This window comes from Somniosus microcephalus, chromosome 26 (genome assembly GCF_052327205.1).
Source record: "Somniosus microcephalus isolate GS21.2 chromosome 26, FLI_Smic_1.0, whole genome shotgun sequence".
Lineage (NCBI taxonomy): Eukaryota > Metazoa > Chordata > Chondrichthyes > Squaliformes > Somniosidae > Somniosus > Somniosus microcephalus.
The window spans coordinates 41,615,350-41,903,707 of NC_141012.1; the positions used below are offsets into that span (position 1 = coordinate 41,615,350).

General features: G+C 48.5%; 2 protein-coding genes across 3 annotated transcripts; one reads left to right on the top strand and one right to left on the bottom strand.

Annotated features, from left to right (window-relative positions):
- Positions 1–1,503: 1,503 nt before the first annotated feature.
- On the top strand, positions 1,504–87,147 carry LOC147100411 (hepatic and glial cell adhesion molecule-like). 2 transcript variants are annotated; one of them, XM_085968096.1, is made up of 7 exons: positions 1,504–1,625; positions 64,082–64,423; positions 66,071–66,352; positions 68,297–68,390; positions 77,410–77,483; positions 80,427–80,503; positions 86,774–87,147. In XM_085968096.1, the coding sequence occupies exons 1-7, from the start codon at positions 1,541–1,543 to the stop codon at positions 87,062–87,064; spliced, it is 1,245 nt and encodes a 414-aa protein (XP_085824222.1). In that variant the 5' UTR covers positions 1,504–1,540; the 3' UTR covers positions 87,065–87,147. The 2 variants fall into 2 exon arrangements, with proteins under 2 accessions (XP_085824222.1, XP_085824223.1); XM_085968097.1 differs by having other exon boundaries at positions 80,430–80,503.
- A 23,396-nt stretch (positions 87,148–110,543) lies between these two features.
- LOC147100412 (arginyl-tRNA--protein transferase 1-like) lies at positions 110,544–216,528 on the bottom strand. Its single transcript, XM_085968098.1, has 12 exons — positions 216,216–216,528; positions 168,594–168,657; positions 155,965–156,027; positions 145,670–145,773; positions 141,422–141,601; positions 135,105–135,418; positions 129,627–129,755; positions 127,169–127,201; positions 124,722–124,903; positions 120,958–121,057; positions 115,532–115,652; positions 110,544–112,221 (listed from the first exon to the last, which is right to left on the bottom strand). The coding sequence occupies exons 1-12, from the start codon at positions 216,328–216,330 to the stop codon at positions 111,971–111,973; spliced, it is 1,656 nt and encodes a 551-aa protein (XP_085824224.1). The 5' UTR covers positions 216,331–216,528; the 3' UTR covers positions 110,544–111,970.
- Positions 216,529–288,358: the final 71,830 nt, after the last annotated feature.

Below are 288,358 nucleotides of genomic sequence, written 5' to 3' on the forward strand. Positions count from 1 at the left end.
CTCGCGGAGAAACGGTGGTCCGAAAGTCGGACGGGGTGGGGAATCAGGCGGCGGGGGGGGGGGGGGGTCGTGACCCCCTATTTCGCCGATTTTTCAGCCCCTGCCCGCCCGAAAAGCCGCCCGACGGCTGGCAGAAAATCGGGGCCATTGTCTTTATGTAGAGGCTGAGGTGGCCTAGGACATTCCCAGACTGTCCAATATCCAAACTCGGGGGCCCACCCCACCTCCCCTGTGTCACAGCCTTTTTGCAAGTCTGAACATGCCTTTTAGACCAGCCAAATCTTCCTGGGATTTTTATTTTTAAATCCCTTTGGCCCAATAATTCCTTAAAAACAGTCCAAAATCTCTTCCTTCCTTACACTTAGGAAAAATGTGTAATTTAACTCTTTGAATTCTTCCATTAGGCCCAACCATACATTTTTATCCTTTTGACAGATTTCTTCTGTGATGAAACAAAATCGTTTTAAATAAGGTTATTCTTCTGTTTTGAGGTTCTGCAGAATTTTGCGAACCTTACACCCTTAAGGTCATCGATATGAGGGGCGGGGGCCGAGGGTGGAAAATAGGGAGACCTGGAGGTCCGTAGGGATATGTAAGAGAGAAAGCATGTGCTGGTTCCATGTAAGTAGTACATTAATAGGTTGTAATGATTTTCAAACTTGGCACGTTACAGCATGTGTGAAATGAAACAGACAGGACATGTGCCATCTACATGGGGTTGTAAACTATCAATCAAACTGTCAGAAGACTGTCATTTTTCAATGCATTGCTAAAGTGGCACTCACGGTTTAATAGGCAATGTCAGTCTCAAGCTGGTGGAATTATTGTAAAAAATTTTTTTACAATATGCCAGCACAGTTTCACAATTTCTATACTCTTCCTGAAGTGTGCTTGCTTTTTTTTGGCAGACAAGGAAGCCGGGCAAAAAAAAAAAATCAAAGGAAATTCAGGGGGGAAGAAAGCACGGCCTGCAGGAAAGCAAATCATCTGATTCTGATCCGGGAATGCTGCAGACATGATGGCTGTGGTCACCGAGCGGTCAGTGGGAGGGACGGGCTTACCCCTCCAGTGCGGAGGCAAGTTGCAGCGGGCAGCATGAAAGTTGCAAGGGGGGAAAACCTAAGGGTAAGTGTGGCATTTAGTTTTAAGAAGGAAGCTCAAGCTGGCAGATTGGAGAACTGGGGAGTGTGAAGAGTTAATGTCCATGCCAGAACATTCATAGACAACTGACACCAGCAGTGCCCAGAGAAGGCTTTGAGTTCAAATATCAGTTCCCATGTTTTCTCAAGAGGTTTCTCTTTTTTTTTTGTGAAGGATAAGGACAAGATCTCCATCTTTATGTTTCTCCATCCATTCTTTCTGAAGTTGGCATAGATCCTCAGTGCTGATGGCTTGGTAATAAATTAGAGAACACTGCTCTTCTATTCATGGGCTTGGCAGAGCTGAGGTCTGTCGAAAACTCCTAGTGGTACTGAGGACGTGCCCTGATTATACAAATCATGCAAATCATCATCAGCCAGGGGCCAGTGTTAGTCCCAAAATGAAGGCAGAAAGGGAAGTGTTCTCAAGAGGTTTCAGCACTCTGCACTTTTTCAACTTTTTCTGTTTTCTCCTAGCACTGTCAGGTAGGACATCAATTTTATTCTATCTTTTATAAAAATATATCAACTTAATCTGCTCCTGAGCTTTGGTCCGACCCTGCTCCTGCTGCGGACTTTACTCAGCGTGCTTGCTGATCTCTCGTTAAAGTCGTTGAAACCAGTGTCACTACATCGGAGCAGACACTGCCTCAGAAAACTTTTCTAAACAGTTTTTTAAAAGCCATGAGATTTTGAAAAAAAACGCCGATTCAAGTTTCTGTTTGTTAAACACAGTAGTCTCTAAGGCATCCCGTGAAATAACATGCATTGTTTTTTGCCTCTCTCTCTAAGACGGAAACCATGTGAATCGCCCACTCTATAGCATGCCTCTCTCCATGACATGCTTTTTGTATGGTTTCCAGAGGGAGATTTATAGAAAGTCTGTATTGTACATTGATGGTGTAAACTCTTGCGCTTGACCGCAGTTCATGTTGATGCAGGCTGTCATATTCGGATGGCATAATCAGTTTGCAGCGGCAGGGGTCATGCCGCTCTGTGTGGGCATTTACTGTGCACTTGTTTGGTCTTTAACTCTTTCAACATTGACGTCCACTAAGGATAATATTTATATTTAGGAAACACTATTTTATCACACCTTTTCTATGCACCTTGTGATTTTGGACCATATTTATAGCCTATGGTTATACTGTGTTAGGGGCGGGGGGAGCTTTAGGACAACCTTAAATGGAACTTCTGCTGATTTTTCTCTCCCACAAGTTGGCCAGGCATCATGTGATGCTGCGCCTCATGACTCGGCAGAGATCAGCGACTCAACTTCTGGGCGGAGGCCAATTGGAATAACATTTTTCTTATCGGACTTACTGTGTACCTTTTACTTTATTTGCTATCTTCTCCTCCCTTGTTCTGGTGAAGTTGCTGACACATGCAACATGGGCACCAGCTATCCTTTGGTTCCCAGATAAAGTGACCATTGTTCGTGTATGAGCCCAGATAGTGAGACCTTATTCGACTGTTTGATCATGGGGTGATGACAACCAAGGCCAAACCCATTCTCATCTAACAACCCTGCACACACTTAGGGACACTTTCTAATAGGGATAAGTGAATAGAGATTAGGAGCGGAAACTCTCATTGATTTTCCCCTCCCTTACCCAGGGGTGCTGAGGCCAATTGTAGCAACCCAACAGCTGTGATCAGCTAATTGAGCATTGATTGGGTATCGAACCTGGGATCCTCTTGTTCTGTATGGCTCAGTGCCATACTGGGTTAAAATTATTCTCACAGTCCCCATGAGTAACGGTTCACCTCAGTGAAAGTAACCTGCAACAACAGGCATCTTACAGCAGAGATTCAACCGAATATCTGCAACTAAGTCATACCCTTTCGAATGGTTTATGAATGCCAACACTCAAGACTGAATTACTCCCATAAACTCACCGATGTCACTTGTAGAGTACGGCTTCGAAAAAAAGCACTAATTTTGAACTACTTTCCTGGTATATGGCAGGGATGGTGGGTGTGGTAGAGATGGCATTATGAAGTTGAAATATGGTAGTGGAATGGGAAGGACGGTGATGCTACAAGTGTGTTTTTTGGGGGGGCAGTAGAGTACCAGGAAATAAACTATTTGCCATTACAACAACAGCAACAACTTGGACTTTTATAACACCTTCAGCTGTCATTGTGGTACTGACTCAGTGCCACTGTATACAGCTGGTGGTCAGGCTGGATTATTTAATATTGTTTGGTTCAAAGTTCAGCTTCAACTTCAAGAGAACCCCATAACATTTTAATGCACATAATTAGATTCACTGTTTGGACTTTTATACCAAGAAGTATCAGTTAAATTTTTTATATTTGGTTTTGCACAAGTAAGTTTCAAGGAGTTACAATAGCAGAGCAGTTGCAGCACGTGTTCTGAAAATCTTGCTGGATGTGGGAGTCCTTCCCGGGCAAGCACACTTGCAGGAAGTGTCACTGAGTGCATTCACTTAATCTCAAAGTACCTGGGCTTGAGGAAAGCAGTAGACAGTTAGTAATATTCGGGAGGTGGAGGGATTTCTGGCATACACATTCCAAAAGGCAGCCACCCCATAATTAGACAGAGCGGGAGAAGAAAAAGATCATTTATTGGATTAGAAAGAGGAGTAAGAAGAAAGCGCGAGGGACCCCTGAGGGCATTACATTGCCGAATACGTTTTCAATACTGAGTATTAGTTCCAAGATCAATAACTATGGGGAGGGTAGCCACGTGCAAGGACATAGTACCATGTAGAAAATGATTGTACAAAGGAGAGAGAGAGAGTGAAGTGTTGGAATACAGTGATAGTGCGGAATTTGATCATCAGGTGAGTAGGCAGTTGCTTATTTAATGGGAAGCAAGAGTCCCAAAGGTGTGTTGCCTCCCAAGTGCTAGTGTAGGTGACACAGAGCAGTGCAGAAGCACTTGGATGGGGAGGGGAATCAACCATAAATTAGGGGTTCATGTCAGAACCAATGACATAGCAAAGAACATGTTTCATGTCTTGCAAAAAGAGTTCTAGGAGTTAGAGTAAGAAACAGATCTTCTAAGGTAGTAATTGCAGGACTATTACACCCTAACCAGCACAGGAAAAAGCAGATCAGGGAGGTAAATGTAGGACAGAGATGTTCTGTGGGACGGAAGGGTTTAGATTTTGGGGTATTGGGACCAGTTCTGGGGTAGGAGTGAGCTGTAGTGATTCCCTACACCTGAACCGAGCTGGAGTCAATTTCTTTGAAGGGAGGTTAACCAGGGGAATATATAAATTTGGCAGCTTGGAAGGGAAAGTAACCTTTAGGAGTTTTGTGAATAAGGAGGTAGGATGGTTGAAAGAGGTTCATTGGGACAAGATAGTTAAAAGGAAAAAATCAGGTTGGAAAAAAGAAAAGGAGAAATTGCCAAAGCAAGGGAATCCAAACTAAAATATATACGTATTGGTGCACAGAGTATAAGAAACAAAATCGGGGAATTGGAGGCGTTGATTAAAATAGAAAAATGTGACATAATAATAGTAACTGAAATGTGGTTAAACTGGGCCAGGATTGGCAATTAAATATACCTGGATATCAAGTATTCCAGAGCGATATGAGTTTTAATTAGAAATACTATTACAGCACTGGAGCATAAACATTTAAATAAATAGTCCAAATAGATTGCTTTTGATTGAGCTCGGGAATAGCAAGCTATCAGTCATAATATTGGGAGTATATTATAGACTGATAATGAAAAGGAGACCGAGGATGAATTTTGTTGACAAATTAGAGAGACATGTATTAACAATAGAGAGAATTGAATTATTCAAAAATATACTAGAATAAGGGGAAATATTTCTGGTGAGAAAGGGGAGTGTTTTTGCAGTATATTCAGAATTGTTTTCTCAGCCAATATATTGCATCTCAATAAGGAAGGAGGCATTACTCAACCTTGTTCTGAGTAATGAAACAGAGCAAGCGGGTGACCTAAATGTTGGAGAACGTCTGGGAAACAGTGGCCACAATATAATTAGGATCTGCAAGAATAGAAAGGGTTACAGAAAACTCAATGTCAAGAGAATTTGACTGGAAAAACACAAATTATAGTGAGATTAAAAAGGGACGTTGCCCAGATTAAATAAAAGAAAATAATTGACAAATTATATTAGCAATGAGAAAAGTAGGAAAGTAAAGAGGCAGGAGGGGAGAAAATTACCAAAAGGCAATAAAAAGGCTTTCTATCGGCACATTAGTAGCACGTGAATAGTCAAGGCAATAGGTAGGGCCACTTAGAACTTAAAGAGGCAAGTTTGTAGTGGAATGTGAGGGAATGCCAGAGATATTAACAGAGTGCCTCAGTTTTCACAGAGGTGGATATTGGGATTGTAGAACCACCAAAGGTGAATGTGGTGGAGATTATTATTCAAACAGAAAAGGTTGCTAAATCAGAGAGGCCCGATAGTTTATTTTCAAAATCCCTGAGAAAAGCTAGGGAGGAAATAGCGGAGACTTTGACTATATATTTTCACAGTGCTGTGGAAAGGAAGGTTGTGCCAGTAGACTAGATATAGTCTCTCTAATCACCCATAACCCCAGCTTCAATACATCCTCCTGTTTTCTTTACTGGAATGTATTTAATTTGCAACCTTTCCATCTCCTGTTTAAGCATTTCCTCTTGTTGATCTGCAACATCATTTCCCAGAGTTTTTTTAAAATTTCATTTAATTCAAGCGAGGTCCCCTTTATCTCATTGTACTTCGTGTTCTTCTGTTCAAGTACTCTTGCTCTTGACTTTTCTTTTCCGCTCTCTTCTTTCTTTCTTTTTCCCTTTCTATTCTTGCTGATCCCAATTATATTGTGGTCACTGTTTCCCAAATGTTCTCCTACATTTAGGTCACCTGCTTGCTCAGTTTCAACACTCGGATAAAGGTCAAGCAGTACTTTTCTTGATGAGCAATTGACGGAGAAAAAATTCCTGAACACAGTCCAAAAATAATTTCTCACCACAGACATTTTCCCTATCGCCTCTTTAAATGTGACACCCCGCTTCAAAAAAGGCACAAAAAATTAATAAGCCAATTAGTCTTATTTTAGTTGTTGATAAATTACTAAAATCTATGATATTTACTGAAATTACTAAGTAAATGAAGAAACATGAATTAAACAGGGCCAGTTGTCATGGATTTCTAAAAAGAAGGTTCTGCTTGACCAACCTTATTGAATTCTTGGAATAAATAACAGAGATGACAGATAAAGGCGACACAGTGGATGTGCTTTATATGGATTTCTTTAAAAAAAAGCATTTGACAAGGTACCACAGAATGACACATAGAATTAAGGGAATGTGACCACATGGATAGAGAGATGGGTGGTGGGGCAGAAAGCAAAGTCTAACAGTAAAAGAAGTTTCTTGGATTGGAAAGATGTGGTGAGTGGTGTTCCATATGGGTCTTCATTGTGGCTGGACTTAGGAATTGAGGGAACAGTCTCAAAATTTGCTTATGACAACAAATTGGGAGGGTGTGACAAATTGTGGCAGGGACGTGTGAGAGACTGCAAGAGGACATAGATGGGTTAGCAAAATAGCAGATGGTGTTCAATGTAGAAAAATGCAAAGAAATACATTTGGTCTAAGAATAGGGGAAGGAAATACATCTTAAATGGTAAGATTTTAAATGGAGTAGAGGTTATTAAAGGTAACAGCAAGAGTAGATAAGATCATAAAAAAGGCAAGTGAAATCCTTGTTTTTGTGTCGAGAGGCATAAAATACTAAAAGCATGGAGGTAATGTTGAACTTTTCCAAGATTTTAATTAGTCTGCAGTTGGAGTATTATGTACAGTTTTGGGCACCCCTTTCTATAAAAAAAACAATGGGAAAGGTGCAATGTAGATTCACTGGGGGGTATTTTGGCCAAAGGGTGAAGCAGGCACTAAATGGGTGCAGTGCTAATAAGACACGCCTGTTTGAAAGTCCGGATTTATCACACAATTTTAGTCCTAATTGCTGATTACATGTACCATAATTTGAACTTGCCTGGAGGTTTAGAATCAAGTGCTGATTAGGTGTAGTTTTCATGGAGCAGTATCTATGGGTTCCTCGCATCCACTTCCACTGAAGCTGTGGAGTGCTCTGGCTGGCACACAGCGGCACGTTGCAGGATGGCTCAGGGACCAAGGGTGAGGGCACACAGGCTCTAGGACGCGGCACTGGAGGTCCTGGGGGAGCAGGTCCAGAGGAGGAGTGATGTCCTGCACCCGCAGGGAGGGAAGGACGCCACCTTGCTCTCGTCGTCCTCCTGTCTCTCTCTCCTGCAGCAGCTGGTGCTGCTCTGCCTGGCCTCATGTCCTCCTCCCATTCCTCGTCCAGACCAAGGGCGACCCCTAGCAATGTGCTCATGACCATGCACTCTCTTTCTCCTGGTGACTCCTACAAGGTGAAATAGCACGGCACATTTTTTTAGGCGAAGTTCTCAGAGAATTTGTGGAATAAATGTTGCTCGAGTATTGGTGAAGTCTTGACAAAGTGTCCCAGAAAGTCTCGAAATGGGAAGTATTTCATTTTCCTTAGCTAACATTTCGAACGTCAATCAGCAGTGAATGTCTCCAAAAATATGAGAACTGCAGGCTTGATGGACCAGATGATCCTTTCCTGCCTGCCATTTTTATATGTTCATATGCAACGATGAACTTCAGATACTTCTGTTACATACATAGAACTTACAGCATAGACACAGGCCATTTGGCCCAACTGGTCTATGCCGGTGTTTATGTTCCACATGAGGCTCCTCCCACCCTACTTCATCTAACTGTATGTCAGCTGTGGCTCAGTGGGTAGCACTCTCACCTCTGAATCAGAAGGTTGTGGGTTCAAGTCCCACTCCAGAGACTTGAGCAAAAAATCTAGGTTGACACTCCAGTGCAATACTGAGGGCATGCAGCATTATCTTTCAGATGAAATGTTAAACCGAGGCCCCATCTGCTCTCTTAGGTTGGACGTAAAAGATCCCATGGTGCTATTTCGAAGAAGAGCAGGGGAGTTATCCTTGGTGCCTGGCCAATATTTATCCCTCAATCAGCATCACTGAAAAAAACCCGATTTTCTGGTCATTATCCCATGCTGTGTGCAAATTGGCTGCTGCGTTTCCTACATTACAACAGTGACTACACTTCATTGGCTGTAAAGCACTTTGGGACATCTTGAAGTCGTGAAAGGCGCTGTATAAATGCAAGTCTTTCTTTTATCTCACTGGAAGCTGTGTTCAAATGTAATCCTGAAAGATGGTGAATATCTTGGCTCTTTTTCAGCACATAGGCAGTATCTGAGAATAAAGAATCTGAGTTATTTTAATTCAGTTCTCACAGTACCAAATTACCTTGACAATTCTCACTGGGCATAAAATTCTTACGATTACTCAAGCAGGTAGCAGGACCTTCATGTAGAATTCAAAAACTGCCCGGTATCCGTGAAGGTACTACTATGTTTATAATTTTTGTACTTTGTATCTCTCCATTACACCAGTGTTGCCGACCAGGGCTGTTCAATCTTTTTGTCTTTGTCTGCAGCTTAGCAGCATAACATGGAGCCCACGAGCAACTTGTAAAGATTATGTCAACCTTCTCATTAATTTGTATATACCTTAATTTGCAGACACCAGCAGATCCTCATGCTCTGATTTAGGACTTGGGTAACATTGAGGCAACAAGCTCTAGGAACAGCTCTTTCCCACAAAATTTAAACAGGACAAACCAACTCATAGGAAATATAAGCGCAAATAGAACTGAGTTAACTGAGTTTCATGGCCTGCTTTGCCAGGGCTCACGAGCCACATATAGCCCATGGGCAATAGTTTGGACACTCCCATCATGGGTAGAAATAGGTACACACGACAGTTCAGCCCCCTCCATTTCCCCCATGAACACAATTGTTTGGGATTTTAGATGTCCTGTTCTCACACTAAAAAACACCACTCAAATCCAGAGAGGGAGCATAGAACTGTATTTTGATTTGTGCTGCTGGTTTCATTTTATGTGCAATAACTTGTCTAAGATGTGACAATTTGTGATTTACATATATCAATGCAATTCATTGACTTCAATAAAATCATTTTTAAATATCTCACCAATTATGGAAAATATTTACAGTAATATCTACGCTAATTGAAAATAAGCTTCTGTATTGTCAGAAGATTGCTGCTTCGATCTTGTATTTACATTTCCTGTGTTAAAGTCTTCCTGCTTAAATGGAGGCATTTGTAATTTTAAAAAAATGCAGGAATGGAGTCCGCTACAATTCAAACACTGACTTTGTCCCCAGCCCCCTCTCCCAAACAATGAGATCATAATCAAACTGCCAAGGAAAGTGTGAAATGTAAGTATGTAGTGCTAGAGGCAAAGGTGCATGTCATCCATATTAGAATCATAGGATCATAGAATGGTTACAGCACAGAAGGAGGCCATTCGGCCCGTCGAGCCCGTGCCGGCTCTCTGCAAGAGCACTTCAGCTAGTCCTACTCCCCCGCCCTTTTCCCGTAGCCCTGCAAATATTTTTCCTTCAGGTACTTATCCAATTCCCTTTTGAAAGCCACGATTGAGTCTGCCTCCATCATCCTTTCAGGCAGTGCATTCCAGATCCAAACCACTCGCTGAGTAAAATAGTTTCTCCTCATGTCGCCTTTGGTTCTTTTGCCAATCACCTTGAATCTGTGTCCTCTGGTTCTCGACCCTTCCGCCAATGGGAACAGTTTCTATTTATCTACTCTGTTTAGGCCCCTCATGATTATGAATACCTCTATCAAATCTCCTCTCAAGCTTCTCTGCTCTAAGGAGAACAACCCCAGCTTCGCTAGTCTATCCACGTAACTGAAGTCCCTTATTCCTGGAATCATTCTCGTAAATCTTTTCTACACCCTCTCTAAGGCCTTCACATCCTTCCGAAAGTGCGGTGCCCAGAATTGGACACAATACTCCAGCTGATGCCGAACCAGTGGTTTATAAAGGTTCATCATAGCTTCCTGGCCTTTGTACCCTGTGCCTCTATTTATGAAGCCCGGTATCCAGTATGCTTTTTTAACCGCTTTCTCAACCTGCCCTGCCACCTTTAACGATTTGTGCAAATATACCCCCAGGTCTCTCTGTTCATGCATCCCCTTTAGGATTGTACCCTTTAGCTTATATTGCCTCTCCTCGGTCTTCCTACCAAAATGTATCACTTCGCACTTTTCTGCGTTAAATTTCATCTACCACGTGTCCGCCCATTTCACCAGCCTGTTTATGTCTTCTTGTACCCTGTCCAAGTCATGAATATATATATTAAGAAAAGCAGTGGTCCTAGTACTGACCCCTGTGGAACACCACCTTCCTTCAGTCTGAAAAACAACCATTCACCACTACTCTCTGTTTCTTGTCACTTAGCCAATTTTGTATCCATGCTGCCACTGTCCCTTTTGTTCCATGGGCTTCAACTTTGCAGGCAAGCCTATTATGTGGTACTATATCAAACGCCTTTTTAAAATCCATATATACGTCAACCACATTGCCCTCATCAACCCTCTCTTTTACCTCATCAAAAAACTCAAAAAAGTTAGTTAAACACGATTTGCCTTTAACAAATCCATACTGGCTTTCCTTAATTAATCCACACTTGTCCAAGTGACTGTTAACTTTGTCCCTGATTATCGTTTCTAAAAGCTTCCCCACTACCGAGGTTAAACTGACTGGCCTGTAGTTGCTGGGTTTATCCTTACACCCTCTTTTGAACAAAGGTGTAAGATTTGCAATTCTCCAATCCTCTAGCACCACCCCCGTATCTAAGGAAGATTGGATAATTATGGCCAGTACCTCCGCGATTTCCTCCTTAACCTCCCTCAGCATCCTAGGATGCATCCCATCCGGCCCTGGTGACTTATCAACTTTAAGTTCAGACAGCCTTCCTAGTACCTCCTCTTTATCAATATGACTTTGGCAGCATCTTCTTGCTTGGTGAAGACAGATGCAAAGTATTAATTTAGTACCTCCGCCATGCCCTCTGCCTCCATGCGTAGGTCTCCTTTTTGGTCCCTAATCGGCCCCGCCCCTCCTCTTACTACCCGCTTAATGTCCCAGTGATTGTATAGAGGTCTTTAAAACAACGATTCCAGCCACCCCACCTGCTCCCCCCGCCACACACTCTGTGGGCTGGATTTTGTCAATGGGAAGCTTTTGGAGGCAGGGTTCCCACTTGTTGGGTTTTAGTCCCGCCTCCATCGACTTGTGGCCAATCCACACTATTTTCACTTGATTGACCTTGTTAAGCCCGCCCAGCGGGCTTAGCAGGCCAATTAAGAGAAAGCCAGTTACAGGTGACATCAGCGAGTGCCGTTTCATCTGTCAAAAGCTTTTGACAGATGAAATGTCATCGTTTGACAGCTCTGTGAAGCTGTCAATCACTGACAATCTGTCTTCTAAGTTGTGTCTTTACTCAAAACTCAATTAGAAAGCCTTCCAGACCAAAAAGCAGAAAGCTGCAGCTTTTGACAGTTCAGCGACCATTCTGCTTTCTGTGCCGGTGAGCTGAGGGACTCCCGAGACCTGAAGGGAGGAAGCCTGCAGGAAGAAGTAAAGCTAAGTAAAACTTATTAAAACACTTTACACACACCTCACACACTTACATCTGCACACATGCATCCATTACTCACCTGCACACCGGACATCTCGGCCCCTCCGACCCCCGCAGACCGACGGCCCGCCTTGCTGACCCTGGTTCGGAGCCGTCGGGAAGCCCACACTTCAGGGCTCAAAATGGGGATTAGCCAAAAAACTGCCTGTTAACTACCTGTTAATTGGCATTAATCCCCTTCCCGCCTCGAGGAGGCGGGACCCGGCGCGGGTTGGCTACCCGCCTCCTGACAGGATGGCATGGAGGCAGGTTGCGGGTGGGTTGGGCACCCACCCCCAAATTCTGCCATTTTCCCAGCAGAGTCGTCTCCAAACCCACCTCCCCAGGCCTGGCAAAATCCAGCCCTGCATCTCTAAATGAAAAAAAACCTGTGGTTTCTAGTGAGATAGCCCTCAAAAACAATACAGCTCTTCATTTTTAACAACTACATCTAATAGGTCAGTTAGAAATATCAAGGAACAGGTACCAACTATGGGTTTGAATCGTTGATGGGGGAAAATTAAAAAAAATGTTTATGTATATTTACCAGATTAAAAAAAGTCAATTTCTTCTGCCTATGTTCTGTATGGGCTAAGCAGGGCAGGCTGAGCTGGTATGATGTACAAGATATCACAACTTCTCTTATTATTTGACCTTCAGGGTTGCAGCGGGCTTGAGCTAAGGCTTGTTCTTACAGCAGTTTGTGATCTGGGTTTAGATGCAGCCCATACTAATGGTGAAGCCTCCACTATCCGCTGGCTATATTGTCCCGAGTAAAGAACGTTTGGGACAGCCTGAACCCAGTTTCTATTGTGCAGAAGTTTGTAATGTAAAACATCGGCCAATTAAGCATAGATTGGCAGTAAATTGCCATCTCATTCAGCGAGGGCACAAAGATGGTGACACGTGCAATAGTTTTTTGTGGGGCGGGTCGCTGCTGTTGAATTTTCGATGTGGTTTCTTCTGACAAGAATGAAAGTAAGAGGAAAATTGTTGCACAGGAGAACAGGAGATGTAAACGAAAGACGGGCTGGAGTAGTGGGCCATTTTTAAGCATGTGGGATTTGGGTGTGGAGTCCACGCTTTTTAACTGGCTGCGTCGGGGCGGGGGCAGAATCACAGAACCTGTGTTGAGGTAAGCTAAAGTCAGGTCACAGCTGTCAGCTCTGTCCATTTTGTTTACAGAACAGGTGATGGAGTTTTCTAAATTCCAAATTAACCATGACTTTGTATTGAGCAAGGCATTAAATGGAAACTCTCCATCTAGGTAAGAAATTCCAGTGGATGGAACTACTTCCCATTCATAGAATTTATGATCCAAATGTAACACTTAAACCCAAAGAAGCAGAGCGTGAATATGTGAGTCAACAGAGCCTTTCTTGAGGTCATCCAAAACTCGGCTGCCCGTGTCCTAACTCGCACCAAGTCCCGTTCACCCATCACCCCTGTGCTTGCTGACTTACATTGGCTCCTGGTTAAGCAACACCTTGATTTTTAAAACTCTCATCCTTGTTTTCAAATCCCTTCATGGCTTCGCCCCTCCCTATCGCTGTGATCTCCTCCAGCCCTACAACCGCCCCTCCCCCCCCCACCCCGAGATCTCTGCACTCCTCCAATTCTGGCCTCTTGAGCATCCACCATTGGTGGCCGTGCCTTCAGCAGCCAAGGCTATGAGCTCTGGAATTTCCTTTCTAAACCTCTTTGCCTCTCTATCTCTACCTCTCTTTCCTCCTTTAAGACGCTTCTTAAAACTTACGTCTTTGACCAAGCTTTTGGTCATCTGCCCTAACATCTCCTTATATAGCTCGGTGTCAAATTTTGTTTGATAACCTTCCTGTGAAGCACCTTGGGACGTTTTACTATGTTAAAGGCGCTATATAAATGCAAGTTGTTGCTGTTATTGTTGTTCCCGACTGTGCTGAGCTCTGGAATCTCTGGATCCTTTGAGCCAAAATTCCAGGTGAACCAAGCACGGAGCAAACTAACACACACAGGGCTATAGGAAATCTATCTGGTGAGTATCCTGGATATCTGAGGCCCTGGGACTGTTTATGGAAAATCATGGCTCAGGTCTGGTGGTTTATAGGTTTATTTTTACAAAATTTAAGTCAAATTAGTCAAGTTGGTCAATGAAATTGATCAGAGGGTAGCTAAAGTAAAGCAATTGCAAGAATAAAACTTGCCATTATACAGTGCCTTATTACATCAAAATATTTTAAAGATTTTCATACACAATTTATTACTTTTGATGTGCAATGCCTGTTGATATATAGACAAATGTGGCAGCCATTTTGCCTACAGCAACATCGCATAAAGAGCCATGAGAATAATGACCGGTTGATCTGTTTTCTTGGTGGTGTTAATGTACAAAGGTACTGCCTAGATATGAATAGATCACTCCACTGCATCCAACCATATGCCCCGTGACTGCAAACCCAACCATTATATACTCTTGAACAGCTGGTTAGTAGCAGCTTGAGAGTAGACATTGTGAATTTCTCCTCCTACAGCATCAGAACATTCTCCATTCATGATGTCACTGCAGCTGAAGTTTATCACATTGTAAAAGAATGCAGCACAAAATGTCAGTTCCAGACTCTACTAGCAAGTAGATATCATAAGAACATAAGGAGCAGGAGTTGGTCATTTGGCCTCTCGAGCCTGCTCCGCCATTCAATAAGATCATGGCTGATCTGGTCTTGGCCATTTTTCTGCCTGTTCCCCATAACCCTTGACTCCCCTGTAGCTCAAAAATCTGTCTATCCCCGCCTTGAATAGATTCAATGACTCCGCCTCCACAGCTCTCTGGGCTAGAAAATTGCAAAGATTCCTCCTCATCTCCGTCTTAAATGGGCGACCCCTTATTCATGGGGCATATGGTTGATGCACAGAACTGCTCTGCTTGTATCTAAGGCCCAGACTCTACAACCACATGTAAAGTTTCCCAATTAACCATTGCCAAGTTTCACCTCGCGACAGGCGCATGTTTACAAATTTGAATCACTTTTATTTATCTGGAGTTTATAAACTAGTCCAGGTCCAGGTTTAATCCTTATCCAAGGATGCGATTTCTTGCCAAACTGCTTTTACACATTTTAGATTTACAATGGGACGGATTTTGTGGTCAGCGGCGAACAAACGGCGCCAGCTGTTCATTACACTTACACTTGCCAACAGACTTTCTATGGGTATTTGCATCAGAGTGAGTATTTGCAATGCAATTTTGACTCTGCACTTGCACGCCCATTTGGTACCGCGCGTGTGCGCTCAATCCGGTTAAGCATGCACAGTACCCAACAGTGCGGCGGTGGCCTGCACTACCATGCTTCACTCGACTCAGCTCCGTGCGGAGAAGGTCAGGGGATCGGGTTGGTGGCGGAGGGTGGAAGCAGAGGGGATCAGAGGCTGGAGGGAGAGAGGGGATCGAAGGGGGGAGAGAGAGGAGATCGGGGGTAGAGAGAGAAGGGATCGGTAGGAGGGAGCGAGAGGAGATTGGAGGGGGGAGAGAGAGGAGATCGAAGGAGAGAGAGAGAAGAGATCGGAAGGAGGGTGAGAGAGGAGATTGGAGTGGGAGAGAGAGAGGGGATCGGAAGGAGAGAGAGAGAGGAGATTGGAGGGGAGAGAAAGAGAGGAGATTGGAGGGGAGAAAGAGAGAGGAGATCGGAAGGAGGGAAAGAGAGGCGATTGGAGGAGGGAGAGAGAGAGAGGAGATCGGAGGGGAGAGAGAGAGAGGAGTGATGTGCCATCAATAACTCAAAGACAAGGAGTTTAAAGGATTCAACTGAAGGCTTTTAATCACTAAGAACATTGCAGGTCTTTCCACATCGGGTTCGTCTGATAGAATGACTCATACAGCTCTTGTGACCTTTATATGACAAAAGACAGGGGCGTAGCCAATACACACAATAGGAAAAAGGGGGCGGTACACACAATACAAAGCAGGTAAAACACAGGGGCTGATGAAGGCATATATTTCATCACATTCACCCCTTCTACAGATTTAGTCTGTCTGGGGGTGTGATAGTCCTTCCTGAACGTCGCAACAGTACCTCGGGTTCCGACCGGGAGTCCGTGGTGCCCTCCTGGGCATACCCATGTGTTGGGGGTGTTGCAGGTACTTCTGGGGGTGGTGAGCCTGGGGATGGTGGAGGTTCTTCTAGGGGTGGTGGTGATGGGTCGTCGTCGCTTCCTGCCGAGGCGAGGTCCTTTATGGACACGGTGTCCTCATGCCCATCGGCGTGCTTGACGTACGCGTACTGTGGGTTTGCGTGGAGTAGGTGTACTGCCTCCACGAGGGGATCCGTTTTGTGGCCCCTCACATGCTTCCGTAATAGGACTGTCCCTGGGGTGGAGTGCCACGAGGGTAGGGACACTCCTGAGGTTGATTTGCGGGGAAAAACAAACATCTTCTCGTGAGGAGTGGCGTTAGTAGCAGTACACAGTAGCGACCTTATCGAGTGGAGTACGTCTGGGAGGACCTCTTGCCAGCGGGAGGTGGGGAGGCCTTTAGACCTTAGTGCTAAGGTGACCGCCTTCCACACTGTCGCGTTCTCCCTCTCCACTTGCCCGTTACCGCGGGGGTTATAACTAGTGGTCCGACTCGTGGCTATCCCCTTCGACAGCAGGTATTGGCGCAGTTCGTCGCTCATGAACGACGCCCCCCTGTCAGTGTGGATGTAGTTAGGCATGCCGAACGTGCAAAACAGGTTGCCAAGGCACTTGATGACCGTGGCACTGGCCATGTCTTGGCAGGGGTAGGCGAATGGGAAGCGGGAGTACTCGTCCACAATGTTGAGAAAGTACACATTGCGGTCGGTGGAGGGGAGTGGTCCCTTGAACTCTAAGCTCAGGCGCTCGAATGGCCGTGTAGCTTTGATCAGGTGGGCTCGGTCGGGCCTGAAAAAACGGGGCTTGCATTCCGCACAGGTGCGGCAGTCCCTGGTCATCGACCGGACCTCCTCGATGGAATAGGGGAGGTTACGGGATTTTATAAAGTGAAATAGCCGGGTGACCCCCGGGTGGCAGAGGCCATTGTGGAGGCCCTGTAGCCTGTCCCCCTGGATGCTGGCACACATCCCTCGTGATAGGGCGTCGGGGGATTCGTTGAGGGCCCCGGCCTATATATTATGTCGTACTCAAACGTGGAGAGTTCGATCCGCCACCTGAGAATTTTGTCGTTCTTGATCTTCCCCCTCTGTTTGTTGTTAAACATGAAGGCTACCGACCGCTGGTCGGTAAGCAAGGTGAAGCGTTTGCCGGCTAGGTAGTGCCTCCAGTGCCGCACTGCCTCCACTATGGCCTGGGTCTCCTTCTCTACCGAGGAGTGCCTGATCTCGGGCCCTTGGAGGGTTCTTGAGAAAAAGGCTACGGGCCGCCCATCCTGGTTGAGGGTGGCTGCTAAAGCGAAGTCGGACGCATCGATTTCGACCTGGAAAGGGAAGTTTTCGTCCACTGCCTGCAGCGCGGCCTTCTCAATGTCGTGTTTAATGCTGTTGAAGGCGGCGTGGGCCTCGGCCGTGAGCGGGAAGGACGTTGATTTCAGGAGGGGACGGGCCTTGTCGGAATAATTGGGGACCCATTGGGCGTAATAGGAGAAGAACCCCAGGCACCTTTTCAGGGCCTTGGGAGTGTTTGGTAGGGGTAGCTCCCGTAGGGGGCGCAATCGGTCGGGGTCCGGACCGATTTCCCCGTTTTCCACCACGCAGCCCAGGATACAGAGGTGCGTGGTGCTAAAGACACACTTATCCTCGTTGTAGGTGAGATTGAGTCTGAGGGCAGTTTTCAGAACTCTCACGAGGTTCGAGTCGTGGTCTTGCTGGTCGTGGCCGCAGATGGTGACGTTGTCTAGGTATGGGTAGGTGGCTGTTAACTGGTTCTCATCGACCATGCGGTCCATCTCCCGCTGGAAGACCGAGACCCCATTCGTTACCCCAAAGGGGACTTTGAGGAAGTGGTAGAGGCGTCTGTTCGTCTCGAAGGCGGTGTATGGACGGTCATCCGGCCTAATGGGGAGCTGGTGGTATGCCGATTTTAGGTCGATGGTGGAAAACACCCGGTATTGCGCAATTTGGTTAACCATATCCGCTATGCGGGGCAGAGGGTAGGCGTCTAGCTGGGTGTATAGATTAACCGTCTGGCTATAATCTATCACCATCCGCTTCTTTTCGCTACCCTTAACTACTACTACCTGGGCGCGCCACGGGCTGGTACTGCATTCGATGATACCCTCCCGCTTGAGTCTTTCTACTTCCGACGCAATGAACCGTCTGTCCTCCCAGCTGTACCGCCTACCCTTGGTTGCTATGGGTCAACAGTTGGGTGCGAGGTTGGCGAACAGAGAGGGCGGCTTGACCTTCAGGGTAGCCAGACCGCACACTGTGAGGGGCGGCTGGGACCCACCGTAGGTAAGCGTGATACTTTGGTGGTGGCACTGGAAGTCCAGACCCAAGATCATGCTCACACAGAGATCTGGCATTATCAATAGTTTAAAATCTCTGTAATCAGTGCCTTTTACCGACAACATAACCGCGCAGAAACCTGTAATTTTTGAGGTATGAGTCTTATCAGCCATGGCGATTTTGCCCTGTGTGGGGACTATCGTTAGTGAAAGTCGTTTTACCAGGCTAGGATGAATAAAGCTTTCGGTGCTCCTGCAGTCAATCAAGCATTTAACCTTGTTCCCGTTTACCTCTATGTCCATCATCGATCTAGACAACGGATGCGGCCTGGATTGATCCACTGTGATCGAGGCCACCAGTGGGTCCTGGAGGTCCGTGTAGTCGGGGCAAGATGGTGGACTCCATGAGGGTGGACAAGATGGCGTCCAAGATGGCCGCCCCCACGGCGCGCACGCGGCGGTGGCGGAGTTGGAGGCGGGGTTCCCTCTGCAGACTTTGCTGAAATGTCCTTTCTTCCCGCATTTAAAACAGGTGGTGCCCTTCGCTGGGCACAGATGCCTGGAGTGTTTGTCCTGGCCGCAGAAGTAGCATTTCGGGCCCCGATGCATTGCGGCAGTAGTGGGGCTCCTGGGTGGGGGCTGGGGCTCCAATGGTGCTGGGCTGGCCTGAGACCTGGGAGGTGAAGATGGCTTCCAAGATGGCGGCCCCCACGGCGCGCACGAGGCGGAGTGGGCCGCGTGGCCTGAGGAACAGGATTCAGAGTTCCTCTGGGCCATATCCAGCGATCGCGCTATGCCCATAGCCTGTTTTAAGTCCAGTCCCTCCTTTTCAAACAGTTTCTGCCGAATGTAATTTGATCTGAGGCCCGCAATAAAGGAGTCTCGGATCAGCTCCTCCGTGTACACGATGGCAGACACGGCCTTACAGTTACAGTCTCTGCCCAGTACTTTTACGCTTAGCATGAAGTCCTCTAGTGACTCACCATGCCGCTGTGTGTGAGTAGTCAGAAGATGCCTGGCGTACACCTCGTTTATTGGCCGCATGTAGTGGGCCTTCAGAATGGTGCAGGCATCCCCGTAGCTGGTGGCATCTTGGATGAGAGGGGAGACCCGATGGCTCACCCAGTTTCGCAGGATTCCCAGTTTCAAGTCTCTGGTGGCGGTTGCGGCTGCTATGGCGGTGGATGAGTTTGCGATGAAAAATTCGAAGCATTGGAACCAGTGTCCGAACTGTGTGGCTGCTTCTGAGGCATGGGGGTCCAGATCCAAGCGCTCTGGTTTCAGGAGTCGATCCATCTTGGTGTTTTAGTGATTAAAATTGATGTGCCATCAATAACTCAAAGACAAGGAGTTTAAAGGATTCAACTGAAGGCTTTTAATCACTAAGAACATTGCAGGTCTTTTCACATCGGGTTCGTCTGATAGAATGACTCATACAGCTCTTGAGACCTTTATATGACAAAAGACAGGGGCGTAGCCAATACACACAATAGGAAAAAGGGGGCGGTACACACAATACAAAGCAGGTAAAACACAGGGGCTGATGAAGGCATATATTTCATCACAAGGAGATCGGAGGGGAGAGAGAGAGAGGAGATTGGAGGGGAGAGAGAGGAGATTGGAGGGGAGAGAGAGAGGAGATTGGAGGGGGAGAGAGAGAGAAGATTGGAGGGGGGAGAGAGATGAGATTGCAGGAGAGAGAGTGGAGATTGGAGGGGAGAGAGAGAGAGGAGATCGGAAGGAGGGTGAGAGAGGAGATCGGGGGAGAGAGAGAAGAGATCGGAAGGAGGGTGAGAGAGGAGATTGGAGAGGGAGAGAAAGAGAGGAGATTGGAGGGGAGAAAGAGAGAGAGGAGATTGGAAGGAGGGAGAGAGAGGATATTGGAGGGGGAGAGAGAGGAGATTGGAGGGGAGAGAGAGAGAGAGAGGAGATCAGAGGGGAGAGAGAGAAGAGATTGGAGGGGGAGAGAGAGAGGAGATTGGAGGGGGAGAGAGAGAGGAGATTGGAGGGGGAGAGAAAGAGAGGAGATTGGGGGAGAGAGAGGAGATTGGGGGAGAGAGAGAAGAGATCGGAAGGAGGAGAGAGGGAGATTGGAGGGGGAGAGAGAGAGAGAGGAGATCGGAGGGGAGAGAGAGATCAGAAGGAGGGAGAGGGAGATTGGAGGGGGAGAGAGAGAGAGGAGATCGGAGGGGGAGAGAGAGGAGATTGGGGGAGAGAGAGAAGAGATTGGAAGGAGGGAGAGAGAGGAGATTGGAGGGGGGAGAGAGAGAGGAGATTGGAGGGGGGAGAGAGAGAAAGGAGATCGAAGGGGAGAGAGAGAGGAGATCGGAAGGAGGGAGAGAGGAGATTGGAGGGGGGAGAGAGAGAGAGGAGATTGGAGGGGGAGTGAGAGGAGATTGGAGGGGGAGAGAGAGAGGAGATCGGAGGGGAGAGAGAGAGGAGGTCGGAGGGGGAGAGAGAGAGGAGATGGGGGAGAGGGAGAGGAAATTGGAGGGGGGAGAGAGAGAGGAGATTGGAGCGGGAGAGAGAGAGGAGGTCAGCGGGAGAAAGAGGAGATCAGAAGGGGAGAGAGGTGATTAGGGAAGAGAGGGAAGGAGCTCGGAGGCAGAGAGGAGCGGGTAGAGAGAGGAGATCAGAGGGGGAGGAGAGGGGATCAGGGGAGAGAGAGATTTTTCCTTTGTATCTTAGTTTTCAAACAGAGGAAAGTATCAACTTATGTGACCCTTATCATTAGATATGATGTGGGGAAAAGAAAGAGACAATGAAAGGGTGAATCGTCTTCACATTATTTAAAGAAAATGATGTCAGTCCATTGTTGGAGCTAGTTAAAAGGAGCTGTGCTCTGTCCTTAACCAATACTATACCAGATCCAGGAACACTTGGTGAGATAATATAAAAGGAGCTCAACATTGTACAGTGTTAGCCGTGGCTCTCGCCTCTGAGTCAGAAGGTTCGTGGATTCAAGCCCCACTCCAGAGACTTAAGTACAAAATCTAGGCTGATACTGCAGTGCAGTACTGAGGGAGTGCTGCCCTGTCGGAGATGCTGGGCTGGATTTTGTCAGCCCTGAGGAGGTGGGTATGGAGGTGGGACTGCCGGTAAAGTTGCAGAATGTGGGGCGGCTGGCAAACCCGCCCCCAACCTGCCTCCGTGCCTTTTTGCCAGAAGGCGGGAAGCCGTCCTGCCCCGGGTCCCGTCTCCTCGAGGCAAGAAAGGGATTAAATCCTATTAACTGCCTGTTAACAGGTAGTTAACAGGCAGAAAAAAGGATTGTCCCTATTTTTATCTCTGAAGTGCAGGCTTCCCGACCTCGGAGAACTCCGCCAGGGTGCAGGAGACGAGAAGGAGGTCTGCGGGGGTCAGAGGGGTCTGAAAGTGAGGTGAGTGGTGGGTGCAAGTGTGGAGTGGTAAGTATGTAAGGTGAGTGTTAAGTGTTATAAAATGTTCACTTACCTCTGTTTCTGCCTACAGCCTTCCGTCGCTGTGGAGCCGGAGTCCTGACATCTTCATTGTAAATTTCACAGACTGGCTGTTGGATCCTCCGAACCAACAGCCAGGTGATTTCTGCAAAGTTGAAAGGTTTGATGAGTCCTGAACACAAGGGCTCATCAAACTACACAGAATGTCAGTGTTTGACAGCTTCACAGAGCTGTCAAACGCTGACATTTCTTCTTTCAAGAAGTCTTGACATAACACGTCAGACGTTGACGTGCTCTGTCCGTGTCTTCCCCCTAATTGGCCTGCTGAGCCCGCTGGGCAGGCTTAACAAGGTCAATCAGGGGAAAATCCCGCTGGTTGGCCAGAAGCTGATGGAGGCGGGATTGAAAGCCGGCAAACAGCAGTCCCGCCTCCAAAAGCTTCCTATTGATAAAATCCAGACCTGCTGTCTTTTGGATGAACCGTTAAACCAAGGCCTCTTCTGCCCTCTCGGGTGGACGTTAACGATGCCGCGGCACTATTTTGAAGAAGAGCAGTGAGTTCTGCTGGTTTCCTGGCCAATATTTATCCCTCAACCAACATCACCAAAAAAACAAATTTTCTGGCGATTATCACATTACTGTTTGTGGGAGCTTGCTGTGCACACATTGCATTTCCTACATAACAAGAGTGACTACAATTCAAAAGTGCTGCATTGGTTGTAAAGTGCTTCGGGACATTCTGAGGCCGTGAAAGGTGCAATTTAAATGCAAGTCTTTCTTTCTTTTGTATGTTGTGTGACCCAAGAGTTCTTGATGTGCCAATGTAAGGTTAATTGCATCTAACTACCCTGACCCAGGAGTGCTTGATGGGTATAATGTATCTTACCTGCTCTATGAGTGACCTGAGCTGTTTTTACTGGATTGAACAGGAAAAATATTCTAGGCCTGGATGCCCCTTTGATGCATATAAAGCACGTCAGCTACAGAGGTCAGGTTGGCCTTTAACGCAACAGCCTCACATAGATAGAGAACCCCTCAGGAACTTAGGGGACAGAGGATATAACATACTCTATGAAAATTGGCTTTATCTACCTGAACAGTGTCCTAACAATTGTTACCTTTCAGCTGGGTATGATACAGAGTGTGTAGAAGTCTACAAGAGTGAGGAGGAAGTATTAAAATTAAAAAAAATATAGGAGAGAGGGGAAAGAAAACAAGTCAAATGATATCAGGCTCCCCAGATTTCCAAATCTCTCCAGCTGTCGTTGCATTTTGTCCTGTCCTTCACATTTTGCTGTAAACGTAGCTATAAATCACATTCCTTACCAATGCTGCCTGATTCTGTACAGGACTTCATAGAAAATAGGAGCAGGTGTAGGCCATTCGGCCCCTCGAGCCTGCTCTGCTATTCAATGCGATCATGGCTGATCATCCAAATTCAGTACCCTGTCCCTGCTTTCTCCCCATATCCCTTGATCCCCTTAGCCTTAAGAAATATATCTAACTCCTTCTTGAATATATTTAATGAATGGGCCTCAACTGCCTTCTGTGGTAAAGAATTCCACAGGTTCACCACTCTCTGGGTGAAGAAATTCCTCCTCATCTCAGTCCTAAATGGCTTACCCCTGATCCTTAGACTGTGGCCCCTGGTTCTGGACTCCCCGACCATCGGGAACAGCCTTCCTGCATCTAGTCTGTCTAGTCCTGTTAAGTTTCAATGAATAGGTACAAAGACTTTACATTTGTTAAAAACCTAATTTATTTAATATTCAATAGGCAGGGCTCAAAATTAAATATTTATTTTTCAATGGGAGGCAAAGTCTGGCTACTTCTTAGAACTGTCACCAGCAGGATTTGAACTGTCCCAGCCAAACTAATTAGAATTAAAATGAGACAGATGACCAGAATGAGGAACATAAAGGCAACTCAGTGGACCGCTAACGTATTGGGTTGCGAGCTCTCGCACGGAGTTGTGCTCCTGCCAATAATGTCGCTAAGACAGCCAGGATGCAGGAATTTCAAAATTAAAATATGAAGTCATGGTCTGTGATTTGGACAGGACCTCGCAGATGCCTATTGTGCTGATTTCGAAGAAGAGCAGGGGAGTTCTCCCCGGTGTCCTGGCCAATATTTACCCCTCAATCAACACCACTAAAAACAGATTATTTGGTCATTATCTCATTGCTGTTTGTGGGACCTTGCTGTCTGCAATTTGGCTGCTGCCTTGCCTACATTACAACAACACTTCAAAATTACCTCAACGGCTGTAAAGCGCTTTGGGGCGTCTTGAGGTTGCGACAGGCACTATATAAATGAAAGTCTTTTCTTGCAGACAGTTCCTTCAGTCCGTGAGCACAGAACTAGGGTGTAAAGAGCTAGGGATGGCCTGAGTTACATTTATGTGACAGGTGGGGTGGGCGGATGATGGGCCAGATCCCGGCTCTGTGGGGATTCGGCCTCATTTGGATCAGACCATTAACTTCTGGTTGTCGGGGCCATGGGCATATCATCTGCTTGCAGCCCTACATCAAAATGGCACTCCGGAGGCCAGGTGGGTGGGGGTGGGTTTCCCGGGCTTCCCCAGAATATCCTTCCTTTTATGCTCTTTCAAAGGCCTCAGCAGAACTCACCTCATATCACCTTCTCTAGTTGGAATGCTCCAATGGGAGCCAAAGGCCTAGTAACTTGGTTGCATAGCGCCCGTTGTTTGGGCGCTATGGGTGTTGAATTGGGACCAAAATGGAGTCCGAGCAGCACGTGCACACTTCTGGTGCGGGCCACGCCGGACGCCATCTTGGTGAGGGCGGTAGGGCGGCCATTAGATGCGTGCGCCAGAAGTATGGTAAGTAGGCAGATCGTCGCGTCAATCAGCGCGCAATGCTGATTTGATGCTAGCGCTGCCATTTTCATCATCACTGGAGCTAATGCCCTCTCTTAACCTTGCACAGTTGAACATGCGTTCAGCAGCAGGAAGGACCCCCCACAAGTGCAATTCAAAGGCATCATCAGCAACTTTCAGGTAACTTGCTTTTTTGATTTCTACTGGCTCTGTAAGTTTGTGAAAGTGTTTGGAGCTTTCTAGAGTTGTTTAGAGTTGGTGAGGTGACAGGGAGTGGTGCTGCAAGTGGAGAAAGCCTTGCTTCTGACTTCAAGGGTTCTGGTCAGACTGCTTGCTCCCAGTCATGGGTGCGCTGGTTGTCATCCTCCTTGGCCTGCAGCATGAGCAGAGGCAGTGAAGAAGAGGACAAGCTGCTCGCAGAGGGTGGAGGAGTGGGAGAAGGGCTCTCAGCAGGAGGCCTTACCCACGTAGGATCTCCGAGAGCAATTCTCTTACCTCAGCCTGAGCCAGGAGCAATGTGTGAGGCGTCTGTGCTTTATGAAGGATGTGCTCACAGCACTCCGCCACCTCTTGCAACCAGACCATCAGCCTCACTCCAGGGCAAGGACAGCACTACAAGTGGCTGTGAAGGTGACCGCGGCCCTGAATTTCTTCACGTCGGGATCCTTCCAGGCTGGAGCAGGAGATACCTGTAACATCTCCCAGTTCACCGTCCACTGCTGTATAAGAGAGGTGACAGACGCTCTTTATGCCAGGAGAGGGGACTTCATTGTCTTCTCTCTGACCAGAGAGAAGCAGGTGGAGCGTGCACGTGGCTTTGCCAGGATAACGGCTTTCCCATGGTGCAGGGTGCCAACCACTGCGTGCACGTGGCTTTGCGGGCCCCATATATAAATGCTGAGATGTACCGCAACTGCAAAGGTTACCACTCACTGAATGTACAGTTGGTGTGCGACCATGCTCAGCACATCATGATGGTGATTGCCCGGTATCCTGGCAGCAGACATGATGCTTTTACTCTGCGCCAGTCCGCTGCTCCCTCAGTCTTTGAGCCACCATGACAAACCAAAGGGTGGCTACTGGGTGACCAGGAGGAGCCTTTGACCACTTGGCTCATGATTCTGCTCTGCAATCCAACCACACGTAGGCAGCATGCGTACAATGAGAAAAGAAAGAAAGACTTGCAATTATATAGCGCCTTTCACGACTACAGGACGTCTCAAAGCACTTTTCAGCCAATTAAGTACTATTTGAAGTGGAGTCACTGTTGTAATGTGGGAAACACGTTAGCCAATTTGCGCACAGCAAGGTCCCACAAACAGCAATGTGATAATGACCAAATAATCTGTTTTTGTTATATTGGTTGAGGGATAAATATTGGCCAGGACACCAGGAATAACTTCCCTGCTCTTTTTCGAAATAGTGCCATGAGATCTTTTACGTCCACCTGAGAGAGCAGACAGGGCCTCGGTTTAATGTCTCATCCAAAAGACGACACCTCCGACAATGCAGCACTCCCTCAGTACGGCACTGGAGTGGCAGCCTAGCTTTATGTACTACAAGTCCCTGGAGTGGGACTTGAACCCACAACCTTCTGACCCAGAGGCGAGAGTGCTGCCCACTGAGCCACACGAAACACCATAGAGCAGACCAATAGTGTCCTTAAACAATGCTTCCACTGCCTGGACTGCTCTGGAGGAGCCCTACAGTACACAATGGACCGGGTGTCCCGATTCGCCGTGGTCTGCTGTATCCTCCACAACCTGGCCATCATGAGGGCACAGCCCTTGCTACCAGGGATACGGCCACCAGCTCAGGAGCACGAGGAAGAGGAGGAAATGGAGGAGGAGGAGGAGGAGGAAGATGAGGAGGAGGACGAAGAAAAGGAGTATGCGGAAAAGGAGGAAGCGGAAAGGAAAGGAAGGAGGCAACCCAGACAATCCCTTTCTGGCTGGGATATCCGAGATCGAATCATACGCCTGCGGAACAAGTGAACGCAACCCCAATTCCCCATTCAACATTAGTCCTACAGCTTACCTTCCCTCTGTTACTGAGTATCACAGTGTCATCTTGGCCACAATGCTGAAATAAAAGCCACCACAAAGCAACCATTCTAATAAACTTTATCCATCCATTCAACCAATATTACATCAAAAATTCAACAAATCATCCTTGTGCATACTCTTAGTGACTGTCTTGTGTGTGCCTTTGCCTATCCTAGTGCTACCCCAGTGGCTGCAGCATGGCTGGCGGAAGGCTGCTGACTTTCAATGGGGGAGACTGCAGATGGCCTTGGAGGATGACCTCGAGGAGCTCTGGGCTGAGTAGGCCCGGCTTCGGACTGCATCACATCGGCTTGGGCGGCAACAGTCTGGGCTGGCTGGCAGACAGGCAACATCAAGGGCACTGGCAGAGTGGCAGTGGTGGGAGGACGAATGCTGTCATCCTGAGAGAGGCCAGCAGGATCGGCCTCCGCGGATCCATTGCTACTCCCCAGAGGCAGTGCCTCAGAACTCCTAGTAATCTGCTGGAGTACAGACCGCTGGACTGCTGTGACACCCTGCCAGCAGTTTTCAACACTCAACCATGATGACAGCAGTTTGTTCTTGCATGACTTCAGTCTGAGCTTCCATTGCACCACTCAGACATTGGGTGGCTTCTGCTTATGCTGCAATGGAAGCTGAGACTTCGGTCTTCAGACACAGCATGGCGGTTGGGTCCACACGTCTTTAATGGGTCTGCCCAGCCTTTCCACTGTGGAAATGATGGACTCCAAGCTCTGCCCAAAGCCCTGTACAAGGCTAGAGCTGGACTTCTCCATGCTCCTTGACATTGCATTCAGGCTTTCTGCCTGAATGCACCAAACATTTCCCTATACATACCCATCAGCCTTCTTCTGTAGGCCGCCCCATCGAGGTCTGCATCTGAGTCCTGTGCAGCAGAATTCTGGTATGACCTCGCCCTCCGGGGAGCTGGCACCTGAGCTATCGTTTCCCCCTGCCCTGGTTACAGGCCACTCATGCCCAGTGTTTCTCCACGTACAGACCCTGCATGTAACCGATCCTCTAAAGTACGCAGAGTGCCAGTATCTGAGCTGATGGTTGGGAGTGTGAAATCGAGTGGCAGTGTTCATTCTTCTTCTTCTTCACTCACCTCTCCTTCTCCTTGTTGACCCACTGGCCGAGCAGGTTGGATTTCTTGGGTGTCTGAAATGAGAAAGGCACAAGGGTAGGGTTGTGGTGAGGGGAGGGGGGAAAGCAAGAGGTGCATGCTACACCATGTGCAGATTGTAAATCAGAAGAGATTGTGGGAAGAGGGGGAGGTGGGATGTGAGAAGGAGGATAATGTATGAGGATACCGGCATCTTGTATTCTTTCAGCCCCGCCGCTGGCCACAGGCTCAGCCATGCCCTGGCCAAGAAAGGCCAGTACCATCTCAACCAAGGCGTTGAGGTAACGCAGGCGAGCCTGTCCCCCGCTGGTTAATGTCTGCTGGTGCCAGTTATGCGCCATCTTTTCCTGCCAGAGAAAGTGAGTGTTTCAGTGAGTGTGATGTAATGTGTTTGGGTGATGTGGCTGTCATGATTGAACAGCTGACAGTATGTTCAAGCTGTGAGATGTGGGTGGAGGCTTGCAGCAGTGGTAAGTGTGTGCGGGTGAGGTGAAGCTATGAATGTGAGGTATGAGTGGTGTTTGGTAGAGATTGTTGGTAGGTGAGTGATGGGGGTGTGGTGCATTGAGCAGTGTGTGAGGCTAGTGGTGCAGATGGTGGGATATGACATTTGAAGATAAATTCACTGACCTTAACCACACATGTGAGGTCATTAAGCTTCTTCCTGCCCTGAGTCCAGGTCCTCGGGGCTACACTGCTGGCATTGACCACATTGGCTCTCTGCTCCCACTGCAGTCTGGTCGGTTGCCTGGAGGACCTCCTGGCCCCCTGTGGGAAGAGGACCTCTTTCCTGGATTTGACCTCCAGGACCAACACCGCCAGTGCTGCATCTTGGAGCATTTTCTCTGGCCTTTTGAGCCAATGCTCAGTCTTATGCCACTAGCCTCCACAAGCACTTCCAGCACCTGTTGCAGGCGGAAGGCATCTCCCCTTTAAGAGGTGCAGACTGCCATAAGTAATGAAGGCTAGCTTTAATTGGAGCTAGCTTCGCACAAACTTGGTCTCCCTGCTGAGTGTTCAGCCGTTCAGTGCTCGGCAGAATGCTATAGTCATACAAAGTAGCAGCCAGCATGAATTTTACATGTTACCTGCAATCCTCCGAACAGACGCGGAATTTGGGATGGGCTCTCTGACTTTATGCAAGGGGACATGAGGGTTTTGCTCCAGTGAGAGCCAAATAGTTTAAATAAAACATTTGTCTGAGTTGAGCATTCATACCAGGAGAGTGGGGCGCCAGGAATTTCCAGGCTGAGAACTTTAGGGCGAACAAGTTGTGAGCCCCCATGGTTCAATGAGTAGCAGAGCTAAAAACAGAGAATGCTGGAAACACTCAGCAGGTCATACAGCATCTGTGGAGAGAGAGAAACAGAGTTAATGTTTCAGGTCAATGACCTTTCATTAGATTTCTGTAAGGACTCTATTCCATTCTCCCAGTTTCTCCGTCTCTGTCGCATCTGTACTGATGATGCCAACTTCCACACCAGTTCTTTCGACCTGTCTTTCTTTTTCCTCAACCGAGGATTCCCCTCCACTGTGGTTGACACGGCCCTCGACCGTGTCCATCCCATTTCCCGCCCTTCTGCCCTCACCCTTCCCCTCTCTCCCAGAACCACGATCGGGACTCCCTTGTCCTCACCTTTCACCCCACCAGCCTCCACATTCAACGGATCATCCTCTAACATTTCCGCCACCTCCAGCCTGATCCCACCACCAAACACATCTTCCCCTCACCTTCCCTTTCAGCATTCCGAAGGGACCGCTCCCTCCACAACACCCTGCTCCACTCCTCAATCTCCCCTAACACCTCCTCCCACTCCCACAGCACCTTCCTGTGCAAGCGCAGGAGATGCAACACCTGCCCTTTCACCTGCTCCCTTCCCACCGTCCAGGGCCCCAAACACTCCTTCCATGTGAAACACTGATTTACTTGTACTTCTTTCAATTTAGTATATTGTATTCGCTGCTCATGATGCGGTCTCCTCTACAGATTGGGTGACTGCTTTGCTGAACACCTCCGTTCAGTCCGCCATCATGACCCTCAGCTTCGATCGCTCACCATTTTTATTCTCCATCCCACTCTGACCTCTCTGTCCTCGGCCTCCTACACTGTTCTAATGAAGCTCAACGTAAGCTCGAGGAACAGCATCTCATCTTTCGATTAGGCACTTTACAGCCTTCTGGACTCAACATTGAGTGCAACATTTTCAGGTGTTAACCACTGCTCCCATTTTCTTGGGCAGCAGGTGCCGGTAATGATTCTACTGTTGCCATTTGCACCTCCTCTGGGCTCATTTGTGTTTCTTTACTTGTCCCATTACCACCCAACTTTCACCTTGCACCATCATCCCTTTTGTCATTTATCTCTCCTGCCCTCCACCCTATCACAGACCTTCCCTTTTGTTCTTTCCTCCCCTCCCCACTTTCCCTGCCTCTGCACTTTCTTAAAAACTGTTACATCTCTAACTTTTCCAGTTCTGACAAAAGGTCGTCGACCTGAAACGTTGGGGGAGAAATTCGGTGGGCTGCGGCACCAGTTAGCGCCTAAAGAGGGCACTCAGTGGCTTTAGCGCCACTGGCCACACCTCCCGCGATATTTAGCTGGGGCGCTAATGGCGGCGTTAGCCTGTTGCGCTGCGCCACCACCGATGACGTCATCGGTGTGCGCAGCGCCCCGCTACCGCCCCGATTGCGATATTTGGCAGCGACCGCCTCTGTAGCGCCGCTCGCTAATCGCGCCCGGTTCACGGGGCCTACCTGTGGCGGCAGTGGCGCAAATTAAGGTGGAGGTGCGGGGCGGCCGTTTTTTTCGGTGGCCGCCTGCCAGCACCTCCGTCCCCGGCCTCCTGTTCTCCCCCCGCGGCATTGCCGGCTGCTTTCCGAGAGCCCGGCACTTCTCCTCGGTGCCGGGCTCTTTTGCCGGCACTCGCGATCGCTCATCGCGCTGGTGCAGGCCCCTCCCCCTTAAGAATGGGAGGAAGGCCTGCAGTACCGCAGCGCGCCGTGCTGCAGCGTGTGGCGCTGCGGCACGTTGCGCTGCAATATTCAGTTTCAGTGCCCTAAGAGGGACGTGGAGCGCCTCGAGCCTCGCCCCGTGTCCCTCTTGGGGCGCTCAAGCTGAATTTCCGGCGATCGCTGCTGCTCCGATCGCAGCGCAAAATCTGGCGCCCAGGCGAGCTTGGCGCCCCGTTTGCGGCTCCACCCAATTTCTCCCCCGTTAACTCTTTTTCTCTCTCCACAGTTGCTGCCTGACCTGCTGCGTGTTTCCAGCATTTTCTGTTTTTAGTTCAGACTTCCAGCGTCCGCAGTATTTTGCTTTGGAGTAGCAGAGCTATTCAGGCAAGGACGGTCCAGGGTCAGTCCTCAGTCGGAGCTGAGTTAGCTAATCGTAGCCAGGAGTCACAATAGTAACTCAGTGACCTGGATTACGGAGGGATAGATTGTCCATGTTTCCAGCTGCTAGTTGCTCTCTATCGATGCCAGTTGGACGTGTGTGTGTGTAGACTTCAGGAAACGAAAAGACTGGACTTGGCTATGATTGGGCTTGGCTCTCATGGCATTTGCTGTCAAGGCTGCCACATGGGTAAGGTACTGGAGATTGACCAGTACCCATGGAATCTCACCTGAGGGAGGTTCAGGAGAGGAGGGAAATAGGGGTAAATTGGTGGGGAAAAAAGTGGGATTAAAGGTTAGAAAAAAACTACATTTCATACAGAGTAGTGGATATCTGTAGCAGACTAGCAGAAAAAACAATTGACAATGAGGCAACGCATTCTTAAAGAACTGGATAAATATCTGGGTGCAAGAAGCCCTCTTGCCGCTATGTGTATCGACACCGTAAGTTTATAGCTATAATCTGTATATAACATGATAAAATCTTTACATATGCCTGCACATCCTATCTGTCACACTTCAGAGGTTATTGGGTCTACATTCCTTAGCGCATCAAACCGGATGTTATAACATTCTGCACCGTGGCGGTGACCTTGTTCCCAGACTAGCTGTCTGCTGTGTGTGTGCTAGAAAGGTTGTTTTTGATAATCTTTGATTATCTTTGATAATCTACCCAAGGCCCACCCCTAAAAAGAGAGTAGAAGAGATATCTAAAGAGCTTTTAGCACAGACGGTGAAAGGAAGGGAAGAACTGTTCGTGCACGCCAGCCGTTTGTCCGATCGGGACCGGTACCAGCTGCTTGTCACGGTCGTGTGTCTACTATGTCTATGTTGATTGCGTGTTGTACTTAACTTAAACTGCCGCTCCTTAATAAAGTGCCTTACAACTCCTAAGACCTTTTGGGTAACCTGTGTGTGACCTGTGATCCAAATCTTACAGAGTGCGATTCCGGTGGTGCGCAGCGACAGTACATTTGTCTTTGGACTTCATCAGAATAAATCAGGTGAACTGCGGGTGGCAACCAGGCCCTGTGCAAAAAAGAAAGGGCCAAATATAGGTGATACTCCTTAAAAAATCCACTCCAGAATTCAGGACATCTAGCTCTGCAGAAATGTAAAAGAAAATAGCAAAATCACGGTGAGGGAGGTCAGTGTAAACATAAAGCAAAAAAAAAAATACAGATGCTGGAAAGAGAAAATGTTGGAAACTCTCAGCAGATCAGACAGAATCTGTGGAGAGAACAGAGGAGTTAACATTTACTCCCTGTTCTCTCCACGGGTACTGCCTGGCAGGCTGAGTGTTTCCAGCCTTATTTGGTTTTATTTGTGGTGTGGAGATGCCGGTGTTGGACTGGGGTGGACAAATGTAAGAAGTCACACAACACCAGGTTATAGTCCAACAGTTGAAATCACAAGCTTTCAGAGCGCTGCTCCTTCGTCAGGTGAAGTGGAGAGATGCCTATAGACACAGCTTATATAGTCAGAGAATAATGCCAGATGTTTACAGGTAATCTTTCTAACTGCCATTTATCACACCTCGGCAGAGAGATAATCACAGCAATCAAAGGTGTGAATGGTGTCCAAACAGGTTAGTCAGGAAAACATTACATCAAAGAACAATGAGCTGGGGTCACAAGGGGTCAAATGTTGCAGATGCTGGGGTCTGTATGAAAAACAAAAAACAGACAAAAAAAACTTTTTTGCTGGAAATCACAGCAGGTCCGGAGCATAGGGCTGAGGAACTGAACACTCTTCCAAGCTTGTAACTGAGTGTTTACATTGAGCACTTCCAGGTCAGTTATTGAACAGGTTAGAGAGAGGGTAAAATGCCCCACAGAGCAACAGCATCAGTAGGAGAATGAAAAAGAAGAGGAATAAATAGGAAAAACAGCCTAATATATTGGCGCCAGGCTGGAAACTGTAGTAAACAATGTATTGGGATGGATCAGAGTGGCACAGTTTGGTTGTAAATACGCTACAAAATGTGCTGGGATTGTTTTGGTCCTGGACGAGCCCTAATACTGTAGTGGAGAAATAGATCCAAGGTTGAAGCCAAGCCGGCATCAATGTTTTTATTCTCCAAATAATGTCCTATAGCCACATTGGAGCCGACAGCATTCACTATTCATCTCCAAAGCCTTTCTCTATGGTGATCCGGTGACTTGATGGAGAATTTGATTGATGTCTTGTTGCTAAACACAACTTTGTAGCTGAATCATCAATCATCGTACTTGTCCAACGCACAAGGGGAAAGTGGAGCTGCTGGGAGTGTCAGCACAAGCCTGCTGAGTGGCTTTGACACTGAGGAGCTTGGCTCCAGCTATTGCATTTTATTGGCACGGAATCAATTGAGCAGCCCTCTGGCTCTGAGAAATGGTGAAAATTTCAATTAGCGATAAATGTGAATCCATTGTTTTTGTTTTCCCACCTGAGCAAGATAACTAATAAAGAGCAATGCAAATTGTCGCAGTAAAAGCTGCAGCAGAGAGCCTCCATTTCAGATTCATAGCATCCAATCAGGCCGTCGGATGTTTGATTCTGATTATCAATTCTAGATTTAAACTAACGAATCAGATGATGTCAGCCTTGGCTCAGTTGGTAGCACTTTCACTTCCGAGCCAGAATGTTGTGGCTTCATAGTGCCACGCCAGAGACTTGAGCACAAAATCTAGGCTGACACTCCAGTGCAGCACTGAGGGAGTGCCGCACTGTCGGAGGTGCCGTCTTTCAGATGAGACGTTAAACCGAGGCCCCGTCTGCCCTCTCAGGTGGACGTTAAAGATCCCATGGCACTTTTTGAAGAAGAGCAGGGGAGTTCTGCCTGGTGCCCTGGCCACTATTTATCCCTTAACCAACATCACTAAAAAAAACAGATTATCTGGTCATTATCTCATTGCTGTATGTGGGACCTTACTGTGAACACATTGGCTGATGCGTTTCCTTCATTAACACTTCAAAAGTACTTAATTGACTGTAAAGCGCTATGGGACATCCTGAGGTTGTGAAAGACACTACAGGAAACTTTCGATTTACCGGCACCTAAATAACCGGAAATCTCGGTTAACCGGCAAAATTCAGGAGTAGGTTTTACTTCATATTGTATTTGAATTCTTCCATCTGTGCTGTGCAAGGGTGTGGCTGCAGCTGTTGCTAAGCTACAGAGACGCTTGAAACTTGTGGCCATTGTTCTACAGTAAGCAACAGGGTTTGTTGCTTTATACGGAGCTCTCAGCTCCGTATCTTTTACTATAGCGTTCGGTTATCCAGAATTTTTGATGAACCGGCACCACGTCGGTCCCGTCCGTGCCGGATTTAAAAAAAGTTTCCTGTATATAAATTCAAGTTCTTTCTTTCTTTTCATGATTGGACTTTTGTACACAACTTGCTAAGTTATCTTGTATCTGATAACTCTATAGTGATGAAGTAACCAGTAGAATGTTGTTGTTTTTATTGGGCTAACTGTTATCTTCTTTGGGATGACCAAAGTCCTTCGTGAGGTAACCTTGGCCTTTGTTGGAATAACCATGGTCGTCATTGGGATAACCATTGCAACTTACCATATAAAGCTGACTAAGTTGAGCTTTTTGTGACATGTTGTGAACCCTTTAGGCCTCCAAGGTCCAATGGTTTTAAAAGACACATCTTAAGATCAATTAGAGGTTAAATACTTGCAAAGCTGCTCTGTGGATTGGCAGCTGCTTGTAAATCCCCAAGTTAGAAGAAATCAGCAGAAAATGACTGAGTTTTTTTCTCTCCTTTTTAAAGTGTGATGCAGGAATTTGTTATGTATGACAAAACAGAGTGACTGCTGCCAACGAACTGGAAGCTGCACAGAATCATTCTGCACAAAAATGTTAACTTTCGTAAGCCGATAGAAACATGACATCAACTTTTAATTTTTATTTTCTTCTCCTGACGCAGCTCAGTTCGGCAGCAGCTTTTCCCCGCTCCATCCCCTCCTTTCTCTCTCAGCAATCTGTGGGAGATCCGGCGAGAACAACCACTGCGACTGCGCAGGAGCAAACTGCTTGATTGTGTTGGCGGCAGTGGCGTCCATGACAAAATGTGCTGCCCAAAGTATGGTGGACGTGTCTCAAAACTCTGTACCAAATGATCCTGTTCACAGGAAGCTGGAGGATTTGCTGTTCAATAAGGCCAGGAGAACTATAAGGACATATAAAATAGGAGCAGGAGTCGGCCATTTGGCCCTTCGAGCCTGCTCCGCCATTCAATGAGATCATGGCTGATATTCTGCCTCAACTCCGCTTTCCTGCACTATCCCCATATCCCTTGATTCCCTCAATATTCAAAAATCTATCGCTCTCTGCCTTGACTATACTCAACGCCTGAGCCTTATGTGAGGGGAGGGGGTGATTTTCAAATGCTGGCCTCCAATACCGTGCCTAAAAAACAGGTGGCCAGTAGAAAATCAGCGGTGGGTGGGGGGGGGGGGGGGGCGTTGTTGGGGTGCACCTTGGCTATCCCATTGACCGCCCCCCCCCACCCGAGGCCTGTCTGATGCTATTTTGAGGCAGGCATCTCAGGCCTTTGCCAGGCAGGAGGCTACATGCATATGCAAATTTGGCATCCTACGCCAATTGTCAGGGCTCCGTTTGCAAATTTTAGATACAAATGGATGGAATTTGTGCCACACACACTCCGCCCAGTCATACCAGGCGGCCTAACCAGCAGTGCTTAAAGGGGTCGCTGGTGACTCTCAGGAAACTTTGTTTTTCTTTTATTTTTGTGGGGCCAAGAGAAGCAGGAGCACTCCTCCCGATTGCAGAAAATTATCCTGTGCCCCCGTTGGCCTGTGCTTGGCACCCTCCCCCTCCCCTCCAGGATCGGCTCCCCTCCCCCATCCCCACTGACCCCACCGGATTGGACCTGCTGCCCGGCTCAGCAAGAGAGCTGTCCGAATTCCCGCCCTCCCATGACCGGCAAGCTGCAGCGGGGGTGCCCGTCCAGTGCCCGCAGCTCGCCAATGGCAGTCAGCTGAGGCCCGAACCCGAAAATGGCTTGGGCCTCCCCAACACTGGCTTCTCCGCCAACCTCATTCGGGAGAAGTCCGAGATCCTTCCCATGGTATACATGGAAACTCTATTATTGCGATAGTCTGGAATCAAGGAAATGGAGGTTAAAATAAACAATTAAGTAGGCTAAATGATAGAGAGAAATTATGCAGAAATTCAAATAAAAGTACTTGGAAACAGAGATGAAATTGTATATTGGAAGGATTTTTGTATCATTGCAGAAGGTTAAGAATAAAGAAATTGTGAGTTTTGTGGTATTTGGCATTACTGATGTTCACTGTGGTGAGGTTTCACGATTTGTTCCATTGTCGCAGTTTAATCTGTTCTTGTCATGTGTTGAGGTTATGCCACGGGACAGAGAGGGTGAGATTTGTTTTCACAGGCATATAACGTCGGCCTTGTTTACACTATTACGAGGAGCGATTGTGGCTTTTAGAGGAAGAGCAGTGTAATGAATAGTTAACAGGCGCTAACTGTACAATAGCAGCGTGGAGTGCACCCCCCCTCCCCCCCCCCTGCACTATGTAGCCCTCAGAGAGTTAATGGATTGTAAAAAACCTGCAGTTAGCTTATGGAGCATTCCAACCCCAGGAGTTATTGTCCTGGGCATTATTAGCATGTTCACTGAGCTGCTTCCAGCACTTTCTACAAAAAACATTGTTTTTCACAGAGCTACTGTTTAATCAGAGCCAAGGATAGGAAACGAGCCCAATAAAAGGAACCAAGCTCTTTGTCTGCAATGGCTTGGCAGTCCCTTCAAGTTCACAAGCTGCTGCTTTCACCGGGATGGAACGCACACTTTCTCTTCTTCCCTTTAGCTAATCCTTTTTTTAAATTATTGCCTGCCATCCAGCCAATGGAATCCCCAATATTGGTCTGTCCAATCAGCCCGAGTTTAGTCATAGCAGCCCCCAAAAGTGACCGTGAACTTCCTGTGTAAAATGGATGGAAATATCTGTCCAGTGCCCTGATCAGTGCATTGCTTTCCCACATTGCACTGATCCGACTTCTCCTGACTGCTGACAGACTGAGACCCGACTGAAAAGTGTACATGTGGAGCCTGATATTGTATCGCTTCCTGAATCCCTTCACCCTTCCTCTAATTCTAGGGGGGAGAAATTGGGTGAGTAGCGCCACCTGTTAGCGCCTAAAGAGGCAGTCAGTGGCTGTAGCGCCACTGGCTGCGTCTCCCGTGATATTCAGTAGGGGCGCTAATGGTGGCGTTAGGCATTTGCGCTGCGCCGCCACCGATGACGTCATCGGTGCGCGCAGCGCCCCATTCGTGCCCCGTTCGCGATATTTGGTAGCGAACATCACAGTTGCGCCGTTCGCTACCCGTGCCCGGTTCACGGGGCCTTACTGTGCCGGCAGCGGCGCAAGTTAAGGTGGAGGTGCGGGGCGGCTGCTTTTTCGGCGGCCGCCTGCCAGCACCTCCGTCCCTGGCCTCCTAACCCCCCCCCCCCCGCGGCATTGCCGGCTGTTTCCCGAGAGCCCGGCACTTCTCCTTGGTGCCGGGCTCATTTGCCGGCACTCGCGAGCGGGGATCGCGCTGTTGCAGGCACCTCCCCCTTAACAGTGGGAGGAAGGCCTGCAGTACCGCAGCGTGCCATGCCGCAGCGTGTGGCGCTGCGGCACGTTGCGCTGCGATAATCAGTTTCAGCGCCCTAAGAGGGACGCGGAGCGCCTCGAGCCTCACCCCGTGTCCCTCGAGCGGCACTGAAACTGAATTTCTGGCGATCGGTATTACTCCGATCGCTGCGCTAAATCCTGCGCTCAGGCGACTTTTGCGCCACTTTGGCGCCCCAACCCAATTTCTAGGCCTAGGTCTTCTGTGCACCCCCCCCACCCCCCCCCCCCTTTGCTCCATCACTGGGGGCAGAACCTTCAGCCACTTCGGCCCTCACTCTTTGAAACTCCCCTATTAAACCTCTCCGCCTCTACACCTCTCTTTCCACCTTTAAGACCATATCAAGACCTGTTTCTTTGATCAAGCTTTGAGTCTCCCCTCCCAATCTCTCTCTTCCTGGTTCAGTGTCTTCCTTATCCCGACCTGTGAACCACCTTGGGACGTTTTTTATGTTAAAAGTGCTCTATCAATGTTGTCTTCAAGCAATCGTGCTTGGATGATGTTCCCCTCGGTTAAATACCCTGCTAACACTCACTGCCCAGGTTCGGGCGTGAAGAATGGCCTCTTGGGAACTTACCAGAGAGTTGCGGGTGCCCATGAAACTGCACGGGGGAAAAATTTGGTTGATTAGCGCCTCCCATTAGCGCCTCTGAGGGGCGCTAACGGGGCTCTAGGAACTTAGCGCCCGAGTGTGGCGAGTTTAGCGCTGCTTGCGAAATTGACCAGTCGTTTTGCGGCGGCGCTAAACAATACCGCCACGATCTCCTGCGCCTGCAGACCGTGACGTCAGTCGAGCGTGCAACGCCCCGGTAGCACCCCAGACCAGATATTGAGTCGCGCCCCCTGCCTTAGCACCTGCCGCTAGGAACAACAGGAGGAGATGAATGTTTTCAAGTCGGGAAGGGGCTGGGGGAGCGTTATTTAATGGCGGACGCTTCCTACCTTTTCTTGTCGGCAAAATTTTTGGTACACGCAGGTTGAGAGGGAGTGAGGTGTCTGGAGAGATTTAACGCTGTCCTAAGGAGTTTTGACCCTCAGCACCACTTTTGAGGTTCCTAAACGACAAGCTCTTGCCCTGGGCCAATCCATTAGTGCACCCAATACAATTGCTTTTGGGGTCTCTCCAGGCCGAGATTCAAGGCTGCAATGAGTGGCTGGCCAGCAAGATGGCCCCTCCCCTTTAAGAACTGGAAGGCGCCAGTCTGTCTGGCTTCCATGGTAATGGACATCGCCTGAGCTTCGGTAGCGTTCTGAGGTAGTGCCTTGCTCCCTGACGTTTGCGCCTTAAGAAAGGTGTGTAGCGCCTGATTTAGCGCTCAAATCACCTCCAGGGGTGATAGAGACGAATTTTGCAGTGGGAGGCGATAATTAGCGCCGGCCGCTAAACTTTGCGCCTGGCCAATATTAGCGCCCCAAAATGGGCAATACCCAATTTTTCCCCCAGACTCAGCAACTTTGGAAGAGGTGAGGAGAAAAGGGAGAAACATTGAGGGGAATGGAGGAACATAGGAGTTGTTAGATGAAGAAAGACCAAGGTCTAGTTCGCCTTCTACCAACCTGATAGGTGCATGGTACAACGATAATGGAGTTGTTAACTAATGATAGCCATCAATCCCTATTACTTTCACCACATGGACTGCAGCGGTTCAAGAAGAAGGCCCACCACCATCCTCTCAAGGGCAACTAGGGATGGGCACTAAATGCCACCCTTGCCAGCGACGCCCAATTCCCGAGAATGAATAAAAAGTACACTTCTTGGATTTGGGTTTGAATGCAGGCCAGACTGCTGGGCTGAAGATTTCCCCCTTTAAAGGGCTGTAACAGTCCTAGGTGAAATGGCTTGGCAGCCTCAATCCAAGGCATAGACTCATGCAGAAAACTACCATGAACTGATACTAAAATTAGAAATTTCAAATAGCGTCTTTGGGTAATAATTTTAACCCCCAAAAACGGGTGGGTTGGGGTGAGAGGGAAACATTAAAAAAAATTCAAACCCGCCTCCATCCCATCGGATTTAACAGAGGCGGGACGGGGGATGGGCAGCCAACCTGTTCCCAGGAGGTGGGTTGGCCATTTAAATATTATAATGAGGCTCGGAGTCTCCCACTTAACTTCCCTTATGGGTTTAACCCTGACTGGCCGGGTATCCCAGGCCTCGGGAAACCCGGCAGCTCAAGGGAGATGAGGACAGCTTCGGGGACAAGGTAAGTGTTTACCGCACTGCTGGTGGGCCAGGAGGAGCAGGAGTGGTCCCCTCCGGTCCCCAAGCTTACCTGCTTCCCAGGGATCGGACTCCACCCCCCCCTCCCCTCATCAGAACCACCCCCATATCAGACCCACCCATCCAAAGACCCCTGGATCGGGACCAGGGTCAGGGATTGTAACGCCCCCACGGCCCCACTAGCAGCTTCAGGCTCCTTACCTGTGGCTGCGGCCTGCTCCAGAGTGCTCCCCGCCCGACTGGATGACAAGCCTGTTAATCCGGCAGGGATTCTGTCAAAGAAATACGCACACAGTGGAGTTAAAACTTCACAGAAAGTGGGGAAACACGGACTTCCAGGTTTCCCGACTGAAACTCCATTCCCCGCTCAGAAGACCCGTCCTTGTCAATATCAGGGCTTATAAGTATTGTTTTAAATTCACACTGGTGCAGGAGGGGAGCTCTTATAAGGCTGGGGGCAGACAATAGAGGAGTTGTAATCTGCATCTAAATGTGACTTGAAAGTTGTAGAGCGTACCTACACATATGTTATATCAAAAGAAAGGTTATGATTAGGGGAGTGTCATAGGCGTATTTACTTTTTGGTCAGACAAAAATTGTTCGGACAGTATACAAAAAACGTTCAAAAATCCGCTCATTAGCGGTTGACCAATCCTACCGCTCATTAGCGTTGAGTGACGTGATGGTTGACCAATCGTACAGGGGATAACGTTGACTGACATGATCGTTCACCAATCCTACAGTTCAGTGACCTGATGGTTGACCAATCGGTGCGTCACGGGGGGCGTTTCATTCCATGTGTGGGCCGGCCTAATCCTGCAGCCTCCCGAAACTTCGCCGCCATTTTTTTAATCGCGACAGCGACAGCACCAGCACAACATACCCCCACATTGCAGCTCCGGCACAGTATCCCGCTCCCGGCCCACCGCAGCGGCAGGTGAGTTGGGGTCACTCGGGCCAGGCCTGACAACCGCTCGGCCCGAGACACAGAGCGGACGGGGGAGCGGCAGCGGCCGGCCGTTAACCGCGCAGCCCGTGGCCGGCCGCACCGGGAGCTCAGCTGGGGTCAGTCTCGGCCCGAGAGCCCGGCCGGCCCTGAAGCGCTAGGCCGCGAACGGCCACCGCGGCCGGGCTCCATTTTCAAAGCCCTTCCCTGGGTGCCAAAAGAGGGGGAGGGAGGGAGGGAGGGAGAGGAGAGGGGGAGAGGGAGAGAGAGGGAGGGAGAGAGAGAGGGGACAAACAGGGGCAGGGAGAGAGAGGGGCAGGGAGAGAGAGGGGGAGGGAGAGAGAGAGAGTCAGGGAGGGAAAGAGTGACACAGAGCGGGGGAGCGGCAGCGCCCGGCCGTAAACCGCGCGGCCCAAAAAAGCCCTGACAACGCCGGGCCCCCCCAGCTAGTCCCCTATAAAAACAGAGAACGATGGAAATGCACAAGTCAATCGGCATCAGAAAGAAAAAGTTACCCTTCACCGTTGATTTTTCTTGATATCTCCATCTCACATTGCCAGCACAAAAATTCAAGAAAAATGAATTTTTAAAAAAATCGGTTGCAGTTTCTTGCAGGCTTGACCCACAGCTTGGGTGGGAATTGGGAAGGGAGAAGGAACCAAATAAGACTTCTCATGCCATTAAAAGGGTACTTAGACTGTAATGGACAAGCCATAACTTTTTGTGGCGAGTTCGGTGCGTTTCTACGACATCAGTGCAAGAGCTTCACATCGCTCAATACATGTGAACGGGGAGCCAGGCGACGAGATTTCGTGCAGCTTACCGAGGGGCAGTGCATCTCGGACAGCAGCTTCCGGATTTTCACGTGTGGCTGCACACGTGGGCTTGCTTGAAGTTGCTGTCTAATTTGCGCATAAATAACAGCGAGCGTTGTTAGCCCCACCATTATTTTCACAGCAAGATCCGGCCCAACCAGTCCTCACCATGGCCTCACCCGCCTTGCATTATAGGGGCAGGCAGAGCCTCTCCCCGCACAAGAACATACAGCAAGCATCGGCCCTGGCCAAGATTGCAGGTGGCTCCCCATTCGCACCTATTGAACGGTGTGAGGTTCCTGCACTGACATGGGCTACTGCTGCAGATATGGCTTGTGTCTGCTGGAATGGCTGCGATTTTCCGCAATATGTTTATCCTCACTACCCCCATTACTAGCAGTGCCTGAGTATTATTCATTGCAAATGTTAACAGCTTATATCTTAACTTTTGTCGGTCAGGGAGAAACATAGAAACATAGAAGATAGGAGCAGGAGTAGGCCATTCGGCCCCTCGAGCCTGTTCCGCCATTTAATGAGATCATGGCTGAACATCCAAACTCAGTACCCTGTCCCTGCCTTCTCCCCATATCCCTTGATCCCTTTAGCCTTAAGAAATATATCTAACTCCTTCGTGAATATATTTAATGAATTGGCCTCAACTTCCTTCTGTGGTAGAGAATTCCACAGGTTCACCACTCTCTGGGTGAAGAAATTCCTCCTCATCTCTGTCCTAAATGGCTTACCCCTTATCCTTAGACTGTGACCCTGGGTTCTGGACTCCCCCGCCATTGGGAACATCCTTCCTGCATCTAGTCTGTCTAGTCCTGTTAGAACCCTTTCTATTTGGAGCATTTTTCTTGCTTGATCCTTTTCTTTGCGTCTCATTTACCAATAATGCTCAGAAGTTAGCTGCAGAAGTGTGATAGAAGCCCCAGAGTGACCATAAGATGCCACCTGGCTTGAAGTTCTTTATTATATCGGCATGGTCGGGGACTGTGGCTTGGAGGTCACACACTGTGCCATGGAGTTACCACATTGATCTTTCCTCCTTTAGTGCCTGTAATCAAATCAATCCCAAATATAGGTCTCTGCTCTCTGCCAGCTACGGAGTTCCTACATGAAATGAGTTGGGATCAATTTTAATCCGACTCCTAACTGAAACATTTTGCACAAATTGGCAGCCTCACTCAGAGAGGCATTAGAATGGCTGTTGGGGGAAATGGCCCATCACACTGGGGCAGCTGAGTGTGCTACCTGAAGTTGGGTTTAAGGCACGTTCTTGAGGCAGGATAGACAGAGCTTTACTTTGCATCTAACCCAAGCTGCACTTGACCTGGATGGGCTTGATGGAGTGCAGAAGGCGTTTCACTGCAATGTCGGTGGGATCCTGGGAGCTGGTCAGCCTCACATCTTTAGAGCAACAGATGCCGTATGGGTCGGAGAGGCCATGGAAAGTGAAGGAATAAGTCACAAAGGGAGAAGGACTGAGACCCACAAACAAACAGCTCTTGTCACCATTTTACCATTAGTACAGAAGCATTGTAAATGAAAGCTTTTATTTATTAGTTTTCTGAATAAAGATTACACACATAAAAACACAGTAATACAACACACCATTTATCCAGAGCTTGAGACATCGACAGATAAAAAGAAAGGGACATCAAAGGACGTCAATCAATGGCTATAATTACATTGAATTACATCGAGTCTACAGCACAGAAACAGGCCAATTGGCCCAACTGGTCTGTGTCGGTGTTTATGCTCCACACGAGCCTCCTCCCACCCCTCTTCATCTCACTCTATCAGCATATCCTTCTACTCATTTCTCCCTCATGTGCTTATCTAGCTTCCCCTTAAATATATCTATGCTATTCACCTCAAACACTCCTTGTTCCACATTCTAACCACCCTCTGCGTAATTATGGGAATTATACCTCATGATACAGGTTTCTTTGATGACAGTAAAACATCATCGTACTATTTCTCTCCTGTAAACTTGTAGCTACTAATAGGTGTGAGAAAGTATCCCAAGGATGGCTCTGCCTGTGACTTTTTTCTCCCTCCCATGACCTTTGCTCTGTAACCCCTTGACTGAGTTCACCATAGTCCTTATTAACAAATGCCTCCACAGCCTCGTGCTACCCTACCCTGCAGACACCTCCAGATTCGCATCCCAGCCCATGCCCTGCTGTCCTCTGACTCTGATCCTGAGCATCAGCCCCTCCCTCCATTCCACCACCATTGGCGGAGCCTTCCATCTTGGCCCTGCTTTCTGCAACTCCCTCTCTACCCGTGTCAGCCTTACGACCTCTCTCCCCATCCTTAAAAGCCTCCTATCTATTTAAGGGTTGCTTGCGGTCTTCTCTCGAAACTCTCGGCTTCTCCTTTGTGAAGATTCTTGGGATATTTTCATTCACTCCTGTGAAGAGCCTTGGGCCATTTTCTATATTAATGGACTCTATAATTGCATGTTGTTGCTGGGAACACAGTGGGTTGAAGTTGCACCGAGTGTTATTTTCAGCGCATTGATTAACGAGCTTGTATGAAATTCTTGTGAGCACCACTTTGGGTCAGAACTCTGAAGTCCCACTCCAGAGATTTGAGCACATAATCTAGGCAGACACTCCCGTGTGGTACTAAAGGAGTGCTGCACTGTCGGAGGTGCCAACTTTCAGACGAGACGTTAAACCGAGGCCCCATCTGCCCTCTCAGGCGGACGTGAAAGAACTATTCAAAGAGCAGGGGAGTTCTCCCCAGTGTCCTGGTCAATACTTACCCCTCAATCAACATCACTAAAAAATAAATGATCTTGTTATTGTCACATTACTGTTTGCTGTGCGCAAATTGACTGGCCCATTTCTACACTTCAAAATTACCTCATTGGCTGTAAAGCGCTTTTGGACGTCCTGAGGTCATGAAAGGCGTGATATAAAAGCAAGTTCTTTCTTTCTTACTTTCGCGATCTAAGAAACAGCCACGATCCTTTCACTGTGCGGCATTACATGGTGCCTGCATACTTAAAGGAGAAGAAATGAATGGATGGCTCAGGTGAGCAAGGCCCTCCTCGGCATCGATGACTGCTGATCCCCCCACTCAGAAACCCCCGACACAGCAGAGGAGCCCCCAGTTCCTGGATGCCTCTGCAACTGTTTGCTGTTCCTTCGCTGTCACCTCTACCTTTGGGAAAAATATGCCATGTAGCTTGGACACAATGGCCCAGAAATTCGGGTCGGGGGCTTCCCGCGGGTGCAAGCCCCTGATCTGCACTTAACTTGCGCGCCGGCCGTTGAGCTCTGGGCTCCCGTGGAATTCCGATCCGGGGCCTGGTCCAGCTGCCGGCGTATCCCAGGGGCGCAGTTAGTTCGATGCATCCCCTGGGATCACGTGGGCCATGGGCAGCCAATCGGAGCAGGGAAAAGCCTGACAGGAAGTGCTGTCAAGACTTATAAATACTACGGCCCCAAAATAGCACTAAACATTCAAATACATTTTTTTTAAATCACATTTTTAAAATAAACTATAAATTACATGAAATAACTATTTTAAACAATAATTTAAATTTTTGAAAAAAATAATTTTATATTCTAACGGGGCTAAAACTAAACTTACCTTGCTTTAAAGTATTTAAAAATAATAAACCTGTGGAAAAAATGTTTTAATTTTAATTAATTCACCACTTACCTTGTAAAAAGCAGGCCTTACACCTGCTTTTTACAATTCTAAATCCTGCAGGCTTACGATCCCGGAGAAACCTGTAAAAAAAACGTAAGTTTGATGCGCATGCGCATCCTCCCCCGCGCACGCGTTCGACCTCTGAACCTCTTCGTTCAGAGGAACGGAAGTGCCGGTTTCCCGCGCATGCGCAGTGCATGCAGGAAACTGGCACTTCCATCGGGCCTACGGGTGAGTACCCCGTGCGTACTCACCTGTGGAGACCCGAATTTCTGGGCCAATGAAACAGTGAGTGGAAAGGTTGAGCATGGTGCTTCAAATGGTGTCTCCCAGAGGGTTACTAACTTAGGTTTGTGCCACAGTTGATGGGCTCCAAGAGAAATGTGCACTACGGTGAGGACCACAACATCCCCTTGTGAAATAGAAGTTTGCCTGCGTGATAATGTGACACCTGAAGTGTGACAACGTCTTTCAAAACTGAGGCATCACTCCCAGCCCGTTGATGGATATAAAGTATTATTTTTATATAAAGGTGGTAATGGAATTAGGAGAGGGATTCTAGAGAAAACAAATGTCACTCCGCAGAGCCACTTAGTTGCCAGAGTCTGTAACTACTCTGTGATATTTGAAATAGCAAAATTGAATGGGAAGTATTGACATAAAAATGTGACCAAAAATTGTGACAATAGGAAATTAAGATTTGCAGACATTGCTGTTTGTGGAACCTTGCAAATTGACTGCCACGTTTCCTACATTACAACAGTGGTTACGTTTCAAATGTACTTCATTGGCTGTAAAGCACACGGGGGCATCCTGAGATGGTGACAGGCGCTATATAAATGGAAGCTCTTTCTTTCCTTTTTTTTTGTCTTCACCCTGTTGCCTTCACTCGTGCTAGCTGGAGAATGATTAATAGTGAATACCTGGGAGTGAGTTGCAGGCTGGCACCTAATCCAGAATTTGGAATGGTTTCTTTTTGAATGCATTTACAATTCTGTCAAAAGAGTCGACCAGAGGAAGTCTTCCTGAAGGCAGTTACAATGTTGCTTCACATCATAATCAGGTCAATTCTTCCTCAAGGGTGATGGAGTCTAGTGGAACCATTATAAATCACAAAGCTTTAAATGGCAAACTGAGTGATAAATTGATTGGAGCTAGAGTGCCCGGATTTGCTGAGGACTGTGGTTAGTATGATTTTTGTCTGTAGTTAAGTATAAAATGACCTGCCTCTCTGGTGTGTTTGAATTGCGTGGGTTGAGCTACTTTATTTTTTCACTGACATCTATTAAACCTTCAACAACTGGAGTGTTTGTGAGCTGAATTTTATATGCACATTTTATTTGCCATTGTAGGTAGATTAATATGCATGAATGAGGTCCTTACCCATGGGGATAGAGACAGACTGCAAGCCAGTCGCCCAGGGCTACTCTCACAGCACAGGCAGCATTGTAGAGGCCTTGGATCAAGTCTCTGGTCCATCATTGTGGCCAGGGAATTTTCATGACATGGGAAGAATCTGGAAAAGAAAATGGAAAGTCTCATTACCTGTGGCTCCTTGATGGCTCAGTGACCATAAATACAATATATAGTCTGGTACAGAGGCATATAGACCAAGGATGTCCCTAGTTCAGTCCCTGGGCTAGCTGATCTCAGCTTGCCTTGGTAGTGGAGCGCTACTGACAGTCTCAGTATTGTTGGCTAAGGAGAAGCCAGTGTTCTGTTCCGAATTTCCATTCATCGGCACCTGTTAGAAAGTGCACATGTGTGAATGCCAGCTAGGACAGGGTCAGGCTTGGCTGTGACGCCCCTGCAGGCGAATAGCCTGCCACCACTCACTGTCTCAGCTCTCACTTGCAGAATGGCCACTTGGGTCAGGTACGGGAGGGAAGCCAGTGCACCTGGAGCCTTCTGCACTGTGACTCTGTAGCCAGGATTGCTTTCGCTTGCGCACTCATAACCTGTGACTGTCCTGCCCATCGAAATGAATGGGAGGAAAACCGTGTGCTGTCAAGCACAGAAGTGGACACCCCAGACACTTTCTTTAGAAGAGGAGGGGAGAAATTTACACAATCGAACTACCAAAATGATAAAGGAATTATTCTCTTGCAAACGATAATCACAAAAAGTATATAGAGGCACTGGAGAAGGTGCAAAACAGATTTACAAGATTGATACCAGAACTGAGAGATTATAAATATCAGGAAAGACTGAGCAGGCTGGGGCCCTTTTCTCTAGAAAACAGACTATGGGGTGACCTGATAGAGGTCTGTAAAATTATGAAAGGTTTTGATTGGGTAGGCGTATGTTTCCACTTGTGGGGGAGGCCGGAACTAGGGGCCATGAATATAAAATAACCACTAATAAATCCAATAGAAAATTCAGGAGAAACTTCTTTACCCAGAGAGTGGTTATAATGTGGAACTCGCTACCACAGGGAGTAGTTGAGGTGAGTAGCACAGACGTATTTAAGGGGAAGCTAGATAAACACGTGAGGGAGGAAGGATATGCTGATAGGGTGAGATGAAGTAGGGTGGGAGGAGGCTCGTGTGGAGCATAAACACTGGCACGGACCAGTTGGATCTTTGCTGTAAATTCTATGTAATTTGAATTATAATCATCTCACAGCAGCACCAGTCACCAGCAGCTGGAGTGACAGGACACTATCGTGTTAACACGCCGTGGTATGCAAACACATATTTACACAATGTCACACTTGAGCAGTGAATAAACTAGCCTTCCACACGGGAGGTTTCTCCAAACATACAATCAAATCAAATAAACTGCAAAGAACTGGTTGGCGTCTGTGCTTCTTGGCTTCAGCGGTAGATTGTATCCACGGTAACAGGCAAACTAAGAGCTATAACAGATACTATAACAGTGGGAAAATGTATCAACACGTTCTTATTACTTTTGGGAACTAGATGGAGCTTTATCAGATACTTGGGCAACCTGTCAACAAACAAGTTGCAAGCTGCTCGTGTACACGAGCATAGTAAGGGACAGTTAAGGCAAAGAATCAGAGAATCTTACAGCACTGAAAGAGGCCATTTGGTCCATCGGGGGGATTTTGCCAGCCCTGGGGAGGCGGGTATGGAGACGGGACTGCCGGGAAAATGGCAGAAACTGGGAGCAGGTACCGACCCCGCTCCCAACCCGCCTCCGTGCCATCTTCCTGGGAGGCGGGTCCCCGAGTTGCACAGATAGTTAACAGGCAGTTTTGAGGCTTTTCCCCATTTTACGCCTGCAATTGTGGGCTTCCCGACGGCTGCGAACCTCGCCAGGGTCAGCGAGGCGAGCAGTGGGTCTGCGGGGGTGAGAGGGGTCGAAATGTCAGCTGTAGAGGTGAGTGATGGGTACAAGTGTGGAGAGGTAAGTATGAGAGGTGAGTGTAAAGTGTTGGAAAAAGTTTCCTTACCTTTGCTTCTTTCTGCAGGCTTTGAGGGTCCGGAGGTGCCTCATCTCAATAGCAGAGATGACAGAATGGCTGCTGCATTCTCAGATGCAGCAGCCATCTGCTTTCTGCTGAGGAGAGAGGTCTTGGTGAGCCTGTGTGCAAGGGCTCACCTTAGAACAGAGATTGTCGTTGTTTGACAGCTTCTCAAAGCTGTCAAACGCTGACAATTCATCTGTCAAAAATTTTTTGGCAGATGCAGCGTCGTACACTGATGTCATCTGTCACTGGCTTTCCCTTAATTGGCCGGTAAGCCTGCAGGACGGGCTTAACAAGGCCAATCAAGAGAAAATAGCATGGATTGGTCAGACATCACTGGGGGTGGGACTGAACCCCGGAAACCAGAAGTCCCGCCTCCAGCACGACGCCATTGAGAAAATCCAGCCCGAATCGTGTCTGTGCCGGCTCTTTGAAGAGTTATCCAATTAGTCCCTCTCCCCTGCTCTTTCCCCATGGCTCTGCAAATTTTTCCTTTTCAAGTATATATCCAATTTGCTTTTGAAAGTTACTATATAATCAGCTTCCACCCCCCTTTCAGATAGTGCATTCCACCTCAGTGCTGCATAAAAAAGTTCTCCTCGTCTTCCCTCCCTCTTTTCTGCCAAATATCTTAAATCTGTGTCCTCCTGCCAATGGAACCAGATTCTCCCTGTCTACTCTATGAAAACTGTTCATAATTTTGAACACCTCTATTAAATTTCCTCTTAACCTTCTCTGCTCTAAGGAGAACAATCTCAGCCTCCTCGTTTCTCCATAACTGAAGTCTCTCATCCCTGGTACCATTCTGGTAAATCTGCTCTGCACCCTCTCTCAGGCCTTGACATCCTTCCTAATGTGTGGTGCCCAGAGTTGGACTGACACCTAACCAGTGATATATAAAGGTTTAGCATAACTTCCATCAGTCGATATCATGATAATGTCCTCTTGGTTCCAAGCTTATAACACTCCTGTGAAGCACCTTTGGACAGTTTACTACTTTAAACGCTCTATCAGCTTGAAAAATAACAACAACAACAACGTGTATTTATATAGCGTGTTTAATGTGTAAGATGTCCCAAGGCGCTGCACAGGAGTATTTTAAGACAACAAATTTGACACCGAGCCACATAAGGATAAATTAGGGCAGGTGACCAAAAGCTTGGTCAAAGAGGTAGGTTTTATGGAACGTCTTAAAGGAGGAGAGAGAGGTAGCGAGTAGTGTACTCTTGGATTTATGCAATTAGCTATTTTCTAAACTATGACAACTCCGTTTAAAATGGTGCCTCTGGGGTGTTATTATGAAATTCCCTTTATTTTGCAGTTGAGCTGGTATGTGGAAAACTAGTCCACTGGCTGACTGTAATGTAAACGCTCTTCATCTTTGTCAGGTACAAATGTTTTGATTTAAATATTCATCTAGGACCTCTGACAATTGAATTTGTCGAAGTGTAACCTCATCGCCTTACTCTGCGTGCTTTTCAATTGCTTGTTGGTAATGCTGGTATGAAGGATATTCCATCGTTTAGGAATGAATCACTGAATGAATACGGCTATGTGTTCTCAGACCAGCTGAGCAAGCAAGCTCCATTGTAAATTGTGGTTCAGGACTGACAAATCTGCATGGCAGATCCCATCTTCAAAGGGTAATGTTGCCTTAATAGTGTGTTGTGTTTCCAGCTTATCAGCGACTTTCTCTGTCTGGCCCTGTCGGAAGGAAGTGCCTATAACAAAGTGTATGTTATATACAACAACAACAACAACTTGTATTTATATAGAGCGTTTAAAGTAGTAAACTGTCCAAAGGTGCTTCACAGGAGTGTTATAAGTCAAAACATTTGACACCGAGCCACATCAGGAGAAATTAGGGCAGGTGACCAAACCTTTGGTCAAAGAGGAGCGTTTTAAAGGAGGAAATTGAGGTAGAGAGGAGGAAAGGTTTAGGCAGGGAATTTCAGAGCTTAGGGCCTAGGCTCCAGAAGGCACGGCCACCAAAGGTTGAGCGATTATAATCAGGGATACACAAGAGGACAGAATTAGAGAAGTGCAGATATCTCGGTGGGGGGTTGTGGGGCTGGAGGAGATTACAGAGATAGTGAGGGGTGAGGTCATGGAGGGATTTGAAAACAAGGATGAGAATTTTGAAATCGAGGCGTTGCTTAACTGGGAGTCAATGTAGGTCAGCGAGCACAAGGGGTGATGGGTGAACGGGACTTGGTGCCAGTTAGGACACGGGCAGTCGAGTTTTGGATGACCTCAAGTTTACGTAGGGTAGAATGTAGGAGGCCAGCCAGGAGTGTGTTGGAATAGTCAAGTCTAGAGGTAACAAAGGCATGGATGAGGGTTTCAGCAGCGGATGAGCTGAGGCAAGGGCGGAGACGGGCAATGTTACGGAGGTGGAAGTAGGCGGTCTTAGTTATGTCGTGGATATGTGGTCAGAAGCTCATTTCGGGGTCAAATATGACACCAAGGTTGTGAACAGTGTGGTTCAGCCTCAGACAGATGTTAGAGAAAGGTATGGAGTCAGTAGTGAGGGAACGGAGTTTGTGGCAGGGACTGAAAACAATGGCTTTGGTCTTCCCAATATTTAATTGGAGAAAATTTCAGCTCATCCAGAACTGTATGTCGGACAAGCAGTCTAACAATTTAGAGACTGTGGAGGGGTCGAGAGAAGTGGTGGTGAGGTAGAGCTGGGTGTCGTCAGCGCACATGTGGAAACTGACGCTGTGTTTTCGGATGATGTCGCCAAGGGGCAACCCGTAGATGAGAAATAGGAGGGGGCCAAGGACAGAACCTTGGGGGACACCAGAGGTAACGATGCGGGAGCGGGAAGAGAAGCCATTGCAGGTGATTCTCTGGCTACGATTAGATAGATAAGAATGGAACCAGGTGCATGCAATCCCACTCAGCTGGACAACGGTGGAGAGGCGTTGGAGAAGGATGGAGTGGTCAACCGTGTCAAAGGCTGCAGACAAGTCAAGAAGGACGAGAAGGGATAGTTTACCTTAGTCACAGTCACAAAGGATGTCATTTGTGACTTTGATGAGAGCCATTTTGGTACTGTGGCAAGGGCGGAAACCTGATTGGAGGGATTCAAACATGGAGTTGCGGGAAAGATGGGTACGGATTTGGGAGGCGACAACACGTTCAAGAACTTTGGAGAGGAATGGGTTGTTTTTTTGAGGAGGATGTGCTGACGGCAGATTTGAGGGCGAGGGGAACAGTACCTGAGGAGAGAGAACCATTAACAATGTCAGAAAAGGAAGTTGGGTGGTCAGCAGTTTGGTGGGAATAGGGTCGAGGGAGCAGGAAGTGGGTCTCATGGACAAGATGTGTGGAGAGGTCATGAGGGGAGATCGGAGAGAAACTGGAGAAAGATGTGAGTTTAGGGCTAGGGCAGGGGGGAACCTTCGTGGAAGTTTGGCCCGGTGGGCTAGGGGAAGGAAGGGAAGTGGCAGAGGCAGCTGAATGGATGGTCTCAATCTTAGAGACAAAGAAGTCCATGAGCTCCTCACACTTGTTATCGGAGGTGAGGGTGGAGGAGACAGGGGAGAGGGGATTAAGAAAACAGTTAGCAGTGGAGAATAGAAGCTGGGGTTTATCTTTGCATTTCTGAAGGATTCTGGAATAGTGAGCAATTTGGGCAGACGAGATCAGGGCCCGATAATGCTTTATGTGGTCCAACCATTCTCACAAAGGGAAACACCAAAGACTGCACTGGTGTTGAGTTCATTAGATTGTTTATTTCTAGAAAGTTGGATGTTTGAAAAAGGCCACATTAATCTCTCGTGGACTGTGTCATGAATCTTATCATGACTCATGAAGTAACACTGGGCGGCCAGCTGGTGGCGCCGTCCAAGGAGTATAAATACTCGGGCGTGGGCCCAGCTTGCTCAGGATGTTTCTGTAACCAGGAACTAGTGATGTAACTAGAATCTCATGGTTGTGAAACAGTTGATTAAAGCCTTGTTTTATACTCAAACCAAGTGTTCAGAAGTCTTTTTACATCAATTTAATCAACTGTGTATCGGCTCCACGCTCTGAGTAACGTCAGGAACAGCCAGCTACGACTTTGTAAGTTGCAAGGTTCTCAAAATTCCCGCACTCCCCAAGTTATGGATCAAGTGACCCTGTTTTTGGACAAGTTATTAAAAGCAGGGTACCTAAAATGGCTTCTGTAAACCTCGTGACCAAAACTGACAGGATTTTTAAAGCAAGGCTCTGCAGGCAAGCAAGCCCAGAAACGAAACTTAAAATGCAGGAATCTGTGAGAACAGGACTCTCTGGAGCCAGCCAGACAAAGTAAACACAGAATACGCATTCATTCGACTTGAATCTAATCAAGCTAGAATGGGCCTATAATCGTGGCCATTAGGTTTCTGCATGTTTAATTGGTAACAGCTCACAGTAGCCATCAAGTTAGGATGGGGACAATTAAGCCTTATCCATGACAAACAACCAGGACATCGGGGCCATTAGACCCGGAGACAACCACTCCAAAAGTCGTTAAAATAAATGGTTGTAATCATTTAAAACAAGCCTGCCAAAAGTTAAACAATGGACTGACCTGATTTGGCGCTCAGATAATAGTTGAAGAACGGGTATAATTGTAGGCCCATCAGTGGTAATCGCTCTTAGGTCTGGTAGCTCTTAGCATTCTTGCTGCCGCTCGTGCTCACGCCCTGGCCTCATGGCGGGTTCCCTTCTCACTCCCCGCACCGCTCAACAACCAAGGACGCCCATTACACCGGGGCCAAACGCGGGAGGAGAACGAGACCCGAGTTCAAAAGCCACATGGGACACACAGGCCACAAAAGGGGCAGACGAGACGATGCGAGACGAGACGAGACGAAGAAGAAGGTAAACTGATAAGAGCAGAGAAGGGCAGCGAAAGACGCATTGGTAAAACCCCAAACACCTAGTTATAAGCTGGCGTTTGGTGAAGAAATTAGCAGTGTGTGTATGGACAGTGAGAATAAGTTGGCATTTGAACACTACGAATAAGCAGGCGTTAAACGCGGGTGGCAGCGCCCGTGACGAATATACTGGCTTTCAAAGGATGGGTAGCAAAATCTTCCAAGCGATAAAGACCGCCAACCAACTCTAACCGCGACATTACCGCCGACGACCGCCCGAGGGAGAAGAAGAAGAAAACCCATCGCGACGAGACGATGACGGTAGTTGAGGAAAAAGGAGGGTGCTTCACAGCAACAACTTCAGTGCCGCGCCCTGAGACCACGTGGCGACGGGGTACCCCAAAGGACAGGGAGGACAGACCTCAAAATATCACAACCGTTAAAGCAACAGGTTTTGGACTGGTGAGCATGAATTCCTGGCCCCTCATAGCCTAATCTAGTTAGGTATAGGGGTGGGATTAACGATAAGGGGATTGTTTAATGTAATTGTTTTCCCTCGATGTGCTTTGTGTTCCCCATTTCCCATATAAGTGTAATTGTTTTATACCTGTATTTCATACCAGTAATTCTCATAAGTTTGTGTTTTAATCTGCTTTAATAAAATCTTGGTTTTCTTACACCAAACCACTTGTCTACTCAATTTTCTGTATCGCCGCCTGTACCTAAGTCCGGTGTCTAGACCCCAGGGATGTGGGAGTGATTCGAACTGCTCAAGGGACAGTCAGAGGTGAAGCTGACTGGGCACGGCACACGCCACCCCCTACACTTCAACTGTAGAAGGGAACTCCAATGTAGTAATCAATCCATCATGGACAAACTACTCAGACCCACCCGTCTTGACCTGGACCCGAATTCACCTACAACTGCTAAGGTATGGAAACACTGGTATCGTACCTTCAGCAACTTCCTCAGGGCGTGTGGTGAGAATGTTCCTGATAAATTAGAGATACTTGCCAATTATGTATCTCCTCATGTGTTTGACTATATCGAAGACTGTGTAGACTATGACGCTGCTATCCTAATATTACAGCGACTATATGTTAAGGCCCCAAACGAAATTTTTGCTCAGCATCTACTGGCCACTACTCGACAACAACCCGGGGAATCACTGACGAATTCCTTCAAAAGCTTTGCAGGCTCAGCAAGGATTGTAATCTTAAAGCTGTCACAGCTGAGCAGTACCAGGAGGAGATAATTCGTGATTCTTTTATTAACGGAATTACGTCTCCCTTCTAATGTCTGTTGGAGAATAAAACCCTTGAGTTACAAACTGGCTATGACCAGGCATGTTCCCTGGACTTGGCAAAGAAGAATGCAGATACCTATCTTTTACCACGTGCACGGGCTGCTGGTATCACTTTTAATGACTACTTCGATAGGTCTCGGGCGGAAGCCCTCACTGATGATGACTCTAACCTAGCGGATGACAACCCTACCCTAGAAGCCTTCACTGATGACAACCCTGCCCTAGCGGCATCTTGGCAATCTGGAAGGAAGTGTTTTTTCTGTGGAGGTGCATTCCACTATAGGAAATTTTGTCCTGCTCGTAACGCAACCTGCAATCATTGCAGTAAGAAAGGTCACTTTTCTAAGGTATGCCAGTCAAGAGCCTCTGTTAGTTTTGCAGCTACTATCTATAAAACTGCTCCTCCCCCAAGAGCCACTACTAAGGTTACAGCTGCAATCTATAAAACTGCTCCTCCCCCAAGAACCACTACTAAGGTTACAGCTGCAATCTATAAAACTGCTCCTCCCCCAAGAGCCACTACTAAGGTTACAGCTGCAATCTATAAAACTGCTCCTCCCCCAAGAACCACTACTAAGGTTACAGCTGTCAAGGGTAAAACTGCCCCTCCTCCCATCACAGCTGTTCTTTTTTAATTCATTGATGGGATGTGGGCGTCGCTGGCTAGGCCTGCATTTAGTGCCCATCCCTAATTGCCCTTGAGAAGATGGTGGTGAGCCACCTTCTTGAACCGCTGCAGTCCATATGGTGTAGGTGCACCCAGAATGCTGTTAGGAAGGGAGTTCCAGGATTTTGGCCCAGCGACAGTGAAGGAACGGCGATACAGGTCCAAGTCAGGATGGTGTGTGGCTTGGAGGGGAACTTATAGGTGGTGATGTTCCCATGCATCTGCTGCCCTTGTCCTTCTAAGTGGTGGAGGTCGCAGGTTTGGAAGGTGCTGTTGTAGGAGCTTTGGCGAGTTGCTGCAGTGCATCTTGTAGATGGTACACACTGCAGCCACAGTGCGCCGGTGGTGGAGGGAGTGAATGTTGAAGGTGGATGGAGTGCCAATCAAGTAGGCTGCTTTATCCTGAATGGTGTCGAGCTTCTTGAGTGTTGTTGGAGCTGCACTCATCCAGGCAAGTGGAGAGTATTCCATCACACTCCTGATATGTGCCTTGTAGATGGTGAAAAGGCTTTGGGGAGTCAGGAGGTGAGACACTCGCCGCGGAATTCCCAGCCTCTGGCCTGCTCTTGTAGCCACAGTATTTATATTTCCCCAAAGTCTGTCCCATGCAGCCACGAAGGTTTCGGTAAATGGACACATTTTGCGGGCACTGATCGACTCATGCAGCTCTGACAGCTTCATTAGTGAGAGGGCTGTCAGTAAGTTAAAACTGCGTATTTACCCCTCAGACAGGGAAATTGCAATGGCTCTGACGACACTGACCACCAACTCTTCCGGCTTTTGTCTTGTCAACCTTATTCTCAATGGCCGCACTTATTTATCCACCCGGCTCGGGGTGCTCAAAAACCTATGCAGTGATGTGCTCCTGGGACAGGATTTCCAGAAACAACACAAAAGACTCACTTTCGAGTTTGGAGGGTCAAAGCCGGAGCTTACTATTTCCAAAGTACCGTTTTGTGCGCTTTCAGCGGTTTCGCTCGATGAGCCCTCCTTGTTTGCCAATCTTTCCCCCCGATGTAAGCCCATAGTCACTAAATCACAATGTTTCAGCCAAGATGATCGATCCTTCATCAAGGCAGAAATCTCTCACCTTCTAGCTGACGGTATCATTGAGCCATGTTCATCTCCCTAGCGGGCTCAAGTCGTCGTTGTTAAAAATCCTCTGAAGCAACACAAGAAATGTCTTTGCATCGATTACTCGCAAACTATTAACCAGTATACCGACCTGGATGCCTACCCACTACCACGCATCGATGACATGGTCAATAACCTTGCCAACTACAAGGTATTTTCAACTTTTGATTTAAAGAGCGCATACCATCAAGTACCATTAAAGGACTCTGACAAAAAATATATAGCCTTTGAGGCCAATGGTCGGCTTTATCAGTTTTGTCGCCTTCCATTTGGGGTCACCAATGGGGCGGCCATCTTTCAACGGGCAATGGATAGCCTAGTCAAACAGGAGAACTTAACGGACACTTTTCCATATCTGGATAATGTCACCATTGCTGGTCATGACCAGAAGGAGCATGATGCCAACCTCCAGAAATTTTTTGACATTCTCCGTCGTCGCAACTTAACCTTAAATGAGTCCAAATCTGTGAAATCAGTACCATCAGTCAACATCCTTGGCTATTGGGTGGGCAACGGTGTCATCAAACCGGATCCGGAGCGACTTCGTCCGCTTTAGGAGCTCCCTCCCCCTACGAATCTCGGCTCTCTTCGTCGGGCACTCGGCATGTTCGCCTATTATGCAAAGTGGATACCCCACTTCTCCGACAAGATCCAGGCCCTGCTTCACGTGGTCATTTCCGTTGGAGGCAACGGCTATTTCAGCTTTCAACCTCCTCAAGCGACAACTGGAAAAAGCCATGCTTCGTTCCATTGATGAAAATCTTCCTTTCGTGGTCGAGTGCGATGCATCGGAGGTGGCGATCTCGGCTACCTTGAATCAAGGTGGTCGACCCGTTGCATTTCTGTCCAGAACTTTGCAGGGTAGCGAGCTCCATTATCCTCCTGTCGAGAAGGAGGCTACGGCTATCTTTGAAGCAGTACGTAAATGGAGTCATTTTCTCGCTCGTCGCCATTTCACACTTATAACCGATCAGCGCTCCATGGCCTTTATGCTGGATAACCGGAAACGCACTAAGATCAAGAATAACAAAATACAGCTCTGGAGGATGGAATTGGCCGCCTTTGGCTACACCATACATTATCAACCCGGCAAAGAGAATGTAGTCCCGGATACCCTCACGCGTGCATTCTGCTCTTCTATGTCAACTTCGACTCTTGCGGATCTTCATACTGACTTATGCCATCCTGGCGTTACCCGTATGTTGCACTTTGTGTGATCTAAAAATCTCCCATTTTCTACGGAAGATGTGAAAAGAACTTGCTCCACCTGTAGAATCTGTGCGGAATTAAAACCGCAATTCTTCCGTTCATCGGATGGCTCGCTCATACATGCTATGCTGTCTATGCAGCGACTCAGCATTGACTTTAAAGGGCCATTGCCTTCCTCAATGCGAAACACCTACTTACTTATTATGGTGGACAAATATTCACGCTTTCCCTTTGCTTTCCCCTGTCCCAATATGCTTACTTCCACAGTGATCAAATGCCTCGATCAGGTCTTTTCCCTTTGCTCTGATCGGGGTGCCTCCTTCATGTCAAGCGAACTCAAAAGTTATCTTTCCCAACGGGGAATCGCCACAAGCAAAACGATACTGTATCATCCCATTGGTAACGGACAGGTTGAGAGATACAACGCTATCATTTGGAACACTGTTCGTCTTGCACTGAGGTCACGCAACCTACCAGACCAGCAGTGGGAAACTATGCTCCCTGACGTGTTACATTCCATCAGGTCTCTTCTTTCTATGTCCACCAATGTCACTCCTCACAAGCGATTCTTCAGATTCCAGCGTCGCTCCACTCATGGGACGTCCCCACCATCATGGTTGGCAGCTCCCGGCCCCGTGCTGCTCTGAAGATTCGTCCAAACTTCCAAAAATGATCCCCACGTCGACGAGGTGGAACTAACGGACGTTAATCCCACTTACGCGCACGTGCGGTACCCTGATGGCCAGGAGTCCACCGTTTCACTCCGAGATCTGGCTCCCTGTCCAACCAGTCCCACGGACTCAACTGGTAGAGGAACCCATGGTAATGATACCGACGCTCTGCGCTCCTTTGAGGATGACGCCCTACCTGGGACATCAAGGGATCTGCCGGCTACTCCACCAGATCAACTCAGGGAGCCGAGCGCTTCCCATGGGATGGCCACCCGAAGCCAGGATGCCGGTCAATCCCCGGCTACCAACCAAGATGACGCCAGCTCTGCTCCTGTGGGACCCGCACCCGGAGTCACGATCTCCCCAGTCTTCCACAGGTCGATCAAGGCGACACGGGCCCTGTCGATCTACCAGTATGGACCAAGCGACCCAGGGACCAAGACACGGTCCGAGGAGACGTGCCTTCCAGCCACAAGCGAAGATCTAAAAGACTGCGCCTATTCCTGGTCCGCCTAATCCACTAGAAGGAAGTCGTCGGACTTCCAAAACTTTCAGGCGGGAAGGCATGTCATGAATCTTATCATGACTCATGAAGTAACACTGGGCGGCCAGCTGGTGGCGCCGTCCAAAGAGTATAAATACTCGGGTGTGGGCCCAGCTTGCTCAGGATGTTTCTGTAACCAGGAACTAGTGAAGTAACTAGGAATCTCATGGTTGTGAAACAGTTGATTAAAGCCTTGTTTTATACTCAAACCAAGCTCTCAGTAGTCTTTTTACATCAGACTGATCTCCTGGTATTTTATGCAATGATAGTGCATACACTATTTTGTTCTGTATCTTTAATTCTATGAATCATTTAATTATAAGTAATTATGCTCAGTAGTTTAGCTGGGACAAAGAAAGGTCATGTTACAATATTTTCTACCTTCTGGATTGCTAGAAGATATAGTGGACATCCTACAAGCCCACCTGTGAGCAATTATTTGTTAGATCCAGGCTATAGTAGCTTAGTATGGCAGAGGTAATTAAATGTAGGTTTCAGGTCAGAAGAGAGATGTTTATGGAAATTATCATCAAGCCTTTTGCATCAGAAAAAGTCTGAACTATAGCACTCCCTTCAGTCAAAGGAATAACTAATTTATTTACAAAATTTCAGGGTCGTGTGCCCAGGGATTTGTGCTAAGGCTTCTCTATAAATAATTTGGGCACAGGGACAAGAGAAATCATACTTGTTGATAACAAATTGGACATATTGCAAACTGTGAGGAAGGTCATAGACAGGTTAATGGAGTGGGCAGATAGGTGGCAGATTTTTCTGTTTTTATCTTTATATACCTAGGATGAGAAGAGTGCTCACCCCCATTCATAGGCTGATTGCATCCCTGAGCATCATCGATGCCTGCAAAGGACAAATGGGATTCTGGGTTTTATAGATCGAGGCGTTGAAAATAAAAGCAAGAAAGTGATGTTGAATTTGTACAAGATAGTGGGTAGGCCACAGTTGGAGCCATGGAAAGGGTATAGTGACAATTCACTAGAGTTATACCAGGAATGAACAGTTACATTTATGAGGACAAACATGAAAAATTGGGGCTATTTTCACTGGAGCAGAGAAGCTGAAAGGGAACCTAACAGAGGTTTGCAAAATTCTGAAATGATTTGTGAGAATAATTAAAGCTTGTTTGATTCCACTAGTTGGCAAATCAGTAGCAAGGGGGCATAGACTGGGGATTATCACCATAAGAATGAAGAGGGAAGTTAGAAAAAAAAAATCATATAGACGGTTATTCGAACATGCATTCTTTACCATGAGTGGCTATTGAACAAAGGCTATGGGGTCGATTTTCATTGACCCGTGGAGTCGGGTTTGGAGGCGTGCGGGGGGTTAAAGTCCCGAATTCGGGGGTCCCAACACCATCCCGCCCCCAACCCGCCTCCATGCCAGTTTCAAAGGAGGCGGGTACCCGCCCTGCACTGGGACCCGCCTACCCAAGGCGGGAAGGGATTAGTGCCAATTAACTGCCTGTTTTTAGTCTAATCCCTATTTTTATCCCTGAAGTGTGGGATTCCCGACGGCCCCAAACCACGCCAAGTTAGCGAGGTGGGCCGTCGGGCTGAAGGGCTTGGAGGGGTTGAGATGTCCGGTGTTCAGGTGAGTGATGGGTGCATGAGTGAAGAGGTAAGTGTGTTTGGCGTGTTTAAAGTGTTTAAAGAAGTTTTACTTACCTTTACAGCCTTCCTTCCTTCAGGTCTCCGGAGTCCCTCATCTCACTGGCACAGAAAGCAGAATGGCTGCGATCTGTCAAAAATTGCAGCATTCAGCTTTCTGTTCCGAAGAGATCTCTAAATCATCCTGAGAGGAAGGAATTAACTTGGAGTACAGATTGTCAGTGTTTGACAGCTGGGCGGGCTCAACAAGATCAATCAAGTCAAAATCGCGTGGGTTGGCTACAACTCCATGGAGGCGGGACTACAACCCTGAAAGTTGTAGTCCCGCCTCCTACCCGCCTCCTCAATGAAAATCCAGCCCTATGTGCTCAATATTCCAGGGTCCCTGCTCTGCTACTGGAAGCGCGGTGGAGTGGGACCACTAGCCGACCACTGGCCAGGATGTGGACCCTACTTTAAATCCCGGGGACGGGGTCATTTATATAATTGAGGTGGGCAGCCTGCACTTTACAAGTGCAAGTGAGCTGCCCGTCCCGAGTGACCACCAGAAACCCGGCACCCTGCTGCTTCAATAGGAGGCAACAGTGGCCCTTACCAGGTGAAGAGGACAGGCCAAATGTTTCAACTTTTCCCTGAGGAGAAATGAGAATCTTCATTGGGATCAATTACCTTTGCAGGAAATTTATTTAGGAAGGCTCAGAATGGAAACTGTGCCTGCTCTTGGTAAGCATGGCTTCTACTATGGCTAAAGAGGGTGGAAATTGCAGAATTCCCAAGATGGCCCAGGAACACCCATTCCCTAACATGCCCCCAAAGTCCTGTCTTGGCGTAAAGGGAGTGGCTGGAAGACTTGACTTCCCCTATCAACCCCCAACTCAGATCTGGGTTACTGTGTAAACTCCCCAGCTCTTCTTCGAAATAGTGCCATGGGATCTTTTACGTCCACCTGAGAGAGCAGACGGGGCCTCGGTTTAACGTCTCATCCGAAAGACGGCACCTCCGACAGTGCAGCACTCCCTCAGCACTGCACTGGAGTGTCAGCCTAGATTTTTGTGCTTAGGTCCCTGGAGTGGGACTTGAACCCACAACCCTCTGACTCCGAGGCGAGTGTGCTACCCACTGAGCCACAGCTGACACTAAATAGAAATAGAATATTAAACTTTTTCTCGTGTAATCACCTCTCCTAGCTAGTATACCAGGCTACGTGAGTCTTCTTCTGTCGTATGGTAGTAGCAAAGCAAATCAAATGTCAATATCTAAGTCGGACATCCAGGCCAAAGCTTCCGGTGTAACAGTGTGGATATCGTGAAGGCTGCCTGCGAATTTCCTCTGAGGGCAGTGCTCGATGATGTGCTCCAGGGTCTGATCAGGAGCTCCACAGTCGCATGATGGGGATGCTTTAATCTTCCATCTATGGAGAAGGTGGCAGCATCTACCATGACCGGTTCTGAGGCGGTTGATGGTTGTCCACTGTTTGCGAGGAAGGTTTGATCCTTCAGGCTGTACTGTGGGGTCCTCTCTGAGGAATCCATTCCGTATGTCGCAGTTCTTCCAAGCATTTCTAGGTGAGTGTGTGACACCCTTGGCATTGAAAACTTCATTACATTGTCATCTAAAGCAGGATAATAGATTTTCTCAGAGGGGCCAGGTTACCATGAACTCAATGAAACACAAATTTAATATGTAATAGATTTATAGATATATAAATGTGTGTGTATGTGTACATTTAATTCTGAGTTGAAAGTTAAAGAAAAATTACCAAACTGTTGTTATAAACCTTATCAGCTTAGTATTTTATTAAATTTTACACACAGTAACTGTGATTAACTTTCTGTTGCCAAAAAGCAAGAACAAAATTGAACTTATAAAGTAATGCGATGCATGCTTATCGCAGGTTCACTGCAGCTTAGTGAGGGCAGGGAAAAGCTGCAACAGAGACACCAGGGAACAGGCAGAGGGAGTTCGGTGTTCAATTCTGGGCACCGCACCTCAGGATGAATAGATTGGCCTGGGAGGGGGCGCACATCACAGATTCACCAGAATTACACCAGGATTTAAAGAATTAAATTATGAAGACAGATTGCATCAACTTGGCTTGTATTCCCTTGAGTTTAGCAGATGGAGGGGTCATTTAATTGAGGTGTTTAAAATAGTAAAAAGGATTTGAGTTAAATCATTTCTGCTGGTGGGGGAATCCAAAACAAGGGGGCACAATCTTAACATTAGAGTCAGGCCATTTAGGAGTGAAATCAGGAAGCATTTTTTACACAAAAGGGAGTGGAAAACTGGAATTCTCTGTGGATGCTGGGTCAATTGAAATTTTCAAGATTGAGATCAATAGATTTCTGTTAGGTAATGGTATAAAAGGTTATGGAGAAAAGGCAGGTAAATTGAGTTAAGATACAGATCAGCCATGATCTAATTGAATGGTGGAACAGGCTCGAGGGGCTGAATGGCCCACTCCTTGTTCTTAATGGTGTGATACTTAAACACATGAACCAGGGAGATCCCATATTCAATTCCTGGCCTGTGCTGACCTCAGTCAAGGCTGCAGTAAGGGTGCTTCTGTTGGCATTCATGTCTCTAGACTGTGCAGGAGAAAAATCAGCCCAGAAAGGCTTCACACTCCTGATTTCCAACCTTTGTCTCAGTATGTGTGGTTATTATGTGAGGACAGGATTCATCTTGGCAATAATAGTTCCCTAATGGTGGATAGCTTGCCAACACTTACTGTCAAGGCTCAGACACGAAAACTACCCACTTGGTTGAGGTACCACAGGACTTCCAGTAGCTCATTGTGAATCAGTACCATCAGGAGTGAAAATTAGACAGGAAAACAATTATTTAACTCATAATCTTGACCACAAATTCTAGGCTGACGCTCCCAGTGCAGTACTGAGGGAATGCTGCACTATCGGAGGTGCCGTCTTTCGGATGTGTCATTAAACCGAGGCACCATCTGCTGCCTCATGTGGACGTAAAAGATCCCATGGCACTGTTCGAAGAACAGGTGAGCTCTCCCCAGTGACCTGTCCCAATATTTACCCATCAACCAACATCACTAAGACTGATGATCTGATTATTTATCACATCGCTGTTTGTGGGAGCTTGCTGTGCGCAAATTGGCTGCTGCGATTCCTACATTACAACAATGACTACACTTCAAAAAGTAATTCATTGGCTCTGAAGAGCTTTGGGACATCCCGAGGTTGTAAAAGGCGCTATATAAATGCAAATTCTTCTTTCTCTTTAGCCGGTTAAGTTTGCAGCTGGCTCAAAACCGGAAGGCAACAATTAATGGACAAGCGGAATTATGCAGCCCAGCTTCTGATTTTCTGCTGCTAATGCTAGTTTCTTATGGTTTGTATTTCATTATTGTTTTAGTGCCAGCAGAGGGAGTGAATATAACAGCACTAACCCACACTGCCCACGGCATCGTCGGAGGGTCGGTCTTACTTTCTATACATTACACAGCCAGCAGTTCGGAGACTCCCGTCATTCAGTGGCAGCTGAAGAAGGACAAGCCCATCCCTTTGGTCCAGTCCTTTGGCACACGCATCCTGGGCAAGCTACGGCCGGAGTACAAGGATCGGATTGTGATCTTCCGCAACGGGTCCCTGCTGATCCACAACCTGCAGCCAGCCGACGAGGGAATGTACGAAGTCGAGATCGCGATCACAGACGATGCCTCCACCGCCGTGAAAACACTCAATTTAACTGTCGATGGTAAGTGTTCGGGTTGGCAGGCTTTCTGTGCAACTATATTCTGGTTTGTACTGAATTACTGATCAATTGCATCCCCCACCCCCGCCTCCAATTAGAAAAGTTATTGAGTTTCCCCTCCAGTTTCTCACTCTGCTCTTTCAAAGACACTGACTTGTACTGGCTACAGTTTCATGGACAGCAGCCTCCTCTGCCCAATAGCCGTTCTTGATTACAAGTCCAGGCAGTGGGTTTCAGCTGATTCAGTCCTGACCCAATATTAACAGATACAGCTTCCAGCAGAGGGCACTGGATAGAAAGGAAGAATGAAGAATTGATTTGCATTTACACAGAGGTGAAGATAAGGTCTGATGCTCCCCATCCCTAACCCAGGGACACTGTAACTAATTGTCATGCATCCCAAGATCACCCTGGCTGAGACCTGCTAACGCAGCTCAGACTGGAGGTCAAACTTGCCACTTCCCTGGTCAGCATGGCTCAGTCCAGCACCAGGCAGTGCTGAGTTCCCTAGTCACAATGACTGGGGCGCTCCAGTTGCAATTAGTGTCCCTGGACTCGCGAGGGAAGGAGAATCAGTTCTGGTTCCTGCTCCTGACTGACATGCCATGAACCCTGCTGTAAAATGCAGATATCCTGACACCAGGTGAGAACGGGATTGGGTTTCTGAGTCCTTAGTGTTGGAGTCCAACTGTGCCTGATATGAGAGGCAGCCAGAAAGTATCAGTAATGTATTATGACAGCTAATAGACCAGGCTGTGCCTGGACTTGATATCCACCAGCAGTAGCATTGCAACAAACAAGTAAAATCTGTTCTTGGGTTATTAGGTCTGCCAACCTGACCCATTTTGGACTCCCCTCTTCTACAAGCCCATTTGGTAGCTCCCTATCACTCATGGTTGGGGCAAAAGGAAAACTTGACACCTACTGTGCCCCCAATTTGTACTGCTCTAGTTGAACATAATAAAATCACTAGTAGTGACCCCTCACCAGATTACCTCTGGTAAACTTCAGCCTTGTTTCTGAATGACATGCATTCTTTCGACACTGGTTATTACTTAACCTGGTTGACCTGAGGGGCCTGTTTTCCTGGCTGGCTTCCCATCTTCCACCCTCCATAAACTTCAGCTCATCCAAAGCTCTGTTGCCTGTATCCTAACTCGCACCAAGTCCCCTTCACCCATCACCCCTGTGCTCGCTGACCTACATTGGCTCCCCATCCACCAGCGTCTCAAACTATAACATTCTCATCCTCGTGTTCAAATCTCTCCATAATCATGCCCCCTCCTTATCTCTGTAACCTCCTCCAGCCCTCCTAGAGGTTTGCGTTCATCCCACCATTGGTGGCCGCGCCTTCAGCCGTCCAGGCCCTCTGCTCTGAAATTCTCTCCCTAAACCTCTCCGCCGCTCCACCCCTTTCTCCTCCTTTAAGACATTGCTTAAAACCTACCTCTTTGACTCAGCATTTAGTCACCTGTCCTAATGTCTTCATCTTTGGCTCTGTGTCAATATTCAACTGGTGACGCTCCTGTGAAGCGCCTTGAGATGTTTCACTGCGTTAAAGGCGCTATATAAATGCAAGTTGTTTGTATTGCACACCCTATGTTTTACAGCCTTGTGCCCATTGTCTGTTTCCTGCCTCGTTTTATCCAGTCCCCGTGACAAAGCCCGTGGTGGTGTTATCATCCTCCACAGTACTGGAACTGAGTGAATATGTCACGTTGAACTGTTCACATGAAAATGGAACCAAACCGCTGTATACATGGCTGAAAGGAGGGAAGCCCCTGGAGGACGACGAACGGTTCTCTTTGTCCAGTGATCAGAAAACCCTGACCATCACACGGGTCCACATAACCGACGATGACATTTACAGCTGTACGGTGGAGAATCCAATCAGCAACTCTCGAAGCACGCCGGTCAAACTGACCGTATACAGTAAGTACATGAGCGATATATGGGGGGGGGGCACATAATGTGGGAAAGTGGGATATATACACTAGGGGGGCAATGGGATTTATAGAGGAGACACAATGGGGCGGAGCAGGATATTTATAGAGGTGACAGCGGGGAACAGTGGGATACAGATAACATTATGTGGGAAAGTGAGGTAAATGCACTGGGCGCAATGGGATTTATAGAGGAGACATTGGGGTCAACAAAATGGAAAGTAAAGCAAGGTGTAAAACGGGTGACTGATCCGATAGCGCCGTTTTACACTATCGCCAAAAGTTACAATTACCCCAAAGAGTTTAAGTGCAGGTAAGGTTACTGAAATGTTGTGTGTGGATTATGATAGGTTCCTGGGCTGCTGAATATAAGTATTCTGCAGTCTTGCTTGATTTACCTGTGGGGGACAGGGGAACTTTGCAGAGCCTCTTCTCGGGAGGATGTGGTTTAAAAGGTTCCTGAGGGAGCACCCACCATGCATGCAACTCTGCCACAAACACCACCGGGTTTGTGGGGTGAGGGGTTGGGGCCTCCACGGGTGGGCCTTTGGAGGTTTGGAGCCCCCATTGAAGACCCAGAATGGCAGGTGGTAAATGACTGGCCTGGGGCTGAGAGCTGGAAACTCCCTCCCCATGAAGCAATTTGGGTTCCCCAGAGTCCCCTTACAAAGGGAGATACTTCAATCTCCTTTCCAACAATGTTTTTGATCTCTGATCTTTGTGTTCCAGGCTCTGACTCTGGCCAGATGTGCCCTACTTCCACCTGTGTCGGGTGTTGAGACCAGGCGTGCCTGTGCCAGTCAAGCGTTGAGTCCTGACTGAATGCTTAAGAGCAAAAACTTCTGACTTAGGACCCCTGGCCCTGCTCACTTATGTTGATTGCCTTTTTTGGCCAGGAGCAGCCTCCTCCCTCAAGGCCATCCTGTAAAATTCCACCGGGAGTCTGTCAGAATGGCCACACAATTTTGGTGCCTCAATTATTTGGTAGACCCTTTTTATTAGGGCGGAGAAGATTAAGAGTAGAACTGGTGTTTAAAATTATGAGGGGTTCTGATAAGACAAGTAGAGAACAACTGATTCCATTGACCAATGCATCGATAACTAAAGTGTGTAAATTTAAGCCCTTTAGCAAAAAGGAGAGGTTAGGAGAATTTTATTTTAATGCAGAGGGTTGTTAGGACCTGGACTGCTCTACCAGAAACAGTGTTGGAATCAGAATCTTTAAGGCTTTTCAAAGGGAAATGGATAAATATTTGAAAATGAAAAAATTAAATAGGTATGGGCACCCCATCCACCACCTTAAACATTCACTCCCTCCACCACCGGCGAACTGTGGCTGCAGTGTGTACCATCTACAAGATGCACTGCAGCAACTCGCCAAGGCTTCTTCGGCAGCACCTCCCAAACCCGCGACCTCTACCACCTAGAAGGACAAGGGCAGCAGGCGCATGGGAACACCACCACCTCCAAGTTCCCCTCCAAGTCTCACACCATCCTGACTTGGAAATATATCGCCGATCCTTCATCGTCGCTGGGTCAAAATCCTGGAACTCCCTCCCTAACAACACTGTGGGAGCACCTTCACCACACGGGCTGCAGCGGTTCAAGAAGGCGGCTCACCACCACCTTCTCAAGGGCAATGAGGGATGGGCAATAAGTGCTGGCCTTGCTAGCAACGTCCACATCCCATGAACGAATTAAAAAAAAGTCAGGGTAACGGGATGAAGTAGATAGCACAGGCACAATGGGCCAAATTACCCCCGTCTGTGCTATAAAATCCTATGATTCTCTGACAGAGTGGTGTGTGGAAAGGAGAGGCTTGATGGGCAGAATAGCCTTTGCTTGTTATGTTCTTCTAAATGTAGCTGGAATGGTTTGACTTATAGCTCAGAGGCTGGAAGTTTGGACCGTGACTTTTTATGTTTTTCTATAGGGCGGAGCTCTTTATACATTATCCTGTGCACAGGGGGGATTTTCCTTCTGGTTACCTTGGTAACCGTGTGTGCCTGCTGGAAACCTTCAAAAAAGTAAGATTTGATTGAGGTTCTTGTTTTTATATTTTGCCTGCTTGTTATTGTGCACACGGAACGATTAATTGTAAATGGCTCTTCATAAATGGGCACGGTAGTGCCGTGGTTACGTTACCGGACTCAATCCAGAGAACGTGGGTTGAAATCCCACCATGAGAGTTGGAGAATTTGAATTCAGTTTAAAAATCTGGAAATAAAAAGCTGTTAGGTTGTCGTATAAACCCAGCTGGTTCACTAAATGTCCTTTAGTGGAAGGACACCTGTCGCCCTTACCCGGTCTGGGCCTATATGTGACTCCAGTCTTACACCAATGTGGTTGACTCTTAACTGCCCTCTGAAGTGGTCTAGCGAGCCCCTCAGTTGTATCAAAAGAACAGCGGTTCAAGTAAAAGGCCCACCACCCTCTCAGGGCAACTCGGGGCGAGCAATAAATGCCTGTCTTGCCAGCGACGCCTGCATCCCGAGAATGGATTTTTTTGTTTTTAAAGTCGCATTCAAAAAGTATTACATATGACTGCATGCTGCAAAGTGGATCATCTGAAAGAATGGAAACCTTCCTGTCTCTGTGTAATTTTGACCATTTTGACACGAGCAAGCGCATCAGATGTACAATGTGTGCACTTAGTAATTAGGATAATCTCCTTTTAATTGAGAAACATTGGTGAAAGGGAGAAAACCACCACGATTGAAAAGATGAGAAGTAGTGCTTACGTCAGCTCGAATTGCCTTTTCAATCCCTGCAGTGTAGGAAAAAGAAAGAAGACCTTGCATTTATATAGCACCTTTCACAGCCTCAGGATGTCCCAAAGCTAATGAAGTACCTTTGAAATGTAGTCACTCTTGTAATGTAGGGAAATGCGGCAGCCAATTTGCACACAGCAAGATCCCACAAACAGCAATGAGAGAAATTATCAGATAATTTGTTTTAGTGATGTTGTTTAAGGGATAAATATTGGCCAGGGCACTGAGAAGAACTCCCCAGCTCTTCTTCAAATAGTGCCACGGGATCTTTTATGTCCACCTGAGCAGTCACACTCTGTTTAATGTCTCATCAGAAAGATGGCACCTGCGACAGTGCAGCACTCCCTCGGTACTGCACTGGAGTCCCAGCTCAGATTATATGTTCCTCTGTAGTAGGGTTTGAACCCACAAGTTTTAGACATGGCAGTGAGAGTGCTACCAACTGAGCTAAGCTGACAAGAGAGGAAAACAGCACAGACAGAGGGAGGGAAAGACAGACAGCAGAAAGAAATAGAGAGACAGTAAAACATGAGAGAATCGGCAGACTGTAAGAGAAAAAGAAATAATTGAGAGAAACAACCGAAAGAGAAAGAGAGTGCGAGAGCAGTGCCAGGTATAAACCCCGGAGCTCCCTTCTAAACAATGTATTTATAGACAGTAAACCCAGAGCCAGTTCAGTGGAATGGGATTAATGTGTTTGACCTGCCCACGGTACAATGTGTATTGAAGCCCATGATTCCCCACCAGGTGAAGTGCTGAATCTCAGTTAGGCCGTCTAGTTAAAGCACCACACTGAGTTCAGGTGCAAACCTACAGAGATTTGGACATTAGCAATAGTGGAAGTCCACTATTAACACAACAGGCCCCCATTTCAATTCACAATTCACAATTCAAATCGCTTTATTGGCATGATAAGTTACATCTTATGTTGCCAAAGCATCAAAATACATTTATGGTTTAGCACATAAACGCAGTTCTATTCATACAGTGTATAAACAGGTATATCCCTGAGTGTATAAATATACATTCGCATTGTTTATATATATTCTTTTCTTAGTTTACTGGTTGTCCCTCTGTTCATGGCAAGCTGTAACATAGTGTGCCGCCAGTGTTATACAGCTTCTCTCCTCTCCCAGTAGGAATGGGAGTTTTTGGTTGTCATTCAGATTTCTGAAATCAGGGCATATTTGTGAGAATTTTTGATAGAAATTCTCCCTGATGCCCTGATATTTTCCACAAGCTGTGAGGAAGTGCATCTCTGTCTCCACCACTCCCTGACTGCAGTGAGAGCATATCCTGTCCTCTCTTGGCAGCCTGGTCTGCCTGTGTCTGCCTTTTTCGATCGCTAGGCTATGTTCGCCAAGTCTGTACCTTGTCAAGGTTCTTCTCAGTTTGTTATCCTTTACCATGGTCAGGTAATCAGCTATGTTGTATTGTCTGTTTAGGGCCAAGTAGCAATTGAGTTTGCTTTGGGTTTTTGTTGTTTCTGCCCAATATGTCAGGTATTTTTCCTTTTGCTTAGCGACGATTGTGTTGGGTCGAATTCTTTGTGTTACCCTGTCACTGTCCTGGGGCTGGTTATTGTTAGTATTGTTAGTAGTTACTTCACTGAGTCCCAGGACTAGTTGACTGAGGGTATTCTTCTTTATGGTCAGCTCTTGGCATTTCAGGGCGTCGTAGTGATAGCATTGGGGATTGCTCATTTGTAGGTGATTCCAAAATTTGGTGGCTCTTTTTTGGATAGTGATTATTAATGGATATTGGCCTAGTTCCGCCCTGCATGCATTGTTTACTGTTTTCCTTTGAGTCCGGAGGATACTTTTACAGAATTCTGCATGTAGGATCTCAATTGGGTGTTTGTCCCATTTTGCAAATTCTTGTTGAGTTAGCGGTCCCCATACCTCACTGCCATAGAGTGCAATTGGTTCAATTACTGATTTGAAAATTTTGAGCCAAATGCTAATTGGGATTTCTATTTGGATTGATTTTTTGATGGCATAGAAAGCCCTTCTTGCTTTCTCTTTCAGTTCATTCACAGCCAGTTTGAAGTTTCCCGTAGAACTGATTTTTAAGCCCAAGTATGTGTAGTGAGTGGTTTGTTCAATTTTGGTTGTTCCTACTGTGAAATTTATTTTGGGTCCCTGATGTTTGGATCTTTGCTGGAACACAAGGACTTTGGTTTTTTGGGGATTTATTGTCAGGGCCCAAGTCTGGCAGTACGACTCCAGCAGGTCCAGGTTTTGCTGTAGCCCCTCTTTAGTAGGTGACAGCAGAACCAGGTCGTCTGCATAGAGGAGGAATTTAACCTTGGATTCATATAGGGTGAGGCCGGGTGCTGTAGATTGTTCAAGTAGTTTTGCCAATCCATTATGTAAATATTAAAGAGTGTCGGTGAGATTTCACTAGCCTTGTTAATGCTGGGATAGCATGCATGTCAACCATCAGTACTCCCCAGGTAGTGACCACTTGTCAGCTTATGTTGACCAAAGTCAGCCTGTCTTCCACTGCGGTTTCAGTCTAACTATTTGTTTTCACATGCCTGCTGTACTCAGCTGTTTTTAGATTTCAGCTTTTCTGAAGCTAGTTTTCTAGGTCGGTATGTATGGATTTATACTCCAGTTGACCTATTTCTTCATCCCTTGCTGCGCCATGCAATAAGCCGGGAGCAATTCCTATATCAGACTCTGAGCTCACAGTTTGGCTTGTGCTTGCTGTGTCATTGAGAGAATGTGTTCTTGTTGGAGTAATTTGCCAGTCTTATCGCCAGAGCCACATCAAGTTCAACACAGCAGCAAATGCTGGGTGATTCTTCTGTCTGTGACGCTCTTCACACTGACCACTGGGAAGAGCCAGCCAGAGTACAGCTACTGTCCAGTTCTCTCGCCTTCTCTGTGGATTTGTACCTGAACTCAGCATGGTGCCTTTGACTAGGCGGCCCAGCTGAGATTCAGCATTTCCTCTTGTGAAGAATCATGGCCTAGAAATTTGTGACCGCCACAAAAGCTGCCACTGCGGTCGGGTGTTAAGGGCCACCGAAAATGGTGGCGCTGGTAGGACAGAAAAATGGACGCTGGGGACTGATTAACATTAGCCCAGCGCTTAACTCACCGTGGAACGCCGTCCTGGTGACATTGGCCCCAGCAGGAGGCTCCAATGTAGCGTGGCCGTAACATCACTGCAGCAAGAACAGCCGGCTCTGAAAGCAAGGCTGTCATTTCAGAAAGCATTGTCGATTTCTTAAAGGGGCAATGCTTTCTGAAAAAAATTTAAATGATGTAAAAATATGCAGTTTTTAGCCCTTACAGCTCAACTGCCTTCTGAAAAAAGAAAATGAACAGTTAAAAGAATTCCCAAAATGGAGTCTTCGGCCTAGAAATTCAGTTGCGTTTGCGCCCAATTAGGGGCGAAAGAGTGGGTTGCGCCGGAAGTTGCGTCGCGCCCGAAATTAGGTGGGCCCTAACATCAGCGTTAGCCGGTAGCGCTGCGCCGGCACCGATGACATCATCGGTGTGCGCAGTGCCCCGGTACCGCCCGAAACCACGCCGATCCCCATCTTCAGTAGCGGCCGCCTCTTCCGTGGCGGGCGCTAACAACATCGGGAGACCGGGTCCTTACTGCAGCCTTAGCGGCACAAGTTAAGGTGGGGGTGCGGGGCGGCCGCTTTTTCGGCGGCCGCCTGCCCGCACCTCCTTCCCCGGCCTCCTCCACCGCCCCCCCCCGCGGCATTGCCGGCTGGTTTCCGTGGAGCCCGGCACTTCTCCGTTGTGCCGGGCTCTTTTGCCGGCACTTGCAATCGGGGCTCCGGCCGTTGCAGGCACCTCCCCTTAAGAGAAGGGGGAGGCCTGCAGTACAGCAGCCTGCCGCACCGCATCGGGTGGCGCAGCGGGACCGGGAGCGCTGAAATTCACTTTCAGCGCCCCAAGCGGGGCGGACACACCCTGTACCAGCGCCCGGTTCCGCTTTGGGGCGCTGAAAGTGAATATGGGGCGGGCACAACTGGCTCCGCGGCAGGCGCAAAATTTTCAGCACAAACGTGCTGGCGGGGCTATACCCAATTTCTAGGCCTTCATCTCTTAAAGCTGAATTCCCTTCCGCACCTAAAATAAGTGGGAAAAATGCTTCAGCACTAACACAAACGGCACAACAAGCCAAGGAAGGGGCACCCAGGGTCTCGCACGCAGCACAGGGGGTCAACACTGCAAGAGAGGTCCTCTACCCACAGGGGCCAGGAGGCCCTCCAGAAATAACAATGTGGGACCACATCACCGAGGCCATCACTGCCAGCAGTGTCGCCCCCACCACCTGGCTCCAGTGCCCAAAGAAGTTTCATGATCTCAGACCAGTGGTCAAGGTCAGTGAATGCATCTTCAAAAGCCGTCTCTGTCCAACTGCACCACTAGCCTCACACACTGCTCAATGCAGAACTCCCCCCCCCCCACCCACCCCAATCACTCACCTACCAATAATCTCTACTAAACACGAGGCCCAACTCCCATTCCTAGCTTCACCTTACCCCCTTGGAGGAGACGGTGCAGGACATTCTTGGCAGGAGCATGGCTGAGCCCTTGGCCAGCAGTGGGGCTGAAAGGATACAAGATGCTGGTATCCTCATACCTTATTCTCCTTCTGGCATGCACCTCTTGCTTTTCTGCCCTCTCCTCACCACAACTCCACCCTTGTGCCTTCCTCATTTCACACCCTCAAGAAATGCAGCCTGCCCGTCCAGTGGTTGACCAAGAACAGGGAGAGGAGAGTGAAGAAAAAGAAGAAAGACCATCACTCGATTTTATACTCCCAGCCACCAGCTCCTCAAGGTCGACCTGCAAGGTCATTTGCAGTGTCCCCCACTGAAAGTCAGCAGCCTTCCACCAGCCATGCTGCAGCCACTGGGGTAGCACTGTGTGACATCAGTAGGATAGACAAAGGCACACACAAGACTGACACTAAGGGAATGCATAAGGGTGATGAGTTGATTTTTTGATGTCGTATTGGATGGATAGATGTATAAAGTTGGATTGGAAAGTTTGCTTTGTGGTGGCTTTTATTTCAGCATTGTGGCCAAGAGGACGCTGTGATGGTCAGTAATAGAGGGAAGGTAAGGTGTGGGACAAATGTTGAAATGGGAATTGGGGTTGTGGTCACTGGTACCGCAGGCGGATGATTACATCCCGGATATCCCGGCCAGAAAGGGGCTGTCTGGGTTGCATCCTTCCTTCTGCTTCCTCCTCTTCTGTATCCTTCCTTCTGCGTCTTCCTCTTCCCACTCTGAGTGGATGCTGGAAATCTGAAATAAAAGCAGAAAATGCTGGAAATACTCAGCAGGTCAGAAAGCATCTCGACCTGAGACGTGAACTCTGTTTCTCTCTGCACGACTGCTGCCTGACCTGCTGAGTATTTCCAGCATTTTCTGTCTTCTCAGAGGGCTTCCTTTACCATCCGAGGCCTTGCAAGTGTCCAGCAGCACTCTCTGCACTCCCTGCACTTAAAAATCTTTTAACAGGTATTGCACCAAGTCACTACTTCAATAACATTTTAAAAATCCAGTCCAAAAGCTTAAATGCAAACTTACCTGAAAGATGTGTGTGTCCCTTTAAGAGGTGCTGACAGCACCCCTGTCAGTCTGCTGAATGCTACTGACAGTGAGCGTAGGACCCAGCGCTAAGGTCGAAGTTTGCTGAGGTGACGTTAAGTCGGCGTTGCATGCCGATTGATGTCACCCTCTCTTCATTTACATTTCCAGGGCCAGCGCTGCTATCGGCAGCACTAAGGACCTCACCAAAATGGCGGCCGCTGAGTCCCATGCCAGAGAAGGGCGCTAGAGTGGCGGTCGCCATTTTTTGAACCAGATCACGGCGGTAACTGGCCCAAATTCTATGCCCATGTCTTTACCGTAGACAAAGCAATCACATTAATCCCATTCCACTGAGCTATCTGTGGACTTGCTGTGTGTAAAAACATTGTTCATAAATGAGCCTGGGGTGAGGGGAATGATTCTCTGGTAGCTCACTGGCTGCCTGCCTGGTGTTATAATGAACCACAAAGCCCAGGAAGTTCCCAGGTTTTATTCATGAGTTAGCAGTGGGTTGCTAAAGTTGACTTCAGTGTTACCAGGATAAGGAGGAGAAAAACCAGCCAGGGGTCCCACTCCTGATCACTATCCAGTGACCCACTGTAACTAAACATGTGTAGATCAGCCTCGTTTGTGATACCCTCGCAGTTGGATAGTCTTCTGACAGCATGAAATAAACAGAAAATGTTGGAAATAAAAAGAAGGCCCATCAGCATCTGAAAAGAGAAAAGATAGATTAACATTTTCAGGTCTTTAGCCCAAAGCATTTGTTGGCCTGGGTGCGGGAGACCACCTGGTATCTGAACACGTAATAGGTTTATGTATAATTTATTAAGTTCAAAGTCTACATAGGCTGCAAGAAAGTACTGTAAACAGCTAGATCTTAAATCTTAAATATACTCGTAACAGATCATAAGGACAGAACATACATATTCACAACCCGGGACACCAGAGCTGGCTCTGGTAATCAAGGTGGAACGAGCCATGTTCCAGAGCACAATGGGATTTCTCATATTGATACCAATCAGTAAACAGCTCCTGGCAGAATTCCATTCACACCAGTGAATTATATCACTCTTATCTACCCACAAGGTTGTTACATCCTATTTCTTACACTGTTCCACTGCTCACCTCTTCTTTCTCAGTACTTTTCTATTATCCCTAAACTAGCTTACCTCCTCTTGTTAATTGTGTTATTTCTTAAACTGTTCAACACATTATATTAAACTCAATCTAATCGGTTCTATTCTTCATTCTTGATTAACATTGTGATTAACCATCACTTATCTCAGCTGCACTTCCTCTGCTTTCCGTCGTATCTCACTCTGACTCTCCTCACTCTCTGGAGTTTAGAAGAATGATGATCTCATTGAAACATACAAGATTCTGTGAGGGATTGACAGGGTAGATGCTGAGAGGTTGTTTCCCCTGGCTGGAGTGTCTAGAACTAGGGGGCATAGTCTCAGGATAAGGGGTCGGCCATTTAAGACTGAGATGAGGAGGAATTTCTTCACTCAGAGGGTTGTGAATCTTTGGAATTCTCTGCCCCAGAGGGCTGTGGATGCTGAGTCTTTGAGTATATTCAAAGCGGAGATGGATAGATTTTTGGACTCTAGGGGAATCAAGGGATATGGAGATCGGGTGGGAAAGTGGAGTTGAGGTCGATGATCAGCCATGATCTTATTGAATGGCGGAGCAGGCTCGAGGGGCCATAGGGCTGACTCCTGCTCCTATTTCTTATGTTCTTATGTTTGCCCAAGGATGTATCCTCCTTTTTCAGCAGATGTTCGAGTCTACTGCATGCCTCAATATACACTAACTATCCCATCATCCTTTGTTAGCCACTTAAGTTACCACACGATCTAACCTAATATAAAAGTACAATTTAGCCATTTAGTATAAAATATTATCATGTAAAATATCAAGCACTATTCAACAGCAGTGTAGGTCCAGCATTTCTAGTTCCTGCTGACACTAACTCTGTGCTCACACATGAAAACTGGTCATTGGGTGAGGTGCCAACGAGACCTGGTACTTGTGTGGCTGTATCCAGAACGTGACACTGCCTTCAGGAGTGACTGGAGGAAATTAGAGACCCATAGCGAGCCTGTGTTTGTCAGGCTGAAGTCAAAATGAAATACGATCAAATTTTTCTGGATAACAAATAATAAAGTGGAGGTGAGGACAATATGTAATTATGGGACCTTTTAATAAACAGATCTGAATATGGCAGTGACTGCATCTCTAAAGTACTTCATTGGCTATATTCCAGTGCAGTACTAAGGGAGAGCTGCACTGTAGGAGGTGCTGTCTTTCGGACGAGGCATTAAACCTCTCAGGCGGACATAAAAGATCCCATGACACTATTGAAAGAAGAGCAGGGGAGTTCGCCCCGATGTCCCGGCCAATATTTATCCCTCAACAAACATCAGTGAAACAGATAATCTGGTCATTATCACATCACTGTTTGTGGGAGCTTGCTGTGTGCATATTGGCTGCCGCTTCTTACCTTACAACAGTGACTACACCTCAAAAGTACTTCAGTGGCTGTAAAAATCTTTGGGACGTCCTGAGGCCGTGAAAGGTGCTATATAAATGCAAGTCTTTCTTTCTTTCAAATAAACAGTAACTAGCCCCAAAGTGCCTGAAAATCTATATGAAGGGCAATGCGCTTCAGGCCTCACTGTTGTGTCTTGTTTTTTTCAGAGGTAAAGGAAAAGGAGAGAAAGAGGGGTCCCCAGGTTCTGCGGAGCGGAGAGAGGATCAGGCCAAACATGAAGGTAATGTGTGGTTTGAGTGTGGTGGGATGGTGTGTTGGTTATGGGGGGGGGGAGCGTGGAGCCCACACCTCTGGTTCTCGACATGGCAAGTTCTGATCCAGGTTGGTGGGAAGGGGTGAGGAGGAGGTACCCATGTTCGGCCAGAACACCACTGGCCAAACATTGGGCCGGGATTTTGTCAATGGAGGTGCATTGGGGCGGGACTGGTAGTTGTCGGGTTTCAGTCACGCCCCCAGCGACGTCTGACCAACCCACGCTATTTTCCCTTGATTGGCCTTGTTAAGCCCGCCCTGCAGGCTTAGCCAGCCAATTAAGGGAAAGCCAGTGACAGATGGCGTCAGCGTACGACGCTTCATCTGTCGAAATTTTTTTGACAGATGAATTGTCAGCGTTTGACAGCTTTGAGAAGCACACTGACAATCTCTGTTCTAAGGTGAGCCCTTGCACAGAAGGCTCACCAAGACCTCTCTCCTCAGCAGAAAGCAGATGGCTGCTGCATTTGAGAATGCGGGGTTGGGACCTGCTCCCAATTTTTTCCATTTTGCCACCAGTCCCGCCTCCAAACCTGCCTCCTCAGGGCTGGTAAAATCCAGCCCAAATTGGTCCAGCCTACTGCACAGAGCACCATTGATTGAAAGCTGCTGAGCAGATTGTATCAACTTTTTTCTGGCCAATAAAAGGTGTATGTGTGGGAGATTGGGAGTCTTAAAAAGAGGCAATGAAATAACTGAAGCATGGTGGCCTGGGGATTAGGTGGGTTAGAACATTCCTCCTGATTACAGCACAGTACCTTGACGCAAATTGACAATCTCATTCAGGGGGCTGGATTTTCATTGGGCTGTGGAGTCGGGATTGGAGGCATGTGGGGGTTTAAAATCCCGAAATCGGGGGTCCCGGCCCCATCCCGCCCCCAACCCGCCTCCATGCCAGTTTCAAAGTAGGCGGGTACCCGCCCCGCACTGGGACCCGCCTCCCTGAGGGGGGAAGGGGATTAGTGCCAATTAACTGCCTGTTAACAGGTAGTTAACAGGCAGTTTTTAGCCTAATCCCTATTTTTATTGTTGAAATGTGGGATTCCCGATGGCTCCAAACCACGCCAAGTTAGCGAGGCGGGCCGTCGGGATGAAGGGCTTGGAGGGGTCGAGATGTCCGGTGTTCAGGTGAGTGATGGGTGCATGAGTGCAGAGACAAGTATGTTTGGTCTGTGTAAAGTGTTTAAAGAAGTTCTACTAACCTTTACTTACCTTTACAGCCTTCCTTCCTTCAGGTCTCGGGAGTCCCTCATCTCACCGGCACAGAAAGGAGAATGGCTGCGATCTGTCAAAATCTGCAGCCTCTGCTTTCTGTTCCAGGGAGATCTTTAAATCATCCAGAGAGGAAGGAATTAACCTGGAGTACAGATTGTCAATGTTTGACAGCTTCAAACAGCTGTGAAACGCTGATATTTCATCTGTCAAAAGGTCTTGACAGATGAAATTTCAATCTGTGATGTCACCTGTTGCTGGGTGGCCCTTAATTGGCCTGCTGAGCCCACTGGGCGGGCTCAACAAGATCAATCAAGTCAAAATCGCGTGGGTTGGCTAGAACTCGGTGGAGGCGGGACTACAACCCCGAAAGTAGTAGTCTCGCCTCCTACCCGACTCCTCAATGAAAATCCAGCCCCTGGAATCCACAAGAATGACTATTGTGGGAAATAGAAATCTCGCCTTGGCACAAGGGGGCACTTGCCTCAGGTTACGGTTCAGGCATATTGTCAGGACAGAGCAGAGAGAGCTTTAATCTGCACCTAACCTGCGCAAGGGGTAGATTGAGGCTAACACCTGGTGCAAAAATGGGCAAATTCTGTTCCCAACACCAACAGTCTTCACCATGGTGAGCACCAACTAAAAAGGATCAAAGAATGAAACAGAGCATTTGACATTTGAGAGCTAACATAAGCTTCAGAAACAGAATGACTAATTAGGTTGACAAATTTAAATTTAAAAGGGTATGGGGCAAGGGCTGGGAAGTGGAACTAAATAGATAGCTCTTTCCGAGAGCCAGCGCAGGGGTGATGCACCGAATGGGGAAAGAGCAGGGGAATGGGGCCAAGTGGTAGCTCTTTCAGAGAGCCAGCACAGCCGCGGTGAGTGGAATGGCCTCCTTCTGCGCTGTAAGATTCAATAAGCAGGGGAGTTCCTCTGAGGACAGAGCACAGGCTCAATGTCAGCAGTAGAGGAAAATGTAGAAAGTATTACTTTCGCTGGCACTGTTACCTCTCATCTCCATGATCACAGATTCTGCTTTAAAAAGGATGCTCAGCTGCCATCTACTGGCAGGAACTGAGTACTGCGAGACTATTAAACTGAAATGAGCACACTGACAGTAACTCTATTCCTCTGTGTAAATCTGTGAATGGAAAGGGAAATCGGGCGGGTGGATAACAGGCGGCCGATCCGCTACTGGATTTTTTCCGCCACTTCGGAAAGTTAAAGTCAGCCTTGTATATTTCAGGGTTCTAGTGAGAGTGGATGTGTGCTGGAGGACTGGAGAGTGGCCAATGTAAGACCCACTTTCACAAAAGGAGACCGAGCTAATCTGAGTAACCACAGGCCAGCTAGTTTAATACCTGTGCTATGGACAATTTTGGAATCTTTAATCAACGAAGGGAATACTAAATATCTAGAGGAAGAGAAAATAATCAGGAGCAACCAACATTGATTTCAAAAACGAGGATTGTGCTTGAAAAAACGGATCTTTGAGGAGGTCGCAGATATGGTGGATGGGGGAATTGCAGTGGATGTGGTGTATATGGACTTTCAGAATGCCTTTGATAATGTACCACATAGGAGACTATTGGAGGAGATTAAGGGGTATAGAACTCAGGGAGGGTAAAACATTGGACTAAAGGCTGGTTAACAGCACCTCGTTAATGACTTTATGCCTATTCTATTCCTTTTTCAGTAGAGCTGCTACCAAAAGGAGTGGAGCTTGATCGTGAGCGCAAGAACCCTGCAGGATTGTATGTCATCAGAGAAAAGGTACCAGCATGGCAGTAATAATGGGAGAGGGAACCCTGCCCCTAGTTACCACCAGCCCATCAGCTGCTCAGTGACAGACCAGGGAATAAATAACACGAGAACTACTGCAAAAGAACAGTATAACTTACAAATTTAAAAACACATACATTAACCTTTAACCTGTCAGCTTGGAGAAAAATTAATGACCACATTAAAAAATTAATTGATGGTATTTACAGGGACAGCGTTGGTTTCATCACTGAGACTTGCAATTGAATCCAGCCCAGATTGTTGGAATGAAAGATTCCTCTGTCTGTTCAAAACTTGACATGAAATGAAAGAAAGACTTATGAAATAATACTGAGCAGCCTGCGGGTGGCGCTGTCCAGGAAGAGTATAAATACTCGGGCACGGGCCCAGCTTGCGCAGGACATTCTTAACAGGAACTAGTGAAGGACACAAGGAGACCTCCATGTTGTAAAACAGTTGATTAAAGCTTTGTTTAACACTTAGACCAAGTGCCTAGTAGTTTTCTTACGTCAAAACTCATCCCTAAGTCTGCCGCTGTAGCACTCAGCTGTACGCTGTATTTAGAAATATCAGGCATAGAGCATCACACAGCGGTAGAACATGTGGAAATATTGGGTACAGAGGATAGCATGCCCACTACAGAGTTTGCCTGATTTTAAATCCATTAAAATTGGAAGCTACTTTCCTAGTTAAATGATAAGTAATATTTTGGATCAGTGATGCCCGGCCCATCCCGCCTTCTCTTGAGCTTGTCATCTTTCCTCCTTTAAGACGCTCCTTAACACCTATCTCTTTGACCAATCTGCCCTAATTTCTCCTTCTGTGGCTTGGTGACAAATTTGGTTTTATAACGTCCCTGTGAAGCACCTTGAGACGTTTTACTAAGTTAAAGGCGCTATATAAATACAAGTTGTTGTTGTTGTCAAAGTAGGAGAGAGAGGTAGAGAGGCAGAGAGGTTTCATAGAAACATAGAAGATAGGAGCAGGAGTAGGCCATTCGGCCCTTCGAGCCTGCTCCGCCATTCAACGAGATCATGGCTGATCATCCAAACCCTAGCACCCGGTCCCTACACCGACAGCCATCCCACCCAAGCCCTATCCCCGTAACCCCACGTATTTAATCCCCCCTAACACTAAGGGCCAATTTAAAAAAAAAAAATTTTTTAAATCATGGCCAATCAACCTAACCCGCACATCTTTGGACTGTGGGAGGAAACCGGAGCACCCGGAGAAAACCCACGCAAACACGGGGAGAATGTGCAAACTCCACACAGACAGTCGCCCGAGGCGGATTTGAACCCGGGTCCCTGGCGCTGTGAGACAACAGTGCTAACCACTATGAGGGAATTCCAGAGGTTAGGGCCTAAACGGCTGAAGGCTCGGCCACCAATGGTGGAGCGATTAAAATGAATGATGTACAAGAGACAGAGATTGGAGGAGCGCAGAGATCTCAGAGGGTTGTAGGGCTGGAGGAGGTTACAGACGTAGGGAGGGGCGAGGCCGTGGAGAGATTTGAAAAGAAGAATGAGAATTTTAAAATCGAAGCATTGTCGGGCCACGAACCAATGCAGGTCAGCAGTGATGGGTGAACGGGACTCGGTACGGGGCCAGGAACCAATGCAGGTCAGCAGTGATGGGTGAAAGGGACTTGGGACGAGTTAGAATACAAGCGGCAACATTTTAAATGAGCTGAAGTTTATGGAGGGTGGAAGATGTGAGGCCGGCCCGGAGATCAAGTCTAGAGGTAGTAAAGGCATGGATGAGGGTTTCAGCAGCAGATGAGCTGATGTAGCGGCAGAGACGGACAATGTTACGGAGGTGAAAGTAGGCAGTCTTGGTGATGGAGCAGATGTGGGGTCGGAAGCTCATCTCAGGGTTAAATAGAACGCCAAGGTTGTGAATAGTCTGGTTCAGCTTCAGACAGTGGTCAGGGAGAGGGATGGAGTCAGGGAGAGGGATGGAGTCAGTGAGAGGGATGGAGTCAGGGAGAGGGATGGAATCAGTGAGAGGGAATGGAGTCAGGGAGAGGGATGGAGTCAGTGAGAGGGATGGAGTCAGTGAGAGGGATGGAGTCAGGGAGAGGGATGGAGTCAGTGAGAGGGATGGAGTCAGTGAGAGGGAATGGAGTCAGGGAGAGGGGTGGAGTCAGTGAGAGGGAATGGAGTCAGGGAGAGGGATGGAGTCAGTGAGAGGGATGGAGTCAGTGAGAGGGAATGGAGTCAGGGAGAGGGATGGAGTCAGTGAGGGGGATGGAGTCAGGGAGAGGGATGGAGTCAGGGAGAGGGATGGAGTCAGTGAGAGGGATGGAGTCAGTGAGAGGGAATGGAGTCAGTGAGAGGGAATGGAGTCAGTGAGGGGGATGGAGTCAGTGAGAGGGAATGGAGTCAGTGAGAGGGAATGGAGTCAGGGAGAGGGATGGAGTCAGTGAGAGGGATGGAGTCAGTGGAAGGGATGGAGTCAGTGAGAGGGAATGGAGTCAGTGAGAGGGATGGAGTCAGTGAGAGGGATGGAGTCAGTGAGAGGGATGGAGTCAGTGAGAGGGAATGGAGTCAGTGAGAGGGATGGAGTCAGTGAGAGGGAATGGAGTCAGTGAGAGGGATGGAGTCAAGGAGAGGGATGGAGTCAGTGAGAGGGATGGAGTCAGTGGGAAGGATAGAGTCAGTGAGGGGGATGGAGTCAGTGAGGGGGAAGGAGTCAGTGAGAGGGATGGAGTCAGTGAGAGGGATGGAGTCAGTGAGAGGGATGGAGTCAGTGAGAGGGAATGGAGTCAGTGAGGGGGATGGAGTCAGTGAGAGGGATGGAGTCAGTGAGAGGGATGGAGTCAGTGAGAGGGATGGAGTCAGTGAGAGGGAATGGAGTCAGTGAGGGGGATGGAGTCAGGGAGAGGGATGGAGTCAGTGAGAGGGATGGAGTCAGTGAGGGGGATGGAGTCAGTGAGGGGGATGGAGTCAGTGAGAGGGATGGAGTCAGTGAGAGGGAATGGAGTCAGTGAGAGAGATGGAGTCAGTGGAAGGGATGGAGTCAGTGAGAGGGAATGGAGTCAGTGAGAGGGATGGAGTCAGTGGGAGGGATGGAGTCGGGGAGAGGGAATGGAGTCAGTGAGAGGGATGGAGTCAATGAGAGGGAATGGAGTCAGTGAGGGGGATGGAGTCAGTGAGAGGGATGGAGTCAGTGAGAGGGATGGAGTCAGTGAGAGGGATGGAGTCAGTGAGAGGGATGGAGTCAGGGAGAGGGAATGGAGTCAGTGAGAGTGATGGAGTCAGTGAGGGGGATGGAGTCAGTGAGAGGGATGGAGTCAGTGAGGGGGATGGAGTCAGTGAGAGGGATGGAGTCAGTGGGAGGGATGGAGTCAGTGAGAGGGATGGAGTCAGTGAGAGGGATGGAGTCAGGGAGAGGGAATGGAGTCAGTGAGAGTGATGGAGTCAGTGAGAGGGAATGGAGTCAGTGAGAGGGATGGAGTCAGTGAGAGGGATGGAGTCAGTGAGAGGGATGGAGTCAGTGAGAGGGAATGGAGTCAGTGAGAGGGATGGAGTCAGTGAGGGGGATGGAGTCAGTGAGAGGGATAGAGTCAATGAGGGGGATGGAGTCAGTGAGAGGGATGGAGTCAGTGAGAGGGATGGAGTCAGTGAGAGGGATGGAGTCAGGGAGAGGGAATGGAGTCAGTGAGAGTGATGGAGTCAGTGAGAGGGAATGGAGTCAGTGAGGGGGAATGGAGTCAGTGAGAGGGATGGAGTCAGTGAGAGGGATGGAGTCAGTGAGAGGGATGTAGTCAGTGAGAGGGAATGGAGTCAGTGAGGGGGATGGAGTCAATGAGGGGAATGGAGTCAGTGAGAGGGATGGAGTCAGTGAGAGGGATGGAGTCAGTGAGAGGGAATGGAGTCAGTGAGAGGGATGGAGTCAGTGAGAGGAATGGAGTCAGGAAGAGGGATGGAGTCAGTGAGAGGGATGGAGTCAGTGAGAGGGATGGAGTCAGTGGGAGGGAATGGAGTCAGGGAGAGGGATGGAGTCAGTGAGAGTGATGGAGTCAGGGAGAGGGATGGAGTCAGTGAGAGGGATGGAGTCAGTGAGAGGGAATGGAGTCAGTGAGAGGGATGGAGTCAGTGAGAGGGATGGAGTCAGGGAGGGGGATGGAGTCGGTGAGAGGGAATGGAGTCAGTGAGAGGGATGGAGTCAGTGAGAGGGAATGGAGTCAGTGAGAGGGATGGAGTCAGTGGGAGGGATGGAGTCAGTGAGGGGGATGGAGTCAGTGGGAGGGATGGAGTCAGTGGGAGGGAATGGAGTCAGTGAGAGGGATGGAGTCAGTGAGAGGGATGGAGTCAGTGAGAGGGATGGAGTCAGTGAGAGGGATGGAATCAGTGAGAGGGATGGAGTCAGTGAGAGGGATGGCGTCAGTGAGGGGGATGGAGTTAGTGAGGGGGATGGAGTCAGTGAGGGGGATGGAGTCAGTGAGGGGGATGGAGTCAGTGGGAGGGATGGAGTCAGTGAGGGGGATGGAGTCAGGGAGAGGGAATGGAGTCAGTGGGACGGATGGAGTCAGTGGGAGGGATGGAGTCAGGGAGAGGGAATGGAGTCAGTGAGGGGGATGGAGTCAGTGGGAGGGAATGGAGTCAGTGAGGGGGATGGAGTCAGTGAGAGGGATGGAGTCAGTGAGAGGGATGGAGTCAGTGAGAGGGAATGGAGTCAGTGAGGGGGATGAGTCAGTGAGGGGGATGGAGTCAGGGAGAGGGAATGGAGTCAGTGGGAGGGATGGAGTCAGTGGGAGGGACGGAGTCAGTGAGAGGGATGGAGTCAGTGAGGGGGATGGAGTCAGTGAGAGGGATGGAGTCAGGGAGGGGGATGGAGTCAGTGGGAGGGATGGAGTCAGTGAGAGGGATGGAGTCAGTGAGAGGGATGGAGTCAGTGAGAGGGATGGAGTCAGTGAGAGGGATGGAGTCAGTGGGAGGGATGGAGTCAGTGAGAGGGATGGAGTCAGTGAGGGGGATGGAGTCAGTGGGAGGGATGGAGTCAGTGAGGGGGATGGAGTCAGTGAGAGGGATGGAGTCAGTGAGAGGGAATGGAGTCAGAGGGATGGAGTCAGTGGGAGGGATGGAGTCAGTGAGGGGGATGGAGTCAGTGAGGGGGATGGAGTCATTGAGAGGGATGGAGTCAGTGAGGGGGATGGAGTCAGTGGGAGGGATGGAGTCAGTGAGGGGGATGGAGTCAGTGAGAGGGATGGAGTCAGTGAGAGGGAATGGAGTCAGTGAGAGGGATGGAGTCAGTGGGAGGGATGGAGTCAGTGAGGGGGATGGAGTCAGTGAGAGGGATGGAGTCAGTGGGAGGGATGGAGTCAGTGAGAGGGATGGAGTCAGTGAGAGGGAATGGAGTCAGGGAGAGGGAATGGAGTCAGTCAGAGGGACGGAGTCAGTGAGAGGGAATGGAGTCAGTGAGGGGGATGGAGTCAGTGAGAGGGATGGAGTCAGTGAGAGGGATGGAGTCAGTGAGAGGGAATGGAGTCAGTCAGAGGGACGGAGTCAGTGAGAGGGAATGGAGTCAGGGAAAGGGATGGAGTCAGGGAGAGGGATGGAGTCAGTGAGAGGGATGGAGTCAGTGAGAGGGAATGGAGTCAGTCAGAGGGACGGAGTCAGTGAGAGGGAATGGAGTCAGGGAGAGGGACGGAGTCAGGGAGAGGGACGGAGTCAGTGAGAGGGACGGAGTCAGTGAGAGGGAATGGAGTCAGGGAGAGGGATGGAGTCAGTGAGGGGGATGGAGTCAGTGAGAGGGATGGAGTCAGTGAGAGGGAATGGAGTTTGTGGCGGGAACTGAAAACAATGGCTATGGTCTTCCCGATATATAGTTGGAGGAAATTTCTGCACATCCGAGAGACAACAGCTTCGACAGTGCAGCATTCCCTCAGCGCAGCACTGAAGTGTCAGCCTAGATAATGAGCTGAAGTCCTGGAGTGGGGCTTACATCCACAAACTTCTGATTCAGAGGCGAGAGTGCTACCAGCTGAGCTGAACTGACAAGCGCTTTCTCCTATTTTAACCCATTCTTTCTCAAGACCTCAAAACTTTCCAACTCCCCAACTCTCTCTGTCTTTCCTTGCTCCTATAACCTTTTAAAATCCAAACGCACCCTCCCTTAACCACTACATCTTGACTTAACTTGTCTTCTCCTCTGATCCTTTCAACCTCAAATGGTGCCCTGCACTATGGACTTTGCTCTAAATCATCAAGGCTTGTCAAAAACAAACGTTCTTACCCGACCCTATGTCTTTTCCAGGATTCTCCAGATGCCACGGAAGACTCCCACACTGATTCCAAGAGCGCAGCGGAACAGGCTGGATTCATAGTTTCCTCCGGATCTCCAGCTAGATCCCCGAGACCAGCCGGCCGATCGCCCAGGCGCTACCACCGGTCTCCCATCCGATCCCCTGGCTCCTCCAGAGCGCACAGATCTCCAAATAGATCTCCCAGCTCGCCAGCGCATCAGAGGAGCGCTAACCGCATCATCCGGCCAACGGGGGTCCATATGATCATGGAGCAAGACGAGGCCAGCATGGAAGAAAATTAACGCTTAAAAGATTCTCTATTTTCTTTCACGGACGTAAAACATACTGTAGGTGCAGACGTATCAGTATCAAAGCCTGGAACATATCCAGGGGCCTGGCCTCCATTACTGCTTTTTCTCTGAGTATACATGTAAAACAGAGTACCATAACCCTTTCCCCTCTAACCAGTGTTCAACATGGCAGCCCTAGCTCCTAGAATGTAAACCAAGGTTAGACTGCTAATACCATGTACATAAAATACCCCCCCAACGCCTCCCATTTCAAAGGGCGACTGCTGACGTTTTGGGGAGGGCGGTTTAATCGCTTAGTTTTGGACATCACGTGTAAGTGATGCAAATTAAATTTAATGGCGTGAGCGTGAGCATATAATGTTGCAAGTTTAGAACTTTCCTAGTGAGCTCTCTGATGGCCCGGTGGGTAAATATTTTCAGCAGGTGTGGTCCCGAGTCACACGGACCAGAAAGGTCCCAGGTTAGATGATCCGTGCTGAGTTGGCAGGTCTCAGCTGGGGTGACTTTGAGGGGACGCAGCAATTGGTCTCAGTGTCCTTGGGCTGGATGGGGGGAGGGGGAGAATCAGGTTTCACTCCGAATCACAACCCTGCTGAAAAATGCGTGTGTATGGCCGTGAATTGTGCAGATATTGGGCTCAATGTTGATGCCTCCTGCAGTCAAATAGTCTGACACTCAGCATCGATGCTCATGCATGAATAATGGCCAATTTGGCAAGGTAACGAGAGATCTGGAGGGATACGACCCGTGTCCCGGGAGAGGAAGCAATTGGTAAACAAAGTTACCTGGATAATAATGCCCACTAAAGGACCAGAACCAAGACTTCAGTCAACTGAACCAAGGTCACACTACCTTCTGTTACCTAGAAACTGAGACAGCTCACTCCCCTGGAGCCAGCGTCTGAGATAACCTCTTTGAGGTCAGTCTGGCTCGACTGGGATTGGCCCTACAAGTCAGGACGATCTCAGAGATTCTAAAAAGAGAGATCAACCTAAAGCAAAGGGAAAATCACTACATCATCAGATTCAAAAACAGCCAGGGAATGAAGGTGACTGGCGCACCAGAGAGCAGGTGGTGACTCAGGCAGTCATGTGATGGTTGTGTTTGGTTACTCTAGAATGGAGCGGGTCAACAAGAGCTGGCACAACTTAAGCCAATTACTAACTTAGTCAACTAGAGTCAACCCAACCAACAGAAGGAGAATAGACAGGACACTTTTAGTGTGGAATTTTACACCTCAGGCAGTAACACGATTTGTTATTGGTTATTTTATACGATATAAAAATAAGAAGTGTTGGTTTCTGGTAGCTGGTCACTGCTGATGGTAACACCTGATCATTATCCATGAACTCCCTGATCAAAGAAAGTGCATGCATACAGACATCAAGCGAGCACGGGAATTGGGCTTAGCTGTGACGCTCCCTGTAGTTGAATAGTCTTCTACCACCATCTGGGCTCCTGCATGAAGAATGCCCATTTTGGTGAGGTGCTGGAGAGCTGCCGGTGCATGGCCCCTACCCTAGCACCTCCTTGGAGAGGAAGAGAGACAATCGGGAAATGGAATCCTTTGAAAGCAACTTTACCTGGGTAGTTTTCAGCCCTAATAGTGGCTGGCACCTTAAATTATTCAAGTGACCAGTCAGTGTCGTCCCCAGAAATTCAGATTCTACAGTCAATAGAGAGGACGTGGAGTCTGGCTGAGTGATTACGAACACCGCTCACACCCCGCCACCCCGCCGAATTCTCCACCATGTTCAAATGAAACGTCAGTGGTTCTCCTGCTCTCATTCTGCCTTGTTGACCAGCAGTTATTGCCAACAGGAAGGTTGCTTTTCCTGCTGTTATCAGTTATTAGTGGTTAGAGCTCTCTCCAAAATCAAGTGGTAAACTTAACTTTAACGAGGATCTACACCACTGTGTTTTTCCCTCTGTATTATTTTTTTCATTGGTGTTTCCACAGAACATGACATTCCATCACTGAGAAGATGTCCAGGCAGCCTGCTCCTGTGTTATCTGCCTCTCCCAGTCCTCTGCCACTCCGGAACCTCCACCACTTCAATTCCTCTGCCTCTCCCAACTCCCTGCCTCTCCCAACTCCCTGCCTCTCCCAACTCTCTGCCTCTCCCAACTCTCTGCCTCTCCCAACTCCCTGCCTCTCCCAACTCTCTGCCTCTCCCAACTCCCTGCCTCTCCCAACTCTCTGCCTCTCCCAACTCTCGGCCTCTCCCAACTCTCTGCCTCTCCCAACTCCCTGCCTCTCCCAACTCTCTGCCTCTCCCAACTCTCTGCCTCTCCCAACTCTCTGCCTCTCCCAACTCTCTGCCTCTCCCAACTCCCTGCCTCTCCCAACTCTCTGCCTCTCCCAACTCTCTGCCCCTCCCAACTCTCTGCCTCTCCCAACTCCCTGCCTCTCCCAACTCTCTGCCTCTCCCAACTCTCTGCCTCTCCCAACTCCCTGCCTCTCCCAACTCTCTGCCTCTCCCAACTCTCTGCCTCTCCCAACTCTCTGCCTCTCCCAACTCTCTGCCTCTCCCAACTCTCTGCCTCTCCCAACTCCCTGCCTCTCCCAACTCCCTGCCTCTCCCAACTCTCTGCCTCTCCCAACTCCCTGCCTCTCCCAGCTCTCTGCCTCTCCCAACTCCCTGCCTCTCCCAACTCCCTGCCTCTCCCAACCCTCTGCCTCTCCCAACTCTCTGCCTCTCCCAACTCCCTGCCTCTCCCAACTCTCTGCCTCTCCCAACTCTCTGCCTCTCCCAACTCTCTGCCTCTCCCAACTCTCTGCCTCTCCCAACCCTCTGCCTCTCCCAACCCTCTGCCTCTCCCAACTCTCTGCCTCTCCCAACTCTCTGCCTCTCCCAACTCTCTGCCTCTCCCAACTCTCTGCCTCTCCCAACTCTCTGCCTCTCCCAACTCTCTGCCTCTCCCAACTCTCTGCCTCTCCCAACTCTCTGCCTCTCCCAACTCCCTGCCTCTCCCAACTCTCTGCCTCTCCCAACTCTCTGCCTCTCCCAACTCTCTGCCTCTCCCAACTCTCTGCCTCTCCCAACCCTCTGCCTCTCCCAACCCTCTGCCTCTCCCAACTCTCTGCCTCTCCCAACTCTCTGCCTCTCCCAACTCTCTGCCTCTCCCAACTCTCTGCCTCTCCCAACTCTCTGCCTCTCCCAACTCTCTGCCTCTCCCAACTCTCTGCCTCTCCCAACTCTCTGCCTCTCCCAACTCTCTGCCTCTCCCAACTCTCTGCCTCTCCCAACTCTCTGCCTCTCCCAACTCTCTGCCTCTCCCAACTCCCTGCCTCTCCCAACTCTCTGCCTCTCCCAACTCTCTGCCTCTCCCAACTCTCTGCCTCTCCCAACTCCCTGCCTCTCCCAACTCTCTGCCTCTCCCAACTCCCTGCCTCTCCCAACTCTCTGCCTCTCCCAACTCTCTGCCTCTCCCAACTCTCTGCCTCTCCCAACTCTCTGCCTCTCCCAACTCCCTGCCTCTCCCAACTCTCTGCCTCTCCCAACTCCCTGCCTCTCCCAACTCTCTGCCTCTCCCAACTCCCTGCCTCTCCCAACTCTCTGCCTGTCCCAACTCCCTGCCTCTCCCAACTCCCTGCCTCTCCCAACTCTCTGCCTCTCCCAACTCCCTGCCTCTCCCAACTCTCTGCCTCTCCCAACTCCCTGCCTCTCCCAACTCTCTGCCTGTCCCAACTCCCTGCCTCTCCCAACTCCCTGCCTCTCCCAACTCCCTGCCTCTCCCAACTCTCTGCCTGTCCCAACTCTCTGCCTCTCCCAACTCCCTGCCTCTCCCAACTCTCTGCCTCTCCCAACTCCCTGCCTCTCCCAGCTCTCTGCCTCTCCCAACTCCCTGCCTCTCCCAACTCCCTGCCTCTCCCAACTCTCTGCCTCTCCCAACTCCCTGCCTCTCCCAACTCTCTGCCTCTCCCAACTCCCTGCCTCTCCCAACTCCCTGCCTCTCCCAACTCCCTGCCTCTCCCAACTCTCTGCCTCTCCCAACTCCCTGCCTCTCCCAACTCTCTGCCTCTCCCAACTCTCTGCCTCTCCCAACTCTCTGCCTCTCCCAACTCTCTGCCTCTCCCAACTCTCTGCCTCTCCCAACTCCCTGCCTCTCCCAACTCCCTGCCTCTCCCAACTCTCTGCCTCTCCCAACTCCCTGCCTCTCCCAACTCCCTGCCTCTCCCAACTCTCTGCCTCTCCCAACTCCCTGCCTCTCCCAACTCCCTGCCTCGCCCAACTCTCTGCCTCTCCCAACTCTCTGCCACTCCCAACTCCCTGCCTCTCCCAACTCCCTGCCTCTCCCAACTCTCTGCCTCTCCCAACTCCCTGCCTCTCCCAACTCTCTGCCTCTCCCAACTCCCTGCCTCTCCCAACTCTCTGCCTCTCCCAACTCTCTGCCTCTCCCAACTCTCTGCCTCTCCCAACTCTCTGCCTCTCCCAACTCCCTGCCTCTCCCAACTCTCTGCCTCTCCCAACTCTCTGCCTCTCCCAACTCTCTGCCTCTCCCAACTCTCTGCCTCTCCCAACTCTCTGCCTCTCCCAACTCTCTGCCTCTCCCAACTCCCTGCCTCTCCCAACTCCCTGCCTCTCCCAACTCTCTGCCTCTCCCAACTCCCTGCCTCTCCCAACTCTCTGCCTCTCCCAACTCTCTGCCTCTCCCAACTCTCTGCCACTCCCAACTCCCTGCCTCTCCCAACTCTCTGCCTCTCCCAACTCTCTGCCTCTCCCAACTCCCTGCCTCTCCCAACTCCCTGCCTCTCCCAACTCCCTGCCTCTCCCAACTCTCTGCCTCTCCCAACTCTCTGCCTCTCCCAACTCCCTGCCTCTCCCAACTCTCTGCCTCTCCCAACTCTCTGCCTCTCCCAACCCTCTGCCTCTCCCAGCTCTCTGCCTCTCCCAACTCCCTGCCTCTCCCAACTCTCTGCCTCTCCCAACTCTCTGCCTCTCCCAGCTCTCTGCCTCTCCCAACTCTCTGCCTCTCCCAACTCCCTGCCTCTCCCAACTCCCTGCCACTCTGAACCCTCTGCCTCTCCCAACTCCCTGCCTCTCCCAACTCCCTGCCTCTCCCAACTCTCTGCCACTCTGAACCCTCTGCCTCTTCCAGTCCTCTGGCTCCATTGTCCTTGAGCCAGTCATGACAAGATGCTGAGAACTCAGGATCGCATCCTTCTCTCCTCAAGCCTCCCTGAAATTTCCTTGCAGTGTTCGGTCTGATAGTTCTGGAAACCATAATAATTTTGGAAAATTTCATGACAGGAGATGCAGGCAATTCTTTGAAGCAGGAAAAATCTGCAAGTCCTCAAAAGGGTTAATTCATATTGAAAGAGTGAATGGGTTTTGTTTGCATCTATTTGCGTGTAACCCTGGTACCTGTGTGTTACACTAGGAGCCAAAATCACAGCACTGCCTCCTCCATTTGCAGTTTTATTTTTAACATAAAGCTTTTTAATCAGTCCATGAGTGCATTGTATTTACTTGCACCTTAATGTTGTCTGGGCACTGTGTTGTAAATATGGAGTCCAACTATTTGATTCCTTCAGAACGGTGTCCAAACATCCTGCCTCCCCAAACCACTGGGGCGTTCGGTAGGTGACCGACCCTCCACAGTCAGTGCCTTTTTTGGGGGGAGGGGGGGTAAAGTTCCCTTTTTTTTCTCCTCATGGCTCCACCTTAGGTCTCCCTGCGCCGCGCACCAATCCCTAGCCAAGACGTTGATCAGGTTACTTCCTCCCAGGCCTTCACCCGCCTGGTTTCCGCCCCGCCACCCTGCGGGGAAGCAGCTGGCTCCCGTTCAGTAATTCCACCTTGCGAGTTCGGAGGAAGGGGAGCAGCCAAGGGCCCAACGCCACAGCCCAACATTGTGGCGCCCAATATTGGGACCTCCAGTGCGCCACATCTGGGCGCTGCCAGCACTGAATAACACATCGTTGTCTCAGGTGTGGTTTCACCTTTGGAGAGCAGATCACGAATGTGTGTATGGACCAGGTGAGATGATATTTTACCTGATCTTCCAATACCTTTAACCTTTAAAGGTGAAGCAGCGCCTCGATTTCAAAATTCTCATCCTTGTTTTCAAATCCCTCCATGGCCTCGCCCCTCCCTATCTCTGTAACCTCCTTCAGCCCCACAACCCCCCTGAGATATCTGCGCTCCTCTAATTCTGCCCTCTTGAGCATCCCTGATTATAATCGCTCAACCTTTGGTGGCCATGCCACCTGTTGCCTAGGCCCTAAGCTCTGGAATTCCTTGCCTAAACCTCTCTGCCTCGCTACCTCTCTTTCCTCCTTTAAGATGCTCCTTAAAACCTACCTCTTTGACCAAGCTTTTGGTCACCTGCCCTAATTTCTCCTTATGTGGCTCGGCGTCAAATTTTTTGTCTTAAAATACTCCTGTGCAGCGCCTTGGGACATTTTACTACATTAAAGGCACTAGATAAATGCAAGTTGTTGTTGTTGTTAAAGAATTCTGGGACCCTCTCCCCCAAAAAGCTGTTGAGGCTAGGTCAATAGAAAATTTCAAAACTGAGATCGATAGATTTTTGTTAAATAAGGATATTAAGGGATATGAAACTAAGGCAGGCAAATGGAGTTAAGATAAAGATTAGCCATGATCTCATTGAATGGTGGAACAGGCTCGAGATGCCAAACGGCCTACTCCCGTTCCAATATTCTTTCGTTCCTCTGTCTCAGCCAGTGATAATCTAGCTCATGCTGTTTCAGTAAATGAGTTTTTTCATTTAGTTGAAATCCAGAGTCTTTCATTTACATGCTGACCATGTCACAGAGGTGAGGTGTGACAGGGATTTACATGAATATCATCACACACTGGGCAAATATGTTCCTCCCACCCTCACACAGTCCCATTGCCCGCTGTTAGCCTATGGAAGCACGTGAGTGGATCTGATATAATCCAAGTTTTATGCTTGCTTTAGATAATGAGAAGCCCTGCATTGCTTAGACACCAATAGTATGGACTGACCACTAATCGTACTCAGCCTGTTCTTGCTCTGGTACCTGGATAGAACATATTATTTCAGGTTAATATTTGGACAGCTCAGCCACCATTTTGAGGCATGCAGGTGTGTGTTAGTAATTTAGACACCACAAAACAAAAGAAATGACAAGAAACTGTGACAAAATATCAATAAAGGTTTATTGCAGATTCCTGTACCTCGGTCTCAAATCTAGTTATTTTTAAAATCTTTTTCGGTACATATAAGAGGTATTGCATTCAGACATTATTCCTAAGCACCAGTGTATCTGATGGCGTTTGTCCCAGTAGGATTTTCCCAATATGGTCCATATTGGACTGATAATATTTGACTTTGTTGAGCTTTTGGTAATGGTTAATCATTCTCCATCACTATAATCTCTCGGATACTGAAACTAGGAATCTCTTGAGATGCTTAAATAAAATGGCCAGGAGTTCAGTGTTGAATTCAAGGGGTTAGATCTTGACGTTGTGCGATAGTGTAAAACGGGTGATAGCGAGTCGGCAGACTGTTTTACATCTTTCCCCATATTTATTTCAATCATTGACGTCAATGGAATTAAAAATCAGGAAAGATGTAAGATGGGCTGCCGACTCACTATCACCCATTTTACACTGTCGCACAAAGTCAAGATCTACCACTGGGAGAATTCTCTGCTTTTCTTTGAATAGTGCTATGGCATCTTTAACATCCACCTGAATGACCGGAACAAGCAGACAGGGCTTGGTTTAACGTCTCACCTGAAGGACAGAACCTTTGGGAATGCGCATCTTCCTCAGTACTACGCGGCAGTGTCAGCTTAGATTACGCATTCAAGTCCTGGGGTGAGGTTTGAATCTAGAACCTTATGGCCCATGGGGTAAAGCTCCCTCGACACTTCCCCATTAATGTGCCTTATTCCGACCAGAAGAGTGTGTTCTTCAGTGTGACATTTTCATTTGCCACATTAACCCTCTCGAGTTTCGCTGCTGTATGTAGTTGGGTAATCTTGATGATGACACTGAGTACCAAAAATGGAAAAGTGTTCCATGGCTTGTCAGGTCGGCTCATTTGCTGCTGGGCCATAAGGTTCTAGATTCAAACCTCACCCCAGAACTTGAATGCGTAATCTCAGCTGATACTGTCAGATCGCCAGTGAACCCTACACAATTTCTTGCTCTGAACCCATGCCCACTCCAAATTAGGCTGAGACTGCCTAAACTCTCTCACCGTCTCACCTTGAATATCTCTTAATGTCTCTTCTTTCATCCCCTCCCCCATTTCCCAGCCCCCAAACTGCCTTTTGTTTCATTTCCTGCCTTTTCTCTCAGTCCTGACGAAGGGTTTCGACCCGAAACGTTGACTCTATTTCTCTCTCCTTGGATGTTGCCTGGCCTGCTGAGTTTTTCCAGCATTTTCTGTTGTTATTACTGCCTAAACTCAGTTCAGGTAGAAGCCTTATAGTCAGTGGTCTTATTTCTTCATCTAATGTTTTTCTGAATGTGCTACTACATCCAGCTGAAGACAAGGAACGGCCTACAATGCACATTCACCTCCCATACCCACGACCTCCACCACCTAGAAGGAATACCATCACCTCGATGTCCACCTCCAGTCACACACCATCCCGATTTGGAAATACGTCGCCATTCCATCATCGTCGTTAGGTCAGAATCCTGGAACTCCCTCCCTAACAGCACTGTGGGAGCACCTTCACCACACGGACTGCAGCGGTCCAAGAAGGCGGCTCACCACCACCTTCTCAAGGGCAATGAGGGATGGGCAATAAATGCTGGCCTTGCCAGCGATGATATTCCAAGAATAAATTTAAAAAGCTATAAACCGGCCCCAAAGCCACCACAGTAAAGGTGAAAATGGAGAATGAAACACCTGCTACTGCTACAGACACAAACCTTGGATGCTAATGGCCTCTGCAGCAGAAAAGAAACCAGAAGGCTCCAAGCTGGAGTGGAAGCCCCGCTGGGGTTTATGAGATATAGAACTACTGCCGATAACTGTGTGAGAGAGGGAGGGAGCAGAGAAAGAAGGAAGGAGATTTTAATTTTCAGACAAAAAAAATATTCCTCTGGGAAACTTGGTGAGTTTGAATCCATAAGAGATCAGAAAATACTGCTTCGGAAATCTACATTTTCTATTTTTTTCTGGGGCAGAATTGGTCCATGTCTTCAACACCAAGTTTGGGTGCCCGGTTGGCCAGGGCACCAGCTGCTGTGGAATGATGTCAGCGGTGGCTCAGTGAGTAGCACTCTCGCCTCCTGGGTCATGAAGGTTGTGGGTTCAAATCCCACTCGAGACTTGAGCACAAAAATCTAGGCTAACGCTCCAGTGCAGTGCTGAGGGAGTGCTGCACTGTCAGAGGTGCTCGCTTTCGGCTGAAATATTAAACAGCGGCCCCTCTCAGGTGGACACAAACAGATCCCATGGCACTATTTCAAAGAGCAGGTGAGTTCTCCTTGGTGTCCTGGTCAACATTTATCCCTCAACCATCACTAAAACAAATGATCTGATTATTTATCACACTGCTGTTTGTGGGACCTTGCTGTGTGCAAATTGGTTGCAGCACTTCCTACATTGGCACAGTTTTAAAGAGTGTGCAGGGACAGAGGAACCTGGGAGTTAATGTGCATAGGTCCCTGAAGGTGGCAGGACATATTGAGAGAGTGGTTAACAAAGCATATGGGATCTTGGGCTTCATAAATAGAGGTATTGAGTACAAAAGTAGAGAAGTTATGCTGAACCTTTATAAAGCGCTGGTTAGGCCACAACTGGAGTATTGCATCCAGTTCTGGTCACCACACTTTAGGAAGTGCCTAAAGAATGCCCTCGAGAGAGTGCAGAGGAGATTTACAAGAACGGTTCCGGGGATGGGGGATCTTAGCTACAAGGACAGGTTGGAGAAGCTGGATTTGTTTTCATTAGAGCAAAGGAGGTAGAGGGGTGATTTGATAGAGGTGTACAAGATTATGACGGGTTTGGATAGGCTAGACAGGGAAAGGCTGTTCCCACTAGTTGATGGTACAAGGACTAGGGGACACAGATTTAAGGTTTTGGGCAAGAGATACAGAGGGGATGTGAGGAAAAAGCTTTTTACGCAGCGAGTGGTGAGGACCCGGAACTCGCTGTCGACGGAAGTGGTGGAAGCGGAGACACTCAATGTTTTCAAGGGGAGACTGGATAGGCACTTGAGGGAAATAAACTTGCAGGGCTACGGGGATAGAGCGGGGGAATGGGACTGACTGGATTGCTCTGCAGAGAGCCGGCACGGACTCGATGGGCCGAATGGCCTCCTTCTGTGCCGTTATGACTCTATGGCTATGACTCTATGATTACAACAGTAGCTACACCTCAAAAGTGCTTAATTGGCTGTAAAGCACTTTGGGACATCCGGTGGATGTAAATGCCAGTGTTTCTTCTTTCTTTATGTCATACAATTCACTCTAACTGAATGTGGATCAAAGCTCTTTGATCTATGAGCAGAAAGGATTAAAAAATTCCTATTTTACAGGTCTGGTTGTATCTTTATAATCGGCGCTGGGTGTGGGCAGCCCTGTTGTTAGAATTGGCACAGAGCTGCAGAATGACCTACGTCACGCGGTGTGCCAGGAGTTCAGATACCTTTAGGATAGGTTTATTTTTGTACTTGTCTAGATGGGCATAACAAACAATAGGAATAGCAGAAAAACATTGAATTCATATAAAGATGTGGAAAGATGATAAAAGAAATGTCATTTTACAGTTATTTTCTATTATTGAGAGACTTAGCATGGCCTACATTGTAGGATAGCACCAAGATTGATAAAGAATAAGGCAGAAGACAAGGTAAATTTAGAAATGATTAGGTGATGCCAAGGAGGAACTGAAGTCAAAGGGAGATGAGGAGTTCCATAGCCTTGAGGTTCTGGAAAAGAATGTTTTAGAGTGAGGTAAATTTTTGTCTTGACGGGCAAGGGCGGGGGGGGGTTAATGTTAGAGAACACTCCCCATATCCAATTCATTGACCAGGTGTTGAAGATTACATTTATTTCAGTGTAATGAGTCTTCATTTAAACACATTCAGGATGTGGCAGAAGATAAAGCATGCAGTGCAGTATATTTGTAGCTTAAGAGGAAACTTAAACACTAAATTATGGATATGTAAAGAAAGTTTGAAGTTGTAAAAATGAACATTTTATTTAGTGAAATATTCAGTTATAAGGTTTTGTTAACATTAAAATATGAACATTAACAGCTCCCCAGTACCTTATCAAAGTTGCCATTCCTCATTCATCAACCTAAACAGTGAGTTCTGGTAGGCTATTCAACTATAGAACTCATCACAGTTGAGCCCGATCCTGTCGGCACTCAACATCATAATCCTAAAATTAGAGCCAGACCATTCAAGAGTGAGATGAGGAAGCACTTCTCACACAAAGCTGGTGGCAGCCAGGATGCCGGCCACAGGAGGCCCAGGTAAGTGCTTTTATTTTCAAAGGTACCTTGTGGGGCAGGTGGAGCAGGAGTGCGCCTCCTGGTCGCACAAGAGTGCAATGGGCCTCCCCTGCCCCGGGGTCCACCCCACCCCCCAATCACGGACTTACAGATGCCCCCTCCTCGTTATTTTGCCGGGGACCGTTTTCGTGGGCCCCCAATGGTGGCCTGACTGCCCCCCAGCCCCTCCCCAAATCCACCAAATTTGACTTCCGCCCAGTGCCAGTGATGCCATTCCCACTGGCTTCGGGCCGGAGGCGGTGTCGAAGCCTGTAGATGAAAGTTGGGAGTTAAAATTTCCGGGGCCTCGTGCCTCACCACCTGCTTTGCCCTCCCCGCCCCGATTCCCATCCCGAGTTAAAATCAGGGCTTTTATCTTCTAATTTATATTTGTTTTTACAGTTTATTATATCTACATGTATAGTTTTATTCCCTTCCCTCTTGTTCTTCTATTGAGAAAAAGGTACTTGGCGAGTTGCTGCAGTGCATCCTGTAGATAGTACACACTGCAGCCACGGTTAAAAACTAGATTTTCAACCCACCCAAGCTTTTGTCAATTGGTGCGAGGTCCCCTCTGTTCAGAACCTGCATTACCAACCTGTCACCAATAGTCAAGTTGAAATGGAGGGACTGGAATCATGGGGAACTTACATAGCATTGCATAGAATATACAGCACAGAAACAGGCCATTCGGCCCACCTAGTCTGTGCTGGGGTTTATGCTCCACGCGCGTCTCCTCCCCATTCCATCTACCTCATCTCAGCCTTTCAGCGTATCTTTCTGTTCCCTTCTCTCTCATGTACTCGTCTAGTTTCCTTTTGAAAGCATCTAAGCTATTTGCCTCAACCACCTCCTGTGGTAGCGAGCTCCACATTCTAACCGCTCTCTGAGAAAATAAATTTCTCCTTATTTCCCTATTGGATTTATTAGTGACTATCTTGTATTTATCGCTCCTAGTTTTTGGATTCCCCCAACCAGTGGAAACATTTTCTCCACATCTACCCTGTCCAACCCAATTTAACAGAGTGACTGCTGCTAACAACCGGAAGCTGCACAGAAGAGTTCTGCGCATTCACCTGGAAGCTGATATCGATGATGTTTCTGCTTTTTTCCTACAGTCCCCAAGGCCCGCTCTGTTCCCAGCATTTTCTCAGTGAGGCTTTTCCCCCAGAACCCCTGAGTCCCGAAGGCCCACTCCTGACTTTTTTTCCCCAAAGTCCGTGAGTCCCGAAGCGAACAACCAAAGGAACACCGAGACTGTGCATATGTAACTACTTCAACTTTGTTGGCAGCAGTCGCTGTCTATTTATAAAGACTTCTATCGGGTCTCATTTAAGTCTTTTTTCTAAGGTAAAAAGCCCCAACCTGATCAATCTTTCCCGACAGCTGTAATCTCTCAGTTCTGGCACCAACCTTGTAAATCTTTTTTGCACTTTCTCCAGTACTTCTATGTCCTTTTTATCGTATGGAGGCCAGAACTGTGCACAGTGCCTCTACGTGCAGCCTGAACAAGGTCCTATACAAGTTTAACATAACTTCACTACTTTTTAATTCAATACCCATAGAAATAAATCCCAGTGCTTTGTTAGCTTTTTTAATTGCTTTGCTGACCTACATAGAAACATAGAAGATAGGAGCAGGAGTAGGCCATTCGGCCCCTCGAGCCTGTTCCGCCATTTAATGAGGTCATGGCTGATCATCCAACTTCAGTACCCTGTCCCTGCTTTCTCGCCATATCCCTTGATCCCTTTAGCCTTAAGAAATATATCTAACTCCTTCTTGAATATATTTAATGAATTGGCCTCAACTGCCTTCTGTGGTAGAGAATTCGACAGGTTCACCACTCTCTGGGTGAAGAAATTCCTCCTCATCTCTGTCCTAAATGGCCTACCCCTTATCCTTAGACTGTGACCCCTGGTTCTGGACTCCCCCGCCATCGGGAACATCTTGCTTTTAATGATTTGTTCACCTGTATCCCATGATCCCTTCGCTCTTCGACCCCGTTCAGTTTTTTATTTTCCAGGGTGCGGGTGATGTTTCTGTTTTTCCTACCAAAGTGCATCACCTCACATTTATCGATATTGAAGTTCATTTGCAACTTAACTGCCTAGTCAGCAGGTTTTCTAATGTCTTCTTGTATTATGCTGCATTTTTCCTTTGTATTAGCTATAACCCCCAGTTTGGTATCCTCTGCAAATTTTGATATTGAGTTACTTAGTCCCAAGTCCAAATCATTAATATAAATTATGAATAATAGTGGTCCCAGCACTGATCCTTGTGGAACACCACTTTCTACCGTCCTCCATTCTGAATAACTTTGCTTTACCCCTACTCTCTTTCTATTTTTTAGCCAATTTGCATTTCATTCAGCTATTTGTCCCGACTCCACATCCGCTAACCTTTGTCATGAGCCTACCGTGTGGTGCCATATCGAAGGCCTTTTGAAAATCCAAATATATGACATCTACTACATCACCCTGGTCTACTCTTTCCATTACCTCTTCAAAGAATTATCAGGTCAGTTAAGCATGACTTAGGCCTTTCAGAATCCATGCTGACTACTTTATTATTATACTTTCTGTCTCTAGATGCTCTTCTATCACTTCTTTAGTACATATTCCAGTATCTTTCCCATCACTGACGTTAAGCTGACTGGTCTATAGTTTCCCGGTTTTGTTCTATCTATAGGAACAACATTAGCTGCCCACCTGTCTTCTGGCACTGCCCCCTCTTCTATAGAACTTCCTCGGATGATTTAAATCACTGCCGTAATATACTGTATCAAATAATACCCATATACTTGCATTTTGAACAGCAAGGGATTAATTCCTGCATTTAAGCAGAAATATCGGTCGCAGATTCTTCCAAGTGTCAGTCATGGCTCAGTTGATAGCATTCTCGCCTTTGAGTCAGAAGGTTTTTTAAAAATTCGCTTATGGGATCTGGGTGTCGCTGGCAAGGCCAGCATTTATTGCCCATCCCTAATTGCCCTTGAGAAGGTGGTGGGGAGCCGCCTTCTTGAACCGCTGCAGTCCGTGTGGTGAAGGTGCTCCCACGGTGCTGTTAGGGAGGGAGTTCCAGGATTTTGACCCAGCGACGATGAAGGTTGTGGGTTCAACTCCTACTCCATGAGACTTGAGTATAAAATCCAGACGAACACTCCAGTGCAGTACTGAGGGAGAGCTGCACTGTCAGAGGTGCCGTCTTTTGGATGAGACTTTAAAGCGAGGCCTCCTCTGCTCTCTCAGGTGAACGTAAAAGATCCCATGGCACTATTTCGAAGAAGAGCAGCCAAGTCCTGGCCAATATTTATCCCTCAACCCACATAACAAACAGATTAGCTGGTTATTATCACCTTGTTGTTTGTTGGGTCTGGCTGTGCACAAATTGGTTGCCGTGTTTACTACATCACAACAGTGACTGTACTTCAAAGGTATTTCATTGAGTGTAAAGCCCTTTGGGATGTCTTGAGGACATGACAGGCACTGTATAAATTAAAGTCTTTCTTTTCTTTCTGTGATGCTGGTCCCCACTTACCTCCCCTGAAGGCTGGAATTCCCTTACTTTAATGATGAGATCAATAAACAAAAAAGGACCACTCTCAGCCATTGTAAAATATAAGCATTTTCAATTTTATTCATTTATTTTACACAAGGTTAAAATATTAACATTTAGAAAAGAATGTATTGCGAAAGTCTGAATCATTAGACAGTAAAACATTGCAGAGAGCATCCTAAAGGCACTGTATTCAGGCTACAATGGATCTCAAGCTCCATTTGGAATGAGCAAGTGCATGAGATTTGTGCTTGCCCCTTTAAGGGGTATTTCCTATCAAGTTTAATTTAAAAAAAAATGATTCCCTCCCCCCCCCCCACCCCAAATTCACGTGTGTTCGAACAATGTCCTTGGGACTCCGGAGTGGAGCTGTTCACAACAGATTAGGGTTATTACTTTGTGTCATTTTTCTCACGCGGAAGATGCGCCTCGAAGAAGCTGAGATTTTGGTCAAAACTGTACAAAAGGCAAGTGAAGGTATTCGGGCCCGTGGATTACGGAATCTGAATTGCACAGCTGGGATGTAAATGGACTTCACCGCATTATATGCAGCAGAAGAACTCAATTCCAAAGTTTGGCAGCCTAGAATTACCATTTGTGTTACCAGCGTAAAGAATATGAATGCCTAAACCTCTCCGCACCTCTATTTCTCTCTCCTCCACACCTCTATCTCCTTGGCCAAGCCTTTGCTCACCTGCCCTAATATCTGCTTCTTTGGTTCAGTCTCAATTTTTATCTGAATACGCTCCTGTGACGCGCCTTGGGACATTTACTACATTAAAGGCACTATAGGGGGTACGGCAGCATAGTGGTAATGTCACTGGACTAGTAATCCAGAGGCCTGGACTAATGGTCCGGAGACATGAATTCAAATCCCACCATGGAGTTATACAGCACAGAAAGAGGCCCTTCGGCCCATCGTTGGCAGCCGGGGGATTTAAATTCAGTTAATTAATTCAAAATCTGAAATAAAAAGCTGGCATCAGTAATGGAGACCATGAAACTACCGGATTGTCCTTTAGGGAAGGAAATCTGCCGCCCTTACCCGGTCTGGCCTCTATGTGACTCCAGACCCACAGCAACGTGGTTGACTCTTAACTGCCCTCTGAAATGTGGGTTAACCACCAAGCGTAATTAGGGATGGGCAATAAATGCTGGCCTTGCCAGCGACGCCCACATCCCGTGAACGAATAAAAAAAATAAATGCTTGTCTTCAGTTGACATCCAGTATTTGAAGGAAGTGCTTAACTTATTTAAAATAAGCAGGTGAACTAAAATAACATACAGAGGACTATATCGCGACGTGCTAGGATCCCGATCAGTAATTCTAGGCTGACCATCCTTAACTGGGGCTACTCGTGTACACTTGCTAGCAGAGGCCACTCGATAGCCATCAGGAGCTGGAGCCCTGGGGTGATTTTCCTCCCCCTTTTTCGAATGAGTTGCTGCCTCTGCTCCAGGAGTACAAAGCCAACAGCGGCAATGCCGGGGGACTGAAAGGGTTAAAAGGAGACTCGCAATTCCGCAGTAACTCGACGGAGAAATTTTAAACTCCGGTCTGACCAGGCCCACCCGCAGCCGAAAGGAATTTTAAGGTTTACAGCTTCTTTGTTCCAGTAACCATGGTAACCCACCTTATTATAGAAAGCAATCCTGTTACAAGTCTGACGGGGGAGTTTGGCACTGCATAAGGACAAAGGAGCTTCACGACACCCACCCAGCTGGAGTGAGTGACGATGTTCATTGGTTACATCAATAATAATGGATTACCTTATTGTTGCAATTCTCCATAGAGATTTTTTTGGAAGCCAGCTGGTCAAACGCCAGAAAGAACATAGTCAAGGGCTACAATTGGAGAGTGCACACCCACAGATCAATCGTGGGCCTTGGGGGTTGACAGGAAACATTACCAACAGCTCAGGGACAGCTACAGGAAAATAGCTCATCAGATTCGCAAGCTCTTTGCCCAGTTATTCCGTATTTAAGAGAAAAACTCCCAGAGTCACAGTATCCCCTGTATAACATCAATCTTTCCTCTTGTCCTTTAAGCGTTGGGATTCTTTATCAGCTTCTGAGCATTTCTCTGGTTAGAGCACTCTCTGATCACTTCACTAGGCCACTTGGAATATTTTCTTTTCCTTGCTAAGTTATGCATAAATGGAACACTCTTCCTCCCTGTGTTGAAATCCAGACTCATCACACGGCCTCTAATTCAATCTTTCCCGTCACCTCATGAAACGTGGCGCTCCACACCTCCCCTCGGATCATCCTTTCTCCTGCAATTTACTGGCTTTTAAAACCTATGCTTGGTGTCTCTGAACCACCGCGCTTCGATTTATCTTGTCTTTTCTCCAGCCGTGATGAAAGCCAGCGCCATTCCTCTTCACCCTTTGTCTGGGTTCTTCAACAGAAGTAAAAAAAATTACGCCCCCATGTCATAATTACGCCCAGTTAGGGAAATAAATGCTCTACAGACTGAGTTACCCATAATCCCTACCAAAATAGAAAGCAGACATGGCAACCCAGCAGGGCGCTCAGGGTGCAGACATGGCAACCCAGTGGGGCACTCGGGGCGCAGACATGGCAACCCAGCGGGGCAATCGGGGCGCAGACATGGCAACCCAGCAGGACACTCGGGGCGCAGACATGGCAACCCAGCGGGGCACTCGGGGCGCAGACATGGCAACCCAGCGGGGCACTCGGTGCAGACATGGCAACCCAGCGGGGCACTCGGGGTGCAGACATGGCAACCCAGCGGGGCACTCGGGGCGCAGACATGGCAACCCAGCGGGGCAATTGGGGCGCAGACATGGCAACCCAGCAGGACACTCGGGGCGCAGACATGGCAACCCAGCGGGGCACTCGGGGCGCAGACATGGCAACCCAGCGGGGCACTCAGGGCGCAGACATGGCAACCCAGCGGGGCACTCGGGGCGCAGACATGGCAACCCAGCGGGGCACTCGGGGCGCAGACATGGCAACCCAGTGGGGCACTCGGGGCGCAGACATGGCAACCCAGTGGGGCACTCGGGGCGCAGACATGGCAACCCAGTGGGGCACTCGGGGCGCAGACATGGCAACCCAGCGGGGCACTCGGGGCGCAGACATGGCAACCCAGCGGGGCACTCAGGGTGCAGACATGGCAACCCAGCGGGGCACTCGGGGCGCAGACATGGCAACCCAGCGGGGCACTCGGGGCGCAGACATGGCAACCCAGCGGCGCACTCGGGGCGCAGACATGGCAACCCAGCGGGGCACTCGGGGCGCAGACATGGCAACCCAGCAGGGCACTCGGGGCGCAGACATGGCAACCCAGCGGGGCACTCGGGGCGCAGACATGGCAACCCAGCGGGGCACTCGGGTCGCAGACATGGCAACCCAGCGGGGCACTCGGGGTGCAGACATGGCAACCCAGCAGGGCACTCGGGGCGCAGACATGGCAACCCAGTGGGGCACTCGGGGCGCAGACATGGCAACCCAGTGGGGCACTCGGGGCGCAGACATGGCAACCCAGCAGGGCACTCGGGGTGCAGACATGGCAACCCAGCAGGGCACTCGGGGTGCAGACATGGCAACCCAGCAGGGCACTCGGGGCGCAGACATGGCAACCCAGTGGGGCACTCGGGGCGCCACCTTTGGTTGGACGTATTTCTGGAGGTGTGATCACATGACCGCCTGCCTCCAACTGCCCCGCCCCCTCACTCCCGCCATTGGTCGCCCGACTCGTCTATTCTCGTGGCGCACTGCCTTCCCATGCCAATCTGAAGTGAATAGACTCTTCATTCCTAAATCCTAAAGGGGGGTGCATGAACAGACCTGGGGGGTATATGTGCACAAATCGTTGAAGGTGGCAGGACAGGTTGAGAAAATAGTTAAAAAAGCATACGGGATCCTGGACTTCATAAATAGAGGCACAGAGTACAGAAGAAAGGAAGTTATGATGAACCTTTATAAAACACTGGTTCGGCCTCAACTGTGTCCAATTCTGGGCACCGCACTTTAGGAAGGATGTGAAGGCCTTAGAGAGGGTGCAGAAAAGATTTACGAGAATGGTTCCAGGGATGAGGGACTTTAGTTACGTGGATAGACTGGAGAAGCTGGGGTTGTTCTCCTTGGGGCAGAGAAGGTTGAGAGGAGATTTGATAGAGATGTTTAAAATCATGAGGGGTCTATACAGAGTAGATAGAGAGAAACTGGTCCCATTGGCGGAAGGGTCGAGAACCAGAGGACACCGATTAAGGCGACTGGCAGAAGAACCAAAGGCGACATGAGGAAAAACTTTTTTACGCAGCGAGTGGTTAGGATCTGGAATGCGTTGCTTGAAAGGGTGGGGGAGGCAGACTCAATCGTGGCTTTCAAAAGGGAGTTGGATAAGTACCTGAAGGAAATTTTTTTTTTGCAGTACTACGGAGAAAGGGCGGGGGGAGTGGGACTAGCTGAAGTGCTCTTGCAGAGAGCCGGCACGGGCTCGACGAGCCGAATGGCCTCCTACTGTGCTGTAACCATTCTATGATTGGGTGATTCTCGACTGTCAAACAGCCCTTTTCCCTCATGGCCAATATCTTTATAACTAATAAACAAAAGTGTTCAAAGAAAATTAAAAACATTTTTTTTTATTGTCCCCTATGACTTTTCTCCCGAGTTACTTGCAGCCGCGTGCTGGAGATCAGAATTCCTGGAGACGCCAGGACAATCCTGGAGGGTTGGCCACCCCAGCTGGGCTTTTTTCCAGCTTTTTCCAGTTCTGGTAAAGGGTTCCAGGCCTGAAACGTTAACTCTGTTTCTCTCTCATTGAAACTTATAAAATTCTAACAGGACTAGACAGACTAGAGAGGGCTTTAAACTAATTAGTGGGGGGGAGGTTTTAAGAGAGCGAAAAATAAAAATGACAGCGGAGAAGGCAACAGAGCAAGGTAGCAGTGGGGAAATTAAAAACTAGAGCGTGTCAGGAAGGGACAGAATGTATAATGGTAAAGTAGTAAAGGGGGTAAAAGCAGGAATAAATTGTCAGAAAACATATTTGAAAGTTCTTTATCTGAATGCACGCAGCATTCGTAACAAAATAGACGAGTTGACGGTACAAATAACTACACATGGGTATGATCTGGTGGCCATTACGGAAACATGGCTGCAAGATGATCGTGACTGGGAACTAAACATACATGGGTATTTGACAATTAGGAAGGACAGACAGGAAGGAAAGGGAGGTGGGGTTGCTATGTTAATCAAGGATGGAATCACTGCAATAGTCAGAAATGATATTGGGTCAAAGGATCAGGATAGTGAAACAGTTTGGGTGCAGATAAGGAATAATAAGGGGAAAAAGTCACTAGTGGGCGTAGTCTATAGGCCTCCTAACAATTGCAACTCTGTTGGTCGGTGTATAAATCAGGAAATAGTTGGGGCTTGTAATAAGGGAACAGCTATAATCATGGGGGATTTTAACTTTCATATTGACTGGACTAATCAAATTGGGCATGGCAGCCTTGAGGAAGAGTTCACAGAGTGTATTAGGGATGGGTTCCTTGAGCAGTATGTAACTGAACCTACCAGGGGGCAGGCAATCTTAGATCTGGTCCTGTGTAATGAGACAGGATTAATAAAAAATGTCCTAGTAAAGGATCCCCTTGGAATGAGTGACCAAAATATGGTTGAATTCCAAATTCAGTTTGAGGGTGAGAGAGTTGGATCTCAAACCAGCATACTGAGCTTAAATAAAGGAGACTATGAAGGTATGAGAGTAGAATTGACTAAAGTGGACTGAGAAAACAGATTAAAGTGTAAGACGGCACAAGAGCAATGGTCTACATTCAAGGAGATATTTCACATCTTTCAAGATAAATATATTCCACTGAGGAAAAAGGGGAGTAAAAGAAAAGACAGCCATCTGTGGCTTAGTAAAGTAATAAAGGATAGTATTCGACTGAAAACAAGGGCATATAAAGTAGCCAAATCTAGTGGGAGGATAGAAGATTGGGAAGCATTTAAAAGCCAGCAAACAATAACTAAAAGATTAATTAAGAAAGGGAAGATAGATTATGAAAGTAAACTAGCAAAAAATATAAAAACAGATAGCAAGAGTTTCTACAGCTATATAAAAAGAAAAAGGGTGGCTAAAGTGAACGTTGGTCCCTTAGAGGATGGGACCGGGAAACTAGTGGTGGGGAACATGGAGATGGCAAAGACGCTGAACAAATATTTTGGATCAGTCTTTACAGTAGAGGACACTAAAAATATACCAACACTGGACAAACAGGGGGCAATGGGGGGGAGGAGCTAAACACGATTAAAATCACTAAGGAGATGGTACTCAGTAAAATAATGGGACTTAAGGCGGATAACTCCCCCGGACCTGATGGCCTACATCCTAGGGTCTTGAGAGAAGTGGCGGTAGGGATTGTGGATGCATTGGTGATTATTTTCCAAAACTCCCATGACTCAGGAAAGGTCCCGGCAGATTGGAAAACTGCTAATGTAACACCCTTATTTAAGAAGGGAAGTAGACAAAAAGCCGGAAACTACAGACCAGTTAGCCTAACATCTTTGGTTGGCAAAATGTTGGAGTCCATTATTAAGGAAACAGTAACAGAGCATTTGGATAAACATAATTTAATAGGACAGAGTCAGCATGGTTTCATGAAGGGGAAGTCATGTTTGACAAATTTGCTCGAATTCTTTGAGGACGTAACATACAGGGTGGATAAAGGGGAACCAGTGGATGTAGTGTACTTGGACTTCCAAAAGGCATTTGACAAGGTTCCACACAAAAGATTACTGATCAAGATAAAAAATCACGGGATTGGGGGTAATATACTGGCATGGGTGGAAGATTGGCTATCTAACAGAAAACAAAGAGTTGGGATAAATGGTTCATTCTCGGGTTGGCAATCAGTAACCAGTGGTGTTCCGCAGGGGTCAGTGCTGGGACCCCAACTCTTTACAATCTATATTAACGATTTGGAGGAAGGGACCGAGTGCAACATATCCAAGTTTGCCGACGATACAAAGATGGGAGGGAAAGCAGTGAGTGAGGAGGACATAAAAAACCTGCAAAAGGACATAGACAGGCTAAGTGAGTGGGCAGAGATTTGGCAGATGCAATATAATGTTGGAAAGTGTGAGGTTATGCACTTTGGCAGAAAAAATCAAAGAGCAAGTTATTATCTAAATGGAGAGAAACTGCAAAGTGCTACAGTACAAAGGGATCTGGGGGTCCTGGTGCATGAAACACAAAAAGTTAGTATGCAGGTGCAGCAGGTGATCAGGAAGGCCAATGGAATCTTGGCTTTTATTGCAAGGGGGATGGAGTATAAAAACAGGGAAGTCTTGCTTCAGTTATACAGGGTATTGGTGAGGCCACACCTGGAATACTGCGTGCAGTTTTGGTTTCCATATTTAAGAAAAGATATACTTGCTCTCGAGGCGGTTCAGAGAAGGTTCACTCGGTTGATTCTGGAGATGAGGGGGTTGACGTATGAGGAAAGGTTGAGTAGGTTGGGACTCTACTCATTGGAGTTCAGAAGAATGAGAGGCGATCTTATCGAAACATATAAGATTGTGAGGAGGCTTGATCGGGTGGATGCGGTGAGGATGTTTCCACTGATGGGTGAGACTAGAACTAGGGGGCATAATCTTAGAATAAGGGGCTGCCCTTTCAAAACTGAGATGAGGAGAAACTTCTTCACTCAGAGGGTAGTAAATCTATGGAATTTGCTACCCCAGAGAGCTGTGGAAGCTGCAACATTAAATAAATTTAAAATGGAGATAGACAGTTTCCTAGCAGATAAGGGAATTAGGGGTTACGGGGAGAGGGCAGGGAAGTGGACGCGAGTCTAGATTCGGATCAGCCATGATCCTATTGAATGGCGGAGCAGGCCCGAGGGGCCGTATGGCCTACTCCTGCTCCTACTTCTTATGTTCTTATGTTCTTATGCAGGAAGGATGTTCCCGACGGTCGGGGAGTCCAGAACCAGGGGTCACAGACTAAGGATAGGGGGTAAGCCATTTAGGACAGAGATGAGGAGGGATTTCTTTACCCAGAGAGTGGTGAACCTGTGGAATTCTCTACCACAGAAGGCAGTGGAGGCTAATACATTAAATATATTCAAGAAGGAGTTAGATATATTTCTTAAGGCTAAAGGGATCAAGGGATATGGGGAGAAAGCAGGGACAGGGTACTGAATTTGGATGATCAACCATGATCTCATTGAATGGCGGAGCAGGCTCGAGGGGCCGAATGGCCTACTCCTGCTCCTATGTTTCTCCACGGATGCTGCCTGGCCTGCTGAGTATTTCCAGCATTTTCTGTTGTTATTTTAAATCAATGTCACCGTGTCGTCTGAGCAAATGGATAAGAATGGGCTGAGAAAAGCTCACAGTAAAAGGCAGAGGTGAGAGGAGATGTCTGACAAGTAAGGTTTGATTCTCGGAAACTTCTGGCCAAAACTTTTTTTAAAAAAAAACAAACATTCAGGTGTCATATTGATTTTCTGCCACTAGGTGTAGCTGTGAATAAAGTGTGCAATAGTGACGACGATGTAGTACTGTTTACAAACACATTCACCGTCAGGCTCGTCTTTGCGTTCACAATAGTGCAGGCGAGCACCTGAGTGTATATTTATAGTGACACTTTTCTTAAAAAGCGAAACTGAAATTATAACACAGGCAGTGTGAGCTGCATGAATTACAATCGCCGCCTGCTGTACTTCATTAGTGCCGCAGCTTTTAGATTGCACACATTACTTTATCCAGGGATTCATACCAAGTGATCAATTCAACAATGCCACTGGGATCCAGCCTTGCATCAAGGTCCGAGCACTTAATCCCAATGCACCGCCACTCTACGGAAACCCAAAGCAGAAAACTCCTCCCCATTCACTCTCCTTACATAGAACCCCAAAGAGCCAATCGCTTCCCATTCACTCCCATCAGATGGAATTCCTCAACCCCAATTAGAAATCTGATTACATTTGGGTGGGGATTTTATGGTGCTTTGCACAAAATTCCATTCAGCTGCCGTCACATTCAGTTCGAGGGCAAGAACACTTCCCCAGCCCAAACTCCTTCTGCTGCACGTTACCTGTTGATATTATTTGGCTAGAATTGTCGAATAAATACTTTTCATGAATGTCACAAGAAGGCCTGCAAACTAGGGCTATTGTTACCCGAGTCACCGGAACATTTGGTCACGGAATCACATGTATTATTGGAATGACAGAAGTGTACAAAACTACCGAGCACTTTAAAAAAAAATCAGGACAGTTCTCAGGATAACCTAGAAACACTGGGTGTGAAATTTGACTTTGGCGGTAGCGCAAAATGGGGCGCTGTTGAATTGGCTGCCCGCTTCACACCTCGTCTGATTTTCGTTTCCATTGAGGTGTTTTGCGCTGTCGCTGGACTCCAATTTCACCCCTTTACATTTTTTTTTAGTTTGCTGCAGAAAGAAACTACTGCTGTCCTCAAAGTGTCCATCAGAGAGCCCAGTCAAATCACTGCCCATCATCTGTAAACTCTGGCACAATTATAACTGTGGATTAGAACATTCCTTGTGCTTCAGAGAGACATTACAGCTTTGGACTGAAGGAAGGGACCGTGAAGAGCCAAGTAAACATAGGACTCGTGCAATGTTGTGCTTTGAGGATTTTTTTCCGTGTTCATTGCGGTTTCACGGTAAGTTAAAGTGTCTGTTGGAAGGCTTCCTCCTGCCTTCCCCCGCCCCTTTACTCTCCCCTCTCATTCCCAAACCTGAAATTCCAGCTTCCTGGCTTTCCCTGTCTCTCTCTCTCTCTCCCCCTCTCCACCTTCTAACCCAAGAGCCCTGGATAAAAGGCACCTGATTTCCAAATACGATGGCCACACATTGCAGTCCCTCAGTGCAAGTGGTCAGCTCTCCGCCTCCTTTCCGCAACAGCTGGTACAGCAGCAGCAGCTCAACAAGCGGCCGAGGCAGGGGCAGTGTCGCCACCAGGCAGAGGCGGAGGAGGAGGAGCGGGTCGAGACGAGGTCCTCCTGTGACACCACCAGCACAGCTTCCTCCGTCTGAACTGAGGTGGAGGAAGAGGGGCTCAGAGCCTCCCGGAAGTTCCGCAGAAACCAAAGGCCTTCACTGGACAGGCCCGGATCGGCAGCTGAAACTAAAAAGGAAAATTAATTATTATATTTCTCCGTCAGTTTGATGGACGGTGATGCTGAATAAAAGATTTTTCCCACTTTGTGGCAAACACTTGTGTGTTAAAATTTCCAAAGGAGCTCTCTTGATCTCCCACCGTGACACAGAAACAGGAGGAGGCTATTCAGCCCCTTGAGCCTGTACCACCATTCAATTAGATCATGATTGATCAGTATCTTAACTCCATCTATCCGGTTTGTTTCCGAACACCTTAATACCCTTGCCTATCAAAAATCTCAGTCTCAGTTTTGAACTTTTCAATTGACCCAGCCTCAATAGCTTTTGAGGGAGAGAATTTCAGATTTCCACTACCCTTTGTGTGAGGAAGTGTTTCCTTACATCACACCTGAATGGCCTAGCTCTAATTTTAAAGTTCTGCCTTCCCCATCAGAGGAACCTCGGAAACCCTGGAGTAAGGGCATAAATGGCCGTTAGTGCACTTTCTCTAGGGTTTCCTCCCAAGTTAGGGCAGAAGATCAGAAGAATCCCCAAGGAAATTCAACCCTATCAAGTCAATTCTACGCTATGAAGAGATCTACCAACATCACCTCAACAATGAGCTTCGAGCCATAAAGACTCACCACACCTTCTGTCCATAACTTCCATTTTTGCAATGGCTATAAATTAGCTCATGAATTGAACTGAGGTCCTTTGGCCCCACTAGGTACTAGGGTGAGTGCCTCAAACTCATTTCACTTCGACCTTTGCAGCCAACAGAGAAAAGAAGCTTTCCTCCAATTGCTCTGGGTTTGACTGGAGTCCACATTGAAGGACATCCCAGACCGAAGCCAACTGGCTGGCTCTAGTTTGGTATTAAGAAAAATATTTAAAAAAAATTAATTCTCGGGATGTGGGTGGCACTAGCAAGTCCAGCATGTATCGCCCATCCCTAGTTGTCCTTATTAAGAAGGCGGTGGTGGGCCTTCTTCTTGAACTGCTGCAGTCCGCGTGGTGAAGGTGTTCCCACAGTGCTGTTAGGTAGGGAGTTCCAGGTTTCTGACCCAGCGACAATGAAGGAACAAGGATGCATGTCCAAGTCAGGATGGTGTGTGACTTGGATGGGGACTTAGGTGGGAACTTGGAGGTGATGGTGGTAGAGGTCGTGGGTTTGGGAGATGCTGTCGAAGAAGGCTTGGTGAGTTGCTGCAGTGCATCCTGTAGATAGCGCACACTGTAGCCACGGTGCGCCAGTGGTGGAGGGAGTGAATGTTTAAGGTGGTGGACGGGCTGTCAGTCAAGTGGATTGCTTTGTCCTGGATGGTGTTGAGCTGTTCGAGCGTTGTTGCAGCTGCTTCCACCCAGGCAAGTGGAGAGTATTCCATCACACTCCTGACTTGGGCCTTGTAGGTGGTGGAGAGGCTTTGGGGAGCCAAATGAGCCAAAGTCAAGCCTGAGAGGCTGAAATTGGGCCATTTACTCCTGCCGTAAGATAAGTAGGTCACTAGCATCAGTAATTTATCCAACGGTAAATGGAATTTAAAACCATACAATTACCAACAGTCTGCTTCATTTGAACACCTCCTCACAGCTAAAAAAAACCTAATAGCAGCAACTCAGTGTCACGGGGATTAGATCAATCCCTAGTGCCGTGGGATAGTGCCTGATATTCCAATACGCTTGCCAGGTTTTGGGATTTTTGACCATTTTTCCAATGATTTTGGGAAGGAGTTGTATTTAAATGCTGGGTTCCTCAAAGCAAAGTTTTTTTTAAAAAAAAGCCCCGAGACAAAAGGTGGTTAAAATGCTAACAGGCTCGACATTGAAGTTGTTCTCCCAAAGACTGTAAACAATGACCAGTTTGTTAGTCCGTCTCAGTAATTGATGAACACCTCACACCCACTGGGTTTAGCTGTCACGGGTCCTTCCTTTGGGTTGCGAACCTGGTGGTTGGGTTTTTAAAAAGAAAGCTGTGAGGGCAAGTATTTGCCAGGCTCAGAAAGTTAGAAATAAAAACAGAAAGTGCTGGAAACACTCAGCAGGTCAGGCAGCATCTGTGGAGAGAGAAACAGAGTTCACGTTTCAGGTCGATAACCTTTTGTCAGAACTCTGACGAAAGGTCATCGACCTGAAGCGTTAACTCTCTTTCTTTCTCCACAGAGGCTGCCTGACCTGTTGAATATTTCCAGCATTTTCTGTTTTTATTTCAGATTTCCAGCATTTGCAGTATTTTGCTTCAGAATGTAGGAGGACAAATAAAAGTCACTTTGTTTAAGTCAAGTAAGGTGATTCACTGATGTGGGGAAGCGTAGTATATTCAATATTTTGTATTAATATGGAAATATAAGTTTTACTCTTTGTGACTAAGTGACTCTGTTCGTAACTGTTGCGCTGTATGTTCATGTGCTGTGAAATAAAGCAGTTTACTGATCTGTATATATATTATTTTCTCTCTCTCTCACATGACAGCTGTCGGTCATTCTGCCATCGCCATTTACACTTCATCTAGAGCCATCTTTTGTTTTAACTTGTCCCATTACCATCTCCTTTTGCCTCGCACCATCATCCCTTTTGTCATTTAATCTCTCCTGCCTTCCAGCCTATCACAGACCTTCCCTTTTGTTCTTTCCTCCCCTCCCCCCTTTCCCTGCCCCTACACTTGCTTAAAAATCTGTTCCATCTCCAGCTTTTTCCAGTTCTGACGAAGGGTCATTGACCTGAAACGTTAACTCTGTTTCTCTCTCCACAGGTGCTACCTGACCTGCTGAGTATTTCCAGCATTTTCTGTTTTTATTACTGATCTGTATCTGGCCTCATATTATCATGTTTGCTCATGGCCTGACTTGAGAAAGATTCAAGAGGCATCATGGGGATATGAGCAAAAGACAGAAATATCCAGTTCAGATCACAAATGGGGTACTATTGTTACACTGCTGGGTTATGCAGTCATATAAGTAGATATTGGGCAGTTTGTGTCACATAAGGGGCATGAGATCCACTTACAGAAGTGACTGATGGCACTGCACCATTTTAAACCACTAGTACATTGTCCACGGTTAGTTGATTGAAGGTTCTTTTCATATACAAAATGGCCAGGAGACAGACTTCAGAAACCTGCTCCTTAGCACTACGTAGTGGCCAGAGGCGGCAACTACATTGTGACAGTTGACAGAAAAATTGAATGAGAGATGTTGACATAGCAATTTACGATGATAAATGCGGTCAGAAAAGCATGATGGACTTAAAGTTGGGGCAGCAGGAAGTAATGCTTGTGGACAGGAAGTAAGAGCTTTATTCGAGATTTTAAAATAATATATAGACTAGCAGTTGGCACCAACCTGCTTCTTCGCCATCGTAAAGCCTGGAATATTTGTTTCTCTCTAGCTTGGGTAAGCATTGTTCCACAGATACCCAGTGCCCAGTCATGGGGCACAGCAGCTCTGTTGGCTGGTACAGAAGCTATAGGGATTAAGCGGAAAGGTCAGCTCAACAGATCTGGAACAAAGACTTCAGTAAACTTTATGTGAAGTAAGAACTACCCAAAAGTCCTGTTGAACCAGGTCAGATTTCTGCTCATTCCGTTCACCTCACCCAGGTTTGAAACGTTAGTGTTCAAACCCAGAATAGGAGTGGTGATAAAACACAAATTCAGGGCTAAAGAGGCAATGTTACTTTGGTTCAGCAATGGGAGTGTGCACACAACACCTGTGACACGACGGTGCCACCTGTGACACGACGGTGCCACCTGTGACACGATGACTGCACCTGTGACACGACGGCTGCACCTGTGACACTAGGACCTCAAAGGTAGTAATCTCAGGATTGCTACCAGTGCCACGTGCTAGTCAGAGTAGAAATAGGAGGATATTTCAAATGAATACGTGGCTAGAGGAATGGTGCAAGGAGGAGGGATTCAAATTCCTTGGACATTGGAACCGGTTCTGGGAGAGGTGGGACCAGTACAAACGGGACGGTTTGCACCTGGGCAGGGCCGGGACCGATGTCCTAGGGGAAGTGTTTGCTAGTGCTGTTCGGGGGGGTTTAAACTAAAATGGCAGGGGGTTGGGAACCTGAGCATGGAGACAGAGGAAAGGAAAACAGGGATAAAAGCAAAAGATAGGAAGGAGAAAAACAAAAGTGGCAGTCAGAGAAATCAACGGTTTAAATCAAACGTGGCCACAGTAAATAATAATTCTAATAGGTCTAAGAGCATTAAAAAAACAAGCCTGCAGGCTTTGTGTCTTAATGCGAGGAGCATTTGTAATAAGGTGGATGAATTGGCTGCGCAAATAGAGGTAAACGGATATGATTTGGTTGGGATTACAGAAACGTGGCTCAAGGATGGCCAAGACTGGGAACTCAACATCCAGGGGTATTCGATATTCAGGAAAGATAGGCAAAAAGGAAAGGGAGGTGGGGTAGCATTACTGGTTAAAGAAGGGATTAATACAATTGTAATGAAGGATATTAGCTCTGATGACGTGGAATCTGTATGGGTAGAATTGAGAAATACTAAGGGGAAAAAAACATTAGCGGGAGTGGTATATAGACCTCCAAACAGTAAGGCGGAGGTTGGGGATGGCATTAAAAGGGAAATTAAAGAAGCGTGCAATAAGGGCACAGCAGTCATCATGGGTGACTTTAATCTACATATAGATTGGGCCAACCAAATTAGTAACAATACTGTGGAGGAGGAATTCCTGGAGTGTTTACGGGATGGTTTCCTGGACCAATATGTCGAGGAACCAACCAGAGATCAGGCCATCTTAGACTGGGTATTATGTAACGAGAAAGGATTAATTAGCAATCTTGTTGTACGAGGCCCCTTGGGTCGGAGCGATCATAATATGATCGAATTCTTCATTAAGATGGAGAATGAAGTAGTTGACTCAGAGACAAGGGTCCTCAATTTAAATAAAGGAAACTACGATGGTCTGAGGAGCGAGTTGGGAAGGATTGATTGGGGAATGGCACTCAACGGGTTGACAGTGGATAGGCAATGGCAAACATTCAAAGACCGAATGGATGAGCTACAGAATTTGTTCATCCCAGTTTGGCATAAAAATAAAACCAAAAAAGGTGACTCAACCGTGGCTAACAAGGGAAATTAGGGATAGCATAAGATCCAAGGAGAGGACATATAAATTGGCTAGAAAAAGCAATAATCCTGAGGATTGGGAGCAGTTTAGGAGTCAACAAAGGAGGACAAAGGGATTAATTAAGAAAGGGAAAATAGAATATGAGAGTAAGCTAGCATGGAACATAAAAACTGACTGTAAAAGCTTTTATAGATATGTGAAGAGAAAAAGATTGGTGAAGTCAAGCGTAGGTCCCTTACAGTCAGAATCAGGGGAATTTATAATGGGAAACAAGGAAATAGCAGACCAACTAAATACATACTTTGGTTCTGTCTTCACAAAGGAGGACACAAATAACCTCCCAGAGATGTCGGGGAACATAGAATCTGATGAAAGGGAGGAACTGAAAGAAATCAGTATTTGTAGGGAAATGGTGTTAGGAAAATTGATGGGACTGAAGGCTGATAAATCCCCAGGGCCTGATGGTCTACATCCCAGGGTACTTAAGGAAGTGGCCCTAGAGATAGTAGATGCATTGCTGGTCATCTTCCAGAACTCGATAGACTCTGGAACGGTACCCATGGATTGGAGGGTAGCTAATGTTACCCCACTATTCAAAAAAGGTGGTAGAGAAAAAGCAGGTAAGCCTGACATCGGTAGTGGGGAAAATGCTGGAGTCTATTATAAAAGATGTAATAGCAGAGCACTTGGAAAGCAGTGACAGGATCGGACAAAGTCAACATGGATTTACAAAAGGTAAATCATGCTTGACTAATCTACTGGAATTTTTTGAGGATGTAACTGTTAAAATAGATAAGGGAGAACCAGTGGATGTGGTGTATTTGGACTTTCAGAAGGCTTTCGATAAGGTCCCACGTAAGAGATTAGCGTGCAAAGTTAAGGTACATGGGATTGGGGGCAAGGTATTGACTTGGATAGAGAACTGGTTGGCGGACAGAAAGCAAAGAGTTGGAATAAACAGGTCGTTTTCCGAGTGGCAGGCAGTGACTAGTGGGGTACCGCAAGGATCGGTCCTAGGACCCCAGCTGTTCACAATATATATTAATGATCTGGACGAGGGAATTGGATGTAATATCTCCAAATTTGCAGACGACGCAAAGCTGGGTGGGAGGGTAAGCTGTGAGGAGGATGTCGTGAAACTCCAGTATGATTTGGACAGGTTGGGTGATTGGGCAGAAACATGAGAATGCACTATAATGTGGATAAATGTGAGGTTATCCACTTTGGTGGCAAAAACAGGAAGGCAGATTATTATTTGAATGGCAATAGATTGGGAGAAGGGGAAGTGCAAAGAGACCTGGGTGTTATTGTGCACCAGTCGCTGAAGGTAAGCATGCAGGTGCAGCAGGCGGTTAAGAAGGCTAATGGTATGCTGGCCTTCGTAGCAAGAGGGTTCGAGTACAGGAACAAGGATGTCTTGCTACAGTTGTACAGGGCCTTGGTGAGACCGCACCTTGAGTATTGTGTGCAGTTTTGGTCACCTTACCTGAGGAAGGACGTTCTTGCCATGGAGGGAGTGCAGCGAAGATTCACCAGGCTGATACCTGGGATGGCAGGAATGACGTATGAGGAGAGATTGTGTCGATTGGGCTTATACTCACTGGAGTTTAGAAGATTGAGAGGGGATCTCATCGAAACCTATAAAATTCTGTCAGGTCTGGACAGACTAGATGCAGGAAGGATGTTTCGGATGGCCGGGGAGTCCAGAACCAGGGGTCATAGTCTAAGGATAAGGGGTAAGCCATTTAGGACTGAAATGAGGAGGAACTTCTTCACCCAGAGAGTGGAGAACCTGTGGAATTCTCTGCCACAGAGGGCGGTGGAGGCCAGTTCATTAAATATATTCAAGAAGGAGTTGGATACATTTCTTAAGGCTAAAGGGATCAAGGGATATGGGGAGAAGGCAGGGACAGGGTACTGAATTTGGATGATCAGCCATGATCTCATTGAATGGCGGAGCAGGCTCGAAGGGCCGAATGGCCTACTCCTGCTCCTATCTTCTATGTTTCTATGTTTCTATGACACGACGGCTGCACCCGTGACACGACGGCTGCACCCGTGACACGACGGCTGCACCTGTGACACGAGGACTGCACCTGTGTTGCCAAGCATGCTGCTGGGAAAAAGAAAAAATCAAAAACCCAAAGGCATAAAAGAAACAGCAGAGACCTGCTGTTGTAAGTGCACATTCTTTAAAATCATGTCATTGTACAATGAAGATTCCTTTTAAAAGGAGCTGAGGCCCATTCCAATGACAAATCAGACAGAACATCACAAACAGCCCGTGTCTGAATTTGCAATAAGCACTGCTACCCGCCAAGATCTGATGCCCGAGGGCTAGAGAGGAAAATTCAATGCCCAATTGGTCAGTAAGAACTGTGTGAACTGCAGCGATACTATAGGGAGATGGACTATATTTATAAAAAGCATAGATAATTATAGAATAAAGGTATCTTGTAGCATTATAGCATCCATTGGTGTCAATAAATGGAAACATATTCTACTGAAATGTCAGATAATATTAAATATTCTAAACGGAGGTAAGTATTTAGTAGTCCCCATCCCTCCTAGTTACACTGCTTCAGAACCACTGGCTAAAGACAGCCTTAAAGCAGACAACTGCAGAATGGAATTGTGTGAAATTCCTTGAATCAATATTACAGGTGGTAATCTGAATGACAGACAAAGGGATTTCATTTGAACACCCTAACACGTTCATTGCTAATATAAAGCAACATAAAGCCAACCCAGCCACGTCAAACTTCTCCTCCGACACCGTAAGGCACTCTCCCAGCAACATCAGGAATTGCGTGACTGGCAAGACTGGCATTTATTGCCCATCCCTTGTTGCCCGGAGAAGGAGGTGGTGGTGGTGGTGGTGGGCCGCCTTCTTGATCCGCTGGTAGCAGTTTAGTACAACGGAGTAGTTTGCTAGGCCACTTGAGAGGGCAGTTAAGAATCAGCCACGTTGGTGCGAGACTGGAGCCTTTAGCCAGTGGTTCTATCATCTTATAAACCTCAATGTCCAGTGACATTGTTGACTTGATTTGATGGAATGGAGAGTGAAATAGATTGTGTTCGAGTTGACAGTTCGCGCCAATTAGATAGGTTAGGGAGGACCGGGGGGGGGGGGGTCACAATTTTAACTTGTATAAGGCCAGATCTAGTTTAGATGTCAGGTTCTTCTCCCAGGGAACAGTGGACCCGTGGAGCAGGCTGCCAGCTCGCGCGGTGGACGCCGATTCGCTGAATTCCTTCCAGCGAGAGCGGGACCTGTTTGCGGCTGCGGCGGAGATCACCTCTTTCAAAAAGGTGCATAGAATTATCAAGGCCAGAGTGATCTCCTGCACTAGTTTCGATCGCTTGCGGGGGTCGGAGAGGAATTTCCCAGAATTTTTTCCCCAAGTTGGCCTGGGGTTTTAATCTGGGTTTTTTTTTTTTGCCTCTCCCGGGAGATCACGTGGTTTTTGGGTGGGGTGGAGACCTTTGGGTACGTATTGTGTGGGAGAGGCTGGATGGACCAGAGAGCCTTTTCCTATCTGTCATTGTTCCTGCGTTCACAAGATTGAAGGGGTTTATTCTTAACTTACAATGGACTCCTCACTTGAACCATGAGGTGCCAGGATAAAGCTTACCCAAGGTTTCCAGAAGATGTCCATGCTTACCTTGTATTTTACTTTAATGCAAGAGTGCACGTAAGGGCCCAAGTAATAGTACTTCATTCTCGGAACCTTCTCATTCAGCCTTTGGGTTAGTGCTATTTCCCTAAAAGACAGTAGGAGTGGCGTCACATGCCTGTCATGCTTCAGGACCCCCACCCACCGAGCGAGCAGATAGAGCATCGGTCAAACGCAGAATAACGCTCCCCTTCCTCTGCCTCATCAAACATGCTCTGCTCAGGCACACATGGGTGAGGTGCAGGGCACATCGCTGTTTACTGCTTCCCCCTAATGGGGGAAGATTTCCTCTGTGGGAAATTGTAAACTTTAAAATTTAATTACAAATAACAAGAAGGAAATCTTCCCTCTAGGGTATATATTTTTGTCCAACTGCTAAAAGTAGCAAAAGAATGTTGGTACGAGTGTAAATGGGTTTCCTTGTTTTATATTCGGACCTGTTTTTCCACAGACTTTAACAAGTGGGGGCAATATCCCCATACATTTATTGGGCCACAATGAATTCTCCATTTCCTTCTAGCTTCTTCGGGTGACACGGCCTAGTGCTGAACTTTGAGCTGTTCTACTCTGTGCTGCTGTCCACACTAGAAGTGCAGTTGACACTATCTGAAACTTCTTGTACAGGAAACTTTGCGCTATCCGGCACCAACGGGACCGAGCTGTTGTCGTTCCCTCAAAACTGCCGGACACTCCAGCACTAATGTTGAAACATACGGAGATTTTCATCTCCGTGTGTATCAACAAACCCTGTTGCTTAGCAACAGCTTCTAAACAGTCGGCAAGCGTCTCTGTAGCGTCTCTAGCTGAAGCTGTTGCTTAGCTACAGACCTTGCAGAGCTTGACTGTTGAGAAAAAAGCAACGAAAAGAAAAAAAACGGCTCCTGATTTTTGCCAGTGGCTCGAGCTTGCCGGGCATTTAGCCTCCGGATAACACAAAGTTTCCTGTACTTAGAATCCTGACCGACGGCAGGGACAGTAGCCATGCCCCAGAAGCAGCGAGCTAGTTTTGGCCAACTTGGAGGGGCTCAATCTCAAGATATGCCGAGTTGGCAGGAAGGGGACCAAGCGCGGAACAGCAGGGGACTTAACTGGACCGAAGGCGGACCCGGGAACCCTACAGACTCGCAGACTGAACCTGGAGGCTGAATACGGGTGGTAGGGGATCCTGGGAGCGAAATGGAGGTAGTCCTCCAAATCTGCTTTGGCCAACCTCAAAATGATTCTGCGGAGGGGGAGGGGTGTGGTGGCCTTGATTCCCCCGGACTGAAGTGTACGGCCAACATTATAGCTGGGCTTCCACCTTCTACCCTCTGTAAACTTGAGCTCATCCAAAACTCTGCTGCCCGCATCCTAATACACATCAAGTCCCGTTCTCCCATCACCCCTGTGCTCACTGACCTACATTGGCTCCTGGTGCGGCAATGCCTCGATTTTTTAATTCTTGTCCTTGTTTTCAAATCCCTCCATGGCCTCACCCCCCTCTACTACCACCACCGCCACCCCCGCAATCTCTGTAACCTCCCGCAGCCCTACAACCCTCCGAGATGTCTGTGCTCCTCCAATTCTGACCTCTTGCCCATCCCTGATTTTTACATCGGTCCACCACTGGCGGCCATACCAAGTCACTGTGCTCCATGGACTGTCCTGGGAGGTTTGGTCTGTTCTTGGAACTTTCCCAATCTACAGCAAGCAGACAGTAATACGGACAAGCTACACAAGGCATTGAAAACACAGCCCTAGGTCAGTAGACAACCACACAAAAAACATTTCTGAGCAAGATGCATGTTACAGACACCAATGTTGTGTCAGAGGTCTAGTTGCCAAGGCCCTAGGCTCTGGAATTCCCTCCCTAAACCTTTCCACCTCTCTACCTCTCTCTCCTCCTTTAAGTCGCTCCTTAAAACCTACCTCGTTGACCAAGCTTCTGTGAAGCACCTTTGGATGTTTTTACTATGATAGAGGCAAGTTATTGTTGCTGTTGTAGCCCGTTGCTCACTCAATCTCGGATTGCCTGACAGAGCATTAGATGTTAATGTACATAAAGTACACCATTCCATGGCTGTATACAGGAAACTTTTTTTTATCTGGCACCGACAGGACCGACGTGGTGCTGGTTCATCAAAAATTCCGGATAACCGAGCGCTATAGTAAAAGATACAGAGCTGAGAGCTCCGTATAAAGCAACAAACCCTGTTGCTTAGCAACAGGTTCAGAACAATGGCCACAAGTTCCAAGCGTCTCTGTAGCTTAGCAACAGCTGCAGCCACACCCTTGCACAGCAACAGATCGAGGAAGGCAAGTAATATGAAGTATGAACCTACTCCTGAATTTTGCCGGTTAACCGAGATTTCCGGTTGTTTAGGTGCCGGTAAATCGAAAGTTTCCTGTATTCCTAGACCTCTGACACAACATTGGTGTCTGTAACATGCATCTTGCCCAGAAATGTTTTTTGTGAGGTTGTCTACTGACCTAGGGCTGTGTTTTCAATGCCATGCGTCGCTTGTCCGTGTTACTGTCTGCTTGCTGTAGATTGGGAAAGTTCCCAGAACAGACCGAACCTCCCAGGACAGTCCATGGAGCACAGTGACTTGGCATGCCTGAAGGTCTGTGCTGTGTTGGAGTGTCAGGCATTTCATTCCATGAGAAGGTCCAGGTTTGGTTAGATTGCCGCGCTGCTTTTATACCCAGTTTAGCGGGGTGAGAGTTCTACCAGATTCCCAAAGCCTGGGTCTCTCGCAGCCAGTGGCAACGCCAGTGTAAAAAAGAACTTGCATTTCTATAGCGCCTTTCAGCACCTCTGGACACCCCAAAGTGCTTTACAGCCAATGAAGTACTTTTGAAGTGTAGTCACTGTTGTAATGTAGGAAGCACAGGAAGCTCCCACAAACTGCAATGAGATAATGACCAGATAATCTGTTCTTTTAGTGATGTTGGTTGAGCATAAACTTTGGCCAGGACACGAGGAGAACGCCCCATACACGTCTTCAAAATAGTGCCGTGGGCTCTTCTACATGCACCCGAGGGCAGACGGGGCCTCGGTTTAACATCTCATCCGAAAGACGGCACCTCCGACAGCGCAGAACCCCCTCAGCACTGCACTGGAGTGTCAGCCTAGATTTTGTTCTCAAGTCTCTAGACTGGGACTATGAATCCACAATCTGCTGACTCAGAGGCGAAAGCGCTACCCACTGACCCACGCCTGACCAGTGCAAACTTGCTGTATTTGCGGAGTCCAGTGGAAAAACCAGGCTAGCTCAACCGGCACGGAGCTTGAGGCAACCAGAGTGAAGGTCGGGAATCTAGGTATGGAGGCCAACACACTTGGTTGTCATCCTGAATGAGTTTCCGTTCAGTACAATGAATGGCCGTGAATCGGGATCACGAGCCTCCAAGCCCAAATGAGGAGGAATTTCTTCACCCAGAGAGTGGTGAACCTGTGGAATTCTCTACCACAGAAGGCAGTTGAGGCCAATTCATTAAATATATTCAAGAAGGAGTTAGATATATTTCTTAAGGCTAAAGGGATCAAGGGGTATGGGGAGATGGCAGGGACAGGGTACTGAATTTGGATGATCAGCCATGATCATCATTGAATGGCGGAGCAGGCTCAAGGGGCCGAATGGCCTACTCCTGCTCCTATCTTCTATGCTTCTATGTTTCTTATAGGCGCACCCACTCTGCACTGGGAATGCTAACTTGTACAAGTGTATTCATCTCCACTGTGCGTTCATTTTCTGTTCTTCGGATCGTACCTGAGTGCAGAGTAGACTCCCAACGAGAGGGAGGAGTAATCTGGATCGTAGCACAGGTACTGGGAGTTAATTCCTTCAGGTAGGATATCCAACAGGCCAAGAGCTATAATCTTCCCGTCCAGCAGGAACTGTTCAATGAAGGAGCCGTAGCCAGTGTCTGGGCCATCGGCAGGGTCCTCCCCCTGTCATTGAGATAATGGAAACAAAGTAAGGGTGGTTCCTGGAACAGGACACAAACCACAGAAGGCGGGACTTCAGCTTTCGGGTTTTTGACCCGCCTACATCGACGTCCGGCCAATCCGCGCGATTTTCCCTTGATTGACCTTGTTCTTGACAGATGAAATATCAGCATTTCACAGCTGTTTGAAGCTGTGAAACACTGACAGTCTGAGTTCTAACATGAGTCCTTCTGTACAGACTCAGTTAGAACTGTCACCGGCACTCAAAGCTGAAGGCTGTCACTTTTGACAGATCGCAGCCGTTCAGCTTTAAGTACCGGCTGAGTGATGGGCTCCCGACGGCTACAGGAAGAAAGGCTGTTAAGGTAAGTACAGGTAAGTGAAAGTTCTTTACACACTTTAGACACACCAAACACACTTACCTTTGCACTCATGCACCCATCACTCACCTGAGCACCGACATCGCGACCCCTCCAACTCCTTCAACCCGACGGCCCAACTGCTCTAACCTGGCGTGGTTTGGAGCCGTCGGGAATCCCACACAAAACCCCTCAAAATAGGGATTAGGCTAAAAACTGCCTGTTAACTACCTGTTAACAGGCAGTTAATTGGCACTAATCCCTTCCCGCCTGGTTTCGGCGGGTCCCAGTGCGGGGCAAGTACCCGCCGCCCCTGAAAGTTGCGTGGGGCGGGATGGCGTCGGGACCCCCAAATTCAGGATTCTCCCCCCCCCCCACACGCCTGAAACCCCCCCCCTGATGGCTCCCCAAAAATCTAGCCCTCAGTCCTCAGCATCACTACGAACTCTAACCCCTAATAGTTCAAGACAGACTCTGAGAGCAGGTCATGCACAGCCAATTACAGAATTATTAGAAATCAGGGAATAAAGTGGTAAAAAAAGATAAAAATAAGCCTAGACATTTCACTGCTATCAGAACAATTGGTAAAATAAGGGCACTCTGATCTGTCTGTACACTTGGGAGGAGGCTTGTGTGGAGCATAATCGTCGGCATAGACCTTTTGGGCCGAATGGCCTGTTTCTGTGCTGTAAATACAATGTACTGTAATTCTGTGTTTAATGGAGACTCCTTATCTGTCTGTACATTGTTAACTAACCTTTTTCATCTGTCTGCAGCACTAATTAAATTGTAAAAGATAAACTCCTATTAATTTCATGAGAACATTTTTCACTTAAACCCACGATTCCTGCTGGCTGGATTCTTTTTCTAAAAATAGATTTTTTTTTTTGCTCTTCAAGTTGGAGGACGCTGGTGCTGGGAGTGAAACATTTCCGCACCGTTACAGCTCAGGCTGAATGCAGAGTGAAATCCTTCTAAACTATCCCCATTAAGCACTCGCAAATCAGCCACCGTACGGGTTAGATTAAAGGGTTAACTTTAATGTGCTGCTGGGTGTTGATTCACCCATTGGGACTGCATATCAGGTCATCATGTGCATCTAATACATAGTTTTCTTCATTCATTTTATTAAATAATAGACAGGAAATCATGGGCTACATGCTTGCGATTTCCCCAATATACGCTTCCGGTGGGTGAGGCTTCGCATAGGGTGAATGAGCACCCAGTTAGTCAGTTGTGGCTCAGTGGGCAGCACTCTCGCTTCTGTGTCAGAAGGTCGTGGGTTCAAGACCCACTCCAAAGACTTGAGCACATAATCCAGGCTGGCACTCCGGTGCAGTGCTGAGGGAGTGTTGCATTGTCGGAGGTGCCGTATTTCAGATGAGACCCATTAAACCGAGGACCCATCTGCCCTCTCAGGTGGACATAAAAGATCCCATGGCACCATTCGAAGAGCAGGGGACTTCTCCCCAGTGTCCTGGCCAATATTTATCCCTCAAGCAACGCCATTAAAAAAACATGATCTGATGATTATCTCATTGTTGTTTGTGGGAGCTTGCTGTGTGCAAATTGACTGCCACGTTTCCTACATTACAACAGTGACTATGCTTCAAAAGTACTGTAAAGCACTTTGGGATGTCCTGAGGTTCTGAAGGGCGCTATATAAAATGCAAGTCTTTCATTTTTGCTTCATTAGTTTATGATTGGTCAATTATGCAGCATTGGGGGCTTCTACTTTTTCCCACCACTCGTGATTGGTCAGTTCTTATGCATGACAGAGCCCATATGAAACTACTGACAGAGAGACAGCCAACTAACACCAGGGTTTGCTGAGGACTGAGGGTCCACAGTAGCTATCAAATAAAGGAAAAAGCACCAGTGTAATCCACAGATGCTGCAATCTACTCACCACGAGAGGAGTACTGCAGAAAAACCTTCTGTACTGCAAGAAACAACACAACAGTCAGTGAAACAAAGCCATGCCCAGGTGGAAGGTCCTGCATCACCCTATACTTCCTCCACACTATCGGGTACACCTAATGAAGTGTGGCCCCCTTCGCAGAGCCTTGCAAAACAGGAGCCCCAACCAGCGAATCATGCTTGGAGGTAAGTGTGCCTGAATTACAGGGCGTTGACCTTTGCACTTGATTCTGAAATCCGCACTCCTGTCAAGCAAGGCTCCCCGGCGAATCCATTTCTCGCAAAAAAGTTACCCTCATATCCCAGCATGCACTAGGTTTCATTTTTTGGTGAACTTTCTGCTCCTCGAAATGTTGGGCTTTGGGCATCCGATGTCAGCATCAAACACTTCCGGGTCAGGGTTGGCAGAGGTTATGTGCGGAGCTTCTATCCGGAGGTCATGAAAGGCACAGAATAAATGCAAGTCTTTCTTTCACTGTAAACTAAAAAACAAATAGCGCAGCCAATAGCAATCCAAATAAAATCCTGATGAGAAAATTGGGAGAATGATGCCCACAATCTCAGGCCTTGAATTTTGTGGAACAACTGATGACTTTACTGCTCCATTAATGGGAAGCTGATGTATTTGATGGGTTTGCCAAGTTCAATCGCTAGTTCTAACAACATGTTCCCATCTGGATTTGCATTTTGCAATGCTGGGAAGGTTATTCTACCTAAATGACAACTCTCAGGAGAGTGTCTGCAGAATGTCTCAAGCTTTATTCAACAGGGGCAACTTCCTGGCTTCTAACTCCTAGTCAGGTGCTTCAACTGGCATGACCACTTATCAGAAATTTGGATGCACGGTGCGTAGGATTTTCTGACCATTTAAAATTAATGTGCAATGTGTGCCCGAGTTCCTGATGGGCGCTCCTGACAGCGACACTCCCAAATGGCAGCAGACAGTTGGAAATTTATCCCTGAAATGTTCGAATCCTTCTCTGAGCATATGGTGTCGATTAATTTTGGATGGCCAGATGTTTCTAGACAGCTTTAACATATCATTACGTCTCCATTTCTTCCAGCGATTGTTTTTTTAAACTAAACTCAAAATTCACAAAATCTCTTCACTGTACATGGGATTATTATCTGATTATTCTACTTTTATAGTCTCGTCTCTCCAACTGGAGTCCATTATCTGAAAGTGCTTTAAGTGCGATATCTAGTAAACTGCTTCTGGCAATGTGTAAATCACAATTGAACTCTTGTTTGGCTATTTTACTGAGTTCAGAGGAATTTGTAAAGTGATTAAATAATGATCTGAATGAAATTCATATCATCAGACCCAACGTTATGCCATGGTCTGCTCTTTGCACACTTTCTCTCTATTTGTATTCCACGTTGGACATCAGGTGACCACGTCTGCAGCCAGGTCAGAACAAGTCTTCTCTTGTTAACCTTTTGGATTTTTCAATTCCTGGGTGGCTTTGGTGTATTTTTACCAACAGAGGTTGAGTCAGACTGGCAGGAACAGGAACCTTGTGACTTTTAAAAGAAAGACCCTACAGATCCCCCTCCCCGCTGCCCCCAATTGTGGCATTCAACTGTTAAACAATTCCAGGGTTTTAGATACTCTACCTGGAAGATCGTTCCATGTGCTGATCACTCTTTGTCTGAAGAACTTTCTGAAATGGGTCCTCTATTCGTCTTTAATAGTTTGAACCAGTGTCCCCATGTCCTACTCTCACAATTAAGTTAGCTGTAATCTTCCAAACCTGTCTTTTACAATTTTACATGATCGTTTCTCAAAGAAGCCCAAGTGCCTGCAGGCTGTCCTCAGACCGCCGATGCCAGGGATCAACCTTGCAGCTTTCCTCTGAACTGCTCGAATGGCTTCCTCGAGTCTCGGTGACTAGAATTGGGCGCAGTCCTCAAGCTGTGGTCGGGCCGGAGGACTGTACATTTTGAGCATGACCTCTCCTGACTTGCATTCTATTGGCTTCATTGATTGATGCGCTGCAGCGGTCAGACATGCACAGCATCGAGTCTGGGATCTCTCTGAACTTCATCCTTAGCTACTTCAACACCATTCATGGAGTGCGCGCATTGCCCATTTTTCTTCTTCCCAGCTGAAGCACTTTACACATCCACTTACATACCTGCACCAGCCATGTAAAGGTTTGTTGTCTATGTGAGCGATAACTCTTGGGAGATTACCTGCAACATGTTGTAAGCTTCATTTAAGATGTCTGCATCCTTCTCTGAGCGCGTGGGGGTCATTTTTCGGGTACGGGCTGGTGGCAGGGAACCTCGCCCGTCGACAGAGCTGCCCGTCGACTTTCTGCTATTGGCAGGGGAGTCGCCCCAATGCCAGCGCATACTCAGGACCCCTAGGACGTCTAATGTCAATCCCACCTCCAACCATCAGATGGCTCTATACAGCTTTAACATATCGTTACAGTTGGTACCTCCGCCTCCGAGGCCATCACCTCAGTGTCTTTGTGCACGTGCATCTGGTAGCGCTTGTAGACCTCGTATGATTCACCGAAGGTAGCCTGTAGCTCAGGGCTGGGTGGAGAAAGTCTCAACAGCTTCACCTGAGAGGGGGAGAGGGAAGGAAAAGCTCTTCAGACTGCAAATATCAAGGGAGAGCAAACTACATGAACCTGATGTTCCTCTTTTGATGTTTAGATAGATCACTATTTTCCTATCTAGGAAAATAACAATTTATTTCTGAACATAGGGAGAAAAGTAGGCCATTTGGTCCCTCGAGCCTGTTCCGTCATTTAATGAAATCATGGCTCGACTCCATTTAGCCGCCTCTGATCCATATCCCTCGATACTCTTAGTCAACAGAAATTTTACGAAATCAGTCTTGAAAATTTCAACTGACCCTCAGCATCCACAGCCTTTTTTGGGGGGGGGGGGGGCGGGGAGTTCCCGATTTCCACTACCCTTTGTGTGAAAAAGTGCTTCCTGATTTCTCTCCTGAACTCTAATAGCTCTAATTTTAAGATGGTGCCCCACCCCCCCTTGTTGTGGAATTCCCTACCAGACGAAAAAGTTTTTCTGTATCTACCCTAATGAATCTTGCTGTCATTTTAAACATCTCAAGCAGCAACACCCTCACTGTAGCTCACTCAGGAAGCCCTCACTAACGTAACACAGCCTGGAATACAGGTACATTATCCCTTATCCGAAAGCCTTGGGACCAGCTGAGTTTCGGTTTTCGGAATTTTTCAGATTTCAGAAGGTATTATTATAAGACTGGGAAATTTGTATTTAATATAAATTTTAAAAGTTCAGGCTACCTCTTGTGACTGTTCCGTGTCTCATTCCCCTTCCTGCTTCTCTGGAAAGCCGGATATCGGCTGACTCCTACTAAGCTGGCCCGCAAATCAGGTCGGGGGTCAGGTTGGGTCGGGTGGTGGGGGGGGAGAAAAGAATATCGGACGGGCCGCGGTTCAGGTCGGGGGGGTCGGGTCGGGGAGGGGAGGGGGGGAGAAAAGAATATAGGACGGGCCGCTGCAGCTATCGGACGGGCCGCTGTATTGTTGGGTTCACTCTCCCGGTACCTCCTTCACACTGCCCAGCTCGGCCTGCAATCTCCTACCCAGGAGGGAACTCTGTGACCCTCTGCCCTGCTCAGCGTAAGTCGTGCGCCACTCTGGTCATGTCGTGCACACGACTTACGCTGAACGAAAAAACTTTCAGTTTTTAGAGGTTTTCGGTTTTCGGGAGTTCGGATAAAGGATAGTTTACCTGTATAACACACACTGTTTATGGTTCTTCGTTAACATTAACAACACATTTTCCTAGTACATGCCGCACACTAAAACATTAAAAAGGTGAGATTCCACCGATTTATCTACTTGACCATGACCTCATTAGTGTGGCCACAAAATATGAGGAACTGCTGCTCACGTAGCGCTAACTCGCTAGAAAGTAAAGAGGAGACCCGGGAAATGTGTATAAGACACTGATTATTTTAAATCCACAGCAAAAAAATAAAGAAACATCTTAACCCAGCCGAGGCCCCACTGGTTCAGTGAATAAATGCATCACCTGCTGTAGTACTGCAAGCCAGGAAGCTCCAGGTCCAGTCCTGAATTAAGAAAGGGGGCTAGAGCTAAGCCTGATCCTTGTCCTGGCCGGTTGTCCACATGCACATATCCAAAAGGAACCACTGGACAGCAATCTGGACCGGGAACCCTGGAGTATTACTCCCCTCCTAGCTTGGGACGCTACCACAGGACTCAAGACGGGCTTACAGTCCTGTGGCTTCTGCTGGAAATGTGCACGTGTACTTCAGGCTGGGACAGGGTTGGGTTCCGCTGTGATGCCCCCCATAGTTCACTATCCTACCAACACTGACTGACTTGGTTAGAAAGTTGGGAAAACGGTTGGATGAGATAAGTTCTTTTGTAAAGAAAGATCGAAACAGATAGACGCTAATAATCGGCCATAGCGCCTTTCACCTTTTTGACGCCTTTTTGATTTTTCTGTGGTATTTGTTCCTCTTCCATTTTTGGCATGACCTGATGCCGTGTACTAACTTTGGGCATGTAGACAATCTGATCCCAGACCTTTGCCAATGTTGCATTATATCTGGCTCTCACCCTGATTGCTCTTCCTTTGTTCTGGTAGGGAGCCTGGCCTCCCATTCAGTGCCACTCCACAGATGAATGGCTGTGATCTCCAGCTGAATGTGCAGAAGACCATGGGCAATAATCCCATTACTCCATGGCGCCAATGTACCATGTCATCATGGTACCCACCTGTTGCATTTTAAAAGGTGTCCTAATTTTTTTTTTTTTATAAAGTTCATTCTCGGGATGTAGACGTCGCTCGCAAGGCCAGAATTTATTGCTCATCCCAAGTTGCCCTCGAGAAGGTGGTGGTGGGACTTCTTGAACCGCTGCAGTCCGTGTGGTGAAGGTGTTCCCACAATGCTGTTAGGGAAGGAGTTCCAGGATTTTGACCCAGGGATGATTTATGAACGGCAATATATTTCCAAGTCAGGATTGTGTGAGACTTGCAGGTGGTGGTGTTCCCATGCACCTGCTGCCCTTGTCCTTCTAGGTGGTAGAGATCACGGGTTTGGGAGGTGCTGCCGAAGAAGCCTTGGCGAGTTGCTGCAGTACATCTTGTAGATGGTACACACTGCAGCCATGGTGCGCAGGTGGTGGAGGGAGTGAATGTTTAAGGTGGTGGATGGGGTGCCAATCAAGCGGGCTGCTTTGTCCTGGATGGAGTAGAACTTCTTGAGTGTTGTTGGAGCTGCACTCATCCAGGCAAGTGGAAAGTATTCCATCACACTCCTGACTTGTGCCTTGAAGGAAGTGGAGAGGCTTTGGGGTGTCAAGAGGTGAGGCACTGACTGCAGAATATCCAGCCTCTGAACTGCTCTCATAGCCACAGTATAAATACTGTGGCTGGTCCAGTTAAGTTTCTTGTCAGTGGTGACCCCCAGGATATTGGTGTTGGGGGATTCAGCGATGGTAATGCTGTTGAATGTCAAGGGGAGGTGGTTAGGCTCTCTCCTGTTGGAGACGATCATTGTCTGGCACTTGTGTGGCACGAATGTTACTTGCTACTAATCAGTCCACGCCTGGATGTTAAGAACATAAGAATTAGGAGCACGAGTAGCCCATACTCAACGATTCAGCATCCACAGCCCTTTGGGGTAGAGAATTCCAAAGATTCCTCCTCATCTCAGTCTTAAATGGCCGATCCCTTATCCTGAGACTATGTCCCCTAGTTCTAGACTCTCCAGCCAGGGGAAACAACTTCTCAACATCTACCCTGTCAATCCCCCTCAGAATCTTTCAATGAGATCACTTCTCATTCTTCTCAACTCCAGAGAGTATAGGCCCAATCTACTCAACCTCTCCTCATAGGACAACCCTCTCATCCCAGGAATCAATCTAGCAAACCTGTTGACCAGGTCTTGTTGCATACAGGCATGGACTACTCCAATTTTCTGAAGAATTGCAAATGGAACTGAACACTGCAATCATCAGCAAACAGCCCCACTTCTGACCTTATGTTGGAGGGAAGGTCATTGATGAAGCAGCTGAAGATAGTTGTGCCCTGAGGAACTCTTGCAGCAATGTCCTAGGGGTGAGATAATTAGCCTTCAACCACAACTATCTTCCATTGCGTCGGGTTTGACTCCAGTCACTGGAGAGATTTCTCCCTGAACCTCATTGACTTCAATTTTACCAGGGCTCCTGGGTGTCAGATTCAGTCAAATGCTGCCTTGGTGTCAAGGGCAGGGACTCTCACCTCATCCGTGGAATTCAGCTTGGACTGGTCCACTGTTAGGACCAAGGCTGTAATGGGGTCTGGAGCCAAGTGGTCCTGGCGGAACCCAAACTGAGAATCGGTGAGCAGGTTATTTGGTGAGTAAGTGCCGCTTGATAGCACTGCTGATGATGCCTTCTGTCACTGCTGATGATTGGGAGTTGGCTGATAGGGCGGTAATTGGCTGGTTGGATTTGTCCTGCTTTACCAATAGACAATAATGATCAATGTACGAAGATGTAATGAAGGTTCACTGCGCACTGTAAAGACATACCTGAAGGCACCAACTGTCACATTGCCCCCCAGGGCAAGTTTTACAGCTAATTTGTACCTCAGTATTTATTAAAAGGAAGTTGATGGTAATAATTGGGCCCAATGGCTCAGCAGGTACATGCACCACATGGTGCGTCATGGAGCTCTACGGACCGGGAAGATCCCAAGTTCACTTGCTGGCATACTGATCTCAGCTGGGGCACTGCAGTGTGGCCACCACAACTGGCTCCAGTGGCCCTGGTTAGGGAAGGGAAAAATGACCGCCCAGGGATCCCACTCCCGATGACCGCCCAGCAACATACACTGGAAAGTGCACACGAGTGAACAATGAGCGGGCAGCGCGGTGGCATAGTGGTTAGCACTGTTGCCTCACAGCACCAGGGACCCGGGTTCAAATCCGGCCTCGGGTGACTGTCTGTGTGGAGTTTGCACATTCTCCCCGTGTTTGCGTGGGTTTTCTCTGGGTGCTCCGGTTTCCTCCCACAGTCCAAAGATGTGCGGGTTAGGTTGATTGGTCATGATAAAAAAAATTGGCCCTTAGTGTTAGGGGGGATTAAATACGTGGGGTTACGGGGATAGGGCTTGGGTGGGATGGCTGTCAGTGTAGGGACCGGGTGCTAGGGTTTGGATGATCAGCCATGATCTCGTTGAATGGCGGAGTAGGCTCGAAGGGCCGAATGGCCTACTCCTGCTCCTATCTTCTATGTTTCTATGTTTCTATCAGGGTCGGACTCAGTTACATTGTCCCCTCTGGTCAAATAACACTGTCCATTGTCACATTTAAAGAATATTTACTTGGTTAGATTCTGGTCTTATATGCTCCCGTCCGGTACTGTACAGCTCACTTTGTCTCAGCATCAGCTCCTGAACATGTGCAGTACACACCAGGTAAAACATGTACAGTCTGCGACCACTAAGGGGTAGCTCCGATAATTTTCCAGTATGGAATGGAGCCACTTGACCCATTGTCCCATCACAAGGTGTGTAGCAGACCTAGCTACCCTCTTCCCATTTCCCTTTAATATTGTTCTTCTTCCAGTGTTTACCTAATTGCCTTTTAAATGCTGGCTTCAGCAGTATTTGTCCTCTGTACTTGTACCCTGTAATCTGGGCAAAGCAGAGAAGCTGATGTCTAGCACCATCTCAAGGGGGTAGATCTGGTCTTGGTGCGATTGCGAGTCGGCGACCCGTTTTTACATTGCTCCCCATTTTTATTGCCGTTCGCCTCAGTCAAACTGAACCACTCCCCGGACACGCTGCGCTCCAAATAACACGGAGTTAGAAGCAGTCCCCTAGGATACTCTTCATCTGCAACGAACAAACAGGTTGTTCCCCTGATGAATGGGATCTGATGTACGGATTCTTACCTCCAGCTGGTGCAATGAGGCGGCAGGCGTGTTCTCCGCTATGAGCTCCTCTAAGGATCTAGTGCGGGCTGGCTCAGACTTGGAATGGAGTGGAGATGGGATGGGAGATGGGTGCACAGTGCTCATGGAGGTTTGTGACAAAGATGGCTGAGGATCGGGCAAAGGAGCTGGTTCCTGACCTGGGGCCTTGTGCTCCGTCAGACCCACCAGTTCAGACTCCGCAGATTCCAGCTCCCTCTCCGGGGTCTGCAGCAGCTCCCTCCGACTCTCTTTGGTTTTGCGGCAGGCGTGGATGTGGGAGTCCGCATCTTCTACTGGGGAGAAGTGGTTTTAGAAGACATGTTAGCACAGCCAGGAGACACACTAGCAGAGCCACCAGACACATTAGTACAGCAGCAAGACACATTAGCATAGCCACCAGAGACTTTTCTGTCTTTTTTGTAGTTTTCAAGTGTTCTCCCCTCCTCCCTTACATGCAGTAACTGCTGCTGAGGGACAGTTCCTTGGGCACCAGTAACAATCCAACACCTCATCTGAGAGGTCATTCTTTACTTCTGAGCCAAACCAGTGAGTTAGAAGGCTATTCAGCTGTGTGTGGCACCATAGCCGAATCCAATCAGGTCCTCACCAAATGAACAGCCTCCAGTGCGGGTCACTTGATCGTGATCAGAGGTGACAACCCTGGCTGATGTTCCCTTCAACAGCCAGAGGCACTGAGGCCACTTGCTGCCTTGGCTGAGACAAGCTGACTCGGCACCGCTGGGGATTAAACCCTTGACGTCCTGGGTCTGTATGGCACAGCACCACACCGTGTAGCCTGGATACCAACAAGCGGCCTTCACTCTCCCGTCTCCGCAGTGCTAAGGTCAGTGATGTGCCAATTACTGCGTACAATTAATATAAAATGTCTTAAACAAAAGTGGTCAGATAAGGTCACAATGCAGTAGACATGACATCTGTTGCAGTGGAGACCTTTTTCCAGGGGTCATATGATGCGTTTCCTGTCTGGATCTTCTATGAATGAATCTGCCTGAAGCCTCCTTCATGTCATGACAATGCTCCTCTAACATAATGCACTGCTCCAACCTTTACAAAACCCTTTTTTTTCCTCCAACCAACGTCCTCCCTTTTTCTCCAGTCTTCTCCTGAAGGTGTTGACTCATGCTGGGGACCAGTTTCACGGTTGCTGCAGGTTCCTCCAGTACGTCACCCAAGTCAACCACGCCTGGTGTCCGAGTCGGCTATTTGACTGTGGCAGGCACCACCGCCAAGCCCACTCTTGTCCTCACTCAGAGTCCACTTTTCATCATGCATCTCTGGACAGCGATGAGGAGCAAGAACCGTGGATGATGTTCCCTTCCCTGACCCGGGGCATCTGGTGGGGATCAGTTAACTGAGGAGACTCAGAGGGATGAGTTTGGGCTGGCCTGGGTCTGCATGGTTCAGTACCACACCGCATACCCACCCAGCCACTGAGGAGCTTTAGGCTCCTTGATGAAAAGAACAATAATGCTCAAAGCTTTAAAACCCCCAACATATATGTCATAAATTGCAACTTCTACAAGAAGTAACTCAGGAAGTACTACTGGATGGCCAGCTGAGGGCGCCGTCAGAGGGCTATAAATACTCGGGCGTGGGCCCAACTTGGCCAGAGACAATCTGGAAACAGGAAGCTAGTGACTACTAACTAGACCTCCATGTTTTGTTACAAGTCGATTAAAGCCTTGCTTTATGTTCAACCAAGTGCGTAGTGAATCTTTATTATGTCAATATACGTTAAATTTTATTGTCAAATTCTCCTCCTCCTCTCCTTAAGGTATGAACATAGGAGCAGGAGTAGGGCATTCAGCTCCTCGAGCCTGTTCCTGCATTCAATTAGATCATGGTTGGTCTGAATTTTAACTCCATCTACCCGCCTTGGTTCTGTAACCCTTAATACCCTTTCCTAATAAAAATCTATCAATCTCAGTTTTGAAATTTTCAATTGCGGTAGAGAGTTATAAGAACATAAGAAATAGGAGCAGGAGTCGGCCATTTGACCCCTCGAGCCTGCTCCGCCATTCAGTAAGATCATGGCTGATCCAGAGTTCCAGATTTCCACCACCCCTTGTGTGAAAAATGTTTCCTGACATCACCCCTGAACGGCCTGGCACTAATTTTAAGGTTATGCCCCCTTGTTCTGGTCTCCCTCACCAGAGGAAATCGTTTCTCTATATCAATTCATTTAATCACCTTAAACAATTAGATCACCTCTTAATCTTCTACACTCGAGGGAATACAAGCCCAGTCTGTGCAACCTGTCTGTAGTGTATGTAACCGTTCCACCTTTAAGAGAACTATTTTAAGGGTTGCACTACTTTATTTTGGCTGTTGTATACTGTAATACCAGTGGTGACCACACCGGTATACAAGTGCTGTGTAATGATTTATTGGGCAGTTCCGCCCTGACCTTCAACTAGTAAAGACCTGTTAAAGTTTACTCTTGTGGTCTGTGTAGTAATTCTCACTATAACACGCAGACTTAACAGTGGCGACGAGTACGATCTTACCCTGCGGCAGAGATACATCCAAGGCAGTTTAACGGGCGTCGAGAAGAGGCATCCGCCCTCATCATTCTGCTGAGAAAAGACTCGGGTCTGCAGAGCAAAGGAAGAATTCTGACACGAAGCCTTCCATCAGCAACAGGCAGTGATCATCCCTTCTATCATGGTGGTGGGTAAGCCGATCAGCGACGAGCAGCAAGTCGGCCACGTTGACTGTGAGTAGGGGAGAAAGAAAAACGGAGGATATAAGGGCGGAGAACTCGACCACGGCCGGGGAAAAGAGCCGGACAGAAGTCGGGGCCAGAGGCGCTGAGACTGGGGCAGCGTAAGGCACGGAAGCCGCGGTGAATGCAAACGCAGCCGGTGTGAGAGACCGGGCTGCAAGCGGGCTGGGAGACGCAACAGCGTCGAGAGAGAGCTCGACCGCGACCGGTGAAAAAGGCCGGGCAGCTACCGAGGCCGCGAGGCGCAGCGACCGGGACAGCGTAAGTGCGGGAGAATTTTTTTTTTTTAAACCGCGGAGAACTCAGCCGCAGCCGGGGGGGGGGGGGAAAGGACTGGACTGCAAGAGGGGCTGGGAGGCACGATTTGGAAACCGCTGGGGAGGGCGAACGAAGCAATACGGCAATCGCCATTACAGCCAGCGGGGGAGAAAGGCAAACGCGGGAAGCCGCCATTTTCGTAGGCGGGGGAAGAAGACGAGCGCGGGAAACCGCCATTTTGAAGAAAAAAAAATAAAAGAAAAATTTCTTTTTGTCTCTCAAGAAGATTGCGAGGATGCCTAAGCGTGGTAACATCAACGATTTCGATCCCGATGTTGAAGATTGGGCCACGTATGTAGAACGCATAGAGATATATTGTAAGGCAAATAAAATATCAAATGATGATAAAGCACTAACCTTACTAAACTCAATGGGTGCGAAGACATACGGGCTATTGAAGCATCTTCTATCACCAGCTAAACCGGCGGATCAGACTTTCGCTAATATTGTTGCTGTCCTGAGAAATCATTTGAACCCCACACCGCTGATGTTAGCGGAACGGTTTAAATTTTATGCGAGAACGCAACTGAAAGAGGAAAGCAACGCGGAGTACTTAATTGAACTGCGTAAGCTAGCGAAATACTGTCAGTTTGGGGAAAGACTGACAGAGGCACTGAGAGACAAATTCGTGTGTGGATTGTCGAAAGAAGGAACACAAAAGCGGTTGCTTGAAGAGAATGATCTTACACTTGATAAGGCCGTCACTATTGCAGCATCGCACAAAGCCGCAGCGAGAGGCACTGCGGAAATGCAGCTGAAGGCAGCGGTACTCAGCGTAGATCAAATGGCTTTGGGTACAACGAAATGTTATCGTTGTGGAAAGACAACACACGATCAGAACCAATGCTGGTTTAAAGACCAGGAATGTAGAAAATGTGGCAAGCTTGGTCACATAGCTAAAGTATGCCGGTCAGGAAAGAAGACCAGCAACAAAAAGTCACCGCAGGAAAAGTGCAGAAAGGTACATAAGGTGGCTGAGAAGAGTTCGGATGAACAGAATTCGGATTCAGACTCCAACAGCAAGGAACTGGGTAGTCTGAGAATTCACAATGTGAGTAAGGAAGCTGACCGACAAACTATCTGGGCCACACTGCAGATAGCAGGAGTCCACGTGAAGATGGAATTGGACACCGGATTGGCGTTGACGGTCATGAATAAGCAAGATTACAAAAAGTTATTCACACATATTCCCCTACGGGATACAGAGATAGTATTGCAGACATACACGGGGCAAAGAGTATACCCCATCGGAAAGATAAAAGTCAAGGTGGTACACAAGGGCAAAGCACACCAAGGAATGGACATATATGTACTACCTGAGGGAGGTCCACCACTTCTGGGACGGGAGTGGATCAGGAAAATAAATATGGACTGGCACTCCCTAAAAGCAATGACGGTAGATTCCGGAAAAAGGAAAGATGTCAAACCTGAACGATTGTCCAGAATATTGGATGAGGGCATATGCAGCAGTGACAGTGACAAAGCAGAGAGTGAGAACTCGGTGAAGACAATCAGCTCAGACTCTGGAAATGATGATGGTAAGACCAGCCCATGTGCAAAAGACAAGTCTAAAATGGACTTGTAGACTAATGTTGGAAAAACGAAGGAGTGCATAAATGCTTCAGAAGAGAACAAAGTATCAGAACAGAATTCCACTGAACAACAACAACATAGTTTGACAGAGAATTCTGAGTCTGTCCAGTCTACAGACATGCACATTTCTGAGGAACACTGGGCTCGAACTCAACTCAATTTCAAGCTACAACAGCATTTAGAACAAATGATTCGCCGTTTTGAGCAAGAGATGAATGCAAAGAAAAAGTCCTTTGACACGGAGTTGGAGAATCTGGGAAGACAGCAGAAGCAGCTGATTGAGAAAATGTATCAGGAACACACAAACCGTCTGCGCGATGAGGCCAAACGAATCAAAGCTGAGCAAGAAAGGGAATATGTCAAATTCTTTGATCAGTTGAAAGCTAAGAAGAAAGAGCACCCTTTTGTGAGCAGTGTCAGCAGTAATAAGCCACTCAGGGGATTGGTGGCAGAGGCAAAGGCTGAAGTGATGGAGGAAATAGAAGACAATAGAGAAGAAGCAGAAGATGATGACTCATCTGAACCATTATCACCCCTACCAGGTCACGCACGTGGTCCCTCCGAACTGAGCCAAATCGGTCTGGAAGTAGAAAAACTTCCCAAGGTACTCGAGCCTTTAGAAGTCAGCAATGCTGGTTCTGAAGTTATGAAAGTTCAAGCTGTTAAGTCCAGTGAAGGACTATTAGATGAGTCACCCCAGCAACGAGAACCTACTACACCACCGAGAACTACTACACCACCGAGGCGTTATCCGGACCGAGTCAGGAAGCGCAGGAGGCGCCTCCGCAGAGACTGAATCTGTGAACTGTGTTTACATGAAGTTGTGTATATATGTTATGATGTTATGTTTAATGGGGAATATATATACTGTTAAGCTAAAAAGGGAGGATTGTAGTGTATGTAACCGTTCCACCTTTAAGAGAACTATTTTAAGGGTTGCACTACTTTATTTTGGCTGCTGTATACTGTAATACCAGTGGTGACCACACCGGTATATAAGTGCTGTGTAATGATTTATTGGGCAGTTCCGCCCTGACCTTCAACTAGTAAAGACCTGTTAAAGTTACTCTTGTGGTCTGTGTCGTAATTCTCACTATAACACACAGACTTAACACTGTCCTCATAATTTAACCCCGGTATCATTCTGGTGAATCTGCGCTGCTCCCCCTCCAAGGCCAATCTGAGGTGCGGGGCCCAGAACTGAACGCAGTGTCCAGATGGGGCCTGACCAGAGCTCTGTACAGCTGTAACATAACTTTCACCCCTTTGTATTCCAGCCCTCTTGAGGTCAAGGCCAACATTCCGTGAGCCTTTTCAATAATTTTTTGTTCCTGTCCACTAACTTTTAGTGATTTCTGTAGTTGGACCCCTAAATCTCTCTGCGCATCCACTTCCCGCCATTCAGAAAATACTCTGATCGATCTTTCTTAGGTCTAAAGTGAATGACCTCACATTTCCCCACATTGAACTCCATTTGCCCACTCACTCAATCTATCAATTTGTAACCTTTGAAACTTTCTACTCCCACCTCCATGATTTACTGTGCGACCTAATGTAGTGTTGTCATCAAACTTCAATGGCAATAAATGTCCCATTTCCCTGAAGTGTCTCGTTTTGCAAATGATTGAAAGGAGCTCACCGGCCCACGTCTGGCTGTTGTTCACACTCCGCCGGTCTGACACACGGTTTGCCTCTGACCAGTCTTCCTCAGACCGCTCGGGGAATGGCCACGGTGTTGGCCGAGTGGTCAGCTTGCCCTGTCCAGCTCCAGGGACTTGTTCCCCTTTATGGCACCTGGTGCCCTCCTCTGGGCTAACCCCTTCACAAAGAAACGGCATCTCAGATTACAGTGGTAACAGGACACAAAAAAAATCACATTCATGGCAAATACATAATCCAATTTTAAAATCTCTGTCAATGGAACTCCACTATTATAAATGATTTGTTATGTTTTGTTTTAATTGCGCCCCTATCATTTAGTTTCTACTTTCCTAGATCTAAATGATTAGAAATTACTGTCGGTGAGATTTGCGATGAAAAGTTAATGGGGTAGATCTTGACGTTGTGCGAGAGTGTAAAACGGGTGATAGCGAATCGGCAGCCCATTTTACATTGCTCCCATTTTTATTTCCTTTGACTTCAAGGTTTTTAGAAGATATTTCCTCTATTCCCTATTTTAACAAACCTTAATCTTTTTGAAATACCAGGAAACTTTGGTTTATCCGGAGGTTGTATGTCCGGAATACTCGATCTAACGGCAAAAATCAGGAGCCGTTTTCTGTAAGTTTTTTTTAGATCTCGTTCTTTTTTCCCCCCCCAGTCAGCCACTGCAAGGTCTGTAGCTATAGCAACAGCTTCAGCTAGAGACGCTTGCAGCTGCAGACGACTCTTTAGAAGCTGTTGCTAAGCAACAGTGTTTGTTGTCAGATACGGAGATGAAAACCTCCGTATGCTTCAACATTAACTTTGTATGTCCGGCAGTTTTGATAGATTGGCAACACGCCGGTCCCGTCGGTGCCGGATATCACAAAGTTTCCTGTAATGAGGAATGTCATAAATGTTTGTTTAATAATTTTGAACTTCAGATCATTAAAGCGTTTTCTAATAAAATGCAATAACTTTGTGATAAAAAAGTCAGTAGAAAGACAGAAACAATAATATTGGCCCGTAATCTCCGATAGGAATCTTCCTGCATGTGGATGCCTCCGATTGGAAAAAAATCTACGCACTTACCTGGGGCTCCCACTTCCGCTCCTGGGCCTCTCCACAGTCAAAATGCGCATGGCCCACGTATCCCAGGGGCGCATGCAGTTCGCAAGCATCCCTGGGATCACGTGGGCCAGGCCAGCCAATAGGAGAAGGCATTCTTGACAGATCGGAAATGTCAGTTTTCAGCGCATGCGTTTGGCATGCCTGAAACCGGCATTTCCGATGTCCCTACGGGTGTGTACACAGCCCATAAACACCTGTAGGCATCGGAAAATATGGGCCATTAAAAAAACTGTTCTCGCTTACTGTTGATTTAAGTGGGTCTCTTTGATGGATCGGTGGGTAAATGCACCACAGAGGGCGATACTGAGCCTGGCAGAGGGCGACGGTCCCACGTTGAACCACTGGTTCATGCTGAGTTAGCTGATAGGTGGGGTGGTGGTCGGGTTCTTACAATCGCCCTTGGTCTAGTGAAGGGTGAAGTCAGCCTGGGCACCTGTCCTCGATTGCCACGCATTGACCCTTGATGGAAAGTGTGACTGTTTAAATATCTGAGGACAGGGTTGGCCTCAACTGTAGCAACACTCAGGGTAATTTTCAAATGGGATGAGGCTCGGGCAGGTTCTACAACGGGTGGCCAATCCACTCAGCCAGATTACTGCCCAGGCAGTGAAGGTGAAAATGACCACCTTGGTGTTTAGGCTCATACATGAAGAATGTCCTTGGGCGAGATATGGGAGCAGATGTGGAACTGTACCACAGCACGGGTCAACTCCTTCAGGAGAGGGGAGAAAAATGGGGAAACTTAACAAAACAAATCTTGTCACTATTTGATTTTAGAACTGACTCTCGCTGTTTAACCCAACCACAATTCAGTCAAATCCACCTTAGTGATTCCCTGAACCATCAGCTGTTGTGTGAAATAAATGCTCCAAACCATTTACATTCGTATCCGCCAAATAAATTTAGCTGCAAGTCTCCTTTACCTCCGTCACCTGTAAGACGTGATCCAATTCTCCCGACGTCTGCGGAGGTCACTGCGACCTTGCGCAATAGTGTAAAACGGGGGATAGTGAATCGGCAGCTCGTTTTAAAAATAAAAATAGTTAGAGATGTAAAACGGCTACCGATTTGCTATCATCCTTTTTACACTATCGTACAAAGTCAAAATTACCTTGCATGTGTGGGAAGGAGGGAGGGGTTCTGTTCCAGGTCATCGGGACTAGATCAAATGACATCCTATGAATCACTAGTTACTCGGTGAATTAGTTGTCAGCCGTGCACTCTCGCCTCAGAGTCAGAAGGTCGTGGGTTCAACTCCCACTCCCGAGCACAAAATCTAGGCTGATACTCCAGTGTCGGTACTGAGGGAGTGCTGCCGTGTCAGAGGTGCTGCCTTTCGTATGAGATGTTAAACTGAGGCCCCGTCTGTCATCTCAGGTGGGCGTAGAAGATCCCACAGCACTATTTGAAGAGGAGCAGTTCAGTTCTCCCCGGTGTCCCGGCCAATATTTATCCCACAACCAGCATCTCTTTAAAAAAAAGTGATCTGATTCTGGTCTTTATCACATTGCTATTTGTGGGAGCTTGCTGTGCACCAATTGGTTGCCGTGTTTCCTACATTGCAACAGCGACTACACTTCAAAATCACTTCATTGACCGTAAAGCCCTTTGTGGCACCCTGAGGTCGTGAATGGCTGAGCTTCAAAGGAAGAACAAACTTGCAACTATAAATAGCTGCAGCAGCCAATTTGTACGCAGCATAGGTTCCACTGAGAGCAAATGATAAACGGCCCGTTCACCTGTTAATTAGTCTTGTTGGTTGAGGTTCAAATATTGACCAGGGCAGCAGGAGAACTTCCTGCTCTTCTTTGAATAGTGCCAAGGGGGCGTTTTACCTTCACTTGGAACAGGCAGATGTGGCTTCAGTTTTACATCTCCTCTGGAAGATGACACGTCTGACAATGCAACACTCAGTACTGCACTGAAGGGGTCGATTTTCAGTGTGCCGTGAGGTGGACTTTTTTAGGTGTGCGGGGGGCTAAAATCCCGAATTCGGGGGTCCCGACACCATCCCGCCCAAAACCCGCCTCCATGTAAGTTTCAAAGGAGGCGGGTACCGCCCCGCACTGGGACCCGCCGACCTGAGGCGGGAAGGGATTAGTGCCAATTAACTGCCTGTTAACAGGTAGTTAACAGGCAGTTTTTAGCCTAATCCCTATTTTGAGGGGTGTTGTTTGGGATTCCCGACGGCTCCAAACCACGCCAGGTTAGAGCAGGCGGGCCGTCGGGTTGAAGGACTTGGAGGGGTCGAGATGTCGGTGTTCAGGTGAGTGATGGGTGCATGAGTGCAAAGGTAAGTGTGTTTGGTGTGTCTAAAGTGTATAAATAAGTTTAAATTACCTGTACTTACCTTTACAGCCTTCCTTCCTCTAGGTTTCGGGAGTCCATCATTCAGCCGGCACAGAAAGCAGAATGGCTGCGATCTGTCAAAAGTGACAGCCTGCAGCTTTCAGTGCCGGCGAGATTTCTAACTGAGTTTACGTAGAAGGACTCAGGTTAGAGGTAAGACTGTCAGTGTTTGACAGCTTCAAACAGCTGTGAATCACTGATATTTCATCTGTCAACACGTCTTGACAGATGAAATTTCAGTCTGTGACGTCACCTGTTGCCGGGTGGCCCTTAATTGGCCTGCTGAGCCCACTGGGCGGGCTCAACAAGGTCAATCAAGTTAAAATTGTGTGGATTGGCCGCATCTTGATGGAGGCGGGACTACAACCCGAAAGTTGCAGTCCCGCCTCCTTCCCGACTTCTGAATGAAAATCCAGCCCGAAGTGTCTGCCTAGATTATGTGCTCAAGTCTCTGGAGCAGAGCGGGGCGGGGCTTGAGCCTATGATCCCCTGGTTCAGAATTGAGAGCGCTACCACTGAGCCCAGGCTGACACGGGACAACTTGCTGCAAGCGCACACCAATTTGTCGTAAAGGATCCTGGAAGGAGCGACGATGCCGGTTTATGAGGTTTATGCCCCAGTTATGGAATTAATCAAGGTGCTTAAATTGGATGAGAGTGTGATGAAGAAGCCTTTACATTTCGTTCAACGCTTTCTTCACGCTCACCATTCTTTCCTATAGATCGTGCATCGTTCTCTGGCTACACAGGGAGGTACAATCACTTACCGGCAGTTTCCTTCACAAAAGCATCAGCTCGTGTTAAACGCTTCCGCATCTTCTTCAGAACTCGACGCTGTGACCTGGATATCCGAAAGTCCAAGACATGGCACCTGATACAGCAGCAAAGGGGAAAAGGCTCACACTGCGAGGAAAATATACCAACTGCGTCTTTTCAGGGAGCTTCTAGAGGCTCACACTGCGAGGAAAATATACCAACTGGGACTTTTCAGGGAGCTTCTAGAGGTAGATAGAATTACATATAATTGACAGCACAGAAACAGGCCATTTGGTCCAACTGGTCCATCCCAGTGTTTATGCTCCACACCAGCCTCCCCCCACCCTACTTCATCTCACCCCATCAACATATCCTTCTCTTCCTTTCTCCCTCATGTACTTATCAAGCTTCCCCTTAAATGCATCAGTGCTATTCGCCTCACCCACTCCCTGTGGTAGCGAGTTCCACAATCTCGCTACCACATTCTTCCGAGGTTAACGGGGACGGTAGCATAGTGGAAATGTTACTGGGCTAGTAATCCAGAGGCCTGGACTAATGATCCACAGACGTGAGTTCAAGTTTCTCCTGAATTCCTTATTAGTGACTATCTTATATTTAAGGCCCCGAGTTTTGGCCTCCCCCACAAGTGGAAACATCTTCTCTACGTCTACCCTATTGAACCCCTTCATAATTTTAAAGACCTCTAATAGGTCACTCTCAGTCTTCACTTTTCTAGGGAAAAGAGTCTCAGCCTGTTCAATCGTTCCGGATAGTTGTGGAGAGGTGAAGTGAGGTGAGGGATGCCAGTGCTGGGGGACCAGGTGTTTCAGCTCTTTGGGGCTTTTCTAGTTACTTTTGTCAAGTTCAGCACCTCGGACCACTCCAGTACCAAGCCTTTGCTCCATTTACCTGCCCAATATCTAGGTACAGGAAACTTTTTTTTATCCGGCACCGATGGGACCGACGTGGTGCTGGTTCATCAAACATTCCGGATAACCGAACGCTATAGTAAAAGATACAGAGAGCTGAGAGCTCCGTATAAAGCAACAAACCCTGTTGCTTAGCAACAAGTGCAGAACAATGGCCTCAAGTTCCAAGCGTCTCTGTAGCTTAGCAACAGCTGCAGCCACACCCTTGCACAGCACCAGATGCAGGGAGGCAAATACAATATGAAGTAAAGCCTACTCCTGAATTTTGCCGGTTAACCGAGATTTCCGGTTATTTAGGTGCCGGTAAATCGAAAGTTTCCTGTAATTGAAGCAAGCCCAGGGTTTACACAGAAAAGCCTCTTCACTGTATTTTGGCTAATGGTCATATCACATGCCCTGGATTGACCTTCCGCAACTTGGAAGGCAGAATAAATATTTCACTGGACTATGGCTTACGCTATAAGCTGACAAACACATCTGGATAAGTGAATAGATTGACTGCAGCTACAGGTTTAACTATCCTTCCTCACAAGATAGAAAATAAACTGTTGCATCCTCTGTGCTAAACTGCAATGTAAACTGGACCAGACACAGAGCCCCTGAGTATTAACCCATACATGGGGGTTGTTGTTGTCTGTCCACAGAGTCTCTCTCTCTGAACCATCTATCTCTCTGTAATGGCTTCAGACGGACTACCTAAATTGAACAAGTCAGGCTGAGAAATACATTTTGGGGTACGGTAGCCTAGTGGCTATGTTACTGGACGAATAATCCAGAGGTCTGGACTAATGATCCAGAGACGTGGGTTCAAATCTCACCACGGCAGCTGGGGAATTTAAATTCAGTTAATTAAATAAATCTGGAATAAAAAGCTAGTATCAGTAATGGTGACCACGAATCTATCGGATTGTCGTAAAAACCCATCTGGTTCACTAATGTCCTTTAGGGAAGGAAATCTGCCGTCATTACCTGGTCTGGCCTATATGTGACTCCAGACCCACAGCAATGTGGTTGACTTTTAACTGCCCTCTGAAATGGCGGCTCACCACCACCTTCTCAAGGGAATTTAGGGATGGGCAATAAATGCCGGCCTTGCCAGCGACAACCACAGAAACCCCACAGTGCAGATAGAGGCCATTTTGGCCCATCGAGCCTGCACCGACACATATCCCACCCGATCCCCGTAACCCCACGTATTTAATCCCCCTAACACTAAGGGTCAATTTATCATAGCCAATCATCCTAACCCGCACATCTTTGGACTGTGGGAGGAAGCCGGAGCACCCGGAGGAAACCCACGCAAACACGGGGAGAATGTGCAAACTCCACACAGACAGTCACCCGAGGCTGGCTTCGAACCCGGGTCCCTGGCGCTGTGAAGCAACAGTGCTAACCACTATGCCACCGTGCTGCCCACATCCCATGAATGAATTTAAAAAAATGATTGAGCAGCGGGGGCATTCTTCCGAGGTTAACGCGAACGGTAGCATCGTGGTTATGTTACTGGGCTAGTAATCCAGAGGCCTGGACTAATGATCCGGAGACGTGAGTTCAAATCCCACCACGGCAGCTGGGGAATTTAAATTCAATTAAATAAATCTGGAAAAAAAGCTAGTATCAGTAATGGTGACCATGAAACTATCAGATTGTCATAAAAACCCATAGGGTTCACTAATGTCCTTTAGGGAAGGAAATCTATCGTCTTTACCTGGTCTGGCCTATATGTGACTCCAGACCCACGGCAATGTGGTTGACTCTTAACTGCCCTCTGAAATGGCCCAGCAAGCCACTTAATTTGTACACAACCGCTGTGAAAAACAATAATAAGAATAAAACCGGACGGACCACTCAGCATCGACCTCGGCACAGGCTTTGGACACGACAACGACACACCCAGCCCAGTCGACCCTGCAAAGTTCTCCTCACTAACATCTGGAGACTTGTGCCAAAATTGGGAGAGCTGTCCCACAGACTAGTCAAGCAACAGCCTGACATAGTCATACTCACAGAATCATACTTTTCAGCCAATGTCCCAGATTCCTCCATCAGCATCCCTGGGTATGTCCTGTCCCACCAGCAGGACAGAACCACCAGAGGTGGCAGCACAGTGGTAGAGAGGTGGGAGGGACTGGCCCTGGGAGTCCTCAACATTGACTCCAGACCCAATGAAGTTTCATGGCTTCAGGTCAAGCACGGACAAGGAAACCTCCTGCTGGTTACCACCTCCCTCAGCTGATGAATCCGTACTCCTCCATGTTGAACACCACTTGGAAGAAGCACTGAGGGTAGCAAAGGCACAGAATGTACTCTAGGTGGGGGACTTCAGTGTCCATCACCAAAAGTGGCTCGGTAGCACCACTACTGACCGAGCTGGCCGAGTCCTGAAGGACATAGCTGCCACACTAGGACTGCGACAGGTGGTGAGAGAACCAACACGAGGGAAAAACCTACTTGACCTCGTCCTCACCAATCTACCTGACAGTATTGGTAGTAGTGACCATGGCACAGTACTTGTGCAGACGAAATCTCATCTTCACACTGAGGACACCCTCCATCGTGTTGTGTGGCTCTACCACCATGCTAAATGGGATAGATTCAGAATAGCAGCTCAAAACTGGGCATCCATGAGGCGCTGTGGGCCATCAGCAGCAGCATAATTGTATTCCACCACAATCTGTAACCTCATAGCCCGGAATATACCTCACTCTAGTATTACCATCAAGCCAAGGGACCAACCCTGGTTCAATGAGCAGTGTAGAAGAGCATGCCAGAAGCAGCACCTAAAAATGAGGTGCCAACCTGGGGAAGCTGCAACACAGGACTACATGCATGCTAAACTGCGGAAGCAGCATGCTATAGACAGAGCCAAGTGATCCCACAATTAACGGATCAGATCAAAGCTCTGCAGTCCTGCCACATCCAGTCATGAATGGTGGTGGACAATTAAACAACTAACGGGAGGAGGAGGCTTCATGAATATCCCCATCCTCAATGATGGCGGAGCCCAGCACATGAGTGCAAAAGACAATGCTGAAGCGTTTGCAACCATCTTCAGCCAGAAGTGCAGAGTGGATGATCCATATCGGCCTCCTCCTGAGCTCACCACCATCACAGAAGCCAGTCTTCAGCTAATTCGATTCACTTCACGTGATATCAAGAAATGGCTGAGCGCACTGGATACAACAAAGGTTTTGGGCCCTGACAACATCCCGACTATCGTGCTGAAGGCTTGTGCTCCAGAACTAGCAGCGCCTCTAGCCAAGCTGTTCCAGTACAGCAACAACACTGGCATCTATCTGACAATGTGGAAAACTGCCCAGGTATGTTCTGTCCACAAAAAGCAGGACAAATCCAATCCGGTAATTTATCCCCCCATCAGTCTACTCTCAATCATCAGCAAGGCGATGGAAGGCCTCATTGACAGTGCTATCAAGCAGCACTTACTCACCAATAACCTGCTCACTGATGCCCAGTTTGGGTTCCACCAGGACCACTCGGCTCCCGACCTCATTACAGCCTTGGTCCAAACATGGACAAAAGAGCTGAATTCCAGAGGTGAGGTGAGAGTGACTGCCCTGGACATCAAGGCAGCATTTGACCGAGTCTGGCATCTATGAGCCCTAGTAAAATTGAAGTCAATGGGAATCAGGGGGAAAACTCTCCACTGGCTGGAGTCATACCGAGCACAAAGGAAGATGGTTGTAGTTGTTGGAGGTCAATCATCTCAGCCCCAGAACATCACTGCAGGTGTTCCTCAGGGCAGTGTCCTGGGCCCAACCTTCTTTAGCTGCTTCATCAATGACCTTCCCTCCATCATAAGGTCAGAAGTGGGGATGTTCGCTGATGATTGCACAGTGTCCAGCGCCATTCACAACTCCTCAGATAATGAAGTCCATGCCTGAATGACGTTCAGGTTTGGGCTGATAAGTGGCAGTTAACATTCATGCCACACAAGTGCCAGGCAATGACTATCTCCAACAAACGAGCATCTAACCACCGCCTCTTGACATTCAACGGCATTACCATCGCTGAATCCCCCACCATCAACATCCTGGGGGTCACCATTGACCAGAAACTTCTGCACCATCTACAAGGCACAAGTCAGGAGTGTGATGGAATACTCTCCACTTGCCTGGATGAGTGCAGAACCAACAACACTCAAAAAGCTCGACACCATCCAGGACAAAGCAGCCACTTTATTGGCACCCCACCCACCACCTTAAATATTCACTCCCTCCACCACCGGCGCACCGTGGCTGCAGTGTGTACCATCTACAAGATGCACTGCAGCAACTCGCCAAGGCTTCTTCGGCAACATGTCCCAAACCTGCGACCTCTACCACCTAGAAGGACAAGGGCAGCAGGCACATGGGAACACCATCACCTGAAAGTTCCCCTCCAAGTTACAGACCATCCTGACTTGGAAATATATCGCCGACCCTTGATCGTCGCTGGGTCAAAATCCTGGAACTCCCTCCCTAACAGCACTGTGGGAGTACCTTCACCACACAGACTGCAGCGGTTCAAGAAGGCTCACCACCACCTTTTCAAGGGCAATTAGGGATGGGCAATAAATGCTGGCCTTGCCAACAGCACCCACATCCCAGGAACAAATAAAAAAAAGGTTATAGCTATGTTACTGGGGCAGAGCACTAGCTGGTCCAATGTTCTGGTCCTTGAACGCTCTGATCCTCAATCTGCAGCCCTATTTTCCACTCCTGATCTGCTACCGATTGAACTTTGCCTCCCAATCTGCTGAATCCTTTTCTCCAGTCTCCCTAGTCCTGATTCCCAATCTGCAGTTGCTGCTAACCTCACTTAACCCCAGCGTGCTGTTGCGCTTTTGAAGAAGCCAGTGGCTGGCAACAGATTACAGAAGAGGATTATGAGAAGAGATCATGATGGCAGATCTACATGGAAGATAATGTCCTGGGGTAGTTGGATGGGGCAAGTGCTGGTCGGGCCACTATCAGCTGCACAATGGTCAGCTATACTCACACCCCACCTATATAATGGGAAAGAGCCCCATGGTTTCATACTAGAACACCGTTCCCTTGCTGCTGTACCTACTCTGCTTATACTGTAGGGTGGACTCAGTAAGAACAAACCATTACATGTACAGCATCACTGGACAATATTCCTGTACATGACAAATAAGGATTTAAACCCTCTGGATACCAAAGGCCAGGGAGTGAATCACCTATTCGGCCTTAAGGGATTTCAAATAAAATGAAGAAATCTATTTAAGTTTGAAAACTTCTTTCCAGAAAAAAACTGATACTGAGAGAAAGGAACTTAACTCGCATAAAAAAACAAAGCAACAGCAGAGGTCAAAGTTTATGATAGGCCATTGGTACAAGTCCTGCTCTCATAACAATTTCCACTTGAAACATGGAGGGAGCTTTACCCTGTACCCGTGCTATACCTGCCCCGAGAGTGTATGATGGGACAGTGTAGAGGGAGCTTTACTCTGTATCTAACCCGTGCTGTACCTGCCCTGGGAGTGTTTGATGGGACAGTGTAGAGGGAGCTTTACTCTGTATCTAACCCGTGCTATACCTGCCCTGGGAGTGTTTGATGGGACAGTGTAGAGGGAGCTTTACTCTGTATCTAACCCATGCTGTACCTGCCCTGGGAGTGTTTGATGGGACAGTGTAGAGGGAGCTTTACTCTGTATCTAACCCATGCTGTACCTGCCCTGGGAGTGTTTGATGGGACAGTGTAGAGGGAGCTTTACTCTGTATCTATCCCATGCTGTACCTGCCCTGGGAGTGTTTGATGGGACAGTGTAGAGGGAGCTTTACGCTGTATCTAACCCCGTTCTGTACCTGCCCTGGGAGTGTTTGATGGGACAGTGTAGAGGGAGCTTTACTCTGTATCTAACCTGTGCTGTACCTGCCCTGGGAGTGTTTGATGGGACAGTGTAGAGGGAGCTTTACTCTGTATCTAACCCATGCTGTACCTGCCCTGGGAGTGATTGATGGGACAGTGTAGAGGGAGCTTTACTCTGTATCTAACCCGTGCTGTACCTGCCCTGGGAGTGTTTGATGGGACAGTGTAGAGGGAGCTTTACTCTGTATCTACCCCGTGCTGTACCTGCCCTGGGAGTGTTTGATGGGACAGTGTAGAGGGAGCTTTACTCTGTATCTAACCCGTGCTGTACCTGCCCTGGGAGTCTTTGATGGGACAGTGTAGAGGGAGCTTTACTCTGTATCTAACCCATGCTGTACCTGCCCCGAGAGTGTATGATGGGACAGTGTAGAGGGAGCTTTACTTTGTATCTAACCCGTGCTGTACCTGCCCCAGGAGTGTTTGATGGGACAGTGTAGAGGGAGCTTTACTCTGTATCTAACCAGTGCTGTCCCTGCCCCGGGGGTGTTTGATGGGGCAGTGTAGAGGGAGCTTTACTCTGTATCTAACCCGTGCTGTACCTGCCCCAGGAGCGTTTGATGGGACTGTGTAGAGGGAGCTTTACTCTGTATCTAACCCGTGCTGTACCTGCCCCTGGAGTGTTTGCTGGGACTGTGTGAGGGAGCTTTACTCTGTATCTAACCCGTGCTGTACCTGCCCTGGGAGTGGTTGCTGGGACTGTGTGAGGGAGCTTTACTCTGTATCTAACCCGTGCTGTACCTGCCCTGGGAGTCTTTGATGGGACAGTGTAGAGGGAGCTTTACTCTGTATCTAACCCGTGCTGTACCTGCCCTGGGAGTGTTTGATGGGACAGTGTCGAGGGAGCTTTACTCTGTATCTAACCCGTGCTGTACCTGCCCTGGGAGTGTTTGATGGGACAGTGTAGAGGGAGCTTTACTCTGTATCTACCCCGTGCTGTACCTGCCCTGGGAGTGTTTGATGGGACAGTGTAGAGGGAGCTTTACTCTGTATCTAACCCGTGCTGTACCTGCCCTGGGAGTCTTTGATGGGACAGTGTAGAGGGAGCTTTACTCTGTATCTAACCCATGCTGTACCTGCCCCGAGAGTGTATGATGGGACAGTGTAGAGGGAGCTTTACTTTGTATCTAACCCGTGCTGTACCTGCCCCAGGAGTGTTTGATGGGACAGTGTAGAGGGAGCTTTACTCTGTATCTAACCAGTGCTGTCCCTGCCCCGGGGGTGTTTGATGGGGCAGTGTAGAGGGAGCTTTACTCTGTATCTAACCCGTGCTGTACCTGCCCCAGGAGCGTTTGATGGGACTGTGTAGAGGGAGCTTTACTCTGTATCTAACCCGTGCTGTACCTGCCCCTGGAGTGTTTGCTGGGACTGTGTGAGGGAGCTTTACTCTGTATCTAACCCGTGCTGTACCTGCCCTGGGAGTGGTTGCTGGGACTGTGTGAGGGAGCTTTACTCTGTATCTAACCCGTGCTGTACCTGCCCTGGGAGTCTTTGATGGGACAGTGTAGAGGGAGCTTTACTCTGTATCTAACCCGTGCTGTACCTGCCCTGGGAGTGTTTGATGGGACAGTGTCGAGGGAGCTTTACTCTGTATCTAACCCGTGCTGTACCTGCCCCGGGGAGTGTTTGATGGGACAATGTAGAGGGAGCTTTACTCTGTATCTAACCCGTGCTGTACCTGCCCCAGGGAGTGTTTGATGGGACAGTGTAGAGGGAGCTTTACTCTGTATCTAACCCGTGCTGTACCTGTCCTGGGAGTGTTTGATGAGGCAGTGTAGAGGGAGCTTTACTCTGTATCTAACCCGTGCTGTACCTGCCCCAGGGAGTGTTTGATGGGGCAGTGTAGAGGGAGCTTTACTCTGTATCTAACCCGTGCTGTACCTGCCCTGGGAGTGTTTGATGGGACAGTGTAGAGGGAGCTTTACTCTGTATCTAACCCGTGCTGTACCTGCCCTGGGAGTGTTTGATGGGACAGTGTAGAGGGAGCTTTACTCTGTATCTAACCCGTGCTGTACCTGTCCTGGGAGTGTTTGATGGGGACAGTGTAGAGGGAGCTTTACTCTGTATCTAACCCATGCTGTACCTGCCCTGGGAGTGATTGATGGGACAGTGTAGAGGGAGCTTTACTCTGTATCTAACCCGTGCTGTACCTGCCCTGGGAGTGTTTGATGGGACAGTGTAGAGGGAGCTTTACTCTGTATCTACCCCGTGCTGTACCTGCCCTGGGAGTGTTTGATGGGACAGTGTAGAGGGAGCTTTACTCTGTATCTAACCCGTGCTGTACCTGCCCTGGGAGTCTTTGATGGGACAGTGTAGAGGGAGCTTTACTCTGTATCTAACCCATGCTGTACCTGCCCCGAGAGTGTATGATGGGACAGTGTAGAGGGAGCTTTACTTTGTATCTAACCCGTGCTGTACCTGCCCCAGGAGTGTTTGATGGGACAGTGTAGAGGGAGCTTTACTCTGTATCTAACCAGTGCTGTCCCTGCCCCGGGGGTGTTTGATGGGGCAGTGTAGAGGGAGCTTTACTCTGTATCTAACCCGTGCTGTACCTGCCCCAGGAGCGTTTGATGGGACTGTGTAGAGGGAGCTTTACTCTGTATCTAACCCGTGCTGTACCTGCCCCAGGGAGTGTTTGATGGGACAGTGTAGAGGGAGCTTTACTCTGTATCTAACCCGTGCTGTACCTGCCCTGGGAGTGTTTGATGGGACAGTGTAGAGGGAGCTTTACTCTGTATCTAACCCGTGCTGTACCTGCCCTGGGAGTCTTTGATGGGACAGTGTAGAGGGAGCTTTACTCTGTATCTAACCCATGCTGTACCTGCCCCGAGAGTGTATGATGGGACAGTGTAGAGGGAGCTTTACTTTGTATCTAACCCGTGCTGTACCTGCCCCAGGAGTGTTTGATGGGACAGTGTAGAGGGAGCTTTACTCTGTATCTAACCAGTGCTGTCCCTGCCCCGGGGGTGTTTGATGGGGCAGTGTAGAGGGAGCTTTACTCTGTATCTAACCCGTGCTGTACCTGCCCCAGGAGCGTTTGATGGGACTGTGTAGAGGGAGCTTTACTCTGTATCTAACCCGTGCTGTACCTGCCCCAGGGAGTGTTTGATGGGACAGTGTAGAGGGAGCTTTACTCTGTATCTAACCCGTGCTGTACCTGTCCTGGGAGTGTTTGATGAGGCAGTGTAGAGGGAGCTTTACTCTGTATCTAACCCGTGCTGTACCTGCCCTGGGAGTGTTTGATGGGGACAGTGTAGAGGGAGCTTTACTCTGTATCTAATGTGCTGCCCCTGACCTGGAAGTTTTGAACGACCCACGAGGCAAAAGTGGAAAGTATTTTGTTCTTTAGAAGTGATGTGCTTCACATTCGATGAGCTTCAAAATTCACACCCACACAAAAAATAAATTGCTAAACTCAGCAAACTCTTGGCAAAGGATTGAACAACTGAAAGTGAGATCTCACAGCAGATACATAGCACTGTGCTTACCTCATCGGGTAGGTAGGGCAACATGTAACGGGCATAGCGGCTTTGTACAGATACTTCCCACTCCTAGACAAAGTAAAAACAATTGGAGTTAACATCATATAAATACACACTGAGCACAGACAGACTGGCTAACTATTCCAAGGCATCTATATATTAACCCTCTGAACGCCTGGATTAGATTCCTGCATTGAACTTTTTAAAATATTCATTCTAAGTGTGTAGGCATTGCTGGTATTTATTGGCCTGAGAAGGTGGTGGTGGGCTGGGTTTAATACAACTGAGAGTCTTGCTAGGATAGTTCAGAGTCAACCATGCTGGTGTGGGACTGGAGTTACTCATAGCCTAGATTGGGTAAAAAGGGCAGGTTTCCAGCCCTAAAAAGGACATTGGTGAACCAGTTGAGTTTTTACATCGATTCGACAGCTTCATGGTCACTTTTTTCTGATACGGCTTTTTTTATTTCCAGATTTTATTTTAACTGAATTCAAATTCTCAAACTGCCATGTTGGGATTGGAACTCATATTCTCGGGATTACTAGACCATTAACATAAACCACTATACTATCGTACCCCTCTAACTCGCTCCCAGGTAAATAAAAAAACCACCTGAACTCTTGCAATAGATTCTAGCTTGTAACTCAGTCCCAGGAGTCCAGGTGATCCCCGAGCACTCCACATCATCACAGTGTCACACCTGTCACTATCATCAAATAATGCTCAGCCCAGCAACGGAACGAGACATTTAGCAACAGCTCTGAACACCTCAGAGTTTGAGGCTCTGGGACTAAGATGTGAGAGGACGGGATGATGTTTGCCCAGGCAAGAATGCAGATGTTCTGGAAGATTTGTAATTTTGGAGAGTGAAGCGGGGTAGAGGAGTAGGCAAGGAGAGCTTTGGAGGAAGTGAGCTTCAGAGCAATAAAGCCTTGGCTCGCAGTCTGGGAGGAGTTGGTGCCTGAGGCTGGTGATGTTTCCAAGGTGAAGGAAAGCAGTCTTGGTAACAGATCAGATGTCGGGAAGGATAGCTGAGCTCTGGGTTGAAAAGTATGTCAAGGGAATGTAACCACTGGGCTTAGCCAGGAGGTAGCAGCTGGCGAGGTTGGAGGCTGATGGAGTTAAGGCTGAAGGTGTTGGTGAGAATTGGGGGATGGCCGCGGTTTTGCTGGCATTTATCTGGAGGACGTTTTGGCTCATCCAGGTCTTGATGACTGACAAGCAGTTGGAGAAAATAGTAACAGCCTCAGGGTTGGAGCTGAGCATACATGTGGAGGCTGGCCCATGTTTCCTGTTGGCATCAGCAAGGGGAAAGACATAAGTGATGAAGAGGAGATGACCACGTTTGAAGCCTAGGGTAGCATGTGTAACAGACACATGGCCAACGTGATATGGACTGGTTTTGATCGCTTGAAGGGGTTGGAGAGGAACTTTACTGAGGGTTTTATTCCCCTAATTGGCCCTGGTTTCTTGCCTCTCCCAGGAGATGATATGGCTGTGAAGGAGGGAGGAGGGGGGAGAATAGGAAGTGTCGACTCAAGATGCTCCAGTCATCATTACTGTGGGACGGGCTTGGTGGAGCAGCTGGCCATTTCCTGCCATCATTTTCATATGCTCGTGTGTAACAGCAGAGGGGTTTGTGTTGGTGCCAAAAGAGAAACCAAGGGCGGCGATACCATGTTTGCGATACGACAGGTAGACATGAAACCATAAGAGGGCAGTGCCAGAGGTGGGCCTGGGGGAGGAACGTTGGAGGAAGATGGAATGGTCACTTGTGTCAAAGGCAGCAGAGAGGTCAAGACGGATTAGGACAGGCAGTGACCTGAACAGTAGCCAATACCAATAGCAAGAACCTAACTTAAAACACCACTGTGTCTTTCAGGGTTCTCGAATGTCACAGCACTCGAGGGAGCAGCTTGGAGCCAGAGAATCATTTACTGCCTTTAAAATGTGAACTCCTTGCTTCACATCAACTACTCAAAAAAAGGAGCAGGAAACAGAGATAGAAAGAGAGGGAGAGGGAGGTAGACAGAGAGATGCCGAGAGACTGGGAGACAGACAGAAAGGCCTAGAAATTCGGTGGGCTGCGCCACCAGTTAGCGCCTAAAGAGGGCACTCAGTGGCTTTAGCACCACTGGCCACGCCTCCCGCGAAATTTAGCGGGGCGCTAATGGCGGCGTTAGCCTGTAGCACTGCGTCGCCACCGATGACGTCGTCGGTGTGCGCAGCGCCCCGCTACGGCCCCGAGCGCGATATTGGGTCGCGCCCCCCCACCCACCCACCGTAGCGCCAGTCGCAAATCGCGACCGGTTCACGGGGCCTACCTGTGACAGTAGTGGTGCTAATTAAAGGGGAGGTGCGGGGCGGCCATTTTTTTCGGTGGCCGCCTACCAGCACCTCCTCGCGCCGCCCTCCCCGGCCTCCTAACCACCCCCCCCACCCCGGGCAGTGCCGGCTGTGTCCTGAGAGTCCGGCACTTCTCCTCGGTGCCGGGCTCTTTTGCCGGCACTCGCGATCGGTGATCGCGCTGGTGCAGGCCCCTCCCCTTTAAGAAGGGGAGGCAGGCCTGCAATACCGCAGCGCGCCGTGCTGCAGCGTGTGGCGCTGCGGCACGTTGCGCTGTGATATTCAGTTTGAGCAGCCCAAAAGGGACGCGGGGCGCCTCGAGCAGCGCCCCGCGTCCCTCTTGGGGCGCTCAAACTGAATATCGGGCTGGCGCTCCCGGCTCCCTCCGGGGCGGGACTTCCAGCACCCAGGCGAGCTTGGCGTCCCAAATGCAGCGCCACCAAATTTTTAGCCCTTTAAAGACTCTTGGAGATAGAAAGGCAAAGAGAGACTGATAGAGAGATAGTGACAGAGCAAATGTGAGAGAGCAAAGAGGGACAGTGAGATCTGAAGATAGAGAGGCAGGGAGATAAAAAGAGAGACAGAGACAAACAGGGAGATAAATATTGAGAGGGGAAAATAGGGAGAGGGCAGAACTTTCAACTTAAGTGGGGCACAAAATGGATGGTATCAGATCGGCTGCCTGTTATATGCTTCGCCCGACTTTCCTTATATACACACAGGAAAAATAAATGAGAACGAAGCAGAGAGAGAGAGAGAGAGAGAGAGAGAGAGAGAAAGAAAGAGACTCTCTGAGCGGCAGAGACTTAGAGAGGTGGATCGAGAGACTCAGAAAGAAAGAGAGCTAGAGATGAGGGACAATAAGATATAGCTGGAAAGATACAGATAGAGAGGCCAATAGAGAGAGAAAAAAGAGAAGTGGGGGAAAGAAGAGGAAGAATGAGGCACACTGGATGTGTGAAGGAATAAGCCATACAACCTATTCAGAAAAATACACTATCTTATGAAAGAATTCTGGCCTTTTTAACATGACAAACTGGGTTTGGAAATTTAGAAACCTAACTATGATGAAATAGCTATGAAAGCATTCTGGCTATTGAGATAAGACAGTTGTTGACCCTGAATAAATAACCTTATTGAAACAGAAGGTGAAGGGCTCCGACAGGCTGAGCTTTTGGGAAAAAAAAACAATGGTTCACCCTGGATAAAGTGTTCTAATTTAAACTTCGTAAAGATAGCACATAAGATAAGGAACATCTGCCCTCGTAAAGATGACAAAGTAAGGAACACCTGCCATCACATCGTTTTTATATGGTAAACTTAGAACACCTGGAGATGAGACAAGATTCTAGCTGATGTGGCAGTAAGAGATGCAGAGGTCGGCAGAAAAATGACTAGAGATAATGAACTTGCATCAGCAGAAAACCTTAAAGGAAATACCACTGGAAAAGGGTATAAATATTGAACTCTCAAATGAGATAGTAGACTCGCTTTAATCGGGCAAAGCGATTCTCAGCTTCAGAGGCGGCTCTGTAGTCTACCACTCTTTGTACCTGGGGGGATCAAAGGTATTTGATATTGATGGATATCCTGTATAGAGAATTTAAGAACTGTAATACTGTAGCGAAGTTAAGATTTAAAAGTAAGATTCTCTGTTAATAATAAGATAGCATTTTTTCTCTTTTTAGAACGGTCAATGTTGTGATTGACTGATTCACCAACTGTAAATTGCATGTCGGTTCTTTAATAAATCTATGTATTTTTAGAATTGTCTCACATAAGACTTCTGTATCAAAAACTCGTGAACTCAATCTCTGTACACTCTTTGGTGAGGAGTTGCAGAATTCTGAGGGAGTTTTCCAGACCCTCATAATATCCAGAACGTTACAGTCTAGCTAAACTTATTAAAAGTGCTATCTGGAGGACGGTAACATTCTCGGATTGTTCCTTTCCTTTAGGGAGAGATAGTCCGGACCTTTAGACCCAATTAAACGTCTTTAGGATTCAGCTACCTCAAACTTTAGTTGAAAGTGAACGTCTGAGAAATAAGCCTGATCTGGGGTAGCCCGAAAGGGGCTAGGACTAGTAATAATCCCTTCAGGTGAAGCTTAGTATACTGCAGAAATTCTGACAGAAACTGTGATCTGAACTGCTTGGCTGAGATCATTTTGTGAGATGCCATCCCTGGCCTGGATTCTCACTAGAGGGACCACCAGTCAGACCCAGTGTTATAGCCCTATCTCCAACTCATGTTCCTATCAACTGAGTCTCTGTAGAAAGAAAGACTTGAATTTATATAGCACCTTACACAACCACCAGACGTCCCAAAGCACTTTACAGCCAATGAAGTACTTTTGAAGTGTAGTCACTGTTGTAATGTGGGAAACGTGGCAGCCAACTTCCACACAGCAAGATCCCACAAACAGCAATGTGATAATGAGCAGATAATCTGTTTTTGTTGATTTAAGTTGATTGAGGGATAAATATTGGCCAGGACACCGGGGATAACTCCCCTGCTCTTCTTTGAAGTAGTGCCATGGGATCTTTTACATCTACTTGAGAGAGCTGACGGGGCCTCGGTATAATGTCTCATCTCAAAGACGGCACCTTCGACAGTGCAGCACTCCCTCAGCACTGCACTGGAGTGTCAGCCTAGATTTTTGTGCTCAAGTCTCTGGAGTGGGACTTGAACCCACAACCTTCTGACTCAGAGGCAAGAGTGCTACCCACTGAGCCACTGCGGACAATGAGATTGAAGTCTCACAAAGTTATCCCTTACTCGTGGAAACAGCGGTGTATGTAAAGTCTGGCCCTGTGTATTCTACTGTTATACTCTGCGAAGGTCCCAGAGTTGTGGAATTCCTACACCACTGAATGTACAGGAATCATAGGAAGACCCTATGATTCTGTCCCACACAGTTCACCAGTTAACTGACTGAGACTTTTTGACTGTAATCATTTGGCTTCTAAAAATATTTGAAGTTAACCATTTGTAGTGTCCGGGAGTCTGTGGTTGGTCACTGCATTTCAATGATCCTACGGCGACTGAGTGATTTTTGAGGGGAGACTTCAGGCTCAATTTTCCCAGCCCCGAGGAGGCGGGTTTGGAGGCGTGCGAGTTGTTAAAATCGGCAAAACTGGTGGGCGGGCCCATTCCCGCCTCTATCCCGCCTCCGAGCAATTTTCCCAAGTTCGTGTTTTCTGACCCGCTTTCCATCCCACCTCCAAGAGGTGGGATAGGCCCTTAAAGCCCTTAACAACCACTTAATTGCCTCTATAATCCCATTTTGAGAGGCCTTTCCGATTTTAACACATTCCCCCCATCCTACACGCCTCCTCTGGAACACGTCAGGTAATCCTGGCGGCCTCACTAGTGGATTGCTTACGAACAGTTGCAGCTCCACCATTATAAAGGAGTTTTCACCGATGATCATTTGCATGTGGCAGAACTTTGTTGTTTCAGGTCTGGGGGAACTTTTAGCAGGCATACTCAGTGTTGTGGAAGTTTGGAGCCTGACACCCATCTCCAGTGTGACCTCCTTGGAAACCCCTCTCCCCACCTTGACTAAGCGCTTCCTCAACTGAGGCATATACCAGAAGCATGGCGACCATTTAATTCCTTTCCTCCTGGACATCAGATTCGGATGAAGGCCAGCCACGGCAGCAGCAGAACCATGAGCAACAGCAGCAGGAACATCAACAGGAGCGCCAAGCTGCTAGTCACCCACCTGAAGATGCACAGGCCAGAAGGTGCCAGAGAGCCACCATATTGCTGCCCGGGGTGCAAGGGACGCACTCATGTTGGCCAGATTTTCTTAGCCTGCACAATCAAACAGTTTAGCCTCACACCTTCTTACCAGAGCATCGACAATGGACAAGAACCTGCAGATTACTCTCACTCTGCCCACCATACTGACAATTGCAAGTTGCCCTAAGCCCTCAATGTGGAAGTCCCATTAGCGAAATGACACACGCCACAACTGCAACAGTTTGTCATCGGAATTTTTTATGACAATAAGCGACTGATGGCTTCTCAAAATTAAACACAACATTACATCCAAGTGACAACCCTTGTGACTACTTGTGCATTATCTTCCTCTTACACGTGCTCCTATGTGGTGCTTCCTCTGTGGCTTCAGCAGATGTGGAGGCCCCTTGCTCACTTTCTTGCTGCTCCTGTCTCGACACCTTTGGCAGGCATCCTCTGGGGTGGCGAACCTGTGCGGGCTTGCCAACAGTCTGCTGCTCCTACGGCTGTGCAGGGGCTGAGACGCCCATCTCATTTGGGCGAGGACTCTGGTGGGGCTCTGACCGAGGGCTTTGCTGTGACATGGTTCACAACAACTTCCTTGTTGTCTGCCACCAACATCCCTCTCATGGGTCAGCCCCACTTCAGAGGTAGCAAGTGGCTTGACAGCACCTTGCTGCACTGCAGGGGGTCCATGAGGACCCATTTCTGCACTGGAAGTCCTACTCCAGAGGACTTGCATGAAGGTCTGCTTTGTTTGCTCAATAGCTGACCATCGATCCTCAAGAGATGTCATTCTATTCTGAACAATGACCATGTTTTCAATACCCTTGCGACTAAGCTCCTCCATGGACTATGGAAGGAGTGAGTGTAGTGAATGCATAGCATAGACGCTTAGAAGGATACAAAGGACCCTCCCTGTGTGTTGTAAGTAGTTGTTGTCATGGCATCACAGTGATAGGAAGTGTGAGGACTGCATGGTAGAATAGTTAAGTGAATGTGACCATAGAGAAAGAGGGAATGGGTAAGGGTGCAGGGATGCAAGTGTCAAGTAGGATGTGGAGGAAGAGGTTGGCAAAGCAGAGTGCTGGTGAGGAGAGGCGATGGGGATCAGATTGAGGGTGATGGGAAAGTCATACTCACTTTTCCGGTGCGGAGAAGGTCATGAAACCTCTTCCTGCATTGCAGCCAGGTTCTGCGGCTCATTGAAATGGAGTTAACAACCTGGCCACTTGTAGCCACACAGTTTTTGTCTGCTGGGGTGGTTTTTCTCCCTGAGGAAGGGAACAGCACCTCCTTATTACAGCTGGCTCCGTGCACCAGAGCTTGGAGGGAGGGCTCATCAAACCGAGGAGCACACTTTTGCTTGATCGTTGCCATTTTCCACAATTCAACTCCTTCATATAAATTGCAGAGCCTTTGCAGTCTCCAGAAGAATCAAGGCTGCTTGCAGGCCTTAAATCCAACAGCATTGATGATGTCATCGGAGGCGATTTTCTGTATGAAAAGACTCATTGGGCCAGTGGTTCCCACACGCAGGAAATCAATTGGCCAATTAGGGGAAAATCCCACTTTTTCAAAACTTCACTTAGGAGTCGGGGTCCTGACACGAATCCCACCTGACGCACCCCCGCCCGCCCACACTGACAAAATCCAGCCCTTCGTCCCTCTCACAAAGTTTGTCCCTTGATGGGGGTCCTGCAGCCCACTTTGTTCCTGATCGACAGGGCAGGCAAGTGGGCAACCGGCTCTGAAATCAGGAACAGGAGGAGGCCTTTCAGCCCCTTGAGCCTGTTTCGCCATTCAATGAGATCATGGTTGATCTGTCCATTTACCTGCTGTGGTAAACCACTGTTTGTATTCCTGTTTGTCCTGTTTGTATTCCACTGTGTACATGCCTGGACATGCCTCGGCTGACTCCTCCCACAGGTCCTAGTATAAAGGTGACTGCTCCCCAGCCCTTGGTATCCTGGACCGGTCGACCACTCGAGGCAGACCTCCATTCTGTTGTTAATAAAAGCCTTTAGTTACTCTTCTAACTCTCAGTCTTTTATGAGTAATTGATAGCGCATCAATTTTATTAACAACATTTTTATAATGGAGAAGATCCTCACACCAGCATGCCTGGACTTAGATCATCGGGAGGCGGACTCATCCACCAAGTTTACTCACTGGCTTAAGTGTTTCGAAAAATTCCTGACCGCCTCCGAAGCAATCAAATCGGACGAGGACAAACTGGATGTCCTGACCTCCAAAGTGAACCACCGAGTGTACTCGGTCATCCAAGACGCGACCTCGTACGCGGATGCTATCAAGCTCCTCAAGGACCAGTACACGCGCCCAGTGAACGAAGTGTACGCCAGGCACCTCCTGGGGAGTCGTAAACAACAACCTGGGGAATCGACCGTGGAATACCTTCAGGCACTGTCTGTGCTTGGCCGGGCCTGTGGTTGTAAGGATGTAAAGGCCGCCGTGTACACAGAGGAACTTATCCGGGACGCTTTTGTAGCGGGCCACAGATCCAATTACACACGACAGCGACTGTTGGAGCAGAGTAACCTCGACCTCAACAAGGCCTCTGAACTCGCACTATCGTTGGATGCAGCCTACCAGGGCATGGATGCCTACTCCTCTGCACCGTGGACGCCGCGGGGAATGACAGCCTGGGACACGGTAGGACCGCCTCATAGCGCCGTGCCACCCCAGCCACACCCCAACAACGGCCCAACTACCGCAGCAGTGTCCCAAGGCCAGACAGCAGTGCCCCAAGGCCAGAAATGCTACTTCTGTGGCCAGGCAAAACACCCCAGAGCGCGCTGCCCGGCGAAAAACGCGATCTGCTCGGGCTGCGGGAAGAAGGGACACTACGCTAGCGTCTGCAGGGCCAAAGCCACCCCGAACCCCAGCAGCGCCGCGTGTGGGCCATGCGGGCCGCCATTTTGGACCTCCCCGGCCGTGTGCGAATCACCGGTACAGCAGCCATTTTGGACGCCTCCAGCCACATGGGGATCATGGACGCCGCCATCTTGGACGACAGCCGGGACGCAGCAGGCCCCCGACACCGCCTCATCTGATACCCGCAGCGACACACCGACCCCTACGCTGGCATCCGTTACACTGGACCAAGCGAGACCGCACCAACTGGCCAGTTCCACAATGGACATTAAGGTAAATGGTCACGATACAATCTGCCTTTTTGACTCTGGGAGCACGGAGAGCTTCATCCACCCCGACACGGTGCGGCGTTGCTCTCTCCCAGTCCTGCCTGCGCAACAGCGGATTTCTATGGCCTCCGAGTCCCAGTCGGCGGACATCGGCGGCTACTGCGTGGTGACACTCGTAGTAGACGGGACCGTGTACGATCATTTTAAACTTCTGGTCCTGCCTGACCTCTGCGCTGCCGTCCTGCTGGGGTTAGATTTTCAGTGCCACCTTAAAAGTGTTACGATGGCGTACGGTGGACCCCTACCCCCACTCACAGTCCGCAGCCAGCAGCTTCCAAATTGCCCGCCGCGCACCAGGTGCAACCTCTCCACACTCAGAGTCACCCCCCCACCACTGTTTGCTAACCTCACCCCCGACTGTAAGCCCATCGCCACAAAGAGCAGGCGATACAGTGCCGGGGACAGGGTTTTCATTAAAACCGAAGTGGAGCGGCTCCTGAAAGAAGGGATTATTGAGGGCAGCACCAGCCCCTGGCGAGCCCAGGTTGTGGTCGTTAAGACCAGCGAGAAGCAGCGCCTGGTCATCGACTACAGCCAGACAATAAATCGCTACACCCTGCTGGACGCCTACCCACTCCCCCGTATAGCTGATATGGTCAACCAGATCGCGCAGTACCGCGTCTTCTCGACCATTGACCTGAAATCAGCGTACCACCAGCTCCCCATCCGCCCTGAGGACCGCCAGTACACTGCCTTTGAGGCAAACGGCCACCTCTATCACTTCCTTAGGGTTCCCTTTGGCGTCACCAATGGGGTCTCCATCTTCCAAAGGGAGATGGACCGGATGGTAGATCAAAATGCGTTGCAGGCCACTTTCCCATATCTGGACAATGTGACCATCTGCGGCCGTGACTTGCAGGACCATGACGCAAACATCGAAAAATTCCTCCGCACCGCCCAACTCCTAAACCTGACATATAACAAGGAGAAGTGCATATTCCGCACAAACCGCCTCGCCATCCTTGGCTGTGTTGTGGAACACGGAGTCATCGGCCCCGACCCCGACCGGATGCGTCCCCTTATGGAACTCCCACTGCCCCACTGCCTCAAGGCCCTGAAGAGGTGCCTAGGGTTTTTCTCCTATTACGCCCAGTGGGTCCCCTACTATGCGGACAAGGCCCGTCCGCTGATCAAGTCCACCTCTTTTCCCTTGACGGCAGAGGCCCGCTTAGCCTTCCACCGTATCAAGGAGGACATTGCCAAAGCCACCATGCACGCAGTGGACGAATCCATCCCCTTCCAGGTGGAAAGCGACGCGTCCGACTTTGCCCTGGCCGCTACCCTCAATCAGGCGGGGAGACCCGTGGCCTTCTTTTCACGAACCCTCCAAGGCCCGGAGACCAGACACTCCGCTGTTGAGAAGGAGGCCCAGGCAATTGTGGAGGCTGTGCGTCATTGGAGGCACTACCTGGCCGGAAAACGATTTACCCTGCTCACTGACCAGCGTTCAGTTGCTTTTATGTTTAACAACAAGCAGAGGGGCAAAATCAAAAATGACAAGATCTTGAGGTGGAGAATCGAACTTTCCACCTACAACTACGAGATCTTGTACCGGCCCGGGAAGCTAAATGAACCCCCGGATGCGCTATCGCGTGGCACCTGCGCCAGCGCGCAGATCGATAGACTACGGGTCCTCCACAATGACCTCTGCCACCCGGGGGTCACCAGGTTCTTCCACCTCATCAAGGCCCACAACCTGCCTTACTCTATTGAGGAGGTCAGGACCATGACCAGGAACTGCCAAGTCTGCGCTGAGTGCAAACCACACTTTTATAGACCAGACAGGGCCCACCTGATAAAAGCCACTCGCCCCTTCGAGCGCCTGAGCGTTGATTTTAAAGGGCCTCTCCCCTCCTCCGACCGCAATGTGTACTTCCTCAATATTATTGATGAGTACTCCCGTTTCCCGTTCGCCATCCCCTGCCCGGACATGACCAGTGCCACGGTCATTAAATGTCTGAACGACCTCTTCACCCTGTTCGGTTTCCCCAGCTATATCCATAGCGACCGGGGCTCATCGTTTATGAGCGACGAACTCCGTCAGTACCTGCTAACTAGGGGTATTGCCACAAGCAGGACCACCAGTTACAACCCCCGGGGGAACGGACAGGTGGAAAGAGAAAATGCGACAGTTTGGAAGGCCGCCCTGCTAGCCTTAAAGTCTAGGGGCCTTCCGACCTCCCGCTGGCAGGATGTGCTCCCCGATGCGCTCCACTCTATTTGGTCACTGCTCTGCACTGCCACTAACGCCACCCCTCATGAGAAAATGTTTGTCTTCCCAAGGAAGTCCACATCGGGGACATCGCTACCGCCATGGCTGACGTCCCCAGGGCCGGTCCTACTGAGAAGACACGTGAGGACCCATAAAACGGACCCCCTGGTCGAGAGGGTCGACCTCCTCCACGCCAACCCCCAGTATGCTTACATCGCATACCCGGACGGGCGGGAGGACACAGTCTCCATAAGAGACCTTGCACCCTCGGGGACCACAGTAACCCACTACCCACTACCACCCCCCCCCACGATCCGATATCCAGCCCCAGCAGACGGCAGGCCTGGGCCCCGCGACCCGCTCGACATCTACGAGGACGACACGCCTGTGCCACAGCCTACGCTGGACTCGACGCCGGAAGCTTCACTACCCCTGCCGTCGCCACGCCGATCACAGCGGCAGACAAGACCTCCGGAGAGACTCCAATACACTAACTTTTAATACACTTCACCCCGCCGGACTCAATTTTAAACAAGGGGTGAATGTGGTAAACCACTGTTTGTATTCCTGTTTGTCCTGTTTGTATTCCACTGTGTACATGCCTGGACATGCCTCGGCTGACTCCTCCCACAGGTCCTAGTATAAAGGTGACTGCTCCCCAGCCCTTGGTATCCTGGACCGGTCGACCACTCGAGGCAGACCTCCATTCTGTTGTTAATAAAAGCCTTTCGTTACTCTTCTAACTCTCAGTCTTTTATGAGTAATTGATAGCGCATCACCTGCCTTGGTTCCATATCCCTTAATACCCTTGCCTAACAACAAAGACCTGCTAACTCAGCATAGAACGGGAATTAAATCTGGGACTTCCATGTGGTTCAGTACCGCATGGGGCAGTGCATTTCCCACAGAGCCATCCAGGCAGCTTGTGGGACTACTTGACAGGATTAACACCGAAGTCATTCAAGAAAACTGAGGACTTCTCCACTCAAGCCTTAACTAAACGGAGGCTGAATTAACAAAGATGGCCATTTACTCGGCATCAGGTTCTCTACAGATCTGTGACTGTAAATGCCCAGGGTTTTTATTCAGTGCCGCCAACACTCACCTGACCCAGCCTTTGTTCAGCAGCAGCTGGTAATCGTGGACTGTCAACTTGTGAGCCATGAGACCTGCAGAACAAAGAACGGACACTTAGTAAAAGGCGCTGCTCTCGCTGCAGAGTAGCCTGCATTGCTTTTACGACATAGCACTCTGCACTGCTTCCAAAGTACAGCACTCAGATCATTAGGGCTTCACCAGATATTCCTCACTTGATCAGCAACAAAGACCATTGCTGTAGGAGAGCCTTTGCTCCATATACCGTGGCTCAGTGGGTAGCACTCTTGCCTCTGAATCAGGAAATCATGGGTTCAAGTCACACCAGAGGCCCGAGCCCATAATCCGGGCTGGCACTCCAGTGCAGTACTGAGGGAGCGCTGCATTGCCGGAGGTGCTGACTTTTGGATGTGACGATAACCTGCTCTCTCAGGTAGGCGTAAAAGCTCCAATGGTACAATTTCAAAGAAGAGCAGGGGAGTTCTCCCCAGTGCCCTGGGGCCAATATTTATCCCCCAATCAACATCACTAAAACTGATTATCTGGTCATTATCTCATTACTGTTTGTGGGACCTTGCTGTGCGCAAATTGGCTGCCGCATTTCGCACATTACAACAGTGACTATACTTCAAAGGCACTTAATTGGTTGTAAAGCGTTTTGGGATGTCCTGAGGTTGTGAAAGGCACTATATAAATGCAAGTCTTTCTTGCTTGCTTTCTATAAACTGCAGTGAGGCTTACGCACAGTATTTGGTTCTATGGTGTTCCCAGGGGCCAAACAGAAACACTTCTCCACTGAATTGACACAAAGCACCCTCATGCTTTGAATAGTGATAGAATGTAGGCTTTAAACCACAAATCAGGTTTATTAAAATTAAAATGTAGATAGTAGCTGAATTTACTTGATTACAGAGCTTCTAATTTGCTCCTTCTCAGATACGAAAAGATAAGAAAATGTAGCGCTTTGCTAACTTTCGTTGTTCCTGGACCAGAGTCTGTAAAATAACATATACAAAAACAACTTGTATTTATAGGTGAGGTGTTCGTCCACCGGGGAGTTTCCAGCCCTTATCCTGATGAGATAAGAGGAGCCGGGAGAAGGCCGTCACATTTATCTCTAGAACAGGCACCGTTCTGGCTACAGAGCTGTCCATCAACAGGGCCCTTAAGCCTTCTATCTATTCCAAGGACAAACCCAAGTTGTGACAGCCTTGACACCAGAACCTGCTGATGTGACAAACAATCACAAGGAATTGATCTTTGCCTCCTGCAGCCGGTTAAACAATATTGAGTGACCAAGTCATTGATGTGAACTTGGCAATTAATCCTTCCTTGGAAGTTATGCTAAACCTTTATAAATCACTACTTAAGCCTCAGCTGGAGTATTGTGTCCAATTCTGGGCACCGCATTTTTAGGAAGGATGTCAAGGCCCTGGAGAGGGTGCGGAGGAGATTTACTAGAATATCAGGGATGAGGGACTTCAGTTATGTGGAGAGACTGGACAAGCTGGGATTGTTCTCCTTAGAGCAGAGATGGTTAAGGGGAGATTTAACAAAGGTGTTCAAATAAGGAGAAACTGCTTCCACTGGGAGGGTCGGTAACCAGTGGACACAGATTTCAGATAATTGGAAAAAGAACCAGAGGGGAAATGAGATTTGATTTTTTTACTCAGCGAGTTGTTATGATCTGAAAGGCAGTACCTGAAGGGGCGGTGGAAGCAGACTCAATCAATAGCTTTCAAAAGAGAATTGGATATATACTTGAAAAGGAAAATTTTGTAGGGCTATGTAGGGGAGTGCAATTGATTGGATATCTCTTTCAAAGAGCCGGCACAGACATGATGGGCCAAATGGCCTCCTTCTGTGCTGTGTGATGCGAAGGTGCATTTTGACAGTGATCTGTATCTTTTCCAACATGGAGAAAACATGCCAGCAGAGAGAGACAGCAGTGTGCAGGAATCAAATTTAAAATGATTAGTCACATCTGATAAGTTTAAGATGATAATTGACAAGGACATAAGTATGACAAAAACCAGGGTAATAGATTGGAGAAAAGCTGATTTTGAGAAGTCAAATAAACAATTAGGAAGGCAAAGAGGAACTATGAAATTAAATTATCAAGGAACATAAAGCAAGATTCTGAAGGGGATTGACAGGGTAGATGCGGAGAGGTTGTTTCCCCTGGCTGGTGTGTCTAGAACTAGGGGGCACAGTCTCAGAATAAGGGGTAGACCATTTAAGAGCGAGATGAGGAGGAATTTCTTCACTCAGAGTTGTGAATCTTTGGACTTCTCTACCCCAAAGGGCTGGAGATGTTGATTCTTTGAGTATATCCAAGGCTGAGATAGATAGATTTTTGGACTCTAGGGGAATCAAGGGATATGGAGATCTGGCAGAAAAATGGAGTTGAGGTCGATGATCAGCCATGATCTTACTTAATGGCGGAGCAGGCTCGAGGGGCCGTATGGCCTACTCCTGCTCTTATTTCTTATGTTCTTATGTTCTAAAATAGTAAAATATTTTACAGGCACATCAATAAAAAAAAGGTTGGGATGGGAATAGGGCCATTAAGGGATAGACAGGGTAATACCACAAGTAACGATAGAGAGATGACAGAAATATTAAATCATTATTTCGCTTCAGTATTTACCAGGGAGATAGAACAGGTAGACATGACATTGGATAGTGAAATTAGTAATGAGATAAGTGCATTTAAAATAAAAAAGAGGGGATATATTAAATAAACTAATCAGACTCAAAGAGGATAAAACCCCTGGTCCGGATGGATTGCATCCACGCATTTTAAAAGAATCTAGGGAAGAGATAGCAGAGGCATTACTACGCATATTTAATAATTTGTTAGAAAAAGGTGTAGTGCCAGAGGACTGGCGGATAGCTAACGTAATACAGGAAGCTTTGTGCTATCCAGCACCGACGGGACCGAGCTGCTGCCGTTCCCTCAAAACTGCCGTACACTCCAGAGCTAATGTTGAAACATACGGAGATTTTCATCTCCGTATGAATCAACAAACCCTGTTGCTTAGCAACAGCCTCTAAACAATCGGCAAGCATCTCTGTAGCGTCTCTAGCTGAAGCTGTTGCTTAGCTACAGACGTTGCAGAGCTTGACTGTTCAAAAAAAACAAAGAAAAGAAACGAAAAGAATAAAAAACGGCTCCTGATTTTTGCCGGTGGCTCGAGCTTGCCGGACGGTTCGCCTCCGGATAACACAAAGTTTCCTGTATCTATATTTAAGAAGGGGGATAGAACATGTCCAGGGAATTATAGACCAGTCAGCTTAACATCGGTGGTAGAAAAAAATAATGGAATCCCTACTAAAGGAGAAAAAAGAACATCTAGAAACCAAAATCATAGTAATGAATAGTCAGCATGGATTTCAAAAGGGAAAGTCTTGCTTGACCAACCTCATTGAATTTTTTGAAGAGGTAACAGAGAGAGTAGACAATGGTAATGCAGTGGATGTAATTTATCTAGATTTTCAAAAGGCCTTCGATAAGGTACCCCATAATAGATTGATGAACAAGGTCAGAGAATGCGGAGTCAGGGGACAAGTAGCAGAATGGCTAGCTAGCTGGCTTCAAGACAGAAAACAGAGAGTAGGAGTAAAGGGTAGCTATTCACAGTGGCAGAAGGTGGGTAGTGGTGTTCCACAAGGATCAGTGCTGGGACCACTGTTGTTCACAATTTATATTAATGATTTAGAATTTGGAATCAAAAACACAATTTCTAAATTTGCAGATGATACCAAATTGGTTTGGGGGCGGGGGGGGGAAGAGGGGGGGGTATAGTCAATACTGAGGAGGACTGCAACAAATTACAGGAGGACATTAATAAACTTGCAGAATGGGCATAAATATGGCAAATGAAGTTCAACACAGATAAATGTGAGGTATTACATTTTGGTAGGAAGAATAGGGAGGTCACTTATTACACACATGGAACTGCACCCCAACACAAGTCAACACCCATGGAACTGCACCCCAACACAAGTCAGCACCCATGGAACTGCACCCCAACACAAGTCAACACCCATGGAACTGCACCCCAACACAAGTCAGCACCCATGGAACTGCACCCCAACACAAGTCAACACCCATAGAACTGCACCCCAACACGCGTCAACACCCATAGAACTGCACCCCAACACGAGTCAACACCCATGGAACTGCACCCCAACACAAGTCAGCACCCATGGAACTGCACCCCAACACAAGTCAACACCCATGGAACTGCACCCCAACACGAGTCAACACCCATAGAACTGCACCCCAACACGAGTCAACACCCATAGAACTGCACCCCAACACAAGTCAGCACCCATGGAACTGCACCCCAACACAAGTCAACACCCATGGAACTGCACCCCAACACAAGTCAACACCCATGGAACTGCACCCCAACACAAGTCAGCACCCATGGAACTGCACCCCAACACAAGTCAGCACCCATGGAACTGCACCCCAACACAAGTCAACACCCATGGAACTGCACCCCAACACGAGTCAACACCCATAGAACTGCACCCCAACACAAGTCAGCACCCATGGAACTGCACCCCAACACAAGTCAGCACCCATGGAACTGCACCCCAACACAAGTCAACACCCATAGAACTGCACCCCAACACGAGTCAGCACCCATGGAACTGCACCCCAACACAAGTCAACACCCATAGAACTGCACCCCAACACGAGTCAACACCCATAGAACTGCACCCCAACACGAGTCAGCACCCATAGAACTGCACCCCAACACAAGTCAACACCCATAGAACTGCACCCCAACACGAGTCAACACCCATAGAACTGCACCCCAACACAAGTCAACACCCATAGAACTGCACCCCAACACGGGTCAACACCCATAGAACTGCACCCCAACACGAGTCAACACCCATAGAACTGCACCCCAACACGAGTCAACACCCATAGAACTGCACCCCAACACAAGTCAACACCCATAGAACTGCACCCCAACACGAGTCAACACCCATAGAACTGCACCCCAACACGGGTCAACACCCATAGAACTGCACCCCAACACGAGTCAACACCCATAGAACTGCACCCCAACACGCGTCAACACCCATAGAACTGCACCCCAACACGAGTCAACACCCATAGAACTGCACCCCAACACGGGTCAACACCCATAGAACTGCACCCCAACACGCGTCAACACCCATAGAACTGCACCCCAACACAAGTCAGCACCCATGGAACTGCACCCCAACACAAGTCAGCACCCATGGAACTGCACCCCAACACAAGTCAACACCCATGGAACTGCACCCCAACACAAGTCAGCACCCATGGAACTGCACCCCAACACAAGTCAACACCCATGGAACTGCACCCCAACACAAGTCAGCACCCATGGAACTGCACCCCAACACAAGTCAACACCCATGGAACTGCACCCCAGCACAAGTCAGCACCCATGGAACTGCACCCCAACACAAATCAACACCCATGGAACTGCACCCCAACACAAGTCAACACCCATGGAACTGCACCCCAACACAAGTCAGCACCCATGGAACTGCACCCCAACACAAGTCAGCACCCATGGAACTGCACCCCAACACAAATCAACACCCATGGAACTGCACCCCAACACAAGTCAACACCCATGGAACTGCACCCCAACACAAGTCAGCACCCATGGAACTGCACCCCAACACAAGTCAGCACCCATGGAACTGCACCCCAACACAAGTCAGCACCCATGGAACTGCACCCCAACACAAATCAACACCCATGGAACTGCACCCCAACACAAGTCAACACCCATGGAACTGCACCCCAACACAAGTCAACACCCATGGAACTGCACCCCAACACAAGTCAGCACCCATGGAACTGCACCCCAACACAAGTCAGCACCCATGGAACTGCACCCCAACACAAGTCAACACCCATGGATCTGTATCCCAATATGTTTCAACAAATGAGGAAGGAAAATGAAAGCAAAACTCTACAGACTTAGATCTGTGATCATTTGCACAGATTTCAAAAACGCTTAGGGGGAGAAATTCGGTATTGCCCCGTTTGGGGTGCAATTATCGGCTGGGCGCAAAGTTTAGCACCTGCTGGTAATTATCACCTCCGACTGCAAACTTGGCTTCTATCGCCCCTGGAGGTGATTGGAACACTAAATCAGGCGCTACACACCTCTCTTAAGGCGCTAACGCCAAGGAGCGAGGCGCTACCTCAGCGCGCTGGTGAAGCTCAGGCGATGTCAGTTAGCGATGGAACACAGACACACTGTCACCGACCAGTTCTTAAAGGGAAGGGTCGATCTTGCTCTCCAGCCACACCCTGCTCATTGCAGCCTTGAATCGCGGCCTGGAGAGACCTGTACATCAATTCTGCTGGAAAGAACAATGGAGAGGTCCAGAGAAAGTGCTCAGAGTGCAGCCCCCACAGTCTCTTCTAAATCGATGCAAGGAAGGTTAAATCAAAATGAACCTGCAAAGTGTTGCTCAGTACCCAAAACTCCTTCACACAGCGTTGAAACTCTCCAGAAGTGTCCCTCTCTCTGAGTGCGTGGTGCAAAAATGTCGCCGACTAAAAATGGTAGGAAGCGGCCGCCTATAAATCGCGTTCCCCCAGTCCCTTCCCAGCTGCAAAGCGTTCCCCTCTACCTGTTGTTGCTAGTGGCAGGCAGAAAGACAGGGGGCGCCACTCAATATCGGGTCCGTGGCGCTACACACTCGACTGACGTCACAACCTGCGGGTGCAGGAGATCGTGGCGGTAGTGTTTAGCGCCGCCGCAAAACGTCTGGTCAATTTTGCGAGCGGCGAAAACACTGTCGCTCCCAGGCGCTAGTTGCTTTGCGCTCCATTAGCGCCCTCTTAGGGCACTAACGGGAGCCACTAATCAACCGAATTTTTCCCCCTTAGTATTTTTCAAAAAAAACTTGCCCCAGTGATGGAACCATAATTGGAGGTTGCCAAAACTGCTGGAACTTCACCAGGACACGGCTTTTGCATGACATAGCTAGGGGTAAATGACCAGTGGCACTAGCAGCAGAATTGCAGACGACTGCTTGCACACTCTCACAAATGCAAGTAAAAGATCACATAGTTCCACCTTAAAAGTGTCTTTAAAGGACAGTCATCGTCCAGTGTATTTTCTGTCTGCATAGGTGACCTACCTCATGGCACCTAAAGCATCTAAAACTGTACCAGTAGATAAAAATAGCCTTTAATAATCTACACCCACATATGCCCACAGGATTCTACACATATGAACAGCACTCGGTCTAGCTGTGTTAGTGCGTTGTTATGGTTGCATTTGCATTTCCTGCGGCAATGATCACCACAGTCAAATACACTAATTTTAGTAGAAAACACTTTACACACAATAACGTAAATGTAACAGAGTAGATGCTGAGAGGTTGTTTCCCCTGGCTGGTGTGTCTAGAACTAGGGGCTTAGTTTCAGGATAAGGGGTCGGCCATTTAAGATCGAGATGAGGAGGAATTTCTTCACTCAGAGGGTTGTGAATCTTTGGAATTCTCTGCCTCAGAGGGCTGTGAATGCTGAGTCTTTGAGTATATTCAAGGCCGAGTTACTGTAGATAGACTTTTGGACTCTAGGGGAAATCAAGGGATATGGAGATCAGGCAGGAAAGGAGTTGAGGTCGATGATCAGCCGTGATCTTATTGAATGGCGGAGCAGGCTCGAGGGGCCGTACGGCCTACTCCTGCTCCTATTTCTTATGTTCTTATGTATATTTACTGGACAAACAACTATCGCCAGTCAGTATGAAACTTCGCAATCTTTCAAAGTTTGTAATACTGGCATGTGTTTATCAGACATCTTAGTGAAGCTTCTAGGTTTTTTCTACAGCACAACAGTGACTACACTTCCAAAGTACTTCATTGGCTGTAAAGCGCTTTGGAACAACAACAACTTGCATTTATATAGCACCTTTAACGCTACCTCTCTTTCCTCCTTTAAGACGCTCCTTAAAACCTACCTCTTTGACCAAGCTTTTGGTCACCTGCCCTAATTTAACCTTATGTGGCTCGGTGTCAAATTTTTTGTCTTAAAATACTCCTGTGCAGCGCCTTGGGACGTTTTACTACGTTAAAGGCGCTATATAAATACAAGTCATTGTTGTTGTTGTTAAACGTCCCAAGGTGCTTCACAGGAGCGTTATCAAACAAAATTTGTCACCGAGCCACATAAGGAGATATTAGGGCAGGTGACCAAAAGCTTGGTCAAAGAGGTAGGTTTTAAGGAGCGTCTTAAAAGGAGGAAAGAGGTAGCGAGGCGGAGAGGTTTACGCAGGGAATTCCAGAACTTAGGGCCCAGGCAACAGAAGGTACGGCCACCAAAGGTTGAGCGATTATAATCAGGAATGCTCAAGAGAGCAGAATCGGAGGAGCGCAGATATCTCGGGGGGTTGTGGGGCTGGAGGAGATTACAGAGATAGGGAGGGGCGAGGCCATGGAGGGATTTGAAAACAAGGATGAGAATTTTGAAATCGAGGTGTTGCTTAACCGGGAGCCCATGTAGGTCACTGAGCACAGGGGTGATGTGTGAACGGGACTTGGTGCGAGTTAGGACACGGGCAGCCAAGTTTTGGATGACCTCAAGTTTATGTAGGGTGCGTTGGAATAGTCAAAGCTAGAGGTAACAAAGGCATGGATGAGGGTTTCAGCAGCGGATGAGCTGAGGCAAGGGCCGGAGATGAGCGATGTTACGGAGGTGGAAATAGGCGGTCTTATTTATGCCGTGGATATGTGGTCGGAAGCTCATTTCAGGTTCAAATATGACACCAAGGTTGCGAACAGTGTGGTTCAGCCTCAGATAGATGTTAGAGAGAGGGATGGAGTCAATGGCTAGGGAACGGAGTTTGTGGGGGTCGGATAAGCAGTCTTACAATTTAGAGACCGTGGAGGGGTCGAGAGAAGAGGTAGTGAGGTAGAGCTGGGTGTCGTCAGCGTACATGTGGAAACTGACGCTGTGTTTTTGGATGATGTCACCAAGAGCAGCATGTAGATGAGAAATAGGAGGGGGCCAAGGATAGATCCTTGGGGACACCAGAGGCAACGATGCGGGAGCGGGAAGAGAAGACATTGCTGGAGATTCTCTGGCTACGATTAGATAGCTAAGAATGGAACCAGGCGAGTGCAGTCCCACTCAGCTGGACAACGGTGGATAGGCATTGGAGAAGGATGGAGTGGTCAACCTTGTCAAAGGCTGCAGACAAGTCAAGAAGGACGAGGAGAGATAGTTTACCTTTGTCACAGTCATAAAGGATGTCATTTGTAACTTTGATGAGAGCCATTTCCGTACTGTGGCAGGGGCGGAAACCTGATTGGAGGGATTCAAACATGGAATTACGGGAAAGATGGGCATGGATTTGGGAGGTGACAACACATTCAAAGACTTGAGAGGAAAGGGAGATGGCGATGGGGCAGTAGTTTGCAAGGACGGAAGGGTCAAGGGTTGTTTTTTTTTTGAGAGGGGTGATGACGGCAGATTTGAGGGAGAGAGGGACAGTACCCAAGGAGAACCATTAACAAAGTCAACTAACATGGGAGCCAGAAAAGGAAGTTGGGTGGTCAGCAGTTTGGTGGGAATAGGTTCGAGCAAGCTGGAAGTGGGTCTCATGGACAGGATGAGCGCGGAGAGGTGACGAGGGGAGATCGGACAGAAACTGGAGAAAGATGCGAGTTCAGGACTAGGGCAGGGGGAAACTTTAAAGCAAGTTTGGCCCGGTGGGCTAGGGGAAGGAAGGGAAGTGGCAGAGGCAGCTGAACGGATAGTCTCAATCTTAGAGACAAATAAGTCCCTGAGCTCCTCACACTTGTTGTCGAGGCGAGGGTGGAGGAGACAGGGGAGAGGGGTTTAAGAAGACGGTTAGCAGTGGAGAATAGAAGCCGGGGTTTGTCTTTGCATTCCAGAATGATTCTGAAAGAGTGAGCAAGGGGGCCAAGGATAGATCCTTGGGGGACACCAGAGGTAACGATGCGGGAGTGGGAAGAGAAGCCGTTGCAGGTGATTCTCTGGCTACGATTAGATAGATAAGAATGAAACCAGGTGAGTGCAGTCCCACCCAGCTGGACGATGGTGGAGAGGCGTTGGAGAAGGATGGAGTGGTCAACCGTGTCAAAGGCTGCAGACAGGTCAAGAAGGACGAGGAGGGATAGTTTACCTTTGTCACAGTCACAAAGGATGTCATTTGTAACTTTGATGAGAGCTATTTCGGTACTGTGGCAAGGGCGGAAACCTGATTGGAGGGATTCGAACATGGAATTGCAGGAAAGATGGGCACAGATTTGGGAGGCGACAACACATTCAAAGACTCGAGAGGAAATGGAGATTGGAGATGGGACAGTAGTTTGCAAGGACGGAGTGGTCAAAAGTTGGTTTTTTGACAAGAGGGGTGATGATGGCAGGTTTGAGGGAGAGGGGGCAGTTCCTGAGGAGAGAGAACCGTTAACAATGTCAGCTAACATGGGAGCCAGAAAAGGAAGTTCAGTGTTCAGCCAAATAAGGTGGTTAAGAAGGCACACGGGATACTTTGAAATAATAACAGAAAATGCTGGAAATACTCAGCAGGCCAGGCAGCATCCGTGGAGAGAGAAACAGAGTTAACGTTTCAGGTCTGGGACCCTTCATCAGAACTGGAAAAAGCTGGAGATGTAACAGATATTAAGCAGGTGCAGAGACGGGGGGGGGGGGGGGGTGGTTAGGAGGGGAGGAAGGAGTAGAAAGAACATCCTGTGCTTTTGTAAGAGGCAGGAAAGATAAAATGTTGCAAATGGGAATGGCAAAAATCATACTGCATGAAAAATGGGGGCAGGGATAATTATCTGAAATTGTTAAACTCAATGTTGAGTCCGGCAGGCTGCAAAGTGCCCAATCGAAAGATGAGGTGCTGTTCCTCGAGCTTACGTTGAGCTTCATTGGAACAATGCAATAGCCCGAGGACAGAGAGGTCAGAGTGGGAGTGAAGCGGTGAATTAAAGTGACAGGCGACCGGAAGCTCAGGGTCACCCGTACGGACTGAATGGAGGTGTTCCACAAAGCAGTCGCCCAATCTGCGTTTGGTCTCCCCAATGTAGAGGAGACCGCATCGTGAGCAGCGAATACAGTGTATTAAATTGCAAGAAGTACAAGTAAATCGCTGTTTCACCTGGAAGGGGTGTTTGGGGCCCTGGACAGTGGGAAGGGAGGAGGTAAAAGGGCATGTGTTGCATCTCCCGCGCTTGCACGGGAAGGTGCCAGGTGAAGGAGAAGGGCTGTTGGGGGTGATTGAGGAGTGGACCAGGGAGTTGCGGAGGGAGCGGTCCCTTCGGAATGCTGAAAGGGGAGGTGAGGGGAAGATGTGTTTGGTGGTGGGATCACGTTGGAGGTGGCAGAAATGGCGGAGGATGATCCGTTGAATGTGGAGGCTGGTGGGGTGAAAGGTGAGGACAAGGGGAACCCTATCGTGGTTCTGGGAGGGAGGGGCAGGGCTGAGAGCAGAAGTGCGGGAAATAGAACGGACACGGTCAAGGGCCGTGTCAACCACGGTAGAGGGGAATCCTCGGTTGAGGAAAAAGGAAGACATGTCAGAAGCACTGGTATGGAAGGTGGCATCGTCAGAACAGACGCGGCGGAGACTGAGAAACTGGGAGAAAGGAATAGAGTCCTTACAGGAAGCGGGGTGGGAGGAAGTGTAGTCCAGGTAGCTGTGGGAGTCAGTGGGCTTGTAGTGGATGTTTGTTGAAAGCCGATCGCCAGAAATGGAGATGGAGAAGTCAAGGAAGGGAAGGGAAGAGAAGAGTCAGAGATGGACCATGCGAAGGTGAGGGCAGGGTGGAAATTGGAAGTAAAGTGAATGAACTTATCCAGTTCAGGGCGAGAGCAGGAAACGGCACCAATACAGTCATCGATGTACCGGAAAAAGAGGTGAGGGAGGGGACCTGAGTAGGACTGGAACAAAGAATGTTCCACATGTCCCATGAACAGGCAGGCATAGCTAGTGCCAATGCGGGTTCCCATAGCAACACCTTTAATTTGGAGGAAGTGAGTGGAGTCAAAGGAGAAGTTGTTCAATGTGAGAACAAGTTCAGCCAGGCGGAGGAGGGTGGTGGTGGATGGGGACTGGTTGGGCCTCTGTTCAAGGAAGAAACAGAGCGCCCGAAGGCCGTCCTGGTGGGGGATGGAGGTGTAGAGGGATTGGACGTCCATAGTGAAAAGGAGACGGTTGGGGCCAGGAAACTGGAAACTGTTAAAGTGACGGAGGGCGTCGGAAGAGTCGCGAATGTAGGTGGGAAGAGACTGGACAAGGGGAGAAAAAATAGAGTCAAGATAGGAAGAGATAAGTTCTGTGGGGCAAGAACAGGCTGAAACGATGGGTCTACCAGGGCAGTCCTGTTTGTGGATCTTGGGAAGGAGGTAGAAGCGGGCTGTGCGGGGTTGGGGGACTATGAGGTTGGCGGCCATGGAGGGAAGATCTCCAGAGGAGATGAGGTCAGTGACACACTTGGAAACAATGGCTTGATGTTTGCTAGTGGGGTCATGGTCCAGGCGGAGGTAGGAGGAGGTGTTGGAGAGTTGGCGTTCAGCTTCCGCACGGTAGAGGTCGGTTCGCCAAACAACAACAGCACCACCCTTATCAGCAGGTTTAATGATAATGTTAGGGTTGGATCGGAGAGAATGGAGTGCTGCAAGTTCAGAGGGAGTTAGGTTGGAGTGAGTGAGGGGAACAGAGAAATGGAGACGGCCGATGTCACGTCGGCAGTTAGCAATGAAAAGATCCAGAGAGGGTAGAAGGCCAGAGGGAGGGATCCAAGTAGAACGAGAATTTAGAAAGTGGGAGAAAGGATCAGCCGTGCGGGGGGGAAGACTCCTGGCCAAAGAAGTGGGCACGGAGACGAAGGCGACGGAAGAAGAGCTCAGCATCGTGCCGAGCTCGAAATTCATTCAGGTGGGGGCGTAAGGGGATGAAGCTCAGGCCTTTGTTCAGGACTGAACGTTCGGGGTCAGAGAGGGGAAGGTCAGAGGGGATAGTGAAAACACGGCAGGGGGTGAGACTGGAAGAAGGGATCGGATCGGAGGAAAGTAACGGGGAAAATGGTTCTGGGGGGGCGTTGGTGTCCACGAGTTGACGAAGCTCGCGATCCTTGACATCAGAAAGGAGGTATGTATAAAACACTAGTTAGGCCACAGCTTGAGTACTGCGTACAGTTCTGGTCACCACATTACAGGAAGGATGTGATTGCGCTAGAGAGGGTACAGAGGAGATTTACGAGGATGTTGCCAGGACTGGAGAATTTTAGTTATGAGGGAAGATTGGATAGGGATAGACTGGAGTTGTTTTCTTTGGAACAGAGGAGGCTGAGGGGAGATTTAATTGAGGTGTATAAAATTATGAGGGGCCTAGATAGAGTGGATAGGAAGGACCTATTTTCCTTAGCAGAGAGGTCAATAACCAGGGGGCATAGATTTAAAGTAATTGGTAGAAGGATTCGAGGGGAGTTGAGGAGAATTTTTTTCGCCCAGAGGGTGGTGGGGGTCTGGAACTCACTGCCTGAAAGGGTGGGAGAGGCAGGAACCCTCATCACAACCCTCGTGCTTGGATATGCACCTGAAGTGCCAAAACACTCAAGACTACGGGCCAAGAGCTGGAAAGTGGGATTAGGCTGGAGAGCTCTTTTTCGGCTGACACAGACACAATGGGCCGAATGGCCTCTTTCTGTGCCGTAAACTTCTATGATTCTGTGTACAAAAAGGTTACAGTACGCTGTGCGAGTTTGAGTATTGAGATCACATGCTCAACAAGAGTCTATTACTCATTCTTTACTAATCATAAATGCAATTAGTCACATCTAGATTCCCACTTAGCTAGATGAGGCTAGTGGCTCATTTAAGGACAACACTGCTCTAAAGCACTCTACCCGGGTCAGAAGGTCAAGGGCGAAAAGTCAATGGAAAGGAAAATCAGGTGGGCGTGACAATCAGCTCCCGCCCGTCTTGTGCCCCGAGGGAGGGGGATGCACAATCTTTCAGTCACTATTCCCTTGCTCTTTGTACCACTATCCAAAACCCTTTCCCCTTGTGTTGCCAATGGCGGCTTCAAATCCAGTCCACAGCATAAATGGGCCAGACTCCACAGCACCAAGCAACCGTGATAGACCGAACTACTTCAAAGGCAGTTTTACGGTGCTGTTCGGATTTTTGGACTGGCATTGCTTTCCCCCCCACATTTATATTCCCACCTGGCACAGTTCCCCTCATTTACATTCCCCTCCGGATGCAGCTCTCTTGCGTTTACCAGTCACTGCTCGCCCTGTTTCTATTATAAACATATAAGATTGTGAAGGGGTTGGATCGGGTGGATGCGGGGAGGATGTTCCCGATGATGGGTGAAACTAGAACTAGGGGGCATAGTCTTAGAATAAGGGGCTGCTCTTTCAAAACTGAGATGAGGAGGAACTACTTCACTCAGAGGGTGGTAGGTCCATGGAATATGCTGCCCCAAAAAGCTGTAGAAGCTACATCATTACATAAATTTAAAACAGAAATAGACAGTTTCCTAGAAGTAAAGGGAATTAAGGGTTACGGGGAGCGGGCAGGAATTTGGACGAGTCTAGGTTCGGATCGGACATGGCCCTGTGGGTAGTGGAGCGGGCCCAGGGGCCGTGTAGCCTGATCCTGCTCCTATTTCGTGTGTCTAATTCTGTTAGATTCAGGAGATGATTCTGTGATAGTAGATTGGCGGTTAGGATCAGATCAGCCATGATCTTATTGAATGGCGGAGCAGGCTCGAGGGGCCGATTGGCCTACTCCTGCTCCTATTTCTTATGTTCTTATTATATTCTTCACTGTTTGCAAAGCATAGGTATCAGCCATGGCTCAGTGGGTAGCACTCTCGCCTCCAAGTCAGAAGGTCGTGTGTTCAAGCCCCCCCTCCGCCAGACCTTGAGCACCTAATCTCGGCCGGCACTGAGGGAGTGCTGCGCTGTGTTTCAGATGAGATGTTAAAGTGAGGTCCCATCAGGTGGTCATAAAACATCCTGTGGCACTATTTGAAGAAGAGCAGGAGACTTCTCCCCGGTGTCCTGGCCAACCTTTATCCCTCAACCACCATCACTAAAACAGCTTATCTGGTCATTAATCTCCTTGCTGTTTGTGGCACCTTGTTCTATGCAGTTTGGCTGCCACATTTTCCTACTTTACAACAGTGACTATGCTTCAAAAGTACTTTATTGGCTGCAAAACGCTTTGGGGTATTGTGAAAGGTGCCATATAAATGCAAGTTGTCCCTTGCACATGCATAGAAGTTTCAATGGAAAGATACTGGTGGGAGCGGAGGAACAGATTCCAATACACAATTCCCTGAAGATGCGAGTGCAGATAGACAAAGCCATAAAAAGATCAATAACATTTGGGTTTTATAAATAGGAGCATAGAGTAGTTTACAAAGAGGTAATGATAAATTTGTACAAGGCAATGGTTCGGCCACAGTTGGAGTATTGTGTGCAGTGTTGGGCACCCCATTGTAGAAAGCACACCAAAGCCACAGGGAACAAAGTGTAGATTCACCAGGATGATACAGGAAACTCTCTGGTATCCGGCACCAACGTGACCGGGATGGTGCCGGTTGATTAAAAATTCCGGATGACGGAGAGGGTTATCTACCGAGGCTATTTTTAACAAACAAAGAGTCAGACTCCTGTTATTGAGGTGTTCCGACTTCCGACAGCGCCAAGAAGCCGAGTAGTGGCAGTTTGGAGAACTACCCCCACTGACTAACTCGGCCACCACGGGAGACTCGGACTCGGCAACATTTCCGGTTATTGAGGTGTTTTCGGAGTATGAATTTTGCCGGTTAATAGAGAATTCCGGATATTTAGGTGCCGTTTAAACGAGAGTTTCCTGTACCAGGGATGGGAAACTACAGTTATAAGGAGAGATGCAAGGTACTGGGACTATTTCCACTGGAGCAGAGGGGGCTAGGAGGAGATTTAAGAGGCTATTAAAGTACAAAGGGGGAAAAATTCAGTTGCTTTGCACCTCCAGTTAGCGCCGAGGGGGTGCTAAGCATCTAGCGCCCGGGCCGGGCACCACTAACGCCTCCTGCGAAATTCAGCCATCGCCATGCGCAGCGCCCTGCTCACACCCCAGCCGCAAACATGGCTCATGCCCTCTGACCTACCGCCAGACGCTATGTCCGAGAGGGTCAGGGTGGTGCTTTTGCGGCCGGGATGATGCAAATTAAAGGGCAGGTGCCGGGCGGCCATTTTTTCTGAGCCGCCTGCCAGCACCTGCCCCCTCTTACCTCCTCCTGCGGGGTGCCGGCCGCGATCAGTTAGCTTGGCACTCCTCTCGAGTGCCAGGTTGTTTTGCCGTCACCCCGCTCCCCGGTGGTCCAGCACGGCCCCGGTGCGCACTGCGCTAGGCCCCTCCCCTTTAATCAGGGGAGGGAGGCCTGCAGTACCGCGGTGCTACGTGTCGGCGCGCGTGGCGCTGTTGCACGTAGCACCGTGATATTCAATAGGAGTGTCCCAAGAGGGAGGGGAAGTGCTTCCAGTAGCACCCCGCCTCCTGCTTGGGCACTAACATTCAATTTCGGGCGTGTGGTCGCTAACTTTTTCAGGGCACTAAAAATAGCGCCCTGGCGAAGTTATTGCCCTTAAGGGGGCACAAGCCAATTTTTCCCCCAAAGACTTACAGCAGGGTGATAGGGAAAAACTACTTTCTCTGGTTGGGAAGTCAGTGACGAGGGGTCTTTAATTTAAAATAGCCACTAAGAGAACAAGGAGAAAGGTCAAGAGAAATTTCTTCATGGAGCGAACTGTCAGAACATAGAATGCTTTGCCACAGGGGTCAACTAAGGCAGCACAGCACGCCTTAAGGGAAAAATGAACAGACAATTGAAACTTGTGTAGATTTGATCGGCTGAATAGACTGCTTCTGCTGGAAACTGCTATTTAAAGTCAGTGTACTGGACTGTTGATAAACCTTCTAATGACAAAGCTGATTGGTAGATGTAAACTCTGCTTGATCATTAAATATTTACTTAAAACATTAACGTATCAGCCAGAACATGCCACATCCAGATTCTTTATTCCCCATGAAATGTTGATGTCCAAGTTGGTCACCCACTCTACGGATTCTGGTGATACAGAGCGAATGAAGCTATGCTCCCAGGGAAGGATCTCAGCGAGCAATGGTTCACAAGATGCTCGGTGGGTTTCAGCCTCGCCACAGTCCTTCACCTTCCAGTTATGCAGCCGGTGTTGGCAGCGCCCGGATGAGGTTCCGATGCGGCCGGCAGTGACCCACATTTTACGTGGTGCGGTGAAGCCGGGTGGCTGATTCCCCGAGGTCGGTGATCAGGTCCTCATTAATAGGCAGGGCCTGGTTGTATCCTCTGATTATTGCTGCTTCTGTTCTAAGAGGTGGTGCGAGGACCAGGAGCCAGACTGTTGGTGTTGGTTTCAACACTCCTGTGATCATTCTCTCAACAGTATTCAGCTGCACTACCTGCCCATGCTGGTGCCCAATGTTCAGCTGCGAAAACAAGGGCCAAGGTGGCTGTCCGCAGGGAGTGAGCATCTGCTACCCAGCTGGTCCCAGCTAATTTGGCGATTAAGTTGATCCTGGTCTTCACCTCGGCTGCAGTTTTCGTCAGATGTTGTCGGTATGCGAGACTACCATCCAGAACCACCTCAAGGTAATTTGGGAAGTCCCCGAGACCGAGTTCATTAGCACAGATCTATTACTCAGTGAAATGCAGAGACGAGCATTTTCTGAGGATTCACAGCTTAGAATAGTCCTCAAGTATTTTCAAGTCTCCAGCGAGCGTGCTTTCGGTTTGGACAAGAGTTCGGCTTGGATGACTATGGCAAGGTCCACTCCATGAGATATACTTGTGGTTGGTGACCATGGCTATTCGTAGGCGCAATGTTGATTTGCAGCATACTATTCTAGACACTTTCAGCAGTAGACTGTCCCTCTATACTGGATCATACGCTGCAGACAAGTCCATAAATGCCATTGCTATCTTGAGCACATGCAGATAACCAGCTTCAATGTGGGGTGTGAGCGCAATGAGTTTACAGGTGCTCTGACCAGGTCTAAACCCACATTGCTCCTTAGAGATGTAATCCTCGCTGAGGTGGCACGAGTCTTTGGAGTAACATTCTTTCCAGGAGCTTGTAGATACCACACAGCAATGATATTGGCTGGTTGTTTTACCGATCATCGGCTGCTTGCCCCGGTTTCAGGATGGCGATGACCATTGCATGTTGCCATAACTTGGGCATCTGGCCAGGGGCATGCACATTGGTAGAGAAGCACGCCAGCCGGTTGCAGGCATGTTGGCCTAGGTTCTTCAGGAATTCTGGGAAGATGACAACTGAGCTTGCAGGTTTTCCACATTTGGTCATTGCCAGAGCCTGGTCCATTTCTCTGGTGAATGGCCTCGATAAATACAATGTAGGTGGGCAGTCAGAAAAGGAGCAAAGCAGCTCTCTTTTACTTTCCTTCTTTGATGGCGATCTTGGAATTCAGGGTTATTTGGGTGGCAATGCTATTCCGTAAACACCAATAAGTCACTGTATGTTCAATCTAGTTAACGATTTTATTCTGTACAGTTCAGGATTTCAATCTCTATCCTTGTATCTCTGCTGCAAGAAGCAAAACTTCTCAGATCATCATGGCCCGGATGCGACGTCATCACGACAAGAGAATATATCTGGCATTTACCACAAATTGTTGAGAGTACTTATCTCCCTATGACTCTCTTAAGGTGGCCTGGGCTGGTGATCTCTCGCAGTTCTACTTTGCGGGTGACCCCGACGACCCCGTTCGGTAGTCTGCTGGATTGAGTACTCCCTCATGCTTCCTTGAGTTGGTCAGACTGTGACTTCTTTAGGCGTCGCGGGGCAATATCTCTCCCCCCTCGACTCCTGAGAGGTTTTCAGGGTTACTAGTAACAGCGAGAATCTGGGGCTCTATATCGCTGCGAGTTGTACCTCCTAGTGGTCCCGCTGGGCAACACTTAGGTGTTGGCTGAAGCAACTGGCCGAGAACCTCATTTTTCGGTGGGAAGCAACCAAACCTTTCAACCTCTTCGGATGTAGAGTTCCGGTACCTTTGAGGACCTTTGAGGATCTCAGGCCGGTTATTCCACCGAATGTTGTCAGCCGCGGTTCGCAACTGTAGCTGCGGTAATCTTGCAGAGCTCTACGCCGCAGTGAGTCGTACCTCTGGGGTCCCACCGGCTGCCTGCGAGGGCAGTTAAACCGACTGGCCGAGAACTCTGCTAAATAGGCTGGATTGCAACAGTGGTTGTAAGGGTTTGGATTGCAACCGAAGTTGTAATAGCCACGGTGCCTTTGAGTGGTGGGCCGTGTGCGGGTCGTACCATTCGTGGTCCAGTCGGCGCTTTAAGCCTAATCGACTCCAAAATAACTCAAATTGGTTGGCGGCAACCACTTCCCCGTAGGAGGGGCCAAGGAAAACTTCTTCTGACTCATTGGAGTCAACTGTGTAGAGGCTTCAGTCTAATGCCTCAAGTGTCAGTTTGGTCCTACCCGGCTGAACGTTCCACCGCTTACAGCTTATAGGCGTGAATAATGTCATATACCTTGGTACCAACCTAGGACTTTCGGATCGGTGTCAACGGCCAGTCATTGCCGTCTACGCCTGGCAAAGCGACCCCGGGATGTTAGTTCCAAAGTTGATGATATCGATCAGGGCAGAGGATTGACACCGCTTATTTTGTTAAAGTGTTTGTCAAACCCAATGACTGCCCGAGAATCAACTGCTGGGCCCTATGGGATGGGTATGGCAACCAAGTGGATTTCACACCGGGGTGTGAATGTAAATAGTTGGTGTTGTGTGGGTGATCGGTTCGTTTGCGGTGTATTGTTTTGTAAATTTACACATCAGATGATGAGGGATGACCATCATACTGAACGGTACTGGCTCAGTTCACTTACCTTGGTGGAGGCTTTCACGCTTGGTGGATTTGTATGGCTGTTGCAAGACCAGCCCAGTCCCTGTAAGATCCTGGTTCTGCCGGCCACTTTGGTTGTGGCTAGCTGATGGATTTTTGCTACGTGGATGAGCCACGTTAAGACTCGAAATAGACACTCTACAATGGGTTTCCCAAAACGAGTGTTCCAAAATAGCATAGGTGCACTTTTCTTCCTATTATAGATCCAAGCTTCTACAGCCAAGAGGTGACTGGCAAGGTGCTTCCCGACCTCTGCCAATGTCCTGAGGTCCTGATTGCCTGTTAAAGCTCCGATGGCACTATTTGAAGAGCAAGGAGTCCTCCCCGGTGTCCTGGCCAATATTTTTACATGGGTACAAAGGAACATCGGAACAAGAGTAGGTCATTCAGCCCCCCCTCGAGTCTATTCCATCATTCAATTCGATCATGGCTGATCCCTACCTCAACTCCATTTACCTGCCTCTGCTTCATGTCCCTTGATACTGTTACCCAACAAAAAACTATCAATCTCAGAAAATTTCAATTGACCCAGCATCCACAGCCTTTTGGGGGAGCGGGTTCTAGATTTCCACCACCATGTGTGTGTAAAAGCGCTTCCTGATTTCACTCCTGAATGGCCTGGCTCTAATTTTAAGATTGTGCTTCCCTCTTCTGGATTCCCCCACCAGAGGAACATAAGAATTAGGAGCAGGAGTCAGCCATACGGCCCCTCGAGCCTGCTCCGCTATTCAAGACGATCATGGCTGACCTTCAACCTCAACTCCACTTTCCTGCCTGATCCCAAATTCCTTGATTCCCCGAGAGTCAAAAAATGTATTGATCTTAACCTTGAAAAACAAAATAGTTTCTCTGTACCTGCACTATTGAAACCTTTTGTCATTTAAACACCACACCTTCAACCAACATCAAAAAAGACAGATTAACCAGATGAACTGGTTGTTCGTTTCTGTGCACAGGGCAGTGCTACACACAGAATGGCTGCTGTGTTTGCTCACATGCCAACACTCAATACAATACAATACAAATCGCTTTATTGGCATGATAAGGTACACCTCACTATATTGTGAAAAGCAATTCACCCCGTGAAGAGCTTTGAGACTTTCCGAAGATGGAAAAGCTGCCAAGTAAATATATGTACAGGTTCTTTGGAATGCACACTCCTAATTGGCCACTGGGAAGTGCAGAGGAATCTCCCAGAGGAATTTCCCCTCCTCCCTGCAGGCAGACGCTGAAACCTCCATCATCACCGCCCCACCTTCTGTTGCCTGAGGAAGAGTGTGTTTGAAGACCAGGATCTCAAACCCGGCACCAAGCTCATGGTCTACAGAGCAGCAGTGATACCCGCCCTCCTGTATGCCTCAGAGACATGGACCATGTGGAACAGGCACCTCAAAGCACTGGAGAGGTACCACCAACGCTGCCTCTGCAAGATCCTGCAAATCCATTGGCAGGATAGGCGCACCAGCGTCAGTGTTCTCGCTCAGGCCAACATCTCCAGCATCGAAGCTTTGAACACGCTCGATCAGCTCCGATGGACGGGTCACATCGTCCACATGCCCGATACAAGACTCCCAAAACAAGCGCTCTACTTGGAGCTCCGACACGGTAAGAGAGCCCCAGGTGGGCAGAGGAAATGCTTCAAGGACACCCTCAAAGCCTCCTTGAAAAAGTGCAACATCCCCACCGTCACCTGGGAATCCATGGCCCAAGACCGCACAAAGTGGAGGGGAAGCATCCGGGAAGGCGCCGAACACCTCGAGTCTCTTCACCGGGAGCAAGTGGAAGTCAAGTGCAAGCAGCGCACGTCAACCCAAGCACCCCACCCACCCACCCCTTCAACCACCGTCTGCCCCACCTGTGACAGACACTGTAGGTCCCGCATTGGACTAATCAGTCACCTGCGAACTCATTTTTAATGTGGAAGCAAGTCATCCTCGGTTCTGAGGGACTGCCTAAGAGAGACCCAGTTGCGATCCAGGGTGGGGCAGTTTCACCTGCCTCTTTTCCCTCCACACAGTGCAGATGCTCCCATGGTCTGCGCCACTGAACCTTTAACACTCACGGATAAATCAGGAAACCGAGACAAAGAAGAATTTTAAAGCGGACAATGGGGGAGATGTGGCATCTGGAATGGCCTGACCTCCTCCAGCGGATATGACCTGACCTACTCCTCCATCACTCAGCTTCAGTTGAATCCTTTTATCAGGTGAGCTTTGGTTGAGGGTTCCAGTCAGGCCAATTCCTGGCTCCCCCTTAGCCTGTTCCAACAAAATCCATGACAAAACTTTGGGGGACTACTACCTCATCCTAAAATGGGAGGGAAAGTCACCAGGCTACGCGGCAGAAAGACATCAGCGGAGTTGGCTGATCTCAGATGAGATGGCGGTAGGGGCACTCCAACTGGGCACAGGAAGGGGAAGGAACTCAGTCAGGGTTCCCTCTCCTCATCCCTACACTGTGACCCCTTCTGGAAAGCATGTGTGGCTGGACATTGGATGAGGGCAAGACTGGGCTCCTCTCCTCAGTCAAATGCCCTGCTGATACTGTCCCTAGACTCATATATGGGAGAGGTATCGTAGATTGCCGGTGTTTGTGGATCCTAATGTGACAGGAGTCGGTGCCTTCAGAAATAGAAGTAAGAAAATTGAAAAAAAGTGAACTCAAATTTTGTCTCTGTTTAACCAGTTCTCTCAATTTAACACAACAAAGTCCACTTCCTGTAGGCAAATGCAACTGGACGTCAGAGGTTAATTGCTGCTGGTGACATAAATCTGAATATTAAAAGGTGCTGGTAACTTCCTGGTTATGGCAAGAGGTGACAGCCTGCCTTCTCATCTCATGCTTTTGACACTTTGAAGTGTGAGATAGGCAGGGGGACAGGGGGGGGACTGAGACAGGGGGACAGAGACAGGGGGGGCCAGAGACAGGGGGGACCAGAGACAGGGGGGACCAGAGACAGGGGGGACAGAGACAGGGGGGGACAGAGACAGGGGGGGACAGAGACAGGGGGGGACAGAGGGACAGAGGAGCAATGGGGACAGGGGGACAGGGGGGACAGGGGGGCAATGGGGACGGGGGGACAGGGGGGCAATGGGGACAGGGGGGGACAGAGACCTTTTCTCCATCCATCAGCCAGTGCCTCTGGCTCCTTGGCACAATGGCACTGCTTTGACACCCTGGCAAAGATTGAGAACCTGTTGCCCATTGAACCACGAGCACAAACCTCCATACAAACATTGCGTGGCGCAACACACAGGTACAGAAGCCAGTGCTGAAGTAGGGACCTCTTCCCTTACTGTTTAGTTATTGAACACAATGTAAAGATACGGAGGAGCCAGAGGAAGGTATTAAATATGAGGAATTCCTGGAGGATGCTGGAACATTCTGGCAGCTATACATTTTAACCAGGAACATTTCAGGCACAGGCAGGCCACCCACCCCAGACAGACAGGAGGGACGATGATGCAACGCAATTTTTACTTGAGCTCGCGGGAGGCCTACACATCGCCAAACCCACCAGCGAAATCTGGCGGGAGGCAGCAGAGTGCACAATATAAGTATTTTAATTTAATTTTTGTGAGGATTCCCTGTGGAGCAAGACTGGGCATGACCCCTGCAAGGAATCTTTGGGCCTCCCCAGACCCGGCCTTCCCTCGTCCTCCCTCCCACCACCATGGTGAGAAGGTTGGTTGACTACGGGCTCAACACAGACCAACCTGATCCTGTCCTCCCGTGGAGCACACGCGCACATACACAGCTCATTGGAGACGCCCCTCTCCCAGTGAGGATATAGAATGCAAAATATGGTATCAACTCGCTTCGCATGGCCAAGGATCCTGTCAGCATAAAATGGTGGTGAAATGTCGACATCGCTGAGTCACTTGTATATTGTACAAGAATTGATCAAGTTAACCTTGTAACTAGCTTAGAGCAGTCAGACTGCAGTCATGTGATGGAGAAACTGTATATTGTACAAGAATTGATCAAGTTAACCTTGTAACTAGCTTACAGCAGTCAGACCGCAGTCATGTGATGGATTGTCAAGAAACTGTATAAATATTTGACCTTTTGTTTTGTAACTTACTTGCTCTGGTGAGCCTGTCAGACTCTACTGGAGTCAGGACTGTGCTGTATCAGAGTAAGTCTCCTGGGATGACGAAATAAAACTGTTGAACGCAACCAACCGGTATTCGACTCAGTGTTTGTACTGAACCAGATTGAGGGCAAAAGAATCGGAATCATCATTTGGTGTCAGAAGTGGGATCTCAACGGACGATCACCGAGAATTCGCGAAACTAAGAGCCGAACTAGTTTCGGACGTGAGAGGAGGAAATGGGCCCCCGGAGTGAGTATGTTTAAATTTACCACCTCGGTTTTCCTCTGATCCGTAAGTCCGATAAAAGTTTTGCCACTCGCTAATTCTTGTGTGGTGTCCCGACGAGATCTGGGTCAATCTGGCGAATACTGTGTAAACTTAGGAAATAAGCATCCAAGTCGGGTAATGCGTCGACCTCGTATATCACTTGGTCCGCTCAGGCTCCGATTGGACTAAAAAATAGATAAGTAGTGGCTTTAGATTCCAAGAGAGAAGAGAAAAAGAATACTTGAAAGAAAGTAAAAAGAGAGAGTCGGGGACTCTAGAGCTATAGCAACTTGTACTCGGGGAGTGCAAGATAAGGGTCGTATAAGTAGAATAATTAGGCTAAGAATACCTGTACCAGGCGGTGACAGAGGCTAAGAATACCTGTACCAGGCGGTGACAGAGGCTAAATATAAGTAGAATAATTAGGGTTTAAGAATACAGGTACCTGTACCAGGCGGTGACAGAGGCTAAAATTACTATTTGATGAATATAGACGACTCACTGTGTTTTTTGTTTGGTCTAAGTATTGTACTTATTGTATTGTGGTGTTTAGTTTTGTGTGCCGGTATCCGTGAAATATATGAGACACTTGTAAAACGTAACTCGAATCCTGAAAAGGAACCCTTAGTGTAAGAGAACCATGGGTAATTACCTAGACACAACGAGTGACGAGGGCAGTGCCCTACAAACATTATGTGACAAATACCCGGACAAAGCCCAACAATTGAGACAACTCTCAGGGGGTTTAAATAAAAAGTTAGGCAGCGAACAATGGCCACTAGGGGGTCCCAAAAGTTTAGAAACGGTTAAACAAGCTCAAGAAATGATTTGGAAAAAGAATATGGGAAGTAAGACTAAAAAACTAATGGGACTCTGGCGACAGTACTGCCGAGAAATTAAAGACAGTTCCCTATTAGCCAGCTGGCAAGAGAATGCTGTTAAGTTAGGAATAAAGTTAACCGAAGGAGGGAATCCTAAACCCGTTGAAGTACTTAAGAGAGAATGTGCTCATGAGAAAAGGTCAAAATCTGAAATGGCGCCAGATAAAAAGGATAAAAATGAACTACGTAGTTCAATGGCTGGCCTTAGGTTGAAAGAGGGAGACGGAGAAGATGAGGACTTAGACAATTGGACATACAGAACCCTTACTGCACCACCTCCTCAGCCACCCCAGTACAATTATATTTATCCCCCACTCCCAACGCCGGCCACACCAACGACGCCTAATATTACTCCTCCAGTAACCCTCTCCGTAAATAGTCCCCCATTCACTCCAGGAATACCCCCAACCACCTTACCCGTTAGTACCACAGGCTTTACTGATCACATAAGTAGTCGGACCCAGTTACAAACGGCAGGACAGACAAACCCTGTGCCCAATTATACTCCTACCCGGAGTGGCAAGAAGAAAAAGAAGGAAAACAAACGGATAAATACGAAAAGATTCAGACAGTTAGTACAACATAAATCCACTCAGGAAAGCGACACTGAGTCATGTAGTGACTTTACCGATTCGGAAGATGATTTATCACCTTCTGATGATCATGAGTCAGAATCCAAAAATCATTCCGGTAACCCACCCAGGAACCTTCCAGTGAGAAAGATGCCAAACCCAGATCAGGCTACTGCCGCAGCTCACCCCACCATAGATGTATTCTTCCCATGGAAGCCTAATGAATTAATGTCTATCCTAACTAATGCGCCGGATCGCCACAAAGCGCCTCAAAAGTTTGTGGACTTTTTAAGAACCACCATTCAGGTGTACAACGCTGAATCCCGAGATTTATGGGCTTTAATCCAACAAGTACTGACCCCCTCGGAACATACTCGATTCTTAACTCACTTGGGACATTGATATACCTATCAATTCGTCCAATAAAAAGCGACGAGTTAGGACGTAACTAAAGGTTTTTATTGACTAAATAACAGAGCCCACCCTCGTGGGTGATCGGGTCCAACAAGGAGGAATACCAGCCAGTCGACTACCTTTATACCTGGGCAGGTAGGTGGAGCCATGGGCGGAGTCGGAGGTGGTCAGCCCAGGTATAACAGCGCGACAAGAGGTGACCTCGTATCGTGATACAACAGTGATAACGGTGATAACAATACAACAGTGATAACTATAGTGTAACGATAAAAGTGGTTTACCACATTCACCCCTTGTTTAGATTTGAGTCCGGCGGGGTGAAGTGTACTACCAGTTCTGGTATGTCAGTCTGTCCGGAGGCCTCGTAAGCCTCTCCGATCGTCGCAGCGGCGGTGCTGCATTATCCGGTGTTAGTGCTGGTGTCTGCGTGGTTGGCGAAGGCTAAGAGGACGGCCTTCCATACCGTCGCGTTCTCTCTTTCCACCTGGCCGTTCCCTCGGGGGTTGTAGCTGGTGGTCCTACTTGCTGCAATACCTCTCGCTAGTAGGAACTGACGGAGTTCCTCGCTCATGAAAGAGGAGCCCCGGTCACTATGTATATAGTTTGGGAACCCGAACAAGGTGAAGAGGTCGTTCAGGCATTTAATGACCGTGGTACTGGTCATGTCTGGGCAGGGGAAGGCAAAGGGGAAACGGGAGTACTCATCAACAATGTTGAGGAAGTACACATTACGGTCAGAGGACGGGAGGGGCCCCTTAAAGTCGATGCTCAGGCGCTCGAAGGGGCGGGTGGCCTTGATCAGGCTTGCTCTGTCCGGCCTAAAGAAGTGCGGTTTGCACTCGGCACAGGTCTGGCATGCCGTCTACCTGGGCTGGAATTGGGGGGGTGGTGGGGGGGGGTAAAGGTGGTGTCTCCGGAGTGCCCGAGGGTGCGAGGTCTCGTAAGGAGACAGTGTCCTCCCGCCCGTCTGGGTAAGCCACGTAGGCGTACTGGGGGTTGGCGTGCAGGAGGTTCACCCTCTCGACCAGGGGGTCTGTTTTATGGGCCCTCACGTGCTTTCGCAGCAAGACGGGCTGGTTTACCACAGACATAATGAACATGACGCCCTAGCTGGGGTCCTGGCGGGTGAACCCGCCAGAGTAACAGCCATGCTTACGGCTGCTAGTCGAACGCTTCAGAAGCCAATTAACATATCCAATGTCTTAGACACCAAACCAAAGAAAGATGAAGGATCTGAGGAATTCTTAGAAAGATTCCGTGAGGTATATCAATCACAATCAGGAGACCACAACTATCAACAAGGAGGTAATTCTCCTCAGTTTTGTGCTATCTTAATGAGCTGCCTTCCGGCTGCCGTAGCCACTGCGGTTAAAACCAATAACATGAATTGGGCAGACAATACTCCAACTCAAATGACTAGAGCCGTAAAGTATTATTGGAAAGAGAGTAAAGGTTCGGAGAACCAACCCCAGAAGACAGTAAAAACAGAATATGTCGTGAAGGAAGTCCCAATTCAACCACACACGATAGACAGGACAGGGTATCAGATGGAACCTCAATACTGTACCCCTGGATGGGTAGACTCTCAGAATTATGGATATTACACTCATCCAAACGGCCCCGATGCTCCTGCATACGGCCAACCCTACGCCCCTCCACAACAGAATTACGGAGGTAGAGGAAGGGGTAGAGGACAAGGACGGGGATACCAAGGTCCAAGACAAGGACAGTGTTATAACTGTGGAGAGGATGGCCACTGGGTCAGAGACTGCCCATCCTTAGCCCCTGGAGGCCCACCTAGGAGAGGCAGGGGAAGATGGAGAGGAAACAGAGGAGGACCTAGAGGAGGCAGGGGAGGATATACCAATTTCTCCCAGAATAATCCATTCCCACAGAATTGACTGGCTAATCTAGTGGTCAGCACTTTACAGTCGGACCGAGAACCCTTATTAATGTTGCAAATCCAGGATCAATGGTATCCCTTTTTAGTAGACACTGGAGCCGCCATGTCCTCTGTCCAATCGGACCTTAAACTTCCCCGATCCAACAAGACCCAGGAATTATCAGGCTTCCAAGGTCAAATGACCAAGTATGCTATGTCAGAACCAGTTCAGGTGACCTACAAAAATGAATCTGTAACCCACCAATTTGTGATAACTACCGGCTTGGACTGCAATTTAATGGCCAGAGACTTACTATGTGCATTCCAACTCAAACTTGATTGTGGTGATGAAGGAATAGCAATAGGACATTGGGCAAATAAAAGGCAATGTTATGTTTCGACTACACCTCAATGGTGGTCCCTCGACCTCAATGCATCCTCCTATCATGTGACACTGGCATATGATCGAAGTGGAAAGGATAGGACCCTTGAGGAGTACTTCAAAGATCAGGAAGGTACCAAATGGACAATCTACCTCAAGGCTGTAGTAACTGGACCTGAGGGAAAAGCAGAGTTTGTGCAGGTTCCCTTACACTTGTGGAAGCAGCCTTCGACAGTGGCCCCTCATATCACGCGGGAAGTTAACCAGCCTTTCCACGCCAAAGATTTGGGGCCCATGGTAAAACGAGCGATCGATCAGGCAAACCCTGAATGCCACCAGCCGCAACAGTTACCCGGAGGTCTGATGGTCCAATTTTACCAAAACCCTGAGCCTAGCCTGACAGTGGTGCACCGTCATGTAGGGAAAGACATACTGGAGTATGTGAATCCCCAGGTATGGGCCGAAGACCCAACGCATGTAGGTCTAACCGGCATAAAACCCATTGAGATCCCAGTGAAGGAAAATGTGACCTTGCCGACGGTACGACAATACCCTTTGAAACACCAAGCTCTTCCGAGTATAGACAGACTCATTAAGGGATTGTTGGAGCAGGGAATTTTGGTAACTTGCCAATCCAGTTGTAATACACCCATCCTGGCTGTTCCGAAGCCTGGTAAGCCTGACCAGTATCGCCTAGTGCAGGATTTACGAACAATAAATGCAATTGTTCAGCCACTTCATGCACTGGTACCTAATCCAGCATGCATCTTGGCCTCGATACCTGCTGATGCTAAAGTTTTTGCGGTAGTCGATCTCCAGCACGCCTTTTTCTCCCTGCCATTGGCCGCTACTAGCCAATACCTTTTTGCCTTCACTTACAACGGTCAGCAGTATACGTGGACTCGATTACCCCAGGGCTTTGTGAATTCACCTACCCTGTTTTCGCGGTGCCTTCAACAGCAATTGCAGACACTGACTTTAAATCATGGTTCCAGTCTGATCCAGTATGTGGATGACCTTCTCATTGCTAGCCCTGATGAGCTAAGTAACAGAGAGGATACTATTCAGTTGTTGAACTATCAGACTTAGGATATGTGGTATCTCCAGCTAAAGTACTAGTGGCTCAGACGACAGTTAAATTTCTTGGAGTTATATTATCAGCAGAAAACCGCAGTTTGGAAACTAGCCGAATACAGCCAATATGCGAGACGCCAGCCCCTAAAATGGCCAAACAAGTCAGGCAGTGGCTGGGAATGGTTAATTATTGTCGACAGTGGATACCTAATATTGCAGTATTAACCAAACATCTGACTCCCTACACGGCTAAAGAGGGAGAGTTTGAGCTGGAACTAGAGGCACAGCAGGCATTTGAGGAATTAAAACAGGATCTGGTCCAAGCACCAGCCCTGGGACGACCCCTGTATGATAGGCCATTTCAGTTATACTGCACAGTAATGAATGATTGCTCAACAGCAGTCTTGACCCAGAAGCATGGAGATAAGCATCGACCGGTAGCTTATTATTCATCAAAAATGGATCCGGTAGCTCTAGGACATCCCTATTTCACCCAGATCCTTACAGCCATCTACAACAGTCTACAGTCAGCTGCTAACATGACACTTCAGCAGGACATTACTGTGTATAGCTCTCACTCAGTCACTGCGTTATTGGGGCAATTGCAGACCCAACACCTGACTACCGCCAGGCAAAATAAGTACGAAATATACTTACTGAACAATCCTAGGCTTACATTTAAACACTGTAGCACTATCAACCCTGCCAGTTTCCTTGCACATCCGCCCTCCGAGAGTGATGAACCAAGCCATGATTGCTTACACCTCATTAAGGATGATACCTCAGTCCGACCTGATTTGTCTGACACTCCTATTACGGATCCCGGTATTACCATGTATACGGATGGCAGTTCTTCAGTTGATGACATGGGAAAACGAATTTCTGGTTATGCAATTGTAAATCAGGAAGGTGCCACCTTAGAATCAGCAGCCTTTGAATCCCCTTTTTCTGCCCAGCAAGCCGAACTGTTTGCACTCATACGAGCTTGTACTTTGGGAGAAGGGTTACGAATTAATGTATATACAGACTCTAGATATGCCTTTGGAGTAGTTCACGACTTTGGACAATTGTGGAAAAATAGAGGATTTCTAACCTCTTCGGGCAGTCCGATCTCACACCGTCAGTTAGTTTCAGACCTCTTGCAAGCCCTTTTACTCCCCAAACAGATAGCTGTGATCAAATGCTTTGCCCATACCAGTGGCCAAAACCCGGTAGATATAGGAAATCGCCGCGCTGATCAGGCGGCCAAAAATGCTTCTAGGAGTCACCAAATGATTGTGCCCCGAATGATGAGGCAGACTAAAAATTCCAAAAAGAATCAGTCTCCCTCGGAAAAACTAATGCCAACCATCCAAGAGGTGATTAAGTTGCAGGAGGACGCTCCTGATAGTGATAAGCATTTGTGGAGAGAATTGGGATGTGTATATAACCCTTTATCAAAACTCTGGACTACTCCCGCGGAACAGACTTGCATGTCTGATGAGCTAGCTTTATGGGTTATTGAATGTGTACACTTTGCAACTCATTGTGGTGCCAGGGTAGTGGGTGATTTGCTTCTAAGTACTTGGTGGCATCCAAGGCTTCAAGCAATAGCACAGAACATTAGCGATCGATGCCTGATTTGTCAACAACACAACCCTGGAAAGGGAGTGCCTTGCGAATGGGGAAAAACCCCTTTACCTGAGGGTCCCTTTGAGACCCTGCAAATGGACTACATTGAGTTGGAAAGATGTCAGTGTTACAAATATGTACTTGTCATTGTAGATGTATTTAGTAAATGGATCGAGGCATATCCAACCACAGACAATAAAGCCTCTACTGTTGTTAAGGTATTGCTGAGAGAGATCATACCTCGGTATGGTATTCCAACTCGGTTAAGTTCTGACAACGGTCCTCACTTCACTGCCCAAGTGAACAAGGAACTTTGTACCCAGTTGAACATTCATCAGCAATTGCATTGTGCTTATCGACCACAGGCTGCAGGACTTGTCGAAAGAACCAATCAGACTCTGAAGAACAAACTTGCTAAACTGGTAGCCGAAACCGGCTCCACTTGGTTGAAATTGCTTCCTGTGGCTCTCTTTCAGATCTGCACCACACCAGCGGGTAAAGCACGACTTACACCTGCTGAGATTATCTATGGTCGACCACTCAAGACTCCCTGGAACCAAAATGCTCCTACAACGGTGCATTTTCACCATATGACTGAAGAAATGACGACCTATGTCTTGGCTCTTACTAAGGTTTTGCGCGGGCTGCATTCACAGGTCCGTGCTGCATATGGTGAACTTCCTGACTTATCTGGTTCTCTAAAAATTGAACCGGGTTCGTATGTGATGGTTAAGAACTGGACTCGTAAAAGTCTGGATCCCAGGTGGGACGGTCCCTATCAGGTCTTACTAACAACCCCGACTGCAGCTAAGGTCGAGGGAAGAAGCGCATGGGTGCACTTCCACCACTGTAAATTGATTGGAGAAACCAATCAAAAGGGGGGGGGAGATAATCAGTAAATCAGTACAGTATATAGTAGATTTCAGTACAGTATATAGTAGATTTTACGAACAATCATTAATTTTATTTTGATTGATCAGCCATTGATAGGAGACTACAGAACTCGTGCTCAGCCTTGATAGAGGTGACTGCAGTTTTTACGAGGTCTGGTCGTGTGTTTGGCTTGTTCTGGCCTGCTGAAATCCTACTCTTATTATACTTATTACTAGCTGAAGTGCCCGGCGGTGCCGAGGCTTTTTCGAGGGCATGTTGTTGTTGGAAGAGAGAGAGCGAGCGACTGGGGGGAAGAGAGAGCGACTGGGGGGAAGAGAGGGAGGGGGAGGGGCGGGGGGGAGGGAGGGGAGGGCGGGGGGGAGGGAGGGGAGGGCGGCGGGGGGGAGGGAGGGCGGGGGGGGAGGGGAAGGGGGGGAAGGGAGGGGGGGAGGAAAGGGGTGGGGGGAGGGGAGGGAGGGTGGGCGGGGGGCCCCCCCCCGAGGGTCGCGGCCCCCCCCCCCCCGAGGGTCGCGCCCCCCCCCCCCCCGAGGGTCGCGCCCCCCCCCCCCCCCGAGGTGAAGACCGCCGATTGTGGCTGTGCGAGACGGCCGGCGGGCCCGGTTGCCAGGGTAACCGTTGACGCTCAGCAAGCCCCGCCCCCCGGCTGAGCCAGAGAGAGACGCCGCGTCTCAGCTCCTGCTGCACGCGCACCCTTTAGTAAGGTAGCGGCGCTGGGCTGAGGCCGGCCCCTGCAGCCTTCGAGTGGGGCCGGGAGGTGCCTAGCTCAGGCGTGGGTGCGGAGGAGAAGCCGAGGCTTCGAGGCCTACCTGGAAAAACGGGGAAAGGTAGGAAAATTAATGAGATTAGATAAGTTAATTCGTTTCCAAATCATTTTTTTTTAAAACAATATGTGTTTTAAAAGCAACGTTTTTTTTAAAGACGCAGAAAGCGGGAAAAAGAAAGGAAAAGTTTGGAATCAAGATGGCGGCGACTCACCTCGGTTCAGAACGATAAGGCCCGCCCACACACGCACCGATTGGCCCGGCCGCACGCGGCAGCAAGCCGCCGTACGATTGGTCGACCTCGAGGTCACTCTGTCGCTAATGAGCGGATAATGAGATGCTAATGAGCGGAATGTTGAAGGTTTTTGGGATACCGCGGGCGCGATTTTAGCCCAGCCGAAACGTAAATACGCTTAAAACCGTCTCGGAAGCGTAAGCTTTCTTTGGAGGTAACGCGCGCGTAAGTACGCCCTGTAACTTTCGAGCGCATAGCCCGCCAGACGCACACGCGATGACAGACAGAATGACAGAATGACAGACAGACAGATCGACCGATTTATATATATAGATATACGATTTTAATTTTTAATTTTTAAAATTTTAGTTTTAAGTTTTTAACTTTTTGATCTTGTGTAAGCACTTTGTTTTCCAGATTAATAGTTAATAAGTAGCATTGATTGATCACCAAGAATCAAGATGAGGACTTTATTACTGCTTCTGAGCGTTATCCTGCTCGCGGGCGGGGCATTCAATCGACTGAAGAAATGTAAGAAAATCACACCTGGAAAAACAGTCCATCTGTGCCGAAGAGATATTCTCCAGTGCAAAGACAAGAATCTTAAAGCTTTCGGATCCTGGAACGTGACTAAATGGGACTTCTGTAATGGACTATTAAAACAGGAACATCGGGAAGTACATTTGGACAATAGAAACAGATGGGGTTTGCCATGTTGGCACCAAAAATGTACTTGTAGGACCAACCCAGAAAAAGGAAAAGAATCATGGATGATGTATAATGGAGGATGTTACAGAGAGGCATTAGTTAAAGAACCATGGTTGCAGGAAAGGGATCCACCGAGATGCTTAGGGTCTAGAAAGAAAAGGGAAGTTAGGAAAAGGAGGGAATTACGTATCAACACCTTTCTGTACATGTCCTATGAATATGCCAAAAGCTGTAACTTAACAAGCTGTTGGGTCTGTAGCCATATCCCAATCCATAGTAAAAGAGGGAGTCCCTTGAGACCCATCCCGTTCAATGCCAGAGAGATGGCAGAGTGGGTCATGCGCCAGAACGCCAGTGGCAATTATAAAGATTCGTACAACCAGGAGGGTGACAGGGACAACTGGAAGTCGGCAGGTTACGACCTAACCACTTCCCAGGGGTGGTACCAGCCTAATTATAATCGGAATAGGCAGCCTCCATCCTTAGTCCTTACTAATACTTCAGGGGTTGGTAGGCCGGAGGGGCCAATATGTTTAGCGAAGAATGTGTCCGGAGGTATAAAAGTAGGACGCAGTAACTGTTTCCAAGATGTTAATGTAACAAAATGTAATCGCACCGAAGGCTGTGGCCAAGGTTTCTTCCAACTAAATCATACCGGAACCCCCAATAGGACAAATGGGGGACCATGGAAAGGGGAGGAAATCAGATGGAGATGGAGGGTTCGTGAGGCACTAGGCGACAATTTAACCGCATATAATGGGACCTATTTTATATGTGGTCACCAAGCCTATCCATGGTTACCCTGGAATTGGACGGGCTCGTGTTACTTAGGTTATGTAGTACCATACATTCACCACTTGAATAAGATTGGGGAACACCACGAATTTAAGAAATACTGGACTAAAAGAGAGCTAGGAGCTTTTCAAAAAAATTTTGGCGTAATAAACCCTCCCTATGGAATGATGAACTTGATGGATGAAACAAGGAACCTGGCAAGGCTACTAGAGATAGTTGCCAATGACACTGAGGAAGCTCTAGCAGACATGAGTGCCGAAATGGTAGCCATTAGAACAGTTACCCTCCAGAATCGAATGGCCTTAGATTACCTCCTTGCAGCACAAGGAGGAACCTGTGCCTTGATAGGAAGTGAGTGCTGTACTTATATCCCTGATAGCTCGGAAAACATAACCAACATTGTCAAACATATCCGGGATGCAGTAAGTCAGTATAAGAAACCTAAGCCCGGGGATGGCTGGTTTGATTGGATCATTGGAGGATGGCTAGGATCAATGGGACAGACTCTGCTACATGGGCTAGTGGTGGTACTTGCCGTAATTATGTGCATTTTTCTAGTTTTTACGCTGATTAAGTGTTGCTGCAATAGATTAGGAGCAACTGTAATTCCAAGTCAATTGGTACAAAGGAAATCATCAGAAGAAGAAATTGAATTACTAAATATAGAGGGTGAAGCAAGTGAGATGGTAAAGGAGCAAGTTGAGAAAGAATTAATGGAGGAGGAGTATAATAGACTCAATAAAGTAGAGATGGACCAGTATGATGAAACTCAGAATCACTGAGTACCTTGATTGGTTATCATAAAATGATAAAAGGGGGGAATGAGGATATAGAATGCAAAATATGGTATCAACTCGCTTCGCATGGCCAAGGATCCTGTCAGCATAAAATGGTGGTGAAATGTCGACATCGCTGAGTCACTTGTATATTGTACAAGAATTGATCAAGTTAACCTTGTAACTAGCTTAGAGCAGTCAGACTGCAGTCATGTGATGGAGAAACTGTATATTGTACAAGAATTGATCAAGTTAACCTTGTAACTAGCTTACAGCAGTCAGACCGCAGTCATGTGATGGATTGTCAAGAAACTGTATAAATATTTGACCTTTTGTTTTGTAACTTACTTGCTCTGGTGAGCCTGTCGGACTCTACTGGAGTCAGGACTGTGCTGTATCAGAGTAAGTCTCCCGGGATGACGAAATAAAACTGTTGAACGCAACCAACCGGTATTCGACTCAGTGTTTGTACTGAACCAGATTGAGGGCAAAAGAATCGGAATCATCACCAGCACTAATTTTATGCCCGATTCCCCACCAGTCCTGGCGTCATTCCCACCGGCTTTGAGCAGGAGACAGTCCAGAGAAATGTAACTTAGGCCTGGGAGTTAAAATGGCCTGGGCCTCACACTCAACTCTCCATTGAGGGATTCCCGACTGTCCAAAATATACCAAGAATTAAAATCTGGGCTTCTGTGTTGGCACAGGCTGGCAGAGATGTGCTCGAATCACTCTACACTAACCCTTACTGGAAAGTGTATGTGTGCGTGTGCGTGTTCCACGGGAGGACAGGATCAGGTTGGTCTGTGTTGAGCCTGTAGACGACCAACCTTCTGACCATCCTTCACTGCTCCACTCACACATGAGAAATGGGCACTTGGGTGAGGGACCACAGGTCTTCTGTAGCAAGAGAGGTGGGGAAAAAACTGACAGAACAAAATAAAATGTATTTACACTTTCAGAATCTCAATGGGACCAGGCCGTAATGGGAGTGAGGAAGTTAACCCCTAACAAATAACTAAAAGCTAATAGGGTCCTCTTTGTTGCACCTGCTCAGTTACCAGGGCAACAGGGAGGCAATAGGGGCGGAGACCAGAACATTGCCCCAGGATTTACATAAGCAACATAGGAATTGCTAGATGTAAAAAGACCAATGTCCAAATAGTTCTCCTTCTACCATCCTGGCAGTCGCATGATTCAACGTAAGAGTTGTTGGCTAATCATAGCAATCAATCTCTAGCAATTAGTCTACAACAGACTCAGACATGAGGCAAGTTTGGGTTCCTCCTAATCATTTTACACTTGGCACCGGGACACACACACACACACACCTGACCCTCCCACCTTATCTTCCTCTAAATACATGATGTGGTGAGGGGGGCGGGGGGGGGGGGCAGGGCTGGTCAGGGGCGGAAAAGGGGGAAAAGAGAAACAATGGGTCTCCGACCCCATTTCCTCTTCATTATGCCCAGTAACAAAGCCGTCTTCAGACATCAAGAAAGCTGGGTCTAGGACCAGGGCTCTGCAGACTGGAGGGTCTGCGGGGGTCCTGAGAGAACCCCAATGATCGAAGGAAGCACAGGTAGGATGTCTCATTTAACCCCCCACCACATTCTTCAAGACTCAGGGCCTTGAGGCTGCTGCTTTCCAACTGGCGCCCAGGCCTGCACCGTCGCACCCATTTCCATCCCCGGTCCCAACGCGAGGCCCAGTGGAGGGGGAGGGGAGAGGGGAGGTGGGCTTGTGCCAGGAGGACACTCAGGCTGTGCAAATGGGCTTGGCCCGGACAATGGACTGAACGCCTCCCCTCCGGCAACCAGTGCAGGTCTGGAGAGGAAAATCAGCCCGAATGTTTCTTTGCACTCTGAACAGAGCTGGAGTGGAATATAGAAAAGAGCAGGAAATATCCCAGACCACATGTATTGCCCTCTGAATAGCTCAGGCACCTTGGGCCCAGACCACATGTAACCTAAGTTTTTGTCTGATAACGCTCCTGTGAAGCCCCTTGGGATGGTTTATTACGTATAAATGCAAGTTGTTGTTTATTCAAAGCCATTGTGGCATAACTCATAACTTCACCAAACAAGTGCACAGTCCATGCACATCCGCAGGAGCAGCTGCCCCTGTCCTATATCACTGCTCGGTCTCCAGTCATACTCCACACCTACACCAGCTTTGAGTCATATCCCCATCCTACCAGTCTCGATCATTGCTCCTATCCTGGGGATATCAGTCTGCAGTGATACCCCCGACCTATAGCATCGTTCTGTAACACCGCCAGCATGCATCAGTTACAAGCAATGCTCTGATTGCACATTGCACGGGAACAGGAAGAGAAAATATTTCACATCAATACAGATGTGGCCCCAAATGTCATCATCAAAGGGTTAATTTGAGGCACAAGTGGAGCAAGAATGAACAGCCAATCCGAGACAGACATTTAACCAGCAGCTTCAACAAACCCTTCAAGAGCAGCACTGCTGGCTTTGGACTCTGGTATGAACCAGTAGGGTCAGGGAAGACAACCTCACATCACACCCCTGTGCTCACTGACCTACACTGGCCCACGGTTAAGCAACGCCTCGATTGTAAAATTCTCATCCTTGTTTTCAAATCTCTCCATGACCTCGCCCCTCCCGATCTCTAACTTCCTCCAGGCCCACAACCCTCCGAGATCTCTGCGCTCCTCCAATTCTGGCCTCTTGAGCACCCCCGATTATAATCGCCCCACCATTGGCGGCCGTGCCTTCAGCTGCCAAGACCTGAAGCTCTGGAATTCCCTCCCTAAACCTCTCCACCTCTTAATCCTCCTTTAAGACACTCCTTAAAACCTCTTTCTGGCCTACTATTTCCTTATGTGGCTCGGTGTCAAATGTTGTCTGATAATCGCTCCTATGCAGCGCCTTGGGACGTTTTACTACGTTAAAGTCGCTATATAAATGCAAGTTGTTGCTGTTGAGCCACACAGAAACATCAAAAAGAACCATAAAAAGTATCTAAAGGAATTCAGGGCAGGAGTCCCACACCCGGCATACTCTTCCAGCATCGTTCTCTTCCACTAGTTTCAAAAACATCAAACAAATGATGAAAACTTTATTATCTAAGAAATCCGCAACTCAACAGTTCTGAAGAAACTTATTCTGGGGCCTATAATTTTTTTTTCTTTTTAAACATCACAGATCATTTTTGCGCTCTTTACGATGCCCTTCTAATTTCAGACTTCACCGCTTTTAACTCGGGTTTTAACCCAACCTGTAATTCAGAACCAAAACCCGCAGCATCTGACGGACAGGGCTGGGATTCATGTAGTGCGGTGTTGTGATGTCACACTGTGGTCACTTGCCCTGATGTGCGCTTTGGCTCAGTCGGGCAGCAGAGAAACCAACACGCTACGTACATATTACAAACCAACACGCTAAGTACATATTACAAACCAACACGCTAAGTACATTACAAACCAACACGCTGAGTACATATTACAGGCCAACACGCTGAGTACATATTACAAACCAACACGCTGAGTACATATTACAAACCAACACGCTAAGTACATATTACAAACCAACACGCTAAGTACATATTACAAACCAACACGCTAAGTACATATTACAAACCAACACGCTAAGTACATATTACAAACCAACATGCTAAGTACATATTACAAACCAACATGCTAAGTACATTACAGACCAACACGCTAAGTACATATTACAAACCAACACGCTAAGTACATATTACAGACCAACACGCTAAGTACATATTACAAACCAACACGCTAAGTACGTATTACAAACCAACACGCTAAGTACATATTACAAACCAACATGCTAAGTACATATTACAAACCAACATGCTAAGTACATATAATCCCATTACAAAGCACCAGCTAGTCAGCAACTGAGCCACACGGTTGGTCCCTCGTGTACAGAGCTGCTCTTAGTCAGTGGGCCTCAGCACCCCTGGGTTAGCGAGGGCAGGTGAAACAACCAAACTTTCTGGTCACTATCCAGGGACCCCCTGATGGAAGTCAAATTGCATTTGAATATTGAGGGAGGACAGAATTGGGCTCGGCTGCAATATTGCGCCACGGTTCAATTACCGACTCACACTCACCATGCAGGCGCACGCATGAAAGGGTATTTTAGTGCAGTGGTTATGTTACTGGGCTCGTAATCCAAAGGCCTAGACTAATGACCCAGATAATGGCAGTGCAAGTCCCATTTGAATTCAGTTAAAAAATCTGGAAATAAAAAGCTGGCATTAGTAAAAGTGATCATGAAGCGATCAGATTGTCATTAAAACCCAACCAAGGAAACAGAGAAGATAGGAGCAGGAGTAGGCCATTCGGCCCCTCAAGCCTGCTCCGCCATTCAATGAGATCATGGTTGATCATCCAAACTCAGTACCCTGTCCCTGCCTTCTCCCCATACCCCTTGATCCCTTTAGCCTGAAGAAATATATCCAACTCATTCTTGAATATATTTAATGAATTGGCCTCAACTGCCTTCTGTGGTTGAGAATTCCACAGGTTCACCACTCTCTGGGTGAAGAAATTCCTCCTCATCTCTGTCCTAAAAGGCCTACCCCTTATCCTTAGACTGTGACCCCTGGTTCTGGACTCCCCGACCATCGGGAACATCCTTCCTGCATCTAGTCTGTCTAGTCTTGTTAGAATTTTATAAGTTTCAATGAGATCCCCTCCCATTCTTCTAAACTCCAGCGAGTACAAGCCCAATCGACCCAATCTCTCCTCATACGTCATTCCTGCCATCCCAGGTATCAGTCTGGTGAATTTGGTGAATCGTCGCTGCACTCCCTCCATGGCAAGAACATCCTTCCTCCTCCTGCCATCCTCACCCGGTCTATATATGACTCCACTCCGACACGAGTGTAGTTGAATCGTAACTGTCCTCCTAAGTGCCCTAGCAATCCACTCAGTTGCACCAAACAGTTACACAACAGATCAGGAAGGAGGCCAACCACCACTTTCTCAAGGCAACTAGGGGTGGGTAATAAATGTCAGCCTTGCCAGTGACGCCCACACCCCCAGAATGAGTTGGGGGGGGGGGGGGGGAACATGGCCATTAGAAGAATAGAGAGCAGTGAAAGCATGAGGCAAAACCCTCAAGAACAGACGAGAACACAATGGGTAAAGTACCGCTGCTCTCCAGGGCTCAGTGAGGGCAGTACAATTGCCGGTCAGCATTCCCATTCCGAGTGATTCTATTTGGCACGACGGTCTATTCTTAAAACTTATTGAAAGTGATGTAGGGGGAAAAACATATGATGTAATTAAATCAATGTATACAAACAATAAATGTGCAGTTAAAATTGGAGACAAACAAACAAAATACTTCTCACAGGGGCATGGCGTGGCACAGGGCTCGCCCATCTCACCGACACTCTTTAATATTTACATAAGTGAATTGGCAAAACTACTTGAACAATCTACAGCACCTGGCCTCGCCCTATATGACTCCAAGGTTACATTCCTCCTCTATGCAGATGACCTGGTTCTGCTCTCACCAACTGAGGAGGGTCTACAGCAGAACCTGGATCTGCTAGAGTCATTCTGTCAGACCTGGGCCCTGACAATAAACCCCCAAAAAACCAAAGTTCTTGTGTTCCAGCAAAGATCCAGACATCAGGGACCCAGAATAAATTTCACACTAGGAGCAACCAAAATTGAACAAACTACACATACTTAGGCTTAAAAATCAGTTCTACGGGAAATTTTCATCTGGCTGTGAATGAACTGAAAGAGAAAGCAAAAAGGGCTTTCTATGCCATTAAAAAGTTAATCCAAATGGAAATCCCAATTGGCATTTGGCTCAAAATTTTTAAATCAGTAATTGAACCAATTGCACTCTATGGCAGCGAGGTGTGGGGACCGCTAACACAACAATAATTTGCAAAATGGGACAAACACCCAATTGAGATCTTACATGCAGAATTCTGTAAAAGTATCCTCCGGACTCAGAGGAAAACCGCAAACAATGCATGCAGGGCAGAACTAGGCCAATATCCACTACTAATTAATATCCAAAAAAGAGCCATCAAATTTTGGAAACACCTAAAAATGAGCAACCCCCACTGCTATCATTACGAAGCCCTGAAATGCCAAGAGATGATCATAGAGAAGAGTCCCCTCAGTCAACTAGTCCTGGGACTCAGTGAAGTAACTACTAACACTACTAATAATAATCAGCTCCAGGACAGTGGCATCCTAGCACAGAGAATTCGACCCAACACAATGGTCACTAAACAAAAGGAAAAATATCTGACCTATTGGACAGAAACAACAAAAACCCAAAACAAACTCGATTGCTATTTGGCCCTAAACAGACAATACACCATGGCTGAATACCTGACCATGGTAAAAGATAGCAAATTGAGAAAAACCTTGACTATGTACAGACTTAGTGAGCATAGCCTGGCCATCGAAAAAGGCAGACACAGGCAGACCTGGCTGCCAAGAGAGGACAGGATATGCTCTCACTGCAGTCAGGGAGTGGTGGAGACAGAGATGCACTTCCTCACAACTTGTGGAAACTATCAGGACATAAGGGGGAATTTCCCAAAATTCATAAAAATATGCCCCGAATTCAAAAATTTGAATGACGACCAAAAACTCCCATATCGATTGGCCATGATAAATTGACCCTTAGTGTTAGGGGGATTAAATACATGGGGTTATGGGGATAGGGTGGGATATGTGTTGGTATAGGGGTTACGGGGATCGGGTGGGATATGTGTCGGTGCGGGCTCGATGGGCCGAAATGGCCTCTATCTGCACTGTGGGGTTTCTGTGATTCTGTGATCTATTAGGGGAACAGAGAAATTGCGTAATTTTAGCAGCAAACTATGTTACAGCTTGCCATAAACAGAGGGACAACCATTAAATCTAAGAAAAGATTATATGCATATTATATGTGTGTATATATTTATACATACAGGGATATATCTGTCTATACACTGTGGCCTAGAAATTCAGTAGCGTTCGCCAGCCGTTAACGCCATAAGAGGGGTAGATTTCCAGCGCTAGGCACTTAGCGCCCGGGCGCAGTCCGATCTGCGCCTACGCCCAACTTCAGTTGACATTTAGCGCCGGCGCAAAGTGTTTGCGCCCGCTCAGCTGCGCGCGCAGCTTATGACGTCATTTCATCGTGCAACGCTGTTTGTGCGCCCCAAACCGGAAATTCAGTGGCGCCCGCCCAATGTGGGCGTGGCGCTGTTAAGAACTGTGAACTGGAACGCAGCAGAGGCCCTGCGGGCCTCGGGGAGCGCTAATTAAAGGGCACTTAGACTGAACCATAAAGGCCAGCCATTTTGCTGCAATGACTTTAGTGCTTTGGATTTCTGGACAGAGACCAAGGAACAGACCTTACTGATTTGGGACAACATAGGAGAGGTATTTTTGGCTTCTGGCCAGAGCTTGGAAATTAGACTCATTGTGATTTCACTGTTTGCAAGTTTATTATGGGGGCTGCATGGGGTTCCAACCCTCAGTTCCAGCATTATGTGCGAAGGGCTCGCAGACGCTGTGTGAGAGGGCCAGCCATGCCTAGACGCAGAGGGGCCATCAGGCGTCGGCAACGTAGGCCTTACCCACTCAGGGAATACCGGCAGCAGGTGTCCTATCTCACCATGACTGCCGCGCATTGTGTTAAGAGGCTGCGCTTCAGAAGGGAGGTGGTTGCAGAGATCTGCCAGCTGCTTCACAGAGATCTGCGTCCACAGCTGATGTGCAGGACGTCTCTGTCGGTGGAAGTGAAGGTCACGGTGGCTCTGAACTTTTATGCAAGCGGCTCCTTCCAAGCCGCTGCTGGGGACATAGCGAACATCTCCCAGTTCGCCGTGCATCGCTGCATCCAGCAGGTCACCGATGCCCTTTTCGCAAGGAGACACCAATTCATCTCCTTCCCCATGACCCTAGAGAGGCAGGAGCAGCGTGCAGTCGGATTTGCCAGGATCGCCGACTTCCCCATGGTGCAGGGCGCCATTGACTGCACGCATGTGGTTATGCGGGCACCTATCAACAATGCCGAGGATTACCGCAACCGGAAGGGCTACCATTCCCTCAATGTACAGCTGGTGTGTGACCACAGGTAGCGCATCCTAGCTGTCAATGCCCGCTTTCCAGGAAGCAGCCACGATGCATTTATCCTGCGCCAGACTACTGTGGCTGACATGTTCCAGGCACAGCCTCCACCAAGGGGATGGCTTATTGGGGACAAGGGCTACCCTTTGTGTACATGGCTCATGACCCCGCTCCGCGCGCCCAGGACCCCTGCGGAGGAGGCATACAACGAAAGCCATCAAGCCACAAGGAACATCATAGAGCAAACGATTGGCGTCCTCAAGCAACGGTTCCGCTGCCTGGATCGTTCCAGCGGATCTCTACAGTATTCGCCGGATAGAGTCTCCCAGTTCGTCGTCATTTGCTGCATGCTGCACAACCTGGCTATCCGCAGGACTCAGGCACTGCCACCTCGCGTTGGACCACCACCTCAGGAGGACGAGCAGGAGGACCATGAGGAGGAGGAGGAGTACCAGCCCAGGAGGGAGCCACAAGGTCCAAGGGCCGTCCACCGGCGGCTTATTGAACGACACTTCTAGGCCCCCTGTCAGGGAATGGCTTGTGGCAATGAACGCACCTGAATGCAGCCGCTCCGCAAGCCCTCAGCCGGTTAACGCAACAACCACTTGAAACATGACACCTGGACAAGCTGAATAAATAAAAAGCTTTATTTAACAAACTCAGGGCCCTTCCCACATGAAACAGAAAAACAGACAAGACCCCCAAAAAACAGTCAAAAACATATCTCACTCCCACAACCTGGGGAGGAATAACAAAAATTGTCCTTCCAATTGGCCTTCATCCTCAGCCTTACCAAAATAAGCCCCCCCCCGCAGAACACAAACACCCCCATATAAAAAAACATTTGCCTTCATCTTCGGCCTTACCAAAATAAGCCCCCCCCCTCCAGAACACAAACACCCCCATATAAAAAAAACAGTTGGCAACACACTCTACTTGGTGTGCCGAGAGGGCGAGTCCTTGTGCAGGCTTCTCCGGCCCCTGCCCGACCTGTTGCTCCGCCTCAACCTGGGCCCTGTGGGTGTTGCAAGGCTGGGGGAAGGCTCCTGAGGGGCACAATGCGTGACGGCAGATGCCCTTGGGGGTCGGCCTAGACGAGGTCCGGCCCTGGAGGGGCCGGCTGCTGACTGCTGCAGCTGTGGCTGGCCAGCATCAGTCTCTCCAGCAGCTCGTCGCACCTTGGCTGGGGGAGTGGCAGTGGCAGCTGCAGCAATGGGGGCAAGCTGGCTGATGCCAGGCGCTCGCTGGTCGCCAGAGACACTGGCACTCGGCCGGCCTGGCACTGCAGCAAGCGCAGCAATCTGGTGAAGGCCAGACCGCTGTGCTGCAGCAGGGCGGCGGGTGCCCTGGCGATGCTTCCGTGACACAGCGAGTGTGGCAGAACTGAGTGCGCGAACTGCCCTGGTCTGTGCCCGCATCAGATCAGCCAGTGTCTGGACGGCACCACTCATGAACTCGCGACTCGCGTCCTGTGCTGCCGCGAGTTGCTCGACACCCCTGGCCTGTGCTGCCGCGAGTTGCTCGACACCCCTGGCCTGTGAGTCCCCGAAATTGGCCACACTATGAGCCAGGGACTCAATGGCCTGAGGCAACTGTCCCACAACCCCCATGAACTCGTTGTGGCACCGCTCCGAGGCCGCAGACATTTCATCAAGGAGGCGCACCTCCTGGGCGAGGACCGTCTCCGGACTGGAGGGCGGACTCTCCCTCTGGGGAGAAGGCCGCCGAGCTGCCCGACCCTTCCCGCGTGCCTGGACGCCACTGGGCCCAGCAACTGCCCTCCCCTGCAACACTTCCCCCCTCTGGGGAGAAGGCAGCCGTGCTGCCCGACCCTTCCCGCGTGCCTGGACGCCACTGGGCCCAGGAACTGCCCTCCCCTGCAACACTTCCCCCCTCTGGGGAGAAGGCAGCCGTGCTGCCCGACCCTTCCTGCGTGCCTGGACGCCACTGGGCCCAGGAGCTACACCCCCCTGCAACACTTCCCCCTGGCTCTCCTCCAGGCAAGACGTGTCCCCTCCATTGCCATCCCCTGGCGCGGATGAGGGTTCCCCCGATGTGCCGCCTTCCTCTTGGTCCTCGTCGTCCTCCTCTTCCGAGGGACTGGCACTCTCAGCTTCAGGGACCTCCTCCTCACCAGCTGAAAGCAGGAAGGCACAAGAGTAGCTTTAGAGTGAGGACAGGGCGTCAGCGAGGGAGGCATGAGTGGTGCCATTATGCGCATTGGTGGGACAGTGGCAAAGGATGTAGATCTGAAGCGCAAGGGGAACCAGAGAGGTTCAAACGGTCATGTCCTTACCATTGGGTCCCAGCACAGGGTCGGCATCTCCAATAGCAACGGGGCCCATCACCCGGCCACGCATGAGTCGAGCCACGCTCTCCTCCAGCTGACTGAGCTGCTGGAACTGGGGACGGCCTCCCCCGGTGACAGTCTGGCTCTTCAAATTCTGCGCCAGCTTGGCCTGCAAGAGAAAGGACGGCCTCTAAGTACAGTGTGGTGCCCTGTTGTTGTGTGCACTGCCTCCCATGGTCGAATAGCTTGGCCAGTGTGTTAAGTGCAGAGAGTGCTATTGATGATCATGCCAGTGCCATAGCTGCGGGAGGAGGGCTGGCTATTAGGCCTTTGAGGTCCCTTTGCCCATAATGTGAGGTGCACATGCAAGGATGAGGAGGACACTGGAAAGGGTACTCACCCTGACCAACCGACTGAGGTCGTTGTACTTCTTGCGGCATTGGTCACCAGTCCTGGGGGCATCGCTGTTGGCTGACACCCTCAGGGCGATTTCCCTCCAGGCTCTCCTGTACTGCCTCCTGGGAGCCTTCTTGCCACTGTCCGGGCACAAGATCTCTCTGTTCTTTTCCAACCCCCTAAGCAGCACCCTCAAAGCATGCTCTGAGAAGCGCTGCGCTCGTTCACGGGCCTTCTGCATGGCTTCAGGCGCTATTTGGGTCCACCAGCAGTGTTCAGGCCTAGCTGCAGGGCTCCACTATCCAGGGCGTGGCTGCAGACAAAGTCGACCCTTCCCCCTTTAAGAGCTGGCCGGCGTCAGGGTGTCTGCTGTCAATCAAAACATGACCGCACCTGCGCTGCGCCCGGCCTCGGCATTATCAGTCCGCACCGCCGGCTTAGCGCCTAAAGATAGGAGTGCAACGCCAGTTTCAGCGCTCGCCCAAACTCCTTGGCCAAAGCTACTGAATTTCGGCGAAGTGGCCTCCACTTTCCGGCGGGCGCTAACTTTAGCGCCCGCCCGACTTTACCGCCCCAAAAGTGGCTAGACTGAATTTCTAGGCCTGTATGTCTAGATCTGCGTTTACATGTTCAATCATACATGTTTTTCCATGCTTTGGCAACATAAGATGTACCTTGTCATGCCAATAAAGCAATTTGAATTGAATTGAATTTAATTGAATTGAGTGTCTATTAATCTCCTCAGAAAGTGCATAGTACAGCTCTCCCCAAGGTTAGCACCCTTGGGGGGAGGAGGAAGAACACTGGAGCAATCCAAATATTACATCCACAATAAAAAGCCGCCGTTTCAAAAATATATATAATTTCCACCAATAGTTGAATGACATCTGTCAATCTACCAACCTAGTTCAGCAAAGCAATCGGACTGAGGGGCCGTGCTACAAACCGCCGTTCGCCCTGCAGACAAAACATGGAAACCTGCGCACAAAAAAATAAATAACACGGAAAATATTCCAGGCATTTTACAGAAACTCCAGCCGTGGGGAGAAAGTCGCTTCGGACTTCAGTTCATAGCGTGAAACCGACGCCAAAAAACAAACACAAGAGGGGAGAACGAAAGAGCAGCAACTAGACACAGAGCAGCAACAAAAAAACAGCCTGCAATGTAACAGATTTCCAATAAACAGACACAACAGCTGAAGACAACAGGTCACCCAGCGCTGGCAACTGACAAGATGGGTAACTAGCACGATATTGACAGAAACTTAGCTAAAAGGGGAAATTAACACCAGTAAATGGACGCATCTTTCACTTTCAATTCCTGATCTAAATTGGATACATTGCCCTGGTTTAAGGTACTGAGTATCAATTTAACAGATACAATGAATGTAACAATTTCTCATCAACTTTCGCCTGCAGTCCCTGGTAATAAACTGTTTCATGAATCTCTCCTGATCTTCCCTGGGATTCCCTCTGCCTCTCCCGGAGTGCCCTACTCACCCTGGGCACAGAACGAGTCCTTCCCGCAGTAGCCGCAGCTCCACGCCTCTAGGGGCGGACTGAGCTCCGCCGCCAGCCCCGCCGGGGGGTTCTGGCCGGTGCTGCTGGTTCCCATCGGGGGGGTGGGACGGGGTAGGGAGGGGGGTTGCAGTCGGAATCACCCCATCCGCTTACTCCCCGGCCAAGATCCGGAGCCGGATACACACACACAACGCGGCAAGAGCCAGCCCAGCTCATCGGCTACTTCCTCATCCGCCTGACTGACGCTCGCAGGAGTTCCAGCCCCAGAGCCGTCAGCTAGCCCGGCCCGAGAGTCCCAGAGACAACCCCCCCGCCCTCTCACTGCTACCACCGCCCACCCAAGTCTCTGAAAGGATGCCCCGGCCTCCCCCCAGCATTTAAAGGGACATTTCCCGATGTAATTTCTAGCTTGCAAACCGAAAATAAAGCACATCGGTGCAACAAGAATGTGCATTTATATAGCGCCTTTAAGGTGCCAAGGCGTAATCAGACAAAATTTGACACCGAGCCACATAAGGAGATATTAGGACAGGTGACCAAACGCTTGGTCAAAGAGGTAGGTTTTAAGGAGCGACTTAAAGGAGGAGAGAGAGGTAGCGAGGCGGAGAGGTTTAGGAAGGGAATTCCAGAACTTAGTGCTTAAGACGGCTGAAGGCAGGGCCACCAATGATGGAGTGATGAAAATCGGAGTTACACAAGTGGCCAGAATTGGAGGAGCACGGAGATCTCGGACAGTTGTCGGGGTGGAGGAGGAGATCTGGGAGGGTTGTCGGGGTGGAGGAGGAGATCTGGGAGGGTTGCCGGGGTGGAGGAGGAGATCTCGGAGCGTTGTCGGGGTGGAGGAGGAGATCTCGGAGGGTTGTCAGGGTGGAGGGGGAGATCTCGGAGGGTTGTCGGGGTGGAGGAGGAGATCGTGGAGGAGGAGATCTCGGAGGGTTGTCGGGGTGGAGGAGGAGATCTCGGAGGGTTGTCGGGGTGGAGGAGGAGATCTCGGAGGGTTTTCGGGGTGGAGGAGGAGATCTCGGAGGGTTGTCGGGGTGGAGGAGGAGATCGTGGAGGAGGAGATCTCGGAGGGTTGTTGGGCGGAGGAGGAGATCTCGGAGGGTTGTTGGGCGGAGGAGGAGATCTCGGAGGGTTGTCGGGGTGGAGGAGGAGATCTCCGAGGGTTGTCGGGGTGGAGGAGGAGATCTCGGAGGGTTGTCGGGGTGGAGGAGGAGATCTCCAAGGGTTGTCGGGGTGGAGGAGGAGATCTCGGAGGGTTGTCAGGGTGGAGGAGGAGATCTCCAAGGGTTGTCGGGGTGGAGGAGGAGATCTCGGAGGGTTGTCGGGGTGGAGGAGGAGATCTTGGAGCGTTGTCGGGGTGGAGGAGGAGATCTGGGAGGGATGTCGGGGCGGAGGAGGAGATCTCGGAGGGTTTTCGGGGTGGAGGAGGAGATCTCGGAGCGTTGTCGGGGTGGAGGAGGAGATCGTGGAGGAGGAGATCTCGGAGGGTTGCCGGGGTGGAGGAGGAGATTTCGGAGCGTTGTCGGGGTGGAGGAGGAGATCTGGGAGGGTTGTTGGGTGGAGGAGGAGATCTGGGAGGGTTGTCGGGGTGGAGGAGGAGATCTGGGAGGGTTGTTGGGTGGAGGAGGAGATCTGGGAGGGTTGTCGGGGTGGAGGAGGAGATCTGGGAGGGTTGTCGGGGTGGAGGAGGTTACAGAGATAGGGAGGGGTGAGGGCATGGATGGATTTGAACACGAGGATGAGAATTTAAATGCCGGACTAGGAACCAATGGCAGGCTAGCAAGCACAGGGTTGATGGGTGACAGGGACTTGGTGCGAGTCAGGATATGGGCATACAAGCTTAAATATTACTGTTTTATGTTGCTCAAGAAGCCAAAGAATTTGTTCCATTGTTTTATCCACTGTTTTCTCTCATGACCTTTACATTTAGGAATGCTCCAGTGATGAGCAACCTGAAGGCTATACCACTGTAACATGGCAAAAGTAAAACTCTGCAAGCGCTATTTTGGAATGGGTTTATTCGGTTCAGTGTGCTCCTTAACAGACTGTGGAATGGGAGAATCTAGCAAAGTAACTTTTAAAGAAACCCTATTACAGTGGTATAGCCTTCAGGTTGCTCTTCACTGGCGCATTCCTAAATGTAAAGGTCATGACAGAAAACAGTGGATAAAACAATGGAACAAATTCTTTGGCACAATGAAGATGAGCAGCATCAAGCAGTAATATTTATATAAGATAGTCACTAATAAATCCAATATGTAATTCAGGAGAAACTGCTTTACCCAAATGGGTGAGAATGTGGAATTCGCTACCACGGGGAGTGGTTGAGGCAAATAGCACGGATGCATTTAAGGTAGAGAAACACATGAGGGAGAAAGGAATCGAAGGATATGTTGATGGGGTGAGATGAAGAGGGGAGGGAGGAGACTCGTGGAGCATAAACACCGGCACAGACCATTTGGGCTGAATGGCCTGTTTGTGTTGTAAAATCGATGTAATTAGGAGACTGTAGGAGTCGCTGGAAATCAACAGACTGCGAGACTTTCATAGCAGCAAAGAAAAACGCGTGTTAGCTTTATTAACTCTCCGCATGGACTGAGGGACTCGGCCTCGTGGAAGGCCAAGACGTCATCACACAATCGACGACTCTTAAAGGGACCCTGCCCCGATAACCCAACCAAGTTCCATACATAACGTGGAGCGATAACAACATTGGCTAAATATAGTGAATTGTGTTACTGTCCCTATGTGGTCTCCACCACATACGTCCCCCCAGAATTCACTAGAACTGGCAATGTCAGTCATTGAGGGGCCCGGATCTTCACGGCCGAAACGGCTCCTTAAGTCCGGGGCGGGGACTGGGGAGGTCGCCGGAGGGTCCCCGGGCGCTCGGTGGTGGACTGAGGGTACAGAAGCTGGAGGTCGGCCCCGCCGCGGGGGCTGAGCCAACCCAATGGGTCAGTCCAGATCCAGGTGGGCCGGCTTAAGACGGTCCACGGAAATGTAGTCCGGCTTACCGCCGACATCCACCACGAAGGCCTTGTCCCCAGCTTCCAGGACGCGGAATGGTCCGTCGTGGGTGAAGAGGTCCCCGGTGGGCGTCGTGGCAGACGAAAACGTACTCCGCCGCATGAAGGTCGGGCAGAACGTGGGACTGAGGGAGACCGTGCTGCGACGTGGGCACCGGCGCAAAAACCTTGGCGTTGTCCAGGAGGGCGGACCGCTGATGGGTTGTGGACCAAGGGTCCGTGGCGTTGGGGACGAAATCCCCGGGAATCCGCAGTGGCTGCCCGTAGACGAGCTCGGCGGACGAGGACTGGAGGTCCTCCTTGGGGGCGGTCCTGAGTCCCAGCATGACCCACGGGAGTCTGTCGATCCAACTGTCGTCCCGGAGGCTGGCCCGGAGCGCGGCCTTCATGGAGCGATGAAACCGTTCGCACAGCCCGTTAGCCTGAGGGTGATATGCGGTGGTGCGGTGGAGTCTCAACCTGAGGCCTTGGGCGACAGCGTTCCAGAGCTCCGACGTGAACTGGGGCCCCCGGTCGGAGGAGACGTCAGATGGGGCGCCGAACCGGGCGACCCAAGTGTTGATGAACGCCCGAGCCACATCGGCGGACGTTGTTGACGACAGCAGGATGGCTTCCGGCCATTGGGTGGTTCTGTCGACCATCGTGAGGAGGTGGGTGAACCCGCAGGAGGGCAGCAGGGGCCCCACCAGGTCCACGTTAACATGGTCGAACCGCCTCTCGGGCACCGCGAAAGGCGCCAATGGGGCCTTAGTATGGCGATGCACTTTCGAGCGCTGGCATACCACGCAGGTATTGGCCCAGTCACGAACGTCCTTCTTGAGCCCGTGCCAGACGAACTTAGCCACCACCAGCTTCTGTGACGGCTTCCTGCCCGGGTGGGAAAGGCTATGGACAGTGTCGAAAACCTGCCGTCTCCACCCGTCGGGCTTGATGGGGCGTGGCTGCCCAGGGGAGATGTCGCACAGGAGCGTGGTGCCGGCATCGTCAAACGCGACGTCCGCTAACTGAAGGCCCATGACAGCGGTCCTGTAGGCCTGGACATCCGGGTCGGAGGCCTGGTCGGCTGCCATGCGGGTGTAGTCGATGCCGAGGTGTACGGCGCTGGCGACGGCCCGGGAGAGACAGCCGGCGACGGGGTTGTTTTTCCTCCGGGTTGGAGGCCTGGTCGGCCGCCATGCGGGTGTAGTCGATGCCGAGGTGTACGGCGCTGGCGACGGCCCGGGAGAGACAGCCGGCGACAGGGTTGTTTTTCCCAGCCACATGCTGGATGTCCGTCGTGAACTCGGAGATGAAGGAAAGCTGGTGCTGCTGATGGGCCGACCACGGCTCGGAAACTTTGGCTATGGCGAAGGTCAACGGCTTGTGGTCCACGAACGCCGTGAACGGGCGGGCCTCCAGCAGGAAACGGAAGTGTTGGATGGCGAGGTAGAGGCCAAGAAGCTCGCGATCGAAGGTGCTGTACTTCCACTTGTTGGGGCGGAGCTGCCGGCTGAAGAAGGCGAGCGGCTGCCAGGTGCCGTTGACCCACTGTTCGTGGACGGCGCCGACAGCATAGTCCGAAGTGTCAGTGGTGAGAGCGATCGGCGCATCGGGCAATGGATGCGCCAGCATGGTCGCGTTAGCCAGGGCCCTTTTCATGTCTGTGAAAGAATTGGCCATCTCCTCGGACCAGTCGACGGCGAGCTTGGCGGGCTTGCCTTTGAGGGCCTCGTAAAGGGGCCGCATAAGCTGGGCTGCCCGGGGAACGAAGCGATGATAAAAGTTCACCATGCCCAACAACTCCTGCAGGGCCTTCACGGTGAGGGGTCACGGAAAATCCTTCACGGCCTCCACTTTCGACGGCAGTGGCACCGCCCCGTCCTTCGTGATGCGGTGCCCGAGAAAGTCGATTGAGGACAGCCCGAACTGGCACTTGGCCGGATTAACGATAAGGCCGTGCTGGCTGAGGCGTTCGAAGAGTGTCCGGAGGTGGGACACGTGCTCCGTCCTGGAGGCGCTGGCAATGAGAATGTCGTCCAGGTAGACGAACAGGAATGGCAGGTCCCGTAACACGGTGTCCATTAGGCATTGAAAAGCCTGAGCGGCATTTTTGAGACCGAATGGCATGCGGAGGAATTTGAACAGCCCGAACGGGGTGATCACCGCGGTTTTTGGGATGTCCTGCGGCCGGACGGGGACCTGGTGGTAACCCCGAACGAGGTCCCCTTTAGAGAAAACAACTTTCCCGGCCAGGCGGGTGGAAAAGTCCTGGATGTGTGGAATCGGGTAGCGGTCGGGGGTCGTAGCGTCGTTGAGGCGCCAGTAATCGCCGCACGGGCACCAACCGCCGCCTGGTTTCAGTGCAATGTGGAGGGGCAAGGCCCATGGACTGTTCGACCAGCGAATGATGCTGAGGCGCTCCATCGTGTCAAACTCGGCTTTAGCGATGGTCAGTTTCCCCGGGTCGAGCGCCGAGCACAGGCGTAGACAGGCGGACCGGTGGTCAGGATGTGGTGTTCTACCCCGTGCTTGGTGGCGGCGGACGAGAAAGTGGGCTTCGTGAGGTCCGGGAACCCGGCGAGGAGGCAGGAAAACTCGTCGGAGGCCGAGAGTGTGCTGGACAACTTCGTCGTGCCGGAACCACTGCGCGAACACGGGAGCGAACTGAAAGTCTCAGCGTTGACGAGACGTCGGTTCTTGACGTCCACCAAAAGGCCATTGGCGCAGAGGAAGTCAGCGCTGAGAAGGGGGGTGGACACTTTCACTGTAACAAAGTCCCAAGCGAAACGCTGCCCGCCAAAACACAGCGCCACGCTCCGTTTCCCGAAGGTACGGATGGAACTGCCGTTGACGGCTTCGAGGGCGGGGCCGTGGTTCCCCCCTTGTATGTCTATGGTTGACGTGGGTAGTACGCTCACCTGGGCACCCGTGTCGCAGAGGAAACGACGTCCAGAGTCAGAGTCCGTAATGAATAACAGACTACCTGAACGGCCGACAGCCATGGTAGCTAATGAGTGGGCCTTCGTGTTTCCCGACGCGGTAAAGCTGCACGGGGACCGGCACTTCTTAGCTTTGGGGCCGAACTGCGCATGGTAGAAGCACATGCTTGGGGGCTGCCGCCGTTGGGCTGTGGCGGTGATGGCAGGGCCCCGCATGGCTGCGCAGTACTGTTGCCCGGCGGAGAAAAATTTGTCGGCCTCCTTGGCCAGGTCACGGAAATCACTAATATGAGAGTTGGCTAAAGCCGACCGTACCTGCCCTGGCAGCTGTTGTAGGAACAGTTCTCTGAAGAGGAAGCACGGCTTGTGCTTGCCCAGGAGGGTTAACATGTGGTCCATCAGTTCTGAGGGCTTGGAGTCACCAAGCCCGGGTAGAGAGAGAAGCTGGCGTGCGCGCTCGGGTTCAGTTAGTCCAAAAGCCTCTAGGAGGTGCGTTCTCAGCGTCGCAAATTTGTGGTGCTCCGGGGAGTCCTCGAGCAGGCTCACGACTCTGGCCGCGGTGGAGCTGCCGAGAGCAGAGACGACGTAATAATACTTCGTGTCGTCCACGGTGATGTCCTGGAGTGCAAACTGAGCCTCGGCCTGGGCGAACCAAGCGGCAGCCTGTCGTTCCCAAAAATCTGGTAATTTGAGAGAAACGGCGTTCGTCGCCATCTCGGATAAAGTCTTTGGAAACATCCAAAAGAGAAACGGGGTCACCAATGTAGGAGTCGCTGGAAATCAACAGACTGCGAGACTTTCGTAGCAGCAAAGAAAAACGCGTATTAGCTTTATTAACTCTCCGCATGGACTGAGGGACTCGGCCTTGTCGCAGGGCTATGACGTCATCACACAAGCGACAACTCTTAAAGGGACCCTGCCCCGATAACTCAACCAAGTTCCGTACATAACGTGGAGCGATAACAACATTGGCTAAACATAGTGAATTGTGTTACTGTCCCTATGTGGTCTCTGCCACAAGACAACGTGTAATGTATTTTTATGAAAATCCTGAGAGTGATTAACCCTTTCAATATAAACAGATATGGTCTCTGTTAAAATCGTGGACAAAGCAGGGGCACATTTTTTTAAATATGGGTTATGCCCTTCCCTCTCTATTGGTTGAAGTGTCAGAATTTACCGGAAACCCGCTATCATCTCGCTCTTACGTGCCTTTCCCCCTGGCGCATCTGTCATCGCGGAGCCAACCTGACCGACAGCGGTGGGCGACCCAATTGAAATCATTATCAGGTAGTTTACAGGCACTTAAGAGCCTTTTTCCACTTATTTTTTAAATTTCCCTGCATGACCACGGGAAGCACGTCTGTCAACCTGAGGTGGGAGTTCAGTGGCCATTGCTCCAGCTGATAACTTGACAGCTTCAAATGTACAGTAAAAGCTCCCACCTGACAGATGATCACTTTCCTCAGGCAGAAGCTCAGTCCATTCCCAGCACAGATTCTGCAGGCTGCAAGTCTTTCCAGCAAAGTCTCCATCCAGTGTCACCTCATTGGAAGAACTCTCTCACCATTGACAGAATGCTTCTGTCATCTGTACTTCACCTGCCATCTATTCCATCAACATAGGTGCTGTTTATACTGTCTCACCTTAGTCCTCAGAATCGGACCACAATGAGCCCCAACACCAGCAGCACCAGGCACACCAGCAGCACCAACAACAACACCAACCTTCTCCACAATCACCTGATGCTGCACTGGACAGAGGGCATCAGCACCCAACCACATTGCTGCCCGGGAGCCCAGCGATGGCCTCACCATGGTCACATTTACTTCACTTGATGCTGTAAAGCCTGGCTGCTACATGATGCACCAGATTGGCACCACCCCACACCAACACCATAAAGCATCCCTACAATGTCCAAGCCATTCCTTTCACACTCATCATCATTGTGGGGGGGCACCGTTATGTCTCACCATTCACTGCAACTCACTAAGCCACTTCCAAAGGTGCATGGAAATCTGTCCAAGACCAGAAATTGTTGAAAATAAAGTATTTTTATGTTTGACACCACATTAACTGAAACTTTACATGAACATTGGATAAAACACTCGTGCCTACCCTTGTGTGTTGTTAGTTGATATGATTGCACTAGGATGAGGGTGAGTGTGAGGGGTGGTTAGTGAGATGGGGATGTAATAATGTAGATAGAGAGGGATGGGTGGAGGTGCAAAGTATGTTGGTGTGAGTAAGGATGTGCAGGAATAGGGTAGGGAAGGCAGATGGATGGAGATGTGATGAGAGGCACAGCAGGATGAGTTTGAGTGTGGCTTTGTACTAACGTTTCCTGATCTAATGAGATAATTGAAACATTTGCGGCACTGCAGCCTGGTCCTCCTGACCACATCCCTGCTGGTGACCTCCTCTGCAATCTGCAACCAGGCTGTCTTGGTCTCCTGGGGAGGTCTCTTTCGCCCATCGGAAGGGAAGAGGACCTCCCTGCATGCTCTTACTCCCTCCATAAGCATATGGAGGGAGTCATCAGAGAACCTGGATGCAGCCCTCTGCCTCTGTGCAGTCTTTGTCAGTGTTTGTAGCCTCTAATGCTATAGTGCACTGACAGCACTATGTTAGATTAAACTTCAAATCTAATTTGGCCATGGTCCCTTTAAAGATCCCAGCTGAAAACACGTCATTAATGACGTCACCAGACCTGCTCCATCTCATTGGGCCGGGTAGCGCACTGGGCGGGGCTTAATGGGCCCCATTAAGGTAAGTTCATTTTCAACAGTGGGATGGAGTCAGCAGCGGGGTCGCGACCCCCCACGGACACCGCCCGCACCGGACCCGCTGAGGTAGGCAAAATTCCGGCCCCCATGTCTCATTTCCTTCTCACCCAATCTGCTGCCTTGTCACTCTAATGCTTCTTCTTAAATATGCCTGCTGTTAGCTCCAGTTCTAGGTTGTTTGCTAGAGGGAATCGATTGACTCTATGTTGCGACAGAGGCTGGGATAGTACTGACTCCCATTGGAGTCTCCTGAGTCTCACTGCAGGAGCAGGGAGCAGCAGATATATTCTTGAAGGCAGCTATCAGGCAGGGCAGGCGGATTGGATGGGAATCTGCTGCTATCTACTTATACGCAAGATTCATTGTTAATTCCTGGAGACTCAAGGACATTCCTGGAGTGTTGGCAACCAAAGGATATCCAAGTGTGGGCCTGGTCAGTGAATGTTGACAGGATTCAATCACAGAGGGCATCATCGCTGAGCCAATTCTGTCCTTACCTCTCATGCAGTGGTCACAGCAGCGGGAATCCTGGCCAATTATTCTCGGTCCCAGACTGACTGCACTGATGGCAATTGTGCCAACTCATGCCTAACCCAGATCAGCTAACTCAGCGTAGACCGGGAGTCAAACATCCAGCTTCCTAGTCCGACTCCAGGGACTTGAGCACGTAATCTAGGCTGACACTCCAGTGCAGTACTGAGCGAGTGCTGTGCTGTCGGAGGTGCCGTCTTTCGGATGAGATGTTAAACTGAGACCCCATCTGCCCTCTCAAGTGGGTGTAAAAGATCCCAAGGCACTATTCCAAAGAAGAGCAGGGGTGTTCTCCTGGTGTCCTGGCCAATATTTATCCCTCGAAGTAAAACAGATGATCTGGTCAGTTATCTCATTGCTGTTTGTGGGACCTTGCTGTGCACAAATTGTCTGCTGCGTTTCCTACAATTACAACAGTGACTATATTTCAAAAGTACTTTGTTGGCTGTAAATCGCTTTGGGATGTCTTGAGATTGTGCAAGGTGCTATATAAATGCAATTCTTTCTTTCTGAATGGCTCAGCGCTCCATTGGGTGGCATATTTACCCAGTGGAATGTTGGGATAGACCGGGGGGGGGGGGGGGGTGGTGGAGCTAAGGTTGAACGACTTGGGGAGGGGAGGATGGTCAAAGCCCAGTTTGGCTGACTTGGCACAGCACCGCCATGACGATGTAATCCAATACTTCACTGCACGTGAGGCTCAAAATGGAGTCACTTATGGCCATGACCTGATATACAAAATTAGATGACTTCAAAGTGATTGGGAGGGTCATGACCCACGATTCCCCCCACCCCCACTGCAACAGACCTTAATTAGTTTGTTGGTGCTCTGTGTAGATTTTGCACACAGCAAGATTCCAGAAACAGCAATGAGATGAATGACCAGTTAATTTGTTTTTGATAGTTTGCAGATGGTCAATAAATTTGCAGACGATACTAAAATTTGTGTAAGGGTTGAGACAGTACAGGAGTGTAATCTGCAAAAAGATTCAGATGCGCTAGGGGAATGGGCCAAGCAATGCCAAATGGCATTTAACCGGGATAAATACAGTGACGTGCATGTAGGTAGGGCTAACACAGAATATACTTATCATTTATAGGGAACGATACTGAAAGAGGTTGAGAGAGAGAAAGATCTAGCACAGATTACTGAAGATTCAAGTCCGAAGAAAAGCCGTAGCCAAAGCAACAGGGTGTATTACTGGAACTATTCAGTACAAATCAAAGGACACCATTCTGTCATTATACAGGTTGTTGGTTGGATGGCATCTGGAGTACTGCGCCCAGTTTTGGTCTCCTCATATAGTGTCCTTGGAAAAGGTTCAGAGGAGAACAACAAAAATGATTCCGAGCTGAAATGAACCTTAGTTATTCAGATAGGCTTAAAGAGCTGAGTCTATTTACTTCAGAGAAGTGTAGACTTAGAGGCGACCTGATAGCGGTCTGGAAAATAATGAAAGGGCTGGATTGTGTGCCTACTGATAGATTGGGCTGGATTTTGTGAATGGAGGCGAGATGGAGGCGGGAATGCTGCTTGTCGTGTCAACGTCCCACCTCCATCCTCGCCCTGTGGGCTCAGCAGGCCAATTAGGGAGGAAGTCACTGACAGATCACGTCAACCTCAGACGTGCTATCTGTCAAGACTTCTTGAAAGAAGAAATGACAGCCTTTGACAGCTCTGTGAAGCTGTCAAACACTGCCATTCTCTTTAGTTTGATGATACTTTGTGGTGAGGACTCATCAAATCTTTCAACTTTGTAACTTTCACATGTCTGTAAGATCGGAGGATCCAACAGCCATTATGTGAAATTGACAAGGAGAATATCGGCTCTCCACATCCAGCACGGCTAAAGGCTGTAGAAAGAAAACAAGGTAAGTGCGCACTTTTTAAACTTATCACTCACCTTGCATACTTAGCACTCCACACTTGCACCAATTACTCACCTCTACACTATACTTCCAGGTGCCTCCGACTGCCGCAGACCTCCTCCACATCTCCTCCAACCCGACGGGGTTCTCGGGAAGCCTTCACCTGTGAAGGTAAAATGGCACGAATCCCATTTTCTGCCTGATTAAAAGGATTAAATGCCTTTCCCGCCTCCAGGAGACGGGACCCAAAGCTGCACATCTTCCCGCCTCCTGGCAAGTGGGCACGGAGGCGGGATGGGGGCGGGTTTGCCATCCGCCCCCACTTTCTCTGATTTTACTGGCTGTCCCGCCTCCATGCCCGCCTCCTCGGGGCTTGGAAAATCCAGCCCATTATTTCAGCTTCAAAGATTGGGGAGGATCAGGGGACTCGAGTTAATTATGTAAGGGTAGAAATAGACTGGGCTGTTAGGTGGTTCTTCTTTTTCCAGAGAGTCGCGAGCCGCTGGATTGTGACCTGACCATGGTGCTCCAGCCATCACAGTGTGGGGCAGGCTTGATGGACAGCTGGTCTTTTCCTGCTCATCATTTTCATATGTTCGAAAAGAGCCTGTGAAATAAGAAAGAAGGACTTGCATTTATATAGTGCCTTTCACGACCACCGGACGTCCCAAAGTACTTTACAGCCAATGAAGTACTTTTTTAGAAGTGTAGTCACTGATGTAATGTGGGAATGTGGCCAAAATATCTCCCTCCAGCAACAGCACCAAAAGACAGATTAACTGGTCATTCACCTTTGTGATGTTTGTGGGAACCTGCTGTGTGCAAAAATGGCTTGTATGTTGCCTGCATAACAAGAGTGAATGCACTTTGGACTTTTTAAAGATGTGATAAAGTGCTATTTAAACGTACGTTGTTTTTTCCTTTCCCCCCTCCTTCACAGATTCAAGCACAAGACCCTTTTCCCCGCCCCAGTCAAACACTCAACCAAATGAACAACCCAGCTGTAAGTAAACAGCACTAAAACCACTCCTGCAACTCTTGCGTGTGTTTACCTTTGGAGACAGTTTCCATGTCTTGCGGATGAATGACCCTGTCCTAGTTACACTGGCACATCAGCATGTAAATTGCCCTGAAGGTCTGAAACGCTCGTTTGAATCCAGTCGCACCTGTTTTGCTGCATTCCTTATTGTACGTAGCTGATCAAACAAGAAATTGTGGAATGAGTAAATTAAGGGTTTACAGCCTGCACGAGCTGCTGTGCTCCGGCAGGTCGCAGGCAGACTGCCTCTCGGCTGGGAGGGTGGAGCCTGGCCCAGCTCCCCAGGCCCTCTGCTGACACTGTGTCACAACCAACAACCACAACCTGCATTTATAACATGTTCTTCATTTGCTGGAAGAATTTGGGACACAGAGCAAAGGGGAGGGGAAGGGAGAGGATTGGGATGGAAAACCAAAGGCATGGTCAAAGGGCAGAGTTTTGAGGAGGTTTTTGAAAGCACAGTGGGGGTGGAGAGAGTTCCACAGGGCAGGAGCACGGTTCCTAAATGAGTGGCCACTGATTATGGAGTGGGCGAACCATAGGAACATACGTTACCCGCCTTGGTTCCATTCGTGCAGTGATTAACCCTTTAAGTACTAAAGATGAGCATTCAGATGAAGTTGGAATTACAATTCAGATTTGGGCCCAAACATTCGGTTGCTTTGCGCCTCCCGTTAGCGCCGAAATTCAGCAGGAGGTTAGCGGCGGTGGTAACAGTTAGCGCCCCGCGGCGCTGCGCCACTGGCGATGACGTCGTCGCTGTGCGCAGCACCCCGCTCGCACCCCGGCTACGATCTTCGGTAGCGCCCACTGACTTACCGCCGGACGCTATGTCCGATGGGATCAGGGAGGCCTACCTGCGGCTGGGGCGGCGATAATTAAAGGCGATGTGCCAGGCGGCCATTTTTATTACTGGTCGCCTGCCAGCACCTGCCCCCTCTGCCATCCCCTGCCTCCTCTGAGGCTCCCCCACCCCCGCGGAATGCCGGCTGCGCTCCGTGAGCCCCGCACTTCTCTTGAGTGCCGGGCTCTTTTGCCGTCACTCCCGATCGCTGTTGGCCCAGCTGGGCCCCGGGTCGCGCTGCGCTAGGTCCCTCCCCTTTAAGAAGGGGAGGAAGGCCTGCAGTACCGTGGCACATAGCGGCACGATATTCACTCGCAGCGCCCCAAGAGGGAGGCGGAGCACTTCCAGTAGCACCCAGCTTCCCTCTTGGGATGCTACCGATGAATTTCGGCTGCGGGGCCGCTAATTTTTTCGGGGCGCTAAAAGTAGCACCCTGGCGAAGTTAGTGCCCCAAAAGGGGCGCGACGCAATTTTACCCCCTTGAAGTCCCAGATCAAGATTTTCTGAATCTAAAGTCCAAGGGAAAGTTGCTGTGGTATGGAGGAGCAGAGACATAGCAGTTCGAATAAAATCTTCCTTAACATTGCGAGTGCAAGTAAATAAAACCATTGGAAAGGCCCACAGCATATTAGGCTTATAAACAAGAGCAAAGAGGAAATTATAAATTTGTACAAGACAATGGTTAAGAGTATTGTTTGCAGGCTTAGGCACTCCCTCATTATAGAAAGGACATTATAATCATAATTTTAAAATAGGAGCGAGGGACAAGGAAATAAAAATCGGGCAGTTTCTATAACGGGTGTCCGATCCGCAACGCCGGTTTTAGACCTGGGTGGCAGGGTGAAAATCTACCCCTGGGAGTGCGTATCAGGGTGAGCTCAATGATCCTGCACTCCCAATGGGTGCTTCTGGGAGTACAGGGTGGGGATTGGGCTGTGACACTAACCCCGATTGTCTGACCTGCAGGTCTTTACTCAGTTCTGTAATTTAAGAAAGAAAGACTTGCATTTCTATAGCGCCTTTCATGACCAGCGGACGTCCCAAATCACTTTACAGCCAATGAAGTACTTTTGAAGTGGAGTCACTGTTGTAATGTGGGAAACGCGGCAGCAAATTTGTGTACCATCTACAAGATCATAATCATAATCAACTTTATTGTCATTGTTAGTGCACAAGTGCAGTACAACGAAATGTAGGCTTGCGGCTCCCGAGAGTGTACATTTAGATTAAGACATTTAAACATTCAACATACATTTGGCTTGTAATACATTAACATAAACATAACCATAATAAAGTGCATTGGCAGATGTGCAGGCTTTAGAGTTTATTTGTGGAGTTCAGTAGGATGACAGCCCTGGGAAAGAAGCTGTTCCTAAATCTGGTCGTACGGGTGCGAATGCATCTGTAGCGTCTCCCAGATGGCAGGAGGGCGAACAGACTGTGGCTGGGGTGGATAGGGTCTTTGCTGATGGACCGTGACCTCCGTAAACAGCGTTTCTGGTATATGTGCTCTATGGTCGGTAGCCGGGTGCCGGTAATGCGTTGGGCAGTTTTGACTACCCGTTGCAGGGCTTTCCGGTCATAGTAGCTACAGCTGCCATACCATACTGTGATACAGTTCGTCAGGATGCTCTCTATTGTGCAGCGGTAAAAGTTAGAGAGGATCAGGGGTGACAGGTTACATCCCTTCAGCCTCCTTAGGAAATATAGGCGCTGCTGGGCCTTCTTCACCAGAGAAGAGGTATTGAGGGACCAGGAGAGGTCTTCCGTGATGTGGACTAAAGCTGTCCACCCTTTCCACTGCACTGCAGCAACTCGCCAAGGCTTCTTCGGCAGCACCTCCCAAACCCGCGACCTCTTCCACCTAGAAGGACAAGGGCAGCAGACAAATGGGAACACCATCACCTCCACATTCCCCTCCAAGTCACACACCATCCTGACTTAGAAGTATATCGTCGTTCCTTCATCGTCGCTGGGTCAAAATCCTGGAACTCCCTCCCTAACAGCTCTGTGGGAGTACCTTCACCACACGGACTGCAGCGGTTCACCACCACCTTCTCAAGGGCAATTAGGGATGGGCAATAAATGCTGGCCTTGCCAGTGATGCCCACATCCCATGAACACATTTTTTAAAAACCTGAACGGCCTGGCTCTAATTTTAAGATTATGCCCCCTTGTTCTTGATTCCCCCACCAGAGGAAATAGCTTCTCTCTATCTAACCTATCAAATCCTCTTAACGTTTTAAACACCTCGATCAGATCACCCCTCAATCTTCTATACTCAAAGGAATGCAAGCAAAATTTATGCAACCTGTCCTCATAATTTAACCCTTTTAGCCCCGGTATCTTCTGGTGAATCTGTGCTGCTCCCCCTCCACGGCCAATATATCCTCCGAGGTGCGGGGCCCAGAACTGAACCCAGTGTCCAGATGGGGCCTGACCAGAGCTCTGTACAACTGAAGCATAACTTCCTCCCCTTTTGTATCCCAGCTTCCTTGAGATAAAGACTAACATTCTATAGTATTATCCTTTTTGACTGCTGTTTGTACCTGTGCACCAGGTTTAACGATTTGTGTACTATAAATGGTAGGACACTGAGAAGTGCAGAGGATCAGAGGGACCTTGGAGTGCATGTCCACAGATCCCTGAAGGTAGCAGGCCAGGTAGATAAGGTGGTTAAGAAGGCATACGGGATACTTGCCTTTATTAACCGAGGCATAGAGTACAAGAGCAGGGAAGTTATGCTTGAACTGTACAAAACACTAGTTAGGCCACAGCTAGAATGCTGCGTGCAGTTCTGGTCACCACATTACAGGAAGGATGTGATTGCACTAGAGTGGGTGCAGAGGAGATTTACAAGGATGTTGCCTGGGCTGGGGAATTTTAGCTATGAGGAAAGATTGGAGAGGCTGGGGTTGTTTCCTTTGGATCAGAGGAGGCTGAGGGGGGACCTAATTGAGGTGTATAAAATTATATGGGGCCTAGATAGAGTGGATAAGAAGGACCTATTTCCCTTAGCAGAAGGGTCAATAACCAGGGGGCATAGATTTAAAGTAATTGGTGGAAGGTTTAGAGGGGATTTGAGGAGAAATTTTTTCACCCAGAGGGTTCTGGGGGTCTGGAACTCACTGCCTGAAAGGGTGGTAGAGGCAGAAACCCTCATCACATTTAAAAAGTACTTGGATATGCACTTGAAGTGCCGTAACCTACAAGGCTACGGACCAAGTGCTGGAAAGTGGGATTGGGGTGGATAGCTCTTTGTCGGCCGGCACGGACAAGATGGGCCGAATGGCCTCCTTCCGTGCTGTAAATTTCTGTGATTCTATGATTCTGCGATTCTATGATTGTGAACTGCAGCCAAAGGCGGCACACAGTTGTCTTCCTGTCACCTGTACTCCTAAGTGTAAACAACCTCACCTGCGTGGAACCAGCAGCCTCGTAGACCCACGCTTTCATTCTGTTACAGGAGGACCACCAGTCGCAGCCAGTTAAATGCACAGAGACAGCACTGCGGCTTTACATTCGTCCGAATCTCAGATCAGAGCCTGCCAGGCCTACAGACACCAGCACCAGGGCTGAGAAAACCTCAAGTCAAACGACTTTTACTGCCTTCCCACCGGTTATAGAGAAACTGTTTCCAGTTTCCAGAGAATCTGGTAACCAGAGGCCACACATTTAAAATAATTGGTAAAAGAACCAGGAGGGCGAGATGAGAAGATTTTTTTTTTACGCAGCGAGTTGTTATGATCTGGAATGCACTGCCTGAAAAGGTGGTGGAAGCAGATTCAATAGTAACTTTCAAAAGGGCATTGGCTATATACTTGAAAAAGAAACATTTGCAGGGCTATGGGGAAAGAGCAGGGGGAGTGCGGCTAATTGGAGAGCTCTTTCAAAGAGCCGGCACAGGCTGAATGGACTCCTACTGTGCTGTATGATTCTATAATTAATCATAGTGCTTAATTTTTTACGGGGGCAACACTTATGGCATTGAGTAGTCCAAGGCCAAGTATAGCAAACCAGATACAGAGTAAAGCTCCCTCTACTCTGCTCCAACAACATATCTCAGCCCCAGCAAGACACCTCTTGCTGCACCAGTGTGGACATTTCCCAGTCCAGCCATCCTGTGGCCTCTCTGAATGAGATTGCCAGTTAGTGCTGAAATAGGGACAGGTCTGTGCTGTAGGGTCACACGCTGCTTAAACTCATTTCACATACGAGCCTTAGAGGCAGTAAAGATTTTCATCCTATGAAGTTCTGTCTGGACCTGAACTCACAAATCCTACACATTTCCCTTACTAAATGCATTCTGTTTTCTCACACATGGGAATTTCTGTTGTGGTTCAGAATATGGACCGAACAGCTTCCTATTTTATTGATCTAATCAACATTTAATTCACGGGTAAGTGTGGATGACATCTGGAGAGAGGTCAGGTCATAGCTGTAACTTGATTCTCGTCAACACACAGGGCGATTCAAAAGCAGGAGAGAGTGAGAGGCTCACACAGAAAGAAAGACACACACAGACAGCAGGAGAGTGAGAGATATACAGAGGGAGAGGACGTCACACAGACAGCAGGAGAGTGAGAGATATACAGAGGGAGAGAACGTCACACACACAGCAGGAGAGTGAGAGATATACAGAGGGAGAGAATGTCACACAGACAGCAGGAGAGAGAGATATACAGAGGGTGAGAATGTCACACACACAGCAGGAGAGTGAGAGATACAGAGGGAGAGAACGTCACAGACAGCAGGAGAGTGAGAGATATACAGAGGGAGAGAACGTCACACACACAGCAGGAGAGTGAGAGATACAGAGGGAGAGAATGTCACACACACAGCAGGAGAGAGAGATATATACAGAGGGAGAGAACGTCACACACACAGCAGGAGAGTGAGAGATATACAGAGGGAGAGAACGTCACATAGACAGCAGGAGAGTGAGAGATATACAGAGGGAGAGAACGTCACACAGACAGCAGGAGAGTGAGAGATATACAGAGGGAGAGAACGTCACACAGACAGCAGGAGAGTGAGAGATATACAGAGGGAGAGAACGTCACACAGACAGCAGGAGAGTGAGAGATATACAGAGGGAGAGAATGTCACAGACACAGCAGGAGAGTGAGAGATATACAGAGGGAGAGAACGTCACAGACAGCAGGAGAGAGAGATATACAGAGGGAGAGAACGTCACACAGACAGCAGGAGAGTGAGAGATATACAGAGGGAGAGAACGTCACACAGACAGCAGGAGAGAGAGATATACAGAGGGTGAGAATGTCACACACACAGCAGGAGAGTGAGAGATACAGAGGGAGAGAACGTCACAGACAGCAGGAGAGAGAGATATACAGAGGGTGAGAATGTCACACAGACAGCAGGAGAGTGAGAGATATACAGAGGGAGAGAACGTCACACAGACAGCAGGAGAGAGAGAGATACAGAGGGAGAGAACGTCACAGACAGCAGGAGAGAGAGATATACAGAGGGTGAGAATGTCACACACACAGCAGGAGAGTGAGAGATACAGAGGGAGAGAACGTCACAGACAGCAGGAGAGTGAGAGATATACAGAGGGAGATGTAATGTATATACCTTTAAGGGGGGAACTACTTTTTACAGCTCATGTATACTGTAGTACCGGCAGCGACCACACCTGTATATAGCACTGAGTAGTAATCTGTACAGTTCAGTTCCAGAGTGAGCCACGTTGAGTAAACACCTGTTGTACCGTTCTCCTGCAGTCTGTGTCTTACTACTGACGGACACAACATTGGCGACAAGGCAAATTCGATCCTACCTGCAACTCTGCATCACCTCCCAGGGATTCGTTCCTGGAGACCAGTAGATTGGCGGTCAAGGCCAGAGACACGGGCGTCGACCACGGGCAACCGCCCAGTCATCCAGCAGAGACTCGAGAATTGCAGGGGAGGCTGTTGAGAGCCAGGCTTGGCTTTCCAGTCGCGGTGGTCCAGCAAAACGGGCTGGCAACAGGTAGTGCGCAGACTCTTCCCGGACAGCGGCGGGCTAGAGCCCGACCGAGCGGCACAGCAAAGGGCCGAGCAGCATCGACAAGAGAGAGAGAGGGCAGAGCGCACAGGGCGCAGCCGGTGTTCAGGGGCCGAGCAGCGTCGAGGAGAGGGAGAGAGACGCGCAGAAACCCGTGAGGCACCGCCATTGCCACGAGGACCGCCAAGAGCGGCGTTGGCAGCAGCGCAGGAGAAGCGCGCGAAACCTACAGGGCGCCGCCATTGCCACGAGGATCGCCGAGAGCGGCATTGGCAGCAGCGGGGGAGGAAGGAAAGCGCGGGACACGCCATTTTAAGCCATTTTAAACCACACCCAAAATGCCGAAGAGTGGCAGTATCACCGCATTTGACAATGAAGTCGAAGATTGGACTACATATGTCGAACGAATAGAGGTATACTGCAAGGCAAATGAGGTGTCAGATGACAAGAAAGCGCCAGTATTGTTAAATTTAATGGGTGCAAAGACATATGGCTTATTACGAAATCTAGTAACCCCAACGAAGCCAGTGGAAAAGAGTTTTGGAGACATAGTGACGATACTACAGGAACATTTAAACCCCACACCGCTGCTGATAGCAGAAAGATTCAAGTTTCACAAACGGAACCAGCATAAGGATGAAAGCAATGCTGAATATTTAACAGAACTGCGCAAACTATCGAAACACTGCCAGTTTGGAACGGGACTGGCAGATACCTTAAGGGACAAGTTTGTGTGTGGGCTTCAAAGTGAAGGAACCCAGAAACGGCTTTTATCTGAAAAGGACCTTACGCTGGACAAGGCTTTCAGCATTGCGGTATCATATGAAGCAGCAGCACGGGGCACTGCAGAGATACAACAGAGACCGCAAGAATATGGCACAAACGAAATGTCATACAGAACAGAGAAGTGCTATCGCTGCGGCAGAACAACACACGACCACAATGATTGCTGGTTCAAAGACAAAGTGTGCAGACAGTGTGGAAAAGTAGGACACATAACACGAGTCTGCAGGTCGGGAAAGAAAACCAGCAATAAGAAATCTCCAAAAGAAAAGTACAAGAAGGTACATAAGGTGATGGAGAATAGTTCAGACGAACAAAAGAGTGATACCGACTCCGAAAGCAGGGAGCTGAGTTGTCTGAAACTACATAATGTGATCAAAATGGAGGATCACCGAACCATTTGGGTCACTCTCAAGATAGCAGGAGTCCAGGTAAAAATGGAATTGGACACAGGATCAGCCCTAACAGTCATAAACCGACGGGACTACGAGCGGCTATTCTCACACATACCCTTGAGAGACACAAAAATTATTTTGAAGACGTACACGGGGCAAAAAGTCTACCCCAAAGGAAAAATAAGGGTGACCGTTATACATAACAGTAAGGAAACACCAAAACTAGACCTGTATGTATTGCAAGATGGAGGACCACCATTACTGGGATGTGAATGGATCCGAAAAATACAGCTGGATTGGCATTCCATACAAGCACTGACTGTGGCTGCCAAAAAGGATGACGACGTCACACCTGGGCGACTGTCAAAGATCCTAACCGACGCGCAAGAAGTGTTCCAGCAAGAACTCGGAACAGTAAAAGGCATGACAGCAACAATTTAAATCGAGGAAAACGCAAGCCCAAAATTTTTTAAGACCAGACCGGTACCTTATGCGATCCGCCCAGCTGTCGAAGCAGAGCTGGAGAGTTTGGAATTCTCAGGAGTACTGTCCAAGGTAGACTGGAGCGAGTGGGCTACACCCATCATCCCTGTGATGAAAAAGTCGTTGAGCAGCACGCCTGGGGAACCAAGGAAGGCTCGCATCTGTGGGGACTTTAAGGTAACAGTGAACCCAGTCCTTCACACCGTGCAATATCCACTTCCGCGGATTGAAGATATTTTCGCCTCGCTATCTGGAGGGAAACGCTTCACTAAGATTGATCTGGCCCAGGCGTATCTGCAAATGGAGGTAGAAGAAGCATCAAAAAAATACCTCACAATCAACACCCACAAATGTCTCTATCAATACAACCGGCTGGTATTCGGGGTAGCATCAGCTCCGGCTATTTGGCAAAGGGCAATGGAACAAGTCCTGCAAGGGATCCCAGGGACCCAGTGTTATTTGGACGACATCCTGGTCACGGGCGAAAAATGACAGTGATCACCTCGCCAACTTGGAGCAGGTACTCACTAGATTGAAGGAATATGGGCTCCAAGCTAACCGCCCCAAATGCGAGGTTTTTAAAAAACAGATCTCGTATTGTGGCCACGTTATCGATAAAGAGGGGTTACATAAGTCACCAGAAAAGATTGAGGCAGTAATCAAGGCTCCAGCACCAGAAAACGTGTCACAACTGAGGTCGTTCCTCGGGCTGGTAAACTACTACTATAAGTTCTTGCCAAATTTGTCTACAATACTGCACCCACTGAACACCCTACTGCAAACTGGAGTGCCATGGAAGTGGAGTGATGAATGTAAACGAGCTTTCCAGAAGAGCAAAACACTAATCACATCGAAAGAGGTATTGGCCCATTTCAACCCAGCACTACCAATTCGGTTGGCGTGTGATGCGTCACCCTACGGCATTGGAGCGGTGCTGTCGCACAAATTCTTGGACGGCTCAGAGAGGCCAATAGCCTTTGCGTCACGATCACTAACCTCAGCCGAGCGTAACTACGCCCAGATTGACAGGGAGGCCCTCAGCCTAGTGTGGGGAGTGAAAAAGTTCAATCACTATCTGCACGGGCAGAAATTCACCTTGCTGACTGACCACCAGCCTCTTGTCTCCATTTTTAATCCGAAGAAGGGCGTTCCGGTGATGACTGCGCAATGACTACAAAGATGGTCACTCTTTCTAGGGGCGCACCACTATGAGATTGAATATAAGGGCACGAAACAGCATGGAAATGCTGATGGGCTATCACGCATGCCACTGCCTACTGCGGAGGAAGCACCAGCAGTGGATCCTGTCGAAATATTTCATTCGACTATAGTTGAATACCTACCGGTAACTAACGCTCGTATAGAAAAGGAGACCCGAAATGACCCGACACTGTCTCGGGTATATGATTTGACAGTGAAGGGATGGCCAGCACATGGCGACTCACTGTTGCCAGCATTCTCGACAAGAAGAGAACAGCTGTCAGTGTGCCGGGGGACCTTGATGTGTGGATCCCGAGTGGTAATTCCACCCAAGTTAAGGGATAGAGTGCTCAATGAACTTCATGAGGGTCATCTGGGAGGGGTCAAAATGAAAAGCCTTGCCAGGGCTTATGTGTGGTGGCCAGGAATCGATAAACAAATCGAGGACCTGACCAAGAGCTGCTCAGGATGCCAGAAAGTCCAAAATGCACCACCACATGCCCCTCTACACCCATGGGAGTGGCCCTCATCTCCATGGCAACGGGTGCATATTGATTTTGCTGGTCCATTCATGGACTCAATGTTTTTAATAGCCGTGGATGCGCACTCGAAATGGCCTGAGGTCATCAAAATGTCCTCCACCACCACGGAGAAAACTATTGCAGTCCTACGGACCATTTTTGCCAGGAACGGCTTGCCAGAACAGATTTGCTCCGATAATGGACCACAGTTTGTGTCCGAAGAGTTCCGGAGGTTTATGAAGAAGAATGGGGTAAGGCATTACACATCCGCCCCGTATCATCCAGCCACAAATGGATTGGCTGAGAGGTTCGTACAAACCTTTAAGAAGGCAATAAAGGCTATGTACAATGACAACATTCCGCTGCAGCATAAGGTGGACAATTTCCTGTTCGCCATGCAGTCACCAACCAGGCCCCGGCCATGATGTTCTTTAACCGAAGGTTAAGATCTCGCCTGGATTTGCTCAGACCAAACGTACGAAGAGATGTTGAGAGTAAGCAATTCCAGCACATCCATGAGAAGCCAACAAGGAGCTTCAATGTAGGGCAATCAGTCTTGGCCCGCGACTACCGAACAGAAAAATGGCAGCCAGGAACGATATGCACACGGCAGGGCCCACTAATGTACACAGTGGACGTTGGGGAGAACATCGTGAGACGCCATGCTGACCAGATCCAAGAGTCACAGGAACGAGTCAACCCCATGCCTCGCCCATACGTACCTGGTGAGGAACCCGACGTACAGGTCGCATCTACCCCAGAAACAGTAGCATCGGAAGCTGATGACCCAACCGACGACAGGGTGCCAGAATCGCCTCCGCACCAAGAGCGAGACACTCGGGAAAGGCGCTATCCAGAAAGGATCAGAAAGCCTCCCCAAAGACTGAATATATAAATGGACTATTTTCAGCTAACGTTGTATGTTAAAAGTGTTAATTGTAATTAGTTTGATATTTAATTGTTAAATGAGTGTTATGGTACTGTTAATCTAAAAGGGGAGGAATTGTAATGTATATACCTTTAAGGGGGGAACTACTTTTTACAGCTCATGTATACTGTAGTACCGGCAGTGACCACACCTGTATATAGCACTGAGTAGTAATCTGTACAGTTCAGTTCCAGAGTGAGCCATGTTGAGTAAACACCTGTTGTACCGTTCTCCTGCAGTCTGTGTCTTACTACTGACGGACACAACAGGAGAGAACGTCACAGACAATAGGAGAGAGTGAGAAAGAAAGACACAAACAGGAGAGATAAATTAGAGTGAGATAGAAATACACAGACAGCAGGGGAGAGTGGAAGAAATGTATGAAGGGAGTGACATGCACAGGAAAAGGCGGCAGGAGAGAGTGAGAGACATACAGAGAAAAAGAGACAGAATAAGAGCGAGTGAGAGAACAAGGTAGAACATGATGGGACAGAACAACAGGAACACAGACGGATTGAAGGAGAGAACAAGAGACAATGAGCCAGACAACAGGAGAACCGAGATGTGAAACAAGTAAAAAGGGAGGAAGGCTGTTCTTGTGTGCTGTGTGTAACAATATTGTACGGTCTACATTGTTTCTTTTGATATAATCCATCAAATGCCCAAATTATCTAGCAGGAAGCAATGGATCCAGGCTCCATCATGTCGAGAGTTATCAGTTACCTAAACTTTTTCCCTTCCTACCATCACCTTGGCTCAAGTTAGCTGCCTCACTTGAATCCAGAATTCCTGACCTGTGTGGTTCAGTGCCACAATGTACATCATATTTCCCAACTCAATGATATAGGCAGCCCTTTTTTGATTATGGACCTGTACTTATAGATTGTTCAAAGTACCTTCACAGCTGAGTGAAGTCCAAATCTCCCCAGCGGTCCTACTACGTGGCTTCCTACAGTCCCAGCAAAAACAACCATCTCCAACTGGTCCTATGGGATTCCAACAGTGATATATTCCTAAATGTAGGTGATGTTCCCAACATGCCTTTACTTCTGTGGCAAAGCTCTCCTGACAGGTCAGGAGACAAATGCACCAGCAAGTGTGGCACTGAGCCAGACCAGGAAGATCCCATGTCTGTGCTGGGAGAACTGATCTCAGCAGGAGGCTACCAGTGTCTGCGGGACAGCGATGGGGGTGGGGGGGCGGGGTGGGAATCAGTTAGATGTTCCTGGCTCTGATGGCTATCCAATGACTCTCGCTGTGTGTGCATCTCGGGCGAGGGCTGGGCCGTGCTGCCTTTTGCAGTTGAATAGCTGGTGACATTCACTGTCCAGGTTGATGCATGAAGATGGGGTGAGGTACCAGAATACCACTAGTGCCTGTGGAACTGCACTCCAGAATAAATCAGCACCTCCAGGAGAAGAAAGCAGAAACTGGAATAACAAACATGTTTTAAGTCTTTTGCTTTTGTTTTAAATCTCGCACCAAGTCCCGTTCGCCCATCTCCCCTGCACTCGCTGACCTACATTGGCTTCCAGTTAAGCAGCGCCTCGTTTTCAAAAATCTCATCCTTGTTTTCAAATCCCTCCATGGCCTCGCCCCTCCCTATCTCTGGAATCTCCTTCAGCCCCGAGATATCTGCGCTCCTCTAAGTCTGCCCTCTTGAGCATCCCTGATTATAATCGCTCAACCATCGGTGGCCGTGCCTTCTGTTGCCTAGGCCCTAAGCTCTGGAATTCCCTGCCTAAACCTCTCTGCCTTGCTACCTCTCTTTCCTCCTTTAAGACGCTCCGTAAAACCTTCCTCTTTGACCAAGCTTTTGGTCACCTGCCCTAATTTATCCTTATGTGGCTCGGTGTCAAATTTTTTGTCTTAAAATATTCCTGTGCAGCGTCTTGGGACGTTTTACTTTGTTAAAGGCGCTATATAAATACAAGTTTTGTTGTTAAAGGTCTTCCTTGTTGATCAGCATGGTGACTTTCAGATCAGAAAATAGCCCCCATCTTGTAGCATTACTCTGGGTTATAATATAAAACAAGGGGCTTTCTTATAAAGTACATAGGCCTAGAAATTCGGTTTTGGCGCAGCGAGGGCTTTAGCGCCGGAGGTTAGTGCCGGCGCTAAGTCCCCCTGCGCGCGGCAAAAATTCAGTAGCGCCGCGCCCAAACGGCTGCCGGCGCTACTGAGGGGTCTCAGCGCCTCAAAACTGGCGCCACGCGCCGCATTGCGGCGCTATTCCGGCGCTGCGGCGCCCGCTGCGGTGCGGCAGGCTCGGGAAGTGCAGGCCTCCTCCTTCCGTTAAGGAGGAGCTGCCTGCACCCGGCCGCGGCCCGCGATAATCTTTTTAAAAATGAGCCCGGCACCTCGGACAAGTGCCGGGCTTGCTTCTGTTCCGGGGGGGGGGGCGGGAGGGAACTCCGGGGAGGGAGCTGCGGCCAGGCGGCCGGCGGGAAAGCGGCCGGCCGCCGCGGGGCCTTTAATGCGCCGGCGCAAAGTTCTGTAAGGCACCTCTGCCAGAACGTTGCTTGCGGCTGCCACGGGCGAGGCGGCCGCAACTCAATTTCCGAGTTCGGGCGGGTTACCATGGCAACTGGGACGCTGCGCACACCGATGACGTCATCGGTGCCGGTGCAGCGCTACCGGCCTAACGCCGATTTAGGGCCCCTGTCAATTTCTAAACTGGCCATAACTTCGGCGCTAGGCCCTCTAGCGCCTCAAAAGCGGCGCTAAGGCCAGTGAATTTCTAGGCCATAGTCTTTCAGGGATGAGATGTTAAACCAAGGCCCCGTCTGCCCTCTCGTGGATGTACAATATCCACTATTTCAGAGAAGAGCACAGGAATTCTCCGAAATCACTAAAACAGATTATCTGGTCATTATTACATTGCTGTTTGTGGGAGCTTGCTGTGCGCAAATTGGTTGCCACGTTTCCGACATCACAACAGCGACTACACTTCAAAAGTACTTCATTGTCTGTAAAGCTCTTTGAAATGTCCTGAGGTTGTGAAAGGCGCTATATAAATGCAAGGTCTTCTTTCTTTTTTGAACTTAGGTGGTATATCCAATCAGGAGCACGGGTCTGTGATGGAACTTTTCCGGGGGAGATGTTGACCACAGACTGCCCGTCCAGTTCCGGCCATTTCACACAAACGTCGCGGCCTGCTGTTGCATTCAGCTCTCTGCAGATCCGCGTGTCACTGAGCTGCTGTCTCGGACTCCGCTCTGCTTTATCCGCCAACAGGATAAACGACCGTTCCATCCGGATGCACTTTACCTACTGCTTAGATGCCGGGATTGTCTGGGAGACTGCTTCGTCTCTTGTCCTGCAGGAATGAGGTGTTCGCAGGCCTTTGGCAACTCTGGAATCACAGAGCAAGATGAAAATCTGTTACAGCACCAGCATGTCAAACACAGCACACGCACTGCCTGGGGGAGCACCCGTGGCTTAATCTCTGCTTATGTTTATGTTAATCACCAGCTGAGAAAGGAAAGTAAAAAAAGAAAAGGAAAGCAAGAAGGCAGAGGGAGCACAAACATCCAGGAGCAACTCCATTCACCTTAACGAGGCCTGCGACTCTGCACTGTGCATGGAGCGCCTTACTCTGGGGTAATGTGCTATTGGTTGAGTATCCAGCAAACTCTTCTCCTCTCCTGCCTCCTCACTCCTTCTTTCACCCAAGATCTCTTTGCTCAATCCCCTCTCACTCTCTCGCCCTGCTCTTTTTCTCTCTCGCCCTTTTCTCTTTCGCTAAGTTCACTAAGTTAGGTGGCCCAGTAATTAGTGTAGATGGGAGCAGAAAGTTGCAAAGGGACATTGATTGATTAAGTGAGTGGGCAGAACTGAGGCAGATGGAGTTCAGATGGGGAAGTATGAGGTCATCCACTTTGAACCTAAGAAAGATGATCAGAGTATTTTCTAAATGGTGAGTACTGTAGCTAGGAACAGAGAGATATAGAGGTTCAAGCACAGAAATCACTAAAACCTTAATCTCAAGGGGGCTTTTAAACAAAGGGGTACAAGTTATGCTACAATTGTACAGAACTCTGGTTAGACCCCACCTGGACACTGCGTCCAGTTCTGGGCCCTGCCCCTCAGGAAGGTTATACTGACCTTGGAGGGGGAACAGCGCAGGGTCACCAGAATCATACCGGGGCTTAGAGGGTTAAATTATGAGGACAGGTTGCACAGACTGGGCTTGTATTCCCTCGAGTGTAGAAGATTAAGGGGTGATCTGATTAAGGTGTTTAAGATGATTAAAGGATTTGATAGAGAGAAACTATTTCCTCTGGTGGGGGGATCCCAGAACAAGGGGGCAGAACCTTAAAATTAGAGCCTGGCCGTTCGGGGGTGGTGTCGGGAAGCACCTCTTCACACAAAGGGTAGTGGAAATCTGGAACTCTCTCCCAAAAAGCTGTTGAGGTTGGGGGTCAATTGAAAATTTTAAAACGGAGATTGATAGATTTTTGTTAGGCCGAGGATATTAAGGGATATGGAACCAAGGCGGGTAGATGGTTAAGATACAGAGCAGCCATGATCTAATTGAATGGCGGAACAGGCTCGAGGGGCTGAATGGCCTCAGTTTTGCCCACTCACTTAATCGATTAATGTCCCTTTGCAACTTTCCGCTCCCGTCCACACCGTTTACTGTGCCACCTAACTTAGTGTCGTCAGCAAACTTGGATATAAAGCTCTCTATTCCTTCATCCAAGTCATGTATAAATAGAGTGAAAATCTGAGGCCCGGTACAGATCCCTGGGGGACACCCCTAGTCACATTCTGCCACTTGGAGTACACACCCATTATCCCATTGCTAATGAAGGGTCATTGTTTGGGATCTGTCAGATCACCTGTGGGTCCTGCATTCTAAACCCCTGTCATCTGCCTGTGGTCGGTCAATTCAGCATGGGACTGTTTGGAGAAATGATTCCCTTTCAGGCAAGCTTCTACCCAAAGGACAGATTAAAATCACTTAATGTCCAAGTCTTTTTGTGGAACAAAGTGATAACAGAATCCCAAACCGTAACAAGCAGCTTATGAAATGTCTTAAAAAAAAATCCAACATCCACTGCATTCCCTGGATCAATACACCCCGTTATTTTCTCAAAGAACAATATCAGAAAGAAAGAACTTGCATTTCTATCGCGCCTTTCATGACCTCAGGACATCCCAGAATGTGATCCATGAAGAAGGACTCATGAAATAACACTGGACGGCCAGCTGGTGGCGCCGAACAAGGAGTATAAATACTCAGGCGTGGGCCCAGCTTGCCCAGGACATTTTGTAAACAGGAACTAGTGAAAGATAACTAGACCTCCATGTTTTGAAACAAGTTGATTAAAGCCTTGCTTTATACTCGAACCAAGTGCGTAGTGAGTTTTATTATGTCACAGAGTGCTTCACAACCACTTATGTATTTTTGATTTGAATTTTGTCCGACACGACTTGCCTTTTATAAATCCATGCTGGCTGCCCTTTATTAATTAACCCGTATCATTTGTTATTTTTTTCCACTCAAAGGAGTTCAGTGGGAGGATGTCTGTTGTAAATATGCAGAATATTATCTGACTTGCTTATGCTCACGGTCATCTCTTATAAAATAAATTCACTTGACATTTTGAACTTAAAACAAGGTCAGATGTGACACTCTACCGTTTCCAAAGATTGAAGTGAGATGTAATTGAGGCAGAAGATAAGTCTGGTAGCTAAAATAAATTGCCAGACAGAGTTTGCTGTTTGTTTCCTGGGCACATTACTGAAAGCATTCCTAAATCTCAAGAATAGATCTATCAAGAATCAGAGGTGAGATGAGGAGAATTTTTTTACATGGGGATCTATAACGAGGGGTCACAGTCTCAGGATACGGGGTAGGACATTTAGGACTGAGATGAGGAGAAATTTCTTCACTCAGAGGGTGGTGAACATGTGGAATTCTCTACCACAGAAGGCTGTGGCGGCCAAGTCACTGAATGGCCCAGTAATTCGGGTCCCAACGCGTGAGTAAGCACCGTGTACTCACGCGTGGGCCCGATGGAATTGCCGGTTTTCAGCATGCACAGCGCATGCGCGGAAAACCGGCATTTCCTTTCCTCTGAACCAAGGGGTTCAGAGGTGGAACGCGTGCGCGCAGGAGTCTGCGCGTGCGCGCTGAAATTCCTTTTTTTTTACAGGGTTGCCCGTGCGATAAGGCCTCTAGTTTTTATGCGAGAAAAAAGCAGACGTAAGTACTTAGTTTTAAAAGGTAAGTGGTCTATTAATTAAAGTTAGAAATTTTTTTCCACAGGTTTATTATTTTTAAAGACTTTACAGTAAGGTAAGTTTATTTTTAGACCCGATTTGTTAAAAAATTATTTTTTTCAAAAATTTGAATAATTGTTTAAATTCGTTTTTTACAGTTATTAATAGTTCATTTAATTAGTGGGATTTTAAAAAACTTTTATTTGAAGTTTAAGTACTGTTTTGGGCGCCCGGAGTTTTCATGAGTTTGACAGTTCTTACTATCAAACTCATGAATGAACTTTTGCAACCTCCGATTGGTTGCCCAGTGCTCACGTGATCCCAGCCAGCTCATCGAACTAACTACGCCGCTGAATCACGCAAGCACAGCGCGCCGGGAGCTGAACCGGGCCACTGACAGGAAATCCACGCAGGGCCAGGCTTCAACTGTCGGCGCGCTATGTAAGTGTAGGTCGGGGGCTTGCACCCGCGGGAAGCCCCCGACACCAATTTCTGGGCCAATATATTTAAGGAGATAGATAGATTTCTAGACACAAAAGACATCAAGGGTTTTGGGGAGAGAGCGGGAATATGGTATTGAGATAGAGGATCAGCCATGATCATATTGAATGGTGGAGCAGGCTCAAAGGGCCGAATGGCCGACTCCTGCTCCTATTTTTCTATGTTTCTATAGCAAGTTGTTCTGATCTGGAATGCGCAGCCTGAAAGGGCGGTGGAACCAGATTCAATAGTAACTTTCAAAAGGGAATTGGATAAATACTTGAAGGGGAATAATTTGCAGGGCTATGGGGAAAGAGCAGGGGAGTGGGACTGATTGGAGAGCTCTACCAAAGAGCTGGTACAGGCACGATGGGTGAATGACCTCCTTCTGTGCTGTGTCAGTCTATGATTCTATGAATAGACACTCTGGAAGGTAATGAAAGTTGGAATTCACCTATGACCGTCAACTAAAATAAAGGAGCTGAAATAATGTAAGTAAAAAAGCATAAAGCAAATGTAAAACATGACAGCATTGTTATGGCCATGCCCTCAGGTTTGTCCAAAAATACCTCTCCTTCTATATTTTAATTTAAACGTTGTTTATTTTTGACAATTTGGAGATTGGCCTTTGACCCTGGGAGTAGGGGGGAGGAATTCTTGATCGGATTACAACAGTTTGCTATTTTCTCCGGTAGAAAACAATAACTGCTGTTGCCAGCTGATGTTCCTTCTCAAAGGTTGCTAGGCAATGTTCGAGGTGTAGAATGCGGTCACATTTCTGAATCACTGGGCAAATCATTTATCCTCCCAGTGTTCTGTAACCACACCACAACAGGTAGAGAGAGTGTGCAGATGGGTTCCCACTGCTGCCTTTTCACAGCCTCACTCTCCTGTTGCATTTGTGAGTGCTCCATCTATTCTGTGAGCTGGGCACCCATGTATTTTATATCACATTGGCTCACGTTTGCTGGATAAAGAAAGAACTGGGCACTTTTACAGCACCTCTCAAATCCTCAGGGTGCCTCAAAGCACTTTACAACCAATGAAGTACTTTTGCAGTGTAGTCACTGTTGTAGTGTAGTAAACGCGGCCGCTAAATTGTCCACTGCAAAGTCCCACGTCAGCAACAAGATAAATGACCAGAAAATCTGATTACCACAAGGTTGCAGAGATGGAAGAGATGAAACCCCCTCAAATGCCCAGGAGAGGGCAGATGGGGCCTCGGTTCAATGTCTCATCTGAAAGACGACATCTCCAACCATGCAGCACACCTTGGCCCAGAAATTCGGGTCGGGGGCTTCCCGTGGGTGTAAGCCCCCGACCTGCACTTACCTTGCGCGCCGGCCGTTGAGCTGTGGGCCCCCGTGGAATTGCGATCCTGGGCCTCCTCCAACTGCCGGCGCGCAGTGCTTGCGTATCCCAGGGGCGCAGTTAGTTCGATGCGTCCCCTGGGATCACGTGGGCCATGGGGAGCCAATCGGAGCAGGGAATGCTTCATTCATAAGTTTGACAGGAAGGGCTGTCAAACTTATAAATACTACAAGCCCCAAAACATCACTAAATCTTCAAATAATTTTTTTTTTAAATCACATTTTTTAAATAAACTGTAAATTACATGAAATAACTATTTTAAACAATAATTTAAATTTTTGAAAAAAATAATTTTATTTTCTAACGGGGCTAAAAATAAACTTACCTTTCTTTAAAGTATTTAAAAATAATAAACCTGTGGAAAAAATGTTTTAATTTTAATTAATTCACCACTTACCTTGTAAAAAGCAGGCCTTGCAACTGCTTTTTAAATGTGTAAATTCTGCAGACTTACCCTCCCGGGAAAACCTGCAAAAAAAACGTAAGTTCGATGCGCACGCGCTGCCTCTCCTGCGCACGCGTTCGACCTCTGAACCCCTTCTTTCAGGGGAACGGAAGTGCCGGTTTCCCGCGCATGCGCAGTGCATGCTCACTCACCCGTGGAGTGCGTACTCACCCGTGGAGACCCGAATTTCTGGGCCTTTCAGTACTGCACTGGAGTGTCAGCCTATATTTTGTGCTCAAGATAGAAATGCCCTCTGTCCCTAAAGAAAGAAAGCTGAAAGCACCTGTCTCGACCTCAGGACGTCCCAAAGCGCTTTAGAAACATAGAAAAATAGGAGCAGGAGTCGGCCATTCGGCCCTTCGAGCCTGCTCCACCATTCAATATGATCATGGCTGATCCTCTATCGCAATACCATATTCCCGCTCTCTCCCCATACCCCTTGATGCCCTTTGTGTCTAGAAATCTATCGATCTCCTTCTTAAATATATTCAGTGACTTGGCCTCCACAGCCTTCTGTGGTAGAGAATTCCACAGGTTCACCACCCTCTGAGTGAAGGAATTTCTCCTCGTCTCAGTCCTAAATGTCCTACCCCGTATCCTGAGACTGTGACTCCTCGTTCTAGACCCCCCAGCCAGGGGAAACATCCTCCCTGCATCCAGTCTGTCCAGCCCTGTCAGAATTTTATACGTTTCAATGAGATTCCCTCTATTTACAGCAAATTAAATGCTTTTGAAGTGTAGCCACTGTTGTAATGTAGGAAACGCAGCAGCCAATTTGTGCACAGCAAGGTCCCACAAACAGCAATGACAAGACAATCTGCATTTAGGTGTTGCTTGAGAGATAAGTCTTGGCCAGGACACCGGGAAGAACTCCCCTGCTCTTCAAAATAGTACCGCGAGATCTTTTAGGTTCATCTGAGAGGGCAGATGGGGCCTCGGTTCAACGTCTCATCTGAAAGACGACATCTCCAACCATGCAGCACACCTTCAGTACTGCACTGGAGTGTGAGCCTATACTTTGTGCTCAAGATAGAATATCACAGGGCCCTAAAGATGGAGTGCCTTAGTCCCCTGAAAATCAAGTGGCGCCCGGCCTGGAATAGATTGCCTCAACTCCCCGCAGAAGGAGTCGCTCACTGCCCCAAACATGAAGTTCTCAACAGAGCCCTGCAGGTAAGCCCTTTACTTCCCCATCAATAGTGGTTGAGGCCTCACAAAACAAACCTGCTGATGTCAGGCTGCCCGGCAAAGGCCAACTTTCAACCACTTCAGCTAATTGGACAACAACATTTATTCTTGTGTGTGTTTGAAAAGAGCGAGAGCGGGAGAACAGTTTGAAAAGAGCGAGAGCTGGAGAGGAGAACAGTTTGAAAAGAGCGAGAGCGGGAGAACAGTTTGAAAAGAGCGAGAGCCAGAGAGGAGAACAGTTTGAAAAGAGCGAGAGCGGGAGAACAATTTGAAAAGAGCGAGAGCGGGAGAGGAGAACAGTTTGAAAAGAGTGAGAGCCGGAGAGGAGAACAGTTTGAAAAGAGGCTGGAGTAATCTGGTTAACCTGGGCTCAGCAAGTCTTTGTTTCAGGGCCTATAAAAGCAGGATTTGAAGTGCGATTTTGCACTGAGTGCGATTTCAGCAGAGTGCTGAGAGTTGGGTGAGTCAGGGAGTTAGGTGAGGCAAGGCCTCAGAGCTTCGGCGGGTGCTTCAGCGGTAGAGCGGGCCTACAAAGGGCTCCAGAGACCAGGTAGGGCTTACTTTGATGGTGGTATTGAATTATTTTAATTTGGATTGATTAAAAGGGTAGGTCATGCCAGGAGAGCCCAGCCCCGTGATGTGCTCCTCTTGCTCTATGTGGGAATTCAGGGACGTTGCCAGTGTCCCTGACCAACACGTGTGCCAGAAATGCATCCAGCTGCAGCTACTAACGGACCGTCTTGGGACGCTGGAACTGCGGGTGGATGGGTTGTGGAGCATTCGCGATGCTGAGAGGGTCGCGAATTACTTGTACAGTGAGTTGGTCACGCCGCAGGGTAGGGCTGCAGAGGCAGAGGGGAAATGGGTGACCACCAGGCGGAACAATATAAGCAGGCAGGTAGTGCAGGGGACCCCTGTGGCCATCTCCCTTTCACCCAGGTTTACCGCTTTGGATACTGTTGGGGGTGATGACCTATCAGGGGAAGGCGGCAGCAGCCAACTTCCTGGCACTGGGGGTGCTCCTGCTGCCCAAAAAGGGAGGAAAAAGAGTGGGAGAGCAATAGTGGTAGGGGATTCTATAGTTAGGGGAACAGATAGGCGTTTCTGTGGCCGTAGACTTGAATCCAGGATGGTTTGTTGCCTCCCTGGTGCCAGGGTCAAGGATGTCACTGAGCGGCTGCAGGACATTCTGGAGGGGGAGGGCAAACAGCCAGGGGTCGTGGTCCACATTGGTACCAACGACATAGGTAAAAAGAGGGATGAGGTTCTGCAGCAAGAATTTAGGGAGCTGGGTAGAAGATTAAAGAGCAGGACCTCAAAGGTTGTAATCTCTGGATTACTCCCGGTGCCACGTGCTAGTGAGTATAGGAATAGGAAGATAGAACAGATGAATGCGTGGCTAAAGGGATGGTGCAGGAGGGAGAGCTTTAGTTTCCTGGATCACTGGGTCTGCTTCTGGGAAATTTGGGACTTGTACAAGTCGGACGGTTTACACCTGAACCAGAGGGGGACCAATATCCTTGCGGGGAGGTTTGCTAGCACTGTTGGGGGGGGTTTAAACTAACTTGGCAGGGGGATGGGATACAGAGTGGAGCTATAGTAGGGGGTGATTTACAGCCAAATACGGACGAAAAAACAAGTCAGCTGGGAAGGCAGAGCAAATATTTGAAGGCAAAAGGCAATATGGGAAGGCTGGAAGGCATTTATTTTAATGCAAGGAGTCTTGCAAATAAGGTGGATGAACTGAAGTTGTTGTTGAACACATGGGAGTACGATATTGTTGCTATCATGGAGACATGGTTGAGGGAGGGTCAGGACTGGCAGCTCAATATTCCGGGGTATAGAATCTTCAGGCGAGACAGAGGGGGGTGTAAAAGGGGAGGGGGTGTTGCAATATTAATTAAGGAGTCAATTACTGCTGTAAGGAGGGATGATATATTAGCGGGTTCCTCTAATGAGGCCATATGGGTAGAACTTAAAAACAAAAAGGGGGCAAGCACTTTGCTGGGAGTGTACTATAGGCCCCCAAATAGTCAGGGGGAGATAGAGGAACAGATATGTAGGCAAATCTCAGAGAAGTGCGAAAATAATAGGGTAATAATAGTGGGAGATTTCAACTTCCCCAATATTAATTGGGATAGTCAGAGTGTGAAAGGCTTAGAGGGTGCAAAATTCTTAAAGTGCATCCAGGAGAGCTTTTTGAGCCAACATGTAGAAAGTCCTACAAGAGAGGGGGCGGTACTGGACCTAATTCTAGGGAATGTAGCCGGGCAAGTGGTGGAAGTGTCAGTAGGAGAGCATTTTGGCGACAGTGACCATAATTCGGTGAGATTTAAGGTGGTCATGGAAAAAGACAAAGACGGCCCGGAAATAAAGGTTCTAAATTGGGGGAAGGCCGATTTTAATATGATAAGGCAGGATCTGGCAAAAGTGGACTGGGAGCAGATACTTATAGGAAAATCCACATCAAAGCAGTGGGAGACTTTCAGAAGGGAAATAGAGAGAGTACAGCGCCAACATATTCCCGTAAAGGTCAAGGGTGGGACCAACAAGCAAAGGGAACCTTGGATGACAAGGGATATACAAAAATGCATTAGGAAAAAAAGGGGGGCTTTTGGCAGTTACAAAAGACTTAAGACGGAGGAAGCCCTAGAGGAGTATAAAAAGTGCAGGGGCACACTTAAAAAAGAAATTAGGAGAGCGAGGAGGGGCCATGAAATAACACTGGCGAGCAAAATAAAGGAAAATCCTAAGATGTTTTATAAGTATATTAAGGGCAAGAGGATAACCAGGGAAAGGGTAGGGCCCATTAGGGACCAAAGTGGCAATCTGTGTGTAGAGCCAGATGATGTAGGCGGGGTTTTAAATGAATTTTTTGCATCTGTGTTCACTATGGAGAAAGACGATGTAGACATAGAAATCGGGCAAGGGGACTGTGATATACTTGAACATATTAGCATCGAGAGGGAAGAGGTACTAGAGGTTTTAGCAGGCCAAAAAGTGGATAAATCCCCAGGCCCGGACGAGATGTATCCCAGGCTGCTGTGTGAGGCAAAGGAGGAGATTGCAGGGGCTCTGACACAAATTTTCAGAACCTCTCTGGCCACAGGGGATGTACCAGAGGACTGGAGAACAGCTAACGTAGTACCATTATTCAAGAAGGGTAGCAGGGATAAACCAGGAAATTACAGGCCAGTGAGCCTAACATCTGTGGTAGGGAAATTATTGGAAAAGATTCTGAGGGACAAAATTAGTCTCCACTTGGAGAGGCAAGGATTAATCGGGGATAGTCAGCATGGCTTTGTCAAGGGTAAATCATGTCTGACCAATCTGATTGAATTTTTCGAGGGGGTGACTAGGTGTGTGGATGAAGGAAATGCTGTGGATGTGGTATACATGGACTCCAGTAAGGCTTTTGACAAAGTCCCGCATAGGAGACTGGTCAAGAAGGTAAGAGCCCATGGGATCCAGGGTGCCTTGGCACGTTGGATCCTAAACTGGCTGAGTGGCAGGAGGCAGAGGGTGATGGTCGAAGGTTGCTTTTGTGACTGGAAGCCTGTGTCCAGTGGGGTACCTCAGGGATCGGTGCTGGGTCTCTTGCTGTTTGTGATCTACATAAATGATTTGGAGGAGAATGTAAAAGGTATGATCAGTAAGTTCGCAGATGACACGAAAATTGGTGGGGTGGTAAATTGCGAGGAGGAAAGCCTCAGGCTACAGGACGATATAAATGGGTTGGTCAGATGGGCGGAAAAGTGGCAAATGGAATTTAACCCTGAAAAGTGCGAGGTGATGCATTTTGGACGGACAAATAAGGCAAGGGAATACACAATGAGTGGTAGGACCCTAGGAAGTACAGAGGGTCAGAGGGACCTTGGTGTACATGTACATAGATCCCTGAAGGCAGCGGAACAGGTAGATAAGGTGGTTAAAAAGGCATATGGGATACTTGCCTTCATTAGCCGAGGCATAGAGTATAAGAGCAGGGAGGTTATGGTGGAGCTGTACAAAACGCTGGTAAGGCCACAGCTGGAGTACTGTGTGCAGTTCTGGTCGCCTCACTATAGGAAGGATGTGATTGCATTGGAGAGGGTGCAGAGGAGATTTACCAGGATGTTACCTGGGCTGGAGCGCCTCAGCTATGAAGAAAGACTGAACAGGCTGGGGTTGTTTTCCTTGGAGCAAAGAAGGCTGAGGGGGGACCTGATAGAGGTGTACAAAATGATGAGGGGCATAGATAGGGTAGATAAAGAGGAACTTTTCCCCTTAGTAGGGGGGTCAATAACAAGGGGGCATAGATTCAAGGTAAGGGGCAGGAGGTTTAGAGGGGATTTGAGGAGGAACTTTTTCACCCAGAGGGTGGTTGGAGTCTGGAACTCACTGCCTGAAAGGGTGGTAGAGGCAGGAACCCTCACAACATTCAAGAAGCATTTGGATGAGCACTTGAAATGCCATAGCATACAAGGCTATGGACCAAATGCTGGAAAATGGGATTAGATTGGACAGGGCTTGATGGACGGTGCAGACACGATGGGCCGAAGGGCCTCTTTCTGTGCTGTATAACTCTATGACTCTATTCTATGATTCTATGTTTGTGTGTGTTCATTGGCTCAGATCTCTGGGAAAAGAGAAGTGATTGTGGGTAGTAGTCAGCTTTCCTTTTTCATAGCTGTCTGTGTGAGGAGGTTGTCCATTGATCTGATAATTTACAGGGGTTGATCTCACTACCGAGATGGGAGTGTCTGCCATCAAAGCCACTTCCATGGCATGAATGGACATCCAGAGGTACAGCACACCACCTCGCCAGGCGGTTTCACTCTCTCCAGAGGCGAAGCATGTTGGCAAACGGAAATGTCTACCTGCAATCGCACTGAATTGTTTTGATCTTTTTGAGGGTAAGGAATAGACACCATTTGACTGTACTGAGCGCCTCTTTTTGAAGCAAGATAAAGGTTACTTGTTGTGTGACTGCACAGTGTTCCCATTTATCAAGCACGGTAAGGGACACTTACCATATAGCTGTACAGAGTTGCTGTTTATTCAGCAGGGTAAGGATTGATCACTGTGTAACTGTACATAGTTCCTGTGTATTAAGCAGAGTAAAAGTTACTTGCTGTGCAACTACAAGGGGCTCCTAATTTTTTGCTGCTCATTAATTAGTAATAAAAGGCAATATGTGAATGTATCGTGCTCCATTGCATATTCTGTTATACAGCAGATAATGCACCATCATCACATTTGTCATTTAATCACTCCTGCCCTCCGCCCTATCACAGACCTCTCAATTTTGTTCTATTCCAACCCCTTTCCTCTTGTTTTGTACTTGCTTAAAAGCTGCTCATCTCGAACATCTTCCCGTTCTAATGAAGGGTCATCGACCTGAAACGTTGACTCTGTTTCTCTCTCCGCGGATGCTGCCTGACCGGCTGAGTGTTTCCAGCATTTTCTGTTTTTTAATACCTAATCCTGAGTATTTGTTATAGAAAATCGCCCGCTCTGATATTTCAGCCTAGCAAATCTTTTGCTGTACATCTCTCCAACTCTTTAAAAAAAAAAATCTATTCTTTATTCGCCTCATCTGCTGGAGGTGCCGTGTGACTGATGCTGGGGTCTGGAGTCACAAGTGTCTTGGTGAAGTGACAGTGTTTCACCTGAGCCTAGACAGTGTTGGCAGCCTACTTGAACACTTGGGGGTATCACAGCCAAGTCCTGTCGCGACCTCACCTGACAGCCACCACACAATCCCTTGTCCGCAGGGGTTGATGGTGATTGATCAGGAGTGGCAGCCAGGGTTGATCTTTTTCTTTCCTAGCCTCAGGAGCCTGAGTCCAATTGTGGCACCACTACCACTTCTCTGGGTTAGATCAGCAGACAGATTGAGAAATTGAGCCCATCACCTTCCTGCTCCGAACAGCTCCGTCTTATTTTTCTTTAACCATAACACAATGGCCAGACTCTCACATTCTGTCTCTTTAAAAAGAAAGACTTGCGCATTTATACAGCGTCTTTCACAATGTTCAAAAGCGCTTTACAGCCAATGAAGTACTTTTGAAGTGTAGTCACTGTTGTAATGTGGGAATCGCGGCAGCCAATTTGCGCACAGCAAGCTCCCACAATCAGCAATGTGATAATGACCAGATTACCTGTTTTTGTGATGTTAGTTGAGGGATAAATCTTGGCCATGACACCGGGGAGAACTCAACAGAAAATGCTGGAAAAACTCAGCAGGCCAGGCAACATCCGTGGAGAGAAAATAGAGTCAACATTTCGGGTGAAAACTCTTTGTCAAGACTAAAGAAACACAGGAAATGAAATAGATTAAGAGGCCTCTGCAGTATTTTGCTATCGTACCTGGGAGAACTCCCCTGCTCCTCTTCGAAATAGTGCCCCGGGATCTTTTACATCCACCTGAGAGGGCAGACGGGGCCTCGGTTTAACGTCTCATCCGAAAGACAGCACTTCCGACAGTGCAGCACTCCCTCAGTACTGCCCTGGAGTGTCAGCCTGGAATTTGTGCTCAAGTCTCTGGAGTAAGACTTGAACTCACAGCCTTCTGACTCAGGGGCGAGAGTGCTACAACTGAGTCACTTTAAACTGTAGTGTGAACCTTTGTCCAGTCGAATGTTGGGGCAAGTTATTGTCAATCGCAGGGTGATGGGGCAAATGAACAAACAGAATGAACTGAAAGAATTCTGCTCACGCACAAAGCAGGATGAAGGATGATTGATGTTGCTTGTAATTCAATACCTCCCCCATTGGCTGCGTTGTAGGCGTTTCTCTATGCGCCTCAACCCCAGTCTCAGAGGGGCACTTAACCCAGCATTGTCCTTCACGCAGCCCATTAGGTTAATGCTTCTGTAAACTACTCATTGGGAACGAAGAAGGCAAGAGGCCAGTTAACACTGTGCCTGTAATAACTCGAACTCATTGCTACATATACCTTGTGGTTTGTAAGGAGGTCCTGCCTTTTCCATCTGTGGACAATTTGTATCAGTCTGACGTGAATCTCCTGACTTGAAGCCTCAGAAAAAACTTGGGGCAGGAGTTTGTATGTCTTTAGTGAAAACCTTTTTGGTTTGTTTTCCTAACGCTACGGTATGGTAATGCAACAAATGAACAATCAGATCACGGATACAGGCAGGTACGAAGAGAAGACATCTGTGTCCATATATTAAGACCTCATCCCTCACAGTAAGGTTTCTATATGCAGGCAGCTTAGCCAGATTCAGAGAAGCTAAAGGTCAGACCCTGATTGCAATGAGAAATACGCTTCAGAAAACAGAGCAATCGAGAAAATAAAGTAAATCAACAGAGAATTCGGTAATGTTCACAAAATAAGTTATCCTGAAGCATTCGGGGAAAGAATGAGCTGTTGGCTCATAGATAATAGATTCTGTTTGCCTCAGAGACTGTTGGACATTAAACAAGTACGGCCATCAGAAGTGTGGTAGAATCACTGGGGAATTATTATTTTAATAGACTAAATGTGGACTGTTCGATGGATGGATGTAATAAAAGATTTGTAACTCAAGCCTTATTCCAGTGGTGTCTCACAGTGTGAGGTGCAAAACTAGATGAAGCAGGCAAAAATAATCCCCAACTCAAGGCCTTTTATAGGAATGATGAGAAAGTCTTAACTCAAGCAGAATATTTTACACAAAGGATTTTGGAATAAGGAGAGTTTATTGAAGAAGAACAATTTGCATTTATATAGCACCTTTCACATCCTCAGCATATCCCAACATGCTTCACCGCCAATGAATTACTTTTGAAGTGTAGTCATTGTGGTTATGTCGACAAAGAGACAATTGATCTGTTTCTGAAGAGAGGGTTAACAGATAGAAGGGTAAATTTGCCAATGTTCATATTCTTCTTTAATAATGAAATAATTAATCACAATTTAAATTAAATAAATGATCAGAAAACACTGCCATAGAATTATTCTTGACATAGTTGCCTTATAATTCCAGTTAACAGAGTTTTGGAGTGGGTCAATTGTTGCATTTCCAAGTTGAAACAGGAATGGATTTCGGGATGGAGGGGAAGTGAAGGCTAAAACCCTGGGGTCATTTAAGAAACAGCTGAATGTTGTGATAGGGGAGAGGGAACTGTGGAGTCTTTCTGGATGGATGAGCTAGTAGACACACCAACCTAGAAACTAGCAAAAGCTGACCAATAGCTTCAAAAACAATCTGTCACAGCCCCAAAAAGCTGACAACACACAAAGGGCCCTGATTACATAGAAATACATAGAATTTGTGGCACAGAACCAGGCCATTTGGCCCAACTGGTCCATGTTGGTGTTTATGCTCCACAGGAGCCTCCTGCCACCTCTCTTCATCTCACCCTATCAACATACTTTCTATTCCTTTCTCCCTCATGTGTTTATCTAGCTTCCCCCTTAGGTCCATCTATGCTGTTCGCCTCACCCACTCCTTGTGGTAGCGAGTTCCACATTCTAACCACTCTCTGGATAGAGAAGTTTCTCCTGAATTCCTGACTGGATTTGTTAGTGACTCTCTTCTGTTTATGGCCCCTAGTTGTGGTCTTCCCCTCAATTATAAGTTTACTAGCTGGGGTGCCCGGCGGTGCCGAGGGTTTTTTGAGGGCATGTTGTTATGAAAAAAGTAGAAATAATTTTTATATATATAGATGAGTTTGTCTGTCTGTCTGGGAAGGAGAGAGAGAGAGAGAGAGAGGGAAAGAGAGAGAGAGAGACTGGGGGGGGGGGCGGAGAGAGAGGCCCAGGGATCGAGAGAGAGACTGGGGAGAGAAGAGAGAGACGGGGGGGAGAGAGAGACTGGGGGGGAGAGAGAGAGAGAGACTGGGGGGAGAGAGAGAGAGAGAGAGACTGGGGGGAGAAGAGAGAGACTGGGGGGGGAGAGAGAGAGAGACTGGGGGGGAGAGAGAGAGCTATAAATCTAAGGAAAGAGTATATACATATTATATGAGTGTATATTTATACACACAGGGATATATCTGTTTATACACTGTATGGATAGATCTATGTTTATGTGTTCAACCATAAATGTTTTTTTCGGTGCTTTGGCAACATAAGATGTACCTTGTCATGCCAATAAAGCAATTTGAATTTAATTGAAAATTGAATTGAGAGAGACTGGGGGGAAGAGAGAGAGAGAGACTCGGGGGGGGAGAGAGAGAGAGAGAGAGACTGGGGGGAAGAGAGAGAGAGAGACGGGGGAGGGAGAGAGAGAGAGACTGGGGGAAGAGAGAGAGAGAGAGACTGGGGGGGAGAGAGAGAGAGAGAGAGAGAGACTGGGGGGGAGAGAGAGAGAGAGAGACTGGGGGAGAAGAGAGAGAGAGAGAGAGAGATTGGAGGGAGAAGAGAGAGAGACTGGGGGGAGAAGAGAGAGAGAGAGAGAGACTGGGGGAGAAGAGAGAGAGAGACTGGGGGGAGAAGAGAGAGAGAGAGAGAGAGACTGGGGGGAGAAGAGAGAAAGAGAGACTGGGGGGAGAGAGAGAGAGAGACTGGGGGGGCAGGCCCGGCCCGACTCACCTGGGTGCCAGAACGGAGTCAGTCCGACACCGGGAGGCCGGGTGCCCATCGCTCCAAAGCGAGCCCGGGGTTCCTCTCTATCTCTGTATCTATCTCTCTCTCTCTTTGTATTTCTGTCTCTCTCTGACATCTGTCTGTTGACTCTTCCCCTCTGCCGCTGTCAGTTTTTCTGCCGTTTTCTCTCTCCCTTCCTGCTGCCGCCGCTCCCCGGCTGTCGGCTGTGCTTTATTTTCTCTGGTTATTTAGCCGGTGCCGGGCTCGCCAGCCACTGAGGCTCTGTATTGAAATCATCTTGGCGCCAGTGCCCGGTCTGCTACTCCAAGCCCCGCCGTCCGCCCGCTCTCCGGCCCAAGGTAAGAACTGGGCTCCGGCCCCACACCCGCACCGCCAGGGGTCAGCACCCGGGGAACCCGGCCGCCGCCCAACGTGAACATCAAACACCCTCCTCACTGTCACGGAGTTGAAGTCTCCGAAAGCGGACACGGTGCCCCGGGCCTCCGACCTGAAGAGCTCGGCAGTGACATCCTGCAGAGCGGAGAAGCCGGGGTGACAGGGGAGAGGGGAGAAAGCGGAGAGAAGGAGGAGGAGGCCCAAACTAACAATGGCCGCAGCTAACGGCAGTTTGAAGGATTAGGCCCCGCCCACACACGCAATGAAATGCCCCCCTGTGACGCAGCGCGCTCCCCCCCGTAGGATTGGTCAACCTTCACGTCACTCAATGCTAATGAGCGGATTCCCCCGTATGATTGGCCAACCTGCTAATGAGTGGATTTTTGAACGTTTTTTGCCTACTGTCCGAACAACTTTTGTCTGACCAAAAAGTAAATATGCCTAGTAGACTCTCCTAATCATAACCTTTCTTTTGATATAACATGTGTAGGTACGCTCTATAACTTTTGAGTGATGCCCGGACAGACAGACAGACAGACAGACAGAACTATCCTTTTATATATATATATATATATATACTAGCTGGGGGAGCCCGGCGTTGCCGAGGCTTTTTCGAGGGCATGTTGTTGTTGGAAGAGAGAGAGCCCTCTCCCTCACACTCTCTCTCCCCCCTCTCCCTCACTCTCTCTCTCCCCCTCTCCCTCACACTCTCTCTCCCCCCCTCTCCTCACACTCTCTCTCCCCCCTCTCCCTCACACTCTCTCTCCCCCCCTCCCTCACACTCTCTCTCCCCCCCTCTCCCTCACACTCTCTCACCCCCCCTCTCCCTCACACTCTCTCTCCCCCCCTCTCCCTCACACTCTCTCTCCCCCCTCTCCCTCACACTCTCTCTCCCCCCCTCTCCCTCACACTCTCTCTCCCCCCCTCTCCCTCACACTCTCCCCCCCCCTCCCTCACACTCTCCCTCCAGGCCCGACCGGACTAACCTCGGTAGCACCTGCTGGTGAACAAGGCGGGCCTTTGGACCCGGTTGGCAGACTCCCGTGTCCGATTGAGATCGGGGCAGCCGTTGAAAAAATAGCCAGAGCGGGCTCTCGCGGGCGGGCGGCGCATGCGCGGTCAGTGCCAGCGGCGCGAGGCGGCCCGCGGGGAGTAGGCAGGGAAACCCCGCGGGCTGGCGGCCGTTAGCAAGCGGATCACTTCGGGTGTCCATCCCGCGCTCTGGCCCCGACACCGTCAAACCTGAGAGGGGGAAGTAGAGAGAGACAGGGAAGAGGAGAAGGAGAGAGAGGGAAGAGGAGAGAGGGAAGAGGAGAAGGAGAGAGAGGGAAGAGGAGAAGGAGAGAGAGAGAGGGAAGAAAGAGAGAGAGAGAGAGAAATTTTTTGAGCTTCAGGCCCCGAGTCCCCCCTGCGCGAGGGTGAGGAGGAGGGGGGGGGGTTGCTAAACACAATATAAAACTCAAATAAATTGTTAATTAATTCCCTAACACATAATTCAAATATTGACCTTACTTCCCTAACACACTGAAAGTGTGGGGAAAAAATCGTGAAAAATCAAGATGGCGGCCACTCACCTCGGTTCAGAAGGATAAGGCCCGCCCACACACGCACCGATTGGTCGACCGGTCAGGTCACCGAAGCGTAGGATTGGTCAATCGTCGAGTCACTCGACACTCAACTGTAGGAAGGAACCCGCCGTCCGATTGGTCGACCTCGACGTCACACGGTCGCTAATGAGATGCTAATGAGCGGAACGCTGAACGTTTTTGGGATACTGCGGGCGGGATTTTTGTCCGGCCGAAACGTAAATACGCCTATGACCGGTCCGGAATCGCAAGCTTTCTTTTGAGGCGACGCGCGCGTCGGTACGCTCTGTAACTTTCAAACGTATAGAGAACGGACAGACAGACAGACATCGGGACAGACAGACAGAAGAGCCGCTTTATATATATAGATATAAAATAAGTTTATAACACGTGAAAATAAATCGTTATGCAGGATTTATACTTTAAGCTGTAGGTATGTCCAACATTCCTTCACAAAACATAAATATATGAAAGGGAGAAATACAAATGTTGAAGGACCAAAATTGGTGGTGTATTTATAGGGTGTTTTGGGACCAGGCTCCCCCTGAAAATTTAGAAATCATACATAAAAAATTATACATTCTAGTTAATTTACATACTTTAAAATTGATAGATTTTTAATTATGAAATAAGGAAAATCAAAGTGATATTTGGATTTTCAACATTCCAACCAGACCATCACTGCTGCAAAAACAACCTCACTGTCCTGCTAGCAATCCCCCGCCACATTCTGTTCACAGAGACAATACTCCCTCCAACTCCCCAACCTTTCACCAGAGTCGTTCTTCTCTTTGAACCTGCCAAGGTCATACTGGAACTCTCTCCATCTTCCCCCTTTAATTCAACATAACACATCCTCCATTTAAGCTGGAACTCTCTTCCCCCTCTAACCCAGCTCATGCAGGCACTCTTTCCCTCCCCCCAACCACCTTTCAAACTGACACTTTTTTCTCACCCTGCTCCCTAACTCTCCTAGCCCAAAGTGCCGCTTCTAGATCCCCTTCCCAAATTACCGCTTCCAACTTCTGGTTCCCTTCCCTATCCCCAGCATGCCAATTCATTTCCCTCTTCCCTCTGTTGACATCCAGACCCTTCCTTCCCTCTCCCTTAATCCCACTCCTACCTGTGCTGATGCTAATGGGCCCTCTCACTCTCCCAGTCTCACTCCAGATAGTCAGCATGCATGATTGTGGACAGGGCAAACAGCCTTCCTTACCCATATTTATTTTGGGATCATATGATGCAGTAACACTCTCCAATGGCCCCTATCCACTCAACACGAAACAAATCTAGTCCATTGTACCAACTGAAGGAGAGAACCTGGTATCAATTCAAGTGCCCCCCCCCCACCTTTAGATGGCGCTGTAATTGGAGGCTGAAACTGCCACAGCGCCAAAGAAGCTAGAGAAAGTTTGTACAAACGCAAAATACTGCAGATGCTGGAAATCTGAAATAAAAACAGAGAATGCTGGGAACACTCAGCAGGTCAGGCAACATCCGTGGAGAGAGAAACAGAGTTAACGTTTCAGGTCGATGACCCTTCGTCAGAACTGGAAAAAGTTAGAGATATAACAGGTGTAGGGAGCAGGGAAAGGGGGGAGGGGAGGAAAGAACAAAAGGGAAGGTCTGTGATAGGATGGAAGGCAGGAGAGATTAAATGACAAAAGGGATGATGGTGTGAGGCAAAAGGAGATGGTAATGGGACAAGTTAAGCAACAAAAGATGAGTCTAGATGAGATGTAAATGGGAATGGCAGAATCATCGACAGCTGCCATGTGAAAAAACATGGGGCCCGAGGTTATGGTCTGAAATTGTTGAACTCGATGTTGAGTCCAGAAGGTTGTAAAGTGTCTGATCGAAAGATGAGGTGCTGTTCCTCGAGCTTACGTTGAGCTTCATTGGAACAGTGTAAGAGGCCGAGCGCAGAGAGGTCAGAGTGGGAGTGAAGCGGAGAATTAAAGTTACAGGCGACCAGAAGCTCGGGGTCACCCTTACGGACTGAATGGAGGTGTTCCGCAAAGCGGTCGCCCAATCTGCATTTGGTCTCCCCAATGTAGAGGAGACCGCATCGTGAGCAGCGAATACAGTATACTAGATTGCAAGAAGTACAAGTAAATCGCTGTTTCACCTGGAAGGAGTGTTTGGGGCCCTGGACAGTGGGAAGGAAGGAGGTAAAAGGGCAGGTGTTGCATCTCCTGTGCTTGCACATGAAGGTGCCGGGCAAAGGGAAAGTAGTGTTGGGGGTGATTGAGGAGTGGACCAAGATGTCGCGGAGGGAGCGGTCCCTTCGGAATGCTGAAAGGGGAGGTGAGGGGAAGATGTGTTTGGTGGTGGGATCACGCTGGAGGTGGCGGAAATGGCGGAGGATGATCCATTGAATGTGGAGGCTGGTGGGGTGAAAGGGGAACTCGATCGTGGTTCTGGGAGGGAGGGGAAGGGGTGAGAGAGTGGGAAATAGAATGGACACGGTTGAGGGCCATGTCAACCATGGTAGAGGGGAATCCTCGGTTGAGGAGTAAGGAAGACATATCGGAAGCACCAATATGGAAGGCAGCATCGTCAGAACAGATGCAACGGACATGGAGAAACTGGGAGAATGGAATAGAGTCCTTACAGGAAGCGGGGTGGGAGGAAGTGTAGTCCAGGTAGCTGTGGGAGTCAGTGGGCTTATAGTGGATGCTTGTCGATAGCCTATCCCCAGAAATGGAGACAGAGAAGTTGAGGAAGGGAAGGGAAGAGTTGGAGATGGACCATGTGAAGGTGAGGGAAGGATGGAAATTGGAAGCAAAGTGAATGAAATTTTCTAGTTCAGGGCGAGAGCAGGAAACGGCACCGATACAGTTATCAATGTACCAGAAAAAGAGGTGAGGGAGGGCTGGAACAAAGAATGTTCCACATATCCCATGAAAAGGCAGGCATTGCTAGGGCCCATGCGAGTTCCCATAGAAACACCTTTAATTTGGAGGAAGTGAGTGGAGTCAAAGGAGAAGTTGTTCAATGTGAGAACAAGTTCAGCCAGGCGGAGGGTGGTGGTGAATGGGGACTGGTTGGGCCTCTGATCAAGGAAGAAGCGGAGCGCCCTCAGGCCATCCTGGTGGGGGATGGAGGTGTAGAGGGATTGGATGTCCATAGTGAAAAGGAGATGGTTGGGGCCAGGAAACTGGAAACTGTTAAAGTGGCGGAGGGCATCAGAAGATTTGCGGATGTTGGTGGGAAGAGTCTGAACAAGGGGAGAAAAAATAGAGACGAGATAGGAAGAAATCAGTGCAAGAAACAGTTTTTACTGGTTATGCAACACTACCCTCTAGAGTTCTTACTCATTACTGGAGGGTTTTCTATATATTGTACAGTTGTACCATCCCCATTGACTGTTCAAACCCTACAGCACAGAAAAATATGTCATTATTACCAAAACAAGATTGAAAACCAATTCCTCTCATGAAAAAACTCCTGCTGTTAGTGAGAGAGAGGAGAGAGAGAAAGGCATACAGTCACAGAATGTGTGTGAGACGGAGTATGAAAGATCCTGTCCAAAGGAAAAATCTTCCTTTCCCCTGTGACAAAGATTGGCTGTTTTGAGCGCCCTTTATTTCTTGGGATAGTTTTATTGGCAGTTACTTAACTGCAGAAAACAGATGGCATGGCAGCACACTTGGAGAATTACAGAAAATGGTGTGTTTAAAATTTAATAAATCTTCAACCTTCATCCCCCTTTAAAAAAATACCTCAGCCAGCAGAGATATTTTTTACATGTGCTCTTGCTGCCCACCCCTGTGGTCATTAAGAGTCAACCACATATTGTGGGACTGGAGTCACATGTAGGCCAGTCCAGGTGGGGATGGCAGTGTGTCTTTCCTGAAGGATATCACTGAAGCAATTGGTTTTACAACGATCTTGCAGATTTCACAGGTATTTTTCCCTGATGCCAACCCACACATGACCAGATTTATTGAATTCAGGTATCACAATGTGCCACGGTGGGGTTCAAACTCACAACCGCTGGGTTGCTAGTCCAGTACCAGAACCACCAGGCTACCATGACCATATTTCACTCCTGCGATGGCACATTGAGGAAGCATCCACAAGCGACATCCGCTCTCACCGATTGAACCTATCACAACAAATCTGTTGCAAAAACTGACAACAGTGAGGCTACAAGGGGCTGGAACATATGGGCCATTTACTTCATCTAAAGTCCAGAGGGCCACAAGACAGCTGGAAATATAAATCCAAGGGTTATTTGGGACATCTTTGTGAGTTTACGAATGACCTTTCAAAAATGATTCTGAAAGATTTCCAGTAAGGAAATGCAAGAATGCAAAGAGCTAACCCAGAGTTCCGGTGCTGTTAGCCAGTTGTTCTTTGGGAGCTTGTGTCTCACATCTGCAGTCAGAGCTTTTATCTTCTTGAACACTTAGAATGAGAGAGGCAGAGCTGGAGCAGTTTCCACTGAGTTGTAAGTGCAACACCTTTGATGTTTGGCCTGTAACCCAAACCGGTTTCCAATTGGCTATGACTATCAGGTTCATGCGTCATGCAATTATAGGAGTTAAAACAGTTCGGGCTGCTTTTGGGCCCAGACTCGGTTCTGTGCAGGCAGTGCGCGTCCCAATCGAGAGGCCCGAGGTAAGCCTGATATTGGGCCTTGTAATGTATTATCACATGGTTTGTCACATGGTTTAGTATGAGCGTGTTCAGTTTTCTCTGGCCTAGTAAAGCAAGCTCATGAACTAGCAACTGGTGTCTCTGTCCTTCATTTGTTCTACCCACATACATTACATTTTTGGCAATGAGAATGGGATCCCAAAGTCATTTTTAGGGATCATGGAAAGACACAGTGTTCAACCTTCGAGTGGAAAAGTTTAAGGTACACAGGTAGCGTGCTGAGTCACTGTTCAACGGGATCGGGACAATCATGGTCGCACCTACGGGATTCATCGGAAGCCTCGACATGTATGACTGAGCTCGTGAACCATTCAGTTCTTACATTGAGCGGATGGAGATTTTTTTAAAGGCCAATAACATTATTCAGACCGAAAGTGCAGATGAGAATGTTCAAGCTCAAAATAAAGTAATTCATGAACGGAAAAAAGCAATTTTTCTAACGGAGATCGGGCCAGATGTCTACTTGTGCCAGGGAAAGTGAAGGATGCGTCGCTTGAAGACATTAATTGAGAAACTTGAGGACCATTTTAACCCAAAGCCATTAGAAATAGCAGAGAGCTATAAGTTTGGTACAGGTAGACTATCCTTTATCCGAAAACCTTGGGACCAGCTGTGTTTCGGTTTTTGGAATTTTTCGGATTTCAGAAGGTTTTCGTCTCCGTATCTGACAACAAACACTGTTGCTTGTAAACACTCGGGCCCTGCCTTGGAAGCGTCTCTGAAGCTGTTGCTAAGCTACAGAGACTCTTTCCACAGCCTGACTGTTTAAAAAAATGCTAAGGGAAGAAAAAAAAACCTAACAAAACGGCTGCTGATTTCTGCCGTTAGATCGAGGTTTCCGGCTCCCCCTGCTCCGTATCTGAATTCCTTGACTTAGCGGGGGTCTGGGGCTCGACTGCCACCGCCAGTTGTGGGCTGCCCCGCAAATCAGGTCGGGGGGGGGAAGAAAAGACTATCGGACGGGCCGCTGTATTGTTGGGTTCACTCTCCCGGTACCTCCTTCACACTGCCCGACTCGGCCTGCAATCTCCTACCCAGGAGGGAACTCTGTGACCCTCTGCCCTGCTCACAGGGAAAGGCAGAGCTCCCGGACCACTCCTGTCATGTTTGGCGCCACTCGGGTCATGTCGTGCGCATGACTTACGCTCCACGAAAAAACTTTCGGTTTTTAGAGGTTTTCGGTTTTCGGAAGTGCGGATAAAGGATAGCCTACCTGCACCAGAAACCAAAAACAAAGTGAACCCATCAGTGAGTACATTGTAGCTCTGAAGAAGCTGTCTTTGCATTGTAACTTCGGCACATTGTTGGATCGTGCGTTGTGAGATAAGTTTGTGTGTGGACTGGTGGATGAGCGCACACAGTCCAAGTTACTGAACTCTCCGAACCTAACGTTTGACACAGTATGCAAAATTGCCCTATCTATGGAGATGGCATCTAAGAATGCTAGGGAGCTTCGTCCAACTCAAGTGACTAGTGCAGCTGAGGTCTACAGTCACAAAGCCACCGCCAAACCTAAAGCTGTGAGACCGAGTCAAAGGCATGTCGGTGAGAGCAGTTCAGTGAATTGTTATTGCTGCAATGGAAATCACTCACCACAGTCCTGCCAATACAGAAAGGTGAAGTGTTTTCACTGCCAGAAGCAAGGCCATATTTCAACAGCTTGCAGAGCTAGATCGAAAGCAGGAAGTAAGAACCATTCTAGTGGCAGTGCAAAGCAGTGACAACAAAGGGGAAGAATTCACAATATTGAAGTGAACGCCCCTGATATTAAAGAACTAGGCATCTACAGTATCTATTCCACTAGCAATAATGCTAGCAGTCGTGAGAAAGACTTCCGTAAAAAACTTTTGACCAATGAGCAATATATTGATATGTGTATCGACACAGCGGCGGACTGCTCTATCATGAGTAAGGACAGCTATGAGAGTAAGTTAAATCAAAAACCACTTACAAAGAGTACCGTAGAGTTAAAAACCTACTCCGGAGAAATCCTAGAGACATGTGGACAAATGGAATGTACAGTTTAACACAATGGCCAGTCGGTAAAGCTGCCTATTATTGTAGCGAGCTACAACAACAGGCCAGCCCTCACGGGCAAAGACTGGGTGAGAAAGTTAAAACTAGACTGGAAAAACATCTTCGGTGTAGATGCTTCAAAGAAGCAACTCGACACAATGCTGAACAAGTATAAAAGCATGTTCTCCGACAGTTATGAGGGCATCACTGGGTATGACGTACATATCCGCATCAAGTCCAATGCGAGGCCTGTCTATTGTAAGGCAAGGCCGGTCCCCTATGCGTTGAAAAGTCAGGTGGAGAAAGAGTTAGAGAAACTCAGAGAGAACGGAGTGCTGGCAAAAACTGACAAAAGTGAATGGGCTACCCCGATTGTGGTAGTGCCCAAAGCAGACAAAACTGTACGCTTGTGCGGTGACTACAAAGTTACTATCAACCAAGCAGTTGACGATGAGCAGTACCCATTACCTACATCACATGATTTGTATGCAGCACTCTCTGGGTCAAAGGTTTTCTCTAAGCTTGACCTGTCGCACGCTTACTCTCAGCTGAATGTTGACAAAGAGTCAACAGTATCTCACTATCAACACACACAAGGGACTGTACTCGTACAACAAGCTGCCGTATGGTGTAAAGTCCTCCCCCAAAATCTTCCAGGCTACGATGGATAAGATTTTACAAGGAGTTCCAAATTGCTTATGCAATCAAGATGATGTGCTGATCGCAACAAACAGCGAGGAAGAAAATCTAGAAGTGTTAAATTTAGTGCTTCAATGGTTGAATTCCCACAATGTCAAATTGAAAAGGAGCAAATGTGCTTTTGTGCAGCCCGAGGTTGTGTACCTTGGTCTGAAAGTTGATGCAAATGGCTTGCAACCAGTGAAGGAAAAGGTTGATGCTGTCATCAATGCTCCAAAGCCACAGAACGTGTCTGAGTTAAGATCTTTCCTTGGAATGGTCCAGTACTACGCACGTTTCTTACCTGAGTTAGCGACCATGTTAGCTCCATTGCACGAGCTCCTCAAGAAGGATGACCAGTGGAAGTGGACAAAAGTGCAACGGGAAGCTTACGATGTTTGCAGGAGAAGTCTCTCTAGCGATGCTCTCCTTGTGCACTACGACACAGACCGTGAGCTTAAGTTCGCGTGTGATGCGTCCAGCTATGGTGTGGGAGCTGTCATAAGCCACGTAATGGATGACGGCCAAGAGAAACCAATCGCGTTCGCATCACGAACCCTCACAAAGAGCGAAAGAAACTACGCACAAATTGAAAAGGAAGCACTCGCAATAGTGTTTGGAATCAAGAAATTCCAACAGTTCCTGATCGGCAGAAACTTTACCCTGATAACCGATCACAAACCGCTCCTAGCAATATCGGGGCCCAAATCTGCCATCCCTGCAATGGCCGCATCAAGAATGCAACGTTGGGCAGGGTTGTTGTCACAATATAACTACACGATTGAATATTGCACTTCAGAGCAAAACGTAATCGCCAATGCCTTGTCCAGGTTACCACATGAAGACTCATGAGTTGGGAGTGACGGTGAGATTTTCACCCTAGGTGCTGTTGACAAAGACTTTCTTGTGAATGCAACTGAGATTGCAGATGAGACTAAAAGGGGAAAAATTCCTAAGAGGGTGTTAACGGGGTGCAAAGCAACTAGCGCCCGGGCGCAGCAATGTTTGTGCCGCTCGCAAAATTGACCGGACATTTTGCGGCGACGCTAAACACTACCGCCACGATCTCCTGTGCCTGCAGATCGTGACGTCAGTCGAGCGTGCAACACCCCGGTAGCACCCCGGACCGGATATTGAGCCGTGTCCCCTGCCTTACCGCCTGCCGCTAGCAACGACAGGTAGAGGGGAACGTTTTGCAGTTAGGAAGGGGCTGGGGGAGCGCTACTTCCTGCCTTTTTTGTCGCCGACATTTTTGCACCACGCATTCTGAGAGAGAGAGAGAGAGATTCTGAACGAGAGAGAGAGACTTCTGGAGAGATTCTACGCTGTGTGAAGGAGTTTTGGGTACTGAGCAGCACTTTGCAGGTTCATTTTGATTTGATCTTCCTTGCATCAATTTAGAAGAGACTGTGGGGGCTGCACTCTGAGCTCTTTCCCTGGGTCTCTCCATTGTTCTTTCCAGCAGAATTGATGGACAGGTCACTCCAGGCCGAGATTCAAGGCTGCAATGAACAGGGTGTGACTGGAGAGCAAGATCGACCCTTCCCTTTAAGAACTGGCCGACGCCAGTGTGTCTGTGTTCCATTGCTGACTGAGCTTCGCCAGCGCTCTGAGGTAGCGCCTCGCTCCTCGGCGTTAGTGCCTTAAGACAGGTGTGTAGCGCCTGATTTAGCGCTCCAATCACCTCCGGGGCGATAGAAGCCAAGTTTGCAGTCGGAGGTGATAATTAGCGCCAGGCACTTAACTTTGTGCCCGGCCAATAATCGCGCCCCAAACGGGACGATACCGAATTTCTCCCCCAAAAGGACTTAGTTCAGATTTCAGTAACTGAAGTACCAGGTTCAAACAAATCGGAGATAGAAACAGGATGATCTTTGAATACAGAACAAAACAGCCCAAAAATTGGTTCAACATCAAAACCTTCTGTAAGGAGATCAGGAAGGCTCCGCAAACCTGTTATTAAACTGGATTTGTAGTTCATTTAAAAGAAAATAAGCCAGGAGTTTTTGTTATGTGGTACATGTAATGCTGGGAAAGGTGGGACCATAGTTTTGTGGTATTTGAGAGCGGAATATGTACATTTTTTTAAGGGGAAAGCAGTGTAATGTATTATCACATGGTTTGTCACATGGTTTAGTATGAGCATGCTCAGTTCGCTCTGGCCTAGTAAAGTAAGCTCATGGACGAGCAGCTGGTGTCTCCGTCCTTCATTTGTTCTACCCACATATATTACAGGCCTCAGGCCTCAGTACCATTTTATGCACAAGCTCCTGGTACTTGACATGTGTTCACAGGCAGATCGCACATTGCAAATGCCTCACTGGCAGCAGCCCTCATGTAACTCCTGGAACGGGGCGGGGGAGACGATCGTGATGACTGTGGAGTCGGGGGGAAGCGCTCCCGCTGCTGCTGGCTCCAAAGGAATCTTATTATTTCAAACTTGAATTTAAAATAAACTTACCTTTCGTCGGCGGCCACAGGGGCTGCTCGCGAATCTCGAGTGGGCCGGACCCGACACCTGCTCCGCCCGTTGTAAACTATATTTACAGGTGGGGGGGGGGGTCCTTCAACAGCCGTTAGGCCCTGAATTAACACAGGCTGGGGGGCCTACTGCCTGTTATAGATGGCTGCCCGGAAACCCTAAAAATAAGTCCCGTGAATTTAGCAGCAGCCCGGATGCTCACGCAGATTAGGCTAGGCCGTCCCACCCCTAAATTTATCAGCAAGGCGCCTGTCTTACGCCCGAGAAACTGGCGACAGGTGATGGCCAAAACAGCACTTCTACCCGGCTTGACTGTAATCGATTGCGATGGGAGATGGATTTCATCATTTAGCCTTAAACTTCTCATCACTGCACTAAGAACGTGCCAAACTATTTCTGATAGGTCGCAAGTCCAGCAACTTAGCAAGAGAACCTGTCTGGGTAGGTTTTGTTAATTGCGTTGAAAGCGTGCGAGTGATTTCGTTATGTTTATGTATCAAAATAAGTGTTAACAGCAGCAGCACTCTGATATTTTTAGCTCACCTTTCACTCGGAGTGCTATATCTCAGACAAATGCCAATGTAAATGTAATGTGAAATAGTGGTCTGTGCAATCAGCTTCAGAGCGTTTATGTGACATTGAGAGTGCAGACCTTTACTTAATATCATCACACTTCAATAAGGCCTGTCTGTAAATAATGTGATTTAGATGGAAAAAATGTTGATGGACTGACTACAGAAGATTCTGTTCTTAGCTCTTCTAGCAGGAGAGGACAGACAACTGGATCTTAAGCATTGGTCTCAGCTAAGGTCTTGTCCTCCGTGGCCTTATCTCTCCCTATCTCTGTAACCTCCTCCAACCCTACAACCCACCGCAAACTCTACATTCCTCCAATTCCGGCCTCTTGCACAACCCCAATTTCCTTAGCCATCTCGGCTCTAAGCACTGGAATTCCCTCCCTAAATGGAAAGGATTATTACAGTCCTAGCCCCTTTCGGGCTACCCCAGATCAGGCGTATTCCCCAGACGTTCGCTTTCAACGAAAGTTAGAGATAGCCGAATCCTAAAGACGCTTAATTGGGTCTAAAGATCCAGGCTATCTCTCCCTAAAGGAAAGGAATGACCTGAAGATGTTACCGTCCTCCAGATAGCACTTTTAATAAGTTTAGCTAGACTGTAACCTTCCGGATATTATGAGGGTGCGAAAACTCTTCCAGAATTCTGCAACTCCTCACCAAAGAGTGTACAGAGATTGAGTTTGCGAGTTTGATACAGAAGTACTATGTGAGACAATTCTAAAAAAATATAGATTTATTAAAGAACCGACATGTAACTTAAAGCTGGTGATTCAATTACAACATTAACAGTTCCAAATACAGAAAACTTACAATTCTATCATTAGAGATCCTTATTCTCAAATCTTAACTTCGTTACATTTTTACATTTCATAGTCTTATTCCAGGATATCCACCAAAATCAAATACAAGTACCTTGATCCCCGAGATACAAAGAGTTGAAGACTTACAGAGCTTGCCTCGGAAGCCTGAGAATCGCTTTGCCCCTTTCAGCGAATCTATCTTCCTATTTGAAAGTCCAATTTTTATACCCTTTCTCAGTGGTATATCCTTTGAAGTTTTCTGCGGATGTAAGCTAATTATCTCTAGTCATTCTTCTGCTGACCCCTGCTATTCTTACAGTTAGATCAGCTTGTAGCTTGCAGAATTATGTCTGCTGTGTAGGTGTCTCAAGCTTATCATAAAAACAATGTGGAGCAGTGCATCTATTTGATGTCATTCTTATGAAGGTCTTCTGTTTGTATCTTTTGCATTTAGAACACCTCAGCTGGTTGCAACACATAATCGTGTCTCCGTGTTTCATTTGATGTCATTTTTATGAAGGCATATGTTTCTTTAATGTTCTGTGTTTCTTTCTGAGTGTTGATTTATAACACTTAAACTGGGTATGGCTATTGTGTTCTTTCCAAGGTGCAGACTTCCTGGAACCTTTAACTTTCTACTTCAATAAGGCTATTGTTTCAGTGTCAACAAGTTATCTTATTTCAAAAGCCTGTATGCTGTTCACAGCTTTTGATTGTTAAGGCTTCCAGACTTCCAAACCCAGTATGTCATGTTTTAATAAGGCGTTTTCTTTCATAGGATGGTGTATTTTTCTGAAATATGGCTATTCCTTCACAAAACCACTCCGCTTCTTTACCTCTCTTTCCTCCTTTAAGTCGCTCCTTTGACCAAGCTTTTGGCCAGCTGTCCTAATGTTTCCTTATGTGGCTCGGTGTCAAATTCTGTTTGGTTATGCTCCTGTGACGCATCTTGGGACATTTTACTACATTAAAGGCGTTAATAAATACAAGTTGTTATTGTTGATCATAGCTGGGGCAGGAGTTGGGGTCCTAGAATTGGCTTGGGCACCCCGGGCTATAGAAGAGAGAGAATCAATCGGAGTGTCTGCTTCTCGATAGTAATACATCGCCCGTCTTCTGGTGCATGGACAGGATCAGACTTGGCTGTGAAGCCTTCCTTGGTAGGCACACATAACGGATGGCCACTTAGCTGAGGTAGCAGAGTGCCCTGAATCTCACTGAACTGTGGCCCAGCAAGAAGGCAATGCTTCGGAGGTGGGACGTAGAGGGGTAGAAAAATGGGGCAAATAGATGAGTCTCAGCCACCGTCCCAATTACACACTGCACTGCCGGACTCAAACTGAAACTGATAGTAATAATAAGCAGAGCAAATCAACCGGGGCAAAGTCCAACAGCAAGACCGCTCTTTATGGTAATAGGGAAGCTTTGCTATCAGATTTGTTGAAATCTGGATGCATATTATTTGTTAAAGTCTTTTGTGGCCATTACTAATTCCAAATTTAAACTCGGGCTAAACGGCACTGCATATTACTGCTCCAACGTAATGTTCAAAGGAATTAAAAGGGAAATGTTTACAGCTACAGAGAGGCATGAACATAAAGAACGAGAGAGAGAGGGAGAGAAGTTTACAGACAGAGAGAGAGACATAGCAACAGACATGCAGAAACACACAGGAGACAGAGATGGAGAGGTACAGTCCCACACATACAGAAGCATGCAGACAAAGGCAGAGCGACACATACACAGAGGCAGACACACACAAACACGTGCACACACATACACACAGTGTGTGGATGGGACAGAGACGGGCCTCACTGAGGACAAGTTTAGCTTGTTCTCTGACTATATGCCAGCCCTACTCACCCTTCAGTTCACTTTCTCAGTCTGCTTTCTTCCTGCTTTCCATAAGCCCACTCCAAAGGATCCCAGAGCTCAGCGTGATTCATTCTTCATTCCTCTACTCAAGTCTGCAGGGATACAGGCACTCTCTGTGCTCTGTTAATTAATTTTTATTCCTTCTGAAGGTGATACCACAGCTCACGCTACTGAATCTCCCTTCAGCTGGGCTCATTATTATTTCCTGCCTCTCTTGTTATCAGCTCCCTCCACCACATCCATGACAGAAATATTTACACACACAACGACTAAAATAAAATCCCAGCTCCAGTCTACACCACTTTATAGCTGGATTTTACAGTGACTTTTAATTCCTCAGTTAGATAAGTGATTGAAGAAAAGGGGCACAAAGGAATATAGCAACAGGGCAGGCAGGTGGGATTAAGATTACTGCTCATCTACAAGATAAATACTAACACAGACTGGATGGACCGAATGGCCTGTTTCCATGTTTCCACATTGTAATTTCTATTTAATTCTCATTTTTTCCTCTTTCTTTGGGTTGACTATTGGCTACATTTCATGCGTACGCCCAGACAGTAAGTGTAGGCCGGATATTCAGCTGTGGAAGGTATTGCAACTGAATCCAGTCTTGTCTTAATAATACTGCATAGTATTTACAGCACAGAAACAGGCCATTCGGCCCAACTAGTCTATGCCGGTGTTTATGCTCTACATGAGCCTCCTCCCACCTCTCTTCATCTCACCCCATCAACATATCCTTCGATTCCTTTGTCCCTCATGTGCTTTTCTAGATTTCCCTTGATGCATCTATGCTATTTGCTTCAATATTCGCGCCACAGAAGTGCCAGGCAATGACTATCTCCAACAAGCGAGCGTCTAACCACTTCCCCATGACATTCAATGGTATTACCATCGCCGAATCCCCCACCATCAATATCCTGGGGTCACCATTGACCTGAAACTTAACTGGACCAGCCACATAAATACTGTAGCAACAAGAGCAGGTGAGAGGCTGGGTATTCTGTGGCGAGTGTCTCACCTCCTGACTCCCCAAATCCTTTCCACCATCTACAAGGCACAAATCAGGAGTGTGATGGAATACTCTTCACTTGCTTGAATGAGTGCAGTTCCAACAACACTCAAGAAGCTCAACACCATCCAGGACAAAGCAGCCCACTTGATTGGCACCCCATCCACCACCTTAAACATTCACTCCCTCCACCACCACGTACCGTGGCTGCAGTGTGTACCAGCTACAAGATGCACTGCAGCAACTCGCCAAGGCTTCTTCGACAGCACCTCCTAAACCCGCGACCTCTTCCACCTAGAAGGACAAGGGCAGCAGGCGCATGGGAACACCACCACCTCCAAGTTCCCGTCCGAGTCACACACGATCCTGACTTGGAAATATATCGCCCGATCCTTCATCGTCGCTGGGTCAAAATCCTGGAACTCCCTCCCTAACAGCACTGTGGGAACACCTTCACCACACGGACTGCAGCGATTCAAGAAGGTGGTTCACTGCCACATTCTCAAGGGCAACTAGGGATGGGCAATAAATGCTGGCCATGCCAGCGATGCCCAGATCCCATGAACGAATAAAATAAAACACTACCTGTAGTAGTGCATTGCACATTCTGACCACCCTTTGGGTAAAGAGGTTTTACCCATCTAGTAGATCCGGTAGCTTGCTCCTGAAAATTAAATTGCTCCTGAAGCCAATGAATTATGCACCAAAAGCCACTTCGTTTTCCAGTCAACTACCAAATCCCATCAGGAGTCATTTAAAATCATCCAAAAGTACAATTTAGTCTCTTCACACTAATTTAAATTTCCACGGAAGCAAAGTCTTGTGTGGCCAGTCTTGCCGTTACATTGTGGAATCGCAAAGGTTGGGTTTGTGGAAGCATTAATTGATGGCAGCATTCTCACGGTTGCACAGTATCTCACTGTGGCTCCAGGATACAACTGGAGATGGTACGAAAGACTTGTACTTACAGGCACTATCCAGCAGGGGTCACTGGATCACAATCTGGAGCGGCGACCTTGGCTGTTTGCTCCACTCCCCGAGCCCAGGGGCACTGAGATCAACTGTGTCTCTTCAACCGCTGTTATATTTATCACCTAGAAATCTGGGTGAAGGACAAAGAGTCAAATGTCAGGATTGAAAAGACTTGGAGCGAACGTAAGGCAATAAGAAAGAAATGATGATTAGCTGAGCTCGCCAGAGGCCGAAGACAATGAGGTTTTTAAATAGGATTTTGATTTAATTTAAGCTTCCTTTAATTTTGGTTAAGTTACAGTTTTTATTAGTTGTGCCCCTAAGTGTCTTTTGGTGCATAATGCATCGGCTTCAGGAGGGGCACAAGCTACCTCTTAATTGGTGATGGCAATGGCCATCAACCACTGCAATACGAAAACAATGAGGTTTAGCTTGAAATACAAACAGAAAAGATGCCCAGAGTGTATGTCCTTGGGAGCAGAGTGCTGGTTAGGGAGATTTCACTAAGAGATCATTGGCCCAGCATCTCCATGTAATGCACCCACAGTCTGCCACTCTGTGATACACCATATTGCTGTGTTAATGGCCCGGAATTTGCGGTCATTGACAGCTCCGAAACAGGCTGCGCTGTGCCCCCCGCCCACAGAGCCGGCAATCTGTGTAATCAGCCAAATCATTGACACCAAGGAAAACTTTGGCTCTTCCGTGGTAATTACGCTGTTAAATTCCCCACTAAAAGTTAGACCCAAAGGGATTTGTGTAACTTTGGTTTTGACAGCGTTATTACTGCTAAACAAATGTTAAGGGCCTGGAAAACTAATTGTAATTTTGTCCAGTGTGAAATTTGTCCATTTTAATAAAAATTAAACATTTTACTGTAATAAACTTTTCAAAATTAAAAAAAAAGTTTGTCCCTCTTTATTTCAGGTTTGCTTTTTCCCCATGTGAGAGCCCCAATCTTTGTTTTGCTCTCTCTAACATTTAAAAAAAGTTAGAATCTTTAAGAGCTTACTCACTTCCTTGTTCGCCATTTGTGAGAATTCTGCGTTTTGACTGGCTGCTGAGACAGCTTGTAGACATCACAGCAGCTCGCACAAGGGAATCCCCACTGACTTCCGTTGATTTGAATGGAAGGTTGGAAAACCCGAGGTTCTCGACACAGGGATCACGAGGCCCTTGTGCGGAGCGTAGCTCGGGGCCCGCAGCCAATGCCTTCGCTTTGCTGCTGACCGCAAATTCCGGGCCAATGTGTTTTATAAAATCATAGAATTTAAAGGGCTTGTGCTGGCTCTTCAAATGTAACAGTCTACTCTAGTCCCATGTCTCTGCCCTTTCACCGGATCTCGTCAGATTTTTATTTTAAATACCTATCCAATTCCCTTTTACTTGCCTATTTCTGTAACTTGCTCCAGCCCTACAACTGCCCAAGAACTCTGCATTCCTCCAATTCTGGCATCTTGTGCATCCCCGACTTCCTTCACCCCACAATTGGTGGCTGTGCCTTCAACCATCTAGGCCCTAAGCTCGGGAATTCCCTTCCTAAACCTCTCTGGCTGTTCACCTCTCTCTCCTCCTTTAAGACCCTCATTGAAACCTACTTCTTTGACCAAGCGTTTGATCGCCTGTCCTAATGTCTCCTTCTTTGGCTCGGCGTGAATTTTTGTCAGATTCTGCTCCTGTGAAGGACGTTTTACGATGTTAAAGGCACTATATAAATGCAAGTTGTTGTTGTACAAGATTTATAATCTCTGCCTCAATAGTCTCTTGCGGTAAAGCATTCCACGTTCTAATGACCCTCTGTGTGAGAACAATTTTTTTGCAATGTGTCCCTTCAGTCTTCTAGCAATACTCCTGAGTCTGTGTCTCCTTGTTATTGATTCACCAGCCAGTGCAAGTAAAGTTTCTCTATGCGAATCACCATTCAAATCGCTTCATCATTTTGAAAACCTCCATTGTAGCCCTGAAATAAAGAATAGATTTGCCTTTCTAATCTAGGCTTTATTAACTTAAAAATCCTGTAGCACATCTTCAACACCCAGTTCCAACTAAAGGCTGGGAAGAACTGAATTTAAAATGGCCACCACAAATCACATGACATCAACTACCAATGAGATTACAACATATATCCCAAGGCAGGAAACAAACAACCAATCACAATACTTCTTACTAAACATAAAGAATAATCACCACAAGCCCCCACTGCTCCAGTTAAAAGAACAACACCACATTTTCCAGCCTTTCTCCATAACCATCACATCCCATTCCTGGGATCATCCTAATGAATCTTAACTACTCTTTCCATGGCGCTAATACCCTTCCTAAAATGGAGTGCCCAGAACTGCACACAATACTCCAAATGTGACCTAACTAATGTCTTGTACAAATTCAACATTATTTCCTTGCTTTTATCTTTAGTATGACAGAGTGGTCCTATCTTACAACAGTGACTACATTTCAAAAAGTACTTCATCTATCTATATATATAAACGGATCGATCTGTCTGTCTGTCTGTCTATCTGTCTGTCTATCTGTCTGTCTGTCTGTCCTCACGTGTGCGTCTGTTCGGCTATGCGCTCGAAAGTTATAGAACGTACCTACGCGTGCGTTATGTCAAAAGAAAGCTTACCGTTCCGAAACGGTCGTAAGCGTATTTACGTTTTGGCCGGACAAAAATCACGCCCGCGGTATCCGAAAAACGTTCAACATTCCGCTCATTAGCATCTCATTATCCGCTCATTAGCGATAGAGTGACCTCGAGGTCGACCAATCGTACGCCGGGTTCCTGGCGCGTGCGGCCGGGCCCTCCTACGGTCGAGTGACGGGACGATTGACCAATCCTACGCTTTGGTGACCTGACGGTCGACCAATCAGTGCGTGTGTGGGCGGGCCTTATCGTTCTGAACCGAGGTGAGTCGCCGCCATCTTGATTCCAAACTTTTCCTTTCTTTTTCCCGCTTTCTGCGTGTTTCTTTTCAAATCTACAGTTCCAGCAAAAAAAAAGTTGCTTTTAAAACACAAATTGTTTTTTAAAAAAGTTAATTAATTTGTAAATCTTTTGTCTAACCTCTATAATTCTCCTACCTTTCACCGTTTTTCCAGGCCCGGGGCCTAGGCTTCTCCAACTGCCAGCAGTGCAACTCTAGACCCAGGCTCCCGACCTAGACAGAGACAAACACTGGCAGAGGGCAGAGGGTGTGCTGCCTCAGCTCCATTCCCGGGGTCAGTAGGTGGGGAGGCTTCATAAGCAACTGGGGTAGGTCGCAAGCCCCGAATAATAATCTGAAGATCCTGTGTTTGCAGCTGAGGAAATTTCTTCTGCTGACAGCCCCAAGTTAACGGCAGCCATCTTTGTCAAGGAGGGCGAAAAGTTTCAGTGCGACGCCATTTTGATTCAGTGTGCAACAGAGTGCATGCGCGGCCATCTTAGTACAGGAACATAGAGTGGGTGGGGCTTCTGTGCTCCAAATCTGTGTCTGTGACAGACAATCGACTGTGTGGGCGGGGCCTAATCTTTCCAACTGAAAAGCAAGCGGCGGCCATTGTTTGTGATAAAACACACTGAGGTGAGCACCCCTTTTTTAATAAAAAGATTGGTGAGGTTGTAAAGTATATGTTATAGAAAGATTTACCAAAAATGTTTTATAAGTACAGGAAACTTTGTGCTATCCGGAGGTGAGCTATCCGGCAATCTGGAGCCAGCGGCAAAAATCAGCAGCCGTTTTTTATTTTGCTTTGTTTGAACAGTCAAGCTGTGCAAGGTCTGTAGCTATAGCAACAGCTTTAGCTACAGAGCTTTAGGGCCACACCCAGTGTATAGAAGCTGTTGCTAAGCAACAGTGTTTGTTGTCAAATACGGAGATAAGAATCTTCGTATCTCTCAACATTAACTCTGGAGACGGTGGGTGCCGGATAGCACAAAGTTTCCTGTACTTTAAGTTTATCTCCCCCCCTCCCTTTCCACCCCCCACCCCCCCCTCCCCCCCCACAGCCCCCACACCCCCTTCCCCCCCACACCCCCTCCCCCCACACTCCCTTCCCCCCACCCCCCTCCCCCCCCACACCCCCACCCCTCCTTACCCCCTCCCCACCCCCCTCCCCACCACACACCCCCTCCCCCCCTCCCCACACCCCCTTCCCCCCGTCCGCACCCCCTTCCCCCTCCCCCCCACCCCCCTTCCCAGCCCCTTCCCCCTCCCCCACACCCCCCCTTCCCCCCCTCCGCACCCCACTTCCCCCTCCCCCCACCCCCCCTTCGCCCTCTCCCCACCCCCTTCCCCATTCCCCTTCTTCCCCCCTCCCCCTCCCCCCTTCCCCTCACCCCCTCCTACCCCTCCCCCTCCCCCCTTCACCTCCCCCTCCCCTTCCCTCCCTCCCCTTCTCCCCTCCCCTCCCCTCCCCCCTCCCGACACCCCCCCTCCCCTTTCCCCCTCCCCCTCCCCCCCTCCCCCCTACATCCCCCCTCCCCTCCACTTCCCCCCTCCCTCCCCTCCCCTTCCCCCTCCCTCCATCCCCCTTCTCCCTCCCCCTTCCCCCCTTCCCCCTCCTCCCTCCCCCTCATCGCCCCTTCCCCTTCCCCCACTCTCCCCTCCCCCTCCTCCCCCCTTCCCCCACTCCTCCCCTTCCCCTTCCCCCACTCCCCCCTACCCCTTCCCCCACTCCCCCCTCCCCCCTCTCCACCCCCTTCCCCCACTCCTCCCACCCTTCCCCTTCCCCCACTCCCTCTCCCCCCTCCCCTCCCCCTCCCCTCCCCCTCCCCCCCTCCACTCCCCCCTCTCAGCCCCCTCCCCCCCTTCCACTCCCCCCCCATCGCTCTCTCTCTTCCCCCCAGTCGCTCTCTCTCTCTTCCCCCCCGTCGCTCTCTCTCTTCCCCCCAGTCGCTCTCTCTCTCTCTTCCCCCCCGTCGCTCTCCTTCCCCCCTGTCGCTCTCTCTTCCCCCCAGTCGCTCTCTCTTCCCCCCCCAGTCGCTCTCTCTCTTCCCCCCCCAGTCGCTCTCTCTCTTCCCCCCCAGTCGCTCTCTCTCTTCCCCCCCAGTCGCTCTCTCTCTTCCCCCCAGTCGCTCTCTCTCTTCCCCTCAGTCGCTCTCTCTTCCCCCCCGTCGCTCTCTCTCTTCCCCCCGTCGCTCTCTCTCTTCCCCCCAGTCGCTCTCTCTCTTCCCCCCCAGTCGCTCTCTCTCTTCCCCCCAGTCGCTCTCTCTCTTCCCCCCAGTCGCTCTCTCTCTTCCCCCCCAGTCGCTCTCTCTCTTCCCCCCCAGTCGCTCTCTCTCTTCCCCCCCAGTCGCTCTCTCTCTTCCCCCCCAGTCGCTCTCTCTCTTCCCCCCCAGCCGCTCTCTCTCTTCCCCCCCATCGCTCTCTCTCTTCCCCCCCAGTCGCTCTCTCTCTTCCCCCCCAGTCGCTCTCTCTCTTCCCCCCAGTCGCTCTCTCTCTCTCTTCCCCCGTCGCTCTCTCTCTCTCTCTTCCCCCCCAGTCGCTCTCTCTCTCTCTTCCCCCCCGTCGCTCTCCTTCCCCCCTGTCGCTCTCTCTTCCCCCCAGTCGCTCTCTCTTCCCCCCCGTCGCTCTCTCTCTTCCCCCCCGTCGCTCTCTCTCTTCCCCCCAGTCGCTCTCTCTCTTCCCCCCCAGTCGCTCTCTCTCTTCCCCCCCAGTCGCTCTCTCTCTTCCCCCCCAGTCGCTCTCTCTCTTCCCCCCCAGCCGCTCTCTCTCTTCCCCCCCATCGCTCTCTCTCTTCCCCCCCAGTCGCTCTCTCTCTTCCCCCCCAGTCGCTCTCTCTCTTCCCCCCAGTCGCTCTCTCTCTCTCTTCCCCCGTCGCTCTCTCTCTCTCTCTTCCCCCCCAGTCGCTCTCTCTCTCTCTTCCCCCCGTCGCTCTCTCTCTCTCTTCCCCCCCAGTCGCTCTCTCTCTCTCTTCCCCCCCAGTCGCTCTCTCTCTTCCCCCCCAGTCGCTCTCTCTCTTCCCCCCAGTCGCTCTCTCTCTTCCCCCAGTCGCTCTCTCTCTTCCCCCCAGTCGCTCTCTCTCTTCCCCCCCAGTCGCTCTCTCTCTTCCCCCCCAGTCGCTCTCTCTCTTCCCCCCCAGTCGCTCTCTCTCTTCCCCCCCAGTCGCTCTCTCTCTTCCCCCCCCAGTCGCTCTCTCTCTTCCCCCCAGTCGCTCTCTCTCTTCCCCCCAGTCGCTCTCTCTCTTCCCCCCCAGTCGCTCTCTCTCTCCCCCCCCAGTCGCTCTCTCTCTTCCCCCCCAGTCACGCTCTCTCTTCCCCCCCAGTCGCTCTCTCTCTTCCCCCCAGTCGCTCTCTCTCTTCCCCCCAGTCGCTCTCTCTCTTCCCCCCAGTCGCTCTCTCTCTTCCCCCCCAGTCGCTCTCTCTCTTCCCCCCCCAGTCGCTCTCTCTCTCTCTTCCCCCCCAGTCGCTTTCTCTCTCTCTTCCCCCCGTCGCTCTCTCTCTCTCTTCCCCCCCAGTCGCTCTCTCTCTCTCTTCCCCCCCAGTCGCTCTCTCTCTCTCTTCCCCCCCAGTCGCTCTCTCTCTTCCCCCCAGTCGCTCTCTCTCTTCCCCCCCAGTCACTCTCTCTCTTCCCCCCCAGTCGCTCTCTCTCTTCCCCCCCCCAGTCGCTCTCTCTCTTACCCCCCCGTCGCTCCCTCTCTTCCCCCCCCCCAGTCGCTCTCTCTCTTCCCCCCAGTCGCACTCTCTGTCTCTCTCTTCCAACAACAACATGCCCTCGAAAAAGCCTCGGCACCGCCGGGCACTCCAGCTAGTATATATATAAAGTGGTATGTCTCTCTGTCTCTCTGTCTGTCTCTCTGTCTCTGGCTCTCTGTCTGTCCGGCTATACAATCAAAAGTTATAGAGCGTACCTACACATATGTTATATCAAAAGAAAGCTTATCATTAGGGGACTCTCGTAGGCATATTTACTTTTTCGTCACACAAAAATTGTTAGAACAGTATACAAAAAAGCTTCAAAAATCCTCAAAAATCCACTCATTAGTGGTTCACCAATCCTACCTGTCATTAGCGTTGACTGACGTGCTGCTTGACCAATCCTACAGTTCACTCACCTGATGGTTGACCAATCAGTGCGTCACGGGTGGGTCCTAATCCTCCAGTCTCCTAAACTTCGCCGCCATTTTTTTCATCTCCACAGGGACAGCAACACCAAAACAAACCTCCACATTGCGACTCCGGGAGCTGCAGGTGAGTTTCCACACAGCGGGCGGGTCATCGGCAGCGGCTGACCGTCAACCGCGCCATCCGCGGGGGAGCTCCGCTCGGGTCCGTCTCGCCTCTCGCCCCGACCGGCCTCAAGCGCTAGGCCCCAGACACGCAACGGGTGCGCCAACTGCAGCTGCCGGCCATCAACCACGCGATCCCCTGGGGAGCTCAACCAGAGGGGACAGACATGGGCAGGGACACCACGCGGCCCAAAATTGCCCTGGCAACGCCGGGCACCCCCTGCTAGTTGGCTATAAAGCACTTTGGGCTGTCCTGAGGTCGTGAAAAGTGCTATAGAAATGCAAGTCTTTCTTTCTTTAACTCAATGTTGACACTGGGTGGACCAAGTAAAAAAATGCTCCATTCGCGACCTATTCTTTATGAGCCCAACTCTGACAAAGTTTAAAATAAGGGAACAACTTAAACTGTTGCTATGAGTAAGCTGAATACATTACTGGTTGATGTGCAGCCTTATAACCTGTAACTTTGTGCGGGATCTCATTCCATCACAATATAATTACATAGGATTACATCGGATATACGGCACAGAAACAGGCCATTTGGCCCAACCAGTCCATGCCGGCGTTTATGCTCCACTTGAGCCTCCTCCCGTCTTTCCTCATCTAAATCTATCAGCATAACCCTCTATTCCCTTCCCATGCTTGTCCAGCCTCCCCTTAAATGCATCTATACTATTCGCTTCAACCACTCCCTGTGGTAGCGAGTTCCACATTCTCCCACTCTCTGGGTAAAGAAGTTTCTTCTGAATTCCCTATTGGATTTCTTGGTAACTATCTTATATTGAAGGCCTCTAGTTTTGCTCTTCCCCACAAGTGGAAACATTCTCTCTGTATCCACTCTATCAAAGCCTTTCATAATTTCAAAGACCTCTATTAGGTCACCCCACAGCCTTCTCTTTTCAAGAGAAAAGAGACCCAGCCTGTTCATCCTTTCCTGGTATGTATACCCTCGCATTTCTGGTATCATCCTTGTAAATCTTCTCTGCACCCTCTCCAGTGCCTCCACTCCGTACTCTAAGTGTGGTCTAACCAGGGTTCGATACAGGTTTAGCATAACTTCACTACTTTTCAATTCTATCCCTCTAGAAATAAACCCTCGTGCTTGGTTTGCTTTTTTTTAATGGCCTTGTTAACCTGTGTCAATACTTTTAGTGCCTCAATCCAAGTCAAGTTGATGGTCCTTCTCATTGAAGAGTCGACAATGGGTTCAATTTATGAAGCGAGCCATTTTCAATTCTTCTATTGTAGGGTCAGGCTGTTTGCAAAGCCATTGGTGTAAAGCTGGTGTGGGATAAATGTAAGTTTAACATTGTCCATTGTTCATTGTGATTGCTCTCCAGCCAGTCTCCAAGACGAGCAGATAAAAACTCTTATTTGTTCCTCGAGAGTGCATTTCTCAATGAGCTGTCAGAGCAAATAGAAGCACAGTGCCTCCTCCTCTTCTTACTGCTGGTTTGGTTACTTGCAGCTTTTATCCTTGCTCCAAATGTTCTCCCTTCCTATCCTTAAGGCAGCAAATCTTACTGAAGTACATCTTTACAGGTGCCAACCATACTGTGATACATTGCCCAAGTATCTATTCTTCATGCGGGAGCCTAGGCACTGAGCGCGATTCTACCAACTGAAGCTCCTTAGTTGAATAAGAGACATAAGAACATAACATAAGAACATAAGAAATAGGAGCAGGAGTAGACCATTCGGCCCCTCGAGCCTGCTCCGCCATTCAATGAGATTATGGCTGATCTGATCTTGGCCTCAACTCCACTTCCTGTCTGTTCCCCATAACTCTTGACTCCCCTGTAACTCAAATATCTGTCTATCTCAGCCTTGAATCTATTCACTGACTCCACCTCCACAGCTCTCCGGGGTAGAGAATTCCAAAGATTCACGACCCTCTGAGAGAAGAAATGCCTCCTAATTTCCGTCTTAAATGGGCGACTCCTTTTTCCTGAAACTATGCCCCCTAGTTCTACATTCCTCTCAGCATCTACCCTGTCAAGCCCCCTCAGAATCTTATGGGGGAAAAATTTGGTTGATTAGCGCCTCCCGTTAGTGCCCTAAGAGGGCGCTAATGGGGCGCAAAGAAACTAGCGCCCGGGCGCAGCGATGTTTGCGCTGCTCGTGAAATTGACCAGACATTTTGCGGCAGTGCTAAACACTACCGCCACGATCTCCTGCGCCCGCAGATCATGACATCAGTCGAGCATACAATGCCCCGGTAGCGCCCTGGACCCAATATTGAGTGGCGCCCCCTGCCTTACCGCCTGCCGCTAGCAACGACAGGTTGAGGGGAGCGTTTTGCAGTCGGGAAGGGACTGGGGGAGCGCTATTTAAAGGCGGCCACTTCCTGCCTTTTTTTGTCGGCAACATTTTTGCACCACGCATTCTGAGAGAGAGAGAGAGACTTCTGGAGAGATTCAACGCTGTGTGAAGGAGTTCTGGGTACTGAGCAGCACTTTGCAGGTTCATTTTGATTTGACCTTCCTTGCATCGATTTAGCAGAGACTTGGGGGCTGCACTCTGAGCTCTTTCCCTGGGCCTCTCCATTGTTCTTTCCAGCAGAATTGATGTACAGGTCTCTCCAGGCCGAGATTCAAGGCTGCAATGAGCAGGGTGTGGATGGAGAGCAAGATCGACCCTCCCCTTTAAGAAGTGGCCGGTGCCAGTGTGTCTGTGTTCCATTGCTAACTGACATCACATGAGCTTCGCCAGCGCTCTGAGGTAGCGCCTCACTCCTCAGCGTTAGCGCCTTAAGAGAGGTGTGTAGTGCCTGATTTAGCACTCCAATCACCTCCAGGGGCGATAGAAGCCAAGTTTGCAGTCGGAGGCAATAATTAGCGCCAGGCGCTAAACTTTGCACCCGGCCGATAATTGCGCCCCAAACAGGGCGATGCCGAATTTCTCCCCCTATATGTTTCAATAAGATCACCTCTCATTCTTCTAAACTCCAGTGAGTATAGGCCCGACCTGCTCAACCTTTCCTCATAAGACAACCCCTTCATCTCAGGAATCAACTTAGTGAACCTTCTCTGAACTGCCTTCAATGCAAGTATATCCCTCCTTAAGTAAGGAGACCAAAACTGCACGCTGTACTCCAGATGTGGTCTCACCAATGCTCTGTACAGTTGTCGAAAGACTTCCCTACTTTTATACTCCATCCCCCTTGTAATAAAGGCCAACATTCCAATTGCCTTCCTAATTACTTGCTATGCCTGCATGCTAACTTTTTGTGTTTCATGTACGAAGACACCCAGATCCCTCTGTACCGCAGCATTATGTAGTCTCTCTCCATTTAAATAATACTTTGCTTTTCTATTCTTCCTGTCAGACTCTCTACTCTGCCTAGTTCATTTGAGATCGATGGGCACAAGAGATGAAATACTATTTCTAACTTACCTCGATTATTTGTGTTCAGAAATTCAATGCAAATTGGTTAGATTTGCAGATGGTACCAAACTAGGAGAGGCAGAGGGTTTGAAGAAGACAGCTCATGAATTACAAAGTGAGTTGGACACAATATACCAGTGAACAATGGCAGATGAGCTTTTATGCAGACAAGCGTAATGTACTGCATATAAGAAGGAATAAAATGGGGAACGCACGTGTTCAGTGAATGGTGTTGAAATGGCAAAGAATGATGTTTAAAGAGATTCAGAACTGAACATATTCAACCAATGCAGTGCAGCAACCAATTAAGCAAATAAAATGTTGAACTTTATAAGTAAAAAATGAAAGGAAGTCATGACCAAACAGGTCACACTACACATTGATACTGCGTCCAGTTCTGGTCACTGAGACACAGGAGTGACATTCAAGCACTGGTGCAGAGAAGAGCTACAAGACTAATCCTGAGTGTTCCACCTCCGTAACATCGCCCGTCTCCGCCCTTGCCTCAGCTCATCCGCTGCTGAAACCCTCACCCATGCCTTTGTTACCTCTAGACTTGACTATTCCAATACACTCCTGGCTGGCCTCCCACAATCTACCCTGCATAAACTGAGGTCATCCAAAACTCGGCTGCCCGTGTCCTAACTCGCACCAAATCCCGTTCACCCATCACCCCTGTGCTCGCTGACCTACATTGGCTCCAGGTTAAGCAACACCTCGATTTCAAATTTCTCATCCTTGTTTTCAAATCCCTCCATGGCCTCGCCCCTCCCTATCTCTGTAATCTCCTTCAGCCCCACAATGCCCCGAGATATCTGCGCTCCCCTAATTCTGCCCTCTTGAGCATCCCTGATTATAATCGCTCAACCTTTGGTGGCCGTGCCTTCTGTTGCCGAGGCCCTAAGCTCTGGAATTCCCTGCCTAAACCTCTCCACCTCGCTACCTCTCTTTCCTCCTTTAAGATGCTCCTTAAAACCTACCTCTTTGACCAAGCTTTTGGTCACCTGCCCTAATTTCTCCTTATGTGGCTCAGTGTCAAATTTTTTGTCTTATAATAGTCCTGTGAAGCGCCTTGGGACATTTTACTACGTTAAAGGCACTATATAAATACAAGTTGTTGTTGTTGTTAGCGGTCTGAGTTATGATGAAAGGAAGCATTTAAGAGGTGATCTTATTGAGGTATATAAGATAGTAAATGCCAAGGGAAAGGCAAATTAATTAGGAAAATTATTTTAGCTAAGTTGTGAGAGGAGAACAAGGGGACACAGGATCAAAACCAATAATAGGCAAAGTTGCAACTGATATTCAAAATTTAAGAAATAATTGGATGCTGCAATGGGGGTCTTTAGGGTATTTCTGGATGCCAGCAAGGTTGAAAAGCGTAGGAGAGAAGGCAAGATAAATCAAGGAGTAGTGGCTGGTGATGCCACGGTTCATTGGAAGAGGAAGGGCAGAGGAAGGTAATGAGTTCCACAGCTTCAACCCGAAAGAATGAGATTAGGAGGCAGTGCAATGAGTCTTGGTTTCAGAAACTGGTGTGGAGGTGAAAATTGCCCTGGTCACTGCAGGGGTGAATTGGACACGGGTGGGGCGCAAAAAACAGGAGATAGTACATTGGTCACCAATCATACACTCCGCCCAATATTCAGTTCCATTGAGTTCAACAGCACCTCAATATCAAACGGGCCATATAATGGGCTTGGCCAATGCGATTCCACCTGATTCGCAGCCCCAGCCGTGACTAATTCCACCCCATTGCTGTAGGAGCTGCATTTGTAAGGGTCGATTTTCTGAATCATTACCTGTGGTGAGGAACCTCGCAAGCTGTGAATGCGCATCAGAAAATTGCAGCCAGCGGGCCCTCGATTATTCAATATGTACGAGATATCTCACCGT

Excerpts from the sequence above, each read along its gene's own strand:
- LOC147100411 (XM_085968096.1), top strand. The coding sequence starts at position 1,541 with ATGAAGGCAGAAAGGGAAGTGTTCTCAAGAGGTTTCAGCACTCTGCAC. Across the intron at positions 1,626-64,081 it reads TTTTCTCCTAGCACTGTCAG|TGCCAGCAGAGGGAGTGAAT; the intron begins GTAGGACATCAA and ends TTATTGTTTTAG. Across the intron at positions 80,504-86,773 it reads TGTATGTCATCAGAGAAAAG|GATTCTCCAGATGCCACGGA; the intron begins GTACCAGCATGG and ends TGTCTTTTCCAG.
- LOC147100412 (XM_085968098.1), bottom strand. The coding sequence starts at position 216,330 with ATGGGAACCAGCAGCACCGGCCAGAACCCCCCGGCGGGGCTGGCGGCG. Across the intron at positions 168,658-216,215 it reads GGACTCGTTCTGTGCCCAGG|GTCTCATGGCTCACAAGTTG; the intron begins GTGAGTAGGGCA and ends TTTGTTCTGCAG. Across the intron at positions 115,653-120,957 it reads GCATTAAAGTAAAATACAAG|CTTCTGTACCAGCCAACAGA; the intron begins GTAAGCATGGAC and ends TAATCCCTATAG.